A 256682-nucleotide genomic window follows, 5' to 3' on the forward strand; every position below is an offset into this window, starting at 1 on the left:
CTTTCAAAAGCGACTCCAAATCAAAGTGAACATCTGCAGCCTCTCGACCGGGGATCACGTTTTGTCTGCTTTGGTCAATTGATTGGATTGAACAGTCAGTGTGTTTGCATGACGTGCATGCTGAAAGTGTTTGTTGCTAGGTTACCAGACCAGCTTATTCACACGAATACGCTGCCACTGTTGGAACGAAAGAAACACCGTGACCATTTCAGACAAGTACTTGCTCAGCAAATGTCAAAGTCAATCTCGAATTGAATATTGTGGGCATTTTTGCAGGACATCTTTTATTGTAAAAATATACAGCTATTTTTATTTTATTTACTCTTGAAAGAGCCTTACAGAACAAACTGTATTATTTATACCATATTATCATTGGACTAGTTCATTTCTTACGTGCCTGCTACAGTGCAGGTACTCTGTGCTTGATTCCGCTGTGGTTAAAGCAACAATCCATCAAAGACTGTTTGTATAACAAAAAGCAGTTTGTAACTTGTCAGCGCACAGTCATGGCTGACCAGCTCGGATTCAAGGCACGCATTTCCTTTCTCTCCCCTTTTTTTTTTTTTTTCTTTTCATACCGCTGCAGAAGCACAATCCACTTCTTTTTGGGGCGTTGCAAGGTATTAATCTTTTCCCCATCATTGTGGTTATGTAGAGTTGTACGATTCAAGTTCAGTTTTTTTAAAAGCACCATATGAGATTTTAAACTTGCCACACTTAAATACATGTGTATAAAAAGGTGGAATCTTTCCTGAAAATTAATTTTTTTTTTTTTTTTTTTTGGGTTGCAGCATTTCTACCCAGGAAGTGAAACGGCTTGTTCAATGAAATCCGGCTTCCCACCATGCGGCCGCTACGCCCCCTTCATAACCTTGTCCGAAAGCCGACTCCGTACCGTAGCTTATTCCCGCCATAGGTAAGTCACATGAAACCAGCACATTACTTCTAGTTGTTTTCATATTTGTGTACTTTTTGATTAAAAAAAAATCAATCCTCATTAAAGTAGGACCAACTCCAAAATTTACCTGATATTTTCAGACACGCCTCAGTAATATAAATCCAGTTTAAACGGCAATTGTAAACCAATAATGGCTCGTTGACCTAGCGCCGCTGACATTTTGGTCCCCGGGCTGATCAACTTCTGAGATGTTGACATTTGGATCGCATTTCTATGCTTGCCACGTCCATTTTCAAAGTGAAACTGATGAGGATCTCAGTAGCTGTGAAATGCCTCCCTTATCTTCTGCCCGTTGTTGTTTGTGCGGCACGGGCTCGAGGCCAAGGCGGCGGCAAGGATGGGAGGGCAGACCGGGTCGGATCTCGGCGCCCGGAGGTTTCGCACAAACACGTCTGTCAAAACCGACACACAAGCCAGCCTTATTAGCGCGAGAGGCCGCGCTCGGCCACCCGACGCCAAGACCTCGGAGCGGTCAAGGTTTTAACGTCCAACCGCTTCCTCTTGAGGTTAAAAGGCACCTCACACACACAAATGAAAAGTTACAATGATTAAATATTCAAGAGCTCGAGCTGCGGTGAGTGTTTGTTAGCGCTCAAAACCACTCATAAGTTTTGATTTAATATTTTAAAACGGAAGTTTCAAAGTTGGACACTAGTGGACTTCTAAGTCGGATTTCTAAACAAAAGTACGTTTTGAAAATTGTAGAATTGCTATGCTAAAAATCAGCAGGCCAAAGAACAGAAAAATATCTTTAGCCCAGCCCGCTGGTTTACCTGTACTCGACATCCTGCGGTTTGCCTACCGGTTGATGATGCTCTTGTGAACCTGCTGCGCGGGTTCCACTCCTACCAAGATAAAGGGACTGGAGCTGTGAGAGTCATGTTCTTTGATTTTCTCGAGCGCATTCAACATCCTCGTAATTCTCCTGCTGTGGACCAAATGGTAGTGGTAGAAATGGGCATGGACTCGCATCTCGTCAACCTCGGGACAATGATGAGCTACATCAGAGCTCCGCGGGGGACCGCATAACATGTGCCAGTTTCAGGGTCTCAAATTGTCAGATGACGCAGCAGTTACGTTGTATCATTTGGAGAGATGTGAGACCATGTCATCTTCTCATCTGTGTTCCATTAGTTGGCATTGGAGCAGTGTTGCCAAATGGTCAGCTGGTACAAAGGTTTTCTGTCCCTGACTTTGTTTCTGCCTTAGTTTGAGAAGTCTCGCTAAAAGTGCGTCACTTATTTGTGTTGTGTCATCAGATGAATCACACAAAATTCGGAAGGTTCAGTTGTCCACTTACGAGGCGAGAGATGAGCTCTGTGTTGTTTCGGTCAGGAGGGGAGAATAATTAACAAACTTCACAGGATTAATAATCGTCGCTTGAAGCTGTTAAACAACTAGAAGTCAGTACGGGTAAATCTCTTTACAAAGCAACCGCTTAATTGAGGTTTTGGTTCATACTGAGTTCCAGTGGAGCCCTTGGATAGATTTGCCCTGGTTTTACATTCATACCTACGGCAGGAGTTGCGCTTGTCTTTAGTAACAGTAGCAGAAGGACTTCAGACGCTCGTGATAGACTAAACATTTTGATGTGCTTTTAAATTGAAAACATTTCATTATTTTCGATGCCTGCTAGTGGATCCTGAAAATCTTGTAATTAATTTTAATTGCTAGCCACTCTGGAATGCCGCAAGATCCTGCAAAAGCATCACACTTCTTTCATGTTAGCAGAGGAGTAGCTAGCATTAACCAGCAGCTGATTGCTGGCTGGATTGCCAATAAGGAGTAGCGTAATTGCAGCACAATGAAAGAGTAGCTCGCTGCTGGTCGACTTGCCAGTAAACAGTTGTGTAATCACTGTTTAGTGATGTAATAGTCTCGCATTAGCCAGAAACTGATAGCTAAGTGGCTTACCCGTGAACAGGAGCGTAGTAAAAGATTAGCGAAGGAATAGCTAGCCACCAACCGATAGCTGGCAGACTTTTAGCAAACAGCGGCGTAATTGAAGATTAGCAAAAGAGTAGCTAGCATTAGTTGCGAACCGACGGCTCGTCTGACGGCAGCGTAAAAAAATTCGGCGGTTTCGCAAATAACATTTAAAATCCCTTTTTCTTTGCACATCTGGGCGCTAGCCCAGCTGCTGTGGCTACAGCTAGCGTTGTGGGAGTTAGGCGTCTTGTTTCCAAATGTAATGAGGTTTTGTGTTAACAGAATACTGTCAGGAGGAAGGAGAGCGCTTCAATTAGTCTGCATTTGAAGGTGAACGCGCACACATATCTGCGTACGGTAATTGGTAGAAGACAGCTGCTGCCAAGTAGAAAGAAGCCCATGCCAACGTACTTCTCGTGCTTTTGCCCGCAGGCGGTCATGCAACGCTTAACAATTCACCATCTCCTTTGCGAGGCCAACTGTTCGCCAAATTAATTTCTTGTCTAAAGCTGTTTATTTACAAGTTGCGGGGCGGTAGAAGAGCTAGCGTTCTTTCAATTGGAGTCCCGTCAGAATGGTGGGTGAATTACAAATATGTCACGGTAGACATGTTTTTCTGATATCGTTGTAAAGGTCTGGAATCAGATTGGTGTTTGATACATTTCTCAGTCCGCCTCCAGCAACAAGTCGTGCACATTACGAGCCCTGTGATAAATTGACTATGTTAAAGCTTTTGCTACCACCACCAGTGAGCCCGAGGGCTAATGTGGTGTTGCGTTCCGACTTGGAAAAAACATATTTCATGTGCACGGCTCACTCTTATTCTTTTAAATAAAGCTCCGGCCGTATAAGATTCACAACAAAATGTAGTATTGAAAATAGATTGTTTCACTGTGTGTGTCACTGTCTTAAATTGCTATTCAAATGACCAGCCTTTTCACTACCTTTAAGTTAATCAATACAAAGACATTTAGTGTTCACTTTTGAAAGCGTCACGCAAATCGTCTTTTATGCCATTTCTTTGCTTAATTAAAGTGGTTGGCTAACAAATGGTATTCATTACCACAGTTATTTACTTTATATTATGTAATGCTCTTGTTTGCTTGCGTCCTTGGGACTCAAAAGTTTCCTGAGGTAAAATGAACTTACCTACAGAGAAATAGTTTGGAAATTAGAATTCAAATGTTAGGTTTTGTATGTTTCACTTTATATCATGTAGAATCACAACAGAAGAACCCCCCATTATATCTAATTCATTCGTTCCCTTCTGGAGGGATTTGAATCATTTAAACGTGAAAATGTTTTCAGCAGTCTTACATTTTTACATGTTTTTCTTTAGTAAATGCCCAAGTTCAAATGAAACTGGTTCAAATCATTTTAATCAATCATCTTGCTGCGTCTTGGTTCACACTCCACCTTTGATAGCCAGTAGATGGAAGCAGAGCAGCGCAGACGAAAAGGCGCATTGGACCCCCCCCCCCCCCCCCCCCCCATGATGTGGTACAGAGGAGCTTCTCTGCCTCTTCTTTTCCTTTGAGAAGGGAGACTGGTCCTTTCAAGTCCCTTCAATCAGGTCCCCATAAAGAGCGCATTGCTTGCAGCAGGGGACCTTGCTTCAGCTTCTTTCAACAGTGACAGACGTTTCAAATCCAAGCCACTCGGACCTAGTGTGAGATTTCGAACATTGGAGTGAGCAGAGTGTAGCCATTGATTTGTTGAGGTCTGATAGACGCAAGAAAAACACTAGCACGACTTAAGGATTCTTCACAACTGCTTCCGCCCACGAACTAGCTGTGCTCCGACATCGAACCAGCGATTTTTGAAGCCTCCATTTTGATGTGCGCTCTCTCACGTGCTGCATCACTCGCTCTAATTAATGCTCAGCTGTGTGAAGCCCGGGATTAGATCAGCCCAGGGAAATCAATGGCTTTACGGCTCAAAAAGTGGAGAGAGCAATATGTGAGTAATCAAGCTGCAAGAAGATCAGAGTACCAAAAAAAAAAAAAAAAACCTGTTTCAAGGTTGAGTGTGTCGGTCACATGTGGATTTGAGCAGTGTGTGTCCACGGATTGGGATGTGAGTACCGCGACTGTGAGATCGTTTGAACTGTGACGTTCACACCGAAGGACCAATGAACTCTTTGAAGTCTTGAGTCCTCCACAAAGACTGCAGGCTCAGCAGCATGTGGAGGTTCTTCCTCCGGGTTTTCCCAAAGGAGGTCAGACCTATAGGAAGACTTTTGCACTTTCACTGCTCTTCTTCTAAAGCGGTGGTTGTCAATTTATTTTCAACGGTGTACCCCCTGGAAGATTTTTTTTTTTTTCCAGCTCAGAACCCTTTTAACCAGCACAAAGCCTAACCTTAAACTAAACAGCAAAATAAAGGCATACAACATTTTCGAAAGGGGTCACTAGAACACAGTAGTTTCTTCATGTTCCACTTAATTTACTTTCAACTTGGTAAACTAAAGCATACAGGTCCTGTCACACCATTTTAAAATATTCCATTAAATTTATAAGACCTAAAGAAACCCTCTTTAAAATCTAACGTACCCCCATGTGTTTTCATGTCCCCCTAAGACACAGGTGTCAAACCCTAGTCCTCGAGGGCCAGGATCCTGTATCACTTTAGTGCTTCTTTCTCAAACGCACCTGATTTAAGCTGATTCATTTTCAAGCTCCTGCAGAGCTTGCGGATGAGCAAAGCATTTGAATCGTCAGTGTTGGGTAGAGTTGTAAAAAACGCAAGATTGCGGCACTCCAGGACTGGAGTTTCACACCGATACCCTAAGGGTACTCGTACCCCCATTTGAAAGGACTCTCGTTCAAAAGTACTGATGGATCATCAGCATCAGAGCTTGTTTTCTGGTATTGATACAGTAATTAAGATCCCTGATATCTTAATTCCGTCTCCCCCTGGTGTCTATAAAACACACACTCGCCTCGTCTTCTCTGATTTTGAAGGCGGATTTAAATGTAAATTAAATCATCTGCGGAATTCCAAGTATAATTATCAGCGCGAGAAGCAACCGCGATAGTGTCCAGAAACGGTCCCCTGTGCCCAAAGCCGTTAATGGAAACCCTGCGCTTTTTCTGCTCAAACACAAAGAACCCTCTCCATCATCCGGCCGCAAGTCCATTGCCAATATACGGTCGCCGCAATGGCCACCAGCGTTCACACTCTGCCTGGAACAAGACTCTCCTGTAATGATGGGAACCAAACCTGAGCAAATCATTATCAGATTGAATTGAATTCTTTGCACCTCTCGTGCATCATATTTAATGGTCTTTTTTCCACTGTTAGTCATTTTATAGTTATTTTTATTTTTTTTCATGTGGGTGGATGCATATGTATATGCCATTGATCGTCGATCGATGAGGTCACCCTCACTCTGACAGGTCGATCGGTCCTATTTAGTAAGCAGACACATTGGCAGGTATGGAACTTAACTGCGAATTAACATCTCTTCGTATCAGTCTCTGGAAGCACACTTTTGGTATATATTGGTATTGCAATATATTTTTCTAAATGGTCCCTACTTGCTAAGCACTATCACTTCTTAGTTTCACTTCTTATTGCTACCCGTTTAGGCGGCAAAGTTGTCCTTAATTTATTTGCACGCTCTCCTGGTTGTTGCGTTCATTCTGTCTCCATTTGTTGAAGATGTAGAGGAGGGCTGACGTGTGGTTTAGAGGTTACGAATGGCATGCAACAAACGTTTGTGCAGCGCTGCAAGAATACACTGTGGTCACACGGCACAAGACATTCACCACTTAACACTTTACTACTGCCTCAGCAGATTTTGTGTACAAAAATAACTATTGTCCAAATTTTGGACCATATAAAACCATTATAATTACAATTTTTAAGATACATTTTAATAGGATTAATGACTGATTTTCCTGCAATTTTTTTGCAACATTCCGTTGAGTGGCGGTCAAATTATGTCATCAAACAGAACATTCTTGGTTGACTTGCGTTTCACTTGACTTGTGAGTTAGTTAATTGCGCAAAATCGCAGGGCAAGCCCTTACCATTCATCATTGCGCAAGAGTTTACGACTAACTTTCTCCAACACAGCATCCTAAACGAGACCAGGGTATTCAGTACCTGAATTTCAGCCATCAGACCCCTCTAAAGCAACTAGGACTTAAAAGTAAACAAACTCTGGTTATTCCTGCGTGGCTAAATACGGTCCGCCTCCCTGAGCCAGATATTCATTACTGCCAGCTTCATTTTCCTGTGGAGATCCCGAGAGGGAGCACTGTGTTGCACTCTGCTTGCAAAGCATCATCTTTACACTTTTTTTTTTTTTTTTTTCCCAAACCACTCTTCTGTGCATACAGCATGACCCCTCAGGACATTAGTCCGAGGCAGAGCATCGTGCCGGAACAACAACAAAGATTTGCATTAATATTGCAAGGTTGCATGCAAATGATGGCAAATTTCTAAGGCAGGAAGTTAGAGCGGAAGACAGAAAGTTGAGCTCAGGTAGCTGGCAGTGTTAGAAAAGGTTCTCCGGCGCCACAATGTTTACTAGAATAGTACAAGCCTCTAGAGCTTTTTATTTTTGCAAAATGTAGATGAGCTGAATGTGCAGATTACCCGGCATGAAAATAACTCACATTACCCGTATCAGCGTTTGGCAGAGCATTGCTCATGCCTTTTGATGTCGGAAAGAGCGATTCTTCTTTGGTAGCGTGATGCATTTGTACTTGCGTTGTAAACCGGTATTCGTGAGTCATGCCTAAAATTGTAACTATGCAATATTCATGGCGACATGCACAGCGGTGAGTCAAATTAATCCTCCACCTTGCCTGATTTTACCACCTGCAAGCCAGTTAATAAGGAAATAAATAATGTGCGCCGTTGTTCTTGGATGCTTGTACAAGATTATCCGGAGCAAATAATAATTGCGTAAGATGTTAAATATCAGCCTGATTGTTCATACCGTGACCTGGAAAAAAAACTGCTAACATTAATATTGTTCCAAAGCGCTAATGACGAAACCTTTAAACAATAACACCATTAAAAATAACTAAAGCTGATTAGCTTGAACCCGTCTGTTAAGCCATTTTCAACCCAAACCTGAATTTATCTCTCTGAATTTATGCTCCGTCAGAAATAAATACAGCAAATTTACTCCTTAGAATCCCTTGCAAACGGGAAGGGGGGTGAAAGGGCATTAAAGAGTATTGCATCATAGTTTTATTGCAATTTTTACCAGTGGACACTGTTAAGGTGGGCAGATTTTTTTGTAAATTGGTTGCAGTGTCAAGCGCTGACTGAAGGTTTTAGGAAGCACTCAAAAATGAGCATCTTGTACAAAAAGTAAACTTCTTGGCATCATCATTTTGGTTTGTTTTCTTTCCTCTATCACAACACTCTCTACATGTGGGTGCTTGTCATGTTTTTTTTTTTCCTCAAGAAGAAACCGTCTTACAAAAAGGCTTTTGCTGTACTATCTCTTGGAATCTGTCACCACCAGCTTACAAGCTTCTTGGAATGGATCAATAGATCACATCCAGGGCGGCAGACACACACTTTGACATAGAGAGTCTCGTCAGGTCTTCTGTGTTCAACACTTTTTTTGTAACCGTTTTGAGAGTCGTTAATATTTAACCGGCTTTAAAATGTGTTGCACTTGTAAGATGACAGGCGTAGCTTCAAATGGAAAATAGCGATGCTATACGGATGGAAAGCACAAAATGAGAGTTGGTTTAACAAACTGGTGAGAATAGGAGGGCATTTTGAATTTCTTTGCTGCTCCATCATTTACAGTCCTGTCTACCGTCGTTCTTGGAAGTTAACCCAAAATATAATGGTCTGTTCGTCGGTCTGTCCGTAAGAGAAGACAAACTTCCGGTCATCCTAAAATGAGCCAAAGCTAAACCTTAACATCACACAATCATCCTAATAAAGTAAGAAAAGCTATGGCAAAACACACTAACCCCACTCCACAGTGCCTCGTATGCATGCAAGGCATTGATTTATGTATTGTCTTGAAGCTATGTGAGGCAAAATGAAGTGCATGTAAATGACTGCGACCAGCAGATGATATTGATTTTTTTTTTTTTAACTAGATTCCTGATACATATGAACTGTTATGCTGTCTGACTTAAGTTAGTTAAGTATTCATCATCACTACAATATGAAAACCACTTTTTCGCATATGAGTATATTCAAAAAAACCCGTCCGTAACCTTACATTGTCATCTTGCCCTCTACAAGCTATGAAGCACCCTTTGCATGTGGTCCATTTTAAACAATTGTACAACCTGAATTTGAATAACTAGCTCTCTTTTTGTGTGCCAGTCTGCGTGCAGTGCACCGAGCTAAGAATTACAAATGATCACTCCGAGTAGACATGTTGTGATACGGATGATTTATCTGCTGTTGCTTTGATAAACGCCCAAAGGCACCAAGTCATTAAGATGGCAAAAGTATGATAGAAAACGGCGACCGTCTTATTACAGATAGTCGGCTTTTAACCTTCGCATTGACTTGGGATGGCTTTCATACAGTTGCCAAATGAAGCACCGCATTAGTGGCGACCACGGGGGATGTGATATGCGCTTCCCAAACTGAAATGAATGACTCCGCTTGCAAAGAATAACACAGATGTCCCTGGGCTGATTTCGGCATATTTTATTAATGCAGAAGTGTCGTTTTTTTTCAAGCCCCGAAGGCGAGGGGAAAAAAAAAGTTTGACTACAGGTGATATCCCTCAAAGACTTTGACAATGAATTCCGAAGGGAACAATAGTTGTTATTTGACCGGTGCCGGTTATAGCCCCCAAAATACGGTGAAACATTTCAACAGAACATTTTGATTGGTGGCGGAGATAAAAGGCAGATTCCTCAACTGTCTTTTATTTCTTCTTTCTGTTAGCTGTCTTTCGCTCCCAATTGGGTTGAAACTATTAACCTGCTTTGTGACTTAGCACGAGGTTAATCACGGCAGCAGCGCGCCATGTCCAGCTGCGTCAGTCACTCATCAAGCCAGTGAACTTCCCAGGAGAGCTCTCCAACGCGGAATGTCAAATTGGATTTATAAAATTAATACTCGATTAAGATGGACGACACGGCTTTGTGAGTCCTTAGTCTTTTTTTTATTGAATATTGTGAGGTTCGTGTGGCAAGTATGAGTCATATGTCAACTATTGTCTTTTTTTTTGATGTTTCACTCTTTTAAACTAGCCTGAAGGAATGTTGGACTGATTTATTATTTTTTTGGAGCTGTGATTCATATATGATTTATATATTTATAGTTTTTCCAACTTAAATAACTGCATTAGGCCAAAACGTTTTTTTTGTTCTTTTTAGATTGTAGACTTCTATGAGAGGTTTAAAGAAATCCAACCACCAAACCTATGAAAATGAAATTCAAATCTAAAGTCTATGCTTTCATTTGGCGTACATTCACTAATTATCGAACCAATACCATGTGGGCATTGAAGAAAAAAAGAAATCTCCTAACATCATGAGCATCAATGCTAATAATGTATATTTTAAAGTAGCACCAACTGGAATTAGAACACATCACTCGCTGTGTCTGTCATGTCTGCCGACGTCAAGAAGTTTAGCCTTGCTTCACCCTATACAACATGTGTCAACATTTCGCAAACATACGCACGCAAACATTATGCACCGTGTTTTTCTTTTCGCAACATGTTCTCCAAGTCCCAACAGGCACGTGCCAATGCGCAAACACACCATATCTGCATATTCACACATGCAAAGCCCAGCTGTCACGTGAATCAGCATGTGAGGCCATTGCTGCGCTTTCAAAGTCGCAGGCATGGCCTCCACGGGGAGATGAATTGGGAGCGTGTGCGAGAGAGAATTTTCAAGAGGAGAAATGGCCCTGATTCGATTGGTTTTCGCCGGGACCCCCGATAACCCCTCTTCCCCTACTCCCCCTCTCTCAAACTGCTCTCTCATGCACATCCCCGCGAGAGGGAACGCGCTTGTCAGCCTACAAAAATAGACGACGGTCCCCGGAGAAGGCGCTGTAGCCGACAAGCTTCTGTTTACGTATCTCATCCCTCTCCTCCTCCGTTTATTTTTCTTTTTCCTGCTCTCGTCCTCAAACGCCGCGGTTCTAACTTCCATTTTTCAAAATCTTTCCGAAGCGGGAATGGAGGGCACGTGCACGCTTGTGACACACTGCGGATGACCTGAATGCTAAGAGGCTCAACAAGAATAATCGCCAAATATCATCAGCTAACACCCTTTAAAACTCAGTTTGCTCTTTTTTTTTTAAAAAAACTATTTTGTACTAAAGTGATGTGATTAAGGTCACATTTGTTTCAGCTTGTTTTGAAGGCCCCCCCAAAAATGTATTTATTAATTTACTCAGAATTGCTCCATATTCATAGGCTCAAGTATTGGGACAGCTTTTCGTAGAACCATATTTTTCCAGAACTTGCGGGTGGATTGATTGCAGGGATCAAGCTGCTCATAGCGTGACCTAGGTGAAGCGAGATATGGTCCAGGTCCATGAGGTTTCATTATTTTAGATCAGGGGTCCTCAAATGCGTCGCATGTACCCCTGCGGGTACGTGAAATCACTTCAAGGGGATTTGTGAGATTTGAACAGGGAAGGTGCAGGTATGTTTGTAGTGCAGTGAAAGCAACAGATTGGTTTTCTTTTTAAATTAAGAGCAAATTAATGGGAGCATAAAGGACACATATTGCTAAAATGTGTTAGACTTTTACGCATGCACAGTCATTAGTAACACTTTTTTTTATAACATATGAGCCAGAAATAAAACAGATATTACACAATCTATCTTCTATGAGACAAATATAATAGGTCTAGAGACAGCACTACATATGTAATTCTGAAGTTGAATAAATCAGACATGATTGACACAGCAATCTGTTTTCTTTTTCATCCAGAAATGCTTTGTTCTCACTAAAGAGAACCACTGTTTTATCCAACCAGTAATCCATCCATCATCAATTGTTGCCTTCAGGGGCAATCTGAAATTATAGAATGAACAAAAACATTACCTAACTATTCAGTCAGCCAGCCAGCCATAATCAGTTTTTGTCTTCAGGGGCAATCTGAAATCATAGAATTAACTAAATCAGGTCCAACAATGATTTCAATCATAACTGGAATTCAAATGGCATAAAAAGTTAAAACCATAAACAGTGCAGCATACACACTATGTGTGCGTGTGTGTGTGTGTGTGTGTGTGTGTGAAATGGGCAGCTGAGCTTTTTTGCGTTTGCTCAGTCACCTGTGGCAGCGCGCACACTATATTTCAGCTCCTTAATCTGATTTGACTGCATTCCTCCAGTGTCCCCCAGCTGCCAGCGGCCCTCAGAGTGATTCTGTTGTCAGGCACAGAGTAATGAAAACACATAAACTTCTCATTACCTGCCAGTGGGCCTGAGCAGCTGTAGTATATTTACACACATGCGCACGCACACACACAAAGCAGGAGTGAGAGCGGAGTAGACTCACACATGCAGCGCGAACCTTTCTCATTCCGAGTCGTCAACCGGGTGACACTTGATCACAGGCCTCGGTGTGTGATACGCACATACAAAGTAGCCTTCTGATGTGTTTGACCAAAGGCCTTTTCCTATTTTTTCCCTGCAGTGTGAAGTTTGTCAATATTGTTCTGTGTGTTTCAAGCTGACCAGACTTGATACATAATTTAAATCAGTGGTCCCCAAAACACGGCCCGCATTTTGCCTGGTTCCCGGAGCAATACTTGATGCATTATGATTTTCTTTTTTTCCCCTTTCTCACCACGCAAACGAGACTTACTGTACACATGCATGGAACAAGACATTGTAGAAAGGGCTAATAATTAATTTGGTGATGTAATCACCAAACAATATGGTGTGCCACAGGGGTCAATTTTAGGCCCTGCTTTGTTTAATTTGTCTAATATTTGGTTTTGTTTCTGAATAGTGTGTTATTTCTTGTCTTTTCTAAACCTTGAAATTAAACATGATTAAGCAGTGTGAATGACGACATGCTACCTCACGTTAGAGTCATCACGAGGCACATACCAATGAAACACCAAAGGGCCTAAAATGGACCCCTGTGGCACACCACCAGTGATCTTTCATTCTGTTGTCCCCCTACTATCCGAAAATGATCATTTTACTGGTCTCTGTTCCCTGTGTGTCTGTCCAGTGACTGTGGTCGGTTCGTGGTACCGATGGCTCCTTGGGATGTGTTGATGTGTGTCGTAATTCTAATACTTTAAACACTCATGTTTTCATGTATGTGTATACAATATTTGCATTTGTGGCTTTCCTTAGATGCTAATGCATAATCAACTTATTGAATACAGTACTTTTTTATTTTGCAAACGGGAACTAAAAGCCACACTTCCACTGACACCGCAATAACGTAGCCACACACACACACATACAACGTAAGCCTCAGGCGTGCCCCAGTTGAAATTACCCGGCTGTCATCCAGCACTGATTGATGGTCGGTACTCTCGCGGCTGCTGTATATGATAGGCTGTTATTGGCCTCATTTGGACAGGTAAGACAGGCTGATACGGCCCAACACCGAGGTGCCAATTTACAGTCCTATATGGAGCCACCGTGCGCTTGCAATTACTTGACATTCTCGCTACATCCATCTCGACGCGTCCATTTACGTCAAAGCTCGAACCCAACAGCTTTTTACACAATAGCTCGCCCAATATGAGTGTCGGAGCTCATGGAAAAGGTCAATCTGATTGGTTTAATCCTCCTCTTCTTTGTGCTCTGCTAGCCACACGGTCCCAACAAACTTACAAGTTATTGTTCAGTGCAAATTGATTTTGAATTAGTTCACGCCGAGGATGCTTGAGATACTTTTGTTTGTCTGCCAGATTACTACTTGCAGGAAAACTTGAGGTGATTTTCCGCACTGTTGATCAGGGATCAATTACAGCCGTCACTGTTATCTAAGTTCTCTGACATAGAGCGAAAATCCATCATAATGAATAACCTATTGAAATTATTTGATGCCAGCTATTTAGACCGGACTCTTGTTAAGCCTGTATCAACAGCGCCTCATTGGGCTGCAACCAAGTATTGCACTAAATTGCCTCAATTGCTTCCAGATTGGTTTAGAATGTAGTCAAAATATTAACTATTATCTGTTGCTCAAGGTATGATGTGTTTTTTTGTTGGCGTGTGTGCAAGGATTTTTTTTCCCAGACTTGTGCAACGCCCGCTGTATGGGGCACGTTGTGTCTTGGCTTCTTCAGTGGTTCACCGTCAATCACATTTCCAATGACAAAACACTGTACTCCCAGGTACTTTTTCAAGTACTTCTTCAGTCAACGTTCCAAGCGTGTGAAGTCATCGTTGCATCATATATTAGGAGAATGGAGAATGCAGACGTTTTGTGTGCTAGTCTTATTTATACATCAAAGTACAGTACTTGAAACGGAATCAATAGCGTAAAGTCTTATCTTCAATCATCAACCAAAATGTTAACAATCAATAATTGATTATGCAGGTCATATTGTGCCCCGTTTCAATTTTCTCTCTTGTTCATTCAGATGTTAACTCTGAGAATAATACTTGTTCGAACCGTTGAGCCTTTATTCTTTGACTGCGGGCCACTGTGCAGCACCAGTGGGACAGTTTGAAGTTAATTAACTTCAACAATCGTATTTTATCAGCAGTCACGGTGCGAAACGGGCCACTGGAACTTTCCCACCCCAGAATTCCTTTTGAATTTAAACCATCTGTCTTGAGGGGTGAAAGTAGATTGAAGTTCTCTCAGGCACCATTCACCCCTACTGCTGCTACTACTCTTGTTCTCTTTCACAACATTTTCAACATTTAATCAAGTGTGAGCCTTCAACAAAAAGTTTCCAAAGATGTAGTGGGAGGGAGACTAGTGGACTCTACCACTATTTTCTTTTTTTTAAGAATTTAACCTTCATCTGAAATCCCAGCTATAAATGTGGATTGTTAGCCTTTTTGTCAAAATGATGAGCTCCAGGTGCACATTTTTTATTCCCAATCCATTCCAACATGAACGTGTGACCTTGTTTCTGATCTAATTCCAAAAGGTCTCAACAGGGCAGCGGTGAATGATTGTGGTGAAATTTTAATCACTTAGGCAAGCATGCAGAGGCACTGGGACAGAAATGTGATTAACTGTCCACAGTGATAAAAAGTTATCTGACAATAACAGAATGAAAATGACACAAATAATGAAAAATGGACAAAAGTACAGCGCTACCTTGAAGGTCATCCAAAATTGTTCTGTTAAAGCTTTATTGGTCGAGTAAAACCAGTTCTTTGGTGCCATTTTGATGAGCAGGAAATATGGTGGAATTGAAGAATTGTGATTGAGCAAAAATGGTGTTGAGGAACCATGTTCGAGTGAGGTGAGGAGTTTCACTGAGACGAAAGTCCTGCTTCGATGCCATCCTGTCACATATATATATATATATATATATATATATATATATATATATATGATATACTCTCTTTCTGACTCATTTTGGGTTATTTCAAACCAGTTTTTAGATTGCACTGTAATTCTCTCTGAGGCATATCTCATTATAAATATAAGAAAGACCTAGCGCCAACCGAGTTTATAGCGTCATTGTCATCCAAAGTCCGTGCACACGGAGCACCCGCAGTGTACGCCGGCACCTCCCCCAGGGAGCCCCTCATTTAAATTATTCTTGCCCTTTAGTCTTTGGCGCTCCCACTTTTCTCGATCATTACTTCTAATCAGCATATCAGCATCCCCTCGGTGTCTTGCATGATCAAACTCTCTCCTTAACTTGCATCTCGGCGCCACTCTGGCTGTTTTTCCATCATCTTCTATCTAAAGTGGTGACACAAAACAGGAGCTAATGTCTTTTTTTCTCTCACCAAGTTGGGAGCAGTCATGTCTAGCCACCCTACTTCTTGCCTTACCTCCACCTGTGCCCATGATAGCAAACGGAGTTCTGATAAGGATGCCTTACGTGATGGGACTATTTTACTAGATGCTTCATTTCAAACACCGGCATTCTCCTGGAGGGGAGGCTTGATTTTTATAGTTTTTTTTTTTCTTACCCTCCTGTTTTGATGGCAAGATTAAAGCAGCTGTCTGCAGTCTGCAAACTGCCCATCATCCATCATGACCTCCATCTCGACAAGTTTGAAATATTTTCCCTCTTGGGAAAATCGTGTTTTTCCATCAGATCTGTTGGGGCCTTAATGCGTCTATGACATGTATATGTATATATGTATATGTGTATATATATATGTATGTGTGTGTGTGTGTAAACATTTTTGGAGGAAAAACCTGTCAGTATTCTCAAATATCTTTACAAGTATGCTCAAATGTCTTGGCACATATGCTGGAATGTCTCCATCATCTTTGCAAATACAGTCTAAAGTATTTGCAAGTACGATCTAGTGTATTTCCAATTACAAGTACGCTTGAACGCATTTGCTGGTATGCTCGAATATCATTGCAAGTCTTTGCAAATATGCTGGGATTTCTCATTATATTTGCAAGTACGCTCGACCGTATTTGCACGTACACTCCAACGTATTTGCAAGTAGGCTCCAATGTGTTTCCAAATACTCTTGCATGTATATTGGAAAATTGACTGACATTGTGGAGATGCTGTAATATTGGTGATTAGCCCATTTTCTGTCACTGGTATATAAACGTTACGGTCCCTGACAAATCGTAACCAAGCTCGAGTCGACTCCAAATAAATGCACACAATCTCACCCCCTTGAGTTATTTGTTTGACCCACTTACTTGCACCATTGCTATAATTGTGATCGCGCTTCTCAAGCATCCTAAACGTAAGGGCCTTCAGTAAATTTAATGTGCTTGGGCCCGTAATCATTGCATTATTTAAAGCTTTTGCTGGATGCATAACATAACACAAGCAGTACTGCTGAATTACCGTATGTCACCGTAATCCTCTCGAAATAATGTATGCAGACTCATATGTTTGTTTGCAGCAGCCCCTGAGCGTTTGTGCAATTGCGTGTGACTTTCTGAATATAAAACACTTTTGTTTGTTGATATGAATGAGCACCATGGCTTATATCAAAAAGCTGTCATGGCTGAAAAGCTATCTTTTCCCCCGCCTCATATTCCCCATCTAATGTAGTTTACACCATGACGGAGGGATCGGTTGTGCAAGAGTGTTAAGAAAATACACTTTCACGGCAAGAAGTTGGACAAGGCTGAAAACCCCCCACTGTTTTCAATCCCAATGAAATACCTTTTTAAGTGCGTCGATGGAATGTTTTGTCAAGATCGCAAATCGGCATTCAAGAGTTGTCATGAGACATCTTGCAGTCTGGACCATTTTGTTGTGAAATCAATCTTATTTTCACATTGAACCAAGTTGTTTTCTGGCCCTTTTGTGGAGCCAATAGGATGGGTTGAGGACCGCGGGGGACCCCCCCCACATAGAATACAGAGCAGGCGATGGTAATGCTAGGGAGGAAATACGACGCACTTCTGCATCGTTAAGAAGCGGCAAATCCCAGGTGATGAAGCATCTTGAGTCAGTAACCTGCCGTATTTGTCGGAGCCAATTGAGTTCGGGGAGGACTAAGTGCATAATCAGTTCGTAGAGCAGAGGTTGACTTCTTGGTCTAACGCTCTGCTCCACTTCACTGAGATTTTGAAGGTTCTGTCTTTGGGCCTTTCTGATCTATCTCGCTCCCTTAATACTTCACTGGAGACATCACTCCTTCCTTCATACCTCCTTTTGAGGGAATCGACATTCTTCTTTAATGCCTACGGTTTGACTTTCAATCATTTCTTTCACTAGAGGGCGAATTGCAAGCTTGCATCAATGGGACTGTTGCGCCAGGAACATCGCATCTCAGTCTGAGAGATTATCTGCTCTTCTGAGTACAGGTTCGATCACCCCCACCTCCCACAGTTCTACTGTGCCATTCCGAGACCATCTGAGAGAAAGTGTCTCCGGCCTCTGGTAGAACTCTTCTCCTGGGTGGACATACCTGGAGCATCTCAACAGTGAGGTGACTGGCAGTTATCTGAAGCACAGTACGTGTTTGACCCAAAGTCGCTCCTGCATGACCAAGGTCTTCACTCTTTATCTAAAAATCCAAACACTGCAGAGGAAACAGCTGTCGCATAAGTTTGTTCTGCCGAAACACAAGCCAGTACGTAGACTTAGAGACTCAACTTTTTCTTTACTGTGATCCATCTTAGCATCTCTTTCCCTCACTCGTGAAAGAGACTTGAAAATCTTCATCCGAGGTAGAACTTAGATGTTGACCAAGGTCTTGGAACTGGAGACCATTAGGCACCCATTATCTTCAAAAGGAATAGATAAGATCTTGGCAATTTTTTCTACCTCAACAACACCTGGAAGTTCTGACTGTAAAGAAAAAAAGATTCTGATGTCCACTTAGAGCAATTTGGACTTTGTCCAATCTCCACACCAGCGCACACAGGCCAGGGAGGAAAAAAACCCACATCCTTATCAGAAAATGAATACAAAGTATGACTTGGGTACTTGGACCTGTGCAAACTCTCACCCTCTGGATCAGGGAGTGACAAAGTCATGGTTGTTAGGTTAACGCTGATTTCTGTTTAACAATGTCAGGCCTAATTTAGTCACAAATGAATGTGGAAAGCACAAATGAATCCCACCCCCACACTGGCTCTGTCAACTCACAGGAACAAAGTCTGCATAATTTAAATGCTGACAAGTCATTCACTATGGATGATTTGAACATGGCTGAGCTCGCATAGATGCCTTCATTATTTTTTTGGCCTGTTTCCCCTCCCCTCTTCTTCTGATACTGTCGAATTTTGGCAGTTTTGTGGCAGAAAGAGCAATTTGACAACTCCTATACCTGAAACTGCCAGATTGTCAGAAATAAGCTAACAAGCCCCTGAAGAGATTTCTCACTTCCTATATGAGCTGGAAATGTTGAGAGACGACTTTGTAGACACGACGGAATAGGCATCGAAGATGTGTGGTTAAATAGATGGGAATCTTGGCACTTGATTCCAACGGTTTCATGTGTGTGCCTTTTTATTTCTTGTGATGCGTTGCTCAAAGTCTGCACCCTCATATATATATATTTTTTTGCTTTTCTGGCTGTCAGGCTTTTATCAATGATTGGTTTTCATCTCATATGGGTTTCTCTAGCAGATGAAGACATTCATGCACATTGAATCCCTCATTTGAATTGTAACTCCTTCAAAGGTTTCTCCTCCTTTACCAGAGATATTGGTATTTCAAGTGTCCCTATGTATTAGGGGATTATCAAGCAATAAAATGTATATAATCCTAGAGTTAAGTGGGTTTGATGTGCCGGAACACCAACGTATCAAACATCTTTGAAAATATTTTATGTTACCTAGAATGTCAAGTAACAAACAAGCCATTCTAAGAAACAATGATCCTTAAAATCAACTTAAATGATTGAAGTGTACCGTGCCCTGAATTTTCCTAATATGGCTGTTACAGTGATTGGCTTGCTTTGTTTTGTAAATAGAGTTGCTATGTTTCACTGTAATATTTTTCTCACAGGTATAGCGCAACTAAGTTTGACTTTTCAGGTTAAAGCTTTTTCCAGAGGATCTGAGGCTTTTAATTCGCTGGTCAAGTGCTTGAGAAAGCATTTTTCAACATGTCAGTGCTTTGGACAAGACTTTTTACCTGAAGGGTCAGATGGTCAGGTTCGCAAATCCTTCTGGAAAAAGAGGCCACAGAAAGTGTGAAGATGCTTTTAGAGATTCTTGGAAAGGGATTGGAAAGTAAATGTTTTGATCCGCAATTGGACAGTCGGATACGATGAGTAAGTAAATGTCTTCTTTAGCTTGACAAGCAGAAATGTTTGAGAAGAGAGAAAAGAGTCAAGGATGACTGAGCTAAGAGAAGGTCCTTTGATGAAAAGGGTATATTCTGAATACCCGTTGTTCTGATTTTCTCATAACCTACCCTCAGATTTAACAATTTTCTGTAACCATCTTAATCACACTTGTACAAAGTCAGTTGCACTTTTTTGTGAGGGGGGGTTTGCAAACCGCTTTTTCTTTTATAATGGCAACAGTTTGACAACTTAACTCACTTTGCAATATTACCTATGGGAAGAATGAAATCAGTCAAGCGGCGTTCCGCTGTATCGGTCTACATAAATTTTTACAACGATATTTCCTCATAAAGCCACTTTCCTGACAAGGTTACAATACCTTAGCAGTTTGAAAAAGTTTGTACAAACATCATAAATATAGACAGCACAAGTGTTTAATGCCAGCATGTCTAAAAATCGCAGTTAAATCTTGGCTCGGTTTGCCGGGTCAGGCGTCGGTGAAACCTCAAAGGTTCTTGTTTTGCTTTTTTTGTCTCTCCTCGGGAAGCGTTCTCGCTCACCGACGTGTTTGCTTCCTCTGGCGTTCAAACAGCCGCCTTCCCTGGCAACTCTGATGAAATCACAATAAATGCCACGATTTACTGCATTTTTTTTCAACGACGAAACCAAAGTGGCAGTGAATGTTTGCGAAAAGGGATGAGGCAGCTGTTTTCTTCCACCTAAAGTTTAGATGTTCCGCCAGACAGGGTGACCCTTCCCAGATATGGCGCCGGTTTTTACGAGATGGACAGAAAGATATAAACAAAGCGACGGTGCGGCGCCCAAGTTAAAAAGCAAAACGGCATCCGACCTCAGCGCCGTGAAAGGAAAGCTGCGTTTAAGTTCAAAGAACTAATGAATATAAATGAACGGATCGACAAAAATGAATCGCCTTCAGATTAGATCAGAGCCCTGGGTAATTGTCATTATGCATGCGTTCGCCCCATCGAACAGATGAAAGATATAAATCGATAGCATGCTTCAGCACTTTCAGTGTTTTAAAGGCTAATAACCTGTCCTCCATTCTGCTCTCTCCTTGGCTCAGGTGTGTTTGTGTTTGTGTGTGTGTGTGTGGTCCCCCCTTTTTTTGTTGTTGACACAAAAAGCTTTCAGAAAAGAACTTGCCTTTGTCTAGTATTGATTTGAAAGCAGATGTTGGCAATAGTTCTTGTAAGTGAACCCCCAGCGTTGAATACAATGCGGGCTGCGCTGCCGGGCGACTTCCAAGTGTTTCTCATATCCGATTTATTTTCCCATAGAAAATAAAAACAAATGAATATTCAAGATTCGAGAGTTTTATCATATGCGTAGTAATACCAAACGGAATTCTTATTCAGTTCACTTTCCCAAGCAGACTACGTTGCATGATCGAGCAAATAATAAAGTAGGCAATAAAACAAAAAAAAACAGTAATAGAGCAATGGAGAATATTGTGGTCCTGCTGTGTTGACATTTGCTTTGCATTTGGTATGGTCTCATATTTACAGTTTGGACAGTTTTTCCCCTTTTCATTGCCATGCTGTTATGGTCTTTACTTTGAATTGAGCTGACGTCTGATGGTATTTCAGCCCTACGTTTTCAGTGAGGGTCGCTCGGTGGTAGGGGGGTTAGCACGTCCGGCTCACAGTTAAGGGACCCGAGTTCGAATCCAGTTGGCTCTGGCCTTTCTGCGGCGAGTTTGTATGTTCTCCCTGAGCCTGCGTGGGTTCCCTCCAGGCACTCCGGCTTCCTCCCGCATTCCAAAAACATGCATGACAGCTCTATTGGACATTCTAAATTGTCCTTCAGTGTGATTGGGTGAGTGAATGGTGTTTCTCTGCCCTGTGATCGGCTGGCAACTATCTTAAGTGTCCAATGAAACTGTACCGTAGTACTTGGGTGCATTCGAGGCCACCAACTGCTACATTACAGTAGCTCTTATAATGTTAGGTTTTTGCTTTGCCTGAGATAAAAGAGTCAAGTATCAGTCACGGGTTCAACCTTTAGCTGCAGTCTTTGACAACTTTCACAAGTTTTACATCAGCTCTCTAGTTGTCTTGATGTAACTTCTTATTGTGCCCCCGTTTAGTCCCAAGTCCATTAAAGATTCACTCTGTTGTCACAGAGAAACAAAAGTTAGGCTGAGAAATAGGACAAGACAGAAACAGGACTTTACATTGTGAAGTGAACAGACACCTAAATCGGGCCAAGTCTCCAAACAGATGCTTGCTCCCTGTCCTGACTGCCCCCCTCCAATCTTGAGCATTCAAAGCGTCAGGTCTGGTTTATAAACCCTCTGTGGTCTGTTTACCTTCTGTGAGGATTATAAGCCACACATTTGGGCAAATCCTCCGTTGTGCGTTTTCCTTGCTTGTGTGGAGACAATGAAGTGGATTTTGTCTGTATTTCTGTCATGGGGGGGGGGTTCAATGCTACCTGTGAGGGCCCTTTCATCTGCGCGAGTGTCTACCTTGGCACACAAAGTATCCCGCTCCTTTTAATAGATGCTTGCTCGCTGATTGTCTTGGCAGCCATATCAAACAGAGCCAAAGAGTTTTTGTTTCAGTGATTAAGGCCAAGGAGGGTTTCTTTCTCTTTTTTTTAATTTTTTGTTATAGTTTGATTTGTGTTTGTTTACACAGTCGGTTGCATCTGCCTTGTAAGACTTCAATTTGATAAATGATTATGATGTCTGGATTTATGGTTTCGAAATAAAGTCGCTCAAGAGGCAGTGTACTTTCAGAAACCTTTAGACAAACTGCAAACCGTCCATCCGTTTTCAATTGCTCTTGCTTTAATTCGCCAAATACCGTGCTAAGAATTTACTCGAGGCAACTTCTATGGAGTGAACGACAATCATATTACAGTATTTGACCTATTTGAAAGTAAGACTAAGTTGGTTGTAGGCGTTTACAGTGTTCTTGTTGACCTCCATACTGACTTACATCACAAGTGACACGATAATGGCGCTAACGTACATAGTTGTTAAACATGCTGCTGAACTTCCATGCTCCTGACCATAGCTTGTGATATAATACCCTACTCAAATTCACAGTTAATTACCACCATTTGGCAGATCGTGGATATGAAAAGTGGGGTCACGGGCTTGTTAAAGGTTTACAAGGCTTGCTTTAGAGATTCCACCGAGAATACAAATTGGGAGCTGCTTTGCTGTGATACTTGATCTTTGTGCTATTCTTGTATCATATGAACGACTGCCATATTCACATTTGAGTTATCCACACATATGCAAAAACTGAAGCATCCACTTCAGTTTTACTTTTTTTTTTTCTTCAGGTTTTACAAAAGTGAAATTTCAGACCTTGACATCTCTTCTTGGTGGGTGGCCATGTCTCTGACCTTTTCTCAGTATCCTTTTTATCAACTGACAAGCATCTGGCAGCTAACCAGTTAAGCATCATTTGATTTGACACTAACAGGAGCATTTGAGTAAATTTTGGTCAGAAACCATATTTTACTAGCCGGAGGGCATTCGAGATGTGAAATCCTACTATGCCGCATAACATAAAAGCCATGCATCACTCATCTGTACAGCTTGTTCAGTGCAGGGTCGCAGGGAGCCGGAGTCCACCGCTGCTGACATTGGGCGATATGTGGGGTACACCCTTGACAGATAGTAAATAATATGATTGAGTATTATTCCAAAGTGGTAATAAAGTACAGCTTTCTACCACACTGTCAACTTGGCGGCCCAGACTGGTAAACAACGCGGAGGAAGTTGTGTGATGAAGTTGATATCTGAGTCAGCGTCCTTGCCTTTCTCGGGCAGCGCCACCGGTGCGCGAGGAACACTTGTGTACTCTTATAATATTTGCATGGCCGCTGGAAGTTAGCCAAAGGCAAAGTGTTTGACTGCCGCCAACTATCCTCTTAGGTTATTGTCTCCTGGTCTGACGGGAAGAAACTCAAAAGAAGAGGAGGAAATGTTAGATCAGCCTAAAAGCCAGAAAGAAAGACGGTTTAATCTGATTGGGTCTCCATTTTTATCGACTTAGCCCGACCCATCTCTTACGCGACGTCATCCTGTTTCCATATGTAGTGTACTCCTGGCAATTTACCTTAGTACACTGTTACTTTGCTCTAAACTAAAGTAGCTGGCAGCTGGTGTAACTGCTGTCTTCTCAGCTTTCCTTGGCAGTGGCGTCCGTGTGTGTGTTGCAAATAGGATTACGACAATGTTGACTGCGGGAGGGAGAGAACTCCGTTCATGGCTCGAGGACAGTGTCTGTCAAAAGGCCGTCGCTAATTAAAATGCATGTCCTTTTGATAGGCGTTACATGTGGAGAATGTGTCGGGAACGCGGCAAAGGGCGGCGGGGAAGGTCACCGCTTTAATGCCTTGCAAAAAATATATATTACTATGAGGGGCAGCGCTTTTATCGTACCATTACGGACGGCGTTCAAAGAAACCGTGCTTGATGATTAAACCTTAGCATGCACCATATGCGGACTCTCATTTCCATATTTTTTATGCTCCAGTGTAAAAGATTCATTCGAATCTAGGTGATTCTGTCACTTTTTCCAAATTCTTGGGTGCCTCAATATTTCCACCCGACTTTTCGCCCCCCCCATCCCCCCACTCAAAATACTGACTACATATAATTGTGACTATAAAAGTTATCATGTGAAGTGCAATTACAATAAAATAATGTTATTTTAGTGCAATTTCAGGCACAGTGATGCATGTTTTTTTTCTGTTTAAGACTAAGCTGTAAGACGTATAAATACAGTAAAAATAAGTGACAGTTGCTCAAAGTTGATTTATATTGCTTTTTACTTTTGTTAATGTTAAAAAGTAAAAAAAAAAAAAATGTGTGGGGAAAGTACATCAATTTTATCTGTTTTGGAAAGATCAGTCAAGAACTAACTTGAAATGATCAATCTCATCCTATTGCTAACAAAAGAAAGAGGCAATATGAATCAACCGCTATCTATTTTTACAGCTTAGTCTTAAACAGAAAAAAAAAGTGCATTAAATTGCCTGAAAGTGCAAAAAGAAAAAGATGAAAAATCAAATTTTATTGCAATTACACCTGACATTACAAAAACAAAGTCCACCCCCTCCAGTATGGATGACTTGTAGAGGCCGAGCTCAAGATTACCGTGGCAGGCGCACTGTTCCGAATGAATATGGATTTAATTAGAAGCGTTGAGTGGAATATCAATTACTGCCTTATCATCTGTTAAACCGTTGCTGTCGTCGGTTGCAACCATGATGTCACTAGGCTGGTTCACTTCATTGCCTCTTCCTCTCCCAAGCAATTATACAATCAGAAATACTGTAGTGAGCTGAGGAATGGAGATATTTAATTAATTTAGTTTTGTTTTACAAAAGGCAGAAAGTCCACGTTAACTTTTGGCGTGCTGTGATGGTTACCCGCAGTTATTAAGCAGGTCATACGTAGTTATTGCTGATAAAATTCAAATGTACTTTCTGAGCCTTAGGATGACCAAATTAAAATGTATAATTTTTTCTCTGATTCAATTAAAGCTGGCCTACTTTCCAGAATCCGTTTTAAATTAATAACTGTATGAACAGATTCACTGGAGAGCCAGATTTGCACCGTACATCTGTCTGTGAGAATTCCTTTTTGAAAATGCTAATTTTCTTAAAGAAATAAAAATGTAATGCTTGTCAAACAGGAAAAAAATGCAGACTATGACAAGAGGAACGGATGCAGGAACAGGAACAAGAATTGTCATGCTACCACGAAACGGTTCCTAATTTTCAGTGTATGAGGACTTCTAAAACTTCTGACAGTGGAAATGCAAAAAGTATTTCACAAACAAACTTGAAGTCTCTATAGAATTTCATGTTTCAGAGTCCTTGGCTCCTTCAAATTGTTGTACATTTTTCAGACTATACCAAACAAATAATACATCAAAGATGCCCTTCTCAGCGGATTATCATTTGAACTGAAAGCAAAACGCCTGAATACAAAAGACGCTGAAGATAGAAGGAAGGCATTTCGAGTTGAAATCACGAGGCAAAGTTTTGTCTGTACACAGCGAACTTTGTCGTGCTGTTTCTAGTCTTGTTTTAGTCACCAACTTCAGGAAAGATAGTGCAACATCATCACTTTTCATTTTATTTCTCTAAAATTGCAACACTAATGACAATGCACATTAGGATGAAAGCATAGAATATCTGACTATTTTGCTGCAATTAATTTGCTCTTATTTTGAAAAGGTAAGGGTCATCTACAGCAGACTATTTGAACACGAAACCAATCCCTGAGCTTTATTTTTTTTTCCTTTTGGGAACTTAATGGCTCAAATGCTTATTAAAATGGTCAAATTTCTCATTTTACATGTTTGCATGTTTTGTAAAACATCTTCCAATTCCGTAATGGAATTTGAAAGTCAATCTCTGTAGAAATTTAAGTGACCTGTAGTTCACAGAGTTGAAACGTTTCACTTGTAAACCTTACTTGGGATGTGAAAGCAAGTTCAAGAAAGAACGCCAAAGTGATTCACAGGTCTTGGTGCATGATACTTAACACACAGCTCAGCAGCAAATTGACTAACTGGCCATCTTAATCACTGTCAATGCACGTGATGTTCCGTCCTCAACGCACTGACTCGTCTGACATTCTTGTCGCTTCTCGCCGCATCAGGCGCGGCTATTAAGATAACGACCCATCCGGACGATAAAAGACTACCGTATGGACCAAATAGGCTTACGTATAACTTTATTCATTCTCAATGGAAATTTAATTCCAGCTTTTGAATCAGTCGTCTAATTCACAAGGCTTATTTTTGCGGTTCGTCTTCAAGATTGCTCACACAAATTCAAGTCTTGAGTCATCCGGAGTTCTTCTGTTTGAAAATGGAAGACAGCAATAATAATAATAATTGGAGTCAGAACAGACCCAATTGGTTCATTATCACATCGGGTGTAAACAGCGCGTGAGGTTATGCACGAGGTTCGAATGATGAACAGAAGAAAGGAAGATTGTGTTCTTGTTTTTGTTGCGGCCATGGTAAAGTGATTTCTCAAAGTGATTGGTTTGAAAATAAAACGTCACATTCGATTAAAGTCGGTAGAAAAGTTGTGCTCCATTTGCATAGTTTTCAAAGTCCACTTTGGCTCCATGCGGCTCTCAAGCAAACTCCCTTGAATGACTTGGCATAAAAAAAAAAAAAAAGAACAGCACCAACTAACAAGGTGCCTTTTCCTCTTGTTCTCATAAATCTTCCTTGCTTCCCATGTACCCCCAAAATGTCATCTAAAACTGTTGATTGTGTACCCATTACTTATCATACTTCTCCTGTGAGTTGGAATATTTTGAATGTTTTTGTATTTTTGAAATTCAAGGCTGCCCCCACTATCTCAACCTCTTTACCCCCTTTTCCAATCGTATTTGGCCTTTAGGGGGCAGTGTTGGTTCGTGTTTTTTGTTGGACTTGTTTTAAAAGCGCTTACATTTTTTTTTTTTAGATGGAACAGTGACTGGGTTGAAAAAGAAGAGGAAAACTTTGGAGGAGCATATTTTTTCAGAGGGTGGACGACATTAGTATGACTGAAGGGCTTCTCTTTGTGGGTGACACATCATCCAAACAGTTATTGTAAGTATAATTACAAAGCAGACTTTTTGGAAGGTGCATTTGAGCCACTTTACGCATTATCTCCCATTGAATTATTGGTATATGCATCATATCGTCTTTATTACCTATATTATGTACATTTTTCAGCAATTTGACCTGTCAAAAAACTCTCAGACATACAATGAACACTTGACTGAATCTTCATTTTGGATACTGTTTTGCTCAAACATCACCAAATAATGGACTCAAAAACAGCAGATACCTCACAGACCCAAATCATTAGTTCACAAAATGTTGACTGGCATTTTCAATTTTGCTTGACTTTGTGTGGTATTTTGCATTATTCAGTTTTCTGTCCTCCCTCAACAAGCACTTCTTAATTTCTTCAGCTAGTTAACACCTCCAAATGAAAAGCAACATCTTCTTGCTACAAGCTGCTAGTCATGTTCATTGTGTTCTTTGAACGCAGCATTACTGCCAGTTTCATTAGCCTAATATCAAGTTTGCAATCTGAATGCTAACAAGGAACGACATAGATCGGCTATTTGAAATTTGCATTGTAATTTGTGGCAAGTAAGCAACTATAACGTCCTTAGTGTAGGGCTGCACAATTAATCGAATATTAATCGTGTTCGCTATATTGGCTGCCACGATTAAATAAGAAATCAAGCACTTTGCCAGCCTACCAAAAGGGGTCAATGTTTCCCACATGTTTGCGAGACGAAAGCCTCTGCTTTTCTCACCCTCATTATTTATCAGTGTGAAATGGCGTTGTTTCCCGCCTGATTCCTGATATATAAAGTGCTAGCTGTCTATTGAGACCCGTTTTTCAATTTTTTTTTTTTTTTTTTTAATGGGAATATATTTGGTTTGAAATGACCAAAAATGACACTTTGAAGTCTGCTTAAAAGTAAATAATGTGCTTGGTTCTAAGTAGGATTCATGTTTTTTAAAAAATGTTTTTCGCTCAGCAAGTAAGTTAGCCGTGTTGCCCTGTGTGCCAAGTTTTTGCCTTGTCTTGGGTGAATTTGTTTTATTTTTTTAAATTTCAGAATACTATTATTACAGTATTTGTAAGTATCAAGCTTTGAGACCTTGTTTATGTAGTAATTTAAAAAAAAGAGCAATATGTTTGACCAAACATGATGAATAGTCGTGATTTCAAAATTGACTAAAATAATTGCCATTATTTTGGCCATAACGGTACAGCACTACCAGAGCGTGACGTGTCGTGAGGCAAACTGATGAAAAATTTGTCCAAATAGCGAAACACTGGTAAACTCCGAATATCACAAGTAAGTTTTGCAATGTCCATTTTTGCTGTTGCAGCATAGAATTAATTTAGTGCGGCAGTCACACAGCGGCAGGCTGAGAAGCGTTCCCTTCATGCTCCCCTAGTCTCCCATCCCCCTCCACTCCTCCTCTTCATCCTTCCTCCCTCGTCACGGTCACTTCCCCTTTCCTGCACCGTCGCTCCAGGTAGAATCGGACCTTGATCAAGTCGGTGTCATGCAGTGTACCCGCTATCAAACCCAGTCCTCAAAGTAGTCACTTAACTCCAAACAAAGGAATGTCAGAGGGATTCTTCGACTGCTTTGTCTTTCCAAGTAGGTCAATGGGGGGGCGTGCAGACGCGGAAATTATTCAGAGGCTTGGAATAATTCAGTCACTTACTTGCTGCCACTTGGAAGTTTTTTTTTTTTTTTTTCGGTGGGGGAGACGAAAGCTCAGCAGCGACTAAGTAGCTCACGAAGGCATGCTTTGAAAACAGCCCACGAAGCTCCGGCTTAATCTTGTGTTTCGCGTCCTGGAACAGGCGAACGTTGCAATGCCGGACAACATGAGTGACTCCCATTTTGACTTTGTCATTATTTGCACGTCACAACCCCATGAAAAGTGGGGCAGGGAGTGTGCAAAAGAATCAGATCGCATATTAATAGGTTGTGACGCGTGCTTGTATAAAGCCTGACTAATGTCCCCAAACTCCCTATCGGTGTTTACATGATACAGCAGATATCTTGCGAGCCTAATAAATTACAGACGTGATCTCTAGTGATGATTTTCGTCGGCCCCCTCCAAACACCATCAGGCTTTTGAGATACTTTAATCTCGACGGGGTGAAAGTTGTTTGTTGATGGTGTCTGAAAATCAGATCTGACTAAAGCACTCTGGCACACTGTTGATTAAAAGGGATTAGCTGCGTTTGTAGACACGCTAGCTTCCACACTGATTTTCCCCGACGTGTTGGTCGGGACTTGAGCTGCGGTTCTCAAACTTTTTGGAGTCAGGGACCCCTTTTAGGAAAGCTCATTTTCCAAGGACCCCCATTTGCCAATGTTTGCGGAATCATTTAAGCTATTTTGGTCGTCCATAACGGTTTTGAATAAATCCAAATCTGACGCCACGTAGTCCTTTTTGTAATTTCTTGTCGGGACACCTATTATTATTATTGTCTTTTCCTCATAAGTCCAAGAGGATGGTCTTACAAACACGTCCATGACGATGATGTGGATTTCTTCGCTCTATTTGTCAAATTTCGCATTTTTTTACAGTTTTAAACATTGGTTTTAATTTTCTGAAGCCCACGTTTTTAGCGGCGTGTATTTGCCTCTGATTGGGGCTAATTTGTATTATTTCTGCGGTAGATATTCTTCAAAGACCGAAAATGAGTAAGGGTTAGTTAAAACTTCAGTGGCTGGGAAAGCCGCCTCATCTTTCAAGCGAGCAAGCTGGCCAACTAGCTACCTGGCTTATTCATGCTCTGGTGGATCCTACTGTAGTTTCCTCCATGCATTCTGTTGTGGTCGCTGCCCAGCGCTGGCTCCTTCTTAGTTGTAGCCTGCCATGAAAATCAGTGTGGCTCCTTGGGCTCAGCTATCTAACACTTCCTTCTGTGGAGATCATCCCCTCGTTGGAGAGTTCTGGATTTCAACTCCATTCCCATTGGACTATGGTTGTGACATGGACACGAGCCTGCATTTTACATCGGAGGTTCTTCCAATGTCACAACAGTGGTCAGTTCTGCTCGACATCATTACTTTTCTTCACTTTATTTGTAGTTTCTTGATTTATTCAGAGCTGAGTTTTTTTGTATTCGCCACAAACATCTAGTTGAAATTCATTAATAACCTGCGAGGTTCCTTTCCAGGCTCATGGCTTTCCTCTCAGCTACTGTCATGAAATCCACACCGTATTTGATTAATACATCCCAACGTGACATTTTTTCATTGCATTTGTTCATAAATGGGACATAATGTACACTTCATCACAGCTTCAAATTTCCATTTACTTTCGGAAGTCTGGCAGATAAAATGGATGATTTCCCATCCGCCTTACTTGTGATTTGTACAACTCCGGGGAAGCGTTTTTTATGCTAAAACATTTTAATCTATAGTCCTTGCTGCAATGTTAACTATCTCCTCCTAACGCTCAACATCGTCTTAAACGGGAGGGATGAAATTCCTTATCAAATGAGTCTGATGCTGTCATCAAAAAAAAAAATATGGTTGTGATTACAGTATTTAGAAAATAGACAATATTTTAGCATTGACAGTTAATTACTCTGGAATACTGCTTTTAGACTTTTATCTAATGTACACGTGATGCTATTGTTTTGGCAGTTTGGCTTTAATGTAGATGTTTTTTTGCAGTGTTGCCTTTTCTAGATGTTTTTATCTTTTCTACAGATGTTTGTTTCTCACACATCTGCACACTTCAATGCAGTTTTCCTTTTTATTGTAATGATCTTTTTAGTGCGGATCTTTTGAGGGACCCTCAAGTGATAACAGTGGTACTAATGATTATGGCTCTGGTGTCCCACGACTACAGTGAATTGCGATGAATAGCAAACGGGGTGATGTATGTAACTGCCCCGTTGGATTGCACTGTCTCAGCTTTCATCATTTCTACCAGATTTGCATTTTCAAGTTGCTTTTTGTTCAGGACATCAAACACGCATGGGTTATACAAGACCTATGCATCACTTGCAAAACGCCATTAAGTAGTAACCCCCCCCCCCCCCCCCCCCCCCCCCCACTTGGTTGATGGTGAGTCTGAATTAGTGTGTGATAGCAAAAGAGTTGCACACAGCTTGACTATGAAGAGCCAACGATTTATGTAGATTATGACCTTTTGCAGCTTGAAAGGTTCCTCAAATACAACCGACCGACCCGGTGGAACAATACAAACAAGCAGAGTACAGTGAAAGCACCAGTCAAATGGCGTAACGCTCTTAAAAACGGTGCTCTAAAATGTCAAAATGCATCTCGTCAGCGCATCTCACAAAACATTTTAATGAGCATTAAACCAATTTTTCTGACACTTTATTCATAATGGATGGTAATGAGGAAAGAGCTTTTGAAATACTTTAGAAAAAAATAGAGGCATTTTTGCATTGGTATTTTGTTGAATCACATACTCTGATTATTCTTCGTCAACAATATAACAGATTTAATCATAGTTGCATTTTCGTTGTATCATGTGATAAAGGCTCGTCGACAAGGATATTTGTCATCGTTTTCATTGACGACGGGAACACGAGATAGATTCATTTGGGAGAAACAACCATGAGAATTTACATTCATGTGGCAACGTAGTCTTCAAGAAACCGACCACGTCTGAACCAAGTTTGGATCCCTAACCTCTGAATTATGCATTTTTCATTCACCTAGCAGTTCAGATCCCCCTTCTTGTTTGCAATTAAAGTAGCATTATGTTTAACCAATTTAGATTACCTTTTAACATGGTTAGGAAGCTTAAAATAAGAAACGTTCCTCTGGTTAAATAATTTGTGACAGTGACAGTTCAGTTCCCGGAACAAATGAAACACATACATGAAATATAATCAAACTCATCTTCAGAGTCGGAACAAATTGGAGGTCGCATCACGAAAACCTCATTTGAAGGCTCGCACGGCAGATTTAAACATGCATCCAAATGAACATAAATCCAATTTACTCGAAATATATGTAGCGCTAATGCACGGAGAACTCATTGCGTATTGACGTCCCACAGATTGAAATGTTTTCCAACCGGGTGGGAGCAAAGTAACTTTAAATAGGTCCACCTCAAAGGTCAGTCCGCTCGCTGCATTCGGGCCACCGTAATGAAGCCAATCACTTTTCATTTCGCTTCGGCGCATCAGCTGTGTGACGGCGTAATTGGTTACATAATTAACACTTGCCGAAAACAAACCGCCGCATCTCTATCGGTGTGTAGCAGAAGGATGTAGACCTGGGAGCTGAAGCAGCTGCTGGGGTCTGCGGGATTAACTTTGCTTTCGCAACCATCGAAGCCGGGAGGGGGGGGGGGGAGAAGAGTGCGTCCACAGGTTATGCTGTGCTAACAGGTAAATGATGACACGGAGGAAAATAGGCGCCAGCGTATGTAATGAAGTGCTGAGCGTGAGACTGAGGCGAGAACAAAGACGAGTTGCTGGAGTGAGGTAATTGAGTTGGGATTAGAGCAGAGGGGAGAATTTGGAGATGTAATTGCTGTGAAATGTTGAAAATAAATGTTCGGGTTTGAAAAGGTCAGATTTTAATAAGCCTCCTTTATGATGCTTGACTTTTCAACCCAAAGGCCCTTTCTCGCTTTCTGTCATTTTTCATTTTTTTATTGCCTGCGTGTAGACCCCAGCCGCGCCTCTGTGGTTTATCGGAGCTGCCCGACGCTTCATTCTGGCGGTTACTGGACCCCCATGCAGACGCAGACATTTTGGAGGCGGCGAGATAAGTGTTTATTGCAAAGAGGGTTGGGTTTTGTGGCAAGGGCTCGCTGGCCGACGGGCGAGGGCTGGAGACGGGCAAATAAATTGCGGGAGCTTGACAGCCGGGCTGCAGTGAAAAGTGGCGAAGAGGTGAACCAAAGGAGACGCCGGAGAATATGGTCAATCACAAGTACAAGACACTTCGGTCCTGAGAATAGAACATCCATTAGGGTGAAGGAGACGCAAACTGAGAGAAGCTGATGGGACCCACATGAATACAGATTCACAAATCAGCGTGGGCAGTCGGGCCAGAAGGAAAAACAAAACTTGAGGTTCCAAGCTAAATCTTTTGTTTTTTGAACGTACAATTCAACTCCAATGACTCCAATTTAGGATTGCTTACTTATTTCATCGCGCAATGCAGCTCATATCAAGATAACATCAACTTTATTGTCCCCAGCGGGAAATTTGTCTTTGGCAAAAACTGCATTAGTCCACAGCAGCATTGAAAACAGCAATCATATAAAAACGAATAAGCTTATCAGCATAGTACAATCAGTGCAGGGAAACGGACAACTCCGGCCTTTTTCTCGAAGGCCGTCTTGCTATGAAAACAAATTCCAATGAGACACAAGAAGAAGAAGAAAATATACGGGAGCACAAAGTCTTGTTTTTAACTTAATCCCGCTAGGGCTATATCCTTTTGAACTTTGTTCAATAGAACAATAGAAGCGGGGAGAAAAGATAATTTAAATCGGTTGGTTTTACAGCAACACATTCTGAAACGTATACCTGAGGGTAAAATTTCATATTCAGAGTATAAAATGTGTTGAGGATCAGCTAGGACTGTTTTTGCCAGGCTGAGCACGGATTTCTCAAATATCCACAGTAGTGACGGTGAGTTTTCCCTCTGATAATTTTCTTGTTTTCGGAATTCTTATCAAAACACAAATACTCAAAGCCAAATTCCATACATTGAAATAAAACATTCTACCATAGTTTTAAACAGTAGTTTAATATACTGTTTATGTCCATTTAGCGAAAAGTAAACAAAACTGAAAGGCATTCATGATAGTAAGACTCTCCGTAAAAAAAACTGCAGCAACTCATCAAATTTGCAATGGCCTTGTTCATACTGCCGGTCCCAAACTTTTGCTTGATTTGTTCTGAAGCCTGAACAGTCAAAAGACACATTTTGTACAGTCGCGTCAAACATCATGGAATCATTAGGGTTTCTTCTAACTCCTAACTAAGAAAACAACTGTGACAATGTCATACCAAACGCTGGAATGATGGAATGGCTCAAACTGCCGCTTTGAGTGCCGCTCAGTTTTTTGTTGTAGCAGTCGAAACTCAGCAGTGCCAAAACGTAACAAAACGTGTATGGATTGATGTCGCGCTAACGCTGGCCAAACCATTCTGTTTCCTAAATTGGCTGCCAGAGATTCCTGAAACAGCAAAAACTAAGATCATTGTTAATTTGCCAAACATTGTTAAGTTGCCAAACAACCACATTTTAAAACAAAATTCTCACGATACTGTTATTCTTCGTCTTCCCTCTGCCGATAAAAGCCCTACGTCTTTGTACATCAACTAATTTGTATCAAAGTATGAAAAGAAGACTGTGTGTGTGTTTATAATATATATACTACTTTTTTCCCTTTGTATTTGCAAGAAAAACAAATGTTGTTGATTTTGTAGTACAACAATGTAAATCTCAAAATAGATTGTTTTCACATCTTCTGTAAATTATAAAATCAGACTTATGAAAACAGAGCATAATTAGAGCTGTGCAATGCTTGAGATTTCAATGTTGAGTGATACCAAGTAAATAGTGATGCCCTGTACTAAGTAGATTCTTAAATTATTACGATATTTTCGAATGTTTTTCCATTAATAACATGTTTTTTTTATTACATATTTTGTTGTTCTTAACCAAACTATGAGGAAAGTTATAGAATATAGGGAGGCAAAAGGGAGATTGAGATCAAATCAGAAAATTTGTTAAAATCAAAAAACCTTTCTTCAAAATAATACTAAACAATATTGATTATATTATTTCGTAGCATGGCAGGCTAGTAAGAGTTTCCCTTGCACATGCACTAAAAAGAGAGTGTTTGAGGGACCGTTGAGGGGAGAAAAAAAAATAACAAAAAATATAAAAAGATTTAGAGGACCGATACTAACTTGCTGGTAAGTCAAGAATTCTATTGCCTATCCACTCCGTCCGGCTTTGTTGAAGGCATTCTGAGATGCTGCAAGACCAGGAGTGAGAGCTTGCCCCAAGCGGAGGAGTTCAAGCATCTTTGGATCCTGTTCTCGAGTGACGGAAGAACGACGTGGGGGATCAGCATATTGAAATGGCGGGATCCATTTTACTCCATAGACAATGAAAAATATTTGCCTTCCACACTCATCATACAGGAGAGCTGGGATCTTTTTTAGACAGCACTCACTTGAGTCATTTTCCCCGCAACCATAATCTAACAATCCAAACAAGACAAAAACGCCAGTGTCCTCGTTAATGACGAAATTCATAGACGAGAAAAGGGATGGCTGGAGAAAGAAGAGTTGATGAAACGGAGCGCAAGGTCTTCATTAAGCGCCGCGACAGCAACCTGCTCCTTTCTCCGCGGGGAGCCGGAGCTCGGGGACGGCCCGCGCTCTGATGCCAGCCACGGCGAGCCGGGGGGGGGACCGCCGAATTCACTTTGAAGTTGATGAGTCACGGACTTGCGCCGGCGTTGGACAAACTTTTTCCACTATTACCGAGGGGAAAGGGAAGAACAGAGCGGGAGGAGAACAATCAGTCGCTTGGCTGATTCTTTGCGAACGGGAAGCAGCCAATCAGAGTCCAATCAAATTCCCCACTGTTAGGATAGAGGAAATGACTTACAGTACTCCAAGAGAAGCAACCGTAGGGATGCATTTCATCATCATTTCATCAACGGAGCTTGAGCGCAGCAGAAAAGAGGGCAGATGGAGATAGTTTAAGGGAGTCGGGAAAGCAAGAATGCTCGGAACAGACGCGATACACTCTGACATTTTTCTCTCGTTTTGCATGCACACACTTATGTAACAGCTCTGCAGAAAAGCAGGTGTGATTTTTAACTGTAACAAATGTTTTCTATCGAATTCCACTCCACCCCAAAAAATTCAGGCTTAAAAAATAAATTAAATAGAAACTATCAATACATGACGGTTGAAATAGTGTCCTTAAAACAAAATGACGCGACAAAAGTAAAGTGTTGAGGAGACATAATATTGGCAAGAATTTTTTACGTTCATTTTTTTGCTTCCTCTTTAACTAAATTCAACTATCCTTACCCTTTACACTCTGTTGTCTGCTTTCAAATGTTTTGACATCGTTTAGGCAGCCGATAAATGCTTATTGCTTAAATCAATTTCCTACCTTTCATGTAAGCTCATTGCCCCGACTAATTTAGATTATCGAGTACCTCTCCAACACTGCCTGTGAGTCAGCATTTTGTGTAATTTCGCTCTAAAAGAGGCTTTTGTCTCAATTTCTTTGGGCAAATGTTATTCTTTATCATGCAGTAAAATACTGTTGAGTGCATTTTTTCTCATAAAGTAATTTACTAAGTTTTTTTAAATTGCTATAAAAATACATAATGCCTCCTTCAAAATACACTAATGGCACAAAATGACTTCTTTGACAATACATTGCAGTAAAAAAAAAAAAAAAAAAATTAAATGGTGCAATGCATCATGCCTCTCTAGTATGGCTTCTCTACAGTCAGCTCTGCCATTGGATGATAAATGTCAGCCAAGTATCGGAGAACCTTTAACATTGTTTTTTTTTTTCCCCCTCCATCCAGGTGCTGTGAAAAACACTTTGGGAAAGGTTAGTGTAACAAAAAAGTGTGAGAGAATATTTTGTAAGCGCTTTCCCCTCGGAGCGTCCGTCCTCATTAGCGACAGGGATGGAAGAGCGAAGCGGCCGCTGATAACGCCTGCTGTCGTCTCGCCCGCCATGTTGAGGTCGGGAGCGGCATGCCATTAGGAAAGCTGCGGCGGGAGGGAGGGGCTAGCGGGCGAGTTCGTCTTCCTTGTGCACACATGCCACTTTTGGTGCTGTGGTGAAGAAGTCATGCTGGGTGCCATTTTTTTTGGATGTGTGCGGAGGCCACTTAGTGTCATTCAGTATGATCCCCGGATGATTTTCTTTCCCGCTTGAGTATTAAAAGTTTCGAGAGTGTGCTCTTCATGGAAATCAGCCAGTTAGCTGTGTTTCAAATAAGCCTGTATTTAGTGGGAAGTCAGCATTGCTGATTTTTCTTGACCATAAGACTGATGAAGTTTTGTTGTAGTTTAAGCAAATTACCTGTCTCAAACTTGGTCTGCGGAGCGGGGAATGGAATATAAATGATACAATTTTATGACAAATATTAGTTTAGCTTGGTGATGTATGTTTGTGTTTCTGATAGCCTGTAGGCCAGCAGATATTACTGACGGCCCCACTGCGAGGATGTAAACTATCAAAGACAGAAGGCTACCATTCCAGCCTCTCTTTGAAATTCTTGTCCATGCTTGCTTAAGTAAGAACCAAAATCGAGAGAGGGAAGGCGTACCATAATATTGACTGTCAAGCATCCCCCCCAAAGACTCCCTCCGCGACGCCACGCCCGCCTTGGGGTGGGGGAATCCAGGGATGAATACAATAGCCGTAGCCTTCAAAATCCCGTTTGAGGGGAAGATTTTCTTCACGGCTCGCCAGAAACGACATCTTGAGAGTTGGCTGCTTTAAAGGGAGTGTAAAGTCGGTGTTCAGAGAGCCAATGAGGGCCTCCCGGGAGAGCGCCGCCTTGACAGAAGTAGCCGCAGCCCCGGGAAGGCGTGCGCACACACTTTTGCATCAGTTCAATGTCAAGAGAAGATTAAGAGCCTTTGGCCGCAGGCGATTAAGCGAGGTTTTAGTTTACAGCTGCATGCTTTCTTCTGACATGACTCCCTGGGAAGGGGCCAGATTTAAAGCGCCGGCGTTAAAGGAAAAAATTAGCACGTGCGAGGGGCAGCTTGTGGGCGAGTTAAGCCATTTTATGTCGCTTCTTGTGCAGCTCAACCTCAAAAGTCGTACTCATTTGCAGATTTGAGTGATATCATCATAGCCTCAGGTTATTCCATTTTAGGTGGGCATTTTACATTTTATTTGCTGGTCTATGATTTAGATCCTCTCGCATCGTCATCAGCTCATCGTTTTTGGAGGTTTACCCAAACTGGAATCGTCTGTCAGTCAAATGTTATGACACTTCCGTCGTCACTTCCGGCATTTCCGTGACTTCTTTTAGGACACGGTGGCTTTTCAAAATAAAATTTAGTTTAAGGGGACGGGGGGCAGAGGAGGATGAATATTTCACTGTTCGTTTTAAACAGCATAGCCATGCGTTGGTATCATTTTCCTTTTTGTCCTTTTGCTTTTACCGAGTCGATTTTCAAGTACAAACTATTCCAGTATTGTTTTTTTTTTCTTTCTACTCTCTGTGATGTGGTTTTTCAAGCAAGGGTTTCAAGTTTTACCGCATTGGCTAAAAGATCAGAAAGGTGGAATATGTTATGGGCAAAATAATGAGAGTAAAAAAAAAAAAACTATATATATCCGAAACTTGTAAATGTGATACAATCTGCAGCCAAGACTTGTGTGCACACACCCCTCATTCCTTGGTGCATTCCATCAAGGCTAAAAGCTCAGTTAGTCATAATGAAAAACGCTGGGCGGGATGAGACGGAAGCAAAACGCAGAGCGAAGGTGAAACGTTGTCGTTGGTGGAGCCTGTGGTGGTTCTGCCCTGAGGCTTGCTTCTGTTCAAGATGCTCCTCCAATAACTTTCACCATCAGCACCGGAACAATTTGCACCGAAGTGCTGTCTCTTCCTTCAATCTCATGGGACTCCAGTGTTTGTTTGTGTATGTGTGTGTGAGTAACGCTGTGAATGTTATATTAGGCCATTGACAGAGGCACATAGACCCACTTGAAGCGAGTTGTGTGTGTGATGTGTGGTTATGTGTGTAATTGTATTATTTGGCAGGTGTCAGATGTGAAAAGTTGCGGTCATAAATTTGGGAGTGCACACCACCGCTGCAAGGAACATACTGTATATAGGAACACCGGAAAGTGTCATTACTTTTAAGCCCCCGTTGGTACCTTAAAGCTAAAAAAAACAAAAAACAAAACTAAATGCATGGCCATATGTGACAGTTCTCGGTATTGTATACTATGAAACAAAAATCTTACTCGGTAAATCAAATTGTCACAAAGTGCACGCATGTCAACATTTGCATCACAAAAAGTTTATTTGCTCCAAAATGTCACTATTCACATCACAAAATGTTATTAAGGCTATATGTCAGTTAGCTGTAATATTGAATACTTTGTCGTGAAGCCCTATATTTTGTCTAGTACATAAGTCGAATTCCTTCTGTGAAATCCTTGTCAAATTAAGTACTCTCCTAGAAATGACTGTTTGGGGTATTTGCACTCCGACCGTGCTTTGTTTTGTCAGTAAATAAATAAATGTGTAAAAATCCTTCTAGTGAGGATTTCGTGATATGCTGACACATGAAATTTTAATAATTGGAATTAGTACAGCAGTTAAGGCCTATTTCTCCCCCAAGACTCTGCTCAGAATCAAAATTGTCAGAGTTTTGTTTTTATGCCAATTGTCCCATTTTGTAGAAGACCAATTACCGCCAGACTCGTCATTGTTCATTATTTGGTGCAGGTTGGACACCACGAATAAATTATGGATTTTAGTTCAACACACACACACATGCCCAGCTCTTAACAATTCGAGCCAAAATAGTCCTTACTAAACACCGATTAACCACTGTCCCTTTTGCATGAAAAAGATTCCACCGCAATCTGAAATCTATAACTTTTCTCTCGGTTAATTATTGGGTGTACAAGGCGCGGGCTTCTACCATAATCCCCACGTGTAACGACCACATTGATTCGTCAATTTGGCTTCCTTCAATACGCCGCATCTTAGAGAAAGTTTGAGTTTTTATCCACCAAGCCACAGCAGCCTTATCTGCTCTTTGAGACAATGAGAGGGAGGGAGGAGATCTAGAGGGTAAAACGAGTCATGAGTGTATTGTCACATAATGAAGCTTTTTATCTTTTTAGACTGCGTATTGTGAAGTGAGAGGCACTCACTGATTGGTGCAGCTCACGCTAGAGCAAATGACCGACCGGATGATGAGATATTGTATTTCCATTAATCATGACTATGGGCGTCTATGTTTTTGAAAGAAGATTTTGAAACAAAATGTAAATGGGAAAACCAAAGTAGATAGATAAGTGATATAGCTCCACAGAATTGAAAGGATAAAAAATGACATCTTTTTTTTTTTCCAGCGTGCAGACAGCTAATTCACAGCCTTTCCTTTGCACTTGAATTTATCCGACGGTGTGTTTCGGCAAATGCTGCAGTTGTAAACGGAGGGCCGGATTCACTCAAGAATTGCATGGATTTTGTGTGGTGCTAACTGGTAAAAATGGAGCAAATAGATAGCAACCGTTACCAAAGCCTTTTTATTTATAGGTGTCTGTTGGTTTTCAAAACACTTATCTTACATTACAAAAAGTGGATTATAATAAATATAGTACATGAAAATTATAGTACAAAGCAAGACTTTTTCTTGTTTAGTAATATGGGCAGAAAACAGGTGCACTTGAGCTACCGAACTGGCGGTATATTTGTATGCCATTAGCACCATAAATATCCTTTGCGAATCGGTCGTATAGACGGAGCAAACTGCGGTTGCAAACAAAGCGCAATTAAAGTTGCGGTCAGCGACCACAGCTGCTGCTTTGTAGAGTTCACAAATGGTTCAAGGGTTGACTGTAAAGTCCACTGGAAAATGAATCGCTATCAAATAAATCCACTCATTACACATTCTGGTGCTTCTGTTTCAGTTAGCAAAAGTTGAGACTTTGTTATCACGTTGAGGAAATTGTTACTGCTTGCCAACCTTATTCGCGTCTTATTTTTCCATACCAATGCAGGAGCAATTCTATTTTTCCATTGGCTTTTCATTTAATACATCCCGCATAGAAATTGCCCTAGATCCCAAAAAGATTTGAGCAAACCATCCGGAACTTGTCTTCCTCAGAACTTTTTGGCGCTGACGCTATCCACGTCGGGTGAAATTAAGGGCACTTGACTCACAAAACGCAGCCGCTCGTCTGAAACAGCAATTCTCATGATGCTCCATTTATTATTTATCTGTGCGATGGGTGAGGTGCTGGGGGGGATGATAAGAAGACGTGAGGACAGAAAAGGAGGTCTATAGCTATTAAAAGATGATGCGGGGAGTCCAAAAATCAGACCTTCATATAAAGGCTTTGAATAGAGTAAGTGTTCGCCAGAGTTCTTTGCAAGCATTTGCCAAGAACTGTGGTCCACTTTTTATTTAGCTTTAGGGCCAAGCGAAGTTATTTAAAACTGAGTGATCATCGTATGCGTGCAAGGGGATGTGCCTTGAGAACAATTACGTTATGGCTAAAGCCTCCAATAGAATTACAAATATATCATAGTTTTTCCTTGTATACTTTTTCATCAGTATAGACAAGTTCTGACTTTCATTATCATAGTTCAGAGAGGTGATGACCAAAAAGGAGCTAACAGATGAGCCCGTTTACATTCTGTTGCTAACCAATGCAGCAGCACATCATTAATGTTTAGTTTAAGGTTTCCAATAAGATTTAAGGTTTCAATATAGGTTTAGGTGCCCAAAGTAGGGTTTCAAGCCAAATGCAATGGATCTTAAATACAGTATTTTTTCATAGACATATAAATGCATACATTTTGGCTTGACATGGGGATTTAGTTGCTATCTCTGTTTCTAACCAGAACAGCGGCACATCTTTAAAGTCAAATTTAAGATTTCTAATCTACACGCCTTCTGGCTTGAATTTGTTTAAAAAAAAAAGTCTTGATTTTCTTGCACAAATGGATTCCATCAAACGCACATTTTTTTGGTATGGCCATAAAGATCCACATCATATACAGTAAGAGGACTCTGAAACCTCCTCAACGATCTAAACATTTGTGGAAGATCTGCGATCTGCCCGAATTTTACGCAGATCCCAGTGAAGCAGGATTTTGCCACAGCTACACTGTCAAGAAAAAAACTAATTGAATGAACTCAAAATTTAAGTGGTGGAAAAATCCAAGATTTTACATTCAATGTTCAATTGAACATGAAAATCCAGGTTTCTGTAAAACGTAGCTGTGAAGTAAACAACAAAGAAATACAACTGCAAACAAGCCAGTGACTGTCCAGTGGCTCTTTGTTGGAGATGATAAACAATGAGGTTCTCGCCGAGCATCACTCATGCCTTTATAAAATAACTAAGCCGAACTGAAAGCGGAATGACGCTTAAATTGCAGCATTTGCAACTTTTGCAAATCTTCTGGGAAGACAATCCATGCTGCTGGTGAAGGGGATCTCATTGTGCTTCATTTTTAGCGAGCACATTCTGCACCAGTCCTTTTATTCTGCCTCCTTATTCTCATTCTCCAGCTCTCCCGTGACTCATCCCGCATCCCTTCCAAGTCTCATTTTAAACCATGTCAATCTTCTTGTTTTTCTGTCACTCCTCAAGTCATTTGCAAATTCTCTCCCAACTTGTTTTTCGGGCCTCAAATTCATCTTCTGGGCGGATGGCTTTGCGCTCTCCATGCATGCAAAGCACATTAAAATCTCCTCCGATATCTGACCGAGCACCTGTCTCGCTGTAAGCCGCGGAGGCCAATCCGTCACCTTAGCTGGCCCCGCGGCCCACTTCCTATTCATAGGCTCCGTACGAGCGCCGCTCCGGGCTGTCACGCCGAGAGCCAAACTCGCAAGGGAGTGGATTGGAAAGCAAGTGGTGCTGGTTGTTTGTACAGAATGGAGGCAGACGAATTCCAAAACGCTGTCAGAGTTTGAGAAAGAAGCCACATAATCCCGAATACTTTCTAGATCCACTTGGAACAAAAATCGTAAAGGTCATTTTTAAGATCGAACACTTGGTTTCGAGACAATCAAATCAAAGCTCCAGGAGTTCTTTAAACTGGACTTCTATAAAAGGCCAAACTTTGTTAGGTGACGTTTGTAGGTCTTGGTTGTGCCTTTTCATAAATACCGTAATTCCCCAAATATAAAACGCACCTGTGAATAAGACACACTCTTAATTTCAGGATCAAATTATGGTGTTTTCTATGTTAAGACACGCAAGCAATATGGCAGCAATCTCAAAACCAGAGCAAAAGAGAATAAATCTCATCTTTTGTAAACGTTTCATATTTTCTTGTGTTTATATTGGTTACTCATTAAGTTAAGCATGTTGGTACTCCGGGGCTACCCGGTGCCAGCGGGCACCACGTTGTCGACCCCTACCTTAAATCTTGCTTTAAATCTGGCATTGACTTCTGCAACGTAATGTTCTTTGATCTTCTCGCGCCATGTGTTATGTTAGCACTCTGCAAGGGAGTCTCCTCCCATCCGCGCTCCCTTCTCAAGGTTTCTTATTTTCCCCCAGATTGAGTTTTGAGTTCTTTCGCTGGGTTCAAGAAATAACGTTGTGGATTTATGAAGCTCTGTGACTGCCTTTTCTAACCTTGAGACTCTTTAGCAATTAAGTACTACAGAGTATAAAAAAATGACTCGACATTGACAATTGACAAATAAGTGGCACATTTCATATGCTTTATTTTGATGTTTTTGCTCAAGGATAGTCTACGTGCCCTTGGAGAGTGAAACAATGACCTGATTGAGATGCAGTAAGAGCCCCGGCTCGCTTTCACTGTGAAATTTTCCGCGACGGAATAGAGAATAAGCTGCTCTTGGATGGATTATGTCAAGATAATGGAATCATTCAGATCGCAAATGGGCGAAGGGCAGTTTTAGCCATGAGCGCGTCGTCTTGCTCAGCCTTCGCAAGTTGCTTTCGCCTCGCTCTATCCCAGCGTCTCCTTCTCTCTCACCTGCTCGCCAATGTGCGCACAAACTCGCTCGCCCTTCATCTTTCTTCTACCTACTATTATTTTTTGTGAATATCTGATGTGGCAGCAAAGAACGAAACCTGCATAGAAAGCAGCGGCCAATTAGGACAGCTCTTTTCATGTTGAGGCGCCTCACTGCCTACAAAATGGGAGAGGAGTCCAATGGCAAATGCTGGAAGCACAGTTTTTGCATTTGCACATTTCCCATGCATACAACAATAAAAAAAAAATAAACCACATTCCTGTGGATAGTGGCCGGAGGTGTTTGTTTACTCAAGTCAGATTCCGACAAATGGGACTGCTATTCAAAACTATTACTGCCGTACTGTAATAAATTTCATAACTGGAGGTAAGAACAATATGAAAAAGACCATTATGGCGATACTGCAAGAACAAAGAATGAATCACATAATGTAGTCAGTCTCTAGTTGGAGCCTTGATGTTTTTAAAGATCAGTCTAATACTGTGCAAGGAATTTATTTACGACCTGCTATAAAACTAAATCATCAGACAGTCTAGGTTGGTGCTGTTGTATTGGTTAGCGATAGATTTCTCATTGATTAGTTAAGCAGCAGCAGTTACACTGCCTTATAGAAAACAATAATATATATATATATATATATATATATATATAGTGATTAAACTAACATTGCAGCTTTTTTTGTTTGCATATATTTTACACATTCAACAATTTTTCAGAATCTGTAATATTAATTACATAGCGCTTAAAGGTAAGCGTTTCAGAGGGCTGGACTAGTATACAACGACATCCCCTAAATTAAGCTCCCTGAAGAGCACGAAAAACATAAACTCATGTGGGAGAACTAAACAAACAAAGGGCCATTTTCAGGCTTTAATGAATTAGTTTTCATGCGGAAAGTCTAGTCCAAGTCAAATATCCAGACATCAATGTAGTTGAGGATACGGGTACCTTTTTTTTTTTGTCTGATGGGCAAAATATAGTTGAGGGGGGCATTTATTTACTTTTAAGTGGCTATTACACCTACCACCTATTTGGGTCACAACGTCTATCTCAGAAGAGGTTTGGAGGTTTATATCCCCCCCCCAAAGAGGTGAGATGGACGAGGTGCCCGCAGGTGCTGTCACAAAATCGGTAAACTCCATAAACCTTTGTATTTTTTGCGAGGGAAAACTTGTAGAATTTGCGGTAAAGTTTCCAGATGGTGTTAGAAATTACCTCCACGCCGATGGGCGACCAGAGACTTAACCCGCTGCTTTTTATCTCGGCTGATTTGTCTCGTCTGCTTCCCCTCTCTGTAAACCTTAATTTTCAACGCAGCAACCCTCCCATATGATAAAGTGGAGCAGAAAGCAGCAGGCACCGGGGTCCTGTTGTTTATTTTTTTTCCGTCGTGTTCTATTATTGCCGCCATTACTGTCTCATCTCCGCCCGGCACAACAGCCATGTTGGTTTTCTCCGACTAGGACAAAATTATCCTTTAAATCTCCCGAGGTCTTTGTTTTTGTGTTGAAAACTAGTGGCCAAAAGCGAGGGGGAGTCCTGACATTCGCATGGCTCCTAGCGGGAAAAAAAAGACCGCGGGAGCCAGTTTGGAAAAGGACAATAATTCCGAATCTGCCAGAATGATGCTTAGAAGTCTCCTTCCGTCCCTAATTCCCCTGGGTGGAGGTGCACTTAGTCTCTAAAGCTTTCCCGGCAGTATCATGGAGGCTTTGGATAGCATGGCCTTTCACTGTAAGAGAGACAGATTAAGATGTCTAAAGCTGAGTCTTCTCAGCCATTTGGAGAGCACCTACTCTTACCCGGCTCTCTATTTATTTCCCCTTCGAAAACTCACAGATGACAGTAAAAGTTGGTGGTGGTTACTGTTTCTCAGTGCTTTCGTTTCACCAACCTGACCTCTATTTTGGCTTTTATTTACATATTTATTTTTAAATAATGGCTGCCAATGTCAATGAGTAGGAAACGGGAAGCAAATGTGCCCTCGGACACATTATTTCTGAGTAGACTCTGAGCTGTGGAATTCATTGCACACATTTGACAGGAAGACCACTGAACTGATGGCTGATGATTAGCATTCAAAAGAATACATATAAATATAAACATATCTATAAATACAAATAAATAAATATGGTAGCGAGTTGAAAAAATACCAAATATACATCTGCCGTACGGCGACGAATCCAACCAACCGAGCGACCGCTTTTCAAAGGAAGATCATGAAGGTCGTTTCATCCAGCTGCAGATTCAATCAGAATGAGTTATTGATTGCACCGAGCCATGTCACACACACACGTGACCAATTGGAAGAAATTGAACTCGTCGCCATGATTCAATCAGGCCTCGTCAACGACAAACCAACGCTAACTTGTCGAATTCATATCGAGGCTCGGGCGTGAAAAATATATTGGCGTAGACCTTCCCTCAATGGAATCCAGTCACGAATCCCGACGTGACAACATTTCTATTTTCACGAAGCACATGAGATGACGGTGTCTTTTCCTCCCCTGCGGAGAACAGATCTTTCATCCAGGTTAGGATTTGCAAGTAGGTCACTCACAAGCAGGCATGAAAAAGGCAGTCAAAATTGAGATAAATCTGGATGGCGTATTAGCTTCTTTTGAAAAGTGCCTGCAATGGGAGGATAAGGTGTGTAGAGGAGGAGTGCCGGTGCTGATGGTGGATCTCACTACCTCTGACGTCTTCCAGCCTCTGGCATCAGATAAGTCACCCTACTTGGGAGAACTATTTTTGAAATCGCAGGCTTATGTTGGATCCGCTTAGGTAGACTTGCGAGATTAATGTGGACTGTTTAAAAGAAAAAAAATGGGAGAAGTTAAAGTCTTTTCCTGTGCGGCGGATCTTAAATGGTCCATATTTCAAACTGCAATTCATTGCTTTGTTTTCTTGTGCTTGGCCGAAGGGGTGGACACCATTTATAATATTGAAAATGCCATTGAGGAATTGTTTCTTGTCGCTCGTCGTTGCACCCATGGGTCAGGATTTTATTTTTATTTTTTTACCAGAAAATAGCTTTTTCTGAAAATTATGAATTACTGCTGTTTTGTTTTTAAAAAACTTCAGAACCGCATGAGCAATAACTGCGTGTACTGTAGTGTTCCAGGGTATAATATTGACCGTTGTTTCAAACGGGCATTTTTCCAATTTTCAAAAGATTCTGCAGAGTGCGGTACCAATCAAAAGTATAGATATACCCTGCCAGGTACAAGAAACTTAGAACATTTAATAAACAACAAACAAGAGGGAAGACAAGGGGCTTTTACTAGCAAGGAGACTTCATGCTGTTCCGCCTTTTGGTTGGATCGCAGCGCCCGCTTTCTTCTCTCAGCTGCAGGAGACGTGTCGTCTCCACACTTTCTTCACAAACACCTCCAACTAAAAATACCCATGTCTACCAATATACATGTTGCAAAAAAAAATATGGGATAACTTATATACAACTATTCTAACACACCCTCTGTTTATTTTTCAATATGTCTTGAATTTTTAAGGTGCATTTATAGCAGACCAATACTGTACTTGTGAATTTGACCATCGAGGGTTGGACGCGTATGGATACCAGGCATCGTTATAGGGCTGATACCTGGCGTAATTTTATGATAGAATTACTTGGGATGGCAGCTCATCATTTAGAAATTTGAATACAAAAGAACAGAAAATTGCTGGTTATTTAATGACATCTTAATGTAGTATTGGAATAAATAGGTCAATAAAATAATCTGAACTTGTTGAATTTTTGCATCAAAAGTTGAACATTTGAAATTGTATCGACCGTCAGTACTTATTACACACCTTTTTTCCTTGCACGCAACTGCTCTTCATTCAACACCTCCAATGTTCTACTTCTCCATTTTCACGTTCCTGCCACGCGTCTCGGTGTTCTCGCAGAGTTTTTGCCATCCCCTTGTCAGAACTGGCTCTCTCACTCGGTGTTCCCATTCCTCTTCTTTCAACATCTCTTCCGCTTCTTTCGTCCTTCATGGACAATTTACAGAGCGGACATTCATCAACCTGCGCTCCTCGGAGCGTTCAACATTTTTAACACAAACCCCCCCCCCAAAGGTCCAAAAATAAAAGCCGAAACGATTATTCCTTCATGTCCAGTTTTAGAATCACCTGAGGGAGGGAGAAAACAAACTCGGTATGAGTTGTATAAATTGTGCTTGTGGTCATTCTGTCACCCTGAGAGACTGATTTGTAGTGCTAATTGTCATTCAAGCAAAGCCTAATAGGAGAGCTGGACTCAAAGTGTTTGCTCGCAGTCAATTTATTTCCAGACCACACACACACCCCAAAAAAAAAAAAAAAAAAACGTTCTGAAAAGCCTCAGGCGAATGCTATTAGTTATACAAAGTATTAGATGTGACCGCTTTTCACCAGTGAAAAATGTGACTAGGGATGGCAACAAAGAGGAAAATCATATTAACCTGTTTTTTTTTTTTTTTTTTTCCCCATCAGACATGATTTTTAATGTGATCGGCAAGTTTCTCTTACTATTTTGACCTCACATCACTATAGGCATTGATCAGATGATATTTTCAGTTGTCAGTCATTTCAATAAACAGTTAAAAAAAATCCCACAAACATATTATTAAGGCTAAGAGCTTGTTTAGACTAGTAACGCCGCATTGGACAAAGTTTTTGATTTCCCTTTTAAGACGATCTGCTCCCATTAAACAATTTCAAACTAAGTCCTGAATTAAAAAGCAAAGACAACAATGTTGTTTGTGGATTTTTTTAACGTTCCTCTCACTGTCCTTTAATCATTTGCTTTCAGGTCACGCCATTTTCCATACGTAGTCAGATTGAAACTGATGTCGGGAGGCTGCGGGGAAGGAGCTGTACAATCAAATGAAAGGCAAGGAAGCAAAAAGCCGTAACTAGGTGAGACAAGATGAGTGCAGACGAGACGGAGCCGGGCCAAAAAAGACAAGACTGAAAAGGACAGCGCATGTGGAGACAAAAAAGACAAGGGGGTGAGTCAGAGGTATTCTTTTTTTTTTTGTGGCATCAATCATTTTTCGTCATTGTCCGTCTCTAAAAAAAATGCAATTTTCAACTTTGAGTCATCATCTTCAGAAGTTGAATTGAGGCAACTTTACTTTGAATCAAAAAGATTTGGAGAAGCATTAAAGCCCAAAGAATTACGTTGTAAAAACAACTTTTCTATTAAAAGTAAAAACTCTGGTTCGACTTCAATTATACTGTACTTTTGAATCACAAAATTGTTATCACCAAAACAAAATGATTACCATGAGTTTAAAGTCTGCAAATTTACTCCATCAGTTTATCATGTTTTTTTTTGGTTTTTAATGGTGTATATACATCCCTAATCACTACTATCCCGAATATAGATTAGTTTGAATTCTCTCATTAACCTTTCGCAGTTCATTAGACAGATGCGAGTTTGTTAATTAACTAGCATTCCATCGCGCATTAAAGAAATGATCAGAAAATTGCATCCTTACCAAAGCGTCTGCTCGTTCTCCTCAATACTAACACCTTGTTTTTCGAAATCTGCTTATAAGTCACAATTCACACAGTGCTTTATTTTTCTTCAAGACCATCAAGCATTTTGATAAAACCAACCGGCAGGCGCATAGCAGGCAAATGGCGTCGAACAAAGCCACAGCAATTTAATAACACACTTGTGATCATTTTCATTCCCTTGATGGGATTGTGTATCACAAAAATGTAATTAAGAAATGTATAAAAAATGATTTTTTTGTTTTGTTTTGTCTGGCTGCATGCCACTAGGGTAATATAACTTATTGCTTTGTGCTATATGAGGACATAAATGAAGAAGAAATACATAATGCAGAAGTGCATTGCAAGGTTTGCAAAAGCAGATACATTGCAGCAGGTAAAGCTAATTACCTCATTGAATTAAATGGGTGCCATGCCCCCAATTAGCCACCGGGTTTGCGGTCCACTTAAAGGGAACATATTATGGAAAATTGACTTTTTAATGGCTTGTACACTAATACTTGATGAAATTAAGTGTGGAATTAAACAGCCTTGTGAACTTTTTGCGTTTGAGGCAAGGCGGGCGCTGATACCGAGTCACTTCCATCCATCCATTTTCTTAACCGCTTGTCCTCACAAGGGTCACGGGTGTGCTGGAGCCTATCCCTAGGTGGGATACACCCTGGACTCTTTGCCAGCCAATCACAAGGCACATAGACAGCCATTCACACTGCAAAGTGCAATTTGAGAGTCCAATATACCTTACATGCATCCTGCACAGGCAAGGGGAGAACATGCAAACTACACTTTTTATTATCTTTATAGGCACCATCTGCTAAATATGGCATGTAGCATATTTTCGTCTTAAATTAGGCGCGACTCCTGACTTTGCTGAAAGAAACACAATGGGAAGCCCATTTTCTTCCTCGTCCCAGGAACCCAAGAATGTCTTTACCAGCCAAATGTCCTCAGAAAGGACAACTTGACTGACTGAAAAATGGCTGCCGTTCTGCCGCCGTGCTCGCAATATGTCAGCCGCTTTTCACCAGACAGGAGAAGCGCTCCAGAGGGTCATTTCCATCGGCCAGAAAATAAGCAGCTGCTCGCTTGGTCTTCTTCCTCTTCCGAGCCATTTAGCTTTCTTGCTTCCTTAGCGCGGACAAGAATATCCTTCCGACTCGTCCTCCCCCGTGGACATTTTATTCTTCAGGAAGGTGGTGGAGATCTAGCACAATAACAACCTGACAACTCTTTTGAGGCAGCTTAGTTAAGGACACAATGCGCGTTCATCTCTCTGCGACAACGTTGTATGTTGCTATAAAGATGTTATTTTGAGCGATACGTTCAGTTTTTTTTTTTTTTTTTTTTTTTGCAAATATTGAAAAATGTGACACGCTTTTTATCATGTTGTATGATGTAATACTTTAAAGGAGGCTTTCCCCTGCACCTTTAGGTAGGTACGTGAGTTTTTACTCAGGTTTAAGCACATCGAAATTAATACATTTCAAACCAGTGACAGGAACGGTGCAGTTTTCATTTCAAATCAAGGGCAAATTGATTGGATCATGAACAGCTTTGTGCTAAATTGTTTCGTAGTGACTCCTTTGCAAAATCTTTTTTATACATTTATTTTGAGTTTATATGGTTGCGCATTGTTGTTAGTGGCACGATTCTTTGGCAGATGAGTCGGGAAAAAAAAGATCATGACGTTATATGTTACATCTACTGGAATTACGCTGAGATCTACTACTACAATCATAGTTAGAAGCTTAAATAAATCAGATATGGATGGGGCAGCGCTCTTTCAAGTCATTTTTTCATCAAAAATGCTTTGCTGGTTAGGGGGTACCCATCTGTAGGGCGTACATCATTGAAAAAAAGTTGACAAGCATTCTTTAAGACAATATACTATAGATGCAGAACACCCTTCGGACCATTCATTTCTTTGAACGAGTCCCCAGCCCATATTCCATGTAGTCTTGAAAAGTTTTCCGCGTGTTTTCCGGCCTTCCAGGAAGAAAGGTGCTAAGAACCTCAACGTCACTAATGACTCTGGCTCGCACGCCAGACAAGTGATCCTGCCCATTATTGACTTAGCATACTCACAGCCAAGCCAGTGATATATGGAAGCTGTAATTGGATATGAAATTGTCTGAGGAGAGATTGAGAGCGCCTGGCTCTTCAAACAGACAATCCACAGTGGCGAGGGCGCGCACTCTCCCCCCGCCGACACACTCCCGCTGACTCTCTGCGCTAATGGAGACGATGTCTTTTCTAATGGCACCGTCCAGACTGGGCTGGTAATTGTGATGTATTAGCATGCCGCGACTGAGATTAGATTACAGACGACAGGTTATTGCAGCGCTTGGTTTTGCGCGCGCGAGTGTTTGTGCACCACTCCTGCTGCTTCCCGCTGGTCTGATTGGACTTTGGCGAAAGCATGTATCGACTCGCCTGCTTTCATTCGAAACCTTGATTAATCTGGCGGTCTCGGTCCACGTCAGTCCTCACTGAAGAAGTCGTGGCGATCTCTGGTCTTGAAATTGGCGGACTTTTATATTCTATTTTAATATTCTATCTTAGACCTTGTTTGCTGTCAAATTAAAGTGTCAACTTTGGAGATTAATTCAATATTCATAAGGTACGAGCAAAAATTAACCCAGCTAACTCAGTTGGATTGACCAAAATAGTCTTTTTTCTTTATTTTAATATTATAATAGCTCACTCAATTGGATGGATGTCTGAGCCTACAGGAGCGTGCTCGCGACTGAGCTGCTTTTGAGGCTTTCAAATTTCAACCTCAACAATCTATCCGAAAGGAAAACAAGAACATCGATGTAATCGCCGTACATCTTGGAACATACACATACACCTCTCTATATACCTTATAGTCGGAAACATATGTACCATAAGCAATTTAATTACGTTTGGTCATTATGTTGACTGACCCCCCCCCGAATAGCTCATCAATTCTTTTGACCCATCAACACAATTCTAACCTAATAGCTTTGTGCTCTGAATTTTGATAACTTATCATCAGGCCACAGCAAAATTTCATGCGTAAGGCTGCAATCACATTCGTAGTGCAATATTCAATCCGAACCAAAATTCATGTTAAACAATAAAAACAGGAAAAAGAGATTTCTCCGCTTGACGTTTCCCTCCTGCTTTGCCGGCCCATCTGTTTTAATGAAGAGCCCCCCCTCCCCCCTCCTGTCATTGTGACAGATGTGTTGTGCTGACCATTCGGCCACATTCGATAGCCGTCTAGAGCAAATTTAGCGAGGAAAAGTTGCGGCATATTACTTATGCCTAGACATAAAATTAATACACCCTCAAAGAGTTTATAAGCTTGTCTATTGATTTGCACGGCCAACACAACGCAGCTCGAACGATTCATTTTCAAAACCGTTTTATCGGCCTTCGATTTCCACTTGCTATTTTTGATGTTTTATTGGTCGCCTTTCTTTTGCACTAGTCTTCACTTTGAGTCACTCACTCAGTACTCCTACTCCTCAAGCAGCATAGGACAAACGGATCCATACATGGTGGCAAAAAGCTGATCAAAAATCTGAAAAGTGGGGCAAAAAAATGTCCGATGTTGGCTGAAATTCGATTTAATGAGGCGTGCCGACATCACACGTTAAGTTTCAAATTTGTACGACGTTTCCAAAAGTTTTGCGTCAGCAAACATCAAGGCGTTTGCAAATGGAAGTCCTGCTGCACTTTTTCATTTCTTTGTGGACTTGTCGCCATAAAATTCATCGAGTCATATTTGAAAGCATACACCAGCTGTGAGATTCGGAGACCTTTTTTTCCTCCCGCAATTTTGGGTAAACACAGGTGTTGCTAATGAGGCCCCTTAGAGGGTTTGATACCTAAATAGTAGCGCAGCATCATTATCGTCATTAGATGAACATTACCTACCAATTTATGTCAAAATGGCTGTAGTTGGGAGGGGGGGGGGGGGTGAAACTTCATTGTGTTTTGGGGACGCTTGAATAACTCATAACTAAATCATCCCAAATATCCTTTAGTTTACGACCAAATGTAAATGACTATAATCGGCTCTGTGCTGCTATTTTGGTTAGCAACACAGTTCAACTAGAAGTTTCTATGAAGTCTGATAATACTTCCAAGATTTGTTAATTTATAAGTGCTTATGCTTACATTTCAAGCAATGTATAAACAATGCACAATGTAAGAATAGTAATTTTCACCAATGAAAACAACAAAAGCAAATATTATGGCATACCTTTGCTTTTGCGTTTCAGGTTTCAAGAGCAAACAAATGTCTTGCAACTTATTCCTGACCGCAGGGAACATTATTTATACATGTATAATCCCCAGTGTTGCTCTGTAATAAATTTTGGTCCCGTCGTAATGATCTCCATTTCCACTCAGCCTTGGGATGGTGCCACCTTGGCAAAGACACACACACACACGCATGCACACACACACGATGGATTGAACTGGTGTTCCAGCTGTCATGCTGTCTAATGTGTTTTTGTTGTTATATCTGCAGTACCTAATTGAATTGAAAATGGATAAAACTGTCCATGAGACGCGGCTGTGAAAAGAAACAATCAAGTATGGACTAAAAAGCTTTAGTTACAGCGCAGCAGCGCACGAGGCGGATAGATGGTATCAAAAAGCGCACGGTTGCACGACAAGTTAACGGCAAACCAAATATTTTCTTCCCCCCGCGTTGACTATCGCACAGAGACCTTTTCATCATTTACATATTTGTGAATGCATGCAATTTATTTTGCTTCGAGGCAGCTGCGCTACCAGCTGTTTGGAGGACTTGTGAAGTTTTCAGATGAAACGAAAAATGGCGACAAAGTTTTGACAGAACAGGTGGCATTGGGACGGAACATACATTCAGGTTACTCCGGGGGAGCCGATGAAAGACAAGCATGCTAGGGTCTGGCTTCGAAAGCAAACTTGTCGGAATGAAGATCTCGAGATGGCTTGAGAGAAGCGTTGACAGTGTTGAGTCATTTAGTCGGCTCCGTGGCAAAACTGAAGGCACGAACGCCTTATTTCTGTTTTAAAAAACGGTTGTTTGTCTCGGTGTGCCCTGCAATTGGCCGGTAACCAGTTCAGAGTGTCTGAAGTCAGCGGGATAGGCACCAGCAAGCCTGCCGTACGTATATAGTTATGTCCTGAACGTGGCGCAAGTCGTCTGCTGCGAGCTCCCACATGCAGCTTTTACGTGAGAATAATGGTCAAGTCATTGTCATTTTGTTTTCACTAAAAATGAAATAAAAGGCTGTTTTTTTTTTTTTTTTTTTTTTGCTCATTAGCTTGCACTTCTATGACAAAGTTGTCCCTCGTGCCGCATATAAAGGCCAATATGTCCACCGAGGATAGTTTTGCAACAGTGCCATTAAGCCCAAGACTTTTAAATGGTACAAACAGGCTGGCAGTAGCAACTAAAGAAATAATTGGGATGCCATTATATCGCCTTCACCGGTTGCTGTTCATAAATCTCTGCTCAACACAATACCCACAGCCCCCCAGCCTCAAGACTTCCTCTATTAAATCATTGATACCTCTGCTCTCGCATAAACAAGTTACCTTTTAAATAAGTAATAGGCCCTAATTAGCTTAAAGAACGTCCTTCAAGGATGCTCGGTCGGAGGCGGATGACACGCGAGTGGGGAATAGGAACAGGATACACACCAGTGGTCTTTTTAGGAGAAAATTTCCATCGTTCATCTGGGGGACGCTAAAGGTTTGATTCCAATTAATTCCGAGTCAAAACACTGTCTCCTATGCGCGCGGCTTAAATTACCGCTTTCTGCCATATCCTTTTTATTTTTTTGAGTCGGCTAGAAAGCCATTTAATAAAGAGACTCTCTAAAGTTCGATGCGGAGTAATTACCGTGTAGGCCCGTGAAGACTGTGGGGAAATTACAAAGATGGAATCATCGGACGGATTGGCCTGTAGTTTTTTTTTTTTTTTTTTTTTTTAATCTATATGGTGCCTATTACCTCAAAGACAAATACTGTATATATGTATTGGTATGCGAGTAAACACATCAATTTATTACAAGACTCACTCTCACTCTTTGAGTTTGGAAAAAAAAAAACTGCTCTGTCGTAGGTAAAGAACCAGAACGGGCTAGAGTCTTGTTACTAATGGTCCTTAGACTTTGTGAAGCTGCATGTGCTCCATTGGTCAACCTTTTTACAACATTCTGTCTCTGCTGCGTGTAATCTCTCCTCGTTTGCAGAAAAAAGTAATAACAGTTTTTGTTCGGCGCCGATTACCACAATAATATAGTAATTGGTTTTTTTTGCACCGTAAATTCTTTTTCTTCAGTCTGCCGTAGACCAGTGGTTCTCAAACCGGGGTCGGTAGACACCCTGGGGGTCAGTATGTTAAGGTCAATATGGCTTTTTGTTCATGAAAATGCGATTTTAAAAATGTTGACTTAAAAAAACGAAAAGTTTAGGATGTCTTTCACGTCCCCCATCCCCTTTTTTTGTGTCCCGACTTTGAGTTTGTAAACCATTCCAAATGAAATCACACTTGAATAGATTGCCATGCTTCTTTTCCCTCCTCCCATTAAATATAGATCCGCTCCACTAGCAAAGGCGCTAATGTGGGCGCTTTACGAATGGCGTGAATTGGAGAGGAAGCCGCTAATGGACTGGGGTTAGGGGGCTTCGCCCGGGGAAACTTTTCTTACAGCACTCTTGGGTAATTGTGTTTGCGAGATTGCAATTTAAAAACTGTTGGCTTTCCCGGGAAAAAAAAAATACACACATTCACATGAGCGTGTTTTGTACCAAAAGCATCTAACGCAATGCAAACTTTGAGCTGCCTCGATTTTCCACGTTGTGTTGTTGCCGATTCAACAGCTTTTTTTTGTTTTGTTTGTTTACCAAATAATTCTATTGTTCCAATCAATTTCAATTCCAATCATACAGCTTTTGGAGTATTCAAGCAGGGTTGTAAAAGTTTTGGCTTATGTTTTCAAATACCTTCCCGCCAGATACGGTACATTAAAATCCTTATCACGTCCCTCATTCATGCTTAACATCCACCTCTGGCACTTTGTCGGCCCCTCCCACAGGCACAACGCTCAAACACTGGGGACTCATTAGCTCACTGGCTGGCAAGGAACACAATCGCCCCCCCCTTTGGGAAAACACAACACATGGACATGTCACCTCATTCCGCTGACACCGACAGCCTGCAAACAAGCTAATAAGTCTGTGATGGAACACACGCGAGGTGATGAGTGCTCAGCAAATACTGTGAGGAGAAAAATGTTTTTTTTTTTTCTTGGATGGGGGGGGCAAACGAATGAAAAATTCATAGGCTCAGATGATGATGTAATGTTTCATATGCAGTGTTGTCATATATACAAATATACTGCAGGAGTGTTAAAAGTCTGGCCCGGGGACTAACCGCGGCCCACTGCTTCTTCTTCTTTTTTTATTTTTTATTTCCACACTATTGTAGAATAATATTAAACACCACCAACATTAAATTTGAAAAGGAATTGTAGCAAAAGTTGAGAGCAAAAAACAACACTTATTAAAAAAAAAAATCACCAGCAACACTGAAGTGGCAATTAGTCTATAATGTTTTACCACTTGACACATTCTTCCGATGTTAACTTGTTTTTAATGCACGTTTCAGAGACAAATTTGCATGAAAGGTATTTTTTTTCTACCTGTAGGCCTCACTGTAAAGTGTTTGATTCGATCACCTTTGCAATTCTAAAAACAAATAAAACCACAAATGCATATGAAAGAATGCATTATGTTTTTTGGATTGGTGCATCGTTTTCTTTCATAAATGTATTATACCCCTAAGGACCACATAAAACCCTGAAATTGCTGCTCATAGTTAGTTAGATAGTTTTCAGTTGTGAATGAACCCATTTGGTCGCAACTTTGTTGACTCTTTCGAATAACAGACCACCGGCTTTTCAAGACGATTCACAGTATGTTTAATTTTTTCTTTTGTTTGCCTGCAGGATCACACAAAACACATTTGAACCAATTTCCATGGGCAAGTGGAGCAAGAGCCAAGGAAGCTGACGACATAGTCTGAGTAAAAGAAAAAGGTAAGCCGCATTGATATAAATACTATTCCTTGACATTTTTCAGTTGAAAAGAATGTCATTTAGAACATGGGCATCTACATTATGAGGATTTACAATGTGGTGCTGGTTCAGTCGGTATTTTTTTCCGTGGTGGAAGTTCTGAGCACCTTTCTAGTGTATCTGCTAGATAAATAATCTGTAAATGTGCTTGTTTGAATTGCTATCATTTTCCTCTAATGCAACATCAGAAAGGTAGGTCTGTCCGTCATCAATCGAAAGCTAGATAAGACCACTAAGCTATCTCTCAGCAGACTTCCTAAGAATCCGTTGTATGCTCGCTGATTTTATGCTTGCCCTTGGTTCGATTGTCATTGGTCATTGTAAGTGGTTTGAAAGAAAACAAAGAAATGGACACCTTCCCTTTTGTGACCTCAATATATACCTGAGGAGTTCTTTTAGCACCAGATCCTGAAAAGCGTCCCCAGAGGTTTAATTTGAATTTGCCATTCAACACAGTATTTTGTTGTGAATGTTAATGAGCACCAACCTCAGAAAAAAAAATAAGCTTTACTAAATATGAGCTGAAGGAAGGCAGTTTGAAGTGTGATTTGGCATATGGGCGAAACAGAGGAGCAATTGGCAGCTCCCATCTGGTCCATAGTCTTTCAAATGGAGTGCCTGAAATTTGCACAGCTCAAGATTAGCCAAAATGCATGACGTACGCACACGTTTAAAAGAAACACTATTTTTCCATTCAGTCGCCATTTAAAGGTTTGAAATCCTGGACACATTTCAGATGCCTCTTTTGTAGCTTTGGACTTGGGGTTGTCTTTTGGGGAAATGACAGAAACATTGCCTGTTCAAAATGGATGCTACTGACAGCAGCAGGGCTTAAGTGGGACAGGAACATTCCAAAACTTGGACCTGTTGGTTTGTAAGAGTGGACACTTCTATTCGCTACAGGAGATTAACTTGCCAAAATTAGAATTTTAAACAGGAACTTGTAAAATCATGCAGTGTATTTCCCGGCTTTACTCTGAAGAAGAGATTTTATTCCCAATATGAAGCAACCCAAATGGGCCGTTTTTCGCCTGCTTGAGACCACGGTCCTCCTCGTAATAGATCTTTGGCTCATTAAGGCAGCAAGTACAAAAGAAAAAAGTGGACTCTTCACTAAAATGTGTCCTTATTGCAAGGGCAAGGAAACAGCTGCAGTCAAGCACTGGGCAGATGTGGCCAAGCGAGATGATAGGCAGCATCTGTTGAAGAACTCTTCAACTTGCTACAGGAGACGTGAGGCAAAATGAGCACGAGAATGCGCTAGCTTGTAAAGTCTTCACCGGTGGAGTGTTACTGCATAAATCTGATGTAAGGTTTACGTAAATGTCCTCATTCCTCATTTCCGATTATTGTTTAATGTCGATATATGAAAGTAGTCTCCAGACATGAAAGACAAGATAGAAGCATGCGCAACAGATAACATGGAAGGCAGTTGTGCAGGTGGTGAGGGGGGTCATGGTCTGAACCAAATCTTGAAAAATAGCAGCATCCAAGCAGGAACAGGATTTCTGTGGTTGCAAGCCATAAAAAATGAAAATCTGATATTATAAAAGTTTGAAAAGTGCTTAAAATTGGAATAGCTTGAAGCCCTCAGGGATGAGAGGTGAAACTTTCTAAGATAAACAGAGCAGTCCAGTTGTTGGATCGATTCAATGCCTTTAGAAAGGTTGCGATTTGTTTGACTCTCCATCTCAATACGATAAGCGTAAAATCTTGAGTTTGTAGCTAGTAATGCAATTATATCACTGTGATGATGCGAGGTATTGAGACTTACTTCCATAGCGCTTGAAATCTTCTTTGGGTTTAATGTTTAAATGTTGCAGCACTTTTAAAGTCATCTGTTATTACAAATGCATCATCTAAAGAGGAAAAAAAAAAGATGCTATTTACAAAATAGATAGCACTGCCCATGATAGACAAACCACTGCCCACCACCCCAGGAACAATTTTGCTATCAAAGATTTTGTTCTTTGGTCGTAGAGAAGATACTGTTGGCAGTTTTTTTTTTCTGTTTGGCCATCTGCTTTCTCACATTAGTGGGCGTGAATTAAACCTCATGTTCCAAAAGTACACGTCCATTCCATTAGAAAGCCCTAAGTTTTAAACAGTGGTTGCCATTTGGACGAAGCTGCTGTTAAACAGATCTGATAGATGCTGCTCAGACCCGCTAAATGTATCTTCGTCAATCCTGGCAGACAAATCTTGGAAACTAGATTAGAAGCCCGAGCTACCCCGCTGATGTAATGATGACACGCAGTGTCTGCCTTTTTCATTTGGTTCCGCTTAATGTGACACCTTCTTACTGGATGCCAAGCAAAATTAATTGAAGCTCTCTTCTGAAATGGTCCACTGTCACGTCATATATGACTTTTTTTTTTTCCCCTTTTGACCCTTCCTGCTCTTGCCGTGACTATTTAACGGCAAAGGTAAATTTGTCAATTATGTAGAACAAGGAGAGGCAATTGAATCAGCAGCAGGGGTCCGATTTAGTGGTGGGACATGAACTTTGACAAGATGAACCAATATTCTGACACCAGAGCTAGATGCGATAGATTTGACGAAATCGGCCGAATGAAACGTAATAAAAACTATTAAGTGAACAATGGAAACGATCATGTGGCCATCATGGATGTAGTCTAATTTCCTGTAGCCCCCTTATGTCTATCCCTTCTACACTTCATTTTCCAATGATTTGAAATGATGTTGTTCATTACCGAGATATCTGCTCACATACTCTCATGCGCACCATTTCTTTCACGTTATCTCCGTGACATTCCCGGATAGTATTCTGGCTTGATGAAGTCGTGTTTTATGCTCTGTGGCCAAGCAAGGTCGTATGATGCTCTGTTCTCTTCTGTCTATTCCAATCAATACTACATTTGCATATATTCGCTTCAGTAGTTTTGTTATGGGGATTTACCATCAATTCGTGGGGATACAATACGGACATAATGCTGGGTACGATGCTGAGGAATGGCGCAGCCATTGGGTGTAATGCATAGCAGTAAATCATACCTGTATATAATCAAATTGTTTTCCTGTCTGCGTCTTGTGCTATACAAAGTGCCCAAGTAGATAGTTTTGCTGTAGTATTTTGGCTTATGCAATTTCTTGGGGTAGTTTAGGTTCATCTGCCTTCGGATCGAATGCGATGGCATCGTGCTGGGTCCTATCAGTCATTTAGCTTCAAATTGACTGAAGCTTAGGAGAAGCTCACTATATTGGGCCGATATCACCAATCATTCCCCTGGTCCAGGGGACCCGGCGCTCAAGCCTTTCTGAGGATGTATCGAGCAGCTTATTGATTTCTAACACTTCATTTCATCTTCATCAAATAGTACTGAGACCTCAATGTTCCAAAATAGACAGCGCTATGCATCCGCCAATTCCCAGCCATCCAATTTTTCCTCGCTTTCTGCCCACCCTGGTTCCCTCCAAAGTCACTGGCATGCCACCCCCTCCCTCCTGTGACTACACCAAGATGTTATTGACTTTCCCTTATTGGTCCAAGGAAGAAACTTGACATATAGGAGGTCATCAAATAAAAGACCAAGATTAAGATTAAAAACAAAAGCACAACAGAGTGGCTAGGATCTCATTTAATTTGCATTTCGCCCAAGCAACGTTATTACTTGACACATTCTACGAAAGATGCCTAATGAAATGTGAGGAGAACGTGGAGAAGTAATGAAGTTATACCTGTGTTAGATTGTTTCTCAAGTAAACAAAGCTCTATAGCTGTCAAAAAAAATTTCAACCGATTTTTCAAATTCTTCCTGCATTGTTCTCAGGTTGAAGTGGCCTTTTAAAACACACTCTGTACTTCAGATTTTTATATTACTACTTCACAAAATATAGTGACGAGAAGATGACTGCTAGTCAATAATAATAGCTTCTTCTAGAAGGTAATCAGCTAAGCTGCTGACTGGAATTCAGTCGGACTGAAATTCAAACTATTTTCTGACTTTTTGCAACAGTTTTTCTCCGAAAAGCTCGGAACATTCACTTGGTTACTATGGATTTTTAGTGTTCATTTATCTGAAATGTTGCCTTTGTTGCGTGCTATTTTTCCATTTTTTTTTTTTTTTTTGAATCAATCATTTGAAACTGAATGCAGTGAGAGATAGTTGCACCAAAGGCACAAGGTCAGTGACGGTTGAACGGGGGCATCCATCATACTTGTGCCGTTCTCTGCCGAATCTAGTACACTAAAGGGCGTCGCTATCAACAGAAGAGTAAGTTCATGCTTCGCTCTGTAGCGCCTTAATGCCGTATGCTTCACTGCCACATTCATTCTATAGTCTGAGGCGTCTTTGCCCGCAAGGCCGTTTTTGCTTCCGGAGGACACAACGTGACTCGTATTTTTTTTCCAATCCGCGCTTAAATAAGCGTGAAACATCACATCAGCTGAGAATAGTTGGCAGTGGCTCAGATGGTGTCTGTCAAGCCTCCTCTTCCTCCATTATAAAACCTTGAAAATATTCTATTTTAAATACTAGCTTTTGTGAGAGGCGTGACAAATTTGAAGGCAAGAGCCACAGAAGGACCGTGTTCCTCTCCTCTTTGTGCTAAGGTCTGGTCTCTTTAACATTCCTCTTCTCCCTCCTCGGATCTAATGAAGATGAGTGAAGGCCTGGTTTTTTTTGTTCTTTTTTTTTCCACCATGAGTCTCACATTGCATGTCAATGAAATCGCTTCATAATATTTCTTTCCTGTCGCACCGTCAAGCTAAGTTGATGGGATGATCACGAGGCATGTAGCGTGTCCAATGAGTTTCTGAGTCGCTCTAACCTTCAAATTCGTTCTGCCTTATTTGTACAAACTAAAATGCACATACAGTCAGACATTGTGCTGCATTAGAATAATGACATTCAAATATTCAATGAAACACCAACAAGGATCTGTGAAGGCATTTCAGGGGCTAAGTAAAATTTTAACAGACTTCCTGCAGGTCTCAGCAAATGTAATTTATTTTTTTAAGATCTATGGAGTAGTATTGTATAGTATAGTATGCAACTAATGTCCCAGCGTATCTTGATGAGGCCGCTGAATAGCTCTAGATGTCAATTAGTGCAGTTTATGATTTACTTGGTTGTTTAATTTCACACTTGATCAGTGGGCAGACACTTCAAACACTCGGCTATTTAGATACTAGCAATTAAGATACTATTAACAAAAATGTTCCCTTCACAGTTCTGTCGTTATTTATTTTTAATGCATGGGGGGCCAGATCATTTTTTCAGAGGCTTTGGCTTCCCTGATTTATGAAGGACGATGTTAAAACATATGAAACGATTCATAAAATTAGCAATGCATAGTTAAAATCATTTTCCATGATGCTTATTCATACGTGTGTTTCCTTCCATCTTGATTAACCACATGTGGAGTGTAATGAAATGCTTTAATGAATAGCAACCTCGCAAGAGTAAATGATTTGTAGTAAATGGCCCATGATGAATAAGTAATGCAGATAAATGTTTTGAGTCACTGGCTGTGAAGGACGACTTTCAATATCCCGTCTTGCCATCCCTTTAAAAGCTTGCAAACGGGAGGTCGAGAAGTACACCCTGAAGATGTCAAATTTCGCCCATGTCGGGCTCATTTACTGCCATTACAAATTGGAAATATTGTCAGTTTTGGACATATCGAAAAGGTTAGTGAAAAATCCCCGGGCACCAAGGCGTTAAAAAAAAAATGATAGCCAGTCGCAATGTTAGGTTTTACATGTGTCAAGCTTCTTTGCATTTATTGTTCCTTTACCAAACTCAAGCAAGACTCCTATAAGGTATAATTAGAATTTCTACAAGTTAATGGTGTGTTTCTACATCGCCTGCAGCATGACATTTTACAGCTCTCGGTTGGCAACAATTACGATAGTCACGATGCCTTCAAGTTAAAGAGCAATACATCCACTTTTAGCATCAAGTAGATGTGGAGGTTTCAACCTTGACAACAATGGAGTCAATATGCTGCAGATAAGCAGAAGGTCATCACGTCCACCCTGACTTTTTGTCTTGCCTTCATCCAGACAAAAAGGCCTCCTTTGGGGAGGTGTGTGTCCGCGTGAGTGTGTGTGTGCAAGAACTGGGTGACTGAGCAGGAATATTACCCTTGCTTGTCTTTGGGATCCTCTAGTCGAGGGTGCCTTCTGCACTTTTCAACTGTATCTTCATATTTATTATTAAAAGCATCAGATGAATCTTTCATGTGCAGGAAATGAAAGAACACAGCGGAGGAGTACATGGAGGGAAGGTAGTGACGAAAACGGGAGCGGAGGGCGGAAGGGGCTAGTGAATGAGATGAAGGTGATGGACTTGATCAGAGAGGAAGTTGTGTAACTGCTACATGTGGGACACAGTGGTCTTAGCGGAAGGAGGTTGACAAAAGCCTGTTTATCTGCTTGTGTGGACTAATGAGAAAATGAGAGGGAGAGAGAGAGAGTGTTGAGTAAAAGAAAAAAACTGCTTTTCTCTGGCTGACTTTTGTCAAGTATTTGCAAACACCAAACCGAAAGGTCATAAGGTTTGGTTAAAAAAAAAACAAACAAACAAAAATCCGCAATTTCAAGTTTTGTTTAATACTGATTAACAGAGAAAACATACATGAAAACAGACATTGGAATGCACTTCAAGTGAGGATCGGCCATTGTAGCCAATGCTATATTGTGAATTTCCTTTCAAAAACGTATTGCTGAAAATAAAAAGAAAAGAAGACTGTTTAGCCCAGCTTGATAACACTACAGTAGGAGTCAGTTTTGCCGACTTCAATTTGTGAACAAAAACTTCAGTTTGTTTATGCAAACTGTCATAAAGAAGGATTGATAAATTAGACTGCAGTGCTAGCTTATCACGCTAACTGCTGAGTGTTTAGCTACCTCTTATTTTGTGGTTGTTTGCTATAATTGTCACCGTGCTTAATCGTTGTTTAGGATTTTTTAATATTAGACTGAAACGCAAATGAATACAAACACAAAAGTGATCTCTGTGGCAACATCACAGAACTTAGCCTTTCACGCTGCTTTTTTACGTTTGTTACCTCGTCTGTTAAACCCACAAGCATGAGGTTAAACTTAAGGGACAATGAGTCATACTGTACAATACATTAAACACGCAGAATGTTTCTCTTGTGTACTTCTTTCCCAACACATTGAGGGGCAATAACCAGACTTTGCGTGAGCTAAAAAAAAGAAAGAAAAAGATACAGATGAGAATGATTTTTATGGGGCTCTTTGGGGAGCATAGGGGGCATTAAAAAGTAAGACAAAGTAGGAAACAAGAGACATTTAACTTTTGAAAAAGTGATAAAATGATCTGGTCGTGAAAAGACGGGGAGGGGCTGGAGCACTTTGCAAAAATTGTATGCAGGCTGAATGTTGACCATGGTTACACCTCTGGGATCAGAGAAACTTGAATCCTGGCTATTTAACCCTCGGATTAATCCCTCTGAAGAAAGCTTCGCCAACAGATCAATACTATCCGCTGGTTTCCCCTTAATTCATCATGAAATATGATCACAGCATGTCACATCATGTGGCATCCCACCCTCGAACACGCACACGCAACAGAGCTCCGGGAGAATCGCCGCAAGGCCATACATCACACGCATCCCATAAAGTCTGTCCCCATACATTATTCCCTCACAGGGATGCGCTGCGGAGTTAAAAGGGTGCGCATCAAAAGCAACAAGTGAGGACGAATGGAACACCTCTTCAAGCTCACCTCAAACCTCTAGAGATTAACCATAAAACCAGGCTTTTCGCAACTATTTTTATAACCCTTTATTAAGCATTGAACATGCTTGGGCCTTTGGGAAATTCTCTCTCTCTCTCTCTCTTCAAATCAATGGCGAGAATTATTATGGTGTTATTATATGAAGTATATTATGACCAAAATCTAATCTGAGAAATACAGTTCATTGGGTCAAACAACAGAAACATTCCTTATTACGAAGCCATTATTTGTTAATTAATCAGAACAATGCTCTGAATACCTCATCAATTAGTGAACTAACATCACATTCTGAAACATTTCTTGGAACAATTTAATGATCATGATATGAATCATGAGTAACTGTTTAATCTATAGATTAAGGTGGGTAGCTAATTAAATGGGTTGGTCATTAGCATCTAGCAGGTATGTGAGTTGGATTTTTTTTTCGTATGCTAGCAGCTAAAATAGTGATAGGAAACACGGTAGAGAACTAATGCTAAATACTAAATATTGGTGCAGAAATTATGAGGCACTTGTTTATTTTCTAGCACTTCCCGTTGCTTTTGGGTCACTTCCTGTTGATTTTGGGGCACTTTCGGTTTACTTTAGATGCTCACTGACGTGACGTCTCAAAAGGTTTATTGACTTCACGGGCTACGTTCCAAATTCAGGAACACTTTTGTTGAAATCTTCTGCATTTGTGGCGCCTGACTTTTGAAGTTTCCACTCTAAAAAAAATTACAATTCTGGTCTCTCCTTACTTGGTTCTGGAGCAGAAAATGACGGTCCCCCCCACAAAGTTTATGAGCCTGTTACTTACCCAAATAATGTGAAGTTAACATTCAAGCGGAACTAAGTAGTGTAGCCCAAGCTCACAATGATGAATGAATTGGTTGAAGAGGTGTGTCTCAATGTATTTTTCCATATTGAAAAGTGTCTGTCTGCAGGCCCCTCCTGCGGCATCCTCCCCAAAATGTTTACAACAAATGCACTTTCAGTCAATTACTCCCGCTTCTCCTCCGCTGAACAATTTAAATGAATGTTAAACAATCGGTCGGTTCGCGTTCATCGGCTTTCCAATTGCTCCGAAAGCAAACAGGCAAAAACGTGACACTCAGCCAAATATCATTAAGCACCAAGCGCCCCCTCATGAAGGTGACATTTGGCTGAGTCATAATTGATCCGGGCATGTTTTGTGAAAGATGGTAAACAGATGAACATCACTAGCGCAGATGGAGCATCTGCCTATCTGACATTTACTTGGAACGCTGTCTAACTTTCCCAGTGAGGGCCTGTTTGTTTGCTTTCTTCCGTTTTCTCCATTAGCGTAGTTTGAACACAACTATTACATGAAAGCGTCTGTGTGGGCAGATCATTCTCAGCTTAAACGCTACTTGCCCAAATTACATTTCTGTCTGCTATTGAAATAAAGATGTAGCCTAACATTCCAGAACTTGATCAGAACTTGGACTAGGGACCATCTAACGGTGAACCGTTTGGTTCCATGAAGCGGCTTAACTTCCCATCACTTTTATATTAAAGGGGCCCTAACATGATATATACATTACAGTATATGTTTGGCACATTGGTGATTTAATTTCTTATCATATGAGTTTTATGTTCCCAATTTTTCAAACCAGGAAGTAAAACGCCTTGTTTGCTCTTACCATGTCTCACCATCTTGCATTTACTACTGACATTTACTGTCCGCCTGTGTGCTCTCAAACATGCATTTTTGCCACCTCAGCATTTCTCCAGTAAAATGTTGTAGCTAATAAACAAGATGTTGCTGTTTACTTGGCCGACTCGGTGCAAAATCTCTCCTCCTCAGCTTCGGAACCGAAACCAAACTAAAAGACGTGTATAAGGTTGGCCTGTGTTTTCTCTTGCACAGGCGGTGAGGGGAGTTGCAAACTGCTCCTGTCTCGCTCTTTTCATCATAAGCAAACTTCAAGCCGTTTTCATTTGCATGGGGTGCAGCTAGTGTGAGAGTGCAGATGAGCAAGGAATGCTTGGAAATGCATCAATGAAGAAAAATAATTCTTTGGGAGTGTTTAGGGTGAGAAATGAGAAAAAAGCGTCATAAAAATGGACTTTTCTTGTTCCGACCCTTTAAAACAATTTTTCTGCATCAGAAACAAACCAATGCTGCTGCCTGTTTTTTGAGTTTGATCATGTGACGCTCGCAAGCCTTGAGCTACTGCGATGTGATTTTCAGTCAAATGCAAAGGGCAAAATGGCCATCCTCTGGGATGGTTGAAAACAGCTGGATTTTGATGCTTAATTCATATTCCAGAAACACCATAAGAATCACGGGTTTAGACTAATATGGCTGACTTTTTTTCTAATGCTTTTTCCGGTCTTAATCAGTGTGCTAAAAAGGTTGATACTCTTGAGCAGGAAGTGTGCTAACAAGGGCAAAGCCACTTGCTCACCCTCATCCTCAGTCTGGAAAGTCGTCGTCAGTGATACCGTATCCAAGACGAGCTGTGAAAGTTTCTTCCTGCCTGACACTTCCTCCCGCTCTACCCCCTCCCTCCCTCCCTCCCGTCGCTCGACTTGTTTCCCACCTCGCTAATGGCACATCGGCTTCCTGCAAACACTGTCCGCCCCATAATGGCCCAGACAAATAACAAGCTCATTTGAGGAGAGTGTGATACTGACAGACAGCCATTTAAAGGGGGCTCACATTATGGGGCCCTGTCAACTAACTCGCCGGAAGCTTTTTTCCTCCTCTTCCTTTTTTTTAAAATCCTTTGACATTTTCCATTTCGCCGTTAAATAAAGGAGGGAACAAAAATCTGACTATTGGTTGTGACGTCTGCGTTTCATCATATGAGGCTCCATCTCAATCTTCACCGTTCTGGGCCTTGATGATGATATATGATGCCCCCTCTCCTAATTGCAGGACTCGCTCTTGCACAGTCATACAAGAAAACCATTTGCCGTGATGAATGGACCTCTCCCCATATCAATGAGAACGAATGGCCTTTATATTGCCGGATTCATCTCCATGGGCCCTGTTGTCCATCGGCCGGCTAAAGAAGTCCACCGTGTGTCGGCCGAGAGCGAGAGCGGGACCGAGGGAAAACTGAGCCCATCCCTCATGGTTGCCGTTTGCCCTTCGAGCTCTCTCGTTAATATACGGCAGTTAACGTTTCAACAGGTTTTGTGTGAGCAGACGACTCTCAGCCAGAAGCTCTTTTCCGTGACAAATTTACTTTGGTCCTTTAACTGATGTCCTTGATTTTGCTTCGTGATGGAATAACTGTTGGTGTTACGATTTAGTCAGTGTCAATTCTCACTCTGTGCTGGTGTGAATATGAGTATAGAAGGTTATCTTCCTCTTTGTGCGCATTCCTCAACAGGAAACACGGTTTTGAAATTAGACGTTTGTTTTGTGCTGTTTGACTGGAAGGGGAACTGACTGTTTAGCTGCTTAGTTAACCCTCAAAAGTCTGACGTTTTAGTTTCAGGAAAAATAGGCCTCGGGTTTTTTAATTCCAAGCCCTGCACAGGGACGTCAGCTCGTTAGGGCCTAGATCACGGGTGGCCAATTCAGGCCCTCAAAGGTCGGTGTCCCGCATGGTTTCCAGTTTTCTCTCTCAAACACACCCGATTCTAATGATAAGGATCATTTTCAAATTCCTGTAGAGCTTGCTGATGAACTAATCAATTGAATCAGGTGTGTTTGGGAGAAGAAAACTGGAACACATGTAGGACATTGACCCTTGAGGTGGCCTAGATTCACCAATCCATTGTCGGACGTCAGGAAGTGTCTTGGAGCTGGTATGCGGCATCTGATTCGTTAAAAACACACACACACACACACACCGTTGTGACATTTTTGGCGGACTCAGCATGTTGAATCGGCGCCCGATTGTCGTGACATTTGATCACTCTGATTTGCTCCTTGGGAATCAGCACACTGGGCAAGAAGAGAAAAGTGACAAACGGATAAATAGAAAGTCAAGGACGTTTTTGACAGTTTTGCTCAGTTTGCGCTTTGTTACCCTCTGTATTTCGGCGCACAATGTCCGTCTGGATGGGAGAGCGAGAAGATGATTTTGTCACTGTGGTGCAAGAAAATTGTATATTTCCGTCAGGGTATATGGCCGAAAAGGTGAAAGCCACGTTATGGGAAGACGGGGATGTAGGGGATGTAACTGAATATTATACCAGGTAGTATAATACTATAATATAATAGATCTCAATGGGCAGTTTTGTTTCTAAAACTCAACCAAATCGCATGTAGGCCAGCGGCAGCTAATTGTAGTCGACCTCCACTGTGCTACATTCCATCTTTGCTGATATTCTTGGGAGATAATCAAGCATCCATTTTGTATCGCTAATCTACAATTCTGTCACCTTTCCCAAGTCTAACCTGCTTCCTTTTGCGTGTCCTGATTTACAGCTCCATGTTTGGCTCATTTGAAGACAGCGCTTGATTGATGACAGTATAATGTTCCATGCCCTTGCAGAGTTGCTGCCATTACAGTCTATGCATCCGCACTTGCACTTGTTCTAACAAGGAAACAATTCATTTTTTTTAGCGTTTTCATATCAGGGGCTCGTTCTTTTTTTTTTTTTTTTTTAATAAAGTCCTCAGAGGCCCGTACTAAAATCATAAATGTAGCACAACATTCAACATAATAGTTCTTTTGAGGTTTTTATTTGTTTTAAAATTGCATGGTGGGCTGAGTCAAATGCTCTCCCGGGTTGCGTGCCACAGGCTGAAGATGCGCCACCCCTTTTATTTAATTGTATCGTAATCTTTGTCAGAAATTGACCAGCATGCAAACTATTAGAGCCTTATTAGTCTTTTGGATCTTTCTTTAAAGGCAGCGTGACTAATAGAAAACACAACACTGACATTTAACTACCTCATTAACTCGTTATGGCTAATTTATTCACGAGCCACTAAAAGCCCTGCAAACATATGATCAACCCTAGTAGTCATTTGATCTCATTTCTCCGACTGCCTCATGTAGTCACAGCCAGACGCTTTAACATTTATCTCAGTTTCTTCTTTTGCTATTTACCCCCAACGCACGCTTCCGTCGACGCTACTAAGTGAGAATGGTCATTGTATTTGTAAAAATAACAAGTGCTGCAGAAAACGGACGGACAATGATTTAATTGCAAGAGAACTCGCTCCATTGTTATTTAATGAGGTGACTAGTCTTTTTCTGTGCTTCTTCCGATGCTCTTTTAATCGCCTGCTGTTCGGCTCATACTTAGTCCCTCCCCATGCCCCCTTGGCCCCTCTCTCTGTGGTCCGCCTGCAATTTTACGACTTAAGCATCTGTTGTAATACATCTACTTCTGATTAAGCCTCATCTGATAGAGAGGTGACCATGAACAGGTGGAGTCTTGCCATGACAGCAGGGGGCACTCTTCTGCCTTGGCAGCCATTTGTTGCTGCCTCTCCTCAGCCGGCATGGGTGTGTTTCCCATTTGCAGAATTCCGACTGCGGTTGGATGTGTGTGTGTGTGTGTGTGTGTGTGTGCTCACACGTGCACGCGTGTGTCCTTTGATGTACATGAGAAAAGACCTAGATGACTCTTTAATATGTATGGCCAGCTGTGTGTATATATATATATGTGTGTGTGTGCGCGTGCTCCGAAGCACATGCGTCTTGCAGCATGATGACACTTAAATTCGCATTAAAACAGTTAGGGCTGTCAAGCACATGTCACTTGGGTGAGATATGTCTTCACTCAAAGGGGTTCGTTATTTTTTCTTCTTTAAAAGAATTCCTAGGTGTTTTATTAACATGTCTGTGGCAGGCTTTCATCAAAACTCCCCAAGGATAAAATGTAATACGATATAGTCTTGCTGAAATTAGCCTTTTTCCCCAATTAACGGCTGGGTACCACGCCCCATATACTGCGAAGCCAATTGCGAGGATGGATGTTGTTGCCATGGCGACCACGGCAGAGCATCTTCTCCTGAGCACAGAAAACAAACAAATAGTTTCACAGCACTTTTTAAAGTAGTGTGTGTATGTGAATACTGACCACAAACATTCCCTGCTACCGCGGACATGTTCAGTGAGGAATCAAGAATGTAGAAGCTTTCAGTCAAAGCTAATCTGTCAGTGCAGGTATGCTTACCTTTTGGTATTGATGATAGCAGGAGTGGCACACTAATGGATGCTGTTGACGTTTCAGATGGTCCAATCCATCAGTCATCTGAAGATAGCGGAGTGGATGTGTCGGAGGTGGAAAGGTTTGGCGTGGGGGAGGGTTTTATGTGAATTTACATTACCATATTTAAATTGCAATAGACATAAGAGCTGTTAAACCTCTCATAGATGCATTTTCAATAAAAGTAAATTAAAAGTAAGATGCACTTTCACACTTGATAGTCTCTGCTATTTGTATACAAGCAATTAAAAAATCAATATTCCCCAATATGGTCTCTTTAAAAATGACTTGTACTGTTGTAAAAGCAAGGCTTTTAAACAAATTATACATTTCCCATCCATGTACATCTCTATTTGGAATGGAATTGCTGTTGAAAATGTAGGTTAAACATTTGCCTTTTGGTCTGCCAAGTTTCTCTGTTGAGCTTTAATCATTTGTTCGCAGAAGGGACAAATGCATGACGTTTAACCGCATAGTCGAGGGAAAGTCACGATCTCTTAGTCACATTGAAATTGGAAACATGTCTGGTCTTGTCTCACAGTGACTATTTGTTACTTTTTATGCAGGTGCTTGAGTCAAGCGAATCCTTGAAATTGATTCCTGGCCACAATTGGACCTCACCAAATGTTATGTTATTACCTGGAGAAAACAGACCGGTCGAGTTGATCCTTTTCAAATTCAATGCTGTTGCAGGTGTATTGTTTTCTGCCATAAAGTTTCTTCAGGGGGGCATAGTTAGCTCGTAGAGCCCGTTGGCAAAGAATAAATGTTGCACTTGAAATGCAATCAAAATATACCCTGCAATTGTAACCTATATGTATGCGTCAAAAGTCATATGAAACTTTGGCTGACATTTTATTAGTATCAACAACATAATCTCTGGAGACTTTAGCTTAGCTACTCAAGAATTAACCCCAAAACTGTGGGTTGGTTGTATGATGTTAAATACAGAAGGATAACATAGAAATATAAATCTATATTTAAGGGGGAGTCAGTCTGGTAATTCAAATGTTATTGGCTGTTGAATTTTGGAATGCATTTCCTTTATTTGATCTTGGACGTTCAATACTGTTACAACTTAAATGAGAGCCTGCACCACACTTTAGATGTTCCACCATCATGTCTGCCTTTACTGCTGTGACATGTTACTTGCTTGTATCATTTGTTTCAGAATCTAATGTGGCTTGTTATCGGCTTTGTCCTTTATTATGACCTCCTTCTGCAGAAGGAGCCTTTAAATGCAGCAGGGTCAATATGTTGTCCATTACATTTCAATTGCTGCTGAACATTTTTTGGGAAAAGGGTTACTTGTCCCGAGTGCTTCTTTCTGCCTCAGCATTATTAATCCGGACACGCTTGTCGGTCTGATCATGTGTAAGAATATGCAAATGTTAGCCTTGTAGCACAACAGCATTGTTTGTTCCACTGAATGACTTCCTGCTTCTTCCGTGCCTTTCGCAATGCCTGAAGGAGAGTGGCAGTTGGGCGGAGGTTCCATCAGTTCCATCCATCTATCTTCTGTAGCCGCTATCCTTATTTAGGGTCACTGGCTTGCTGGTGCCTATCCCAGCTGTCTATGGGCAGAAGGTGTGGGACACCCCAAACTAGTCTCCAGCCAATTGAAAGGAAACTTCCAGGCATCTATCAATCCTTTTCCTATAGCCTTTGTCTTCATTAAAACATCACCTTGGGGTGTTTGCTAATTTTACGCAGGTCAAGATTACAGAAAAAGGTCCAACGCATTTGTAGTTTTTACTTGGCAAAACATAATGAACACATGTATTTCACAAGGCTCGCATTTATGAGATACTTGTCTTAATTGCATATGCCGGGGATTGTATGGTTTCGATTGGAATCAATTCAATCCGAATGAAACTCTGACCTGTGACATAACTAACCTCATTATAAAAGACAAACGTTTATTTTCAGGCAGATACGAAAAGATTAGTGATTGCCAAAGATTAGGAAATAATGGACAAAGGCGTAATCCGTTCGGGGGTCAAATTGTTGCCAGTAAATGTCAAATCATTGAGTCTTAGCTTTAATGAAGCAGGGTTTGCATTACCGGTAAAACTAACAAAGTTAATCAGTTGTTTTTACGTGGGTTGTTTTTTTTAAACAATTTATCTCATCCAATTTATTCAAAATCACTATCTTTGAGTTTGCGTTATTGGGTTCTTATATCAACTCGGGTTACCAGGCAACAAACGTCGAAGCTAAAATGAGTAGCCAATGGTAACCTTGGATTGTTCTTGGAAAATAAACAGCAAACATTCCAGATTCCAAAAAGTGTAAAGAGAGTTTATACAAACAAGCGGCGGCTCTGTTTATGTTAAACATTGATTTGTCCTTTCGATTTAAATGATGCATTGCTGCCCAAATAATAAAGTTGATGGAAACATCCGTAATGCATTGTTAGTGTCATGCGCTCGGTGATTCTTCTTGCGATTGAGCTTGTGTCCTCCCCTTGCACCAATGCTCGGATATTTATGAGTGGCTTAACTTCTCAGCCAACATTATTGAACAGATTAAATATGATCAATGGTGTCTGTGCCTCATTTTTTCTTCTTAAATATATATCGCTTATATTCACCCAAATGTGATGAGTGTGGTGTTTTTTTTTAGCTTTGGTTTCACACTAGTTGTTCGGAAGACAGTTTTATAGCAAAAAATGATGTATCCATTAAGTGGGCTGATTGATGACTTTTCATTCCGTTATGACGCATGGCCTTTTTAGACAAAGTTTCCTTGCAGTAAAACGGCAATATCATCCAAAGCATTACTTTGGCCGCCCTTTTCCTGCCTTTTCAATTACGTGGCTTGCAGCCATTAGGAACAATGATGTCCTAAAAAAGTTGATGGAGTAATATGAGAATGGGCTTGAAAAGCATTTTTTTTTTAAAAAAAAAAAGGAATGTTCAAAAGAAGCAGACGGACAAGACGTGACTTATTGTGCTTGCAAGCAAGACAACATCACCTTTTGCACCCTGATTAGGGAACCAGAGGATAAACGAGCAAACAGCAAACTTTTGGAATAAAAGACAGAAACTTGGAACCTTGCCGAGGACAGACTAGAAGAAAAATGGCAAACACAAAAACACTTATCCTTGGAGACACTGAAGATTAAAAAAAAAAATAAATATATATATATATATATATATATATATATATATATATAAAATTTAGTTTGAAAACATCAGTTTAACTTCTCATCTTGATTTAGACATGAAAGCTTACACAGGCGAGTACAAATGCTCAGTTCAACAACTGTCAGTCAAGACAAGAGCGGCGTCAAACACGGCTTGCATGTGTAAATCTTCAAAACCGCGCAAGATGCTCGTCTACACGCCATTGTACATGTTGCAGTTGATTTGCCGTGCTCCGTACAAACCGAGCTTGTATATGAATTATTGATCGCGTTTGAGGTGTGGAAAGCAACGTTGATCCCTCCTAGCCGTCAATTCACCTTCATCCTCTTCTTCTCCTCTTCTACCAGCGGAACAATTACTTTGAAAAGTGACTCCCGAATGGGAGAGCCGCTAATATTCCCGGAGTAAATTTGGTGTTGATTGGATGCCGGCTGCCAATTAACGGCGTCTTGGTAAGGAATTCTTATCACCTGAATTGAATAAACATGCGGAAGGGAGGCAGCGTTTGAAGGCGTAATTGCAATGCATCGCCGAGCGACTTAATCAAACGGCTTTCGGAATTGATATTCACAGAACGTCTTCATAAACATAAGGTAGCGCTTGTTTACAATGGAATATCAAAAGGCAAAAGCAGCAAGCGTTATAATAAGCCGGGGTTCGATATTTCTCACCTCGTTTTGAGAGAGTTATGTTTATTTCCAGACAGATTAAGTTGGAAACGGCACACATGCTCCCACAAAAGATTTAATAGCACCTTCACTGTATTGTCCTTCCAAATGTGCATATCACCAGCAACAGCTGCGGCCTCGGTGCTCTGTGTGTCTGAGCGCGCTTGCTTGATAGACGCTATGCGGCGATGTGAAAAGATCAAGCTCATCCTATGTGACAATCACATTTAAGTCCTTTTGGAAAACTGGGTGTTTCAATTTTCTTCGATGGAGCCCCCGCGGCTTCGCTCACTTCGCACTTGCCCCTTGATCAAACACGCGCACACACACACACAGCCTGATAGGCTGCCGGACAAACCATTGACCTTCCCTTTGCAATCTCTTAGCTCGATCAGTAGGCCATTCTTCCATGTGATGTTTACATCTCTGTGGGCCATTTGCTCCACAATAAGGGGTTTGCCTGCCCGCCTTTGTTCCGCAACCTCCACCGTTGCTTGTTTTGACCGCTTTAGTTCATGGGAAGGACATCTGAGCATTTCTTATTAGTATTGGAAAAAAGACAGGGTTTGGGGGTCACGGTAACTTATAAAGGATACATTTCGATTAATGCGGACAGGCAGCAAATATGCTAGTGTAATGAAGTGTAACATCTAGGGCATAGTAATCGACTGATCGATTGTTTGAAGTGTCGTCGCTTGTGTTGGATTGCTTCTTGGTTAATATAGTTTAGAGGAAATGGGGGCTAAATGAAGCTTCCTGAGTTGGATTTATGCTACATGTTTTCATGATACTCAGTATTTTATGTTTTAAGGATTTTATCTTGAGGCAGCACAATGCGGTTAGCATGTCATGGCCCGCGCTCGTGTGGATTTTCTTCACACATTCCACAACATTAAGTTAGTTAAGGCCTAAATATACCGTCGGCGTCGGCCCGACCGTCGGCTACGTCACGCTGAAATGATGAGATACAGAAAGCGGAAACAAAGTTATCTTGGATCTGAGTTGAACTCCCTTTGAGGTGAAATGTGGTAATTTTCCCTGTACTTAAAACGAGAGCTTTGCGTTTCACTCTTTCGTCATGAAACTCAGACTCATTTGCAGAAATCAGGTTGTACGATCGTACCAAAGTACACATTCAAAAACTTCATGGAGCTGAGGCACGGCAGCAAGCCGAAAATATCGAGGCCGGGGAATTATTATTTACCGAGCGTGTGTAACACTTTACGAAGGAGAGCGACTCTCACTATGGATTGGAGAGGAAGCTGGGGGCGGAGTCTATAATGCGGGAAAAGGTGGCTGGCGCAATCCCTTTTGGGGGCTAATCACTCAGTCATTGCGAGTTGAGCCATTAAGCAGGCCGCATTCAAACACAACTGCTGTGTTCAGATGGATGCAGCTGCCACTGATCTGCCACGGCTGGACAGTCACGCTAATGAGTTTACCCATAAGCAAGAAAAATATCTCCTTCCATTCCTCCCCATGCCAGTACTCCCAGTCCTATTTTTAGCCCAAAAGATGAAAAATCCTACCAGTAAGCCCCCTGCGCACCAAAATTACCTTCCGAGGCCTCGTTCACATCCAACACTAACCATGTTATTATTGTTAAATTATATATTTGGATAGAACTGTGAAGCTATTCAAATCCCTGAAGCTAGAGTCAGTGGAGCAGTTTTACATTAGATTTTGCTCCACTGCTGTATTTCTGCTTTTAAACCAATCATTCATGTAGAGTATGTGATTTACTAAATATATATGCTTATAAATACATTTAGCCAACTCCTGACATATATGCTCTTTTCATTCGTGTGCTTGTTCTTTTCTCTCCCATTCACACTCAAACACACACATACATACACATGTATTGTTTGTTTGCACATCTGTGGCCTCAGCGTTGAATAAATGTAGAGGCGAAGTCCCATGGGCGCTGCTTTATTGCGTTTTGGTCATTGCACAGCATCAATATTTTGGGCTGCGGAACGCTCCAGCGCGCTCCTCAGATGTCACAGCAGAAAGTGATTTCATTTGTTCAAAAATTTTATTGCTTGCTTATTAGATTAACTTTATTATTACTTTCACAAAGACCGCTCTCTGTCAGTTTTGTGTGATTGCGAGAGCGGTTGCCGGGATTGTTTTTCATGTGATGCGGAAGATTTAGAAAAAAAAAAACCATCTGCATGTAATGTTGTCAAGGTGCTCGTTGAGACGATACTTACGATAGATGCAGTGAAACTTTTGAAGAGCGCACGGCTGTGAATTGAAAGTCATTCCAGGTCATCAAGCATCTTCCACATCATAAAGCTAATCGACAATACTGTGAAAATATGCAAAGCTCTTATCTGCCCCAAAAAGTTTCAAAGATTAATTTATACAACATTTTGATGATCATGCTTATAAGTATCTATTCCAAGGCGAAGAACCCCAAGTCCAGTATACTAACAGAAGAAAAGGCAAGAAGATGATCCCCATCAAATATGGTTCTCTCACATCCCTGCCCACTGGCCTTTAGATATTAATTACATGCTGAGTTGGTTATTTGTTGCCACACAAAGCATGTGAAACATTAAAAGTGGTCAAATCATGCAAAAACAAGCAGGGTCGTTTACCAATTTACTGCACAGTTTGCGCTGGTTGAAGAGAATGCAAATGAGCTTTTAATGATTTTGCTTCCAGACGCTATTTTTAAGGTTTACAGTGCCACAACACCCGATAGTAAGGAATTTCTGTAATTACCACCTAAGCAAGCTTGGATGACTGATCGGGAACTTAGTACACTGCTTTAAATTAAATTAAAAAAAAAAGACACTGCATTACTAATGATTGAAATAGTGCACTAGAAAAACACTCTGTAAACATGCGATAATAGTTAGCGAGACTTAATTATACAAAGCTGATGTACATTTGTGAACCTATATATATATATATATATATATATATATATATATATATATATATATATATATATATATATATATATATTGCAGAAGCTACAGCAAGTGTTCTACTTTTGGCCATTTTGGCAGCTTTTTTTTATTGTTGTTTTTCAGACACAGGTTCAGTTAGACATTAAGTAAGCAATAAGTTGCATTTCTCCACTGACACGTGCTTTAAAGATTGAACTTTAAATACTAAGCGCGAGAAATGAAAGTGTCCACACATGGAAATGATGATGAGGCGTAATGAACTGAAGACGCACGCCTGGAGGTATCCGGGGCTGAGGAAAGTTTAATTGAGGTTGAATTAGAAGGGGGAGGGTTGCCTCCCTCATAAAATTTGTCAGGCTAATAATCATAATGTTTGGCCCGGGGTCAAGGCCAATTGCCATCCCCAGCTTCCAAAGTGAGAGTGACTCTGAGCACTGTGCACTGCGAAGTCAGGCCACGGACAGAGAACATAATTATGGTGCTTAACTTTTAATTATGTGCTTCCATATTGGGTTTTATTGTCCAAACAAGACTTTTTTAAATCCGGCGAGAAATGACTCGAGAGGTCGTTCGAAGTGCTTTTTGTTTTTTTTTTCAACCTAGCAGATATTTTTAGCCCAAATGAATTGTTTCTTTGCTGTTGTTTGCATTTTTTCTTCCTTATGTTTCGTTCGAGTTCTCTTGGAAGTGGTCGAGCTGATCAGTGTTTCCTTTTGAAGTCTGTTTATGTCCCGAGGGGGGGGCGCATAACTTAGTTGTGCTCCTCAAACTGTGCATATATCAGCCGAGAGAAAGCAATGAATCAGCTTGTTTGCATTCAAATGAGCGCTGCACGCCGGCAACTATTCCATAAATAATTTGAAGACTTTTAAAGAATACCGCATCATTATTTTGTGGTTCTTTGTACTTTGTCACTTTTCAGGATCCTCAATGTGTTTATGACGTGCGAATGACACTTGGGATTTAGTCGACAAATCCCGTCGACTCTGCGGTAGTTAGTGGCGGAGACGTGTCACCCGCTGACACTCTCTGATGGAACCAGAAAAGCATGAAATTGAAAATAAACCATTGGATAAATGGACCCGTCTCCACCCTCAGCTGTGCATAGGTGGCTCTTACTCCAAAACGGCACACGTTCACGTTGTTTGTCCATCATTTGCTCTCGACTAAAAATGGCATCTCGGAGTGTGCTGATATCATTTTTCACTTCCTATTGGATGCCGATATCGTAGCCAATATTGAAATCAATCAGATATCAATATGTTTAGAATGTGAGTCTACTCTTATATTAATGCCTCATTACCACTGCCCTTATTGCCCTATTACTGTTATTATTGCCTACTTTATTATTTACTCTATTATGTGGGATGTCAGTCTGCTCGAGGAAATGAATAGAATAAAAATCTCACTGTGTAATGTTACCATGCATATGACAATAACACTCTTGGATCTCAAATAGGATATCAATAGGAAGAATACATGTCTAGAATTATCTTTAAGTATGACATAATACAAAAGAGATCATGTACGAGAAAATATGACATTTAGGTTACATAAATTCAACATGCAACATGAGACGGAATGTACATGTTGCTTTAAAGGCAGAAAATGTTTTTTTTTTTTATGTACCCTGTTTATAATCACCCTTTTTTTTTTGTGGTCTTTTGGGCATGCACAACAGGAAGACTTTGTCCATCCATTAAAAATCACTAATAGGTCATAAAGCAACCAGAATTGTTAAAATAATAAAGTTGAGTGAAGGGAGCGGAGGGAAACAAATATGGATAAAATGAGTTGGAGCTACGGGTGAATATTTTGGGTGAAGGTCATCCGCGCCATGTCCTATGTCTCTTGAAGAGCCTGTTAAGTGTTTATTGTGCTAATGAGATGCAAACTAGCTACGAAGGACAAGCACAGGACATGGTGAACAGAGCAGCAGATAATTCAACTATTCTTGTCTAATCTGCATCGAAGCTTTATTAATAAAACACAAATGTTGTTTGCCACAAGGACATCGCCAGAGCTTTATTTCCTGGAATGATGAGAGCATTTCTGATTAATGAACAATCTTTTAAGGACAAAGCTAAGATTGCCAGTACAAAGTAAAAAAACAAAAAAAACAAAACAAGCTTGCATGTTTGCCATTTGGTTAGGGGGAAAAGAAAACAGCGGTCGATTGGTTATCTGTGTTCAAAGCGCCGGGCGACCGATGGTCTGTTCAATTGCGAAAGGTCGCGGGGACTCTAATGAGGTGCCTGCAGGGAGAATAACAAGACTCTTATGTTTCGATAGATACCTCTTCATGTGACAGGAGGTCAGATGGAAGCGTGATGGAAAAGCCACGGTGACACGGTGGCCATTCACATACTTTACTATTTAGCATCCCATACACTCAGGAGGCTTACAATACTATAAAACGGTCACGCTGACAAAATGTTCTCAAGGTTGATACCCTTCACAATCATCATTTTGATGGCTGAGCAGACAACGTTGTGGAGCAGTAGTTCTCCAATGAGGGTACTTGAGGGCACTTTGGGGGTATATGAGATTTGAACAGGGTTTCTGCAGGTGTCAGCAAATCCAATTTAGTGTGTTGAATAATGTGATGGAAACCATAAGGTTTTTCTTTTCAAATTAGAAGCAAATTGTTTGGAACATAAAGTATTGCTAAATTTGATTAGTGTCTCCTTTTGCACAACATTGTGTCCCTTTATATATTCATAAACGTAGCGCCAATGTTTATTAAATCAAATTGATTTTTACAGCCAACATCATCTTAACAAACCATCGATGTTTTCCGTTGAAATCAGCATGCTTTCCTTTTTTTTTTTTTAAACCAAACCAATCCGATAACTCTCTGATCGAACGTATACTACGTATAAACGTATCCGCCGAGAGCATTACTCAAAACCCAAGGTTGTCGATACTTAGACTCTAATTACAGGTAGTCTTTCATAATTGGATTTGCAGCATATATTTTAAGCTGATACGAGGCATTTACGACCCCCAGTGTGGAAATGAGACAAACTATTCATTTGAGGTCATTGCGCATCAAGAGCGTGTTCCTTTCCAATTGGCTCCATTTGAGTAGGTTCATGAAGTGATGGCGAGCGGGGTTAAAATATACCCGTGCCCCCACTCATTCAACAGCTGGACTCGGTGATAAACGATGGAGCAACTCCATCATTTAGAACGCGGCAACTTGAGCTTTTAATGAACTAATTACCAGCGCGCTTGGTCTTTCATGCCTCCTAGTGTGAGCTAACTCATTAAGCTGACACGGGATGACTCACCTATAGCATTATAGAAGCAAATCCTACATCAAATATTTGGATCCTTTTTTCCCTTTGCAAACAGGGTATACACACGGCTCAGGAAAAACACCTTTTGGATCAGTGCCATGCATGTAGCGGGTGACAGCAGCTGTTGAACAGCAGCTGAACTCCTTGTATAGATTCATAATCAAGAGAGCTGCAATCTGGCATTTTTTTTTAAATGGGTTTTTAAAAAATTTTTTGGCAGCCATTTTAGGGAATTTTCATCAATACCCAGACTATATTGTGTTCAATTATTAGATATCCAGAGAATCTAACAAGGAAAAGCATAGAATCTCTCTTTTCTGCCATTTTCTGTACAGAATTCTGAGCCAATCAGAGTAAAGTTGTCACTATGAATGCGCTCAACTCTGTGCAAGCGATTTATTCATTCAAATAATATTTAAAACAACTCTTAATTATAAATGTTGCTTTTCAGCTAAGGCCTGTACAATGATTGTGCTGAGCAAGATTGTGTGCAATATGCGTTTCAGTTGATGAAACCATGCCTCTGAATCGCAGTGCAAACATTGATTTTCCAGCCATCCTCCGCTGTTTCTGTGAGGAGAAAGTGTTGCTCAGTGTAATACATTAAGGACCCTTTTTGTTGTAAATGTATCTGTTGAAATCTAATGCCCTAGCACTCACCTTGTAATTCCTGACTGTGATTTGAAGCCACAGTGTATCGGCATACAAAAATTGAACCAAAGAGTTACAAAGAGAGTATACAATACATACACGGTATTAGCTCTTAACAACAGACGCGTTAAAATCAATGTGAGCCGTATCTATTCATTCTGGTCGAAAAGAGCTAACATGCACGATGATGTATTTTCCCCTGTGGGTACTTGACTCATTGTCAGCGAGCTGCAGTCCTTCTGACATTTGAGCCTTTTCATACAATGGCGCACAATGGCGACTGTCACGTTTGTGCACTTTGCTCGCATGCAACAGACACTAGAGCAGCACACGTGCGACAATACAAGCTCGGGCAGACACTGCTGACTAAAGGTGAAAGCGCTGCAGCGTGTGCGGACCAGAGCCATGTTTGATGTCCCTCCGTCACGGCTGACAGACTGCGGACGAGGGGATCCGTCTGTGATGTTGACACAGAGCGTGAGCTCACGCGGGATTTGATGTTTGCTGACACGTTGTCTCAATGAAACTACTAGAGGAGGAGGAGGAAACAGTTCATGTGTTGCGGTGATAACTCGCATGATGAAAGACATCAGCGCATAGCTGAGTGTACTCTCAAAGCACGTTATCCTCGTTTTTATATGCTGCTAGCGTAGGGTGACCAGACATCTTATTTTAACCGTGACAGTCCGCGTTGTTTTACTTATATAGGTCGCATTTAACTGCTTGATTGGATACGTTGTAGATAATAGCCGTACTTCAATGTTCGCTAACTTTTGACGCCCGCAATGACTTTCTTCCTAATTCATGATTATGTATGGTATGAAGACTTCACACTGGTTCCTAGTCAGCTGTAGATTAGATTTGAAAATCCTGCCACTAGCCTATAAATCAATGACTGGTTTGTATCCTGAATACATTAAGGGGATGCTAATTGAGTAAAAACCCAATAAGGCTTTGAGGTTTGCAGACTCAGGATGTTTAGTGGAGCTCAGGTTTCTAAACAAACAGCACTTACTGTAGATGGTTTGGTACAGACGTTTAAAATGCAGGACGAGCCAACACAAAAACTCTTTCTTCTCCTCTGCCATAACACTCCTCAACAGCCGAAATGTTGTCAACATCCATTCTTTTTAATTGTAAGAAGCTAATTTTGTGAATGTTTTCAGATTTTTTTTTTTTTTTTTTTGATTAATGCTTTTAGTGCTTTTGGTTGTGGGGAGCACATTTGGTTGCCCTGTGAGAAAATGTCCTCCCCTAAATTGCTGTAACAGACCAGGTGCTAATATCAAAGCGTCTTTCGCCAATTACATCTAAAATCAAACTTTTTTTAGTGATGAGATTAAAAACATTGATTTGCAGCAGCCCTCTTAAATATTTTAGGATGTTTTGCTGACTTCCTCGCAGAAGAGCTTTAGGAACATTTGTGCCAACGTGAGTTTGCAAACGTCAGCGCCAGGTTCACATGGAGGATCCGACTTGCCGGTGAAGTGGGTGTTAATTCACAGTTCAACTTGGGGTGACCTTCGGAATTAACACTGACTCATAATCTCTCTGGATTAGGAGGTCCTGGAACATCAGGTTTTGATGTTTTAACGCGGTCTTTATCTTTCTCGCTTCCTGTCTCTAGAGCTTTTTTTTTTTTTTTACGCTGTCATTTCCTTCAGTTTCCACTTCTTAAGAACCAACAAAAGACTCACCTATCTACTCTTTAGGCTTTTCTTATGTACTGGGGATATTAGATCAGCAAGTTTTATTCAATATGTATACTGTATGTTATTAACTAGCCTTCTAATTTAGCCAGCATCTGTTGCCAGTTTCACACAATTCTACGCAGGCATTTGACTCATATATTATGCATGCTGTGTTGATAATCTAACGATAATCTAATATATATGCAAATTCCCAACGGAGGCAATAAGAATGATGATTCCAAATGCATTAATAATACATTTCTATGCCCACCAGAGTTAAAGTCAAAGTTGGGTGATTGCATTGAACTTTAAAGAAGAAGAAAAAAACCCTCTCATTGGGGACATTGAGAAAAATGTATTAATAATTAGTACGCGTGGAAAGTATCACAGTCTCATCTAGACTTGAGCCTGGTGAACCAAGAAACTTGAAAGTCCTAGAGAATGTTAATGCGCCAACAAAATTATGTGGGGAATTATCGATCGAATATCTGGAAGCAACCGTGGTGAAATGCAGTGTGCTGCTGCAGCCACTAGAGGCGCTGTTGTATTACGCCAAACTCAGTTGCTGTCTAAATGTACTGTGTAGTGTGTAAATCATGAATCATCACCTTAATTTTGTCGTTCTTTAAAAAATGTGTTTTTTTTCACTATTCCGCCACGTTGTTGGTGATTATCGCCACTCAATGAAAATCGGGAGACAAACAGGATCGCCTGGTTGGAATTATGGCAGGGGGACTTACCTCTGTGTCATTTTAAGAAAATCATTCAGCCAGCAAAATGAAAATAAAAGCTCCTCTATGACTTGGCTGGGTGTCAAAGTCATTATCTGGCGGAATGGCTTGTTTCTGCGAGGCTTCTTATCAATGGTCGGACCGAGCGAGGGCTTCTGACGTTTTTACTCAGTGTCCCTTTGAAGGCTTTTCAATAAAATGTCGCATTTTAACGTGTCCCGCTAATACGCTGACGAGAGGCAGTTTTATAAACGATTAGTTTGATGACTCCCCGCCAGCCGTTTGATTAATGGCCGACTTCATCTGGATGCTGCATCCTAATCACTTCTCAAAGCTTTGCGTTTCACCTTTTGCGCCAAATATGGAACCCGGTTCAATTTATAGAGGAGGTATCCGCTATATCGGTCATTTTGCGGCGCTTGCCCATTAGTCATCCTCCCGCTCTAATCGGACCTAGCAGCCACTCCATAAATAAACATCCGTCACGCCGAGCAACCTTGACAAGCTCTGAAATCCGAAAGCGACATGACGGGACTTAATGAATTTCTCATTGCTTTTCTTTCATGTAATGACCCATATTTGACAAGTAGGACTGAATCTGTATTATTTTTCATTAGGTGGCTTGGCGACGAGCTCCATGCGTGCCACGAAATAAGTTTTTCTTCTCATAACGTTTGTCGACTATAATACGTTGGTTGAGTTTGCAATTACATCTTCAAGTAAAGGGAGAACGTAACCCCTTAAGAGACAAAATAGCAATTTTGCATCAAGCAATATTCCTTTATCCCTAACCTTTTGAAATAGTGATACTTAATATTCTATACTTAATATTGTGTTGAAACTCTGCTGCCTAAAGTGTTGATTGTAACAATCATGTCACAATTATGCAAATGATTGATAGTACACCAAAACAGAAAACCATGTGGAATTTTATTTAATAATGTGACAAAAACATGAATAACATGCATAATAATGCTTCAATAAAACATGATTATTCAATTAGTTTTTTTGTGTGACCATAGCCACAGTAATTTGCTTGTCAAATTTTCTTATACACTCTAATAATTGATTGGGAAAATTTGCCCCAGTTGGTAGTTTTTTGTGCTTGATGCATCTATGAATTCAAATTCTCAATCTACATCAGTAATTCTGTGTTTAAAACAGACTGCCCACCACTGCCCAGTAAGATTTGACCTATTCGGATCTAGTTGAATTTTGTGAGATTGGTAACACCAATTATCCAAGACGCACCGACGTGTGGAAATGTAAATCAAATTTTTGTCAGCGTATTTCTTGAATGCGCTCGATTTTTTTCGCAGCTCTGTCACAGCCATCGTGAGCAAGAAAATACATCATGTCTGATGTATTCATCCCTCTTTGTTTCCATCCACCAGCTTGTTTATGCCACAGCCTGTCATAATTATGCCCCCCCCCCCACACCTTTCTAGTCAATCGAACACAATTGCCTGATGAATCACGCAAAAAGGAAATAGCACACAACACTTAATAATCATCGCCAATTTGCTCTATTCATTATTGCCTGATTGGCAAGGCTTCTTCAGGGTCTTTTTTTTTTCTACCGGAGGAAACGTCAGTGGAAGACAAACAATAAGTTAATTTGAAATAAGTGCAAGAAGAAGAAGAAGAAGAAAAAAAAACTTTTGATGCTAACCGTTGCGACAACATGACATAATTTTGTTGCGTTTTAGCATATTTTTCATTGTTTTGTGTTCAAATTTGCAATGGAATATAAAGTGCTTTTGAATAAGGCGTCTAAAGGTGGACTCTTAAATCGTATCAAAGAATAACAAAGAAAAAGCTTTGTGTTTTTGCTGCATATTTTCTGGCTAAAGTGCTTTTGCAAAAGATGTTTATATTTCAACAATTACAGCTAATGTTTTACAAGCAAAGCCTTTTTACCCTACAGTACAACTATTACCTTTTTCAACTTTCCACCTTATAGAAAACACAGAATACATTTAAAATTACGGGTCCTACTTTTTAGTGTTCCTCAGTTGTGAAAACAAAAATACAAACGCAAGTCCTTGATCTGTAGAAAGTCTTTCATTCAGAATCCAAGCTGTTGTTCACTCTGTCCTTTTTTCCAACAACAAAGATGCCAAACATGTTTTTGTGTGCGCCTGAAACTTCAAATCTTTAAAAAAAAAAAATTAAAAAAGGTCACAGAAAGGACATGATGCATCACAATTATCCCTATTAACATTTGACTTGTGTGCTGACAGCTATTACGCAAAGTTGTCATCATGCGTGACATCTCAAACTAAAAATATAAACTACAAATAATGTTGTCACATAAATCGCAAATCTTCAAATACGGAAATTGACTAGAATGCTTTCAGCTGTGGATTTAAATTAAATAATACTTTGTTTTCACTCGTGTGACCGGAAAGCTTCACGCTCCAAAATACAGGCCCCTATATATAAGCATTTAAAGAACAATAAACAATATCACCACTTCACTACTGTTTGTGACAAGGGGGACTGCAGTTTAAAACAAAAGAAAATTTTTTTTTCACAAACCGAAAACATTTATCTGGGAGACTTTTTGGCTGCTGTGTTGCCGCTTTGGTTCACAAAATGTTTCAAATGGGTTTTAAAATAACATATGTTTGAACAGTAATATCTATGACCACAAACGGTGGCGCAACTCATATAGTCAGATATTTGTAGCAATCATATATATATAATATATATATATAATATATATATATATATATATATATATATATATATATATATATATATATATATATATATGTTACTTTTTTTTAATCATCAGTGTCTCCAAGCAGGTTCCGACAAGTGTTTTTGTGGTTGTCATTTAGTGGGGCTTTGACTTCGACTTTGACTACTATACTTCACTCATCGCAAAGAAATTCACCAACGCCTAAAGTTATTTTTAACACTCAGGGCAAACTGAAGGCTTCCTACTTTTACGCTGATCATGGATTTTTTTTTTTTTTAATAAAGCGATGCTTCGGTGCCCCCTTTTGCATTTTTAACGAAACCATACGAGTGAAACCTTAAAGAACATAAAAAAGAGGCGTGTTTGATTTGTCTCCAAAAATCTTTCCCAAGTTCTTTCCAGAATAGAAACTTAGAAATAGAAACTCACCTAACCATGAGCCCTCCACAAACACTCCAACGTGTAAATGCTCTGTGCGTAAAGTGTCACCCGGTGATTTATTCAGCGTTTTGCTGTGATTTTCTGCACTCGCACATCCCATCAACGTCTTTACGTTGCCTTTACCTGACAACTTGACAGACCGCTCTAGTTCATAATGCATCCAAAAGTTCAATGCCGGATTATCCTTAGAAATCCATGGGGAGGATACAAGCCCTCATATATCAAGTCATTCAACCAAATACAGCAGGACAGCCATTAATGACTCTATTAAACTGGCTATTTGTGTGTATATATATATATATATATATATATATATAATATGTATGTATTACAACTAGCCACTTTGACCATAAATGCCGCATCCATCCATTGATGTCTGTTCTAATAGCATAGCTTTATGCAATCTAATTGGTCACTGCAGTTTAGCTATCTAATTCTAATATTTATAAATCCGCTAAAAGTGATTTTAAAAGAGATCCGCTTTTTTTTTTTTTTTTTTTTGAGACAAATCATTTGAGCACGACCAGTGGTCTCCACTTCGAACAAAGACGCGGAAAGCAGTACAGACGTGAGCCCAGATGATCCCTACGTTGCCTGCACTGCAAACATGCAGCTTAAGGCTCTATTTTGGAAACAATATCACATGTCTTCTCTTTTCTGAGGCTCCCAATGCTCTCTTTCATACTCATCTTTGCAAAACCGCTAATTAGCCAAAAGCACATCGACGTTGCCTGTCCGTCAATACGATAAAATAAATTGAAAAGCATCTTTAAAAAGATCTGTGCACCTGAAAGGTGTGAAGAGTGGACTCGTTAGTCCGCGGGAATAACACAACAGGCCATTTGATGATTTGCTTGGAAGTTGCATGATGATAAGTGCTTGTAATTATTTAGCCGTCAAAAATGGATCGACGGCTAGATGAGATTTTATGCTTGAGATAAGCTTCTTAAGAGGACGATTAGAAGATGATGCTATCTTGAAAGTTAGCAGCTAGAGGAAATAAAATATAGCAGCACTTAAATAAACACCAGCCTTGTGAGCATGGCATTGTTTTGCAGAAACTACCAATATACTCATAGCGTTTGATAATAATTAAGAAGGGCCTCAGCTGGGGTCAAGTCAAAAAGCAAACAAAAAGAAATCAAACACTTTAAGATTACAAGATTTTCACACACATATACATATATATATATATATATATATATATATATATATATATATATGAAATAATTACAAAACAATGTATACAATTCCTTGCCTTCATTTTAATAGCCTCACTTGTTAACATTATGGTAACCTTGACAACGGTCAAATCCCCCGCCCGCCAGCATCTGCTCTGCGCCGTCAGCTTTTCGGGGTCACCTTGAGTTGATGAAGCGCCGAAAGGTTGAAGTGATGCTTGCGCTTGGTCGGCAGGTGACGAGCGGCGCCGCGGTTCTTCGCAAGCGTCTGGAGCCGTCCGTATTTGTTTGACCACCTGTGTCTCCAACCATCTGGATGTGGCTCTCTCCAGACACCTGCGACGGAACATTTGTCAGCGTTGGGAGTGTCTTGAGACACATTCTAACTGCCATTTTTGCTTAAATATTGGAAGTTCCTCTAATGGGTGTTGTTCCCCCAATTAGTCACCTCCCTTTTCCCATCGGGCTACAAAAGCGCCACACTACAGTTTTCTCCCTTAAGATTCCGTTGTTCATTCAGGTATGTTAAAAAGTGTAGAGCACCTGAATGTGCTGCTAAACAATTAAAGAGCGTCGAAGCGCATAAAAAGTCCAGCCGATAAATTCTGCACAGATCTTCTTTTACTTTATGAACATAAAAACTAAAGCTGTGAAAATAAAAAGAAGGTTGATAACTGTTTTGGATATCATACGTCAAACTTTTGGAAACACCTTCAAATATCTTCATGAAATTCAAGCCATTAATTCTTGAAAATGCTCAGCTGTTAACTGAAAGACATTCCATGTCATAAAGCATCATCCACATCATAAAGCCGACCGGGAAGCGTCGAGTGTTGTGAGGACGACGTGCCATATTGGACGATGGTGACAGATGCGCCACTTCTGATTAAAGTCATTAAATTTAATGGAATATAATGGGTTCTATCCCAGGTACAATTGGCAAGACTGCGATTCAAAATTTAGACAAGTTTTTGCTAAATTTGACCTTGAAGGTAAACATTTAAATCAGTTCTTCTCAACCACACGTAATTTTAATTTTTTACTATATTTGCTTTTTGCAGTTGAAATATTTCACAGGACCTTACCAACAGGAAATTTAATTTTATGTTGAGTGAAGCAGTAAAGTAGCTTTAAACATTTACTTTTTTGGGGAGCATATACTTTTTTCTCTTGTGGCCGAATAAATTACTTGTGTTAAATGCAGCTCTGTTCTCTCGGCCATAACAAATGCTCAATTTCTACACTTTACAAATCTTATCTTTCCACATTAAAATATTTGCATACTGCAGACATTATCATTGTTTCATGACACTAGGGCCACATTATCTTCCCGTGTCAGCTATCATGATGTTTCCCCACTGGTTGAGTGTGTGACTGTGTTGGTTGTTCTTTTCTGTTTTGGGCTATTCGTGTTTTAATTGTCTTTTTGATTTTGTACGGTTGTGGTTAATTTCAAGTTTTTGTTGCTCTCCGTGTCAGTGTCTCCTCAGCGTGACTACAGTTTGATGTCCTCAACCTGCTTTCCTTTTGTCTTCAAATTAGCTCGCTGCTCCGATTGTTTCATACCCAGGTGTTCCTTGTTTGTCCTGTCATTTTTGAGTTTTAGTATCCTCTCAGTTTTTGTCGAGTCATTGCCGAAGTTGCTGTGGGTGTTGCTGTCTGTTCCTCTTTGTCCTCATGAGTTTTACTCACGAGACCACTATTTTCAGATTGGGGGGAAAAACGTGTTTACAGCATTGTGTTGTTGTCGGTGATGCTGCGTGACATACAGGTAATTGCCATGCATTTTTCACCCAGCTGCAGTTTCACCACAATTGTTAGACAAAATACACAAATGTAGGCATAAATACCTTGACCCCAGTCCATCGCTAGTTGAGGAAATACTGTGGAATCTCTGCATAATCCAGTGTTGCCTTTATGCCGTTTGCGCGAAAGTAGCAGCGGTTTGAAATAGTTGTGATTTTGGCGAGCCTGTTGGTGACTTGAGTGTTCGGCTAATTGGCCCCCCTGTCTTGAGTCAGCATTTGATTACGCTGTAAGGTCTGTCTGGGTCTTCGGATTTGCAACACCAGCTGGCTTGTTACCCAAAATTCTTACTAATGGATGTCATCCCCCTCCCCCTGACGAAAGGCTTATTTTCTATCTCGTTACAATGGCGGTGGGACTCCGACGCGACTTTGATGCGGAGGGTGCGGTAAAAGCACCGGCGAGCTGTTAATGAACAGTGAGGAGCGCGCTGTTTTTGTTCCACCGCTTGCTTATTTTGTTGCTGGAGAGTCTGCAGGGAGACGGGAGATGTGAGGTGTTTTGAAGTCGAGTCATTTATTTCCAGGCTGTCAGCTTCCTCTCCTCCCCGTCGCTCTTCCCCAGTCCACTTTTTGTCTTGGGAGGCAAGTCTGCCTCACAGCTCCCCAGCATTTATCCTGCTCCCTGGATAAGGCGAGGCTTTTCTTGCATGTTTTGCGTACAAACCAGCAGATGATTTGACTATCTTCAAATGCAGAGCTTCTTCATGCCTTTTCTTACATGTCTGCTCCTTTGTAAATAGGGTTCATCTTTTCCCGGACTTTGCAAAAGGCTGGTGGTGAGAGGGGCAGCTGTGTGACCGTTTATAGAATATTGAGAGTTTACTGCATAAAGTACGGCTCTTACAAAGTGTCAGACACTGAGACCTACTCCTTAACCCCAAATTGATTCGCGTGGGCCTTTTTAGTTGCCGTTCTCTGCTTGTCCCAGTTTCCTATTCCCTCTCTTACCAGTAGAACATAAAATGAATTTGTTTTCCCCGGCTCAAACTTACTTTTCCATATTTACTTTTATGCTTCTCCCAGATTTCAAGGCTCACCTCACATTTTGAAAACCTCTTCTTCATCTTAACGCTATGGACAGTGAGCTTTACCGCAAGGTCTGCAGCGTACATGAACTTTAACTGGGAAAATGCACATATTGATTGTTTAGAAAAGGTCATGTACTTCCTCAAATCTACCTACTACCGTATCTATCTAGCTATCTGTTCTCAATTTCATCGTATACCAGCTATACTTTGTTCTGTTTTGGTATTTTCTATTTTGGTTTAAGCTACTGTGACTTCTGCTGACACAGTAGGAAAGAAAGCCCGTCAGTCAGCACTATACGTGGGGGCAAGACCGATTATCGACGTCGATATTCGACATTCCGACACAGTTGCATCTGCCGTTTTTGTAAAGGTTTTCATTTAACTTTTCAATAGCCTATGTGCATATCAGGCATTGTCAACCATCAACATGCTAATGAATGAAAGCCCGAAAACGTAAAGGGGAAATCTCTTCAGTTTACAATGAAGTTCACTTAGCCTGCGAAGGACTCCACCGAGGTCACTGGCGGGCAGGATTTAGTACGGGAATCTATAATGGCCTGTCTCCTGCTAAAGTGCTGCTATCACAGGAGAAGCATGTAATAGCATGTTAAAGTATAAATTGCTCAAGTGAGGCCCCATTAGATTCCTATCAGGAGCCCATTTCCATTAGTTCTAAGGTGCATTGATTAGATCCCGGCAAATATGTTGGATCAGCGTTCCTACTGACTCTGCAGCAACGCGTGCATCCCAGTGAATAAGCGCGTTGGTAGGTGTGCGACTTTTATCAGGAGCTTCGATAAACCCTTAATCGGTTAATTGATTGCATTTGAATCGCAGGCTTCGCTTGCCTCCTGAGACTCAGGAAAGACGGTAGACAATTTGTTACAATCTGTGGACGAGGAGAAAGTGAGCTAATACATATGTACTATAGTTGTAGCCAGGTGTATTTATAGTTGACATGATCCACCCATGAGAAATATTGCACACGGTTGACCTGTTGTGATGAGATTTAAAGCAAAGCTGGAAGGTGTTTTGACACGTTGCCCATTTCGCATTCATGACAGTTGCGTACCTGAAGGACGGTTTGTCCTTTCATGGCGCTCCATGATTCATTTTGCGTGCACGTTCTGAGTGTTTATGTACGTCTACATGCATGGAGCGCCTTAAATGTCAGCAGACGGGCTACGGCCTGTGGCTACAGCCAAATTAAGTCTCCTCACCTGTTTGGGGCTTTTGAGGAAGACTGTGTGTGTCACACTCCTGAGGGCTGATGCCACGCTGAATAAAAGCCTTCTTACCACACTCTATAAATAATGTATTAATTTTGAAAATGTATGTTCCGTCTAATTGACATGAACACACTCCATACATGGCAACTTAAATTAGTGACACACACCCCTGCAGGCATCACTGGTTGCTCGACATAAATTCAACACGGCAGGTGAAAATAATATTTATAGATATTAGAGATATTAGGGACCAATTATCGTCACGGCCTTTTATTGGCACCGAAATTCCTTATTTTGATGAATCTCCATAAATCTAATGGCTAATAATGCACCGAATCAATCCAAAAATCTGTTAACTTTAGGGAATTATTTATTGATGTTCTGTTACCTATCTAATTGAATACTAAATAGATTGTAATAGAGCTTGGACATACTGCACCGTTTGTTTTTGTTTAAAACTTGTCTGAAAACAAAAAATAAATGTGAGCATTTTGCATATTTTAACTTTTGAGAGACTTGAATTAATTATAAAAATTTATAAGAAGATATTCACCTTTTTTTGTTGTTGTTTTTGGACGCTTCCTAAACTTTTTATTCGAATTTTATAACAAAAGATGTATTTATGTCATCAAAATTATGCATAGGTATAAAAGATGTTCGATAACCAACTGCTGAAAGACAGCCCAACAGTTCAAAGATTGCAATTATTTTAAATGCCAATATTTTCCATCTCACTGAAAATGACTATCACCACCAAATCTCAGTTATTTGCCCTCTCGACCCCCTGGAAAAAAAGCAAATCTCTGAGAATATACTATTTTGGTTGAAACTTTGCAATCAAAAATGTGCTTGCTGGTGCCTATCTCAGCTGGCTTTGGGCAGTAGGCAGGGGCTTAGGAGTGCCCGGAGAGAACCCATGTGGGCTCAGGGAGAACATGCAAACTGCTCACAAAAAGGTGGGAAGAGCTGATTTTGAACTCTGGTCCCTGAACTGTGAGGCAGACGTGCTAAGCATTGCGCCGCCCTTCTCAGTCAATCAATAAAAAATAGAAATGATGAATAAAATATATTTGTCATGTACACAATGCATACAACAAAGAAGAACTACATTTATCATCTTTTTGACACGAATGAGCGTCTTATAGATCAATATCCTGAGCCTTTTGTCATGACGCAAAAGCCCCAGTCGGTCAGTATGCTCCTCCACATCCACGTTAATGATCTTCTCTGGGACTTACTTGGACATTCCACTTTCCTTCCAAGGAGAAGTCACAGAACTCTGGATAAGGATTGGCCCACAGAGAATACATGACCTTATTTCCATGTGTCACTGTGATATAATAGCTTTGGACATTGCAGGGGAGGTTCTGACGGTTTTAAAAATGTTCGCATTTCACCTCTGCGCCCGTGTAGATTGGCTCTTGGAAATGGAGATAATAAGGCAGCAGAAGACGGAGAAATACTTTCGATTGAACCCTTTCCAGAGTGCAGATAAAGCCATAAAATTTGAGAAACCCAAAGATCGTTTTACTTCACAAGGCTCCACACTGCAACCGCTTCATCCGCAAACGAAACTTTACAGAGCGCTTGTGAAAATTTTAACCTGTCGAACACTGAGTACATAAAAAAAGACTGTCCAAAAAACACGCAACAACATCACTCCTCATGCCAACGGCTTCTTGCAAAGGCCGACTTCAAAATAAACACGTGAAACAATATATGGACGACAATAAAATCGAATTTTATTTTGAAGTTGGCCTTTGAACGGCCAGTCAATTCCACAGTCAATTACACTGTGAATAAATGGTTCAGCGCAAGTCTCCAGTGTTAGCACAATATACCTAATATGTTGTCCCCCTGCTGGATTCAAATGCCATCAGACATACAGAAAAAAAAAAAAAAAACTACAACACATCAGCTACTATGGCCACAAAAAACCCTGTGCGGTGCGACCGACTGTAAAAGTTGGCAGCCCCAGTGCCCCCAGTGTAAAAGTGAGTGTAGAGGCCCGCTTCACATTCCGTGTCTACATTACCTGTACTCGCTAAGAACGTCGTAACAGAGTATTTCATTAAGGTAAAGCGCTTTTGATAATTAACCAAATTGAGCGAAAGCAAAGTGGGCGTATCTCTGAGACTTGTGTGCAGTAATTTACTGGAAGTACATCACCTCCTGACACTTGGCTAACGAGATATGAGATGCTTCTAACGACCACTGAAAGCTTGCAAGATGATTCTGCGAACTGCGACGCATCATCAGCACTACATGTGAGCCAAGTTCGCAGAAATTAACAGAAGACAATGAACAATTTGCTACCTAACAGATAATCATTGCGGTACTCTGTTTCACTGAGCTACATTCGTTTGTCTACGTTGTCGAGTGGGGCATGGCTCGGCCTGTCCAGTTTTTACCTCCCAACCGGCGGCGCTCTGCGTGGCAGCAGCCTTCATCGGAAAGCACCTTGAGCGCCATATGTTGGAGAAATTGTAGAGGTCAAAGTTGAGGATAGCAGAACAGTAGTGAGGTTTGCTTTGGTGGGACAAGCGTTTAAAGTAGAGTTTGGGATGCACCAGGGACCCCCTCAAAGCCCCAATAAAATGTAAAGATCCTTACATTTTTAAGAAAATTCTATAAAATATGAAAACAAAATTCTGGGTATCCTTAGTAGACGATCGGGGACTTGGTACTTTTGGTTCAAAGATGGGAGACTTGGAATCGTAACTTGAAGGCTTGGACTTCCCTTGGACTTTTGGGTCAAAGATGCGAAACTTGACTTGGAGTCGCAACCTGAAGACTTGGACTTCCCTTGGACTTTTGGGTCAAAGATGTAGGCCTTGGAGTCATAACTAAAATACTTGGATTTGGCCGTAGAGACCGTCGGTGCCCATATCTGAGTATTCCTACTTAAATGCGGTTTCTGTCTGAATTCAAGGTCAAAATTCAAGCTTAAGGTTTTATGACCGTTTAGAAGCAAAGCCAAATACGATCAAAGTAGGCACTCACACAGTGCCCGGCAAAAGATCAAAAATAAGTAGTTAACGACTACTCCCAGGTGTGTAAACCAGGTGAGCAGAGAGGAGGAAGAGGTACCTAACACAGGCCAAGTTCTCAATCGGCTAGACAATCATTAAGCTGACATGCGGCGACGGAGATAAACATGTTGCTTCGCTGCAGGAGGCCTTCATTAGACTCGCCATGTTGCTGTGCTCATGGAAGCTCTGGGATCTCTGGGAAGATTGATTGTGCCGGACCACAGATCGGGGAGGAGACCTCCCCCACATGCTGCCTGCGGTCCAAACCCAATAGTGCTCTGCTAGAGAGGGGCTTAGGGACCCCTACTCTACACAGAGGCAATATCACCTGATAAATTGCCTTCTCTGGCAGGATTACACATCACGCGTTTCCCCAATGGTCTTCCCCATGAGCTTTTGGGTTTCAGCAGTGTGGCAAGATATTACAAGTGGAACAATTTGTTATTGAAATGGACAAGCAATGATGGCCTTAAATCATGTAGTATACAGGAAGTTCCATCATATTGAGCTAACAAAACAATCATCTTATTTTCAACACCTAAAAGCAACGGAATCCATGGAGGGTTGTCATTGTCTTCTCAGGCAAAGCTCAATTCCAATCAACAGGGGAAAGGGATTCTGAGTGATTTGTGATGGAAGCTCGCACGCCCTTTTAATGCCTCGCCTTTAGAGAATAAATGTGAAACAGCTTTGTTTCACGAAAGTAAAGTTGTTCACTTTCTCATGCCATCGTGTCTCATACAAAATCAAAATCAACAACTTGCCTTTAGATAATAGGTCTCAAATTCCAGTCCTTGAGAGCCCCAAACCTGTATGTTTTTCTTACTCGTCTTAAACACACATGATTTAAAGCTCATAAGTAAGCGCTACAGGAGATAGAAAATAATCAAGGTCATTTGAATCACGTGTGTTTAAGAGGGAAGCATTGAACACATGCACAATTGTGCCTCTCGAGAAATGGAGTTTGACACATTTGAATATTCCTCATGGATATGAAATGTCATTGCCTCAAAACTTTTAGTCTACAGTACATTAATACTTAGAAACAATGTTCCCACTTCAATCAATCATCGTATTCCACAAGTTACCGCCTCACTTCCTCTCTGTTCCTCGCACACCGGGCTATCTTCAAATAAACCCGCTGTTGCATGTCTGTTCCTTCATGCCTCAAAAGTTACGGGCATCATCGCAACCATCAGTGAGAGGTGACATTGCTCTACAGAAATGATTCTGACAGATACCTGACACAAAAAGTAAGGGAAAAGTCCAGGAACCATGAAGCTATAAAGCCAGGGGGACAGCTTTTTGGGAGACTCGAGTAAAAAGTTCAAGTTCACGAAGAAAATTTGAGTTAGGTATAGTTAGTTTTGTGAACATGTCATTTCTGTTTATTTTTTTTTTCAAATTTTAGTCATATTTTCTTGGTTATTCTTAACCTTTATTTGTAGCTAGCCTCGTTAGCTTACGTGGCTAAGCTTGCTAATGCTGCAGAGAGTAACTACGCCGGACAGTGTAAACAATAGCTTTTAGCTAAGAGATTAGCTAAAATAAAGTTAGCTAAGAGAACGTCCTTAGCTATATCGGTGAATTGCAGCATCAGAAGGCCGCCATTGGTCTGATCCTGTTCTTGTTTCAGTATTCTCTGTCTATAAGCACCCAAGCCCAATCATTCGGGCAGGACTGATTTCTTCTCAAGGTCTCGGCATGAAAGCCTGCAGTCGATCCCCTTGCAATTCCGTAGGTGTCAAAGCCGCCGCTCTGTCTGAAATAATTAGAACTTTCATTAGCATTGAGGAGCATGACCCTATTCGTTACCTGCTTAGGGCCTCTGTAATTGGCGGCAGCGCTGTCAGCGGCTCGTGTCCCTTGACACCAGTCACAGTGATGTCCATGATAGGTCGCGAGACAATGACTTCACTATCAGGCTGCTTTGTCGATCCGGCTTTTGAAGGTCTCGTCTCCACCTCTCGCAGCAGTCACCGAGAATTAAAGCCTGGTGATACATCGTTCGGTGGTTCCATCCGTCAAACTCTCAAGACGTTGACAAATAAAAGGAGAACTCTCTTTTTGAAACTCTGCCAGTGAAAAACTTTTGGAAACTTTTCGCCGGCGTGGAAAATAGCAGCGACATCATCTCTGTGCTGCCGATGTCGTTTGGCATGCGGCTCATTCTTGAGCTCAATCTACACAAAGTTCGCTGATAATAGCAATGTTTTTGTTGTGCTGATATTCTTGGATTAATTGGTTCTTTAGAGAAGAATATTTACAATGCTGCAAGCCAAGATGCTGTTTGGGTATGATCTAATTAAACATAAGAGACAATGTTTGGAAGGATTCATTGCTACTTCCGCATGTTTAATAGTGCAATCTAATTAGTTGATGAAAGCTTTTAGCTGTCCGATATATGTGCGCTGCTTGGCCACAGCTTAGTTATTCATTAATATAAGAGAAGTTCCTGTGAATTTCGTGTGTTGGTAATTATGTCCGTTTTTTTGCTTCCCTTAACTGAATGAGTCTGCTTTGGCAAGATAAGAGGGGGGTCAAGCTTGCCAATCTTTCGCAGAAAGGGATCAATAGGGATGTAGGATGCTTTGAGTTGTTCCCCTCTCTAATAAAGGATCTTTTAATTGGGATTTGTTCCCCACGGCACCTAAAGCCACTAAAAAGACTCTTTTGACAGACAATGTAATCACTTACCTTCTGGAAATGGATCAAAGAAGCCACAATGCCATCCGTCAATTAACCTTTATTATGCTGCGAAATATATAGATATTTTTTAAGTCCTTCAACATCAACATCATACATACAGGATGTGTCACTAGCATGTGTAATTCTAGAACGGCCCTCGTATTAGGAACTTAATAAATTATGAATATTCCACATATCCAAGACATTATCGGGACTTAACATTTTCTGAACTCTGTCGAATATTCACTGGCATGTTTCTAGTCGAAAGGGGTGAGTCTGAAGGCCAATGCAGATTTGCTTCAATAAACCTCCCTTGACGCTCTGGTCTTGTCAATGATTCAGTGTTAGGTTTTGACAAGAAGTCAAATCAATGAGCATTCATGGTATGTTCCATTTGAGAGCGTTCTGCAGTCTGCCCGCTTAGTGATATGGCTTTGGGGATCAGTGCAACACAAACACACATGTAGCTTCTCCTAGTGATGTGGTGTGCATAGGGAACAAAATGTCTCCGGCGGCAAGACGAGATACAGCGTAACATGCAACTTCCCAACTGTAATGGTACTCCATCCCACCCCCTCTATGAAAAATAAAAAACGGCCAAGAAGCATCACTCCCCCCATAAATAAAGTGTGTGAAATGTTTTGTAAAACTGGGAAGTAAAAACAAAATGTTCCGCACGTTTGTCTACGAGTTTAGTAAGGTTTTTGCCTAACGTCCTTATATAGTGACAAACGGTGGTTTCCATTTACTCAAAAGTGATTTCTTTCAAACAAGATTGTGTATTAGGGCTGTTTGATTGCTTCAGATTCCACGTTGGCATTGAGCGTGGGACTGCTGCAGCGCCTGCTTTGAGGTCACGGTCATTTGAAGAAAAAGAAATGCACTGTGGCCATGAAGTAGCGAGGGATCACTGTACTTGTATAAATAATAGAAGTTAGGCTACGATCTAGTGACACTTTCAAAAAAAAGTTGATCAGAGCCCAATTTAAAGGTACTACATCCAGATCACCGCCAACCGTAGCTTACAAGCAGTGGCTAGTATATCCACTGTTATGGAATCCCCGCATAGATTGAGTTACTTTTTGGCTTGTCTTTTATTGGATCTTTTTCTGTACTGGGACAAGACTGAAAATGAAGAAAACGTCTCGTGGGGAAAAGGAGAGTTGGATAAGACAGTGCCGTTGATGGGGTGAAGAAGGCTACGGTGTCAGATGGACGGATAAAACGAGGCGAACACACCATGTACAAAGAGAGACCCTGTTGTGTGACCGTTGGCTTGACACAATCGGCATTCAGTCAACGTCAAGTTCTTTTTCTTTGGGTTTGACTTTCCCGCAGCAAATTACAAACCAAACCTACAGCAGCTGAGCACACACACTTCCACATCTGCTGGATGGAGTAAAGCGCCTGACAGCTCAGTGAACAGAAGCACTCCGTGCTCGTTGGTTTTGGCTCGAGGCTATGGCAGGTGCCGCACGGCTGTGTGTGTCTATACGCGAGTTAACAAGGCTCACACACTTATTTTTCTGCGCAAACTTTAAAAGTTATGTCATCAAATGCATTATTCCTGTTAGGATTGAGTTGGAAATTCAATACCACTGTCTACACTAAATTACTATTTGCTCACTTTTAGCACGGGGAGTTGTGCGGTGTTTAATGGCATTTTGTACCATGACAACAACAAAGCCACCATGTTCCGCCATTATTGTTTTTTGGGGTCTTTCCGCCCCATTGAGTGCAGAATTATAACGTCCGTCCCATGTTTGTTACGTCCGAGTCACAATTCAATTAATTTAAATATATTTCTATTAAAATATGAAGCCACATTCATTACCGAGGATATCAAGAGTGATACCGGTAAGATGTTTCAAAGCAACGTGTTACTTCAAAATGTGGCAGTTGCTTTCTCATTAACCTATGCTAATGCAATTGTAAAATCTTAACTACAGCTAGAATCCGTACAGAAACACTTTCAGACCTTAAATGTGAACAATGAAATGAAAAGCACGCTGTTTTTAACCTTGAAACCTTTTCGCACCTCTGCGAGCCCAGAAACTTCAATAAGTATAAATTTAGTGCTTCAGTGAAACCCACAGTAGAAGAAGTGAAATCTAATTTGGGTGCGACTCCCCAAGAGAGGTTAAGCACATACTATACGAGACAGAGAAAGAGAATACATTATTCTGCAGAACATTCAAATGTAGCACGGCTACGTTGCAGGCTGTACCCGAGGGTCCGAACCCCCACCGATAGGGAAACGTCCCTCAGGGAGGGAAAAAAGCCAAAGGGATGAAAGGAATGGAGTTGTGCAGTGACTGCTACGCGATTGTATGCAAAATTAGGAATTGGCATGAAGAGCAAGCGAGCACGCTCAGTCAACATCCTCCGTCTATCAGCGGGATTATGCCATCCCCTCTTACATAATGTTGGATGTAATATTCATTTGGGTTGTTTGGAGCAGTGCAAATAGGAGCTGAAGTCTAATGCTTTTTCGCTTTGTGCATGACAAAACATGCTTTAACAGCTGGCTCGTTCCATTTTCATCAAACTTATTTTTGGCTTAGTTTGTCTCCCCCCTATTTGTATTTTTTTTTTAGGCGTTTTCATTCCGGCATTGTTCACTAATCACCCTCGTTTAGGGAAGGACAGAATGTCTGGCTGAAAGTGGTTCCAGCTTAAGCGTTTTTATTTTTTATTTCTACTATTATATCACCTACGCTTCAGTGGTCTTTCGTTGTTCGAATGTGAAGCCTTTCATCGTAACAGGCTTCAGATCACTCAATTGATCATTTAAAATGTATTTGATTTTGTGCGTGGTCTTGAAGCAGCCATCTATTTCGATCTAAATTCCTTTTTCAGTGATGTACCGCCTGTGAAATATGTTTTTCCTAATCAAATACAAGGAGTACACCAGTGCAAAGCATTTTAATAAATAAAAACATAGACAACATCAAATAGGCAAAGCTTAGCCTTTTGGGAAGCATTGCGTTGGATACGGATGGCATTACAACGGGTTTCATTGTTTGTCCTTTTCGTTTGGCGTGATTAAGGTCAAAGTCGTGCGCTTTGCCATGATTTTATAAAGAGAGAGAAATATCATGGATTGGAGACAAATGCGATCAAAGTCACATTAGCATTCCGAGAGATTCCACCAATCAATGCCGCGTCCCTGGGTGTTCAGTCAAAGGCCACTCATTACCCGAGTACTCTGCAGATGGGTTTTCATAGCGCATGTTAAAAAAGAAACCAACTCTCCCTGAGCTTTTGTCAATACCTTGTCATTTTTTTTTTTTAATTCCTTGTTTGTGTGTAGTTTACTTTTTTTCGGGAGGGGGGGAGGGTGTTCAGTCTCCTTGGGAAAGGTACAACGGGTTGCTGGGGGAAAAAAAAACGGAGGCTCAACTAACCATGAAGCTCATTAGAGATGCTCGGAGCATAGTTGCTGCTCTGTTGCAGCGAACGGAGTGGATCAGGGTGTCGGGAGATGTGAGCGCTATGCATCTTGAACTTTTTGCCTTAGGAGTTGCTTTAAGATCATACATCTGAGATGGAACCTCACGGCAGAGTTTAGTCACCTTGCGGGGGAAAATGGAGTCATTACTGAAGTCGTTGGAGGAAGTCTAGCCATTGCAACGTAACCACAAGTTTGGGGTGTTTACTTGGTTTAACCAGGATATAACACTGTTATATCTAAAAAAAAATGTGAGGAATATGAGAGATGATGTACTCTTCACCGCTCTTTTTGGTTGCTGTGTAGCAAAAACATATTAACGTGTATGTTCGTATATTTCTTTTGCCCTGTCTTGTGCAATCTTGGATATGAATTTTAGGATTATAATTCCCTTAAACAGACTGAAATGGGTGTCTAAACTAGCTTCCACAGTCTTTTTTTTACAATATTATTAATGAGTGCAATACGGTGTTTCACCTTCCCGCGACGTGCGGTCAGAAGAACATAAGCGGGAAAGCACTTAAGTCGATGGGAGGATACGCAGCGTGCCAGGTAACGCCCTCATTTTCGGTTCGCTCCGCCCAGAGCGCATATCTGGAATGAGGATGCATATATGAGACTTAAGTCGATGGGAGAATCAGCACAGCCGTAAAAGCATGCAGCTTTTATGCCTTTTCCTTCTTGTGCGCATGAGAGACAACAGGCCTATATAGGCAAATGTGCCATATATTCTGTCTCTGCGAGTTATTCAGTTGTGTGTTTGGGTGAGTCATTACGACCTGAGGGTACCGGACAGTCAAGGCAACAACTCATGCAAGCGCTGGCCCCCTCGGCCCCCCGTGGGAAGTGAGGATCCACTTTTCCAACGAGACATGTCTGCTGCTGCTGGAGTCACCTCAGGGAGACCGGGCAGAGGCGCTCATGTGGAAAGAGCGAGCGAGCGATGGAGAGAGAGAGAGAGAGGGAGCAAGTGTCAAGGGAAATGTGCTGAAGTGTGATCTAAAAGTACCCCCCCCCCCCCCCAGTGTTAACACGTGGATAGGTCCACCAAGGATGAGACAAAATATCAATACAGAGCAGTATCATGTCTTTTGTGATAAACTATCAGTACACATTTTCACGTTAGTTTCAGTCCATAAATACACGACCAGTCAAATGTTGAAGCGCTCAAATTCCAGTGATTATTATGTCAAGAAATTCTTATTCCATTATCCACTCCTTAAAGCTAAGAGAAAATACCACCAAGTGCAACATTACTAAACACAAGGTGCCTACTTTGAAGAATCTTCTGTTTTGATGAATGTTTCTGCCTTTAATTTCGTCATTATTTAGAATTCAGGAACAGGAGTGTAGTGTATTGTCTATATTTGTTTTGTTATTGGTTAAACAGAAAGCAATGGTGGAGTAAATATGACTGCTGCTGTTGCATTCCGAAATCACTCGGCCAGCCCTTGACATTTCGGGGGGGCTATTTGCTATCAGTGTGCCAATCTCACTCTTTAATAACAGTTGAGCTATAAAATAGTTAAGTCTACTCCAACAAATTTTCTGGGTTCTTCTGTACAAAGCTACCCATTTTTTCAGGGTTTCGTGTAACAAATTACCCACTTTGGGTGTTGGTTTTTGAAAAACAACTTGAGCCAAATATTGAGTCAGTCCCTTTTTGACCCAAACATTGCTTTATAGTTAAACCCCACTTGATAAGTAGCATGTTTTTCTAGTTTTCCCTTGCATCTATTTTTTTTATAATAGCTCTTTAAAATGTCTGATGAAGTCTGCGGAGACTTTAAGTGACGTGTTTGAATGAGTAGCTATGTCTTTAGAGATCTCAGAGGGAACGTCAAGCCCCAGCTATTGATTGATGTGTGTCTCCATTGTGCAGGCGAGTGACTGGGATTTAACTTTACGTCCATCAAACACCTTGCCTATAAATTTAGCACTTCCCGCACCCGTGATGCCTCGCGGCACGGTCTAAATAAGCTAACTAGCTCATAGCCTCCATTATCACAACCGATGTCATTTTTACAAGCATTACATGCAAAGTAGGTTCCAAAAAAGGGATGGTGCTCGTTTTCAAGGGTGGCTAAGCAACATATGTGACTTCTGTGGAATTATGCGGAGCATCCTCTAATTTTACTGTAAAGAAACAAATCTGTAAGATTATGATTATTTCTTATAATTTTTTAACTCACCTTCACCTTTTTCTTGCATGATCATACATAATAAACATCCATGATTCCCAAAGGGTCATTTCCTGCTTCAAGGATACCAATTTTCCCAAATGATCCCTGTACCATGAATGGATTTGACATCTGACAGGTCTGCTGGCTATAAAGACCACTATATTTTATTTTAATGTCTTTATTGAGTTTTAACGACATCCATCCCTCAGTGATGTCGGAAAGTATCTCTGATAAAAAAAATAAAAAAAAAAGATACTGCCAATGAATTACCTCTGAATAACATGTTTCTGATTTTTATATGACACCAGGATGAATGCCTGGTTGTTCATGCATATTGGCAATATTAAGTAGGTTAGAAAAATTGTTGTGAGCTAGTCAGCTGTGTGTTCAAAGCAATCTGCACCTGTGACATGCATGCATAAATACCTCAAACCCTTTTTGAAAAGGACCAAACCTCCAGCCAACCGTATATTCGATATACATAGTTTGAAAAAAAAGAAGAGGAAAAAAAATACTGCATATTCCTTCACCCTCGAGGCTTTTTAGTTTCCTGCGTGAGTGCTAACACCTGCGGCTCCCTTGACAGCAGCGTAACCTTAAAGCAACTTTTCTTTTTAGAAGGTAGCTGGTAAATAATTGATTCAATGAAAACGTCAGGTAACAAGCCCAACGTTGGACTGTGTGGTGCTGGAAACAAGGTCAACGCAATTCCAAAATGCTAAAAAGAATACTGCAAAAAGAAACAAATGCTACTGAATATTGATGTGCTATGACAAGTTTTGGGTTTTTAACTTGTGAATAGGTACATTTTGGATTGTGTGTTTGAAGAAAAAACTACTATTATATTGTGGCACTTCCTTCCATTCATAGACTTTTATCAGGCGGGCTTTGAGTAACGTAAAGTTAACCATGAGTGCACAATCAAGTGCTTTGGTCTTCGCCAGCGTACCGAACAAGTACAGTGGACCCACGGCATACGAAATTAATCCATTCCGGAGTTGGGATCGTAAGGCGAAATGGTGGCTTGGCGGGCAATAGAAACCTATGCTAATTAGCTAATGCGTGCAAAACCCCAGGTAAAAACATCGACATTTTATGTACATATTAAAAATTAGTAACAAAATAGTATAGTAAGTACTACTTATGTATATAAATAATCTCGTGAATATAAAATACATAAAGGAAAAATGAAACTTTATTTACGTTTGGAGTGACGTGACTTAAGCTAGTTATGGCCATATTCCTGAGCGAGGATAACGATACGGTGTTGTTGGTGCTGTAAAGCGTAAAAAATGCCGTAAAGGGGGGGAGGTGAAAAAAACGTAGTATTCCACTTCACTATGTGGAAAAAAAAAAACGTAAGCCAGGCACGCCTGAACCCAGGGGTCCACTGTAACTGAAGTTCGTGAGTGACAAGTGACACAAGTCATCCATAGCTCACTAAGAATTTTCCTCAGAGATAGTACGGATGCAGTCCGGTCTGTATTTAAGATCCTTGGTGAGTTTGTGCGCCATCATAAAGCATGACGAAACAGAATTCTCATGTGATTGAATTTTCTTTCTTTTATCACCTTTTCAACATGGCGACCGTGCCACTATGGGGGTTACTTTCACGATGAAAGCCATGACATGATGAAGCCCTAAAATAAAAAAGTGAGCCACACACAGGCTTTATGTATAATAGATGCTTGTCTTACTGAGGAGCATTGCTGATGAAAGAGTGCGCTTTGAACGTGCGCACAGATATACAGTGAGCCAATCACACGACTTCATTGGCAGCTGCCCTCCCACCCTTTGGGGGGCGAGGTGTTCATCAGCCAGAAGGGTCACAAGTGGGTTGTTTACATTTGGTGCATTTCAATTGATTTTCCATTCTTTATACGTCTACTGTGTAGAGTTACCTTGATATTTACACAATTTCCGCGTTATTAGTCACCGCGCTGTTACTTTTTTTGCTTTTCGTCGTGAGCCAACATTTCCAGGTCCGCATGACTTTCAGATACGCCACTGCTAGATGGCGGCAGAGAACGCCACAATACGTGCCTTGCATTCCACTTCTCACTCACAATTTCCGACAAGTCAATTTAGTGACAATTGTCACAAAACAAATTCAACTTATTCGTGAATAATTGCATTTATAGTATAGGCAACTTTGTTGGAAATGCAGTTATAATCTTTGTAAAAATGACATATCAAATACCATGGAAAGACAATGTCACAGATTTTGGACTAAAGGTATATATATATATATATATATATATATATATATATAAATATATATGGTCACTATCACAGATTTTCCGAGTTTGGAACGTATTCCCCTTGGTGATACCTCAAAGTAATTTCTTCAATGATACAGTCCACTTTAGAATTTTCATTTTAACGCCTCATTTTAGTACGCAAAATTTTACTGATTTCTCAGATGAACGTGCTGAATTTTGAGAGGGTAAATACTCGTCCTTGCAATATTCCTCATGGATTCTTAGAAGGTGAGGACACGTTGAGGATTATTGCAATGCAAGTAGCGCTGAAGTGAGGGTCCCCAGGGATGACTGCTAATGTTACGTGCTTTGCAGTGTGTTTACGTACAAGCCCGGTGGTCCCAGTGCAATAAGCATCCTATTCATCATCCGCCTTCGGCGATTGCGGATTGCTGCATCTTGACAGTTAAGCCTCGGTAATTAATCCATGTTTATGTAGTGTCTTAAGCTAAGGGAAGGAGAACTTGTGCAACCTAGACCTTCTCAATATTACTGAACCGCGGCGGATTACACTGGAGCAGTCAACGGTCAAATACATACAGCAAAAAGATGAACCTGGGTTGTAAATATCACATGCATCAGCTTTCACGTTAGAGGAATGTCAAATCATCACACGGGTGACATTTAACACATGCGTCATGAAGTGAGCAGTTCAACAATTAAATGTCAACTTCTCTGACGTGTCACCCCGGTTTTCGATGCCCATCTTTGATTTTGAGGGGATGTTTTGGATTGTGAATCTGTGTTATTCCCTTTGAGCTGCCGGTCCAGTCTAATCAACAGTCTTAAGGCCACTTGATTGGGGGTAGGGGAAGCTTGTCCTATGAAACCATTTTTTTTTTTCAACATCCGGAGATATATGCATTTGAATTCAAGGTAGCTGTACAATATCCAGTATACACAAAGAAATTAAAGGCATATTGAGTCAATCCATGTTACATTATACAAGTTTTAGTTCACCTGAGTTCATCTCAGGGTTGGCTTGTGGATTTTTTTTGCGCATTAGAGAGGAACACTACATCAAAATTTAGTCTACTCATATTGTGTAAAGACACACGGCGATGAAAGCATGAGAACAAAGCTCAGAGAGATGATTCGTGCGCAGGATGCATTATTAATAATACGCTCGCAATCTCAGCACTCGGCCCGCCGGCTGAAGAAGTAGAGTCGATGAAAGCGCGCTGTGATACGGCCGCTTCATTGGCCATCCTGACGCCCATTTTAGCCGAGCCACAGGTGCCCGTTTTGCAGGGCTCGGGGGGACAGCGGGACTTTAGTTTTAGCATGGAATGACAAAGAGCTGTGTATATATATATATATATATATATATATATATATATATATACACAGTATATATATATATGTGTGTGTGTAATATAGATATGAAAAATCTCACCAGTGGGAGCAAAGGTCAAAAGAACTTAAACACACACAGATAAATGCACCAATTTTATTGTAAAATGTCACAGCTATGTGCAATTCCCTTATGAAAAGTACATGTTTGAATACTATGCAGACGCTGTGCCCCCTTTTTGTACACACAACCCTAGAATCACATATGCCAAATATGTAAGTAGTATCCATTTTGCTCTCTTGACACCTCTTTTTTTTTTTTTTTTGTCAACATAGTTTGCAGTAAAAAATGTTGAGTGTGTGCTCCTAAAATAAGAATCGTAAAATAAATACAGTGAATGCACAAAATCAAATCAATTTGGTCCTATTTCATGAACTAACAACATGCACACACTTCTTTGCAATCGCCACTTCATTACAGTTGACAAACATTGAATAAGCTACAAATGAATGTAGACTATTTAACCAATGCGATAAGTGTTTCTTGATCATTTGACCCATCGAGACTGAGGATATAAGTGTAATGATATGTTTGCAGCGCGAATACATAAATAGACAAGTTGCAGTGCAAAGATCACATCATTGTCTTCAAATTTCAATTTTCAACCCACTCCACAAACACTTTTACCAACAAAAATGATATGTAGATTTTTTTTTTTTTTCCCTCTGTTGCCATGCGCCAGTTTGGCAATTAACTCTGTAACATTATAAGTAGGAAATACAGCTGAAGAGCATTTGTTCGAAGTTAACGTTATGATGTTTTGGACAAGTGTGGCATCGCAAGAACATAGAAGGTCAAACGTTCAATTCAAAACATGTACAGGAAGATGAAAATGATGGCCTACAACCTCATGTTTTCTTCTATTGATTTTTCTGGAGCAGGAATTTGATTCCGATTTTTTTTTTGACCTGGAAATACGTATCATATACAATACATTTATAACATCTTTGCGTTTTATATATATCTTTTGTTCAGAAATGTATTGTTGCCTTTGGAGGACATTATAAAAAAAAAAAAAAAAAACACTGATAGGAGAAAAAAAAATGCTTCCCCACCCTTGCTGAGGTTGACAAATGCCTAGTAAAAAAAATAAATGAAACAATGTCCCTGGAAACTTTTTTTTTTCAGAGAGCCGAAGCGCCATTAAAACAGTCACATTTGCGTAAACAAGGACAGACCTCGGTGAGAACATCGACCACCACATAAAAAGAACACAAATGAAGTTAGACTAAAGCTCCATCGACATACTGACTTCAAAAAAATGCACTCTTGACAAGAATGCATTAAACCTTTTTTTTTTTCTTTTGAAGACTATATCAACATAACGTACAATTTATTTCAATGAAATAAATACCATGAACAAATAATAAATATCCCACCCTTGGATTATTCTATGCCATTAAATAAGTCTAATATACTGTAATTTTATATAATGCGACAAGCTGAAATTACAAAATATATATATTTATATAGACCCTTGTCATTTTTTTTATTTTTTTTTAAGAAAAACTGAAGGGTTTTTCTTCTCATAATTTATATACATCAGAATGTGATTTACACGCGCTCTTTTGTGAGATTATTGATGTCATCTATCAAAAGCACCCCCACCCCCCCCCGTGCCTTCAGTGCGTTATATATTACATGACATTATACACGACATTTACAATGCTTTCATTATGCCCCCCCCACCGTAGCACATCACCATTCAAAGCAAAAGTAATGGAGAAAAGGAACTTTCGGTTCAAACAAAACACAAAGCGAGAGATGCTCAATAATAAGGCTTGCACAGCTGTAAAAAAAAAAACAAAAAAACAATAATATCAAATGCAAAGCTCCACCAAAGATTCTCCCATATCTGCACTGACATCAGCTTTGGAATGTTTATTAGTTTCTCTGTGATGGCTGCGGTTTTCTCAAGCAGTGAAGGGCAAGCACACTTAGACTGAAAAAGCTTTTCTTGCATCTCTCCTCGCATACACAAAATGCACGATGGAAATGCTGGCTTTCAACGGGAAATGTCGCTTATGGTATGTTGGAACCTGTGAGCCGACCTCGTCACCTGGATGTAAAGATATTTCAAGGTTTTTTTTTTTTTTTTTTTTTTTTTTTTCTTCATTGTCTGCAATTAAAACCCTGAATGATACCCAGCAGTAGTTGAGAAACAAAATGCATGTATTTTTTTTCCGGCTTTGAAAGGTGCATGCAATAAATATAAACACACTATGCGATTGTAAAATATTTACAGGATTCGTACAGTTGTCCATAAACTTTGTTGTCAACGCTTTTGACTGCACAAAACATACAACATGGTAGACACTTAATAGTGCTATCGCATCGGTCAAATTAAAAGTCATTTAAATTAGGGATGGGCATTGTAATCGATTTTAATTGGTAATTTATTCTTTCAGTGCCATGCGTTACTGGAAAAGGAAACCTCTAGAAGGCCAGTATATTTACACTTTATTTTCACTAACCTTTTAGGGCCAGCAGAATATTCCATCCAATGTCTATGTAAATAAGGGCGCTGCCATATGAAAGAATGACTTCCATTCTTCAGTTTGAATTGATGTAGGTAATAGATGTGTTGTAAGTGTAGAAACGCTCAAGTATGAGCATTATTTGGATTTCAAAATGGATAGGCTGCAACCAACAAATCTGTTTCAGCTACTTTGTAAGTAAAACATATCCTAACTTTTGAAGGTGGAAGACCTTTAACATGTTCAGTACATCTTTCTTAAAAAAAAAAAAAAAGATAACGGTAATAATAATGGGCTCTAGGATGGCAGCCATTGAATATTTTGGCATGAAGATATTGATAATCCTTTTGAACAGTCAGATGTTGGGATTAAAATTAAAAAAATATATTTCTTGGCTACGGAGCAAAAATGATGACAGAAGACAAAATACATTTCCACTTGAGTTAGCCTTTTGTCTCAGATGACTTGTTTAAGTCTATTATTGCCTTTGAAAAGTGATCTGACAGATTTCGTTGGCCTATATGGGGCAGTCGAGTACTTCTAGTCTATAAAACTAGGATCATCTAGTGTTGGTCACCATTCCTAGTGCTGCTAGCTGCTAACACTGGTAGCATCTTGGGCTGCTGGACACTTGCGTTGGAGCCGCCACTAATCGCTGACAACACACTGCCAAAATTCCTCACGATCACAAACTGATTGTTTACTTTGTTACTAAATGTCTCCCCCAACCCTTCAGGGCAGCAATGACTTTTGCACCTAGGGCACACCCAAATGAATGAATGAGAAACAGAAAGGTTCTGTAACCAGACTAGGAGTAGCTTTCAGCTGGTGAAGGTTCTTGTCCTCTCCTCGCGAGTAAAAGGCCCTTGTCTTCCTTCTGTTAGTTGTTTATTGAATGTTCTCGGTTGCTTGAACGTAACAGTTCATAATTCGCATAATTAGCTATTGAAATAGACTTTAGGACAACGTAGAGTGGTTGACAACTGTGATGAGTAAAGTGAGCCGTTACACTGCGACCAGATATATTTAAAAATAAAAGTGCTCCAAGGAGTTGTTATTTAGGAAGGTAAGGTTTAAGTTGAAGTTGGTCTACTGGCCATGTTGGCGGCCTATTACTGTCCTGTGTAGCATGATCACTTGTCGTTGACGAATGAAATGCCTTGAGAATTACTTGAGGACTCGTTTGACACCTAATTGGTTCATCGATCGATCAGCGTCGCATATAAAATGTCATCAAACACCCATCCCTAATTCAAACTCTTTTAAAGCGGTTGGATTCCCTTCGTTTCAGCACTTCATATTCATTTGTCCACAGAAATAAGTCAAACCAAATGGGGCGTTGGCACAGTGAACAGAATATCACGCAGAGAAGAAATAATTCGAATGGGCGTTTCTCAATCTTTTCATGCCGCTTAATGTGATGCTACAGGATTTGCCACGTCCGCCGCGCCTAAACTGATGAATCCGATCCAATGACGAGGTTGAGGAAGGGAAGTGCGCAAATCAAAAATGGCCGCGTCCCGCCTCCTGAAGAAACGTCCCGCCCGACGTGATAAGGCTGGATTTGCGCTCTTAGAGATAGAGATAGGAGACCCAGTAGACCAGGTTGAAGAGACCGAACGCGGTGGGGAAGAAGATGCGGGCGTACGAGTCAATCTTGGCGATGCGGATGTGCAAGCGGCCGTGTCGCCACGCCCCCGAGCGGCAGTCCTCGAAGCAGCAGAAGAAGCTGGTGCAGTCCTTGCCGTCCAGGCACTCGTAGCCGTACTCCTCGTCGCGCTCCTGCATGTGCGTGGCGTTGTTCATCTGGATGGCCGTGGCCGAGCGCGGGCGGATTTCCACCGTGGGGGTCTGCTTTTGAACAGGAAGACTGCAGTTAGCGCCTGGCGCCCCCCCCCCCCCCCCCCCCCCCCTCAAACTGGCAGTCTTAGTAGCCATATAGAAATTTCGTGTCTCAAAAGCGATTTTATTTAAAGAAAAGGAAAAAAAAGAGGGGGCGACAAACGACATTTCGAATTGAGGGAAAAAATGAAACTGCTAAAAAAAACAGTTCAATCAATCAATCAATCACTAGACTAGAGATGACTAGAGATACTCGAACCCGAGTTTGACAGATGTCAATTTTTTTGTTTAGATCATTAGTGGAGAACTGCGGGTTGTGCAGAAAGTTTTGAAACATGAAACAGTTGCACAAATGAACTGTACATCTATCACGTTTTTGGTTTATCCAACAAACTCCAACCAAAGCAATAGTTCACTTTTGAAAGTTACGTATATAAATTCCTCCAAAACCAAGTTTCGGAAAAAGCAATCGTTTTATAATTTAAAAATGTGGTCACAGCGAGAAGTCTTATTTCATATTTATAAAACCTGACAACAAATGCTTAGTTCTCACCCAATTCCATTTGATTTATGTTTTGTGTATCCATACTACAGATTATTAATTCTTATTAGTCATACTAACTATAATCACATCGATTTACGTAGAAATACATGTGACATCACAGCCGTGGAAACAAAACGGCCTCATGTTTCAAACTCAACTTTCAGATGAGATATCTTTCACAAAGTATTATAATTCATATGTTAGAGAAAACAATGCGTGCTTTTTAATCAACATATTCCCCTTTCTTATCTACACCTTATCCTCTGTAAGTATAATCCACGAACTTCTGCCACTATTTGAGGAAATACGGTAGGACAAGAAAGGTCAGTGTCTGTCATTGTCAAAGGAGACAATGAGTATTTGAATATGCCATTTTCATTCACTTTTTTATCTTAAAAGTCATGCCCCTTTCTGTTGCATAAATTGGGATCCCAGCTGTTTGGCAGATTAAACGCTTTGGCAGCACTGGAAGGATCCACGACCTTCCTGATAAACTGAGGTGTCAAAGCTGCCTCCTAGAAAGACGCGGCCGTGTCGAGCATCGCAAAAAGCTCACGTCGCCGCTTCCCGTCAAAAAAAAAAAAAAAGTGGCCCTTGCTCTTTGTGATTTTGTTCTTTGTGCTCCAGTGATAACACGGCAAAAAAAAAGTGAAAATAGACTCTGCAGCAACATTGCTACGACGCTGCGAGCATGCGTCTTTAAATCAGCTTAAAGTACTTGAAGTTGACAGATCATTCCCTACAGCCTCATTTAGCCCGGCGCTTGTGCACAAACCCGTTGTCCCTTTTGAAAACGACACATAACCCCGGATCAAAAACAACATATGGTTGGCTTTGAGCACTTGAGTCAGCATTTTGAGGGGGTCCCAATGAACGGACAGTATGTGGATTTAATGAGCCGGATTAAGGCGAGCAGGTTATGACTCGGTTCTCAAAGGGGAGCGGCTTTTAACCGGAGGCGGCGCAAGGAGTTGAAGCTCAAGCATTAGCCACGTCCCGCTCAAGCCGGGCTGCGCTGGCTTGGTGTTAGCAAACAAAACAGAAACAACCCAAAACAAAGGAACGGCACAGTGACGTTGGCAACTTTAACGGACTGAACAGTAGACAACCTCTCAGGAAACAAGGTGCTGAAATATTTTCATTCATCAACCTTTTGACAATAAATCCCAGGGCTTGGATTCACACTCCCGTTGGCCTGCAAGTCCTGGCTGGACCGCCAATCTAATGTACAAATGTCCCTTGCGTCTTTTGTTACTGCACGATTGAAATGATTACAACTGGGATTCCCCAAATATAGACACACTTTTTTGCATGTGTAAATTTGGTTTGTTGCTTGCGCCTTTCTACCTCAGGTGCTTTCCTGTGTCTTACCTGATATTTAAAAGCACTTTTGTTTAGACTCATCACATTGTAGGGGGTTGTCTGTTTCAGTCTGTTAAGGCTCTGCTGACTCAGTAGGAAGTGTCAGGTTAAAAAGCCCAACGAACACAGAGGTAAAGTTTCACTGGCAGGACGAGAGGTGGAGGGAAAAAAAAGGAAGCTTTTGCAGCCGCGCGCCGCGGTCAAGACGACAGGAGTGGAACAGGACAGAGGGAGCCAGAAGCAGTCCAAGCTGGGCCTGGACTTTTAATGTTCCGTGGGGTACAGGATCAGTGGGATGCTCATTTGAATTGTTTGGAAAAAAAAAAAAAAAAAAAAGCTTGAGTCTGGCTGGCTGGCTGCCTCCGCACTGTGCACAGCGGAGAGCACCTTTAAAGTCATTTTTCTGAAATCTGTTCATCAAATGAGGAGGAGTTTCATTGAAATGCAGGTAGGATAAAGAGGGAACCGATAAATGCAATATTTTGCTGTGGAACAGACAGAAAAGCAGTGTGGTGCTTAAGGGCTCAAAGAGCCCCAAATGCAGCAGAGACATGCAAGTTAGACACAGGCAATATACCTTGGAGGAAAAGAGCCGGAGGAGCTTTTGTCCAGACAGGAAACAAAAGAATGTGAGGAATTGAATAAAGAGAATAAACAACAACAAACAGAAAACCAGACATCAATAACCTGAATCCAAAAGAAAACACAATATAATGCATGGAAATAACAAATTCTGCACCGGTCAGAATGGAAAGAGAAGAGATACCGCAGAAAGACATACATAGTATGACAACACATGGGGGAACGCGTGGTGGAATATACTTACTGTATTTTTCAGACCATAAGATCCACCCGATTATAAGTCACACTTTCACTGAACCGCCCTATTTTCGGAAATGTCCATATACAAGCCGTTATAAGACGCGTCGTGCTTTAGGGGTGAAAAAAAGGCAGTCTCTAATATTGAAAAATTCTATGTATCGGGCACACTGGGTTATGGGGTGCAACTGGTTATAATGCATAGCATGTTATAAGGCTCACCATGTTATCAGGCCGGGTTATAAGGCGCATCAAAATAAAGATTGCACCGGGTCATTAGGCGATGCAAATAAGTCAAAACTACTCAAAAATACTCTTGATTGCAAGGCATACTGTGAGTTTTTGAGATTTTATGTACGCCTTATTGTCCAAAAATTGTTATGTTTCAAAGTACTCTTAAGTGTTTTTTTTTTTTTAACTATTCAGTGGTGGCTTTTCAAAATTGTACAATAGAAAAATACACAATGCACATTGTATTGATCATACTGCTAATGCTGCGCAGTGGAAAAAGGGCATTCACGTCATAAATCTTGATCTAGCCATACAATAATGTATTATAAAAATCACCTGCTGTAAAATGTGCGATAAATGCCAAGAATGTCACCTTAATCAATCATATGCAAAAAAAAAAAAAAAAAAAATCAAGCCGTAATGGTGACTCGTATATGCTCTGTGCTCAGAATGTACAACAATCTGTTGGGACAGGTCAGCCTGGCTGCATGATCTCTTGATGGATTCAAGGCTCGGCTGAAGCCAGCGCCCTGACATGTGACATGGGTCTAAATTACAACTGTAACAGATGTGCGGGGGATTAGGCGACGGTTTGAGCTTAAGGCCTAGCTCACTGAGTAAGTCGAGGTGACAGTGATCGGGAAGATGCTCCCTTAGGGATACTAAGCTTTTTTTTTTTTCTTTTTTCTCCAAGGATTAAAGTCAGCGTAGTACTTTGGGGGAGGGACAATGAATATGTCATTGAACTTTAACCTACAGTGGATATAAAAAGTGTTTAAGCGCCTTTTTTGTGACATAAATAAAAAACAATCATTTGAATAGTTTTTTATCACTCGTATGACGTACAGCCCTTTGGTGGCAAATGCGCAAATATACGTCTTTCAGAAAGGGAAGGTAAAAATTAACCAGAAGCTGAGGCAGATTTGAGTATTAATGACCCACATTTAAATTCGGCGTACAACTGCCTACATTAAAAGTACCTAAAATGTCAGCTGGCGTATAAGCTTTGTCCTAATATTTTTTTTTCATCCAACAGCTGAACATTATTTGAGTTCAATGCGAAGTACTTTAAATGGTGGCGGTTGCTTGCTAACGCGGTCCCATCGTCATTTATAAGGGTGTGTACACTTGTGCAAAAATATTTTCAGTTCAACCAAAACAGAACGGGGACATACATTTAGAAAGACACTCACCGGGTTTTTCTTCTTCTTATCCTTTTTGGCGCTCGGCTTCCTATTGCTGACAAAGTAGTGCAACGTGCCGTATTCTATTAGTGCAGCGAAGACGAAGATGAAGCAGACGGACACAAACAGGTCCATGGCTGTCACGTAGGAGACTTTAGGAAGAGACTTCCTGGCTATGGTACTCAAGGTGGTCATGGTCAGCACGGTGGTGATTCCTGGTAATGACATAATATCAGCTATCAGCTGTTACAATCATGGCGGTTACAGCAAGAACCACAATCTGAAATAGATGGCAGAGAAAAGATGGGAATACCATATTTTTTGGAATATATATATATATATATATATATATATATATATTCAAGGACCCCCATTCCAAATATTTGTGGTTAAAAAAAACATTACGTTTGACAACAAGTATATTTTTTACTTTTCAGCTGTACCGATGTTTCGAAAATAAAAATTGCCAATTGCTAGACTCCTAAAAAAAAAAAAAATGAAAATTCGTCCCTGGCATTGTATGAATTAAACTGGTTCAATTGAAACGATCACAAATATACAGTATACATTTCTTATTTATAACTGACCCCCTGGAGTCAGGCCACAGACCACTGGGGGTCAGCGGACCCCACTTTGAGAAGCGCTGTAATGTTTACTGCACATTAAGGGGGAAAACAAAACAGTACAGAAAAAGTTAAAATTTGTTTATTTTACTTTAAGACGCACCTGATTATAAGGCATACAGTTGTTTCGAGAAGAATTTAAATTGTGTCTTGTTAAAAAAACCAAACAAAAACATCTACTGTGCCACTTTGCACATCCCGTTTTTTACACGAGAAGGAAGCTTTTGGGCCCATTCAAAGTCATTTGCGAAACAAATAAGCAGCACCTAGCCAATGACGTAATCTTGCAGCGTTCAACAGTGGCCGTTTGATTCCGAACAGTTCGATCCGTGGATGCATAAACAGCTGTTTTCCACTCCCTTTCATCCATATGCTTTATGGTTCATCTGCCATCGACCACCAACGCCGCCCGACACGCCGTTCCAATAAACACCATCTGGTAATCCCTATCCGTGTACGGTTGCCTTGCGCCGGCTCTCGTGATGATGTCGAACAAGGCGGGGTTAAGGCACATGGAAAGGGTTTATTTGGTCACCGATACGACAGATTAGCACTAGCATCGGTGGCGTAATACGGCCGGAATACAAATAAACAAAGACGTCACGTTCCCTTTGGCTAAATAGGGTGGTTGGCGTTGGCCTACTGTGGGAGTCTATATTTGGTGTGGACCAAAAGACATCTGTCCGTCTCAAGATGATTATTTCAGCATTGTGAGTTGAATTGGTTTATTTCTGGGTGGCATTGAAGGATTAAGAATGATGTCATCCGCATTAATCCACTCCCAAACCACCTGGCTGCTTGTACGGCCCATTTAATCTTTCAAAGAGGAAATTTGGATATTCGTTTCTTGGTATAATTTTAGCAGAGATTTGACGGTGTTAGCATTCCCGCAGCAAATCATGTCGGAATCCGCCAACGCTCAAGTACACAATCTATTTTTGGAGATTGATGGCAGACAGAGTCATGACGGCAGCGAGGTAGGAGGAAGCGTTCTTCCCCGGCGGATTCTTGTACATTCACTTATGCCAGATAATGATCGCATCACATGGATTCGGGGTCAAGCCTTTCGGGTCCCAAAAGAAAGCTGACGAGGAGAAAGCTACATGGCTGAAAAACACATTAACACTAAAGGATGTCCCCTGCAGGTGAAGGAAGTTCAAAGCCAGACACTTTTTTTTTTTTTTATATTTAAACTTTTGCTCTCGTTTGAGCTTTCTTTTTCCTTTACGTTGATGGTAGCCGCGGCGGCCTTGATTATTATTGTGCTGAGGCTGCATCCAGGCATCTTTGCTGCCGTACTGCATAATGAATGCCTCATTAAGGCATGCGTGAAAACATGTGCCAGGATTGGATCTTCTAATCAAGATGGACTAGATTCCTCCTCTTCAGCGTGCTTGTCTCGGAGGGAAAAAGGAGGCGGAGGGAAATGCGAAGCGGTAGAAGGAAAGAGGACGACTAACTAGACGGCGGTTCCAGAGGAGGTTGAGTGTCGTATGTGTCGTAGGCATACTTAATGAATGAGAGGAACAGGGCTTGTGGGCCACTCGTTTGGATTTTGATTGCTATTGTTTACAATGTAAAGCGCATGCTCACCTAACGAGGTCCTGGCAGGGACCGCATCCTTGTTGATCCAGAATGAGACCCAAGAGAGGACAACAATGAGAGTGCATGGGATGTAGGTTTGGATGGTGAAGTAGCCCATTCTCCTGCTCAGATCAAAGAAAACCGTCAGCACCACATAGTCGCCTAAAAGAGAAGAAATGAGGACACCGTGAGTCAGGTTACATTTCGTTTGCTCATTTTGTTTAGTCCTCATCGGAGAGTTTAATAGCAGAAAACGCTGAGGAACTCCCGTCGCCTACGCGAGTCAAGCTATTATTAAAACACTATAATCAAACACAGCTGTCAACTGCAAACTCAAGACAAAAGATGGAGATGTAAATGCTGCGTAACCAAAATATTTGCTGAAGAAAGAGCAATAGAAAATGGAATTGTGACTAAAAGATTCTTTCTTGGGCACGCACATTCAAAATCATAAAAAAAAGAAAAGGTCAATTCTGTGTTGAGATTCTAAGTTAGAAAGGAGGCCTTTTGCCATTTTCTTTGCTGAATTCAGGTTAGGGTTAGGGTTACGCACACATGGTAGAAACTTAAGCCAGATCAGAATTTTGTCATTCAAAATCTTCGCGCTTTGCGGGATATTTGTTGTTGGCAGTGCTGAGAACGCCGATGGTGATTGTTGTCTTCTGTTGACCTGATATATGAGCTTGGGCATCTGGAATCTGAATCTGGATCAAAATCACATGGAGTGAGGGTGTGTGTGAAATCTACATTCAGTTAAACGTCTACCTGTCGGTATCAGTGGACTGGTCGCTCGCCTGCTAATTGATTTACATCAAAGTGTTGGCGGTGTTGGAAATGTCCCCTCTCACTATGGCTTGTAACCCGAGGAGTCATGCGCGTGCGTATTGTGGGTTGGAGAGAGAAATTTCGCTAGCTGCCGGCGCTTTGCAATAGACTGGCTGCAGCTGGGGTACGAACAGCTGGCTAATAATTTTCCTCATGAGAAAGGGCGCAGTGCAGTTTATTGCGAAACAGCCGACATCTGTGTGTTTTCCCGCTCGCGCTAATGAGCGACAGAGAAAGACGCGACACCGTTCGTGTTTATTATTCCGCTGCCGTCGGCGCCAGCGAGTTCTTGCGGTATCTGGATGGGGACCAAGTCTGGCCAAGCTTGTCCCAGCATGCACCACTGTTCACCAAGCCATTAAAAGTGGCATTTGATGAACAAAGTGCGACGACCCCGACAGCATGGCCGTAACCGTTCCTGTTGCCTGTATGATTTTCTGCTGACGCTGGCTGGTGTGCGGCCCGTGATTTGTAGGCGACATAAGACGCGAGGGTTTACTATGCTTGAATTTTATCAGCGTTACATTAGCGATACCTTCAAACGCAAGATCCATTGCAGTCGCTTAATACAGATATACCGGCTTTGTCAGCGGCACGAAGCCTCCTTCCCATTTCCACACCTTTAATAACAATGGTCTTTCCAACACGGCCGAAATAGGAAGGCGTAGGACTCTATCGCCATACGCTCGCCTTCATCCATTCACCGCTTTCATTACAGGCCGCGGCTCTTGCCAAAAGGACATTTTGCGGAGGCGTTATCGACCCGTACCCTCCACTGTGGCGAGTGATGTATCAGTATCAGCCCGTCTGCCATTAGAGCAAGGGGGTAATGCATTAGTTTGTTAATCACGTCCTGATTGCACTTTAAAGCCGCATGGTTTCAAGGCTTAGGGGTGTGGATGATATTTCACATCATTCGTGTATGGCATACTGTATATGTTTCCATCCTGGCACACTCTTTGGAGTGGGAGTAAATTTCAATCAGCTGCGTTCTTGTTCTTGATGAACAACTTCACGCAAAAGAAGGCTTTAACTTACAACTGATTATGCTTATTTTTCTTGTTTATGTCTCATCTTAGAGCTCTTTTGTATAACTAATATTATTCGAAAATATTTTGTTTTACTTTCCCTTTGTTATCGCACTGATATTCAATATCAATAACAACAATACCAATAAAAAAAAAAAAATCTGATAACTAAAACATACATTTGAACTGTGTTTATGTTAGGAAACAGTTAATAACGATGATGCTAACTTTATAAGAACTGCTGCTGTCTTGGGAACTTTTATTCATGACCATCACCACTGCGAGGTCCAATTTACACCAAGTGGACCAGCAGTGAATGTACGGAAGCAGCTTTACATGACGCTACCATCTCCCAGCCGTTCACATGTATCCAACACCGCCCACATCTTTAGCTCCTTCCCTATCCCGTTAACAATCATCTGATCCAAAGATTACAGATCAGTGAAGGCCTCCTTTGCGAGGCTTTCTGGGCACCGCTAATAAAACCAACTTACCATCCATCATCGTAATTACATTGCTTTTAAGTCAATCACTTCCTATGGAGACAAGGACAATTTTTGCTGACCAAACACATTCAAAATATACTGACAACAGCACAAACCTGCCAGGAGGTATTCTTCCTTTTTTCTTTTTATTGAAGATCCCACGTTTGATTCAAGCTGATGTAATTTATGGAAAGGAATAATATCAAAATGGTTGGACTAATCATTCATCAGAAATCAGCTCTATATTTTTTGAGGCATCAGAGGCAAGAACAATAGAGCCAAAGTGATGGGAAATAACAGTAAGTCAAACTTAGTGTGGTAGGTATAGCTATTTTAAAAAATATCTTCAATTTTTATATTAGGAAAAAAAAATCCTAACAGACTTAAAGGGTCCATAACATGAAAAGTCAACCATGTTCCAATGTTGACTCATCACCCTAAACACTGCCAAAGTATTATTTTCCTTCATTAATGCATTTCTAAGCATTCCTGGCTTATTTTGCGCTCTCGCCACCCATGCAGATGAAAACGGTTTGAAGGTCGCTTATGACGACAGGAGCGAGACATGAGCAATTAGCAACTCCCCACACCGCCTGTGCAAGAGAAAATACACTTCAACCTTATTCATGTCTTTCATTTTGGTTTTGGTTCTGGAGCTGAGGAGGAGAGATTTTGCACGGATTGGGCCAAGTAAACAGCAACGTTTCCTTTATTAGCTACAACGTTTTACTGTAGGAATGCTGAAATGGCCAAAATGTATGTTTGGGAGCACACAGCCGAACAAATAGCGTCAGTACTAAAAAACAAAACAAAAACAACAATCACATGATAATTTCATATCGTCCTTTTGCTGGCAGACAGGTTTGAAACGGGAGGAGGTAGGACAGGCAACCGAGGCCCGAAGCGCATGCTGGCCGTCTAATATGAGGATGCTGACAGGCTGTCCTTTTAACGCTTGTGGATATCAGAGGTGACAGCGTATGTAAATGCGCAGGTTTGACGGAAAGACAGGGAGCTTGCTAATGACCGGGGTTACGCCTTGGCTACATGCCGGGGTCAACCTTACTCAGCCAGTATGCTAAGTCATCACTTTTGGGTGACATGATGAACGGCACGTGATGAACACCATGTTGCTGGGTTGTATCCTGGCAGACTGCCGTGGGTGGCTATTTTTAAACCTGTCAACAGGTGACATGACCGTGATATATTGTCAGTAAGGTTTATTTGATTGTTTTTGTCATTGTTTTGAGTGTGAGTGTGTGTGTGGGGGCAGATTTTTACCATGTAGAATTACTTTGCGTTATGTGTCTTATTTTAATCCGGTGGCCCCGATATTGTAATGGCCTAAGTACCTGTAATAATACTAAATAAAACATTAGACAAATATATTAAAATTTGTCCATGTACGGTGATGGTCACATTTTGATTGCATCAAAAGAAGTGTGGGGGAAAAAAATCTTAACCCATCCACCTGTTATGTTGTAAGTTGCATTGGCCCATTTGAACGTTAAGGAAATGCTGAATGACGTTTTTTAGTACAAGATCTCAATTGTCATACGGTCAAATTCTGCCATCAAATCAATCCCATTTGCAAGCATTTAGGAATGAAAGCACGGTGTAGTTTTGAACCTTTCCTTGTTTTGACAATCTATTGTGATTTTTAGCCTCCAAGTGTGTGTTTTCTATGCTTTTTGTTTGATATGTCGAGCTTAATGGCCCAAATCGAGTCAAAATTGACACCAATAGTAAATATATCCATTAAAATGGCATTTCTATGTAGCACAGTTGTTGGTGTTTCTGCGGAGAAAGGAAAGAATCAAAAGAATTAAAAAAAAAAAATACACACACACAAAAATTCTGAAACTTTTTGGACAATAATATATGACAGCGGGTCAAATTGACACATGATGCTATTACTATTCCAGACGAATAAACTTCAATTTACATAGATATAATATAAAGCTTCCCGTACCTCCCCCTTAAAAAAATACTACCCATTGTCCCAGAAACAATATTGCAGTACTGTACTTGGGAAATGAACAAAAATAACTCATTAAGACAAAGTATCGGATTTGGATTGTACACATTTCAAACACGTTTTGTTGACTAAATTCGGCCCTGGCTCAAAGTGTCACAGGAACTTCATTGCTTTATCGACTTTATGCACTTTTCCTCTTTGCGATTATTGCTCATTGATAGCCCTTTGTGGTGCGGTTCCTGATGATATGTCCCTGGCTGAACATGGTCAATGTTTAACTACAGTAATGTAGAACTCCACCATAGGATGTATACACTGGTTTCTTTTTTTCCACTCCTTTTTTTTTCCTGTTTACTTCCAACTCCCCTTGTCTAAAAATGGCAGCAATGTTTTTCACACTCTGAGCAGAGACGTGATTCAAAAACGTTATATAAGCTTAAGCGCGTTCCTAAAATCAACGCTCACTCTCCTTCCCTTGATATCGCACATCATCTCAATCATTTTTGCTACTGATACATCATGCTATGACCTCTTATGTCTCACAATGACAAAATAGCTCGGGCTTTACGATAGCTATAAAGACTTTTCATACATTTGGGTAGATGGCTAAGATTTATTATCCTAAACGTCATTTAAAATGTCTTGGTCCTGAAATGAATCCCGGTTTATCATCTTTGTAACCATATCAGACATCATTCTTATTCTGTAGTGTACAAGTCATGTCTTGGCATTTTTTATCTGAATAGTGGAAATTTACCAGAAATGGATGTGAAATGTTTTGGGAAATAAATATATTAAAATGAGCTTCATTTTTCAACCGTTTCAGTGGAATATTACCACAATAGTTCCTTTTAGAAATTGGGTTAGAATAAAACAATAATAATAATATAGTCAAGGCTAGCAACTTAACATGCAAGTCCACATGAAAGGCAAACATTTCCATAAGCAACATTTCTGACACAGTTGGCCTGCTTTTTTTTTTTTTTTTTAATATTTTGGCTCAACACCCTCCCCCTCTTTTTAATACCCTTGCAACCTTCTATTCATTATGACCTTCATCCATGCCTACCAGCACCTCGACTGAAAAACAACCTCGATACTTCCATCCACTCGCAAGATAATTTTCATTTGGGATGGGATGTATTCGTGTGTCCTACTTTTTTCGTCTGAAGCTTCTGTGATGAGTGCAGTCACGCCAATGGAAATTAAATAGAGGAACAGGCGCACAGGTGTGTAATCTCATAAGTCCATCTTTTACAGCTTCAAACTAAAGGCTTATGTAAAAAAAAAAAAATCACAAAAAACAACAAAACAAAACAATGCAATACTGAGAAGATGGAAGCTTGAGCTGTGGATGTGATTTAGATTTAGTATTGGTATTATAAATCACTTCATCATTGAGAACTTGCTAGGATATGTGGATTGTTTATTACAATGTTTTTTTGTTTTGTTTTTAAACGAGCATAAGGGATGGGCACAAGAGACAAATCACACAAGATGATATGTCTCACGAGATTGAGTCGAGTTTTTTGCAAAACTGGGAATACAAAACAATGCCTGTAATTTTTCCTGTTTTCAACGGTTCCCTTTTCTTGAGCAAAAATTAACAATCCAGCATGCAAATGTAAAAATAATTTTTGTTACGGGCTCTTTATTCTACTCCAGCTGAGCTAATTTAACAACTGTGATGTTTGGTGTAATTATTTCTGCGGTGTTTGCAATATGTCTCTGTCTGGTCTGCCAATATTTCAACATTCATTTCTTTCCCGAAAAAGAGGTGATTTGAAAGTAATAAGCGCATCCTGTATTTCCTTGTATTGTAAATAAGATTTAATGTAACGTGACTATTGCAGCGTGTAGGCACAGGTAGGGCACGTGTGCCAGGGGATGGCGTGCAAAGTAAATTGGCGTTTAACTTGAGAAAAAGAGGATACTGGCTGAGTCACAACATTTATCCTGCCCATCACAAGTGTCACCAGCAGAGAGAGAACGAGCGAGAGAGCCAGAGGAGGAGTGGATGACTGGAGGAAGAGATTAGGAGCGAGTAGCTATAATAGGAGTGGCGTCTCACTGTGGCTAATGGATTGTTTCGGCACTCTTTAAACTCCTTTCTCTTAATAAACACCGGGTGATCGTCATCTGATTAAAGGGCTGCGGCATATTTTCACAGTCATTCATTTACACGGCTTATCGATGACGTCGCATGTCTAGGATATTTTTATATCAGCTCACGCTGTCTTTGCATACTTTTCGATCGGTCGGGGGACATCTACTCTTCCGCTACTTTACGGCAAGGTTGTACATCCAATCGGAACTACAATGGCTTTGTAAGGATAAAACAAGCTATTGGCGTCTGTGTTTTATTTCTTTGCTTTTCCCGAAGCACTTTTCTTGATTAAACCAGGGAACCTTTGACAAGCGATAAACCGTTTCCTGTATCGGTTATTCTACTTATACGTGCTTTACTCATCACTGTGTCTTCAAAGAAATTGTACTCTGCAGAGCCCGTGAAGTAATATGTTGCTTAACAACATCCTTCATATTAGGGATATTCTTTCTCTATTAAACTTGTAAGAATCTATCCGAATGTTAAGAACCCAAAGCCATAATTGAGCTGACAGAAATTGTATGAACGCAACCTATGTTTAACTTCATTTTTCAAGACAATGCTCATAACTGCTACCACATTAATATGCTTATCCTGAATTTCTTCATTTCTATCCATCTCAAATGTCATTGAAACGTTTTCTCTTACAATTGAATTGCATTACAATTGAATTGCTGCGATTTTTTTTTTTTTTAATGCCGTTCGGAAGTTATGGCTTTACAGAACAACTGTTTTTCAGGGTTGGCATGTTTTTTCAACTTAGTCATTGATTAGTCAAATGGATTATTCAAACACACATACAAATGTATGTAAAACCGTTATCAGGTTGTTGCACACCAAAGAATACATTTTATTTTTCCCTTCTGAGAGGACCATATTTGGCCTTTTATATATCTTGCGGAGACAGAGAAGTAAATGATTGTTTATGATTCTGTCTTTATGAATTAAGGTCTACATCTCTATTTGCAGCTACAACGACCTCGAGAACAAGGATATGCTTGGTCATACTACAATAGCAAATACATTTTCTGTCCATGGGTTTGTCGTTTGCTTGTTTTCTGGAGCTTGTTCCTTTCAGCCGCAATGAATGCCCACCCCCCACCCCCTGGATTTGTCCCATCAACAAATCATCTGTAAACTGCGGAGCTCCGTATTCGGGACAGGGCCACTGATGTGTCTCGGGGCTTTCTCCACTCAAGCTGAATCACGCAGGCGGGCGCACACAGACAACAAGGCTGCATGGCACAGCTTTTGGAAGGTCAATCTAAGAATAGTGGTCTATACATCACAGGCAGACAAACACACTCATTGAAACACGCCATGTTGCCTCAAACGTTTCAAATTTATAGATGCTTAGCCGTATATAGCATTTATATATACAGTACGCATGTGGCATGATTCAGTCATGCAGCTTCAATGAAAATTTTCCACGACTCATTGCGAAGAGCCGTTACCGGACGAGACAATCGGCTGGGAAATTACATGGCTAGCCTTTATGCTTGGACGGAAAAGCCTAGGGACAGCCATCCAAGATGTTTTTTTTTTTTTTTTTAAGCTAATTTGTGCAGGAACTATGACTCACAGACATGGTGAGGTCTCTCAGTGGATCTGAGTAATGGAAGCGTAGCATGAATGCACGAAAAATTAGACTCTGCCGTTTTTTGAATCTGTAATGGGTCCTCTGTCCATTTGTGCAGTATGTAAACATGCCATAATCCAAAAGGTGGATTGCTTCAGTTGCTTCACTGAAATTGTCATTGTTTGCATATACAGTAAACAGTCAAAAGTTTGGAAAAACTCACTTTCACGTGGTCTCAAACCACCACCAAAAAATTCAAGCTATTAAATCTTGAAAACACACAACTGAACTGTCGTAAAGCATCATCCATACCATAAAGCAAAACACAATTTGTGGCGGTGGCTTTTTTTTTTGTTTACCAAATAATTCTATCAATATTTATTCACAAAGCCTTATCCAAATAATAAAGCTGACTGAGCAAATACTAAGCCTACTATGAAGACTCTCAACTGTTTTGTTTACCAACTTATTTGGTCAATATTTCTTCATAAAGCATCATCTAGATCATAAAGCTCACTGAGAAACTATCAAGATGTGTAAAGCTGTCATTTGGACAAAATGCCTCATTTTAATGAACCTAGACATTTTTGTTTACCAAATAATTGTATAAACATTTAATTATAAGGATGACTGAGGATTTACCAACGTGCTAGGCTACTATTTGGATAAAAGCTTCCTACATTGAAGAATCTAATATTTCAAAACACTCCAACTGGATATAAGTTTTGCTAAGTTTTTATTTCACCAGCCTAACCAATTTCTTGGTATAATCTTTCCGTGCATTTTTGGCTAGTTATTTGCACGTCGTTACTCAGCATTAGCTTGTTCCTCATCTAATTCTTTCTGCATCCCCAATCCTTTTTTTCCATCTCATTTTCTCTTGTAAGCCTGGCAGTGTGTGTGTGTGTGTTGATAAATGCAGGTATAAGCTTGCAGGCAGTCTTGATGCGAAGTGACATGTTGAGAGACCATGCCTTTGGACACTGAGCTGGGCAAGTGGGGAACCAAATAGAAACAGACGCCACGTTTATGAAAAAGCCCATCAAGAGAAGTAGATAGCATGTCAATCCCTAGCAACTATCTAATTGTGAAATCATTTTTCAAAGCAGGCCTCGTTTTTATCCCTCTTTTTATTTGAGTACTAATCCGATCGCACTCGGGTAGCTCTTTCAAACAACACAGAGTAACCTCCTCTGGCTCAAGCCGGTTCACCTGCCCGCTTGTCTGCCGGGATTAACGTTATTTCCAGTCGCCTTACCTGACTCATTCTAACAACAGCATAGAACCCGAATAGGAATGGTCTTGGAACTTGTAAGTTGTCCTTGAATACACTCGGGGAGAAAAAAAACAAAAACACTCTGGTACTTAAGACACATTTTGCGTCCTGTCCATAAACAACACATTTTAATATCATTTCTGCAGCTCTGGCCAACTGCATAGGGTGCACTTTGTGGCCAGACTCTCTCTTAACAGACTGCTCGTTGAGGCAGATGTTGTGCTCGCCCAACTGGCAGCAGGTCAGAAACCCAAAGTGACTGCAAAATGAGACAAGGGGTCTCTCAACCGCAGTCAAGGTTCTCTGCGCTGACAAGAGAGCAGATGGCTGCTTGGCTGCTGGCGGAAATAACAAACCAGATCAGAGATGCATGCCACAAAGTCTTCACCGCATTTAATCCGCCTACGCAGATTGCCTTTTCGTGATGTCACTTGGAAACACTTCGATTAAAAGCAGAAGTTTGAAATGCAATTTTTTTTCCCTACAATTTGCGCCACCGTACAGTGATTGAATGTATCTAGAAATGGTTGATTTAGAGTTTTGTACATTTTGGTAAGCCGCTGTTATCAGACGGGCGACCTCTCAGCCGACACTCAAAAACCTCGACTGCTCCACATAAGAGGATGCTACTCGACCAGCAATTTACGCAAACGCACCTTTTCTTTCAGATAAATGTATAAGCTGCAGCTTGTGGCACCTTTTCAGCCCTGTAGTCGATTGTTAGTGTATGACAAACCTCGCGTTAGAAAATGTCAGTTTTCATCTCATTTCAAAACATCAAAACATGGGCACTTTGGCTAATATTCAATAACGAGGATTTTCAATTACAAGCAAGTTCTGCTATACGTGTGACATGTCTGGTACCAATAATTATGAACTCAGTTTTGAATGGCAGATGCAGATTGCAGATAAATGAGTGTTTTGTTCCAGGTAACTAATTAATTAGGTGTTTATGATCACTCCTGTCTGTGCTCTGTACAATTTCCTGTCCTTACTCTTCCAAGATAACAAAGAAATAATTAAATTCATTTTTATACGATTTTGTGGCATTAAAAATAAGATGGGAAACCATAGCTTTTGTTGTCCAGGAAAAGTAAACTAGTGTCTGGTAGAGTTTTTAAAACAACACGTACATTGACAACGAGTAATCAATTTTATTATTACTCTTACTTATTTTGGTGATGTTGCCATCTCCTGACCTGCCATACTATTATTTATTGCATTTTTTTTTTTTTTTTTACCAAGGTACTTACATCACTTTTATGTAAATATGAAATCATTCAATACTCACTGAAAGTATCAAAACTTTGAATGATACTTTTGGAGTTATGTACTTAACTAAAAAGGTGAAATAACTACAAACGTGACTTCTATTATTCTGTCTTTTTAATTCGTCACCCTTTGCTCTGTTTGCACATTCTCTCGATGGGCTTCAAAAGGGTTCATCAGTGGATTTTTTTTTTTGATTCACCAATGATGTTGAAACCATCATTTGTGTTGTGCGGCAGTCAAGCTAATTCATCAACTGTTAACGTTTATATTGTGGGCAACTGCTAAAATTCATATTATGGCAAGAACCAACACTTTAACAAATTGAATGAGAAAGTAAGTCCAAACCTTTGGCATGTACTCATGATGAAAACATCTAAAAGAGCATAAACCAAAATAACTTTCAAGAGCCGATTCAATTATAAACGTAGTTCTTATCAACTCAAAGAAATGTATTTCATTATTTTTAAATCTATATCGACGCAGCCTCAACAAAAGTCCAAATTTCTTTCGTCCGACATATCCTTTGCCACTACACCACATTTTGCCCAGCTTCTGACTTTTAATGATAAAGGTTTCACCGCTCAGTCAAAATTCCAATTGTACAATTCTGTATTCTATTTACAATTGCTGTATTATAAGAGCAATAATAGCGTTTTGCCTTTGCCTAAAACCGCCGTTACCCAAATGTCAAAGCTTTTTCAGTCAAAAATAAACCCCGCAAAGTCCCATTTTAATAAATAGCATCCTCGGAGGCTTAACACAAGGACTCTGTGTGGTCAAGGCGATTCTCATGATGTCTTTTAAAATCATATCAGACAATAAGATGACGCTCACGATGCTGCACGCCTCCTTCCCACGTTAGATTAAATGTCATGTCCATGAATGTTATCATCCAAAATTCAATGTGTCTACAAATATACGCAGACACAACCACATACTAATAGAGTCAAAGGAGGCTGTTTTTTCATGTGTATGGCCCAACACAAGTATCTCCACGATATGGGAGTTTTTTTTTTTTTTTTTTTTTCCAGTTTGCTCTTTAACTCATTCACTGCTATAGAGGATTTAATTCATCTGGGCTTGACTCGTATAGCTGGCAATCACAGTGAATAAGCAAGTAATGCCAGTCCAGTAAAAGTACGGTAGCTCATTGATGTAAACAGCTATCGATGGCAGCCTATGAGTTCAGAACAAAACAACCTCAAAACAATAATAATAAACAAGAAAGGCCTTGCTCGGCATTGGGCTTACCAGAGACGGTCCTGACAATCTCTGAGGTATTCCTCAGGCCCACAAAGGAGAACTGGTAAAGCCTCCAGGAGCGGATGTCTCCAACCTCCACTGAGCTCCTCTTCCACTTGTAGACTATCTCTTCCCTGGGGTAGCCATCTGTGCAGGAGAGAGAAGAGGAAGAGGACGAGAAGCACAACGGATTAGCTGAGGCGCACAACAAACATTTCATCCCTTGCAGGAGTTGCCTCTATAGAGTTGCTCACTCTTCCAATTCGGTAGCATCACAGGAAAATAGATTTCATTCTACAAGCTTACAAAACAGTCTTTAAAAAAGCCTGTTACATAAAATAGTCCTCCTTTTTTTATGTAAATCCAAGGTTGATTTAAACAGCATTTACTGGAAATATGGATTCTCTTAAGATTTTATTTGAAGGTAGCCCTCAGGCCGCTAGTGTCTTCAGTACAAGCATATGGCCCTTCCGCGGAATAAAATTGAGTAAACAGCTTCATGCGTTTGGTGATGTGAGACGCATGGATGTGCCCAGTTGGCACATTAAAGGCAGCCCAGCAGGCAGTCCGCTCCTAAGCCGGCTAAGGTGAAGCAGTCACTGTTGAGTCAATCTTATATATAACGTAATAGAATAGAATGACCTGTCATTGTGAGTTATGTGTACGAGAAGGTGATATTTGGATTCGTATTTGCTGATTTCAAAATGGATTCATGGGCCGGCTGGAATAGAATCTCTTATTTCGCAGCGCTGCCCAGCGGGAAATTGCCATGATGTTCAGATTGCTCACTCCAGGCCATAGTGCAACCGCGACAACACACACGCACACACAAAAAGAAAGATAAAAGAGGGATTACATTTCTACACTTTCATGAAACAGATACTACATTAGAATTTAGATTGCAAATATAGATCAGTGTTTTGAAGGAGTGTTTGCTAGCTGTGACCGTGGACCAGGTGGTAGCAGGTTTGTTTGAAAGCTATATAGGCTTAATTCTATTCAAATGAAGGCCACCGCTTCAGATTTCGGCACGCGCGAGTTTCTCTTCACTTGCTGCTTTTGGAGTTATTTACAAAGCCTTTTCCCTGGACACTTATCTCATGGCGCTTCTCTCTGTAGATCCATAGGGACTTAATTAGCATAATGTTAGCGCTCTTTCTACTCTTCCTATGTGGCCAGTGAAGCGTTTCAACTGTGGCACATTTGAAATTGTCCTCAGCAAAGTAATGTGAGGCAAATTAAATTCATCTTTTCCCCGTTGGTTTTTGAAAGTATTTTATTGTAATGCATTACCCTGAACGTCAACACAAATTATGGCTTTTTTTCCGTTACAACTTAAATACACCCCATATTTTGGTCAGTATTCATTGCAATGTTCATTTCTAGAGTATATCGTAGCAATTTTGATAAACACTCCTCATGAGCTCGAAGGAAGTATACAATAATAATAATAAACTAAATAAAGTCCACTGACACCCACGAATGCAGTTGCATGGAAGAGCATTCTGTTTAAAGTCCGTTTTTTTTCATCCAAAAAGTATGTACACACTTACAGCTTGAAAACTCCAGGGGACATGAGTGCTCGTCCATGGGGAAGTTGTTCAGTTTAAGTTGGCATTCAGCATCGATGGTCAACCTGCAAACGCAACGTTAACTTGATTAATACAAAAAAAAAAAAGAGAAAAAATCCCATCTCAGCAGCACAGATGTTAACGCTGTTGTTTATCAAAAGGAATTGATGTTTATCTCTACGCCAGCACACCTGTCTCGCCACCTCTTTTCACACTTGAGGGACCTTGAAGTCATTAAAGGCATTAAACTTTGCGTTAATAAGGGAATGACCTCAAGTGACTTTGCCCGTTTGCACCGACGCTATTGTCATGTATCATTGTCGCGCGCAGCGCAGCGGTCATCCTAATTAACCAGCGCTTGCATTACGAGTTACTCCAAATTAATGAAGTGGCCAGCGCCAGTGTTCCGCATAGAAGAATATCCATCATGCCCTGATTGAGTCCCATGGACTTGTTTCTTTCTTATTATCTCTCAAGATGTATTGTGGTGTCTGGAGAAAACATCTGCTGCTTTGATGGCGCAAATGACAGGAAACAAGGAACTGACATAAAAACATCAACATGGTTTTCTTGAAAAGAGATGACATTTCTTTGGATGATGCTGAAATTTAATCTAGTTTTTGACATCATGATTTTACTTTGAATTAGATAAACTGATCTAAATTAGATCATTCAGATCTACAAAGTCATCGCGGGCAACTTTGACCTCCTACCTGAGCGTGTAGAGGATTCGGCCGTCGTTCCAGATCCGGAGCATGCGATTGGGTGTCGTGATCCAGTGGGCGTCGGCTTTCTTGGAGTTACGAAAAAAAGTATCTGGAATCCAGATCTTCCCGACCATGTTGCTGTTGAGACGCAGAACCTTCATCGTGCTGTTGAATTTTAGTCTTCTATCGTACCAGGTCTGGGCAAAGAAGATGTCGATGGTGTATTCCTGGCATCAAAAAAAAAAGTGACTTCATCATTACACACATTATAGCTTGTCTCCTTTGTGAAATCAGTGGTCATTTTTCTTTGGGCTAATAAGAAATACACACAAATCAATGGATCTTTTTTCCTGACAATACTTAGGAGGAATATTTCAACTCTGTCAACCTTAAAATGAATGGACCGATCATCTAATGCCTTTCATTTTTTGCCTCAAGTATTCTTCAAACTCATTACCGGCATGGCCAAAATCCACTGTCTTCTTTTCAGCCCCTTTGAGAGCGGGCTAAGAATGTAAGGCAGTCAGATGAATGAAAAGCCAGATGACAGACGCCCGGGCGTAATGGAGGAATAAAAGTGGAGGCGACTATCGAGACGGAACTATCGGTCTTTTCTCACTTATTTAGTTACTTGGACTGGTTGAGCCCGAGGTTTCAAGTAAAGTACAGCAGGGAAGAAATAAGCGGGGCACTTATGTGCAAGAGGCCATAAAGGAATTAACTTTGTGACAAAGCGGAACGCAACAATAAAGCCCAAACCCGGTCAGGGTTTCAAACAAGAGCTCCAAAAATAAGCTTTTTCACCGGGCATCATTGCCATTCGCCCAAAGTAGGCAAAGGTGACGTTTAATTACTTCTGCCAAGTCCCAAGTGTTTTTGAGCAAGCTAGTGGCTTCGGTGTTTTATTGGCACATGGATTCAGCTTTTCATAGGACTCAGCCTTTTCACATCTTTTTTTTACCTTGTATAATAAATAAATCCTTGAATTAGTCATTCAACGCCATTGACGGTAGTACCTGTCAGTTACGTTTCAAGGGGGATGACCCGGGGAGCGTTTTGATGCTACTCCATTGTAATGATCAAACTTGGAACCAACTTAATTAATGCACACTCACCAGTAGATGGCACTCACGCCCCACAAGATCACCTTAGCTTCTTTGATACCGTCCCATCTTGTACCTCGCTCATACTCACTCAGATAGCATTCATCTTGGCCATATTGTTCATGGATCATCATTGCATAATTAAGAATATGAAATCACGCTGGTGCTTGGATGTGTTTTCCCTTGCCATCTGTCTATTGGCTGTGCTTCACTTTCACAATCCCTACAAAGCTCCCACATTCGTCATGTTACAGTGTGAACAAAAGGGCCCGTGGCTGATTACATATGAATGTGAGGCTATCCATCAACCTTTCGTGTCAGCGCAGCGCCCTCACACACACGCGCGCTCGCATAATGACTCGCACGATAAAACAATAACAGAGAAAAATATGCTTGTTCTCCAGACAATACATTTCTTTGGTGTTATTTGGTAGGATAATGGAACAAAAAAATAATAACTACCAGCTTCGCCAAAACAAGTGTACTTATTTATGTTTTAATTTAGAAAAAAAAGAGTTCTGACTGAGTGACATTCATTGTTCAACAAACCTTGATTTCCTCATTTAGAATTCTGTGAAACAATCACATCGTTCAACTATCACAAAATTACCAAAAATTCTCATTAACATAAATCATAATTGAACTATGGAGAGATGAAGAAACAAAATGCAGCGCTCTCTTTTTTTTGTTGTCATTTCTTGGAATCAATCAGACACTATGTGCTTGTTTCATGGGTTTTAATTTGAAGGTGAAGCCGTTTTTTGTTCAAAAAGATCGATAGAACGTAGGCATAGGACAAGATTGAATCCTGATGAGTAAAAATGTCACTGCATTAAAATTATAGCTCTAAAATGTCCTTTTTTGAAATACATTTTTTTTCTTCCAAATAGCACAATCTATCTTATTTTTAGATGACATATTAAGTATTTGTTACATTAGGAATATGTACCAGTTTAAATACTGATAAATTCATATAAATATTAACATTCTTCTTCCTCTGTTGAAGTTGACAGTGCCCAGTCACTAGTGAACAATTTTTAAAATAGATCCCTACACCTTCTTCCTCCGTTTGAGACAAAAAAGGCGGAAACAAAATAAGCAAATGACGTCAAACTATCCTCAAAGAGGCAGCTCTTTGACTCAACTCTGCAAGCAGCCAATATAATTGTGTCCTTTTAAAATATACCCCCTGTTATATTAGACAGAAAATAATATGAGACAGTATTAGCGGTTTTTGAAACCTTGACTTTTTAACACCTCGGTGTAACCGTCCAACCCGTCACTAGCCCATGCCTAATTGAACGTATTAATACTTTACGAATACAAAAGCACCTATTGAAAATATGCTACATCATAATCAGCGACAGCTCTGCATGGATGAGGTGTTATAAGCTCTCTGCAGTGAGAACCACTGAACGGTTTATCCGATGCGGGGCAAAGGCTGCCGCATCTGTTCGAGCCGCTGATCGACAGCAAAGCGGTGTTAGTGCGCGGCATAAAGATTAGAATAAAAGCCACGAAAGCCCGCAGCTGCGACGCTGAGGTGTGCTGGAGCAACACGTTGACTGCCTGCCAGCTGCACGGAGACCAAAAACACGCCATCATTACACTCTCGCCTCCCCAAGGCGGAGACAGGTTGAACACACATTTAGTAATTGATATTCCTCCTAAACACACGATTAGACAGTTCAATCACAGCATTGACACATTAAAAGCGCATTGGGAGTTACTTACCATATTGATGGCATTCACTGGGCCGATGCTGTTGACAAACATGTCAGTGTGGATCACTGTGGGTTTAACTGCAAGAAAAAAGCAACCGTGTTTACGTACCAAGCGCTTCCAGCGTAATCTCTGTGAATAGCCTTGCATTTACTCCGCAAACATGACAAAACGGGACTGCATTTGAGGTCTTTCGGCAATGTAAGCGTACAGTAGAGCTTTTTAAAAGCTAAACTTCTGACTTATGCCCTCTGCAACATGCACTCCATTCCTCCTCCTGTGCCGCCATGCATGAGTCCCATGCGGCCGCCGTGATGGGGAATGGTGCAGGACTTTGCCTCACTACTCGCATGCTGAGATGCACTTTCAGGGCAAATGTGTCTTTTAGATGTTTCTGGCGAATGCTGCATGATCTACTGTAATAAATGGGCATTGTAAGTTAATGTACCAGCGTGAACATATTCATGCATTTATTGACCGACCAAAAAATAAGTAATTCTAACCCCATTCCCTTCATAAAGTCATACAATGTTTAGCTGCAAAAATCCTGTTTTTCACAAACGATGAGAACAATAATCAATGTATTTTTTTTAATACATTTAGTTGTTTGTATCAGAGATAGTCCAATGACTGGTCGGACTGATATTGGTATTGGCCTCTTAAAAAAAAAAAAAAAAATGATGGCGAGTAAATCATTTTAAAATTGTTAACTTTCAGTTGACTTTATAATGGGATCCTGCTGACAGTGGGAACATTCCGCACCTTCTGTCTTTATTTGAAATTAAAACAAGTGAAAAGGTAACTTTTTTATAACTGTGGAAAATCCCATGTAGCTATTTACTTGTGTTTTTATTCAAATTTATAAGCCATGCTGATGTGTCTGGGCGATCCACGAACTGGTTAGTGTTATACAGTACAAAAATAGAGGTTATATTTCCATCTGCTCACTGCTGTAAGAAACGTGACTGCAAGTAGTTTGTCAATTTGTGGACTTGTCAGACATGATAAAACAAATGTTTGTGTCAAATGGATGTCTATCTAGCGTCAGATGATGTGAGTCATCGGTGCCATACAGTGCTATCGAATTCTTACAGCTGACTACACTTGACGTCTAAAAGCGTTCAGGTAAAGATATGGAACTAGCCTTCTAGGCCGACATGCAGGATCTATTGAGTGTTGCTGGTTGGCATTCATTTTTCATGTCACTCCCAGGCAGACATGTCAAGTGCATCACAAGACACACAAGTGGGGAACATCATGTGTGATCACACACCATGTGTCCTCTGCGACGTCCTAACATATTGTGTCTTATGTCATGAATAGCAGTGAATGACAGGAAAAATTGTCACCATTATCTCAGAAGCATGTAAATCTATAAACATGAACCACACACACTTGATTCTAATCAAACCACAAATAAGAAGGGCTACAAATTCATTTGAAACTAATAATAACTAATAAGAGCACATTGCTCATTTAAAATGGAATCCAACCCAAAATTAATACATATTTAAATTATATTACCTATGCAGCCCCATATTGCATTTGTGCAACATGAAATGAGTGATATTCATTCATTTTTATAGTTTAAGGGGTACGGCCATTTTCTCATTTGCTGTCAAATGAAAATCACAGTCTCCCAAGGCTCAGGTAATGACATATTGTGGCTCAGCTTACCAACATCACATTACAAAACTCTGAGAAAATTCCCTTGATTGAAATGTACCATTTCCATAAGACCTCTAACGTTGGCTAGTAAAATAATTAAAATGAATATACAGTATCTGAGTGTTGGCTATCCCTTTTTTTCAGACCAATACCAGCATGAGTACACAACTCTTGGAGAATTACAGATTGCCAATGAATTACCAATTGCTTAGGTACGTATATTGAAAGTCCTCTAGAATACTTCAATCAATCCACAGGGGCCAAAATGCCATAATGGACTTAAAGAAAAACTGCGGCACAATTAGGGATTCAATTCAATTCACATGCTTCTGAGGCATCGTATAGTTGGGAGAGAAAGTCTTTACTCAGTGCGGTGCTTGGTTACTTGATTGCCGGTTCAGATGACAGTATAGCTGGCTAATTATAACCCTCTAGTATCTGTGCAATTCTGACAGCAGACTTTGGAAAAGCGAAACGTGTGAGAGGGAGATCAGAGCCTATTTGAAGATTGGCGCTTGGTTGCAGCGGCGGCGGCCGGCCGCAAAGAGAATTTGTGTTGCTGTGCGCTCAAAGCAGATCTGACATGCTCTTGAATTGATAGCAAAGGCACCTATAAAGTCAAAAGAATAAAGATTATGCCCTTCATGGAATCTGTCGCACTCAAAAATATATACTGAAAAAAAAAAATCTGTCACGAAATTGTACATAAGTGTGTGAATGAAATCAAGCCAGGTGAGCATTATATATGACCGCGTCCTAAAAATGCTGACACCGTGCAAAATCATTATAGCCATTTCAAGGATGAAAGCAAGATGGTGCACTTGTTAAATGGAATGCCAAAGCTACGAACGGTAGCTGAGTTTGTAAGAGGGTTGGAAGGCTGTTTCAAATCTCGCAACTAACCCTAAAATATAGCTTGAAGCTTGAAACGCCTGCGTCCCCAATAAGGATATTTTTTTTATCATCACTTTGTTAAAATATAGCATTTTCATTTCATGATATGCAACATTAGAACAGGCAATTAATTAAAAAATTGCCAAAATGCCCCAAAAATCGGCAAACAGTTTGATCACTGTCAATCATCTTTATCTTTTAGGGACAAACAGGTCTGCTTGTGCAACAAATTGTACAAACAAGACTCCCTGGATTCTAAAAGCTTTACGTTTAAATCAGTTTAAATATGGCATCATGTATAAAAAGAGCCAGCCTGGATTGCTTGTTTTTCAAAGATGATTTCTGATACTTTCATATGCATTGAATTCAAGAGCTGGTTTTTTTTTTTCCCTTCTTTCCGTACTAGCTTATTAGCATTCATTTACAACACTCCGTCTTTGGACAGCTTCTACAGAATGACAAATGGCATCATATTTCTGCCATGTCATTGAGACGAAAGATTTATTAGACAGGTCTGCATGTTAATGGCTCAAAGTAGCAAGAACACAGAATGGGAAAAGTGTTAATCTTCGGCAGGATCATTTCGGGGCAATCCATTTATTTCTTCTCACTGCTGTTTTACGTTGGAAGATTTGCACATATGTATACAAGCTATTACAAGTAAATCATCCACACATACAAGTTGTTGATACAAGCCATTCAAAAACGTTTATATTGTTCATTATATTCGGCATTAATGTTGTTCAATATTTCCACATTTCTGTTTCTGTCATTGGTAAAATATGAGCAAGGTAAATACTGGTGCCACACAGAGGAACTTAAGAAATAAATTGAAAGATGAGGAATGAACGATTATTTAAAGAACTTAAACTGTGATTTTAGCCGGTAAAAATGTCATGAGAGAAAATGAACAAAGCAGTGTACACAATTGGAAAGGCTGGATCTCTAAAGAGTTTGCTTATATTTGGGCGGCTAGATTTGATGCATTTAAGTTTTCTAAGCTTCCAGAAACGAAACAAACTCCATTTGTGGAAAGTTTGCGTGGATAACACTTGCATTGCATGCTTCAATTACAATGGGTGAGTACATAGAGTATTAATTTGAACTTTTAATTGAATTGATAGAATTGTGACCTAAACAGTAATATATGGAGTAATTTCTATTTTTATTCACGTTAAAATACGCCAAACAACAGGAGGAAAGCATTTGCTCTTCTTGTTTTGATGGCAATGGCATAGAAGGAGAACCAGTCGCTTTTGGGTTAATCCAATCAATCAGCAAAGGAGAAGACAATCTTGTCAGTATGGAGTGCTTTTTCTTTGTAAATCTGGATGTTGATCACGTTCTTTTTCCTGTTTGGTGCTTTCTGAATTGTGGAATTGGCCACAGTGCGCCGCGGCGGACCGGATTTTTCAAGGCCTGCGTTACTGCGGAGATGCAACGCAGTATGTGGGATCCATGGGTAAAAGCATCCGTTTGATTCTGCGAGTAAAACAGTTCTCTGAAAAGTCAGCACCTACCTCCGATATCGGGTCTCAGTTTGTTGTCGTATCCATTAAGTAGGCCATTGAGGATGTGTGTGACGTCGCTCTCGTAAACCTTTGGGGTCAGCACCCATGTCTTGTTGGACACCTCGTCATCGTCATCAGTTTGAAAAGAGCTGAAATGAGCAGAAGAATCCTTGTACTAAGTGTTTTTTTTTTCCAACCATGTGAATAAAGCAATTTTTTTCAAACCACTGATGCCACATTCCCCCATTCAGTCACCGAAGTGGATGAACTGGCCAGTATCTAGTGAACTGCAATAACTACAGTCCACATATTGACTCGACTGGAAGATATAGCAAAGTGGCTGAAATATTTGTCATCTCCTAAAGATGGTTTCAAGGCTACTGGGAGTCTTGCAGAATACAATTTACTCAAATCCGCTTCCTCACCTTGCTGAATGAAAAAGGAAATAACATCTCAAGTGCACTTAACCATGAATGTCACCAGGGCATAGGAGTAAAAATGTCTATTTTTTCACATGCAGGCATGATGTTAAATTACATGTCTTGGACAAAGAGTATTTGTGGAAAAAAAAAACATGGTAGTAGTACAAGTGTCGAGAAATGTGTTAGCTTTAACCCCTGCCGCTTTTCAGGTGGAAATCATGAGTGTCATTGTCAAGAATCTTTAGAGTTCATTTGCAAAATACAATTGTGATGAAGCAGTTCCATATTAAACGATACAAAATGTCTATCATAGGTCTGTATTTTATTTAATTGCAGTTAATGTGAATTTAGGTTTAATGCAATTGCTGTAAAAACAAGTTCTACACTTGATTTGTATTGCGGTCAAATTTAGAGAACACAAGGTCTAACCAGTGGTCTTAAATTTGTTCTGTTCAAAGCTTAAGGAATTTGACATCCTCGCTTGCATTTCTTGAACAGTGAAATTTCGTAAGATTTTAGGGAGGCAATGAGAAGCTTCTGGATGGAAGAATAAAGTATGAAAAGGGGGGGCAGGGTAACAGATCTGATAGCATTCTCATGTTCTGAGGCTGAGAGCCAGGAATAACAGTTTGACCTGCACTTTTCCTTCGATTGCCTTAAGAGCCACCATGCACCATCCATTTCCATTTCCAACATCCAAGCCGAAACATTAAATCTTAATTATATTACTCAGGTGGCCCCTAACCTAACCTAGTTGTATAAAGGAAGAATCTACCATCTTATGTTTGGATTTATCCTTGATATAGATGTGTTTTTTTTTTTTTCCTCAAGTCAATACCAAAACCATTCATTCGTACTTAAGGAGGTGGATAACCCATAATTGGAGCCAATATTCATTTTTAATAAAAGGTAAAAAATATTTTCGCCAAAATTAAATGAAAATACTAAATTTAACTTTTTGTTGAAATGTCAGCGTGGTTGCATATTTTTTAACCTTTCTATGTTCTACATCTTTGTTGTAAAATTGTAACGAGTGAATTGAAAAGAAAGTAGATATCTCTGTTTAGTTTTCTCCAGTAGAATAACTGAAATGTTTAAATTGCATTCATCTTTGTTTTAATTTTAAACAAATGCAAAAGGCTGTTTTTCCAGTGGCAAAGTAATCTGTTACCCCTACCTTATCCTACTCATAATTTTTGGCGCAAAAATAATTTGGTAAGTAGGGATGTTCGATACCACTCTTTCAAACCCCAATACGAAGTACCGATACTGATAGCACACATTATAACACCGATGTGTCAAACGAGTGCAGTTTAACACCAATTACTGGCATTCGATGCCGTTAAATTATTATTATTATACATACATTTTTGTTTTACTTCAGTTTATGCTTAAGTATTGGTAGCTGGTATCCGCATCTCGATACATACCCGATACCTTGAAATAAGGCTAGTATTGGTACTCGTTACCTCCTTTTTAAATATTTTTACAAGTATTTCAAACATATTTTGCGTTAAGTGTAGATTTAAGCTATTTTGGGTTTCCATCCGTCATTTGAAACTGTAAATACTTTGTATGACAACTGGTGTATGTTTTCAATTATTGTTGGTCCAGCCAGAGGGAAGTTTGACTTTCGAGGTTATACCATATTTGTGTATACGTGGAAAAGTTCCAAATGTAAGTAGATCAAACGGAAGCGCCATGTGTTCTTCAGCACAAGCAGATCTGTGGTCTTGCCTGCTAATTGAGTACCTGAGGGTCCTCCGAGACGCCCGAGCCAAAGTTTGTTTTTCATGCATATGCATGCACACGGCACATGAACAGCGCTGGTTTGAAATTTCTCGTTCAAAGCATTCCGTACATCTCAAGAAAAAAAAAAAAAAGCATTTGCTCTGCAAGACCATCTATAAGGATGATCACAATATTATAAGTGTCCTCCATTAGCGTCCGCATTAAACCCCTTGGTGAGAGAATACAAGCATCCGTCCGCATGGCTAATAAACGTAGCAAACTCAAATGAACCTTTGTGCTTATCACGAAATGAGTTCTACGCCCATGCAACAAAACAACGGCCCCCGCTTTGGATGTCACATTGTGACCACGGTCCGCCTACATGATGCCATTAGTCACTTTTCAGTGAGTAACAAAAATCAAAATCCATCGAATGCTACTTTGGCAAACCGACTTGTGTGACTATGCACAAGTCAGAGAAAAGATTATTTCAAGTGGGTCAGTGTCGTTATTTTCTGAACTGACCTCTGGCGGGGAAAGTCGGGCTATTTATGGGTTTGACTGAAACCAGATCACACACATTCAACTGCAACTTCATTAGGTACACCATCATGAAATTCAAAACAAGAGCATATCGTTTGGACAACATGGCAAGAACGGAAAGTTAGAAAAGTCCCATTAATGAAACCTTCGAGTGCAGTGGGTATTTTTATTTTTTTTCCGTTTCATGCGAATAAAAATCCTTGATTTGGAGATTACAATTCATGAAGACGTTTTGATGGAATCGTTTGGGAAACAAAAAAAATCGTCAAGCCAGAATGTGTTTTCTGTTTTATAATTCAGATTCTTCAACATAAGCATACTTTACTCAGATTACAGCTTTGCATGTATATAAGATACGAAACAAGTCATTTTATATGAGAAAAAAGCTTTAGGAGAAAATTGCCCATTTTAGAGGTTTGACAACAATCAAGTATATGTAAAACGCCAACAGAAAAGTCTTTCAAACTCAGCCGTACCCCATCAAACTGTAAGCCTACTGAGTTGAATAGAATCATTCCAATGTTAAAGTGAACGGTCCTTGAATCCTTTCCCCTCCCTCGAAAATCATATTGAATCGTCTTTTTTAGGGAGCTATATACCCTAAATATTTGAAGATGTTTTCCTGACTTCTAGTACTCAACTTATCAGGACAGCAGTCTTTTTATTTGCACCTTCACCTAAATTCCCGCCAAAACGAAGATAGTCAGCGACAGCAGGCACGGACGCAAGTGAGAAAACAAAGCGTGTGACGCGCAATTGCCTCCTCTTGTCTCACTTTGACTTCACTGCCACGCCAACTGGGGTGATTAGACGCCAGTCATCACCGCCGGTCGCCTCCGACCCTCGGTTCTGAAATGATTGTGACCTCAATACCATGGTGATGAACTCAACAGACTCTCTCCAATGCAAGCAAAATGGCAGCTTCACCTCCCCCTTTTGTCCCCATGACTGCTCGTCGTTGAATAGGGGAATAAATAAATCCGACATCGGCATTGTGATGATTGAAATGTGCAAGTCGTAATCAAAGTGTTTCACGATTGTGCATCTTGACAGAACTGTTCAACTGGCAAGAGGAGAACAGCCCATTTTGAGTTTCTTATTCAAAAGAATGAATTGAACTCAAGTGAGAATACAACAAATTACATTTGAGTAGACTGCCATATAGAGTTGCAATGAATCAACTAATCAATCGTCATATTAATAATTTATTCTGATCACCGACCCGAAGTCCTCAAGTCATTTGAGTACCTTTGCTCTAAAATCAGTGGTTGAGGTCTTTTTTTTTTCTTATACTGATCAGGCCTAGTTGCCGTTCCTACTGATCACATCTCTTCAAATCGCCCTTTCTGAAATGTGCTGTTTCTGCCAGAAAATCTGTCTCTTAGACTGCTAGTGGGTGAGAGTTGTCTAGAATCAAGTAGTGCGCTCTGAACGCTGTAGGTCATCCATTCATTCATTCAGTTCCTATAGCTGCTTATCCTCACTAATGTCGCTGGCATGCTGGTGCCTATCCCAGCAGTTTTCGGGCAGTAGGCTGGGGACGCCCTCAACCTGCCTCGCAAGGCACACAGACACGAACGGTCACTTACACCCTCAAACACACCAGCGGCAATACACGTGTCAAAATCCTCAAAATTTGCATCTTGATAGTTTGTGTTCTCAGATTTCTTTAGTTCTTCAGGAGACAAACATTGTGTTGGATAGGAAACCATGAAAAACATCTGGTTTTATTGAGGAAAACAATGTTTCTGACATTTCATATGACACAAAATACCCTTGTTACTGTTTTATACAGTATTTGAAAAAAAAAGCCGTAATTTGAATGAATGCATTGAAGTCATGTTTCTGAACAGCTGATTACCTGACAAAATAATGAATAAATACATTCTTAAAGTATTTGTTGCAGCCCCACAGTGATAGAGTACAATAAATTGCCCGCAATGCCATTACGTCTTACAATCGCAATGAAAAGGTGGAACGTTAGGCGTAACAACTTGTGAATTTTGACATTTAATCAGCCAACTCAATTTTTCTAACTGCTTCACCAGATGTAGCCTGTGACACAGACAGATAAAACTGCCATGTGATATGCTCAGTTCTTTTTAAGGTGAGAAAAATAGAGGGGCGGGGTCTTTCTCAGTTACTTCCCATAAGGCCACATTGATATTAAAGCTAACAAATGCTAAATTGCCACTGTTTTGGAACAGATGTTGGATGCATCACCTCAAAGAACCTCATGTGAGACCTTCCTTCATTTCTGTCACCTAACGGCCTCATGTATTTGAAAGTTGGACCCCGTGGCCACTGTACCTCTTGCGGGCTTGTCCATTGCGTAGTTTCCTGCTTTGTGATTCAACCACACATCACAACATATAGTAACTGCCTATGAGTCACAAAGAAGCATGTAACTGAAAGCGGGCCCGGGGCCTTGAGAATGATGACTTATGTAAGTAAGTGGCACATTCAGTGACTCACAGAATCAGATTTTCTATGCTGCTATTGAAGAAAACACACACGCAGTTTGATTAGATGACTAACTTCTTAACTAGTGTGATCACTAAATATGGTGCTGGTTCATGATTGCTAGAGAAGCATTTTTTCGAGTACCCCTGGGAGTACGTAAAGGCACTTTGGGGGTATTGTGAGATTTTTACAGGTTTTCTGCAAGTATCAGAAAATGAAATGCTGTTTTAATCTCGTTACAGAAATACTTCAGATTTCTTTTTGAATTAAGAGCAAGAAATGTGAGACACCCTATTGCTAAATTGTGTTAGTTCCTTTTTCCAGATCCCAAAATGCTTGCCGTAGAGATGTTCCTTGACTGAAAAACTGACTTGACTGAAAAAAATACCTTAAAAAATTATTGCGAACCCCTGAGGACCCTTACCCACTGACCAAACAAAAAATGTGCTCTTTTTGATCACACTACATGGCAAAATGCAAAACACTAACAAAATCTAAAAATCCAGCGAGCAACAATTGTGGATCATCAAAATATTCTTACCGCCATACTTGGTGTTTCTTATTTGTGTTTTTTAAATAAATGTTCCTACTTTGTACTCGTGTTAGAGTAGGTTAACAATAGACTGTTGGGTTTTCCGACTATCATTTCATTGGCACTGCAATGCAACTCTATTGTATTCTATCATTGATCTATGCTTACACAATTGTCAAGGCAATTACAGTGAATGTTTTTTTTTTTTTTTAATGAAAACACTGTAGTGAAAAAAAAATAACACAACAAGCATAGTGTGTCACGTGACTAGTATGTATTTTGTGCGCAAGTCAAATGTTGCTTGCCGGGACATCTATTTGGGGTGAGGCATTTATTTATTTAAGTGAACGACACACCCAAGGCTGAACCGAATGCTTAAGCGGAAGCCACTATTTGGGAAGATAAGTGAGTATACCAAAACTGATTTTTAACAGTGTAGCTACTCCTGTATGGCTCTGTGACGACTGATAGATATTTAGGTATACCGTTGTCTGAATACTTCAATAACATCATATGATGCAGTGCAGGTCACTACCACACCAAATCAAGCATTAATATCTTCATGAAGGATTCATCTTGAGACAGCTCTTGTGCCTAATGGATTGACCTGTGAGTGTATATGCCTCCATTTTTCCCCCACTCTCATCTCCAAACAGACGACTAACCATCCATCCTTTCTCTGCCCATCTTCACTCTATCCATAAATAATGTTCCAACGAGCACAATATAGCAATGGATACAACGCAATACAATCTTGGGGAGGAAGGATGTTTGCATATCTGCTGTGCCTTTATACTTGTCTATGTAACAGTCTGCCATTTTGAAATGTTAAGAAAAAATACACTTTTATCTCGATGAGCGTCCACAATCTGCTTTCTTCTCGCTTCTACTGCAGCCGTTGCACACAGTTGCATGCACGTAAGAGCCGCACGGCTTTTTGACTTAAATACACTTGATCCTTACAAACGGCTTAGCGCAAACTATATGTAGCATCACTTTAGCTCGCCTGTGCAGCCTACAATCATGCAAAAATAGCCTCCTAAATATTAATTATGACGCTCGATGTGAGCTCTAAACGCATTCCTCGCTCTTTTTAATTCCATAAGAGTCCATATATAACACATGATCGGACAGTGTGTGGGAGTGTTGCGAGTGACGTTATACATACGAATACGAAGGAGAACGACGTTGTGACATTTGAGCTAAATTTGGTGTTAGCATCGTCGGCTAGCTGAAGGCTAACGCTAGCTAACGGCGAATAATAAGAACACCGTTTGAGATCTTACCTGGTGGGAAGGTTGACGGCGATGAAGAGCCAGAGGAAGAGCTTGCGAGCGAAGGAGGAAGGCTTCGCCATGGCGGTCGAGCACTTGGAGGCTAAATTTGGTGAAGAAGCCGCCGTCGTCATCCTCACCATCTTTTCGTCTCCTCGCCTGGTGCAGATGCCCGTCTTGTTTAGTGCTTCCCCAGCCCACGATGCATCACGCAGCTTTTTCTTTTTTTTTCACGCCAGGAGCTCAGCCGGGCACCAGATCGTCCAAAATAAATAAAAACAAGGGATTTTTTTTTTCGTTTTAAAGCGAATATAAAAACCCCTTATAATATAATTACAGAAAAAAATCTCTCCCTCCCTGTTTTGAGCGATAGTCGAGCCGGGCCCTAGAATTACACACCTAGTGGGATGTGAAAGCAGCCTCGGTATGCATGCAGATTGAAAAGAAGGCTGCGGGGCTCGGAAGAGGAACCGAGGCACGTTGCTGCAGCACGGATCATCAACACGCGTGATTTCAGCACACACGCGCGCGCTCCCTCCACTGGATCATTAGCCGCATGCTAAAGAAAATCATCATATTGTTCGCTCGACTTGAAAGGATTTCAGATGTTATTACAAAGTCAATGTCACAATCAAACATGTGATCATGTTTTATGTAAGGTGTAAGTCGAAGAAACCTGCAGCCTGTGGGGCAAAACTGAGCTCGCGCTTAAACATTGGTCTCCAACGTGGTGCTCGTGGGGACCGGGTAGTCCCCAAAGATCACATAAGTAGTTTATAGGTCTATTCAGCAAATACCTTACAAGTGATAGAAAAGTGTAATTTTCTTGGAATTTTACAAACAACCATACATAATATTACATTTACATTACCCATCATACTTGATTAACATTTACTGCAGCATTTTCTTAACATGGTGGACCCTTCGTATAATATTTGGTGATCGCTGTGATCGAAATGTTCCCCAAAAGCACAAGAAATTCTAATACCGGTGCTTCTGTTGTTACTGTTATATCGTGTGTTGGTGTGTAAGAAAAATAGATGTTGAATATCTTTTTTTGGTGTGTTTGAGGCTCTCAAATACGTCAAAATACGTTTTCAGCACCACGGACAATTCTAAAGGCATCACGGGCTGTCGCAATGAGGACCACGGACAGTTCCTTAGTTTTATTTTCTCGAGTCGCAGGCACTAGCGCCGTCGCATTATTTATGCTTTCAGCACCATGGAGAGCTCTGTAAATCCACAGCGAAACGGGCGCGGCCAATCAGAACACACGAAGGTCCTTCCAGTTTTGCTATCACGCTCGTCAGAGCCAAGTTAAGATGGCGATACAGTATTCTAGTAGACAAACCGTACAACTGAGTTTACTCCACATTTTCAGTGCTTGCTAAGCATACTTTTCCGCTCTTAACTGCTAATTCTGATATTAGTTAAAGCCATGTTAGGATTTGAACCTTCCACCTGCTGCTTTCCTAGAGACTGGGCTGATGCCATCTGGAGGGAGGGAGGGAGGGAGGGAGGGAGAGAGTCTAAAAAATGATTAAAAACATAATATGTACCTCTGCTTTTGTATTCAGTGATCAGTTCAGTTGAAATGGATATAAATGCAAATGATTCCACGTTGCTATCAATGCACTTTTAACATACTTTGAAAATGCCTTGCAGCTCTTTATCAAAAGCTTATATTGGCCCATCTCATATTAGCCCCATTACTGTATAAAATATGCTAATGCTGCCATTTTGATTAGGTGTAACCTCTACATTAGTGACTCCTTGAGGGAGTGTTTCAGCAGCCCGGGGGTGAGCATATACTTGTGATATAAATAAAAAATGAGCTTTTCTGCTATACATATGCAGCATTTACTCGAAAGCCTATAGAACGATGTATAAAATATCAAATCAAATATATAGCATGCTCACAAGGAGTTTCGAGAAATACATTTTTGCAGTAAATAAACTTTTTTTGTTGTGTTTTAAAAAAGGAAAAACCTCAAAGCCCCAAGCCAAAAAAAAAAACAGAGAGGCAGGTGCAGCCTAAACAAGCAGGTGTTGGCATTTCCGTCTTAGTATGATGCTTTAAGCCCGATTTCCCACTTGGAACATTTATTCCACAGGCGTACATGCAGGTCACGTGACACACTCATGCTTTTACTGTCCCGTGAGCCCTACCGCTAAGTCAATTTCATAAGCCAACCAACTCGTTTAGCGGCGTTTTTTTAAAAGCGTCGGAAGTGAGGAAACAAAGGTAACTGCAGCTGTCGCCACCTACAGTACAATAAGCATGCCGTGCATTGCAAATGAGCTTGCGCTTGATGTGAACCGCCGCCATGCGTTTATTGGTTGCAAATGAGGGAGGCTAAATCATCTTCAAGTGCCCGACAGATGCTTCATTAAACATGCAGCACCGCTCAAAGTAAACTTGCGTTCCGCTTGTAAATAACGCATGAAGAGTCGCATCTCGCAAGATTGGATTTACAGTACGGCAATGGCATGCATATTTTCCCGCTACTTCTGCAAATAATTGTGTGTGTGCAAAGTGACTAAACGACACACTTTATTAATAGTTTAGAATGCGGTGAGAGTGTGGCGAAACAGCACAAAAGAAGAAATGTACATTTATGAGGTGCAAAGCAATGCTTGTGACAGCTTTTGTGACGTTGAGAAAAATGCTGGGAAATAACACCGCGGATGTGCTGTTTTCGTTCCACGATTTGCGATGCGTAAAAGTTTGTTTTCTTCTGATTTATTCTTCTCATCTAAAATGAAAAATAGCTATATTATTTATGTATATTATAAGGAAGGAAATGAAATATAGAAAAACAGATATGAAGTATAAAAGATACATGAATATAAAAAAAAATGTCAGATTGTTTTACTATTTGAAGATAACGTGATGGAAACATGGCACTCTTGTTGTTTGATTAATATATTTTGGGGAGGGGCGGTTGTGGGGAAAATTCCTTTAGTAGAGGATAAAGATGGAATAAAAAAAATAATAATGAAAGCTCATTCTGATAATATGAATCTAGAGTCCTGCAGATATACCTTTTAAAATAAAAAAATAAATACAAACAGTAATTATTTTCATAATAAATAATTGTTCATAATTGTTACTTTGCCTTCAATGCATCATCAATGCAAAACACTACAGAGGAGAAAACAAACTCATGTCGCTGGTAACTAACTACGACCTCAGTTTACCTATGTTTTCATTAAAGTGGAAATCGACCCAAAAAATGTTCTGCTCAATACCATTTTTTTTTTTCAACTCCAGCAGTTATTGTATCCTAAATCAGTGGTTCTCAAATGGGGTACTTGAAGGGTATTTAAGATAAACAAACATGCAAAAATCCTTTAAAAATAATTATTGAGTGAATGAATTGTTAAAGAGTTAATATTCCAGCAGTCTGTTGTTTGTTTCTTTATTTTTTTTTTTTTTTGCGAGTCTGATGCACAGACACACACAGTCAACAAGAGAGCCAGCGAACGAGATGTCAAATTTAATTTGCTTGCTTCAATAGTCACAAACCACATATGAGCCAAATTGTCGCTTCCCCATATTAGCAGTGCACCTGTGCCCCCGTGCACTCACTTACCGCCACAAAGCTTTTTTGTGTGGGTTCAAGACACAGAAAAACAGCATCAGGGTTTTTTTTTTTTTTTATTTTCTTCCACAACTCCGCAAGGATGTCTGATTTACGGTCGTCAGACCTCATTAATATATCAGTAGTAAACAAAAGCATCTGGCTTGAGTGTGCATAAACATAAATGACAGAAGGTCTGATCCAAATCATCCAGCCTTTTCATTCTTTAATCAAACTGATTAGGTGCATTGTGGGTAGTGACAGCTCCGCTATTACCATGGCTCATATTCTGGCTCCTCTGCCAAAAAAACTCCCAATATGAATCGTTCGTGAAGCGTATTGTTTGCGCCGACTGAATGGCACATGCGCGTCCTGGCCGGGGTGATATGATGTGTCATCGTTGGCCACGAAACAATGAGTGATGGCTTGGTGTTGGGGGGGGGGGGGGGGGGGGGGGGGGGGTCTGCTATATTAACGTGACTGATCACACAGATGCCCGGCTTCACTATCAGTCCAGCTTTACAGCCCACACATATGCTGTCACAGCCCCACTCGGTTAGCGTCAAGCTGTGGGAGCACATTCATGTACTGTAAGCGCTCTTGGATGCGAGAAGCAGCCCGGCGCCGTGATGCAACCTTGTAGGCTGAAACATAAAAAAAAAAGATAGAATACATTGAAGAAAACGAGAAATGCTAAATGAGAAAAAATGTTTTGTTCCCTTGTTTATCATTGGGGTTACACACACTGCCAATACGTGGTGGTCAGCTTTAATTTTGAATTGTAATATCACCATTCGCCATTAGATGGCAGACAAGGTTATAAGGGGTTATACTGTCCTGTTTTACAACATGAGTAGGCCTAATTATTATTTTTATCTTTTTTGTGGTTTTGGAGCATTATACCACAATAATATATATAAAAAAAAATGAGTTGATATCATGGAAAAAAAAAATGTATACCGGATGTTTGGGTTGTATTTTTTTGCCAGGAGTTATGTGCGTTTTAAGAGTCTCTCGATGAGCTCATATAAATTAACACCCCCAGTTCTCTTTATATCCTGCAGCTTGTCCTACTTAGCACAATATTTTCTTGCCAAAAACCTCCTCAAATTTCATCTTGAAAGGTACCATGCTGCGTTAAACCCAAAAATGGGACACTGTGACCTCTTGCGAGTTCACTGTAGTTTCATGCGTGTCATGTTGTGGTCAAAGCATCACAGCTTGGATGTTTTTTTCAATATGAATATTTTACAAGCGAAATTGGTTTTACATCACACCGCACCAACAAGCTTGTTGTCTACTTGAAGGACAAAGACAGAATCAATCACTTTATGGGCCACCTGTGACCCACTTTTACCATCTTATGATGTGGTTGAAAGGCATAACAATGTTACTGTGGTAATGCAATCTGTTATTGCTTCTCCATTTTTTTTTTTTGCTACTCGTATATTTACTGGCTAAAGAATCAAAACGTTTCTCACATCGAATGGCGGTAAAAATATAAATTAATTTTTTGTTTTGATAAGTAGTCAACCCAATTCTTTTTGCTTCTTTGCACAAAACTGAGCGCTGCGAAGTGACTGCCAGGCAGCTAAACTATCCGCTGAGTTTAGAGCCGAAATGAAGCCGGCCGCTTTATGTTGAATTTGCTTTGCTTGATGTGAAGCACGTATAATCTCCCCTCCCAAAGGTAGATTACAGCCAGTTTTGCTTTCAGCTTCAACATTTATTTTCTATTGTTGCTGCGCTCCTCAGAGTCACGGCTTTATAAAAAATAAACCGCAACTCGGCCCAAAGTCACTGATGCAGATACTACGGATTACACATGAATGCCAAATAACAATAGTTATTTACGACGGTAGATAGATGATTATAACAGGTAATAAATGCAAGAGGGGTAAACTTGGATGCCAATTGTTCAATTAATTTATTTTGTATTGTGTAGTAAATTAGTATGGACAGCTCATACATATATGTGTGTTTGTGCGTGTAGCTCCCTGAAAAAGTTCGTAACAAAAAGCCACGTTTATATGCAGACAAAATGAAGTTACGGCAGATAAAAGCTTTGCAGCCAAAAGCTTGCGTCAGAGCCACGACAGACTACCACAGAGGCAATCTTCAAACAACATTTCGCTGACGCACTATCAACTCTTGTTGCTGTGATTGAAGGCCTTTTAAAGCACAGCCATTTTGAAGGAGCCATTTCATTTATTTACTCAACTGCCATTAGGATGCCATTCAACTTCTCTTTCAGACCAGAACCCCGTCATTCCGGGTCATGAAGAAAGGTTTTTTTTTTTTTTTTTTTGAGACTGAGAAGTTTTTAATGGTTAAGCAGAATGCTGTGACTCACATCATTGCAGATGGAAAAGCCTGAGCAGCAATATATCTCTACGTTATTTTTAGAAACATGTCTCCGTCATTGAGCACAATGGCGCGTGCAGACTGCTGTGTGAGAATAATACACATTGCATGATCTACATATTAAACCGAATAACCTTTCGTTTCACTTGTTGACACAATTACTCGACTTCCGTACACAAATGAGAACATATATGTTCGCCAATTACAGATCCACCTCTTCATTTCTCCTCAACTTTCCATCTGCTCCAGGCCGCTTATGTAACGTCTCGATACCGTTGCAAACGCCACACATTTTGTCAGCACACAAAATCAGCTGCTATTGCGCAGCTTCCATTCTTGCAATAGCAATTGCTGACATCCATTTGGCAGTGGAAAAATTTACATCTCAAAACACAAACAAAGCTTGAAAAATGAAACACTTTTTTTCCCCCATCACATTATAAAGAAGAATAAACCTGCATGGAGTGCAACATTACTTTATACACACTCAGCTATATGTGAAGGACCCACATCCAAAGAAATTAGGTTGTCTATCTACCTATCTATCTATATCTATCTATCTATCTATATCTATCTCTATCTATCTATCTATCTATCTATCTATCTATCTATCTATCTATCTATCTATCTATCTATCTATCTATCTATCTATCTATCTATCTATCTATCTATCTATCTATCTATCTATCTATCTATCTATCTATCTATCTATCTATCTATCTATCTATCTATCCATCCATCCATCCATCCATCCATCCATCCATCCATCCATCTATCTATCTATCTATCTATCTATCTATCTATCTATCTATCTATCTATCTATCTATCTATCTATCTATCTATCTATCTATCTATCTATCTATCTATCTATCTATCTATCTATCTATCTATCTATCTATCTATCTATCTATCTATCTATCTATCTATCTATCTATCTATCTATCTATCTATCTATCTATCTATCTATCTATCTATCTATCTATCTATCTATCTATCTATCTATCTATCTATCTATCTATCTATCTATCTATCTATCTATCTATCTATCTATCTATCTATCTATCTATCTATCTATCTATCTATCTATCTATCTATCTATCTATCTATCTATCTATCTATCTATCTATCTATCCATCTATCCTCTCTCTCTCTCTCTCTCTCTCTCTCTCTCTCTCTCTCTCTCTCTCTCTCTCTCTCTCTCTCTCTCTCTATATCTCTCTATCTCTATCTCTATCTCTCTATCTCTCTATCTCTATCTCTCTATCTCTATCTCTATCTATCTCTCTCTATCTATCTATCTATCCACCTAGCTACCTACCTACCTACTGTACCTACCCATCCATCCATCCATCCATCTCTGCCACTCACTGTCGACTAAAATAGACATCACATTACTCAGGACTCAGGTACCAACCAATCACGACTTGGTTTGTGAATGTCACATGACCAAAGCAGCAAACAGGTGAGCCGTGAGCATTGAGAAACTATGATTATTATGACCTCCTTTGATACATTGGGTATATTTTGCTGCTAATTTTTTTTTATTAGTGTTAGATCATTTACTTTATTATAATTTATAGCTTACTGAAGATCCATCCAAAAGCTCTTTGTTAGACAGTGCCACATGTTCATGGTGGTGTGAAGACTCAAGGGATGAAGATGAAGACACTATGAAATCCGACCTGGATGCATGATTTGATATAATGTAGTTTTAGAGGTGTCAGCTTCCTTTGAGGCAAAATCGTTTTTTGTGTAGCAACTCTTGATGCTTTTTTTGGTCGGCGTCCAACTCTCTATTGGATTTTTCATCCATCCTGTCTTGTTCCACACCCCGGATCTCTTCCTCTGTACTTCAATGCCCGGTCCGGCATCCCTAACCGTCGACTCTGAAGGCTGCCCGCAGCGGACACTGTTGAAACGGGCCGCGGCTACTCAGGAGTCACTAGAGAGGTAAAGTGAGAAGGGTAAAGGCAAGATAGCGCTGGTCCCGAGTTGCCCCGGCAGAGCCATATCTGATGGCCTGTCAATCACACGCTAACCTACCGTGGCCTTGTACTTGAGGCTCAGTGCATGCTTCGCCTTCACAATGCCTCTTTCTTCAACTTCCTTGCCTGATTTTACAATATTAAGAAACATATGGGAAAACAAATGTGCCAATTATTTGGCAAGCGGATCCCATTTGTTTGTTGCGTACTGGTTTCCCTATTTTATCGCGTGGCTCATATTCAGTTAGGGCCGGGCAATAAATTCCATTAAAAATCGACAATTTGAGCCGAATGAAATTGAGTTTGTGTTTCATAAGTGGCAAAATGCTGAATGGTTGTCATACAAGACATGTTTACAGTAGTTACTAAGTATTTTACCTGTGGTATTTAGGCAAAGCAAAAGCCATGAAGAGCATTTTTTTTGCACAAGCTATGAATGTTTATGTTCAAACCGATTTAAAGCCAGTTTACATTATTGTTGTCTAAACATTTTGCCAGGATTTATTTTTCAATAAATCAAATATTAAAAAAAGATGAATCATTAGAAAATGACATCTCAAATTTAGCTACACCATTGGAGAATATACAAGCGATAATGTCAGTATTTTGCAAAAAAATATTTTTGTTTTGGCATGACGTAATGGAGGTTAGTATTGCTGACTCATCAACTAAAAGTTCTTGGTTAGAATCTTTTCTCATCTTGGGTTCTCCAGATCTCCCTCCAAAAGATTAATGGATAGTTTGATTTTCCATATCTTGGACTTTGAATGTGAATGTTTCTTTCTCTGTATGTGTAAAGCGGTTGGCTAAAGGACCAAAGTCAACCGGGATGAATTATTCCATTCACGCTGGATGAGATATTCTCGAGAGCAAAAAGAGAGATTTTGGCACTTCTGGCCCTTATAAATGTCAAAGTGCATCCGTCTCGAGTGGAGGTTGATCATCCAAATGTGATTGTGTTGACATCATCAGTTAGTGTGAGACATTATTTTTACTCGCGCTTCACTTATCTAATTGCTTCCAAGTCAGAAGGCGCTTTTCCCCTTCCCACAAAACACAGACTTATGAAAAATTCAGGCCGTTGAGTTTTACGAGTTTAATTTCCAGCATTAATATGGAACTGGAAGTGCAGAATATGCATTGACGGCAGAGGAGACGTAGGGCAAAGAATTTAGAATACACGCAAGTACGCACGACTCAACGTAACGGGCACCAGTGGCGCACCAGATCTGCTTTGTTTTTGCGCCACATATGCATATCTTTGAATGCGATCACGTGCCCAATAACTGCTTTGCCGTGATCATCCAAATATCGCAACACCCCCCCCTGCTGGATCGACTGCAGTGAGATGAGCTGATGAATAATAAAGGCTCTGCCTCCCTATCCCATCCTTTCACTCCTCATTCTGGAGAGCGTTGCCTCTGCGGCAGCCCATTAATAATACTTTGAGCCTTTCAAAGTGGCCCGGCCAGAAATGTATCGATCTAGGACGCTGTCTTTGTTCCACGCTGCGAAGGCACGAGATGGCACAATCTGGATTACGACCAAATAATAATAAGGACAATAATAACACGGATGGGAAATGGAAAATGAATTGCCTTGAGGGGGTGTTGCAAATGTCAACAACTGCAAATTAGAGTACATCAGCATTAGCAGCGAGCGTGCGGAGGTGGAACGCAAACACACTTGCACAATAAATAAAGAGGTTATTTTTCACTAAGTATGATTTAAGGAAGTGGAAATAGTTGGCAACGATGAATGTTAAATGTGTTTGTCCCTTAGTCGGCCCCGTGTACTTGAATCACCCTCAATTTTTAAGTGAGTCACGTCAAATCAAACAGACCTTGAATAATTGTCAACAAACGCCGCAGAGATTTGTTTGACAAACGGGGCAGACACACAGCTTTTCGGATTGAGATTTGTTTTTGGGAGCTACTTATGTTCAGTGCCCCTACAATTCCGAATTGAGCACAGAATGCCTAAAAAAAAAAAAAAACGTTTAGCTAACAAGCTGATCGAGAAGCAATAGCTAATGGCACACTTGCTATGTTGCCATGTCTGATATTTATTTGTTTACTGAACTCGCTGTCAAGCCGCGTATCTTTCTCGTGAGAGTGTGAATGAGATCGTTTGTTGTCACTCTATAATGACTGAGAATTTAACTGATTTCCTTGGACTGATTAAAGCAGGTCCTGAGCTAACTGCACAAACCATAACTGATGGATTTTTGAAACTTTTCAAGGACGCGGCCTTGAATAACCCGACATCACACAGACAGTGCGCTTAATGTGGGAGCGACTCTGACAATGACATTGAGGAAAAGTTATGAATGAAACAAAGGGTGCGTTACCAAACACTACGTCCTTGTACGCATGTGTTTTTGATGTTACTCTCTCCTACGCACCTTTCAAGGCGTTCAATGACTTGACTTGGAGGCGTCTGATTGAGTTTCACACTCATCATCACTTGTTAAAATGAAAGTAGACCGATTTGCGCTTTCTCCCATGGTTCATTTGGTTTTACAGTCCTGTGAGCGTATATGCCATAATTGCATTCTAGTTAAAATGGAATCTTTTACAGATTTAGTAGGGGCCTTCGTTTTACATTCGTATGGATATTAAAAGTTTCTCTTGAGATTGCATTTCACTTTTGTCATTAAATACTTGTTGGTTTTATGTTTTTTACGTCTTTCCATTAGGAGTCTTTAACTTAATTGTGCACTTAGGCAGTTGTAAATTGGAATGCAAGTTTTACGACAGCAAAACTTTGACCTATGGGACAAATTGCTTCAAAATCCAAACAGATTACAGCACCGTTTAAGAGATTATTTTCTCCCTTGGATTTGTTGTCCTGAAGATCAGTCCTATTTTTTTCTTTCCTTCCCATCCGCTGGAATGAATCCCGTAGCAACAGATGCTGCAAATATTACACGCTGTACCATACGTCATAAAATAAATGCTCTGTTTGGTCATAAATTTAAGAAAGTTAAACAGGACGAGAACAGCCTGCTAGACATGATATGATTTGGCTCTAGAGATTGTAATACAGCATTTTTTTAAGAGTTTCAAGTCACTGGAACAAACTAGACTTATACTATTTACTATTATACAGTACTTATACAATTTGTATAGCTAATAATCTTATTTATAGTCGAGAAGCACAGGGTTAGAACAATATTTCTATATTTTTCTATGTTTTGTTTTTCTATTTTTTTTTTTTTTTTACAAAGAGATTCTCTGAAATTTTAGAGTGGGCTAGGATTCCATTTAGAGATGCTTGGACACCCTTAAAAATGGGCTAGAAATATCCATGTTTTTCACTAGACAGAAATAAAAAAAAAACTTTGAGGCCAATTAAGTGAAACTGAACATTAAATTGTGAGCAATGCTTATTTTTCCAAGAGTGAAAACATCCAATAATTAAAATGATTCTAGATTACGATGCGTTACTTTTTCTTTTTCTCAGGCATTTGGACTAACTTAAGTGTTGTATTGCTTTTCGTTTTGTTATGAGGTTGTTATGTGGTGTGAAAGTGTCTGCATAGTTAATAAAGGTGGAATTTATTATCGATTGCTTTATTTCCTTTGTGAAAATTTGAGGTTGACCTGAGCAGCATTGCCGACTATTTTTGATCAGTTAACTGCAGTCAATTAGTCATCGATTACTGTGCAAAAAACAGAGATTAAAGTTCCGTATGTTCAGATGCCGCACATGATTTGCCTTTGTTACCCACAAATGCTGTGGGAGGAGGGGGACCCATATGTTTTCATTTGCTGGCGCTCCGCTCAGGATCCATTTGCTCTCCCCGGTGTTTGCATTTGTCTGTTGATGGATGCCTTTAGCATCCCGCGCATCCCCCGGGAAACTGATGCGAGATGCGTGTCGAGTCATCGCGCGCAGTCGATCGGGCCTTGATTTACCGTTCGCCGCGTGCACTTTTGCGTGCTGCCCGCCATCCGCACGCTGAGCAAGATTGAGAGCCAAAGCGTGCATGCGGGAGACGCCAGGCGTCATGGAGGAAATAGCCCAATCGAAAAAGCATGTCCTCCTCAAATCCGTTTTCTTCTGTCACCTACCCGTCCAATTAATGTTGCACGCTATGTTTCAGCCTTAGTCACACACCGCGTTGCCCTCAGAAGTTCTTTATTGATTCATGCTCTTGTGACAGGAAAAACAGCTGCTCCCAAGCGGACCATATTGCGTAGCTACTGCAGCCAAAATATTCATCAGAATTCAAGAGAATTTTGTGTTTAATTTTTCCAGTGCCAAAGATAATAAACCTGGTTTTGTTTAAGCGCGATGATCATTTGTTTGTGTCAAACCAGTTTTTAATGTACAGTATTCAATTCCTCTTCCACAGTAATCAGAAGCCACTTCTATAAAGTAGAATAACAGTCAATATTCTTCTTTCTCACCTTCAAAACGTGTACTCATTCATTGCCAATGACGGCTATAGACGTCCATTTTTCCCAGGCGTACATTGTACTAATTTTTCCACCATACATCGTCGGTATATATAGCAGAATAAAAATGTGTTACTTGATGCACTAATTTAATCTGCCGTTTGGTGGAAAAGCATACCATTCATTGCCAGTGACGGCTATAAACGTTCATTTTTCCTAGACTGGCATTGAATATTTTTTTCTACTATACGTCATTGGCATGTATAGCAGAATAAAAATGTGTTACTTGATGCACTTAAAAAAAAAGACAAATCTCCAATTTGGTGAAAAAACATTATAGCTCATTCATTGCCAATGAAGGCATTTAATCATGCATTCATTGCCAAAGACGCCTATGGACATCCATTTGTCCTGGACTGGCAGTGAATGAGTTAATTGCCAAAGTTGAAAAGTAAGAACAACTACCCAACCCCTTCCCAAAATATGTTCTGCTCTTTTAATTCAATTGGATACAAATTGTGCCTTTTCAGTGGCTTCTTTTCCCTCGGAGAGTGGAAGCTTTGAACGGGGCATATCACGGTAACAGGATATGATTGAATGACAATGTGTGGCTGAGCAGAAAGGAGCTCGCTAGCCTTTTGAACCTCCCAGCTTGTTAGATCACACGCATGCCAGCAATTGGTTTCGACAAAGGACATCCGCAAGGCCCCCGAGAACTTTGGGTAAAGGGAATGAGAAAAAGGCAAAAGATGCCAGCGAACGCTAAAAAAAAAGTTTTACGAGCGGAAAATGAACACGGGCTTCAACTTTTCCAAACCCTTTAGGGTGAAATCGTGGTCAAAGTCAACACAAGATATGACCAGGTGAAACTCCAGCAGACAAAAAAGTCCCTCCATGGAAGCGTGCAAGTGTATTGTTCACATCCGATCACGCTGTGACCTTCAAGAATTAGCCTATAATCAGCCACCGTGTAGCCAAGTCGCTTATTGTTCAGCAGAAAAGAACCGCAAACCACAAACGGGTGGAATTTGTTCCACATCAATCCGGTTGTACTGCTTCAAAGATTAGCTCGTGCGTGCTACACATATGCGTATGGAATGGACAATTGGCAAATTCCTTCCGCGGAGGCTCATCCGCACTGGGGTCATGCGTTTATCGATTTTTAATGGTTTCATGTATGATAATAGAACAAATAACGCTGCATTTATAAAAGTGGTTAAGTTGCGGTAAGCTCGTTTTGCATTTTAAAATGATGATTGCTTGTACTTATTACGGAAGAGGATTAGGGCCAGTGAAAAAAAATATTGGAGGGATTTTCACTTTTTTCCTCAAAATTCAGAAAAATGTCATATTCACTTTAAAGTCAAAATTCTGACTTTGAAGTTGCAGTGAAAATTCTCACTTTGAAGTCTTTACTATTTATCTAGTCTTAAAATTATGACTGCATTTTTAGAGCAAAAGTAGGCACTAAAATTCTCGCTTGAGAATTCTGGCAAACTTTAGTCAACATTCTGATGATAAAGTCAGAATTCTGACTATTGCATCCGGACTCTGACACTAAAGTCAGAATTCAGACTTTGAAATATTTTGAATCTTAGAATTCAGGATTTTCGATTTTTAGATTACTTCAAGTCAGGCACAACATTTTTATCTTTGAATTTTGACTTAAAAGTGACAATTCGGAGAATAAATTGAGAATTCTGAGATGAGAATACTGCAAATGACCTTAAATCTTTTGTATTGTGTTGAATTAATGCAAATATTAAACATTTCGGGTAATACATTTTAGTTTGAATAAGAGTTTTAATTATTCAAACTAAAATGTTTTATTTGTTTTATTGTTGTTTTATTTGACATAGCTTTTTACATTTGACATAGGGGGACAATGTTTCCAAATTTTTTTTCTATTACCGTGTTTAAAATTGAATAAAAGATTGCTAACAACCTCCAAGAAAATGTATGTGGTTATTTTAACTTTTTATTATTATTTTTTTAAATAATATTGCCATTAATACTGCAGCTGTATACTGCCGAACCATCTGCCCATACAAGTGTTTTCTGGTCCTCATGGCAACAATAATTTCCTGTCTTCATTTCACCTTGCTCTACCTTACATTTATCTTTAAATGTCTACTCATTGTTATTTTAATGTCTGTAATCTTTTTGCACAATTGCGGTCACATTTACTGCTGGGGATACATTAGAGGCCTTTAGACTGAAGACATTCTATTGCGTGGAGTGCTCTAAATGCTTATTCTTGCACACAATACTTTAGCACAAATAGGGTTACAACACCTAGGGGCCTTTTGGAAACGATCAAAAAAAAAAGTCTAAAAAGGTAACAAGCATAAATGCAAAAGTTCCTCTGGGCACTCTTGTAAAGTCCCACTTTTAGAATTACTGCTAAACAATAAGTGCAGGTCCAAACAGAGTGATTATCTTCGGAGTTTACAAAAAGGAATCATGTGGGAAGCGTGTGTGTGCGTTTGTGGGCATGTGCGCGCGAGCTTGTCAGATGCAAGCCAGATAATTCGTTGGTCTTTGTTCTGCCGTTGTGTAGTCAAATGTGCATGCGCGCACATTTGGACCACAACAAAGAGAAATTGGTGAAGTTAGAGATTGGAATCTGCGCTGGCGTTGATGCCAAGATTTGGGGACACAATGGTGCTAGGATAGCGAACAAGGACAAGCCCACACAAGCGGGGAAATACACAATCAAATTTCATACAGGAACCATCCTTATTGTTGGATATCATTAGTCTTATTCTGACTTTTTTTCCTGATTGGCTTGTATTGTTACTTTTGTGAATATTTAAAATATTTTAACTATATTCTATACTATTCACCCAAAGACGCAATTTTCTGTTTTTTTGGGGGGCCAGACATTCAATCGGGTACTTGTTTGTTTGCATCTTTTTCATTTTGCTAAATGTATCTAAAAATGGCTTGTACTAAGCACATTAAGTACAAAAGTAATAATTGAATAATTATTAATTGAATATTAGAGTAATTAATTACTTGAAGGTCATAAACAGCACTTGAGTACCTAAAATATTGGATTATTTTAGTGCTTCAATACATTAAGAAATCACTTGACTACACTTAGTAACATTAATATTTTGCTACTTTCAATATGTATAATAATACAAAGGGTTAAAAATTTAAATTTTGAAGTTTGTTCAAGACAAACAAAGGAGAAGCACCATAAAAACCATTTTGTCCTTTTGAACACCAGAACAATTTCTGCTCATTGGGTTCACAGCCTCAAGCAATTATCACTTGCTCCAATTGTCGCTTGCTTGACTGTTTGTGCATTTATTTGTTCAATCCCATTTAGACTCAAATCATATTTGCTCATATGACCCCTGGGAAGGCGAAGCGTGTAAAAATACAAAAATAACATGGAGTGTATGATGAAAGGAAAATCTCCAGATGCCCTCATGGATTAGGATCTTATTAGGAGTGGCCTTTGTAGAAAAACGTAATTATCTCAAATTATATAATGTAATGTTCCCATTATTTTGTTGTCACGATCTGGGTGAAATTTCAGCTCCCTCATGCTTCCTTTATATGCTTTTGATTTGTGAGGAGGATCAACCTATTGAGGCTGGCTCTGGAAGGGGGCCCCTCCCACCTGAGGTCCCTTCTGAATGTTTCTTGTTTTCCAAATGGGGTTTTTGAAGAGGAAGAAAACTGAAACAACAAAGTAGACATTTTCTATTTGGCTTGGTGGTCCGCAAAGAACAATCCCAGTTCCCTTTGTCTTCGTCTATTGGAAGTTGACTGACAATGTCTGACTTTGTTCACCTAAACAGTCAACTGATCCACGAGCACACAGGCTTTGTACAAAAAGGCCGGCGCTGACTCATATTGCTGAGCAGGTCCATTGGCGGACATGGAGCTCTCCTGAGGACTTTTTATGACTCAATAGCGGCAACTACTTACAGAGATTGGTCTGCTGGGGAAATTTCCACAGAAAAACTGGACACGCCGATAAGGAAGGTCAGCTCTGTCCCGACATGCCCCCTGGACTCAATATAAGGCGCGGGGGGGAAGGAAAATTCCGGACAATGACTCCCACAGAGTGCAGGACATCATCAAAGCACTCAGCAGCTCTTTCAGTAAGGAACTTTGTCACCTGGAGTATTTGGCATTGCGGATCTTTCTTTTCTGCTGCTGCCACATTTTCCAAGCTGCTCTCAAAAGACTGCACACAAGTGTGTTTGCATGATTTATTCATGCGTAGTAAGCCTCCGTTGCTGGTTTCATTCCCAGCTGCCTCTGTGTATGGCATTGCTGATCCTTGTATAGTCGCCACTTACCATGCTGCCCACTCATCTTCTAGACTGTTTATATTTACATTTGCTTGTGTTGTATGCATACGAAAGTGTATTGTTTTGTTCATACATTATTTATTCATTCATGGTTTACAATTCGCTGCTGATTTATTGATACATCATGTATGGGTTTCCTTTGCTACACACAACAGCTATTATGCTGTTGTTCACGTTCACATCCGTGTCGGGGTTTTCAAGCTATGGCTCTTGAGCTGCATGTAGGGCTCTGTGACTTTGCAAAGTATATTTTTTTAAACCTTGAGGCATTATGTTACTAATGATGGAAAGTCCTTTATTTATTATTAATTTTTAATCTTACAAAAATCAATGGGGAAATGAAACACCGGGGAGCTGAAATTTCTATTTTCCTGCGGTTTTTGCAACATTCCATTGAGCCGCGGTCAAAACTATGTTGGTGGCAGTGGAGAACCGTTAATGGCTATGCCTTAAAGTGTCATCTTTGATGTAATGCTATTTTTTGCAGATCCAACAATTATATAATTATCAATCGGCAAATTATCAACAAATTCTGCCCTTTTTATGAAAATAAAATATCCCTTTGATAGTTGTCCAAAATGGTCGCCAAATGTTTAAAATGCCATCCCTTGAATGAGTATCACCTTGTCAGCCTGCATACTGATAATATTTGTTCCCAAACTTTTTGGACCTAAATGAAGCCATCACTTCTAATTAATCAGCAAAAAAATTTGCCGTGACAGGAACAAGGATTATAGTCAGTAAAAGTTGCTGGTAACAAAGGACCATATGGGATTACAATACCTGCTCGTTTTATGCCTGAGTCCAAATCTGTGCTTGTGCTGGCGATGGAGTGGAAGCAAAAAAAGAAGGAGAAATCCAACCGAGTGAGAGAAAAACCTCCTCTGGTTCTCTTCTCCCAGCAAGAAGCAGTTTTATTACATAATGCTCTCGGAGCTTGGCAGCTCACGTGCTTCTCGGAAGGAGCACATGTTCCTCTGCACCTGAAGTCTCATGGCAGCATGGCATCATGATGGCACAAAGATGAGGCGTAAATTAGAAATGAAAAGACTAAAAGAAAATTATAGTTCCATTGCAGTATGGAACCATTAGTGTTCTTGTGTGAATTTCACTTTTGATTCACTTGAAACGACTGTCATCATGGAGAAGTTGGCATTTTGCCCCTTTCTCGAGTCTCGTGCTGTGGACTCAAGGCCGAGCACATTGGTTGTCTGTTTGCTCCCAAAACAACGGTTATCTGGTCCCTCGCCCCTGGATAGAATGTTTCCAGAGACACTACAAGTCATCAACATGTTGTGCGAAATATGTTGTTGTTGTCTTTTTGTTGGGGCATATGCACATCTCTGAGGTCCATGACTGTTTTTAACTTGCAAACGCTTACTCGGAGAAACTAGCAAGCATACTTTTTCAAGACACCAGTTAGCATTTACATATCCTCGCATTAGCTCAGTCTTTAGCTCCCACATTTGAATTGATGGAGAAGCTTTTGCTCATGAACAGTTTGCTTGTTTGCAGCACATTGCTTTTAACATTTAACAGGACATAACAGCTAACTTCTCCCAATTCGAGTCCAACAGAAGAGAGTGTCCGAATGAAATATTGCCTTGCTCTTAAATAAAGAAAGTAGCCATGCTCATTTGTTTCCTTTTTATTTAAAGACTAATGCAGTGAATCAGAATCTACAGGGCCATATCATAACCAAAAGAAACAAACGAAAACATTTACAGGAGGTTCACCACTTGGTCTACACCCTTTAGAACTGTCCAAAAGTCCCACAACACATCCCAGTGGAGTCTATAGTGTCCTTTCGTTGTCCAAACTCTCCTTATAGCCACATCGTTTGTGCTTTAGAAAATGTTTTTTTTTTTTCATTGTTAGTATTTATGTGAAAGTTAGAACACAACAAGAAAAAAAAAATCCAGTAGACATTTAGTAAGAACAGTGTTGAAAAGCATGTGCTGATGATCATTGGCCGAAAATCAAACCAAGCAACCAAACAAAGGGTTATGACAAGTAACAGATATGATATATATTTATATATACATTACATGAGAGCTCTGCAAATGAGTGAGGGACGAGAAGGTAAAAGTCGGAAGCTCATGATTGCACTGTACCTCATGTTTCACATTCTCACTGTGGAGCGTAGAAATGGAAAAAAAAAACAAAAAAACCTGAACTGTATTGAAAGAAGCACTGGAAATCCTCTCGAGTGTTTCTCTACTCAAAATTTCTATTCAGTCTGATGCCAATAGGATTGAGCTCCCCAACTTTTTCCAAAGGAAGATCTTCTTACAGATTTTCTCCTATTTTTTAGTTGTCTTGCGCTTTTTATTGCATGACCCTGGAGAAAAAAAGTGCAATCAACAATGAAAGCAATTTTCTCTCCAAGCACTGACAAATCCAAAGCACAAACAAAAGAGATAATCCGTTGTTTTTCTTTGATGTCACCCTGTATAGCCATGGTTTCATAAAAAAAAAAAAAAAAGCTAATGGGTGCACAGCTGATATAAAAAAAAACTAAGCTTTCTTTTTATTTATTTATTTTATCTTCGTATAATAGCTTGTAAATCTGTCACACAATGGAGACAAGGTCGATGATCGGTGGTTCAAAGCTGTCCTTGCATAGCACGAAGCCGACTACGTACAGGTAATGTTATTGTTCATCTAAATGTGCAAAATGCATAACAATAGGTTGAAAATACAAACAATATTTATTCATTGTTTTAGCTAATATCTTCAATATAATCAAATACTGTATGCATCATGTATTTTACATATGTATATATTTATATATTTATAGAATTTTCTTCATGATAATCAACATACATACAATAGTTTATCGATATCTATCTCTATACACTTTTTCGCCCTGAACTTTGCACATCCTTCAACCCCTCTCTGCTTGTAAGTGGCCCAGGTTCAGTACTCATGATTGTGAGAATGCAAATCATAAGAAAATCATGAACCATTAATAGATTGTGACTTCATCTGCCCACTGATCGGGGGGAAAAAAAAATCATCAGGAGTATTAAAAAAAATCGGAGATAAAAAATGTATAATAAATATTATGTTCTCAATAAATAAATAAATACATAAATAAATAAATAAATACATGCTTGAAAATTAAATAAAAAGTTAAATAAAATAAGGTGTAATAAAATCCAGAAGAAAATTATAAAATAAACAAAATTAAAACAAATTGAACATTAAAATCCAATATTAATTAAATTCACATAATAGGTGAAAATATTCATCATTTGAAGTATGTAACAATTGTGTTTCATTTCAGTATGAACACCCAAAAAAATTGTGTCCAAGTAGAAAAAAATGAAAAAAAGAATGAATTGAAGTAAAGCTACGCTGGCAATTTTCCCCTCACTAAGTTTCATGTTGAGGTCCTTGCGAAGTAATATTGCTACATTAAAAGAATTAAAATTGGGCTCTTCCAAAACCTTGACGTGCCGAGAAATAGCTCATATACGGCTCAGATAATATTATAGCTCATACAACAACAAAAAAAGCGCAAAAAAAAAAATTCAAGACCAAAACAAAAACTCTCCTGTCACCTTTTTCTTGTTTTTTTTTTTTCAGAATAGGGGCTGATATCATGCTACAAAAATATATTCATTTTCATCACGATCATCCGCAACAAATCCTGTTCTGCGCCGATGACGTCGCATCTCAACGTCTTTTCTCTCTCTCTCTGTCTGTCTGCCTCTCTCACCCACACAGCAGCAACAAATCTATCTAAAAGGGCATGTGATACTGAAGGCAGTGTAGCTGGTACTTTCTGAGTGTTGACAATTGTCAGCTCAAATCACAAACAGCGAAAAAAAAAAACAACACAAAAAATGGCAACCTTTTTTGGGGGGTCACAAAATGCAAGACGCGTCAGCAAAGCCATCCTTCGCGATTCCGACTTCAAATGTGGAAAAGGCACTTCCCTTCCGCAATGTGCCCGGCCTCTCATTAAATTGCTCCAATTTGACTTTGCGTTGAACATTTTTCTGGCAAACAAGCCCCTCCCCCACCAGCGCAAAACAACCAAAACTAGAACTTATTCTTGCCCATTCAATCAAACATTTCTCCGTTTCAAAGACGATTCATTACATTCTTATCACTTTTTACATCATTTTTACATCCGCGCAAACCAAAACAAAATGTGTGATTTCTTGAACTTGGCAAAAAAGAAAAAAAAAAAAAAAGCAAGCACAAAATAGACCATAACATATCAAACGCAAAATGACTCCTCCATGTAAAAACATACCCTTTAGTTACTCCAACATAATATTGACATCTCTAACATCTGAGAGTATTTACAAAAACTAACAAGGAAAATACATGTTCATCACTTTCCTTTCCAACCAGAGATAATTGATTTTTTTTCACCCCCTATATTTTTGAAGATAAACGGTGCGTCCGCTGAGACATGTTTTATTGCTATTGCTGATACTCCAACCTATTTTGAAGAACGGTTAATGGAAGTCTTTTGGAACACATAGTGATATTGATGTCATTTTTACGATGCCCTGCCCATGCGTTTGCACGCGTGCTGTTTGTCATGTCTGTGCTTGAAAAAAATGTAAAGACGTAAATAAGATACAAGCAGGGTTTGATTTGTGTGGGAGCGATTGGAAGCTTCGAGGCTTTTAAAGTCATAAAAATGGAACATTTGCGTGCCAATAGGAATAGCCGTTATTACCATCGATACGCTAATAAGATAATGCATTCTTTAATAGGACGATGGATGCAAGCTGCTGACCAGAGCGAGCAACTGTGAAAGGCTTTTAGGCTCTTCTCACCAATCTCCGTGTAGCAACAGTGACATAGCAAAAACAAGCAAATGTAAAGCTAAGCCCAAAATGATTTATAACCTTCTGCGCATTTTGAGTTAGACTTTTTATTCCTCGAATGGGTTTTTTTTTAACTAGAATTGAAATAACAAATGCATTTTTAGGGTTTTAAACAAAAAGACGTAAAAAGAAAAAGTTTACACCCTGTTTATCATAAATGTACAACCAGAATTTATTTTTTTCCAAACTATTCCCAAGATTGATTCTGCAAATCTATTTGACATATTATTACACAAACCTCAAATCAAGTCTGGATTATTGTGGGTTTATATATGTATGCAATTCAAAAATTATCGGGAAATCAATCTTTTTTTTGTTGGGCGTTTTGGCACAGACCACTTAAATGCAATATTTTGGCAGTACTACAACCACTACAAAGCATGTACCTTCACATAAAAACAACACAAGTTGGGAGCTATTTTTGTGTTTGATTAGAAACTATCAACGTGTATAACGCCTTCCCCCAAATCGTGACCCTCGGACAAATAGACTTCAAATTTAGCTAATTCCATTGTGCACCAAAACAGCAGCACTTGTTTTGTCAGAATGGCATCTAACTGTAGGTTCTAAGTGGGTTCCCTGCGCAGTATTTGTGATAATCGTATAATATGCGGAGATGGTGTATTTAACTCATTCTCTGTCGTTCAATGGTAATGAATGAGTTTTATCTATTTTACGTCTATAGTCGTCAATGGTAGTGCATGAGTTTTGCCTATTTTACGTCTATAGACTTCAATGTTAGTGGTTGAATTTCGTCGATGCGAACTCTATTTTTGAACTCATTCACCGTACAAGAAGTGAATTGTTGACATCTAGATCCGTCAATACTAGTGAACCAGTTGGATTATGGTTATGTGTATGGTTATGTGTCTTTCCATGGTAACATCCGTGAGTTTTTCATATTTCCCTATCATAACGGTACATTTTTTTATTTTCATCTCCACTTTCACGATTCGTGTTCTTTTCTATATTGATAATACATTGATTATATGTGATGGAACCTATCAGCAGATACGTGGAGAATCACGCACTATTACGGAAATATGATAATACAATAATAATACCAGAACAAACGACATGATGAATGGCTTTGACTTTGGTTGTTCGGAAGAATGGAAAACACACTGTGCATTTTGCATTTGTCACTATGTCCTTTGCCAGGCTTATGTTACTTCGATGAACATTCGTTGCGATATTGCAGATATATTGGGCCGTTAGTCACAGGTTGTTGTGCCGGCGTCGCACCGGATACAATAAATTGTTGGACCGTCTCCCTCATCGGAGCCACATTTGGTGTATTTATTTATCCCTACAGTACCTCAAATGGTAATAACTCTAGAGACTCCCACAGCAAAGCTTAGAAGTGGAACCCTGCAAAATAAGAAAATATACAATGTACAAAGAAAAAAGCCCAAAACAAGATTGAGCTCTGTGTATTTGTAGAGTAGCATTCTCCTCTCGGCTATACAGTATATTTACGCTAGCATTTTCTTAAAAGCATTATCCCACCTGAGCAACAGCCTTTAAAGTCTATCTCCTGCTCTTTCATATATATATATATATATATATATATATATATATATATATATATATATATATATATATATATATATATATATATATATATATATATAATGTGTGTGTGTGTGTGTGTGTGTTTGTGTTTTTTGTTCTCTTTTGCGTTTCCAAATCTTCAAAATGTAGATAAACAGAAGCAATGCGACAACTGGGAATTCAAACCAGCGTGGACATCATGTTTGCCTGAAAAATAACAGGTTTTCTTTCTCTTTTGAGGGATACCAAAGAAAATAAAAGTTAGATAGGTAGAATTGAAGGGGAGCAAAGGATGAATTAGTGTGGAGTCATCCCCTGCAGTTTGGGCTTCTTATTCAAGTAAGTGGCCCAGTAGACCAAGTTAAAAGTTCCAAAGAGCAGAGGGAAGGCTATTCTGGCGATCCTGTCGATCTTGCTCACGCTGTTAAAGGTTTTCTTGGCCTCTGGGGGTTTGGGCTTTGGCTCCTCCTTGGGCTCGGTCGGGGGCGGAGGGGCGCTTTTGGCAATGGTGGCCAATCCAGGGTCCCTGGCAATGTTGGGGGCGAATGCTGTAGCGGTGGCGGCCGGGTATGCCGTTGTGTTGTTCTTTTTCAGCATGGACTCCTTCTTCTTCTTTTGCTGCGTTGTTTTGATGAGGAGAGGAAAAAACAAGTGCTTAAAATGCTGCTTTCAAAACATAACTACGGTATGTATGGAATCAATCGAGAATCACACACTGCTGACGTTAAAGGGGAAGTCTTTGCAATCAAAGCTTGAAGAATATATCGCATTTGTTATTTAAGCTGCAAATTTCCCCGATGTTTGACTATCTAGGAGGGTGGACATTTTGTTTTCCAGCAGTAACTCAGGTAACGATCTTTAAAGACTTCGTTTATAAACGTCACACGTCCAAACTTAGAATACAAGTGAGCCGTGATTGGCTATTATCTGAGCAGTGAGCAACTGTGATGTCTTTTTAAGCGGACAGCAAGTGACAAAAATGGCCACCCTCAGAAATTGATTAAAAACATGGGGATTTTGCGTTTAATTCATATTCTGCAGACCCAATAATAATCATGATGTTGCGTTTGGACTATGTCTAGAATAATATAATAAACACATTTTTTGACTTGACAAAAAAAAAGTGTCAAATATGGCCAACATTTTATGAAGTCACAAAAACTCAGAGGTGAGGTGTTTGGCTTTGCTGGGTTACTTCCGAAAAATGGGTCAAAATGAAAAATAAATGAGGTAGGGAGACTAGCATTCAACCTCAGCATATCTCAGTGCGTCTCAATTATACTTTGCCATACCCCCTCTAGAAAAAAATGTTGCCCCCCCCCCCCACTCAACGTGCTAACTATAAATACGTTTATCATCTATAAAAAATGGATATACCTAAAACTGCATTCTTTTTAACATTATAAAAAGAAACAAAGCAATACAAATCAACTTTCAAACAATTGTTCATAATTCTTTACGGCGTTTATCAGGGTTGCAGAAAAAAAAAGTGCATCAAAGTGCCTGAAACAAAAAAAGATGAATTCTCATTTTATTGCAATTATGCTTCATATTACAAAACAAAGCCTCCCCCCCAACTCAGTAGGCCCACCCCACTATTTGAGAAGCCCTGCCATTGTATTAATTGTATTTGACCACAAAACACTATTAATGGTCCCAAATTCAGATGTTAGGCAAATGAATCATTTCCACAATGATTTGATCTTTGTCAAAACACTACTTTTACTCAAGACTACAAATCATGAGCAAGTCTTGAATTATGCTGCGCTGCCCATATGAGGAAGCTGTGTGCAGTAATTCTTACATGAGGATGAATAATAGGAGCCACACAACATTGCGTCATCGGCAACCTAATGATTCATACAAATCAATAAGCCCGTAAAAAAAAAAAAAAAAATCCTCATAGGCAGTGTTGCGCCGCTAAATGCCGCACACAGACAACTGGAGCAGAAAGCATGAGATGAACACTAAACTATTAATGTTCACGTCATGTTACACAAATTGAATTTTCCATGAGATGACATCGAAATGCTTCCGCGCTCGCTGCTTCTCCCACAGCGGTTAAGTGCTAACTGGCTGTGTGTGCACAAAACCGAAGAGGTCTGATGGCGGATGCATATGTTTGACACCGCAATCTTAACCCGGGAGACAAATCTTCCCGAAAAAAAACCATCCAGAAATGAGGATCATTTAGGACGCCATAGTTTTACCTCGCAGACTCTCGCCGTGATTGGATCTTCAGGGCCTGCTTAGAATGAAAGTCAAATCTCAAATACCTTCTCTGGCACCACGCTTTTTCCATCCCAGGCGTAACCCCTCTTGGTGAAGTAGTTGACCGTGGCAAACTCGATGAGGGCCGAGAAGACGAAGGCGTAGCACACGGCGATGAACCAATCCATAGCCGTGGCGTAGGCCACTTTGGGGAGGGAGTTCCTAGCGCTGATACTGAGAGTGGTCATGGTCAGGACAGTGGTCACTCCTAAAAACCACAAAACAGAAACTCGTGAAATATGGGCTTGAGAGCTCCTGTCAAACTTGGATGTCAGATGTCAAATGTCAGAACTGTCTAAAACAAGCAATCACGTTAACACCAAGATCAAACTATGATCTGGTTAACACCTATATTTACATATAAATAATTCATAAGCCAGGCTAGTAGGTTTTCTCCTAAAGTATTTTTCAAGTGGAGCCGTAATACATTTGTAATAATCTATCAGAGCAGCTGTGCAGTCGTGCAGCTTGTTCTTTTAATAGACTCGCAAAGGTACAGATCTCCCCAGATGCAGCCGCAACATGCGGTTGTCCTCGGGGATACTGCGGCTGACGAATAGCGTGCAGGAAAAATAGGCTGGCGGAACCAAATCCTGCATAGTGATGCAAAACGCCAGCGCAAGAAAAATAAGGCAAAATGCATAAAGCTAAGGAAAATAATAAGCTGCTGCATGTTGCCCAATCGGTCACCGGCTACATTAGCAACTGCATGGAGAATCGAAGGAAGTGGGTCGGGGCCCATCCAGTCGGGCTTCCATACGGAGCGGGCCACCGTACATGTTTATACATCAAATGACATGAGGCTCAACAGAAAGCCATCTCGCAATTTCATGACATGAGCAGATGGCTGGTACAGGAGAACTACTGTATGAAACATAACGTACTAACACCTCCCATATGCATGCTTTCTGCACGTGACGGCTACATGCACGCAAATCTGAAAAATGGACCATTCTGATGCATTGCAGCTGATAGGCCTTGAGATGATATATTAACTAAGCGATCTTGAGGTTTTTCATATCATTTGACCCACATTCAAAATGTCTACATATATATATATATATATATATATATATATATATATATATATATATATATGATGGATGATGATCTCTGCACTCAAAAATCAAGCATAAAATAAAGCATAAGTGCTACCATTGATTATGATGCATAACAGGGGTGTCAAACCCATTTTGATCGTGGACCAAATTGTGTGCTTCGAGTTTCAGTCGGAGGTCCGCTGTGACTGAATTACTGAACGACACACATACTTGACTAGTTTTGAGACCAGAGGCCAATTCAACAGTGGGATTGGTAACAAAAAAAGTTGTTTCCCTGAAAGCGATTCAAAGTTAAAGGCAATTTGCAAAATTGATATTCTAGTCACAACTTTGAAGTTAGCATTAGCATTTTGCAGGCCAATTAAGATGATTTAGCGGGCCGGATTTGGCCCCCGGGCCTTGTGTTTGCCACCATTATGTATACTAATGTTTTAGATGTATTTGCATCGGCCAAAAAAAAGAACGCCCGCTGCGAAGTGTCTCTTTTGAGTTACGGCATAATTTGAAACCATATAATGATATAATTCCGCTAAGCACAATTTTCAGGATTCCATAGCAGGCTATCTTTTCGTTCATGCCTCTTTAAACGAACGCAATAGCCTTTGCATTCATGCTGTTCCATTTTAATTGCAGCCGGATTCATCGTTGCTCGTATAATTGCCATAATTGCCATTTAAAAATGCATATTTACATTTCATGAATCTGTTTATTAACAGCAGGCTGTGATGACCGCATTGCAGGAAAATATCATGATCCAAACATCTGTCTCAATATCAGTTTGAGGTACAGTACGTTTGTTTTCATCCTCGTCTTTTCTGACGACACGAGCGGTAAACGGATGAATTGCGCGCTCTCATCCTCCCGCGCTGGTTTTCACATGCTTTTGGCTTTGCTGCTGACATGAAGCATAAAGTATGATTACCATGTTCTCATTAGTCAGAGCCAAATAAGTGATTAGTCACTTAACCAGAACGAAACAGGACCCCTATGATGGATTTGTGGCATTTGCGTAGCTGGTGCACGGGTGCGTGCTCACGCATTTCTCACATTCATTATGAATCAAAACAGAAAAAGTAGGTCACATGATTCATTTAGGTTTCTCTCATGTTTGCTATATTTTTGGGCATCCGAGGCATTTCGTGTGCTAAATTGAATTTGGGAAAATAAAAATGCTAGGGAATATGCAAGAGTGGCTTCATTATACTGCCCCTATCATATATTAACATGTTAATATAAATATCCATTTGTGATGGTGTATGTCCTTCAAGAAACTTTAAAAGTTGTGTTTGGCGCTCTTTCCTAAGGCTAATGAAACTCAAAATCGAGTTGTTGAAGTAAAAGAAAAAAAATGGAATTAACAGAAGAAAATACCCAACTCAGCACTGTGGCTTCTGCTCAGCATCCTCAGGGTCTTCAGTCATGTGAGACTGAACAATTATTTCCCTCTTTTCTTTTCTAATTACCAATCGAGCTCTTGTTGGCTAAAGAGGAGACTGACTGCCTAGTAAGGGAGAATGCAAAGCTATTATTATTATTATTATTATTATTATTATTGGGGTTAAAGATGAAGCATAACATTATTTTTTGGACCGTTGACAGGTGGACTTCTAACTGGGGCGGGGGGCAGATGGGACGTGGCCCTAAGCATCCTTCCATTAAAAAAAAAAAAAAAGTGTATTTTCTCCTTCTTTGGCAACTGAACTGCTAGCTTTGCAACTAAAGTTAGAGGATAGTCATGGGCACAAAGTTTTACTTAAGAATAGGCTCAAAGGACACATTATAAATTTGCACACTTTGCATAGTCAAGTTAAAACAACGTATTAGTTTTACATATGCTAGTTTGGTTTGGTAGTTTTGTTCAACAGTTGCATTTAAAGATCTAAGGCAGCTTTTACGGCAGTCTTTGAAACTAGTAATGTGATTCTACATTAGTTCCAAGATTTTACTTTATCAAATTTTGTGGATATTATTTGTTGAAAATTTTGATTATTAAAATGAATTGTGTGTATGAAGTATATAGTTAATTATTTAAAAATGTTAGTGTTAACAGTATACGCTTGTTTTGTGAAAACTGGTTTCCACGCCAGCCTTGGGCAAATTCGAGGCATCAGAATTAATCGATTAATCGACACCTATTTAGCTATCAAACCGATCGAGAAAATTTCGTAAAAACATATCATCATATAATCATGGATCCTAACTTTTTTTTGATGAAAAACACATTGTAACAGGCGCAGTGTGAGTGAAAGCACCAGCTTGCTTTTTTGTCCCATTTTCTTAAGAGTCACTGTGCCAGAGCTTATGAGAAGAGAGTGCCAAAGCGTTTTGCGCTGGCGCGTATCCAGCGCTAAGCTCCTGTGCCAGCAATCATGCGTGCTAATGGTCTTGCCAGGTACAACACAACGCCACCGCTCATCTATTGTTTCCGCATACATTATATTGATGGACGGGTAATGTGTTTAAACTTGGACTTGAGTGGACTCTGAGATGAATGTATGTGGCGGGTGGAGGTGGATGTGGGCCCGCTGCGTATGCATATTAGGAAGCGCGTGGGGGTGTATGCGACCAGGTGTCGGCAGAACGTTGTCAATTCTTCCGTTTGCCCAGTAAATCATTTAATTTTGCGGGGGAGGATGTGGGCGGTACCTCTGGGTATTACACAAGTCCTCATAAAAAAAGACAGTCATATGTATTTTACTCTTTGACTAGTTCTGTCGCCATGGAAACAGGTATTCTTCCATGGTGTTATTCTGGCAAGCGAAGACAATCGGCGAAGCAACTGTCACGTTTGTGTATTCTTTATGTAGAAGCTACTTTTTGATTTTCAATTCCACGCGGAAAGAAATGGACAGCTTTATTGAACATTTCTGTCATTCATTTCAGGTTGCTATCTTTGGATGCGCAGCTAATTGTTTTTCCTGTTTCGGATTACATATAATTATGTAACGGTGTATTTTTTCTTCAAGTGGTGTGCTATCATGATTGATTTGCTTGAAAAATCAAGGCGCAACTGGTCGTATGCTGAGTCATGAACAAGGAAAAATATAACAATGGGAAATTGCGACCATTTTACAGTAATTAGTTAAGCTAGCAGTTAGCCTCACTTCTTAATGCATGGGGTCCCACATTTTAAAAATTCAAATAAGAGGTTAAATATTTCATGCATGACCCTCCTTGTCGACTTTTTTGCATTCTTCCCCTTCTTCCTTGTATTAAATGACAAAATTATGTCACGCATGTAGCCCATTCATATCACATTATACTGGAAATGCAAGCCAACCAGACACAGCAATAGCCTCTATTAAACGGATTGTGTGTCTGTATATATCATTTAAATAGTGCATCAACAGTCTAGATCTAGACTTGTCTATGACCCTTTAAAACGGCTCGTTATAACGAATCGAAAAATGATCTGTTAATACGCAGATTGCTAAAGCATTATACGAGTGTTCATAGCATAGCAGCTCAATTCCATGACCTCCTTTTCATTTGATCATTCTCAAAAGCTAGATTTATGCACTATATATCTTTTACAAGGTGTCTTGGTTTGTTTTCCTGAGAGGGTTTCCATAAATACTGAGGACATGACATTTATTTCCAACTCCAACTATTTTCACTATCTTGACAAGTACGGTCATATTCCGCATCGCTTTTTATTTCAGCTAAATCTTCAAATAATTATTTTTTTTATTAGCCTTCAGAAGGTTCTAGATGTCCTCGGAGATATAAAAGCACACAACAGAGATTGGGCGACAGGTAAATTTGAGGTTGAAGGTGATAAAGCTGGAGGTTTACAGCTGCTTCAGGCAAGGACGAGTTTGACTACAGACAGGCAAAGGATCAAACGTGGCGCAGATAACGTCCGTACGTGTCAACAGTTTGACACAACTTCGCTAAGCTTGAGAAAGTTGGATCGCTTATCAACGAGCATGCCGTCAATTTACACAAGCAAAGGAAAGAGGCTGAAATCTAATAATGCTCTTTCGGCAAACCTGAAGTTATTTTGTTTTGTCCATGTTAAGATCTGACTATAATTGTGTGATGTACCGCAACCCTGTATGTTAATTAATGATCTCACAGATATTTGTTACCCGGTTCGGGTGCATGATTGCGTACCCTTGAAATGACAGTGTTGAGTTAATCCCCACTCAGCTGCTGGATCGCAGCCACACAGAACAAATCTCTGTGGGTGGGAGTGAACCTTCAGAGAAAAATGGCCGCACTGGCTCCCGCTCTCTGCTTCGCTGGTTCTGGGCAAATATTTGCCAGACAGTGATTTGACTGAGTGCGTCACCAATTAAACATGACAACCAAAATGTGGGATGAGGTCAAAAGAACGGTGAGAAGTAGGACACTATACCACTCGGTGGCAGAACGCTTCATTTTTTTTCTTACCAAAATAAAGCAACGACATCCTATTTCCTGTTCTATTGTGATCAGTCATTTTCTGTATGTGTGAAGTATGTAAATATTGTATTGTTTTCCATAATGTGCACTAATAAGCAATATTTATTGCCATTTTGTTTCTGGCTCGGTCTTTCTTTTCCTCTTTTTTTTTAAGTTGTTCACTGCCATTGCCGAGTATATTTGTCAATTACGTTTTCATTCATTTATCTGGGTCAGTGTAATATGTTCTTTTTTTTTAAAATTTGAAATGATGAGAGTGTCCTCGCCAAATGACAGGCATTCAAATGGTAAAAATAACACTTGCAAAAATAACACAAGAAGAAGACTGCTAAATTGATCTTTCCATGGTCTCAACTTTTTTTTTTTTGTAAAGGTGCATCCCAATAGATGAAGCATAAGTGTTTTATTGTCTCGCACTCCAACCATCCATTTCAGAATTTTTATCTTGCGTCGGAATTGGCACGTCTCTTTATGTAGCATCTATCTAACGTCATTATTTTTTCCGTAGAATTGACAGAACTTACTTTTGTCCTTTTATTGGTCTTGTATCATTGTATAATTTGAAAGCCCTTTATTTGATAAGAAATAGGTCCCGTGAGTGCATCAGGCCTGGGTATTATGGCCATGTCAGAGGTTATATTACCATCATATATACTCTAGAATCACTAAAAGAGTGAAGTCCTGAAGTCTGTTAGCATTGCATTTTGCAGAGGCTGTTTGGCTGTAATGGCTATTTTATGAACAGGCACATGCATATATACAGTATGCTGTAAAACACATTACTTGCATAGACAACACCATTGTTTTTCCACATACGATAAGTCTTTTTTCTTAATGAGTAAATGCATTAAAGCGTATCTTACGAGAGACGATAAAAACACTGCAAATTCCTCTTAAAGAGCTGAGAGGTACACTAGTGACAGCCCTGAGAGGAAATAGGAAAAAACAAAAAACAAAACAGTATGATGACCATCAGTTGTTATGTTCTTAATTATTTTCCTTTCTTCTTTCAGACTGCATTTGAGTAAATAGCCTAGCATACTTACCTCTCTCTCTGCTCCACCTCCACTGGCCTCCACCCCACATTAACGACAGACAACATTTTCTAACCTTGTGGGTTATTTCAAGTCATTTTAGTTCAAATATAATAGTTATTTTTAGGATATGATGACATTGCTTCCTGTATTTTCCGCACCAGATTATAAGGCACACCTTCAATTAATAGCCTATTTTAAAACTGTTATCATATAGAGGGCACATTATAAGGCGCATAGAATAGAAGCTAGTGCAGTGGCTGGGGTAGCGTTAAGCATCATAGATAGAACTGTGCTAAAGGGAATGTCAACAAGACAATCAAATCGTGATTAAAAGAATCAGCAATGAAAATGATTTATGGAATCTGAAGCATGGGAAAAAAAAGCCAGCACCAAACTGTTTCTGGATTTATTTAATAAAAATGTTTTTTTTGTTTTTTTTTACGCCCTGTCTACATATAAATTGCATAAAAACTGGAGCATGTATAGGATATGAAAATTTAAAACAGGGAGTTATTAAATTATAAAAACTACAATCATAACTGAAATGCAAAAGTAAAAATTGAAGCATTTACATGGCGATTGTTATTTCATTTTTTCGTCACCTAAAAATAAAAATGTGCGTTTTTATGCAATGTATAAGGTGCACTGGATTATAAAGTCCGTTGTCATCTACTGAGAAAAGTAAAGGTTTTTAGGTGTGCCTAATAGTGTGAAAAACACGGTAAGAAAGTGTCCAGTTGAGACCAAGAACTAACCTTGACCAAACTATTATTATTCCCATCCAAAGATCTCTAATTCTGCTCCATGTTTTTCTTCTAGTGATAATGAACATCAAAACATGTCTAAACAAGCAAAACATATTGTTTTCTGTGTGTAAATTTTTATCATTATCGGCACAGGGATACAGTAAACAATGTGAGGCGACCCACTGCTGTTTTTCGAAAGAGCTCTAGGCTTGATTTCCTGCTTTCTCGTCACGTCGCATGATTTAAAGCGTCTTTTCCCCGCTGCATTTGCTCACGTTAATGAGGCTTGATGCATCCGTGTTGGACACGTCTGATCACAGAGCACAAATTAAGCTTAACACTGGTGCGTACTTTGATAGACGGCGTAAAACAAAAGCAGAGCGTGCTTTGAATTGCAAGCTTATGTACCAAGGTGAGTAATGTGTATGTAATTGGCATGTCACGAGGAAAAATGTTGTTTTTTCTATCTTTTATTAGAGGGACGTGGGCTGTGTACAAGAGGAGGCCACGAGATTAAAAATCCCGATAACCGGTAAGTATTTCTGTGTCTAAATGTTTAACATAGCTTTATTTTTTATATGATGAATTCAAAGAACCATGCAGATTACTCGAATGAATATTGAAAAATGATATAAGTGTACTTCTAAAACTAATACATTAATACTGCATGGTAAATTTGATGAAATATGCACCTTGTATTGATAAATTCATTAGATTTACCTGAAGTGTATTTTCTTTTAGAGTTAATAAAGTCCTATCCCTCCCAAGGTTATTCTAGTTCACCAAAACAAAAAGAAATCAAAGAAGTGTTGTCATTAATGACAAAAAAAAGTAAAAAATGACAAAACAAACAAGCTACATTTCACATTTAATGAAGTTATCTAAAACTAATTACAGTGGAATATTAATTGCTGTTTTATTGTTTAACTTTTTGTTATTCATTATACAAGAATTTATTTTGTTTGCTATATAATATGTATAACGAAATATACCTGACTAATACCTTTAATTTTTTATCTCGCACTTTATAAATACTCCATTTATTTTCAAGAAAATATTAAAACTAATACCAAAACAAAATTGACCTAGAACTACAAATTACAATGTACAACGTTGATGTTTTAATGGCTTAGCTAACGTTTCAACTTAAAACCGACTCGGGTTGTGTTTACTTAAATTACATGTCTACAAAACAATTCGTATTCACAAAACAGAGTGTATGATATTTAATAATAATGAAAATAGAGACTTTGATGTATTAAAATTTAAAATACTGGATATAAAAACTGGATATAATATACATAAGTAGCTCAAAAATTGACAACTTTACAACAGTTTGAGCGTTGCCAAGTTGAAATGCCTCGTTTGGAGAAAAACACATTTAAAGTTTTGGCACATTTATCTTTCAATGGTGCATATTGTCTAATAATCCCTTACTAATCCCTGCCTTTTGGCTGTTGGGAAATGAAAGTGAAGATGGAAGTTGCTTTTGTAGAAATCCCAAAATGGACATCTCTGTCAAATTCATATTTTCTTCAGTAACTCCAAATTAATCTCTGCGACATAAGCCTGGTTTTGTGAATATATATATATATATATATATATATATATATATATATATATATATATATATATATAATATATATATCACTAATACACCAGCATTGTCTCTTCAATGATTTATCCTTTTTGATTGATTTATTATTTATTCATATGATTAATTATTTCCTTGTCGACCGTCTTATTTAAGCAGCACATTCATTATTCTGCCATCTCAGAGAAAATCATATTAATTACATGAATGACCTACCTCGTGCATTGCGTTTAATGTGCATATGTGTGTGCACGTGCTGTGCAGTGTCCATATGCAGTTACCCCCAATTGCTGCTCCGCTGTGCAAAAACCAGCAGCGATTCCATGCAGAACACACACATGACCTAGATACTTTGACTATTCAAATCCAATCCGGGCCACCCTAGCTCGCTTTTCCGTGCACGTGGCAAGCGGCACAGGTAGCTCCGATACACTCGCGCACAGCGTAACATTGCAGGATACGCTAGTTTCAGAAAAAATAGACACAGCTTTGGACTTGCAAATATGCAAATTCAGATGCGCGTGTTTCCGTCAAAGTGGGCCAAGGGAAACACTGACATCTGAGAGAGAAAGAGAAAGAACGAAAGAACAAGGAAAAGGAGCGTCGCGTGAGGTAACTCAAGGACATTCCGCCTGCTGCTGTGCTACAGAGCATGCTGCAGACTAGCAAGCAAGAGCCTTCCTTTTGGCCACTGTTATGTAAGAAGTGAGTGTGACAGACAGATACGCACATACTAACGACTACACACTCACAAACACATTTCAAGCTTAAACACCATAGAGCTTTTTGCTGGAAATTTCTGATTCAGGCTCATTCTCCCTCATTGGCGCAGAATGGCAGAGAATAGAAATATCTTGTCACATTGTGGCTTTAAGAGGCATTGAAAGATAAGCTTAAAGTTATCACGTTTGCTCAACGCCAACGGTCCGGGGGACACGTGAGATATGCCGGGAATATGCCCATTTGATTCGGCGCAGAGTGTCAGATGAGGAAGATCGATAGACGTGAGTTGCCAAGCAACCGGCGGAGACTCCAGGAAGTCGCTACGCGCCGGCCATTTATGAGCTGCTAGCTCCGTCGCAACTTCTCTATTTTCGGAAGCGTGTTACCGTTTGGTCCTGAATGCAAAACAAGAGATGAGAGGACTCACCAAAGACAGTCCTGGCAGGGACGGACTCTCTGTTGAGCCAGAAGGACACCTGCGAGAGGATGACTGTCATAATGCAGGGCAGATACGTCTGGATCACAAAGTAACCGATTTTCCTCTTCAGGTGGAAGTGGGTCGTCATCACCACGTACTCGCCTGTGCGACAAACATGAAAATGTCAAGGATGATCTTGCAGCATTCCCCTCACTTTGGCGCATTGGAGGGTTGTGCCGTTTATTGTTAGGCAGCCGCTGCAGTTATGTGTGGATAGATAATTACATGGGCTGTGCTACTTGATTCTCCACACGTCACATTATTTTGGCATCTCTGACTTTACGGCACACTCCCTGGCATTTCACTCGGGTTTGTCCTGCTCGGCCATTGGACTCGCGAAATATTCCTCTAATTTTGTGAAAGTGAAAATGGTATATTTCTGTCTCGAGGTTTACTCATCTGGACTTGGCGGACAAGACTACCCTACATGTTTTCGCCTTTTGCTAATTCCGCATTTTTATGATGTGGATACTTTCAGGTCACTGGACTTCTTAATGTGTTTGAGACCATTTAAATTTGAAGGTTTTTCCAAACTTTTTAAGGTCACTCATTTTGTGCAGAAACTAATGTTTGCCGGTATACTACAAAAAATGAGGTGGTAGAAGATGTAATTTGGTGGCCAGTAGGGAAATTCCAAATCTAGGGCATGGCTTGTCATTTCTGTACAATGAAAAATGGATGCTTCTGACAGTGACAAAGACATCAAATGGTTTCATTTTAAGTCCGCCCAAAACCGCTGTTTGTGCAGTGATGACAACTAAGTAAGACAAATATTCCCGTCAGACCGAGGGAATGAAAAATTGGTCACTTTTATACATTATATACACATTTTCTCAAATAATGTTTATGCTGCCATTTTTATTATCAATCACGAAGTTTGCCCATTTAAAATAAGTCACTTTTTTCCAGAACATATGCAGTGGCTGCTGCATTTGTCATTTTTCTTTTTTTTAACTGTCTTATTTTAACCATTTGAATGGTGTCATAAAAAGTACATTAAAAGAGGATGGACACATCATTAGCATTGTGTGTGTCACTTTAAAAAGCTATTTTAAAAAGCTATTTTGATCATTATTGTTTACCTATTAGATACGTATTAAGCAGGATTTGACCAAAAAGGTACGTACCTGTGCTGGACTGCACCACTCCAGAATCCACACTCTGTCCCATCAGATCATACTGGTTTAATCTTGAACCGTCATCCGCCACCACTACAGACTGGTCTGCGCCTTTGGTCCACACATAAACCACCTCGGCCCGAGTGTAAGCATCTACGGGGGACAAGGAAAAAGATCTGTAGGTGATAATCTTCAAATTAATTGCTAAATGTTTAAGGGTCAATTGAATAAATAGTTTCATATTTGAAATCGTACAAATCATAAGAACGTCAGATTTTCAAGGGTAAACAGATGCTTATAAATAAGCAAAAATGTGGATCATTTCTTCTCCATTTCCCGACATGTTACAGACCCAGCCAGTAACGATCAACCGATGATATGTTTTCGTTCTGTTTCAAATGAAGGGATGGACGTAACAAATTTTAGTATCCGATTAATCAACAAAACAATCTACCGATCAAGTCGTTCGTTGGAGCCCTAAATTTATCCGTATCCAATTGTAACCGGCCGAAATGAGCGTTTTCATTCGCTGCCATGTCACATCACGTCGTCTTCCAACTTTCAAAGTAAGACAAACACGCTTTATCCCAACAGGACGACGTGACCTTAAAAGAGCCAAGTCAGTGTTTTGTTGCCTACGGCCGGCCAACCTGTCAAAACTGCAGTGTTGCCCCACTACTGCTGAGGAAAAGATGGTCCCGCTGCAGACTGCTGCGGAAGGCAAAGAGCTAAACACTGAAATATTTAGGGAGTGGATTCAATTGAAAGAAGATGTGGGGGTCGGCGGTGTCGGCCGAGGACGCTTCCCCTCGCTCGTGCTGCGCAGCTGTCTGACAAATGGCAACAGTGGCGTGCAACCCCGCTGCTCATTGGCTATTCTTGTCTCCAACCTCCATCATTCTCGCGCTGGTCATACCATCTTCAAGCGCACCGCAAGGTGCAGGCCTGTATAGCTGTGAGCGGTGAGCAGCTGGTGAGTCGCTCTGGAAATTTTTCAAAGAGCGCTGCCTCGGATAAACACAGGTCCACGCGTCGATTGCCTGCTAGCGTCTGGCAGGGACTCGCGTGGCCTGGCAGGGTCGAAGGAGACCGCGGGGGCCTTGGTGGACAGTTCCTCTGGGAGAACATCTGCTATCGTGTCGTCGTCCCTTATCGCTCATGCTTGCGGTCGGATGAGGTGCGAGGGTATGGGCAACGAGATCATGAGTCATACAGCTATCCGTTTTCTATACGGCTTATCTTGGACGCCGTCAAGGCAAGAGCCGAAGTCTATCCTGGATCATGTTTTAATGAAGCTTGCTGGCAGAGGTGTGGTGAAGGTCACCTTGATCGAGCCCAAGTCAATTTGACTCACAGAGGTTCCAGTTCAAGTCAAGTTTGAGTCACAATCTCCAAGTCCAATTCAAGTCAGGGTCACAAAGGTCTAAGTCTAGGTCACGTCTGAGCCCACCAAGTCCAAGTCCAGGTCCGAGTTCAGGTGAGATCAAGAGTAAACATCGAGGTGGAAAAATATTATTTTTACTCTCAACAAAAATCAACATGATGCCATGTGTCCGTGGTTGTCTTCTTACAGAATCTGCAGGTTGCTTCATGTTCCACGTAGCTGGCACACAATGGTTCATAAAACCAAATTTTATATCCCAGCTGTTGGCTGACATGACAATGAAAAAGATTATACTATGCTTTGGCACGCCAATGGTATAATATTTTGAGAATCTAAAAACTTTATTTACAGTTTCTTCTTTCTATGCTTCTGTCTATGAATGAGGACTTTCATTTTCAGTAATAAAAGCCTAGTTGGCCTCGTGGGGTCACTACAAATATTTTGCTAGTTGATGGCTGAGTCAGAGACAAATCCGAGTCAAATACTAATGGGTCTGAGTCCGAAAAACTTTATTTACAGTTTCTTCTTTCTATGCCTCTGTCTATGAATGAGATCATTCATTTTCAGTAATAAAAACATAGTTGGCCATGTGGGGTCACGACAAATATTTTGCCAGACAAATGGCGGAGTCAAATCCGAGTCAAATACTAATGAGTCTGAGTAGAGTCTAAGATGACAAAAAAAAACATGTCGAAACAAGACTCTGAGTCTGAGTCCGGACTTGAGAATTACAGCCCCGTTTTGCAGTCCAGAAAAGTTGTAAAGCAGGAAAGTGGTTTTCTCCGACTTTGATTTCATCTTCAATCCTTAAGGCTTCTTCCATTCTAAACTTCTGGAGCAGTCCTGATATTTATAGCTTTTATCAAAAGCAGTTTCCACAAAAGTAGTTTTTCCAAGCCGCTTAAAACACCCGATATTTATCAGGCAGTGTCTTTCACACGAAACCTTATGATGTCGGATATTGGCGTGACCGTGCGTTCTTTCACACGGCTGACACAGCAACTTCAAATCAGACAAGTGCGTGACGATGCGTGACAACATCAGAATGAGTATCTGCTGTGACTTATGAAATATGAAAGAAAGAAAAAAAGTGGGATTTCTGCTATTCCCTTTCAAACAATGACCGACCTCACCTCGGGTATTCTTTCTTAGCTTGGAAATTGCCAAGATGAAAGACGGACACTCCTAATTTGGTGCCATCTTGCAATTATTCAGAACAAGAATTTTGATGAATGAGATCAGGTGTCCAAGATGTTTAATGACAAGTTGTGTTACATAGTTTACATTTGATGACTTTCCTACAACAATATTATAATTTATGCTTGTTTGTCTGTTGCTTCAGTGGAAACCCATCTCACCGGCATCTGCCAAAAAATAGTTTTACCGAAACACAATCCAAACAGCATGTGGGATCATCTCTTTTGAAATCCAATATTTTGCTAGCAAAACTCATGAAGCGATTATTTCCATTAATCTCATTAATAAACTAGAATGGAGCTCCAACAAGGCTCCCAAAAATCCTACTTTGGATTAGCATCAATTTGTATACCTTTATATAGAAATCATTAATGTCTGTTTAATGTGTTATTTCGTGATAAAGGTCAATAAAATAAATATGTTCTTAACTCTTTCAGTGCCAAGTTTATCAGAAAAAGCAACCTCTAGAGTGCCAGTATATTTAGCATTTTCACTCATCTTTCAAGGCCTAAAGAATATTGTGTGCTTCATCTATGTAAACATGGGCGGTATCAAATGAAAGAGTGACTTTCATTCTTTACTTAGAATTACAATCGTGGCAGTAATGACAATATGGATATGAAAACATAAAAAATAAAGTGTAACGTGTTTTGTACAGGAATCTCAGTATAACAGTTTAGCAATACATGTTCCATTTAATGTGCTCTTATTTTGAAAAGGAAACCACAGGGAAACACACACACACACGTATATGTATATATATGTATATATATATATATATATATATATATATATATATATATATATATATATATATATATATATATATATATATATATATACCGGTATATAGAATATGAAAGCACTCACAGCTGCCAAACTTGAGTGGACAGGCATGGGCGTCCATCGGGAAGTCTTCAAGGTGCATCGGGCATTCTGCTCTCACGGTCAGCCTAAAAGCAACACACAGGCTTGAGAAGATGATGACAAGAAACAGTTTTCAATCAGGAGCATGTGAATGCACTGTTTTTGTTTGTTTCCAGTCTATCTGAGGAAAATGCTGTCAAACAGTACTGCTTCATGAGAACTGCAAGAAAGGTTCTTTTTTTCTCGCAGCTTCTCTTTTCTGACAGCTTGCAGAAAAACAGCATGTCAGGCCAGCCGTGACACACTAATCTTCCATCCGTCCCCTCATCTCGCTCATCTGTGACAGCAACACCGACTCCTCCTCCCCCCGCCAGTAAACATGCTAAATAAATGTCTCGCAATCCTTTCCGAGCGCACCACGTACAACACTGCAGGGTGTGTGCTGCGTTTGGCTTGAAAAATTCACCAGCGTTATAATGAGGGGAGAAAAAATGTTTTTGTGCATTTTTTTCTCACGCAAATTTAAACTTAAATTACATAAAAAGGTGATATCATTTTTAAATGAAGAATAATCTCCAATGAGCAAAAATCTGAAATAAATGACTGAGCAATTATATTGCCAAATCTACAAAAAAAAATGCAGTTCCGATTAGAACAGAATCTATTTTCATTGTACAGCTTGCATGTTTTAAGCACAAATCCAACCAAATGTTCCCCCATTTTTTGATTGCATTTTACAAACTTGTTTATTCATTCAACATCTATTCACAATGCACAAACACAAAATACAAATACTCTCAAGCACCCTAACTGTCAATCGAACACATCTTCACATTTTCACTATCAATGTGGAATAGAGGCGGAGTACCTGGTAAAAACTTTATGAGGACGACCCTGAACCTTAAGCACAATAACACCGAGGTGTCTTTAAACAGTACTAACTAAATGAAAGAGAAAAAACACATGTAGGAAGCTCCAGTAGTGTGGAGCTGCCAATACGGAATGAATATTTTTGACCGGCAAACTCATCTGAACAAACTAGACAGCTGAATACTAAAAATTTGCCATTTTTTACCTTAATACCATTATGGGCATTGTGGGAATGTAGTGCTGTGTTTTTAACAACTATCCATCATGTATATTTGAACATATTTGCAAATCAGTGAAAAATATTTACTCCACCAATGTAACTTAAGGATGGAAGACTCCCTGTGACATATTTGTATTTTTTCTACTTCGAACATTCTACATCATGCAGACTGCAATCATGAAATAACAGGTGTAAAATGACTTTTTTATAGTGACCAAATCCAGATGTGTGGTATCAAACTTTTTATTTCATTCACAGATGATACCCGTGTTCGTTTGTGTAACTGAAATAGAATGAGATACGTTTGCGTACCTCATAGTGTAGAGCAGCGTTCCTTCCTCTGTAATGCGCAGTAATTTGTTCGGCATGGTCATGTTGTGGGCCACGGACTTCTTGCCGTTATGAAAGAAGGTGTCGGGCGTCCAGATCTTGCTGGCCATTAGGTTGTTGAGACGAAGCACGGCCATAGGACCCTTGAACTTTAACCTCTCGTCCTTCCAGCTCTGTCTGAAGAAGACATCAATGGTGTACTCCTGCAATGGGATTAAAGAACAGAGGCTTGACACCGGTCCTTATGCATTTCTATCTTCATGGACTAGAATAGCGTATAACTTTTTTTCTCACATCTTTAGCCTTTGACAAGCTCTCTGTTTGACTCCGACTTTCATACGGCGGCCTCGGCCTACTTTCCCTGCTGGTAGCTGTCGCTTCATGTTAACAGCTTGAGCCAGGATGCAGTATGTGGAGGTGTTCTCCCGTGTAGGGTTTATAAGAGAATCCCTGCCTGGTTGGAGCCGAGCCATTCATGCCTCTTTCACCTTAATATATTTCTTAGCTTCTTCCTTAGCGTGATTTGTCCAGTTGAAAATAGCACTTGGCAAACAAAGGATTAATCTGTTTCTGGTCATCGGCTACAATGTTAGGTTAGAAAATGATCACATGAACGCCAATAATCCAGGCAATCCAAATTGGAAGCGGCACAGGACGGAAGTGCCCGACCGGATTTTGAATCGGACTCGCGACTAGCCCAGAGGAGATTTTAATGGTTCCACAAAGTGAGCCTGTTAAAATTATAGGGCAGCCTGTTTCCACCCCTCCTCTTCCAGCCACTTGGGCTCAGTCAGATAATTACAAAGAATTGAGACAGAGAACCAAGGTAATGGAGGAAGGAAACCGTGAGGAATTTTTCCACAGATGTTCCTTCTGGCTTGCATGTCAGCTAGTACAATTAACGAGGAAGATGTCAAAAGCAATGCCCGCACTTGTGCATGCTCACAGCAGACAAGTGCAAAAGAAGCATTTGGACTGCACATAAAGAATCTTGGTTTGAAATGTAGCCTTTGATTACCATTTCTTCACATATTACAGCTTAATTTTGATTTGATGATACCAGAGGTAACGATGAGGTTCTCCATGTCTGCTCGGTGAGCAAATTTAAAAACTAGCGTCGATTCCTGTCAATTGATGTATCAAATATCAAATATCCCTCCCATATTCAGGATCGACTTCATAGCTATGTCATGTATCGGAATGTATCTGCTCGTGAACAAGAGTCAGTACAAAGTGTAGTTAGTAAAACACTGTAAACACTACTTAACATAGAAATTAGGCTGCCTGTCATACCAACGGAAGACAACATCCAGTCAGTGCTTTAATGAGGACTATTTACGCATTATTGAGCTCCCAACTCCCAGCTCCAATTTTGTAGGAGCATCTGAAACATGTTGTTGATCGGAGTTCTTATCACTGGCACTCAACCTAGAGTTTTATTGTCATATGCATAGTAAAGCTAAACAATGAAATTCATATTCTCTTTACTTCCCCAAGCAGATTACATTCCACAATCGAGCAAAAAATAAAGTAGGCAATGAAAAAGACAAAGAAACAGTAATAGAGCAATTGAGTGTTTTCTATGATGAAAATTCTTGTCAATGGCACTGAAAGAGATAAATACTCAATAATGAATCAACTCCAACCTGCCTTAAGTGCTCCTAAAGGTCCACCGTGACCTTTTATATTTGTCATAATAAATGCCATTTTATCGTGACAAAAATAGAATTCAGCATAAGGATCTTGCCTAGTTTTTATTTACTTTTTGTGTGCTGTAGGATTTGGCTTATTTGGCAAGCCTTCGTTGCTTGGAAACTTTAGTAACGTTAGCATTTTCGAAGATTTCCCACTAAATTCTCCAGTCGCCGTTTGGCTGGATCCCTTCAATTTGTATCCAAACAATAGTAACGCTTTGACTCCTGCGAGCTACCAAATGATACCAAGAACATTAGCGGTCACGATCATCACGTGCAGAGAGGGCGGGGGTGGCATTTATGCCGAGTCCGATTAGTTACCGTTGGCAAGCAAATACATATCACATGAGACAGTTTTATTAGTACGACGCGTGATAGTGAAATGAATCATGGCATGAAGACATCTCTGTTAAGGCTAGGAGACCACTCCCGGGTCTACGAATGACAAGGAGGAAAATGTGGATGGAGTGGAGAAAAGGGAAACTGGTGACATTTAAACAGGAGAGGGAAAAAAAAAAAGACTTACCATGTCATGGTCCGAAACTGGCCCAATACTAGTCACGAAAATGTCAGTCTTGACTTCAGTTACACGCTCTGTTGAAGCAGGAAATTGGCAGGGTGAGCGACTATCAGCGCCATTCATTAGCCCTCCTGACTACCTGTTAATACAAGACCACCTGGCTTGGGACCCGGATCCATTCAACACACACAAACAGACCCATAAAAAGGGCCCATTTTGGATGTCAATAAGCATTTCTGCTAGTATTGGCTTCAGTGTCCGCTCCATTACGTGCTCGGTTCAATCTCCTCGTAAATTTGCGCCGGGCTCCAAATAAGCCACTCTGCTCACATAACATTTGATGGGTTTTGCTATGGGAATTTTTTTCACCCCCTCACCAATCCCTTTTGAGTCTTTTTTTTGAAAGGTCTGAACGTCATACTCGTCGATTCTCCAATTTCTAGCAAAGACGCACACCTCAATGTCCTTCGCATAACACTTTGTATTTTACACTTGTCTTGTTTCTGGGCCGATAAAGACTACAATAAAAGGGTGTTTTTGATTGCCAGTTGAAAGTTTTTTGTCGGTCATGGATGGCTTATATATATATATATATATATATATATATATATATATATATATATATATATTATTGGAGTAATTAAATCTAAGACCCAGTATCAATACTGTACAACATTAAACTAGCTTCAAATATGTGATTATGTGCATTTTTTTTTAATGTAATGCAGTGTTTAGCACCATTTCTCCAGTGTTGTAAAATATATTTTCCACTAAGTAAGCCCCAATCAACAAAAAGCACTTTGGGATGGAAAGAGTGACTTCAAATAACATCGATGTATGATATATTAAACTGTGAAACTGCATTAGTAGTGATGTCTCTAGACTTATTTTACTGATCAAATCCAGAAAATAGTTTGAAAAAAGTTCATCTGTTTTATTTCTGGATTGCATACTTGGAAATTGTGTCATTAATGATGATATGTATCATGTAAAAACTGTAAAAATAAAATAAAGGCATATGTTTTTCAGTCACTAAAATCAAAATCGCAATATGTTTACTCATGTTCAAGTTAATTTGCTCTTAATTTGAAAGGGAAAATCACCTGTTCCTGTCACGGGATTAAAAATTGTTAGATTTGCTGCCTTTGTGTACACACATTTGACAACTTTTGCTTACATTCATGAAATTTTACATATAATGGTTACATTCATGCGCTGGCTTGTTGAAGATTGAATGAACCCACAATTTTGTCTACAAATATAAGTATGTGAAAATTCGGAGTTACTTTACAATACTTAGCCTGTATCGTATGTAAGTATATAGCCGATATCGATTCCAAGCCTTGTACTGAAGTCATGATGCATCTGCCACTATAACCTTCGGCTTATTTTCATATCCGTCACAATAAGCCAACGTTGTGTGTGGTGTGTTGTTTTGGTTTACTGACCTCCTAGTCCTGGCCTCAGGCGGTTGTCATAGCCGTCCAGAAGGCTGTCTAGGATCTTGGTGAACACTGTAGTGTTGTGTTCGCTGTCCTGCCCAGAGCTGCCAAAAGCGGGGAAGAGCATGTCAAGTCACGACCAGAAAAAGCGGCAACGCCGCGACAAAAAAAAAAAAAAAAAAAAGGCAAAAGAACAGCAGGGGATTAAAAAAAAGGCACGGAACATGACTCATGTGTTTGACAACAATGAGGACGATGTCTGCAGTTGCAGAGGCGGCGCACAATGGATTGTGACGCACTGTTCGGAAGACTCCAAAAAAGTGAAAGACGAATCAGAAAGTCATCGTTCAGTTTGCCATCACTTTGTATTCCCAAAGCGCCAACGTATTTGAAATCTCTAAATACATTTTATTTGCTTTCAGGGCTATTTAAATTGCTTTCATCTCAAGGTGAAAACACAAGGTCACAGCAATGCAAGCCTCCTGAGGGTTAAACTGAACGTCTGCTATTAACACACAAAATCTATTGTCAGATCTTATTCTAAAAGTCATGTTGAAGCCTTGCTAGATTTCATATTTCTAGTTTAATATTTCTTTATAGGATGATCTAGTGATGTGTTTTTTTGCACATTAATAGTTCTCCAAGGCAACATTGAGCAAGGTTGAAAATCCACCGTATTTTCGAACTATAAGGCACACCAGTATATAAGCCACAGCAGCATGAATTGAGCAAAAAAAAAAAAAATTTTGCACAGGTCTGTAGGCCACAGGTGGTAAAACATCATCCTATCTTCAACAGACTGAAGATATCTGCATTTATAGCACCAATATATATATATATATATATATATATATATATATATATATATATATATATATATATATATATATATATGAGAGAGAGAGAGCTTTACAGACATGTAATTGTTTTGTCAACATACCCAGTGGTGAACATTTATTTAAGGTCTAAAATCCTTCTTGACATTTCCAATTGATGTTTTATGCCTTTAGGAGGGATGCAATGAACTTTGCGGCCTTGCTGAGACATAATGGACACATCAGTGGACACAACAAAAATAAGCCGGATCTCAGGAGGATGTGATAATGTAATGACACAATCCTTTATCTCTTTGAAGATTTGACCTTGAACATGAACGCAAATCTTGTCGTGAGTTACCTGGCGTTCCGGCCACATTATTTTGTCGACATGTTCTCATATACCAACTTCAGAAACATGAGTCAATCAGAACATTTAAATTCTACCAGGTAACCACATCAAAAGTGTAGAATACGCCATATTTTGCAGTATACCCCATTAGATTATTCCATATTATCCTTTTGGGGTATAATAGCCGTGCGTTTGCGCGCATTCAATGCACTTTTATGTCTAGTATATAAAGCGGAATGCACACGTCTGCACAATCACGGAGAAATTGCAATCCATTATTAATACCTTAATACGGTCTTTCAGACCATTGAGGATGTGAAGGGCTTGAACATGAAACAAAGTGCTCCAAGCCAAAACACTCACCGGTGACAATCGTATATGAATATTTCAGATATTTGCTCATACCTTCAGGGTCTGAAGCACCTGAAATGTTTGCGTGCATGCATTTGCATATACACAACACCTGAATCGATGCATATGCGTTCAATGCGCACAACCGTCTTTGTGTGCCGATAACCAGGAGCATGTCTCGAGCAAAGCGGTGAAGCAATCATAAACTCGCTCCATTTTTTTGGTCTTCCTTTTTACGCCAATGGCGAAATCGCTCCCCGCTAAATAAACAGCCAATGTTTGGAAACAAGCTCTTCTCGCTCAACGGCTCCAAGGAGAGGGAGAGGTCATCGCAATGAGATCGCGGCGGACCCGACGCAACAGAAGGGAAGTGGGAAAGCGTGGTGGCTGTGGGCGGGAAAATGGCACGGAAGAAAAAGAAACCTACGGAGGAGAACAAAACATAAATGAAGGCGAGAGTGCAGATGGAGATGAGGCGGCAGGGGGAGTGGGAGGGGGTCAGGAAAAGGTGAGCGATACAGAGGGGAGAAGCGACACGCGGCTCACCGTCAAAGCTGAGGGATTGAGGCTGATTGAATGCCAGCCGCAGGACATTTTGCTTTCTGAATTCAGATGCTCTCCCACGTGCATTTGTATAAAAGGGTTAAAGCCACCAACGCCCCAGAATTTGGGATAATTCTCCTCCAGAAAAAAATTCTAATCTTGAGAAAAGCAGACATTTGTTCTGCAATTCAATATCGTACTAGACCGACAATAGTCATTTCTGGAAAAATCGCATGGAAAGGCGAAAATGCAATAGTGGAATGGTTTTAAATGATGCGGATTGGTTGTTTTTTTGTGTGTTTTTGGAAATGGGTGAGGATTTTTTTGTGGGGCATGCAAATTTGGCAATGTGTAATAAGGTGAACATGTCATATTTGAAATTCTAACCACACAGAAGAAATGTGTTTTGATGAACAGAAGAATGAATAGGGATTTTTTTGTTGGAATTTGGGGAAAATGATACAGTTTTCTATTTCATGAAAGTTTTTGGCTTGCAAAATAAAAGAGCTGAACATTTTTTTTTCTCCGATGGGAACAATGTGAATCTGTTTTCTTGAAAGAGCCATTGAGAAAGAATAAGATTTGTTGAGTAGTTTAATGATGAAATATTTGTTTTGTTTTTTTGTCCAGATGAAGTGAAATTAACAAGTTGAATACCAACTGCGAATATTAAAAATGTGTGATGTTGAATGTGTCAATCGAAAGAATGGGTAAAAAAAGGTATGAATCACCATACTTTTTTCTCATGATTTGAGCCCTGCGGCTGATCCAGTGCGGCATATGGGGCCTGTATTTTTTATATTTTTATTTATTTTTGTAGAAGGAGATGCATCCAAAGAGAGTGTGAGGAATTAAAAAAAAAATATCTGCCATTAGCCTTTGCACATATTATATAAAAGCCCACATTCGGTGATAGCAACCGCACACCTCAACCCTTTCCCTCTATTTAGTATTCCTGAAATGGTGCCAGCAAAATCCCATAACACTGACAGCCAGAATGGTTCTACTGGGGTTTTTCCATTTCATTTCCATTAAGACATTTTACATGGGTCACTCAATAAAAAAGCATTTTTCCCTTTCGGTCAAAGTCACAAGAAGCCAGCTGTCTCTAAAAAAAAAAATCAGCAGCCAGATTCCTTAGGGTCTGCTGGGTTTAGAGTGATTCTGCCGGAAAACAGTAAAGGACCGCCAATCGTAAATCTTAAAACTGTTCGATGATAAAACTGTTGAGAAACATGTTCAACCACAAGGCAGTTACCAGATAAGTCGTATTCTTTTTTTGTCTTTTGTCTCATGTTGCCCCATGGCAACGTATATTCGCCAAACAAAAGAGTAAGAGTGCGTTTAACTTAGAATAAGATGATTCAATTTGGTATTCGATACATAGGGGGCAAAACGGGAAACTGGAAGATTTTGCTTATGATTTCACTTAGTTTAAGAGGGTATGATGCAATGACCTTTCTGTTGTCATTTGACGTACATACATTTAAATGCACTTTTCAACTGTGCCCTTTAACACGTTGCTCTCCAACAAAAAGACGATTCAAAAGATTCCGTTGTCTATGATCCTCAGCGTACGCTTTGAAAAGTGTTTCTTTAAAAAAAAAAAAAAATGAACATTTCATTAGAGCACAGGTGTCAAACTCCAGTTCTGCATGTTTTCGAACCTCACACACACCTCATTCAAATGATGAGGACAATTTCCAAGAGGCTACAGAGCTTGCTAATGAGCTAATCGTTTGAATCAGGTGCGTTGAGGAGGGAAAATCGGAAAATATGTAGGATACCTGCCCTCGAGAAGTGGAGTTCCACACCTATATACTGGAGCATGCTTTTAAGTATCTCTGTTGAGCACATTTCTCGCGTTGTAACTCCCCAAACAGTCATAACAAAAGTCATATTTGTATTGTTTTAATTCAGTTACAAATGAGGTTGATTGCAATGTATGCAGTGTATGGTTTTAATATCTTCTTCATAGAAGCATATTCCCAACGCTTTATTTCGAGATGAGAAGCCGCTTGCATGTGCAATATGTTTAATATGGGACGGGGACGACATCGGGATTTTATGCAAAATCGGTGATCGATGTAATAATGTCATAATTCACCGAGCGATCTGCAAATTATACATTGGATGAATGTTTTGAAGAGCAATATTACGCCTTTTATTTGCGTAGTTTCACTGTGCATTTTATAGTTAGGGGAAGGTTTGCTTCATGAGTAATTATTTGTGATATCTTTTTTGTGCTTTAGTCATTTAATGTAATACTTAGTTTATGCTAAGTTGTTGCATCCATTGTTTCTGTCTCAAGTTTTATTTTCACCTGAGTGAAATTTTAACTGTGTTCTATGTCCTACTCTAATGTTTAATGTACTATGTACTAGTTTTAACTAGCAAATTGTCGATAAGAGATCGGCCACAAAAATCACGTTCAAACTTGAAAGCTAAGCCTGACCAAATGTATCTGTTTTTATAACGTAATTTAAAGTAAAAGTCGAAATGTTCCATACAGGGTTGTCTCCATAGATACAACGCTGTAATCAAAGTGAATAATACATGATAGGATGCATTTATTTTTAACCTTTTTTCACAAAACATAAGTCATATTCTTATGAATTGTAGCCATTAGCCTCCAAAACAGAGAACATAAGACTCCTCTATGAGTTACCCCGACTGCCTTATACGCTTTTACATCCAGTTCCATGCGTTAACGTGGCAAACTCAATGCACTCTGGTATTCATGCGATGAAAATAAATAAAGCATGGTGTAAGAAGGCAAGAAAAAATTGCTTAGGGAAGACTCCACGTTCAGCAGCCAGGGGGGCCCTCTTCTTCATAAAACATTGTGCACCATCCCCATCTACAGGTCATCTAAACAGCAACAGTGGCGCTCAACAGTGATGTCTCTCTCACTACCCTCTTTCCTCCTTTATATCTCATCTAGATTGTTCTAATGAATTAAGTCTTTTATTTTTTCGGGGAGCTCGAAATTCTGTACGAGACATCAAAAAGCAGATTGAATTATGCTGAAAATTGATAATTATGCTGCAGTGGAAAGCCCTCGATGGATGTATATTAGATGTCTTCGAATGTATAAACAGTGACATTTAGGATTGTGACGTCAATCCTTAATGACATCAGTGCAAATCATCAGCAAGGGCATTTAATAGGACACGCTGCTGCAATGTGGCGTGAATCGACGTCCACCGTGCCTCGTTGGCCGAATAACTCAATAACTCAATAACCCTGATTGATCCTCAACATCAAACTGTATCGTTTCCTTATCGATCATGTAATTTTTGATCCAATGTTGACATTTCATGACAGAATTACCCACAATAATCCAGGCAAGAGTCAGATTATGATGTAATCTCAGGTGAATGTTTTTGTTGTCATCTCATTCAAATATGATTACAACTGTGACATTCAGCATGATCCTCATACAATAACATACTCGTAATTCATTTGTAACAGCATTATAACGTGTGGCGGCTATTTTAGCTTCTTAATATCCCAAAGCAATAACAAGCATGGAGGTGTCTTGTGGGATTGCCCCACTTTACCATCACATCAAGCCATCGAGAAAATACATCACGCTCACACATGATATGTTGCAGAATATTTCGTCATGGTTCATGCGTATTTTGTGTTTACCTTTTCGCCCCCAGGACGATGTGGGCTACGAGCAAGCAAGCCCCAAGGCACAGCGAGGCCACGCTGCCCCGTTCACACATTGTTGACGATGAGGACCTTTCACAGCTGGAGGTCAGAGCACAGACACACACGGGTTAATTAACACACACACTCATGAAATTGACGGGAAAAAAAAGACAGATGTCATCATCCGAGAATGGAGGTGGTAGCACCTGTGCCTCTTTCCTTTTCCTAAGCCTGCAATGTGAACCAACGCCGTGCTGCAATATCAAACCCGCGATACCCCCCCCCCTCCCCCCCAAAATAAAATAAGAGCGTTTGCTGCTTCCTCAGTCATTCAGTCGGGGTGTCATGATGAAAGCATGTAGACACCAAAACACATTTAGGGACTATGCTCCCACGAGTGTGCCTGAAATATACTTACACGCCGCGTCCTGTGGGCACTACCCAAAATAAAATGTCCAAACAGAAGAAAATCCTGTGGCTTTCAAGGATTTACATGCAGATTATGTAAAAGGGTTGAAATCTGACCCAAAAAAAATTAAAACTGCTCTTTCTAAGTTATCCCATGCAGAAAAATGACCCCATCTCCTCTCGCAATGTGACGCGAGTTGAAGATTTAGCATGCAACTGGCATCACTGCAAGGCTGCTCCGTGCATGCTGATCCGGTTTGTGCGTAATGAAGCGACGCGCGCGCCGTTCCGGGCGCTGGCTGGCTATGGTGCTCAATTCTCTACTCTCTCCATCCAACACGCGCCTCGCCTAAAAATCTATTTCGACGCCGAGTCCTCATTTTCTTCCAGAATAAGGACGACCCACCCCCCCTCCCTAAAAAAAAACACCTCAACTCCCAGCATCCAAAGAGTGATAATAAATGAGACACTTACAGCGGATGAGCCTCTGAATAGACGCTTGTATCCCTTCCTCAAACTTTAAATATCTTCCCGAAGACAGACTGGTTATAAAAAAAAATGATAGGGGGTGGGGGGGTAGAAAGTAAATCCCGTGTGATCTCACATCTGACGAATTCTAGCTGGAGGCTGCTGGAGACGATATGTATGCAGGTCTCTCTCTCTTCTCCCTCTCTCTCTCCCTCTCCTCCCCCTCCCTCCCTCTCTTTTAGTCAACTCTTACCACGGAAATAAACGAATAATCATTGTAAAAATAATGCGCTCCACCTCGTGCGCGATGCGCGCTCAACACGTCCAACTGAGGATACATGTTAGGATTCCATGTCAGATTACGCGAGACCGCCCATTTTCTACTGTATGCAGCAACTTCCGCTGCTGTAATCTCTTTGCAAATGTAGCTAAATATAACACAAATGACACCCGTTTAGCGTTTTTGACTGCATAAGCCCCCCCTACAGGCACATCCTCCCCCCCAAAGAGCTGACATGCATGCACGCGCCTCTAAAAATTCCCGGTGACACCCCCCCCCCCCCCCCCCCCCCCTCCAAACAACATCCAGTGCAATTGAAATGAAAGTGGAGTGGCTCACCAGCTTGCGCCGACGTGACGAGCCGCCCCTGGTTGCTTTCTCCTCGTAATCAAAATTAAATCCTCCGCGAATCTCTCTCTCTCTCTCTCCCACCAAAAAATAATATATGGAGAGAGTGAGATGAAAAGCAAGTGCGAGAGGGAGCGAATGTGCCGCTGCAGTCGCGCCACTCCACACTGAGCGCGCCGAGCTGCGTACATCTGCAAGGGAGGGAGAGGAGCAAAAATCGGGATCGTCGACCAACCAGCAAGCCTATAATTTTTGTAGTCGTCAAGTTAAACTACAAATCAGAAGACATTTTCCACCCCCCACCCCACGCCACATACACACACTTCCACGCACACATGCGCCGTCCTGCATGCCACCACCACCATCACCCGTCTCGCTAATGCGCGCCGCATGAGCATAAAAACAATGACATTATGGTTAATATTATGATTGTGTTTATTTTCTTTGCAACGGGGGGTGCTTGAGTGACTCACGCGTTGCCTTCCGTTTATTTGCATCCCGGCGGGGGACGAGCGGTGCACGTCAGTCGTGTATGCATCGGCTGCACTGCATCGTGCGCTCCAGCCACCCCCCCCCCCCCCCCCACTCCTTTTTTCACGCGTGGTTAAAGTAGAGTGTGAATGATTAGTTATGAAGTGACATGGCAGCCGCCCCCCCGCATCCATGGTTCTTCATAATAATAATAATAATAATAATAATTGAGCACCAAATCGTTACTGTATAAATCTCTACTGTGACTGACTAGCCCCCCTCCCACCCCCTTCCCGACCCAGTCTTCTCTATCTGATCTACATGTGACTCGATTCGCCTCTGAGCGCGCGTGCACGTGCTGTGGAGCGTGTACAACACGTGCCCGTGCGTTTGTGCGCGTGACAGCGTGCAACAGTGGAGAGGGCAAATAATTGGATGTTATTTTTAAACGATGATTTCTGTAATAACAGAAAAAATAGAACATGTCAGTGAATTAAAAATTTGAAAAATTACAAATTAGAAATTGGGAAATTCTTTCTTAATATATCGGAATCATTGCATTTTGAACTTTTACGTTTTAACCAGTCACTGGAAATTCAGCTCCGTAGTGTTTTTTCCCCATTCTTTCTTTTATGATATTATAACAAAATAAATAAAAGGAATTTCCTTATTTTTTAACATAATGCTACAAGAGTTAAATGCAAATATTGGCAAGAAAAACAGTGGTACACATTGGGACATTGTCTCCCTTATTGAAGACCTTCCACCAACATTCTTCTAAATACTGTGAGACAGCGGGAACCAGCCCCTCCCACCTCCAATTTGGACAAGGTGATGAAGAAGTGAAGTGAAGAGAGGGGGACTAAACAGAAAGAGATTGATGGCTGTAATTTGCTTGAGAGATGTGCAGGTTATGAGCAAATAATCACTCCCGCTGAACAGGCTTTTTGATTTTTTTTCCCTTTTTTTTTTTTTTTTGCCTGAATAAGTGGAAGGGGATGAGGGGCACTCTCGCCTGTGCGTTGCACATCCATCACGCCGCCCTGTATATGTGCTGATAATGTGTTTGGTGTCAGACAATCTTACAGTGGGCTCCATACAAAATTGACATTGCTCAATTGTATACAGCAGCCAGCCTTCTGTCACTTTTATGAAGTGGGAAAGAGGTTGGAAGAGAGAGAAAAAAAAAAAAAGGCGGCCTGCAGGCATGTAAGAGGCATGTAAGGGCTGAGCAGATAGAAATGTGTGCGTTTTTTCGGTGTGCTCAGTGGTTCGTGTCATGTGTCGTATGTGTGAGTGACTCGCATGGTTAGCTTTATTAAGTAACACACTTGTGCAAAATGCTGCTTTGCTCTGCTGTACAATAGTCTGAAACATATCGATCCATCCGTTTGTTTTCCGTACTGGATCTGACTCGGAGTCTCTCACCTGTTGTAAATCCAGTCATGGCAGAATTATGGGCGGAGGCGGCTTAGAACAGATGTTAATTTTCCAAACTATACAGTGATAATACATCTGAGAAAGGGAGGGCAGCTGCTCTGGTGTGGGTGTGGTCATAGTCAATTTTAGTCTGTATGTGATATTTAAAAGGCATTGCTTTGTTCCCTTGCTATGTTAGGCTTTATTTTTCACGGTCTTTGTGCCTCAAAAAAAATAGCTATGTTGCTGAGAGACACACTGGGAAGGTTCCCTGCATGCCAAACAGATGAGTTAACCGTAAATGTACACGCCATGGGCACTCTTCTAACTCCTCCAGTACACATACTTAAATCCTAAATGATTAAACCTTATATAGTAACTGTACTGTTATCCCTTCCAGTTTCCATCCTTTGGCTGTAGTCTCACGGAGAGCCGCGGTTGGGCTCATTTTAGCGTTGCCCGCAAATCAAAATAATGTGAAGCCTGTAGCTGACCAAACATGATAATAAGTTTGCACTTGAAATTCCAATATATTACAAAAGAAACATAGATAACAGATATACAACACTCCCTCTGGTGGCCACTGTTGTCCTGCCGCTCCTTCCCGCCTCTCCCTAGTAGTGTGTGAGTTTCATGAGGATGCCCATTTCACTACTTCGCGGATTTCACTTTTCGCAGGGGTATTAGTCCCCATTAAAAAACAAGGTAATACTTTAATGTAGCTGTAATTGGGCCAGTAATTTGATGAAGTGGTTGGCCGCTATGGTCAGAATATCAGCTCCATAACAGGATCTCATTGGGAGTTTCTTGCCCAACCTTGCCGCAACGTATCTTTTCACCTTTTATCGATTCGATCTGGGAAGGATGAGATAATTGAGGTCGTCCTTTTTGGGGTGGCTGAATTTCAGCCAGTGCTTATCTACATTTTGTCAAGTCGATTAAATCATCTGTGGAGTTGTTTTCGCTACCTAGATACACATTCTGGGTCATGCTAACTGAAAGGCCCATCAGCATAATCCTCCATCCAGCAGATGGCACTACAGTTAAAAATTGCAATATGAATTTTACATTTAATACACCGCAAAATTTAAAAAAAGTAAATTTCATTCTCACTTTATTTTTATTATCATATTTCATATTTTTTGGCATTTGTTTACAAGCTCAAAGCAGAGAATTCAAGCTTTCCAGACTTTTTTTTTAGTGTGAGACCTGTTTTCAAAAGGAACATTATTCACCAAGTGTCCTTTTATAGGATCGTAGCAGAGATGTGTTCACAAAAAGAAATCATTAACTTGACAGGTAACGAGCGGTGGGTCAAACCATTACAAAACAATTATTTCAATCATTATTTTCAAATGATTTGCGCATGTTTGTTCGTTTGAATTAAAATGTGGAGCACCCCCTGAAGTTCCTTCAAGTACCCCCATTTGAGAACCACTGGTTTAGATTGCCTCTTTGAACGTCATCAGTTTGCCGCCCTCTTGTGTGTTGTATTGTATTCTAACGCAAACATCATTTACAATACCGTAACCCAGCCTCATAAATTGTCCAGGCCATGCTTGGTTGTGGTCCTCAGTGTATGCGTGGGTGTGTTGATGGGATAGAATGAGCATGCCTTTTAAAGCTTAACCAAGACGTTGCATAGAAACTGAAAGAGTCTTAGCAGAGTATACATTTTTATTTAATCCTGTCATACAGCATATTGTATGTGTCCGTTCTTATAGTTTTTTTTTTTTTATCTATTTTACTTTTATTTATTTCCAGCCCGAGGAAACTAGATCTTTGACGTCTACAGCCGTCAATGGCAGAGAACGAGTTGTATCCCAGGTTTGATTATTTTTATGAAATGTTTGTGACGTGCACAAACGTCACCGCAGACGCAGGCGGGCTTCTCCTCACTCTCACTCGTCAGTTTACATAACATGTGATTATAATCTTCAGCCAACCAATGCAACAGTTGACGTTGGCCCGAGTTTTCAAATCCCGCTGACCATCTGTTCGCTCGCTTAGTTGCTTCACTTCAAACACTTGGACCGTCCGCCGCAATTTGTTTTATTTCACGTCGCTTGCAATTGCCCTCGTTGTGCGTTTGACGCTTCATCTCACAAATGTCACGCAAACACTGGAGATGTTACAGAATCACCAGATGATGTTAGGTAGAAAACAAGGGCATTAACGACCAAAAAAAATCTCTGCTGAAGTCGTGGTGAGAATCCTCTACATTGCTGGGAGTCATTTTTGTCGCGGGCCATTTTGTAGCAACGACGACAAGTTAAAGTTTTGGAACGGATTTTAGCACGGGTCCTGGAAATATACGCCTGGAAATTACTTTCGCGGGCCACATAAAACGCCTTGCGTTTGACACATGTGACTCAGACGTTTGGACATCGAAGGCTACTAAATACTCTTCAGAAAAGGGTTATTGTTAACAACAAAAACAAATTGTAAATTTGAAGACAACTTGAACATGAACATTTTGTGGGCCACTTAAAATGATGCGACGGGGCAGATTTGGCCCCCGGGCCTTGAGTTTGACACCTGTGCTGTAATTATTTTTTTTTTGAGAAGTTGAGAAGCACTGCCTTAGAGAACTTCTTGGAATGTGCATTTTGGAGATATTTTTTTTCAAATTTGTTGGTTCTTCCTGCAAATATTTACACAAAAAGCATTCCTCTTGTTTCTTTCTTGTTCTGCCTTTTGGACGTGTTTGTCACTTGCTTTTTCTTTGCACGTCTTGTTCTTCCATTGTGCTTGCTTTTTTGAGAAGTCATTTCAAGCTATTGACTCCAACATACATGCGAGTTAACATTCAAGTCATGCACGCCGCCTTCGCTTTGTTCTTTTTTTCTTTGTCTTCTTCCAAGATTCTTTGAATCTGTAACAATGTCATAGAAGAAGGAAACATTTGCCCTCTTTTTCTTATACGGAGCCCTATTTTTTTTTCTCCTGCTTTGGCTCAAGAAAAACTTCTAAAAAAAACCTTCTCAGCCTCAAACCCATTGACTTCTTCTTCTACTTCTTCGCCTCCTTCTACAACTTCTTCGTCTTTGCTCTTGGTGTCGTCTTTCAAGAGACTTAAGATATGCTAGCGACAAACTTAAAAGAGTCAACGGCTGACTGTGGCACCAGCATAGCTGCCAAATTATATACAGCTCTTCCTTGTTTTTATGGTCCTTTTTTTCCAGGACAGTTTCAGCCTGTAACGCCTGCAAACTTCTTCTCAATTTCTTCAAAAAATATTATATAAAACCAAACGGATTCGTCTTCTTTTCAACCTTAATCTTGTCCTCCTCCGTAGCATCCAAGCACACCTTCTTCTCCCAAAAAGCTTTGAGAAGATGATGCAAGGGTTCCTCAGCACAAACTTGCTCTTTAATCTCCTATGCTTTCGTCTGAGTCGTTCTCTTCACTTTCGCTAGCGTGGCACCGTATTTTTTCTTTGTCTTTCTTCTTTGCTTTTTCCCGACACGCTTTGAGATTGTAACGCCAGCATACTTCAAGACAAACTTTGATTTTTACATTCATTCCTCTTTCCCTTGCTCTATCAGGACGCTTCAATTTCGTGACCCAGCTTTTCCACATATGATGGAGTAAAATCACTCCCGCTACCGTTTTGACGCCGAAACTTATTCTCATATCGGATTTCATGAATCAATTTGCAGCCCACGTAAACACATCAAATCCCATTTGTCATTTGATCCGAACGCATCACTCTAAGATCAAGTGAATATTATAATTGCGCCTCATCTGACACTTTCAGAATGACTCAACTCCTCTGCAATGCATCTGCTTTTCCCATACGGTCCTCTCTTTGTCTGCTAAGAGCGCTGACATTAATGGATCATAAAGTCTCTTCCCTGTGAGAGAGATTGCAGTGTAGCATCATTAACTACGGCAATTATACACCATGACAGTTCCTCTCAAACATCTTACTGATCTGAAAATAAAGCCAGAGTGTGACAGTGAGAGGGAATGAGGCGAGAGGTGCTCCAAGATTTTTTAGCAGAAGTTAATGAAACACCGGGAAAAGGTGACATTATCAACATGTGGGTTGACGAAAAAAAAAAAAAAAAAGACTGTTGCTGCCTCTATTTCTGGAGGTGTGGGAGTGTTTGTGTGCTTTGGTGTGAGAGCATCCAAAGTGTGAAAAGAAACTGGCACTGAATTAAAGAACAAAAAAAAAAAACTAATTATCAAGGATGATCATTCAATAACTTTGCCCAATCTGCGATAATGTACGGCGGTTTTATTTCCATCCATCAATTTTCCTTCATTGGGGTCAGGGAGGATCTGGAGAGCTTTCTTTGCTGACTTTGGGCAAAAGCCCAAACGCTTTGGACTTGGCACAAGCCAACTGCAGGGCATATGCACTTTAACCCTCTACTGGGCACAGCGGCCAATTTCGGCCGAAAGCGTCTGAAATTTCTCTAAATCCTGAAAATTCTTTCCTGTTTACAACTTAAAAAATAGAAAAACGTGTGCCAAATAAAGGACATTTTTGCCTGTTTAGACTTTTGTCCGAAAGCGGCCTCTGTGCCACGTAAAGGGTTAAACCAATGGTGTGCCTTATAGTGCGGAAGATACGGTCATCTTTTTAATTCCTTAACTGAAACAATACTATTTTCAAATGAAATGTAAATGAATTGAAAACACGACGCAACTTATTGCTAAACTTTTACTGTGACTCGTTTACAAACCGTTGTACGCCTTTATTTTGTTAGGTTTTAGATGGGTGTGGATTGTCATTTGTTGACAATTTTATCTTCATATATGAAACTCAGTTGGCGCAAACCTCTCTTTTATGTCTTTTTTCTTCATCCCAAAATGCTTCGTATTGCGTTAGCCTGAAAAAAAATATTTCACAGGGGTTACATCATTGAAAAACAATTGAGAACCACTGGCGCTACAGAAAATGGATGGAAGCATGCATGGTTCAGACAAATGATCATTCATAATTACATTCATGAGTGTGGACATTTTAGTCTTCATTTGCTCGCGCGTAACACAGGTTTCATCGCTTTAGTTGCCATGCAGCTGCTCTTCACATTGGACTTCACTATAAAAATTTACTAGGCACAGAACCTTAATATTATGATTTTTTTTTTTGGCCATGTTAAATTTGTAATTGTATCATCTGTTTTTAAAGCAACTAAATGTAGGTTGTCTAGAAGTCTAGAAATGTAGGTGGTATAGAAGGTTCACATGCTACAGGAACTACTACTAAAAAAAACAAAATAAGATCAGACTTACCCTATATTTAAATAAAACAAAACATAGGCGCTGAGTGAGAATTGGCCTTGATTGTGTTAATAAAGGCTTGCATGGCAATTTCGAATATTTATTTTATGCTAAAGAAAAAAAATGCAGACAAAAGTAATCGATAATTTCAACTATTCCCAATAAGTAACCCTAACCTGGAACCTGCATTGTTCAACCTTTGAGGTTTCCCTTTCATGATTCTGCATACAGTATGCCTTATATACTGTCCATATTTTCTTATAGGGATCCTTAAGCACCCTTTAAGGAATATTCTTAATTATTGTTCCCACTCCCCAGACAGCAAAAGCAAATGAGATGTTAGTGCTTGAGCTGGCAAAGCTGCTGTTGACCTGCAAGCGACCCACTGGGAGACGTTTGCAATCCAAATGCGTACACATGAGCACACGCAGTCTAAGTCTTTATTTCTGTGTAGCATTGCTGCATTAGGCCACCGCTGCAGATTATAAACTCTACTAACACACATTCCGAGCGCACAGCGGCCCCCTGGATTGGCGCTATCTCACATCATCTATGCTTCGACGCTCGCATCCAAGGTTAAGTGGCTAATGAAGATGGATGCTGGTGCGATCTTGTGCACTTCTGCATGACTTTTTATCTCTTATTGCCTAGCCATGCATGCGCAGGACCTGGCCAATGACTGTATACAACATATCTTAAGTGAGCCTTTACCCAGCTGGAATGCCAACTCAACTTTATGGCCACGTTTGTGTTTGCGTACCGCCGTTAAAGAGCACTTGTAGGCTACATTAGCCTGTGTGGATTGCCGCTGTAGCCTCCCGTTCAGGCTCCGCAGCTGCTTGAGCATGATTGATGGAAGGCGCTGGAGCACGCTGGTGAGCGAGAGGTGGTCACTGGAGCTTACAGGGGTAATAAGGTGTGATGGCGGCTGAGGTGGCCGTGCTGGATGTACTGTAATTGTACCGCAAACAATAGAAGTAGCTTCGCCTTGTGTTCGGCGTATGTCCCCCTGTGAATAGAACAACCAGAACGACTTCTATTCCATGTCATGTGTGCTGAGGTTTCCGTTGTGGAAACCTACAACAACGGCCACGCAGTTGAGGCTGATGCCACTACAGACAGTATGGAGCACGGCAGTCAAATTCTGGTCCTAGAGGGACGGTATCTTGCATGTCTTTGATAGATAGATAGATAGATAGATAGATAGATAGACAGACAGACAGACAGACACTTTACTGACAGGGGGGAGAGTGACCACAAGGTTCTTCGGGATGCGTCACATGAGTCTTTGGAGATCCTAGAAGAGATAAAGTTACATAGTGGTGTGATGGAGAGAAAAAAAAAGAGTTTTTGGCCGTGCCCCAAACTAAAGGGCATGGCTCAAGTCTGCAAAAAGTCCCAGCACATGCGCAAACAAAATGATACAACAACATATCTCACACGACATTTAGATGGCTGGAGGAGGACCATGGTGCAACCCTAACCCCCGCTGGTGCTTCCACACTAGCAGTAATGTCACGCAGGTGGAGATTAGGACCAGAGATGATGTTGAGGAGCCAAACGATCATAATGATTACCAAACTTTTGAAGAGGTTGATTAAATTAGCATCTGAATCTGGTGTGTTAAAGTGACAAACATCTAAATTATGTAGGATACTGGCCCCCGCGGACTCGAGTTTGACACCTTTGTGATAGGGCCAATTGAAAAATATCACATAGAAAGAATCACAAAAAAATAAAGATTCTCATTTAGTTCGATTAAGATTCGATGTAGAATGTCTCAAAGTCGATTTTATAGGTTAAAAAAAATAAAATCTCCCTCATACAAATCTGCTTCATGTCATTTTGCAAAGATATCAATAAAACACAATTCAGCGTATATTTTAAAAGAACACATGGTCACTTGGATGAAAAAAAAGTTGGGTTCAGGGGTGAGTGACTGATCATTTATCACAATGAACCCAAGGCCAAAAACATTGCCATCTCCCACACTTCTGTCCCCTCCCTGCGCTTTCATCGCGCTTCCACCACCTGTGGCATTTCTCCGCCTGTGATCGGGACCGGTCATCAAATGAAGGGTGTGAGTCACCTCCGGGGTCCCCGCACATCAAACCTCTGTGGAAGGAATAAGATTTGTGTTGGACAGCTCAGGCCTTTCACCCTGCTAAGTAGCCCAATTTATGATGCCACTTTTTCCTTTATAGCGATTGGGCCACTGTTTGTTTGAAACATGGAAATTAATCTTCAGCACATGTGCTTGAAAACAACACAATTCCTAATATATATCTGTATATATAAAACAAACTAGAGCCTCTTGATGAGTCTCTCTCCATGCCAATGCGCTTATTAGCATGCAGCTAATGCTCTGAGCCTGAGCTCTTTAAGATTTGCAGGTAATGCTTCAGTGTGTGCCTCAATGACACAACGCATCAACTGCTGAGATTGCAGATTGGACTTTTTTTTAACACGCGCCAAACGTCCAAATTGTTCCGGAGGTTAAAAGCATCACTAGGCCCAAGCCAAATAATTAAAGTTTTCAATGCATGTCCTGAAGTTGAAATACAATTTAATTTACGTTTTAATTGTGAGGAAAAAAATGAGTTTGCATTAAATTTGCATTGATTTAACTACACTTGTATAATAGCAGTTTGTCAAATTCTGCTTTAGAAAAGAATATTAAGACTCAGTTTTCCTTAAGTGTCATTCAACCGTATTTAATATTGCGGCACAACATACCATATGTCTTTAATTCAGCTGTAGATACCCTTTTTTTTTTCTCTGCGACGGATCTAATTTCAAAGGGAAAAACAAAATATAATACTTCTGTTACGGAAGCATATGGTGCTGCCAATGTGGAGTAAATATTTTTGAACAGCAAACTTGTTGAAACAAACTCCCAAATTTGTCCAGAGTTTTGGCATTTTTGAAAGTATATTCAAACCGATTTATATTCGGTCAAATGTATTTGCAAGTACTTTTGAATGAATATTGGAATACCTTGTGGCAATATTGTAATGCTGCACTAAAAGCAGTTGGGTTAAAACAAAATAATGGACCAATATAGACCAAAAATTGGTACATTTGATACAAAACAAAGTCGGGTCAAATTGCGTCCTTTTTTGACCCATAATTGAGAGAGATCTGGTCCAACAGTTTTTTTAGAGTGGATATGTTTAGCATTTAGTCTACAAGTACTATGTATTTACATTATTGCACAATGTGCATACTTGCAAAATCTTCATATTCAAATTTTCAATGTTAGTGTCTTGTCCATTAGGTTAGGTGAAAGACCCTTTCCATACAATTTAGTTTAATTAAAAATAAATAAATAAATAAACTTTGCAGGAATAAATTCGTCGAGTCAAATTGAAAAGCATCAAATATGCGGCCGGTATTTTCACCAATATGCTTGAATGGCCTTGCAGCCTTTGCCTAAAATGCCTGGAAGTCATTTTTACGTTGTCTATTTTTACGACCAAAGTGTTGGCGGGAGGAACGCTCCACATGGGCAAAAAGAAATGCTTTGTTTGGATTGAGTGTCAGGCCCACAATGATACATGCTGATGTGAAATATGTCAAGTCAACATTGGCGTGAAAGTTCCCCTCGGAGCAAATATTCGCCCGAGCGGCGTCAGCACATTGGAGGCGGACGGATGGAAATTGGTTGATACAGAATACGGCTGCACCGGGTCCTTGCGTTATTTCCTGTGCTAATTCCAAATGTGCAAAGCATGATGGGTAGAAAGAGTATTTTGGCTTTTATGAGGAACAGTGCTGTGGCTTCTTCATGATTGCTAATGAAAGTGGACTGAGGTGTTTTATGGAGAGACAATTAGTAGGAGATCCCCCGTAGTGCAGGGGTCGGCAACCTTTAACTTTCAAAGAGCCATTTTGACCCGGTTTCCATCCATAAGGCAACACTGAAAACACTTTATTACATCTGAATTGAAGATGTTGAAATCGATATATATATATATATATATATATATATATATATATGTGTGCGTGTGTGTGTGTGTGTGTGTGTGTGTGTGGGTGGGAGTGGTGGAATCAGTTGTGTGTTAGCAGCTTTGTTAACTGCACAGTATTTTGATTTAAAGAAGCAAGCAGACCGAACCAATGTCTGAATCCATCCGTGTTCAAAAAACAAGGGCATCAAGATGAGATTTATTCAGCGTAAGAGTTCCTCAGGAGCTCCATTTTGTATCGTTTACTCACCTGTGGTATCTTATTTTGAAATGCTGCTTTTAATCTGGAGGTCCACTCTGTAGTTCCTGTTTATGTTCTCTGTACATAATTTAGCTTTTAGCGCTGTTTGTTTTGGCCAAGGTTGTTGCTTTCTTGGTTTCAAGGAAAAAACTAGAAGTTTAGCCCAATGTTTGAGTCCATCCTGATTCATACGCAGGGTCATTAAGCTGACATTTTTATGTGTTTGGAATTCTCCAAGCTCTTTAGTTTTTCATGATCAGTTATATCTTTAAAAAAAAATGTCTGCTTTTATTTTGGAAGGCCACACTATATTTCTGTTTCCTGCTTTTACCTTCACCAAGCCGATTGGCTGTCTCGCGTCTCATTTCGTGCCATGTCGCGCCGAACACGTCCCACAGGTGTCGCCCCATCTCGCAAACGTCATTGACTCCAAATGAAACGCGTCAAACGGCTCGTCACGCCAGTTCAGTAATGAACTCCGTCGTTCTCAGGTTGGCACTTAATGCGAAGCCCCCATCTTATGCCAGTGGTTGCCTTGAACAAATGCACTTTGTCTTATCATTCACTCGCTTCCTTTAGTCACTCTCACTTATCTTGTCGGCACAACGACCTTGTACTCATTCTTTCTCTTGAATTCATTTTCTCCACCTGATGCCTCTTCCCATCCATCCGTTCATTCATCCATCAATCCGTTCGCTCGATCCACGAATCTGTCCTCCCAGCCCATCTTTTATCGTCCTGCTGCAGTGCCACCATCCCTACTTCACCTGTGCTTCAAACATGTAGTTTGCTTCCCGCTTCAGCTCCCCCCGCCCGCATGTCAATCAATCTTCTTCACCCTGGAGCCTTCCCACAGCACCGATGATTCATTTGTGTTTTAATACGCGGCGCAGCCGGTCCAGCTCTGTGCCCGTCCCGGACAAATTGGTAGGGTTGGACTCCATAAAACCTCTGTGAAAATCCAAATTGAAATGAGCTTCAAATAAAAGGAGATTTGAGGAAGCCTCATCCAAAATGAAAACCCTAAATATGGAAATGCTTAGAGGAGGAATGTGCACTGTTACATAAGGATGAGTGATACATTGCAATTCATGTCATATTTTAGTGGTGGGATATTAAATATTACGTTAGATGGGGCCTCTTGTGTCTTTTCAAGAGTGTAACTGCAGCGTATGTAAAATCCATGCATGCTTATCACGCATTATAATAAACATTTGTGTGATGGTTTCATGAAGTGAATATGCCCCTCAAAGGACTTTATAAAAACTAAAATGTCTCCCCAGGAACTTGTCTCCTCTCTGATTAAGCATTACGGCATTTCAACCTTCATTCAAATTCCATCGTGATTCCCTTTTCCACAAACGTTTTCTTGTTAAGTTTTTGTTTTTAATTACTTTCTAAGATCTATTTTCAGATCTTCCTTTTTGAGGTGTCAACAATTTTTCAACCTCACTCCCAGATTGGATTACTTTCTCAATATTAGCATATTGCATAGCCATAGTAGTGTGATATTTGTCTTTAAATGATAAACTGAGACCATCACTAACTTTTTCAGTGCCAAGGACGAGAATTCTCGTCTTTTAAAATTGTAATATGTTTTTTTTTTTTTTTTATAGTAGCTGACACGCTTGACTAGTGCTTAATTTGAAGCCAATTGATCACTGTAGTGATAACTGTGACCATCGGGTGGCAGTGTTGCCATACATACAACACATACATTACATACTTGTAATTCTAAGTAATGAATGGAAATCAATCTTTAATATGATGTGATAAGCCTTGAAAGATGAGCAAAAAGTCGAAATATACTAGGCACTTCAGAGCAGGAGTTCGCAAACTTTTTGGAGTCAGGGATCCATTTTAGAAAGCAAATTTTCCCAAGGACTCCCATTGCAAAAACACAAATAAATAAATGAATAATATAAATAATTGTATTACGGTAATCAACCATTTTAGGTATTTAACCTTTTCACTGCCATTGACGGCTATAGACGTCAAAGATCCATTTTTAGTGCACTGGCAATGAATGAATGTTTGTTTTTTAATCATCACTATGTAAAATAAAGGCAAAACATAATCAGAACAAGGAATATAAATAAGACCTTTTTTTTTTTTTTTTTTTTGCATTGATGTATTTTATTTACTGCCACTATTTCATGCTACATTTTGCTCCCTCTTGTGTTCCACGGGAGAAAGGGATTATGATGAGTCAGTGTGTCGCCATGAAAAAAATGCAGTTTAATTAATGAGAAAAAAAAATCAATCTTATTCATAGTGCGAGCACAAAAAGGATTATTTGGATGTTGCTTTCAGTTTGCTCATGCAAATCCACCCACGCTACTGCCTTTTTATTGTATACATGACGTCCGCTGTGTGGCCTCCAGCATCAGCGGGAACCGCTGACATCGCTGATGGAGTTCACCTTAAAGGCGTGAAGTGCGGTGCCTTCTTCATCATCTTAACCTCACTGGGTGTTTACATTCAAATTGGTTTCCATTTTAGACAAAAAGGGACATTTTAGGTCACTGTTGCTAGGGTAACCAACCCATTCCGTTTCCAATTTAGTATTTTTATCACCGTTTCCAAAGCAAGTAATTGTATTATGAAAGCAATATGATTGGATTTTGCTGTAAATTAAAAGGTTATGATTGGGTTTGATTTCCGCCACTAAAAAGCTCTTTTTTTATCATTTCATTATAAAAACAGTGGAGAAATAATCTTATTAAATGAAAACGTAAAATTGGTTGTAGTTGTGTGAAAATAGAAATTCATTTCACTTTATCAAGGGCGATGTGAGATTTTAAGATTCAGGGTGAGAGATTCATGGTAGGGCATTTGAAGGTTTCAAGGTGAACGCATTCATACACATACTCTTGTTTTTGTGTTAAAATGATGACTTGTAAAGGGGAAAAAAATACTCCCAAGGCTTCTGGGGTTTGAATCATACATTTACTGTTATGTCAATGAAAGCTCTATTTTGAAGAATTAATTAGAATGTATATGCAGGAGGTGGCTACTATCTATGGGGATGTTCATATGATGCTGATCCAATTTGTATTGACCAGCCTTTAACAGAAATTTGCGCTCTACTGAATGCCATTACAGTTCCATAAATTTTACTGCATGAGCAATTACTCATTCATACACAATTACCTTCTCATTGAATTAACTTGCAATGTGTTGGACTGATAGAAAATTCATTTAAACATTCTGTAAATCCTTTAAGTACTTGAAATACCTGTGAGTATTATTTTCAGGCGCTTTGTGTGTTATCTTGGTTGTCACCGCTCGGCAAGATGAGGAGTCGGGGGAAACGAGGGACTCCGATTAATCACAAGTCCTCAGCTTTTAACATGGATAGCAACATGTATCGTCACGCCTAAGTGGCTAACTGCTGGGTCCTCAGCTGGAAGAGCAACACATTGACTTGCGGTGTAACCGGAATTATGACTCTCCTTTGGGAGTCTCTGCGAGGGCGGGCCGCCTGACTGCGATTCCAATAGCAATTTTCACATCTGTCCCTCGTGTTGGTTAATGCTCCATTAAAAAAAGATGATTGACTATTGATGTTTTGTGTGTGACCGTTGACGTCAAACAGTGACGCTGAAGTTTTTTTTTTTTTTTTTTTCCGCAAGCATGCATCGTTTTAATAGAAAGTTTTTTGAAGCGAATGAACAGATTGCTGTTTTTAATGCATGGAGGTGTAGGAGGATCACAAGTCGGGAAGGGCTAAGGAATTGATGGACCAGCTAAACTCTTGTGCTAGGTTACCATGGCGATGTGGACTTGCCTTCTTCAGGTTGAATATTTGTCCACCCGCCGCCCCCAGTTCTCCTCCAAATTCTTTTAGGTCCATATCAGGTTAGGCCGACAGAACTATGCTTACACTGACTAATCATAACAGCTAATATAAATGTTGCATGTAAACAAAGAGGTTTTATCAGTTCTGTCGTCAAGGTAGCATGTATACAAAATGGTGGCAAGACATAAAAAAATATCGTAATTCATGTCATTTTAGAGGTGCACAAGAGAAGTGCCATCAAAATGGATGGATACACTGTACTGTATATACTGTAAATTGAATTGGTCTTTTATCAAGAGGCAGTCAACATGAATTGACTGGTTAGCACGTCTCGCTAAAGTTAGTTTCTTCCTTGACCGGGCAATGCTCCGCCTGATTTACAATTTTGCAAAATGCCAAGCTTTAATGGGAAAAGCATTGACTTGTCACCACAATAAAGGCAGCAGGCAGGCAGCCTCTCCTGGCCGTAAAATTATTTTTCCCTTGGATGCATACTTGAAAACAGCCTGGCAGGAGACGTTTAATTCAAAAATCGTAGCGCCACGTTTGGAAGCTATAAACGGCTTTTATGGCACGTCACTGACCAGGTTAAGCCGATGGGTGTTGCAGCTCATATGCTATGTTATTCCCCTTAAATGCTTGAAATCAGCGTTGTCAACCTCAATTTAGCTCAGGTCATGAAGTCAAATCTATTCCCAAGTGGGCCAGATCGTAGATTGTATGTAGATCATACAATACAATATTCTGCTGGCCTTGAAAGCTGTGCAAAACACTTGAAATCGGATGGCACTCAATGTTGCCTTTTCAGATAATGCTTCCTTGGCACTGAAAGAGTTAAGGGCGTTTTCGGCCATTGTTCCATGTTTAGGCCATCAGCCAAAAGTGAAGGGTTAAACAGCATAAAATGGTGACGTAAAGTTGAATTTTTCATTTTTTCCAAGGCTTCACAAAATCACATCGCGGGCCGGACGAAACCCTTTTTGCTCCCGGATCCGGCCCGCGGGCCATATGTTTGACACCCCTGCTCCATGTCATAATAGTTTCCCTACTAGCGTGTTTCTTGCGTCCATGTTGTGTGGATTACCGTGCCGGCACATCTGCACAACGCTACTTTGTATCTGCACTATAATCTCCATGTTGAGGTCACAGCAAGCTGCTTAATAGCCATGCTTCCTCGCTAGGTACGCATTGGCTTTCCCTGTCACCCACCATGTCAGTCCTTCTGTCCCACTCGTCGCATTCTCCCCCCTACTGTGCTAATCCTCCCTATGAATGTATGCCCCCCCCCCCCTTTGATGTTTTTACCGCAATGTCAGGAGTCTGCGGACAAGCAGAACTAAAGGCTAAACCGGGCAAGTCCGCCTGTTTGCCATGAATTGGCTCCGTGTTTACGAACGGTTACCAGCCTACAAGTGCTTTACAGCAGTGGTTCGCAAAGTAGGCTCCGCGGACCCCCTGGTGGTCCATGGCCTGACTGCAGGGGGTCAGTGAAATAATTGGAGTTAATGAAAAACAAGTCTGTCGCTGTTAATTTATTTTATTGTATATAAATAAAGCAATAAGTTCAAACAGTTTAATATATTTTTGGAAATGTAATCATTTTAAAATTTGTCAAAATGCATACAATTGCTTGCTAACGAATGGATGAAGCCGGTTTTATTTTAGATTTTGACTAAAAAATTGGCAGCAACCCATCTGGGGGAAACAGACCCAGTTTGCAATTTTTGTTATCTAAACTTCGGTACGGATGAAAAGTAACTCATGTGCTTGGTGTCAAATTGAATTTGTTTTTGGATAAAAAGGGCACATAATGTATGCATTACAGTACAATCATTATCAGTATCTTTTTAGATTTTAATTTCCACAATCATTTATTTTAAGCAAAGTGTACCTACAGTTAATATAAAATAATAACGTTACTTTTCCAAACTTTAGATGGTGAAATGCAAAAATACCATTCATTCTCTTACTTTTCACTACTTTTTTATGATAAACGCAACACTAGCTATTATTCTTCGCTGTTTTACAATTTACTGTAATTTAAAAGTGAAATCCAGTCAAACAGTTCAATCACGCTTTCCCACTCGAGTTATTTACAAGTTTTTCCAAGCAATGTTTGACTGTTTCCGTTACATTCGACTTTGCGAGGCGTTTGCGCGCGCTTCCGAATTTGAAGCAAAAGCAAAAGGCTGTAATAATATGCGGCGCATGATGAATAATTTTTCTCATGACTTCAGCCATTCATCTTCGATTAAACATACTCACTTTTGGGTTTCCGAGTGTGCCGAGCGCCTGCGTGTGTGGAAGGAGGTCATTTGTCACAGATTCCATGTGGTTATTTTTAAACCCGCCCTCAGTGTAGGTCTTATCGGAGCAGGAAGTTCCTCGTCAAATTAAGCAGGAAGTATGTCTTTTCAGCCAATGGTGTTTGACTCCATATATAGCCCACATGCTGTGAGCTTAATTTTAATCACACACGAGAGGGATACCTGAGTTTGGAAAGTAATGTTTTCTGTGAAGATCCTGTCGCAACAAATATGGTCGAATTATTCCATGGGAAAATGTGCGCGATACAGTTTTTATTCTGTGTCATTTTAGTTGAAACAAGGACTAGACCGGCTGGTCTGGAATACACACACATTCGCTGGGCTGATGACTTTTGAAGCCAAGTATTTTGTTCATATTTACTCTGAGAGACAGGTCAAGAAATTAGAGCAAGGGTGTCAAACTTGAGGCCGGTGGGCCAATGCAGACCTGTTATATCGTTTTATGTGGCCCGCGGAAGCAAGTCATGTAAATTTCGGTTAGTGTAGTAGGTAACAAAAATTTGATTTTGCATTTTTTTCTTATTTTAACAGCCGAAGAATCCATTTGCAGAAGTATTATTATTATTATTATTATTATTATTATTATTTTTATATTATTGTTGTTGTTTTATTTTATTTAGAGGAAACAGCCCACTAATCAATTTACATAACTATTATTATAATAATCAAAATTAGTATTATTATTTAATTTGTTTTTATGATTTTTTTTTTGCATTTTTTACATACAGTATAAATAAATAACCATTTATGTTTTGAGGGAGGACCCTTACAAGCAAAGAACGGAAAGGCAAACCCCGGCTAGGATCATCTGCGTCAGAATTTGAACCTGCGAGCTCTCGACTGTGAGGGCAGACAGAGCGAGCCAAATACAGAAGACAATACAGTATTTGCTTCAGTTATCTAATTCTTCCTTTTACATGCCCAACATGATAGCGGTGATAACAGTTAACACTTTCCGGGCCCGTGAACCAACCAGAAAAAGCTTTTCCGGATCCGTGCTCTGATTCCATATGGTATGCATTCAGCAGCTGAAACGTGACAAGTGATTGTTCACAGAAATTGAGAGTCTTGAGCCTTGAATCAAGCACAACACTTTACGTCGTTCACATGGGGAAGGAGATGGAAAGGAATGAATAAACGGACAGCCAACACCTTCTGGGCCCAAGCCAACATCGCTGATAAAGACGCCGGTGTCGTCTTCGTTTTGTTTGTTCCTGTCCAGTCTTATTCTCACCTATCTTGGTTGTTTAGTCAGATTATCGATAATTAAACTTGGCTACTACGGAGCGCAGTTCTGCATTCTTCTCTACTTCAACAGTGGAAGATTTTAATGGCTGCTTTTGAGTAGGCGTCCGCGTTCAATTTCATTCTCCAGGGCCGAGGGTCAAAGGGCTTTGGAGAAAGACACCTTTCTTATTTTTTATTTTTTACTTCACAGCCCACACAAGTATCACCCGTGCTGTAAAAGTTGCTTCTCACCACCGCCGCTTCCACCGAGATGGAGGGGTGAAATAAAAGTGATGTTCAGTTATCACAGTCCTACCCCGTAGGATGTAATAGTTTCTCACTTTACTGATGTAATGTGTAAAGTGTGGCTTTTAGGGTTTATTTGTCTGCACACACCTTGCAAAAAAGTCGACTGGATCACTTTAAAACCTTATTAACATTGCACTCAAGATGTCGAAAAAACGAAATTAGCATTTTTCGTGGTTTAATTACCGTATTTTCCGCAACAAATTATAAGGGGCACCTTCAATGAATGGACATTTTTATAACTGTTTTCATATATAACCGCATGATAAGGCGCATAGAATAGAAGCTAGAGTAATGGCTGTGGTTGTGTTAACTGTCCACTAGATAAAGCTGCTCTAAAGTGAATGTAAACAAAACAATCAAAAAAGTTGGTCAAATTTAATTAATAGGATATGAGTGTTCTCTCAACTCTGTTCACTCCCAAAATGGATAAACAGCTGTTTTATTTTAGTAATATCTGAAGAATGGGGGATGTACCTCTTGATTACATTAAAAGATGAATCAAGAGTTTAAAAGAATATATTTAATTAAACATTAAGCTTAAAATTCTTAATCAAACTGTAACCATAAATTTTATATATATATTGTGGATTTAAAAACAGTTCATGGATATACTTGATAAAATTACACTTTTTTTTAACAAGAACTCACAGCTTTTGCACCTTATCCCCGAATAAATAGCTTCAAAATCGGAGCATATGTAGCTCATAAAAATAACTATTAATTTATAACTGAAATGCAGTGGTAAAAATGTGTCAAATTTACATGGTCTTAAAGTTGTAGCCCATTGTAAGCATTTGAAAAAAAAATGAAGGCTTTTAGGCGCACATTATAGTGCGTAAAATACGGCAAATATTAATTAACAATGGGAATAGAGAAAAAGCAGAAATAGAAAATATTTTCCCATAATTAAATCAAATGCATGTATGTTTTTAATGAGACATTTTCCCCGCATAAATCCTTCCTGCACTCTTCCTTCTGCATGTCAGTCTTCGCATGTGTGTGTGGGCCCTCTGCATGGCGTCAAAAAAAGAACATATGGTGAGTCAGTGTGTAGGAGTCGCCGAGTGCCACCGTGCATCAGTGTGGGACGGAATGTGAGATGAAGAGATTGTTGTTGGAGAGGTAACTGCACACCACCAATAGGTGGCACTCTACACTTTTGTGACCCAGACAGAGAGGCCGGTAAATGCATGCATCCGTGTTCAAATAAGCAGAGTTCAATTGGATTGAAGCGCAATATGTTGAGTGAATAAAACCACTCAAGTTCTCAATTTGCTCTTCAATGTGTGTGTGAGTGTGTGTGTTTTTGCACTTGTAGCTGCCTCCTTACAGTGTTGTGTTGGACTAACTGTATTATATTTATTACATAAGAACAAGGCACTACAACGGCAATATTTGTGCTAAAGTGTATTAAATAGTTATCGAATATCCTTGCTATCCAGGAGGTCTGGCAGTGAATAATATATCATCATCCATGTGTCAATATCATCATTTTTCTTATTTTACTGACACCGATATTGTATACTTGATGGATTGTGCCGCATATGGAACGAGCCTCTGTTTAGTCTGTAATCGATGGGGTTCTGTCATGACAGAAACCGAAAAGAGAATCGAAATTACACTAAACCATTACTCATGGGGGCCGTGGACAGCGAAGAGCAAATACAGTTAGTAATTGAACTCCCTTCCATCCATCCATCCATCCATCCATCCATCCATCCATCCATCCATCCATCCATCCATCCATCTATCTATCTATCTATCTATCTATCTATCTATCTATCTATCTATCTATCTATCTGTCTATCTGTCTATCTGTCTATCTGTCTATCTGTCTATCTATCTATCTATCTATCTATCTATCTATCTATCTATCTATCTATCTATCTATCTATCTATCTATCTATCTCTATCTATCTATCTCCATCCATCTCTCTATCTATCTCTCTATCTCTCTATCTTTTTTTGTTTTTATTTTATTGCCTACTTTATTATTTACTTCATTATGGAATGCAGTTTTCTTGGGGAAGTGAATAGAATACGAATTATATTGTGTGGTATTAATATGCATGGGACAATAAAACTCTTGAATATCTATCCATCTATCTATCTATCTATCTATCTATCTATCTATCTATCTATCTATCTATCTATCTATCTATCTATCTATCTATCTATCTATCTATCTATCTATCTATCTATCTATCTATCTATCTATCTATCTATCTATCTATCTATCTATCTATCTATCTATCTATCTATCTATATTTGTTTGTTTTTGTTTTATTGCCTACTTTATTATTTACTTGATTATGGAATGCAGTTTTCTTGGGGAAGTGAATAGAATACAAATTATATTGTGTGGTATTAATATGCATGGGACAATACAACTCTTGAATATCTATTCTATCTGTCAATCCATCCGTCCATCCAAAGTAAATGTTTTTCTCCTCTGTAACTCTCAGAAACCCCATGGGAACAGTAATTCTTAAAACCATTGCAACAATTTTCTTTGTCAGCAACATAATGTTGACTTTGTTGAAGATTCTTGTAGGGGAAATGTTCATTCAACAGGGACCACAAATTGTTTTTCCAATGCTGCTGGAAATAAATGGAGCTGCCTGGAGTACAAAAGCATACAGCGTGACACAGATACAGGTGACCGGAGATGTGGAAGGTAGTAATTTTGCCCTCAAGTAAAAGTACTTTTACTTTAGAAATATAGGACTCAAAAGTAAAAACTAACATCTCTACCAATTCTGTGACTAATTATGATCATGCCCAATCGTGACTCACCTGTTTTCTGATTTTGGCCGTGAGACTTTCGTGAGCCGAGGTGTGAGCAACTGTGATGTCATTTTTAATTGAAAGCAAGTGGCAAAATGGCCGCCCACTAAGATAGATTAAAACTTCCTCCGGGTGAGCAAAAATAATTGATGAATAAAAGAAAGAGTAGAGGATGGAAAGCAGCTCAGTGTAATGGAGTAAAAGTAATGTTTCTTCTTTACATACTCAAGTAAAAGTAATGTGATTACACACCTTTGATAGTCTTCCAGCGTAAAAATTCCAAGGCAGTTTTCGGAGTGCAGCGAATGATCCAACAGAGTTCCATTTTAATTAAAAATTGCAATTACTGAGACATATGTTCATGCAAAATGTCATTAATCCACGATTCATTTTCTAGACTAGAAAACCCAAAGTGACAAAATCAATATTATAATTGTGATTCCGTGGCAGAGAGTGATGATTATTCAAAGATGGTATTCAAATTTCTTCTGGAGCAATTATTTGTTTTTGCAAGTATAAAAAGGTTTGATGTTCGTGCAAGTGAGCTAGTCCCTAAATTGGAGGCATACCTAGTATTCCTCCAAATAGGGGAAAAAAATAAATAAAAAACACACACACACATGCTCACATACAGTAAATCCAGTACACACAGTTCTCTCTTCTTCTGATTGTTTTTCTGAAGTTTTGTTTTGCTGGAGATGGAAGGTCACTGCGCCCACAGCATCCATTAGCATTAGGAAGACAAGCTGTCTGAAATATTGCCTTAGCCCCGCCCCCAAGCTGGCCAGTACACTGGAGAAGAATTCCCTTTGAGGAGAAGTCAAATGCTTTTTAAACATGACTGCATCGTTAGTATTGGATGTTTTTTTTTTTAAATGTCAGAACTATTACACATAATGAGTGGCTATGGCAAAGATGCAGAGGTTGCACTGCATATTGCATAACTATTTCACTTAAAATATGAAAGAAAAAATCTAATTCAAATAATAATCAATATCACTTGTATTGCAAATAAGATGTTATTCAAAATCATTTTCATGATCATTTAAATAATTCCCTGCCAGCCCAGCTAAAAGGGATCTTTGGCTTCTATAGTCACTGGTAGTTAATGAGTTAAATATGTAATTATAACAATTAGAAATATATGTGTTATTAACCGTTATGACAAATGTACATGTGTGTATGTTACTATAAACCAAGATTTACTATTTACATCATACTTAATTGTATAAAGTATTGAATCAAATCACCAATACACTACTAAAACCGATCATAGAATAATAATAAAATGACATCACAAATTCAACCTAATGAATAAAATTTAGATTTTTTTTTCAAATGACCTGTGAGTTTGTTGGCACATGCAGGTGAGCCGTGATTGACTGAAGAATAGGAATTAAAAAACAAATCCCGTTTTGATTAACTTTAGTTTTTTGTCCGTTTTTCACCATTTTTTCCCCTAATGGCGATAATAGTTGTGGAATTTTTAATGGGTGTTTCCAAACTTTTGAAGGCCTTATACACAAGCGTTTAACTCATTCAATCCCAAAGAGATATTTATAAGCCTTTAAAAATTTCTGACATTCAGTACCAGATACTAATTTACCCGATTAGATTTTTATTTAAATATATATTTATCCTTATAGAAAATAAATAAATAAATCCATCTTTGGGATTGAATGAGTTAATAAGCAGTCATACTGTACGCGCATATTTTTTAGGACACGGTTTTATAGTTGTCATTTGAAAAGTAGCCCAAGTTAAAAGGAGAAAAGTAAAACAGGATGACGGATGTGACGAGGCAGCGCACATTTAGAAAACAAAACATGTTAGCGCTTAGCCGTAAACGCTGCATAATCCACCCAAGTGGATTACTAATGAACGTGTTTTGACATTCGGGATAATTGATGATTCTGGGTTGAGCTTTCTATTTTTCGCTGGTCGTTAAATGAGAACAAGAAGCCAGAAGCCGTCTTCTTAATTAAGTAGCTGGCGAACACGTTTTACCTCACGAAAAAAAAAAAAGTGTGATAATTAGCTGTTTTTTTTTCAAGGAGGAATGACAATCATCATTTTCTCAAGTGTAACATGCGCTGTTGCTTGGAAACAAAGAAGTCTTAATGTATGAACTGCGATCTGCACTGTTTCATTTGACATCTTTAATAGAAGTCTTTATTAATGTTATACAATTGCAGCCCCTCAAGATGACAGCATGCATTCACCGTGGTTTCATTTTGATCAATTCCTGCAAGGTTGCAACATTTATTTTCATCCACAGTAGTTGTTAGACAGTGTGTAAAGCACATCCCCCAAAATTCCCATTTTGGTTTGAATGCATGCATTTGCAGGTAGAAATAAATATACAATAAATAAATAAATATTAAAAAAAAGAGATCCTTGAGGATATTCAGGTGGTCTACGTTTTTGGGGGCATCAAATTTCGGAGCCATGTCAAAATGCGCATCACGTGTCCATTGCAAAAAAAGTTCTTTGCTTTTTGTTCGCTTGTGGAGGGCGGGGTGAGACATGATGCTGTCTTTTGATTGGCTGGCAGAACTATCCCTTCCGTCTTCCATTGGCTGGAATCCATTTAGATGGAAACAGAAAATGATTGCAAAAAATGACAATGACAAACCAGATAAGTCAAAGATATGTTTGGGGTTCAATTCCGCGCTCGGTTTTGTACCCGCGTGATTTGTCGATTTCAGTGACCTTCAGCCTCGTTTGTTAGGATTATTTCTTCCTGCCCACTGGGGATTCCTTTTCTGCCAAGTTTTAATGTTTTACGCAATGGAATGCTAACATTACATATCCATGAAAAGCACTTCATAAAAATAAATTCATATCGTATTTTAAGACATTTCATAAGGCAAAACGTATTTATTGTAATATATCCATCCGTCCATGTATGATCCCACTTATGCTGTTTAGTTCCTGGCATGCTCAAGCCTGCGCCTTTTTCCTTGTCAATCACAGGACTTTATTGTCTTACGTGAAAAGGAGAGTTAAACGTATTTTCAGCCGTAGCAACTTAATATTCTTGCACATATTCACTTTGATAACTATATTTTTCATGTACAATTAATACCTTTAACCCTTGTGTGTTTTTCACTAAACTGGCCTTATTATCACCCAACTTGGCCTGACTTTGAAAGGGTCATAACAACATCAAATATAAATATATATATTTACTTTCAACCCCTCAAAATGCATCAGCTTTATCCATTCATGTCGGATTTTTGGGGAAGGGAACATACGCCCCTTTATGTACGAAACATGTAAAAATGCTTTAACTGCGCTGTATATTTATAACATTGAAATAGGAATACTATGTCATAATTACAGTATTATGACTATTAAAGACTTTACCATTATGGAAGTCCAGGCTAAGCCAATCATCAAATTCATTGAAAGGCTTACAAGTTGGCCGCTAGCGGTCAAATTTCTATTGCGGCCCGTATCTGGGTTGCCGTTGTAATATATATATATATATATATATATATATATATATATATATATATATATATATATATATAGGGGTTAAGCACCATGCCCTGCAGTAATTAGCCAGTTGGATGATTACTGCCCATTTCATGAGTTAAATCCAGGTTTTCTCGTTCCCATTTTGTACTTGAAACCCCAAAAAGTTAAGTGTCCTCCCCAAAAGAGGAAAAGACGAAATGCCGTCATTTCACATTTGTGCAAAGTATCCGTGGTAGCACGCCACTTGAAAATGTTTTATTTTGAAGATGTTCCCTCATGCCCTCTTTACTCGCAGCCACACGGGGAAAATGATGTGATGGAGTGTGATGTGATAATTGGAGAGGATAAGTCAGCCCATCGCGTGAAGTACACTCATTTCGGCTAAAAATCAAATGAATAAAAGACAAGGGGAGGTGAAAGTGTGATTATGAGTATAGTGAGTCTGAACATGCATGACAAAAGTTAAGCAGAGCCTGCTGCTCCTCAGCCAGCGAACATCAGTCAATCCCATCTGATCTGGATCAAGACGTTTTGAATATCCCAAGGTAGACAAACAGTAGATGAAGCCTTTGTTCACAAGGCTTACATTGGCAATAGCATCTACTCTAAAGACACTTTTTTTTCCTCATTTGGAAGCAAACTTAAAAAGGACGTACAATGCGCTGACGCGTCGTTAGAGAATTTCTCTCCATGCATCACACACACACACACAACGGACGGTTGATGAGACCGGTGTTATCATTAGATCACACTCTTGTATGCGTCTTTATGTGTCTATGGAGTTGCTTCTGTGTGTTGTCCACGTTCTCCCGGTTCAGATGCTGTCCCTGGAAAACAAATTGAGTATGTTAAACCGTTATGTTATAATTAGCGCCGGGTGTTGTTTCTTCAAAGTGTATTGCGATATATCGCGATACAGCGCAAGCGGATTGCAATATATCGCGATACAGCGAAAGCGGATTGCGATACGTATCGCGATACATTGGCCAATATTTGTAAAAACAATGTAATATGAACAATGTAAACAAAACCCGATCTGTGACGTCACTCGCTTTGCTGAAAAAAAAAATATGACAACCATGGAGGAATCTATTATTATAATTGATCAAATACAGTGAAACCTCAAGATTTGGTCACTTCTTTACAGGTTTTTGTTATTCATATTACGAAATATAAAAGACATACAAAATGAAGCATATAAAAGACAAACAAAAGGAAATTAAGAAAATAATATATATCTATATCTATAGTGTTTTGACACACAGGTGCATTTAGCACATTTTCTCATGTTATGAATGCGTATCCAAAACTGAAAGTCGTACTGCTTTTCCAGTATTGTCTCAGAAAACTTTTCAGCTTGAATAATTCAAGTTTCCCGAGTGTGCCAGGCAACACCTACTCCACCATCCCCATCAGCCACATGTGCCAGCGCAAGCTGGCTTCTTTCCAATGATGTAACAGCCCCTTGCTCATTACAGGCCAAAATCTCAAATTTAAAATTTTGTCAGTTCCACCGCTGCCAGCCTCGCTTTCTGGAAAGTTTGTCTGAAAACTTGTGGTGTGTAGCTCACACCTCCTCCTCCTTTCTCCTTTTCCTCCTTTTGACATGTCAGAGCAGGAGGAAGCTGACATCGCCGAGAGACATTTTCACTCGCCTATCTCATATGGCTGCCGGCAAAAATCGTTTTTTTTTCTTTCTTTATACTTTCAGTTGTGTTGTTTATTGGACACAGTGTGGTTAAACTTACCTAGAATTTTGTATAAGAGTGGAAGATATTTTCGCAATGACAAAGGTTGCTATATTTTACCAGTGAAAATTCATTTTAATGTATCGCCGCATGTCTATAACTAATTGCAGTACGTACGTTCCAAACTGGAACAAATCCCAAAGGAGCAAACCAGTCTTTCGTCAACAGGTCAAATAGAAATAAATCGAAAAAAAAAATAACATCATTAAAAACTAAAAATGACAGCATAAATCGTAATTTGATTTTTCTGAACCTCTTGCAGGATTTAATTAAAAATAAAGATGTGCCATAATTATACAGTAAATCCTTTTGATATTGTCAAATTAGAAGTCAAGTGAAAAAGGACTCTTTTTCTAAATAGCCAAAGTCGTCCGTTCCACGCTTGAAGAGCGCTCGTGAGAAATACAACCATGCGTGAAAAACGCACGCAAACACACACATGAGAACAGAACAAGTGACGGCCGGGAGGACGCGCGGATTCCCTCGGGGCCCGCGTGGCCGAGGGGAAATGATAGATTGGTTATCGCCGCTGTGCATCCCCCTTGCTGGCCTGTAATGGAATGATCATTACAGCCACGTTATGGCTTGGACTCCACACTCGGAAAAAAAAGAAGAATGGACTTGGAAGCGGCATTTAGTGAGTTTGATTTACGAGCAACGACAAGGAAGTGTTTTTTTTTCTTCTTCTCAAGCTTGGCACTGATGGGCAATAAAGAGGACGCGCGCACACACACGCGTGTGCACACACACACACGAGATCCAGCCACCAGCGCATCCACCAGCTGCGGCCCCTCATGGAAGGAAGTGTTTTCAACAAATTTGTTTCCTTCACGTCCGCCCCTCTGAATGGCGCTATTCATGAAAGTAGCCTCCAGTAACTCAGCGCTTCTTCTGCTGCCATGGCACATTTACACACTTGTTTGCCTTTATCCCCGCAAGTAGGGCTAGGCGCACACGCACACACAAACACACGCACGCATACATAAATCCACCTGCACACACTCTCACACAAACAGACGGGACTCTTCTGGTCCAGATCATCCCTGCAGGAGGGCATGCGCTAATAGAGGCAAACATACAAAAAGAAAGATGGGGGGCGGGGGGGGGGGGGGGGGGGGGCATGCTTTTAGTCCGCTTGTACTTAATGCAAGAGGTTAAGGTGGATGCATGTTAGGGTCAGAGGCTCAACAGTGTCAAGAAAATGCAACAGTGGACTAGATGGACGCATCTTAACTTTAACTTTATCCTCCTGAAACACAGTCTACTTATTCACTCATATTCTTTTTATGTGTATTTGTATTATATTGTATATGTATTATTATATTGCTTATATTATTAGCATGTTTCCCACACTATAAGGTGGATTTTAAGGCATACCTTCAATGAATGGCTTATTTTAAAACTGTTTTCAAATACAGGACACTCCTCATTATAAGGCGCATAGAATAGAAGCTACAGTAGTGGCTGGGGTTGCGTTATGCATCCACTAGAGGGAGATGTCAACAAAGGGAATGTCAACAAAACAATCAGAGTCAATTAAACTTTGCAAATACAAATTAAGAATAAACACGTTTTGTGGAAAGTAGTATCTGAAGAATGGGGAAAAAATACCTCTTAACAAAACAGCCAATTGAAAATTTCAATCAGAAATTAAGAATAAAATTGATTTGTGGAAAGTATGATTTGAAGAATGGAAGGAAAAAATACCTCTTGATTACATTCAAAGATTCTTTGGATCAATGCCAAGAGTTTAAAGAATATTATTATGATTTAATTAAATATTAAACTTATTTTTTTCATCAAAGTGCAACTAAAATCTTCAAATATATTTTATTGTTTAAAAACAGTTTCAGAATTAATTGCATAGTTATTTTTTTTTGTCAAATCATGTTTTCTTTTACAAAAACGTTTGGCAAATATTTAGCATATCTAAATAATTTCAAACAAGGGGTTTTAAAAAATTTTATTGTGGAAAAAAAACCATAACCAATGCAGAGGTGAAAATTAAAGAATTCAAGCTGTTTTATTGTTTTAATTCCCCCAATAATGAAAACTTGGTTTATGCACTGCATAAGGCACCGGATTATAAAGTGTCAGCTTTTGATAAAATTGAAGGCTTTTAGGTCCGCCTTATAGTGTGGAAAATATGGTATAGTTTTCAAAATTTATAATATACAATAATATTAATTGCCTGATGGGTTAGTGTGGGATGCAGTTAACTTTGCTGTCTCGCTTGGGCAAAATTAACACGACAACGGACGTTAGTAAATAAACTGAGTCTTGTGAGAATATAAAGTAAAGATTTTTGTAAATTTTTAGCAAAGGGAGCTGGCACCTGAATAAGAGGCAGAATTTTGTTTGCTGTTCCTAAGGATGTGGTCGGTGATGACAAACGAGGCGGATTCCAAATTAATTAACAGATACCAACCGCTGTGAATTAATTTCGACACCCATTGTAAGATTTGATTTCTGCATTTAACCCATCCACGTGATTAGCGCTACGGTAATTAGCGTAGATAATTTTGCACGAGTGTTGATTACAAATGAGATAAACACCACATACTTCCTGTCTAGTTTTGATCTAATCTATGTTTTTAATTCACTATTGGTTATAATTAATTCTGTATTGCATTATATGTTTAAATAAGCAACTGAAACTTCCTCTCTCTCTCTCTCTCTCTCCCTCCCCCTCTCGCTCTCTCTCACCAATTAGTAAATTCAAAATAATCTCCATCAAAAGGAAAAGCAAAGTGTTTGATATTTATTTCATGTTAAACACCCTGACGTTTGCTGTGAAGATAATCCAAGCGCAATCGATCATGATGTCAAGCGGGTGCACAGCGCTGCTTTGGATTGGCTGGTCCGCTTAGTGCCTCTAGCACCTCCGGGGACTTGAAGCTATCACCTCTGGGCCGCCGGCTCTTTTATCACCTTTTTATCCTTTCGACGCTCCCTTTGCATTTTCTCAATGTGCCGGTATTGACTGAATGTAGGTTCACATGCACACGCTCCTCAAACAAGAAAATCCTCCAGCCGTGGTATCATAAAAATGGTTTTATGAGTATTTATTCGAGTAGGACATCACTGAAGGCCTGGTTGTGTAACGCACCTTGTGTGGTGATGTCATACGTCCTGACTGGCATTGATAAGAGAATCGTTAGCAACAATAGCAAACGATCCCGAGGAATTGAAACACTGAGAACCGATTCTCAACAAGAACCAATTTTTGATTCCCATCCTTAGTCATCACGGAGCATTTTAGGATGTATAAAAAAAACTTACAACAGGGTTCTGTGTATTCCTTGTCACATTTATTAACCATATGTAATGATATTCCTAAGCATATTTTCTATGTTTTATTTCTGGCTCATCTGCCTGAAAAATGGCATCACCAATGTGCATGTACATATTAAAGGCATACATCGTTTCGCAACAGAGTCACAATAAGACAGTTTTGCTGTAAGTTGCTTCATATTCAAATTAATTTGCACTCAATTTGAAAAGAAATAATCTTACAAATCCCCTGAAGTACTCTTAACCACAGTTTGCAACCACTTCTCAAAATTCACTAAAATTGGCTTGATAATAAAAGAATGAGCCAACAAATGGAAAATATGTCGCGGTATTTGTTTAAAAAAAATAAAGCCATCCTATCATCTTGTAGTATCCTCAAGGAACATGGAAGTGGTTTGCATCCTCACACTGTCGGACGTCCGTTTATAGCCACGCTATTGTGCAGCTAAATGTTTCTTTCATACATGTTGTGTTATGTGGCCTTTTTCCATGTAAAGTGGTTGTACATGTAAAAGCAAATTCACCTCCTGGCTGCAAGCCCCAGCAAAACACTGAATAACAAATATAGAGCCCACCGGTGTTGGCCTGTTTTTTTTTTTTTTTTCTTGTATGGAAATAACATTCATCACTGCGTAGCTGTGACCACTCTTCAGGCTTGTTTCTAAAAAGCCATATGGTGACTAATTAGCGATGAAAGCGTAGGAGTATTGTGCGGCTGCTGAATAATAAATTCAGCTCCCAGGTGAAGACAATGCATGCTTGGAAGAAACATGACGGCGAATGAAACATGTCACTTGTATGCATGCGGGCTTCGAATAAAGTAGCGAGTGCGAGTTCCATAAAAAAATTCCGAGCACCTCTGACAAAGCAGCATTTGGTGAAAATAGCAAGCATGCAATGTGTTCACCTGGTCATCTCCATGGTGTCCTTAGTGAGATACACAATCCAGTAGACCAAGTTGAAGGCGCCGAAGGAAAGCGGGAAGAGGATGCGAGAGTATTTGTCGATGATGCTGGTGCCGGTCAGGACGTTGTTGGCCGGCACGGCGGAGCCTTGCTGCAGGAAGGCCTGGGCGCTGACGGGCGGGTTGGGGAACGTCTTGGCCGGCCGCTCAAACAGTGGCGCCGAATTCATCCTCTTCTTCAATACGTTGCTGGCATCCGCCTTGGAGAAAAGATGGGAATTCACATTCAAGGAAGTCTAGCGTGATGTAACATGAAAGCATTAATAATAGAAACTGCGCTGGGCTTTTGTTCTCACACGTACCGCCGGGGAACGCAGTTTTTGTTGAGTTGGGTCGGATGCTTGTAACTAATTTGTGGGGATGGAATCTAAAACTGATAGCAGTTTTTCAAGCACTATAGGAACCCGGTTTTCTTTTCAAATAAATATATGTTCATGTTTGTAATTGAGACACTTAAGGTGGAATAGTTATGATCTTTGAAATAAAATGAACTCGAACATACAACGGTATGCCCCCGGTTACAAGGTTAAAGGGATACTAAACCTTTTTAGCCGTTTTCAGCTCTTGGAAGTTATTTTTTCCGTAAATAATACATTTTTAAGTTATTCTTTATTTATAATTGACGCCTTTAAAATACATGTTTGCACTTGCTGTCGACAAAAATTGGCAAGTGCTCAGCACAAAGGTAATGACCAATCACGGCTCACCTGGCTGTTGTCATGTGACGTTCGCAAGCTAGGCCGTAATTGGTTGTTACCTGAGCCCTGAGTATATATGATATCATTTTCAGTTGAGAAGAATGTGTTTTTTCAAGTGATTAGCTGTACCTGAAAAAAATGATCCAATTACATGTAGAAAAAATATTAACTTATTCTGTTGAAATTGTTTAAATAATTGTACTATCCCTTTAAGAAAAATGCCAGCCCTAATCCTCTGACTTCCTAATATTCTAGCTTTCTGTTTGCATTTTTTTTAACCTTTGTGCAGTATTTTGGCATGTCTTTTCGACATAAGCATTTTAACGCGCCATGTTGAACTTTGACATGTCAACATCTGGGTGGGATTTCAGCTCCTTGGTGTCTTCTCTCAAGCTTTCCCTTTGATGTGAAATGCCGGTGTTGAAATGAGCAAAGGGTTAATATTGTCCTATTGGGAGCTGCATACACCTCTCACCGCAGTGTTTGCAGCTGTAGATGAGCCCAATTTTAATCAGCTCTTTTTACTAGCATTGCTACAGCTAATCAGTGAATTTTTGCTCAACTGGAGGATGCGGAGTGGAGGAAAAAAAGGCGCACATGCCAGAATAAAATTGCCTTTTTGAATTGAGTGTGCCAATTTTAGTTGTAATCATCATAAAAACCTAACAACAGATTTTTTAAAATGATTTCCAAGTATAATTGTTATACACGTAAACTGAAAGACGCATCACTGCAACAACACTTTTATTATTAGTTCAAATATGAATAACGTATTTGAAATTGTGAGCGACTCAAAAGAAAACTTGAAAGCCAAAGCACATCCTTAATGACGTTAATGCCTTATTCAGACCACTTTTGGGCTGATTCCATGCATGTGTGGATGGAGAAACTTTGCCTAAAATATTAATCGGCAGCAGACAAGAAGCTCAACAAAGGGAATAAATGATGTTTGTTTATTTCTCAGGGACATGTCAACATTTTTGGGGGTTTCGAAATCCAAGCAGATTGGTGCATATCGACACGTGGTTATCATCAACTTTGAGCAAACCGTGCTCGACTCGCTGGGAGAGAAAACCCAAAGTACTTCTGGGAATTGGGTCAAAAAACACCATGTTACCAGCAGATAGAGTCGGTGTGAGAGCCAGCGCAGTAATCCAAAGAAAACAGCACTGAATCTTTACCTGCAGTGGCCCAGAAATAGAACAAACACTGAGCTACCAGATTATCCCAGTCCACTCGCCATCTTATGATAACATCGGAGCAAAAAATAAAAAAATAAATATCAATATTTTGTTATAGCCGCCTTTATATCACATCGGTATTTTACATCTTTTTTTTCAATGTAGACCACTATTTTTCTTGATTCTGCGGAGTCTTTTTCATCGAAGCGTTGAGGATGCTTTAGCTCAGGGATAGGCAATTAGTAGCCTGTCTTCCAAAAAAGAAAGATAAAAATTCAATATGAATTCTGTCCTCCCTTTTTTCTTTGCCTGTCATCCATTTCACAAAAAATACATCTCAATAGAAACAGCAAGAGATGGACTCTGTCGAAGTCACCTGCTATGCAGCAAACATGTTCTATCAAAAAAGAAAAATAAATATATCCACCACTCTGCATGGCCACACAGCTAAAAAATGCTGATAAAAAAATTTAAAAAAAAGACTGAATGATGGATGTTAAAAATATCAAACTGCACTAAACATGGACTATTTTTCCTCTCTGAATGTTGTCAATTATCAAACATGTACAAAAAAAATCTCCCCAAGATCCGAATTAATCAAACGAGATCTGTACAATGTAACGTCCATTTTAACAAGTAAGCCATCAAATAAATATAGGCGTGTAAAGTACAGACATGTTCAAATATCTTAGGTACTGCACTATCAAATACTTTACTTGCGCCCTCGACCCCCCCAGGGTTGCCCCCCCCCCCACTATTTGAGAAGCACTGGTGTAGTGTGTCTTTTTTTTCAGATTTTTTTTTTTTAATGATATGCCCCCTGTGAAATCTTTTATTCATAATAATAAATGTTTTACAAAAGGAGGGACTAAAACATTGCTTAGCAAAAATTCGCCTCATGTTCCAACTTAGCAATTTTGCTATTTTGTTCTTCCATTGCGTTTGCCTGGGAGCCCTATTTTGCAATGAACATTTGGTTATTTATTTTTGGGTGCCACAGGATGGTTTTGTGCCATCATCAGCCTCTTCATCAATTCCGCCACATGGTGTGTGTGTGTGTGTGTGCGTGTGTGTACTATACATGGCAACAGATCCCATAGAAAAGCTTTTTCTGATAATGACACACTGGCTTGGTTGGCTTCTTGCTGGTCGAATCCCAGTGGGATGCGCTCCTCTTTATCCGCTGCTCTATATTTTTTACACACACAAGCGCGTGCTTGTACACACTCGCGCACTGACATGGCACAGATGGTCGCTTACTATTGGACAAGTGGATATATTGTTTGGGTATGTGTACTGTATGTGCGGAGGTGGTTTCAATCGATATGTAAATGTTTTGTATGAGACAGTGTACGTGTAGGTGTTTGCCAAATAAGGTTACAGTAGCCGTACATTGCCAATATGTGCGATTTGGGAATGAGTTGATGGGAGGTCATCTGAGTGGGTGGCCAGTGGGTGTTAACACGCTTGTGGAAAGTTACATTTATGTACAGGATATGTAAATAGTTGCTTTTTTAAGTCTTTACTGACAATGGAGCAGTCCTAACGCAGTATTTATGATTTTGTTATTGTTTGGAAATGAATGCACTAGAGTATATGCGCTAAACGGCCACATCAGTAGCTTTATACAGAACATTTTCCCACCTTATTTAGCTTCATAAACAGGGTAATTTATTAGAATCGGCTCTCAATATGATGCAGTGCGGCTACGTCACCACCACTGCAAACGGCAACCACAAAAATATGATTGTTGTTAAATTGCTGAATTTTAAGTTGAATAGAAAATGTTATGATGCTGTGAAAGTAACAGTACATTTGTGTTTTCAAATTACAAGCAAATTAATTGGAACATGAAACTGAGCCCTAAATTGTGTTACACACCTGTCCACCAAACAAGCCAGAAAGAAAATAGATGATGATACGCAATCTTCTAGCATTGTTAAAGTTTATTAAATCAGAGAGCACTGTGTCTGAAGTCTATTTTTTCATCCAAAAAAGCCGTGCTTGTTAGAGGGCGCGGGGAGTTGCAAATATCAGTTTTTTTCCGAGACTAAAGAAGAGGCTGGTTTTGGAGTTTTACCATTTTATGATGATTATGAGTTCTTCTGTTTCATTACTTAAAAACTGAGATGTTTTTTTTTTTCCAAGTGGTGTCCCAATTTAAGTCCCGCCACTATCCTTTTTTCAACATCACTGACATCAGAATAAAGGCTGTTCCAATTTGAAGACTCCTTCAAATGCAACCACCAAAAGTGGCCTGCTTTCCTTTTTTTTTTTTTTTCTTCTCCCAGAATGAAATGCTACTATCCATCAAAGCCGCCCATATCCCCACACTCTCTGTCTACCATGGCTCAGTCCTAAAAATATTTCCCTAGATCAGCACAATCAGTGTGTATTTTCACTTCCACCAAGAATTGCTTCTTTCCTTTGCATATTGCCTAGCAACAAGCCGCATGCAAAGTTTTTACATTCCGACCTACGACGGGCACATTTATGATCCTGTAAAACCTTGCTGATGATGTTCAACCTCTGGGCGTCCTGGTATTTTTCACCAGCACCTAACTTGGACTGACTTTGAAAGGGTCATAAGATCGTCAAATATAAATATATTTTTACTTACTCATCAAAATGTTCAGTGGCATCGGCCCGATCCATACATATATACATTTATTCTGGAGAAGACCCTATGCTCCATTTACGTACAAACCCGGGGTCGAGCAAACATCTCCGAAATGTGTATAATCCAAATCCAATATTTGGTTTTAACCAGTGGAAACACACTCACAAAGTAACCAGAGTACCGGCCCTCGAGGACCACGTTTGGACAGCTCTGATAAAGAGAAATGGTCAGACCCCTTTGGAGTGTTTTTAATTGTATTTTTCTTCCCCTGTGTTTGGACCAAACACGTCTCGCTCTTCCCTGTCTAAGAATTCATCTTGAAAATAAGCCACCGACTCTCACACACTTTCCCCAAAACTTTTAACAAGATCCTTTCGCCTTAATTATCTAGCATTACCTGTTCCTCGTCAAAAAAAATAACCACGCATTTCCTGCGACGGCGATGCCTTGCAGCCATAACAAGCCGTCACGTTAAAAATCGTGACGGGACGACGGCTATTTCCACCCGTGGCCGCATGCTATTTTTCTTGCTTTCTTTTCATTGCCCTCCTACATATTTTGGTGAAAGCAGTCATTTTCTATGAAGCCTCCCTCCCACCCACTCAGCGCTTTTCAGTGCAACTCTCTTACGCACAGCACACAAAAACAAACCCCTGCTAGTTTCCCCGCGCACTTCCACCGTACTGTATATCAGGCCGGCCCTCCCTTCGCGTCCCGTTGGATATTCCCTTAATCTATGGCTCTTACATAATCCTGGCCAGCGTCATTCCCGGCGTTGACTACTGGCTGTCTCCTCATGTCACTCTCTATGGTGATCACACAGTAACAGGGCACCCAGCGAGGAGAGGAGGATGGATACTCAGGCTAGATGAATAGATAAGTCACTTTAGAAATGGATGAGTGCGTTGTATGGATGTGGGATGCATAATACTCCAGATTAAGCCAGCGAGTGCATATAGAAGCAAGCGTGTATATGCGTTTGAGGGTGTGCGGCAGATTATAAAGGGAAGCTCGCTCCTGAGTGGAAATGGATGAAGTAGAGATGGCAGGCTTTAAGTGCATGCGTGGCCAGCGTATGAGGGGGAAATAAATGAAGTGACCGGTGGAATGAAGACACGCATAAAGAGCGGAGTCAATCGGGAAAGAAACGTGGAGAAATTTTGAACTTTCTCGTCGGTTGGGGCCAAGTTCCGCATGCTCGTGCTGCAAGGTTAAAATGAATTTCTTATGAATGAGGTGGAGGTGTGTTGGCTATGCCTGCACAATTCAGTGAGATCTAGTACAGGAGCTTTACCAAGATGAGCAATTTGGATACTGAAAATTAGAAGCGTGGAGGTTAATTGACAGCTGATGATAAAATTAATCGATGATTAATTTGCGTAGTCTGACTTTTTTGCATACCTTTTTCAATTGTCTTTCAATTTTAACTCCATCAGTAAATTTGAACTGATTTCTCTAAATCTCCATGTAAGTGGACTTTTTTCTTTGGTGTTGAATCCAAAATTCTATGTTCCCAGGCTACATAGTGCTTTATTTATTGCTGCTTCATTCTGTCACAGATTTTCATTTATGACCATACTTTTTCTATTCAAGGTTTACATCAATATTTGTTGTACAATATGTATATATATAATTAGAGTGCAAGTTATAGTCTCAATCTAGCTCCCATATCATTCTCTAGCTTTTCAAAGTCAGTAACCTGAGAGCTAAAATGAAATTAAAAAAAAAAAAAAACACGCTCCAATTATTTAGATTTTCAAGCATAAAACTGTTACCAACCTGAAAGCTTTAATGTTACCTAATCATCTAGCTAATAAGCTTTTAAGCTAACCACCTACTGTCAGTCCTCTGAGGTTGGAAATCACCCTCAGCATGATTCCACGCAGTTATATATCTTTTTTTTTCTTTATTTCTTCCTTAATGACACTTCTCCAGAGAGTCTATGGAATTCAATTTGGTTATGTGATATTTACCGACAGATCTAGCAAGTGAACAACTGGCCTACCAGTCAGCCAATCAAATGATTTGCTGAACAAGCGACTCGGTTAAGGTAGCGATCTCTAACCATCACCTTAACTTTGACCAACTAACCAAGACGAGACTTAGTAACAACAACACCTAAGACCGGGTGCGAGACCATGACCTATCTCAAGAACTACAACACTGTTAGCGTAAACCTTACTTTGCATTTCTGATGCTAAACATGTTTAAAACCTACCAATTGTTTTTAATCATTTCAAATGCATGCAAAAAGTGTAAGAGTATAATATGGGACACGGATCATTTCTGAAGTCTTTTTGACATGTGAGACACTTACTGAGGAGACCTCTCCATCATTTCCTGCGCTGGCAGCAGGGGCGGCAGCTGCAGCTGCGGCCTCTTGAGCCGCCGCCTTCATGGCCGCCGCCTTGCGTAGCTCCCGGTTGGCTTGTAGCGTGGAGAAGTAGTTGACAGCCGCAAATTCAATGAGGGCGGAGAAGACGAAGGCAAAGCAAACGGCGATGAACCAATCCATTGCTGTGGCGTAGGAGACTTTCGGGAGGGAGTGGCGCGCGCTGATACTTAGCGTGGTCATGGTCAACACGGTGGTGATACCTGCGTAAGAAAAGAAAAAAAAAATCTTCAAGTTACTGTGTTGCACGCATATAAGAGATTCTCCCTCTAATGCTCTGCCTCCGTAAATCACCAGAATTACAGACCAGGTGGCGTTTCAGTTCATGATGGTGTGCCAAAATGTCACTTCAAGGGAAGCTAATCCTTCCAAAACATGATATCCCATGCACTGCCCGCACTGTGACAACCACAATAATGCAGGTGAATGCAAACAAGACAGCTATTGAGAGTGATGACCACACATAAGCCAAAATGCATTTTTAAGATAGACTGCATGACAATTCCTTTTGACCAGGACAAACTCAATACAGGTGAAGCCCATTCAGCTTGAAGATATTCAGTGCAAATGTATTCACCGCGCTTCACTTTTTCCACATTTTGGCATGTTATTGCTTTCTGAATTCATAAAAAATAGAAAAATAAGAAATCACAGTTAAATAAGTATTCAAAGTTTTATCTTAAAACTTTGTTGATCCACCTTTGGCAGCAATTACAGCCTCAACTAGAGAGTGGAAGTGAAGCCAATCCCACGAGATCTTTCCTGTGTGCTTCAGGTTGTTGCCCTGCTGAAAAATTAACCTTTGTCCCAGACTGAGGCCAAGAGCGCTCTGGAGTAGGGTTTCATCCGGGATATAGCTGTATATTGCTGCATTCTGGGTTTTTTTTTTATTAGTCTGCCAGTTCCTGTTGCTTAAAAACATCCCCACAGCATGATGCTGCCACCACTATTCTTTACTGTAGGGATAATAATAGACAGTTCTGTATCTTTCTAAATCATGTCCAAATAACTGGATTTACTACAAGTGGACTCTAGTTGAGCTTTTAAAACATCTCAAGGATTATCAGTAGAAAAAGGATGCATTTTAGCTCATTACCAAGCTTCATGTTAAGACTCTGAATGCTTCAAAATGTCAAAAAACGTTTTTTTCACATTTTCAAATAGGGTATTGTGTGTTGTATTTTGAGTAAAGTCATTTAAATGAAATACAATTTGCAATTTGCGATGCATTAAAATGCAGTAAAATGACAACATATGGAAAAGGTGAGGCCAAATTTGTGGCCATTGAGAACTCTAACAATCTGAAGGACGCTGCAAAATCAATTTGACAGAGTACAGCTACAGTGAACATCAATAGCAGCTGGATTCAAGTCATTATCTCCGTTGGGCCTGTTCGCTGCCCTGATTAAGACAAATCAAAATTGCTGACATTCCGCACATCCGTTTTAAGAGGCCCCTTAACAAATGAGACGTCTAATTGGCTTTCATTGTGAAAGTAAGAAGGGGGAAAAAGTCATTGAAGTCTGCTGCCCAGGCTTTTACCGAATTTGGGATTTCATTAGCAGCCCAGGAAATGAAAGCACCTAATGTGACTTAATAATGTGTCTCTTGTGAGACATCACTTCAGCAGTGGACGGAAAGCTCTTTAAAAACAGTACGTCTTCCTCAAGCGATGCTGACCGTCTCAATCTTAAACATGGCGAAGGGAATTTAAGAAAGGCTGCCAGGCAAACAGTGAGAGGCAAAAGAAAGATTCTGAGGGGGCGAGAGACGGGGCTGCTGATGTAAAGACGGGACAGCAATGAAATGCTTGGAGCGTTTATGGGCTTTTGTGGGGGGAAAAAGCAAGATACAAATTAGAATGCACTCAATTAAGTCTGGAAGACTTCTGCTCAAGGGACTTTAAGCTTTTAGAGCGGATGTTGACGATGCAGTCCACAATATACTATAGCCTTAATGTACTGCGCGCGTGCTTTATGGCTTCTCCGCGTCTCCATTTTGAATCTCTCCTAGCCATTAAATGCACCTTCCACAATTCACAAACTAAAACAATCGCAAATGGATGTCTTTCCCTAATCAACCCCGTGAACTTTTTCGAAGAACCTTTGAAGTTTTGATCCGCGCAAGACTAAAATTGAACTGTTAAGGGCTTTGATTAAAGAGATGAAACACGAAAGGTCCAAAATTTGGAACGCTGCTGCACAGGGCAACAGGTTATGCAAGCCACTGTCTTAAACATCTCATAAACCCATCTTGTGGTTGTGGAAAACTCAAGAGGGCCACATTTCTAGCCTGTACCAAGCAAGGCAAACAACTGAAGATAGGATTACTAAAACATCCATTGAATATAAATTATTCAACCATCATCCTTCAAGATCACTTAATGTAAAAACCTAATATTCCAGCTCACTCTACGTATGTATTGTAAACAGCGGAGTCTCACGACATCCGAGGACTTCACAGGAACTCCCAATCCTGTCATAGAATACATTTTTACTCTACTAGAGACATGGAGTAGATGTGGTTTCATTTTTAGACGTATACTCTAGTGAGGTGCAAATCAAGTGAAGAAGAAGGCAGAATGAAACAATACTGCCATTATCCACGGTTCCGCTGACGTCCTAGCGGCGAGCCGGTCATTTGATCTCGGCTTGTTTAATTCTGGGAGGTCTCCGATCTTAAAGGCTAGGGGCCGCAACATGATTCATTTGTTCGGTCGTTCGCCGCAGAGTCCAAAGAATAAAATGAAGAATCTTGTAACAAATTTTTTCATGATAGTCTAACTCCAGTCGCCATTGTAAGACCTTAGGTTCGATTCATTGCAACCAACTGTATACCATAATCAAAACGGAAAAACTGCCATTACATACTACAAGGAGAAGCACTGCATATAACGTTTAACGGAAACCGCATCTGAATTTCATTTGAATGTATGCAGAGGTCTGCACAAGCCTGTTCAAAAACCATTGTGTTTTGATGTAAAGAAATTAGATCAATTTAACCATTTCAGCGCGTGGTATTATTATATGGGGGTGTGGAGACTTTAGAGAAACACTGGAAATAGTACGCAACATTTTTGGTCCCACAATGGGACTTCTGACCAAGATATTTTTGTTAAAAAAAAGGTTTCTCCAGCCATCATGTTTGTGATTTGATACTTGATTGCCCGCTTTCCAGAAGGGTCCCAAAACTTCCGCGATAACATGATGTGGATACAAGTGTTGCAATTTTGAGGGCGTGCTGGCCTGCCCCCAAATATTTTATGCAATAGCACCATCATATACTGTTCCACCTTATTCTGGATTTAATATGAGGGCAGCTGGGATTAAAATGGATAGAAATGTGTAGACTCTCATACACTTCTCCCATCTTTTGCTGGTTGCTTTGTATCCCATCGTCTTTATTTCTCGCCCCCCTCGCTCTCTCTCCCTCTCTGTTCCTTCGGTGTCTTTTGCCCGCTCTGCTCCTGAGGCTAGAGCTCGGCGGCAACTGTAGCGTAATGTAATGTGAGCGAGCGGAACCTGTGAGTGCTCAGAAGCGGGCCAAGTATAAACATCCTCCCCCTCTCAGCCCTTTGCATGAGCAATTTCAAAAAGGACATTTATTCCCAATTAATTCAGCTCAACCACTGTGGAGGAGGAATAGAGATAGTGAAGAAAGGTTAAAAAAAAAAAAATCATGGTCTGTCTTTGTTTGCTTGAGCTACAAAGGTTTATATTTCAAGCACCAATCTGGGTTTTGGACTGAATCTGCTGGTAACTTAGAAAAGTATGCCTGCTTAAAGTTTACAGAAGGAGACTGGCATTAAGGTCAAACTGTGGGCGTTGATACATTCAGATTTTTTTTTTTTTTTACTTTTCCATACTTTGAGAAACACTTCTGGGAGCCGGAACTAAAATTGAAAAATACTTGGCTCCGACTTTTAGAACACCTCAAAAGCTTGAGGAGCCTTTGGTCTTTGACATCACACCTCTATCTGAAGTCACGTTAAAAAAATTCTTACCAAATACAGTCCGAGCTGGAACTGATTCCTTGTTAATCCAGAAGGAGACTTGAGCTAAGATCACGGTCATGATACACGGAATGTACGTCTGTATCAGGAAGAAGCCCATTTTCCTTTGCAGATGGAAATGGACTGTCATAATGACATATTCCCCTGGGAGAGAAGACATATGGAGGCAAATTAGCACTTTGTAGGAAAAGACAGTGTTACTTGCACTATGGACTCTAAAAATGTGAGACGTGCAAACATGTACTACTAGTACGCTCCTGCCATGAGTCAATCGATCGTATTCCCGGTTGTTTGCTTTTGAGTAAGGAAACGGAAAGTCCGGAAAGATCAAAGTTAACATGAAATTGATCCTTAAACCAAAAGTGTCTCTGATTCTGTGACCTCGTTTACTTTCGTTAGGATTCTTGACTGTACAGTTTAGGCATTTTCAAAGATTCATAATGAAAACACTCAGGATTTCAATTGACCTCTTACGACAGACTTCCTTCGCACTGGGTTTTGTGACGGACCGTACAGTACCACCTAACTTCTAATACCATACAGGTTAATTCTTTTTTTTTGTTATTCATCTGTTTTCGTCTTCAGCAGCTCCCCCGATCCACTTCTACCCCTCCCTTCCGTCTTTCTCCCCTCGGTCCCCGTGGGATTTTTTTTTTCCTCCAGCGCCAAAAGACCTCTCTGGAGAAATCAAGTCCCATCGTACACAGTGAAGAACCATTCGAAAGACTTGGTTCCTTTGCGAACATCACATCATTAGTTGGGCTTGTCCCCTAGTTACATATTTGCTCATCAAATTCATGGTCACAGAGACATTTTGGACCATTCCGTTTCCAATTTTATGTGAAACGTTTGAGGAAGGCCTTAGCTCAAATCTCACAGATGTTGTTCTGAATGAATGGGAAAAAAAGCTAGTCTTTATTTCCTTCATGATTTATACAAAGCCATACAAAATCTCTGTAAACGTGCTCTCTGATGGGAGGATTCACATCCACGTCATGACCGGGGGAATCTGGTACTCGGCTCCATTGACCTTACAATACGAAAATGGCTTCACAAGGATCTCTGCTCACCTGTGTTGGACTTTAGCCTTTCGCTTGACACTCTCTGACCGATGAGGTCATACTGCAAGAGACTGGATGACTCCTGCGGCACCTCGACGGAAGACAGAGGACCTTTCTTCCACGTGTACATGATCTCACTGACAGGGTAAGCATCTGCAGTAAATGCATCAGGTGGGCTTAGAAATACTTTGTTTTTAAAAGAGAAGCAAGAGATTCCTATTTTGTGCAATCTGATGTGCCAACAATGAGTCCCAGCTGTTTTCTTTTGCTAATTAATAGCTTGCAAAAAGTGTCAAATGATGACAGACTTCGAGCTGCCTAAATGAGCTGCGCTTTTCAAATTGACGTCTATGAAGGGTGTCCTGTCAGCCAGTCAGTTAGTCAGTGACACAGTGATCATTTGAGAGTGGCACCAGCTGTCACAGAGACTTTAGAAAACAACAAGAAGAAGAATTCAAACAAAAAACTTACAGCTCCCAAACTTGAGCGGGCATGCATGGCCGTCCATCGGGAAGTTCATCAGGCGCATTGGGCACTCTGCGTTTATGGTTAATCTGGTAAAACAGAAAATAGTTCATAGGAGTTTTTTTTTTTGTTAGTTTTTTGACATTCACATTTGATGTATTGAGTGCAGTTTTGAAAGCAATGCAAAGAGTTTGAAAAGACTTTCGATGAAAATAAGCTTTGTCATAGCGCAAGTCACCGAGGCTGGATTTAAACAGTAGCCCTTAATCCCAATTCCTATTCAAAGCCATGATCCGATTTGTTTGTTACATCCACTGAAAAACACCTGAAACACCTTCATGGCTGAAACGCAAATCCCGCTGCAGAAACATAAAGTGACAAAAAGAGTGACACCGCAGAGGTAAACAAATATTAACGCAAACGCTGTAGGGTTAAGATTGAACTCAGACTCTTTGTCTCAAGGTTTTAAAGGAAGGTCTTTGAACGTTACATTTTGATGATGGCTTTCTCACAAATTTCTCCACTCACACTTCCATTTCTAATACGATTGAGGCCTGATTAGAATCCGCGCTATCTGAGCCCGGTTCTCCAACTCCGATCAAAGTCAGTAAAGGTCTGATTAAAAGGTGATGCTGAGATATGATCGCTGCCGGTTATCTTATGGTGCGCGGTGTGTTGAGTGTTACCCGATTGACTTAGAGCAGGGGTCCCCAACCTTTTTATCACCGGCTCAGTGACTGCGCTCCTAAACCCTGAAACCTCACCGTCCTTCCTCACTGCAAAATGTAATATATACAGCGGCCAGAGGCGGCACCGAAAAATAAAAATCAAGCCAAACAAAGCACATATTAATGAAGTAAATCAGTTCCTAAATCCAAAAAATTAATTCTAGTGCAGCCCATGCATCAGTTGATCCACGAACCAACACAGGGCCGCGGACTGGCGGTTGGGGACCGCTGTCTTAGAGGACGACAGACGTGTGAAGCAGTCGTGACGATGTTTCGCTGTTTCCCGTTTAAGCGTCTGGAACCAAGACGTGTAAATACAGATGTATTACCAATGTGCCTTTTGCCCACTCGACTTCAAAAGTCGATGCAGAATGCGGCGCATCATTAGTTTGGGGTTTGACAGAAGTAGATTATGCTTTCAGATGTTCCAATTATTCCCGGGAAATGTGAGCTGCTGCCCTCCATGGCACAGAGGGAACTTTATCATCCAGCGTATCTCTCTTTTTGGAACAAAGCAGTTTGTTTGAATCGGCGTCCAAAGTCTGTTTTTGCGATCAGATGGCACATATTTTGTTTTGGAAGGGCTTTACGCAAGTCTGTGCATCCTTTTATTGGATGCTTTATTTGTTTGAGGCGTTATCCAGGGCTCCATCCGCCACTCTATTCTGGTCTTGGCCCCGGCGCCGTTACCTCATGGTGTAGAGGATGGTTCCGTTCTGCATGATGCGGAACAGCTTGTTGGGGGTGGTCATGTTGTGAGAGATGGACCTCTTGCCGTTGCGGAAGAAGGTGTCCGGCGTCCAGATCTTGCTGACCATGAGGTTGTTGAGTCGCAGGATCTCGATGGGGCCCTCGAATTTCAAGCGCTCGTCGATCCAGGTTTGCCGGAAGAACACGTCCATGGTGTATTCCTGGACAGGATGGGTAGAAATTTTACGACTTGTTTACGACTACTCCCGTGACGCCGCTACTCTCCTAACCTGCGGAGACGGGCAGATTGGGAGTGAGCCATGGTTTCTTTGGAACCTGCTGAGCAGACTGCTGGCAATGTGTCTTACGTATTGAATTTTCACATTCGACTGTTTTTCCATGGCTGACATTACCTGGCATGTTTGTATGCGTTTCAAGGTTTCAGTCATCCCTTGACAATGATTGTACATGCGTACTTTAAAATGCTAGGCAGTCGAATGTAACATTCGCCGTGACTCCAGGTATGCCATACTTTAAGTATGTGACGATGATGGTTATCTTTTTCATGTTTTGAAGCTACCATTAAAGAGAAACAGAAACCTGCCTACTGTTCATATTTGTCCACTATAGTTGACGTGTTTTTGGCCAATATCTTTTGTCTTTGGGTTTCTTTTTGACCTAAGACACCTTTGATGTAAAGATCAAATGATTGGACAAAATACACAAAAAAGGGTTAAGTCTTGGTCACATTGAACTTTCAACTTGTTTTATTCATCACTTTTGCAAGGAAACAGGTGTGCTTGGTTGTCTTATTTGTATGGTGCAAAAATAATTGACATGATCATTAACTACTAAAATAAAACGTTCTATTGTGGGCCACTTTCTTGAGAAAAATGCAGGAAATCATAATTTAATAGTACTGCATGTGTCGCAGAAAACACCAGCCCAGCGGGCATCGGCTCTGTATGCCAGATGGCCAATCCGGCTCTGAATTCTTCAATTCCTTCTTTGTCCAATTAAGAGCTCCACAAGCAGTGGTTTCGCAATACAGTATAATTGTAACCTATGCGATATGGAAATCGTTCTTGAAATCATGTTGTTTCGCTCAAAGAGGTATACATTTAACAGTGATTTTATTCTCTCAATTGTTTTTGTGTTGAACTGCATCGTACCAGGAGCTGGCCCTCTTGTCTAGCTAAATACTTCAGGAATTATATTGGAAACACTTCCTTGCAACCAAAAGCCACATTTAAAAAAACACTATTGAGGCCAAGCAACACTTATAGTTCTAGTCAGTGCCGATTTATTCATCAGTTTCCCCATAAAATACTCTCTCCCAGCATGCTTGATTATATCTCGTCAGTTTGGACAGTAAAAACCCTTAAACATTAACGCAAGCTTGCAGCCAGCCAGTCTTAAGTAAGAGTCAATCCTGGATGCTTAGAGGTCAAATGGGTAACCTCACTGTCCCAGAGAGCTGTTTTTTTTTTTTCATGTCCCTGTAAATATATCCTTGAAAATCATCACAAGGCAGTCCAAGGCTTTAGAGACTCCATGAAAAGCCCTGAACAGCAGCATCACATTTTTATCAGACATATAGTATAGTAGTATAGGAGTCGGCCTATCCCATGTCAAGAGTAGCCAGCAGCCTATCCCATCCCAACATCAGCCACATCTCTCTAACTCACTCTAACGGAAGGGGGGTGGAGGGGGGGGATTGTCAGCCAGATTAAAGTCCGACTAAGCTGTACTAATGACATCTGCCCAAATGCTGGAATAATGAAGGCTAGGACTTGAGTTACCAGGGTAGAAAAACAACAAATAGCGCACATTCGACGGGGCAAGACGACACACGCATGTGCATGACAAGCAGTGAACAAATTAACTTTGTGATGCTTGTTTACATACCATCTCCACATCGGAAACCGGTCCAAAGCTGGTGACAAAGATGTCCGTTTTGACTTCTGTCACTGGACCTATAAGGCAGTCCGGTATTTGTTTGCCATGTTAGAAAACCGACATTTTTTAAAATGAAGAAAATAAAAATGCACAAATTATATATTAATGTCCTATATGCATTTACGTAAATACTGTGTTTACTGTGTACTGTAGTCTTAATTGTGCAAGACCACTGGATTTGAACGTTTTTTGCATGCTATTTCTAGTGGATATCTCCCACATCATTTTAACTTCATTTTCACGCTCAAACAAATGGCCACATGCAGTATATTTGCCCAAATTTCTCACTAAGCAAAGTCGCATTCAAAACAAGCATGGAAACACAAACTTGGCTGAACTTTTATCCACCAAAGCAATCCCAACCAAAGCGTAATTTGTGATTAAAAGTGTATTAAAGCATACCTCCAAATCCAGGTCGCAGCCTGTTGTCATAGCCGTCCAGTAATCTATCCAATATGCGCGTGATGTTATCCAAATAGATGCTGCTCTCGCTGTGCGTTGTCCCCCAAACACCGCAAACGCTGAAACTAAAGCACAAGTGCAAAAATGTCAAAAAACATCTTTTAGCAAGCCTTGCGAGAAAACAGCGCGCTGGTCGTGCGTAAAAGTCGGAGAGTTTGCGACTCACCAAAATACAAAGACGCACGTCAAAAGCAAAGCCATGCCTTGCGCAATTTCAAAAATACAAGTACAGAAATCCGAGGTCAGCTACACAAACGAGCGAATGCCATCATCATGCGTAGGCATGATTTCTTCTTCTTCTTCAAAGAAAAGAAAAATGTGAGCGGCTCTTGTTCGAGTTGCGAGGATTTGGCGCGTCAGTCCGGTCCGGCACGACTTGACTTGCTCTCCAGTGCGCACGCCTAGCAGCCTCAACCGCTCAGTTGTGAGCGAAATAAATAAAGAAAAAAATACAACACTGAGGAGTTTGCAGAGTGGAGAGCGTGGACGTGGACACGCGGAGAAAAGGAAGGGAAGAGGAGGGGGCAATTTGCAACTAGAGGAGAAAAAAATGTTTAGATTAATGGCGATAATTACCTGATAAGAAGTCAAACGGCACCATCGTGGCTATTATAAGCATAAAAAGGCCTAAGATGCTTATAAATCTGCGTATAAGCAGTCACAACATTAAGAACACCTGCGCAATATGAGGAAAAGTATTTGTTGAACAATTTAACAGTTCCTTTTTTAAAAGATACATTAGGCTCATTAAAATATAATATAGGAAAGAAAATGCCATTTACTTATCATGCAGTAGTATTTGTTTACTGAGTAGGTGTCTTTAAAGGCTAAATAAACCCTAAAAACGTCATCACAAATTTATTTGATGTTACTACTAGTGAGAATATGATGTTCTGGATATGTAAGCATGTACTTCATAAATTAAGCAGCAAAATCTATTGGTTCATATCCCTGCGAGGGGACGGCCATTTTGGAACTTGCTGTCGACTGAAAATGACATCACGTTGAGTTTGGACATAATGCTCACAAGGTGAGCTGTGATTGGTTGTGTCAGTTGCTCTGAGCAACTGTCTTGTCATTTTCAGTTGACAGTAAGTGGCAAAATGGATGCCGCTGAGATTTACAAAAACGAGTGAGTGTTGCTGCTTAACTCATTCAAAGGCAGGGACGTATTTTCACATTTTTGTAAGAATCCTGACATTAAGTTTTAAATCGATAAGTACGTTAAGGACATTAATTTCCTGATACTTATCTGGAATCGAATGTCTGGACTCTTACAAAAAACGTGAAAATACGTCCCTGGCATTGAATGAGTTAATACATCATCAACAATATTAATTAGACTAGTGGGGCTTCTTTTATCATATTGTAAAGAGAAAACAATCGGGTTGACCTTCGATAGCAGCCTGTTGCCCCTTGCAAGTGCTTTCATTAAGTCAAAACAGAATATTTTACAGCATATATTTTCTTTTTGAATCAATTATATGAGAGATAATACACTGTACCAGTCAGAGAAAAAATAGATTAATACATGCATATTTTATCATTTAAACCATTCAAAGTTGGCACTTTTTACCCAGATAACACCTTTGCACATCTTGATGTTTTCTCAGTCACATTTATGATGTGCTTGATGCTTTATGACCTGGAATGACTTTCATTTCACAACTGTGCATTTTCAAGCCTTTCAAGCCTCGAATTTCTTGACTTCAACGTGCCGCCTCAATGTGTGAGCCCATTGGAATTGGAAAGTGTTTCTAAACTTTTGACTGCTACTGTACCTTACACAACAGCAGTAGTGTACCAGTAAAGGGAAATTTTATCTACTAGCCTCCAATTTGACTTTTACCTTATATGGTTCCTGTGTCCCCACATTGCCCTGCAACTGGCTTTAATAAAAGTTTAACTGTTTTTTTCTTACAGTTGCATTTGAACACATCACAATGTGCAACTAAAATTTCATATAAATGACATATAATCTTTATCAGCATTAAGTTGAATCTCATGTACGGATGGCACCTTGAGTTTGTTTTGGTACGCATATTAAACTCTAACAATACTTGCATGCGCAGGATGAAAAAAGAAGTCGTCATCGATCAAGCAGCCAGATTATCTCGGCGCAGCATTACTTTTTCATTATAACTGCTATCACAGTCATTTGTTATCAAAAATTCATGCGGGGAGGGAGACAGGAAGAAATATAGGGTGGTCTTCCGACGCCGTTCAAATGCGCAGACTGATTACGCAACGTCACTTTTCGATTCTCGCTCTCTCTGTGCTCCAAACGCTCGACCGAAATGTGCTTTAAATTATGAGCAGTCATCAGTGAATCACAAAAGATCAAGTGCGCCGCGCATTCATAATCAACGCACTGATGAATGCCAAATATTTGTTTCAAAACTTTGTCCTGGTTTTAACAGCAGAAATTGCGAGTGTGCGTTTAAATTGAAAGAGACCTACAAATGTACAAAGAACCACTTTGCATTCCGGTCTAATCCACCTGAGTAGCTTTTAGCTTTAAGCACCGCATATTGTCAACATCCCCACGCACACGCATTCATCTTTGCTTTTTAGGCATTTGCACCCATTACATGCACACAATCTCTTAAAATTAACCATGCTTGTCTGTTTGCTGCCTTCTTGCACACATTAACGACCTATTTAAGTCAGAGTATGGCTGACGGAACCAAGACGTCACAAATATAATGCATTTACAGCGGCGACATGGATATTGTACTTGCATTTGCAAGGAATATGATTCTTGTAAATAAGACCTCTATACCTCTTTAAATAAGAGGGATGGATGGATGGATGGATGGATGGATGGATGGATGGATGGATGGATGGATGGATGGATGGATGGATGGATGGATGGATGGATGGATGGATGGATGGATGGATGGATGGATGGATGGATGGATGGATGGATAGATAGATAGATAGATAGATAGATAGATAGATAGATAGATAGATAGATAGATAGATAGATAGATAGATAGATAGATAGATAGATAGATAGATAGATAGATAGATAGATAGATAAGCGCTGTGAAAAAAAAGTGATTCTAATTGTTTTATTGGAAAGTTAGTTTCCATGAGGTCTATGATTTGGTCCTATGATGACACCTTGGAATGACCCTTAAAATTGTAAAAAACTTTAAAATGTCACTAGCCTTTTACTGGGCATAGCCGACCATTTTGGCTGATAGTTTGAACAGGCAAAACAGCCTTTATTAGGCAAAAGTTTCTCTATCTTTAAAGGGACAGTGTGTAAGATTTCTACGGTTTTTCATTACGGACAGCAGGAGATGCTGCATTTTCTTGTGTCTGTAGCTATAACAAACATGGCAGCCTCCGGATAAGTGTAAATTATTTTCATGCTAACTTGACCTGTGATTATATTTAAAACATATCATGGTCGTTAACAACACATTTCTTTGCATGTTTAGGACATTTTAATCATTTAATTGATTCCTTTGTAATGAAAAACGGTTTAAGTTCTGAACAGGTGAGTTTGAATTTGTACGTTTGAATTCAAGCAATGACCCTTTCGGCCGCTGTGCCCAGTTAAAAGTTTAAAACAGTGACTGGGCAGTTATTCTTTTTTTTAAATGGCGGAAATTGTTGAACTTGGGAATCAACTAGCATCACCTCTTGATATAGGTAGTCCTCGTTAGACCTTAATTATGCTCAGGTGAAAACCGTCTTTCCGAATCCTGCAAAAAGGTCTTTGGATGGGTGTTATTGTGATCATCATCCCATCTATAAATTCTTCCATAAATAGTATTTTCGTTTTTCAAAACATGTGTTAAGAGTACAAATGTGAATAAAGTGAGGTCATTATTTGTCAGACAATCGTTTTCACGCAATATAATCTGTGCAACCATTCGTTCGACTTTAAGGAGATGGGGGACAAAGTGATAATGACGGCTTGTACGGAGGTGCGCCTCGCCTTCCGTGGGAACAATAGAATGAAAAGCAATTAAATTATGTCCATTTGGGAAGTACAATTACTTTGGCGAGATAAGGGGACATGCTCGGGATTCAAAACGATTTTAATTAGTTCATCATTCAAATCAACGGAGGTTTAATTAAACATGCCATGATATGCGCTCGGCATTTTGATGCAACGCCAGCAGATTGTTTGCAGAAAAGACAAAAGATTTCACTGACGGGAGGAGGATTCTCACTGCGCATCTAGATGTCATTATTATTTATTTTGTGTGCGCGCTGAGGGTCATAAATAAAAAAAAGTGTTGCAGGCTCCCAAAGTGAGAGAAATGCACAGTCGACTCTCACTTTTTTTTTTCTTTTTTCACGTATTTGTAGCTCAAATTCATTTTTGTCGCTCACAAGTACACACACGCACACACTAAACATTGTGCAACACGTGTGTGCAGGAAAGTGTATCATTTCTCATTTCTGACCACTGCGCAGGGCTTCTATAAATACATGCCCGCTCCCACGTGAGATGGACCCACTGTACTTCATAAGCTTCGCCGCGCGGTCGCCATGGTAACACTTACAGTAGGAGAAACTTCGAATGTGCGCGAGTGTGTGTTTCCCGTGTGTTTCTCTAAACTTTGAAGCGTTTCATTTGGCTTTGTTGGTCAAACAAAGGGCAGAATTTTTGGGCTGTTGTTTCCAAAAGTGCTTTAAATAAGGACTCGGGAAAAGGTTACAGGCTCCCATTCTGATTGGACCAAAGTTTGCGTGACCGCCCACTGACTTTCTGAGATGATAACTTAAATAACAATGTTTTTTTCTTTTTATAATTATTGTTTTTACCCACACAAACAAAGTGATTCTTTAGATTGGTTCAATGATTTTTTTTAGTGCTTACACTTCCTCTACATCAGAACAAATGGCAGTGGCAGTTGCCATGGAGACAGAAGCATATTATGGCAAGATAAAGTCAATGTTTTTGGGGCTATGTGCTCCGTGTGTGGGTGCAAAATCTCAGCTGACCCTGTGCTTGACTCAAATGATGTATGTCACATGAAATGCCAAAAAAAAAAAATCATATCACCTCACTTTTATTTTTATCATCTTTATTATGATGTTATTTTTGCTGTTTAAAACTATTGTTCTCAAATGGCAGCACGGCTGTAAGCACATCTGCTTCACAGTTAACAGGTTCTTAGTTCCACTCAATAGTAACATGTATTTTACATGATTTTTTTGTGATATTAAGAGTCATGTTCAATACCCCAAATCTTAACCCTCCGTACTTTTTACGTTAAATAATTCCCCTCCTTTTTGTTAGAAGCTCCTGCATCGGGTGTCTACGTTAGACTGTGTATGTCAAGAATCGTCCGTTGTGAGCAGTTGCAAATACGGCAGAGTAATGTACCTTATTAAAAATGTATAGAGTGTACAGGATATTTGCATATGCAAGAAAATGCTAGCGGATAAAAACTCATTACAGGAGAGCCCGGAGAAGTAGCGTTGCCTTTTCCATGCCTGCCAATCAATGTTTTCCCCTATCGCACTTTTTGGAAGAAAACTTTTCTCATACGGACTCAGCTGACCTATAAATTTCAGACAGCGAGAAAGTGAGATATAGAAAAGTAACTGGAATAGCGCAATGCTTACTGCCAATATCTCCCAGTGAAACCATGCAAAAAAAGAATGAATAATGAAGAGCACCAAAATGAATTTTCAGTACTGTGAGTTGTACTCGATTTGGTGTTTTTGTTGCCCTTCCACCTGCCTAGTTACATCTAACGCAGCTTTTCCAAGCTGCAGAAAAAGCCACATTCTACACCTGTGGTTACAGCTCTTTGCTCCCACTTCCAATTATCACCCTCATCATGGACTTTTGTAAAAGGTTATCCTCCTCTAAGTGAGGTGGAAAGGGGTAAAGTAGTATGCCATGCTCCTTTTCCCCCCAGCCTCCTCCCGTGAGATACAATTGATATTCCACCTGCACTAGAGGAATGGCTGCACCTCCAGGCACCTAGTTTGCACGTTTTCGGCCTCGTAGCACAGTGGTCTGTCATGTTTTAGTATTTTGGGAAAACAAGAAAAAAAGGAAATATTTTCAAACAAACCCTCTTCAATTCCAATTTGTAGTGGATTTTGGAGCAAAACATGCTTCTGTTATAGTGTCAAACCAAAAAAAAAAAATATTTGTGATTAATCGGAGGCCCTGGAAATGGTGTATCCCTTTCAACATACATCTGATGGTAATTTGCCAATTTTAAATATATGTAATACACACTTATGCAACCACGTTATATTGTTTTTTTTGTTTGTTTTTTTTACTCCGCCTTTCAAAAACGCACAAAACATGACATGAATACTTTTTGTGGAAAAGAACATTCCTCACAATTCAAAACTTAATGAATTAACAAAAACTCCCTTAATGACTCTGTCTTACAAAGCAGATGGCGTTAATACATATCTTTTTTTAATCTATAGATTGAAGCATAAATTACTGCTGTCTTTCAAAAATATTTTCATTAATTGTTGATTTTAAGTAAATTCCAAGACTTCATTAAACATTGTCAACTTCATTGACAGCACTAATATATGTATATAATATATGAATATAGCAATCCATCCATCCTTTTTCTATAGACGGGGGACACCCTGAAACATTTGCCAGCCAATCATATGACACAGAAGGACAACAACCATTCACACACCCAATCACACCTCTGGAAAATTTAGTGTGTCCAATAAACCTGCAATGCATGTTTTTGAATTGTAAGAGGATGCCGGAGTGCCCGGAAAGAACCAGCGCGCCGGCTTGGGGAGAACACGCAAACTGCCCACCTGAAAGCTAGAGCGAGGTGATTCAAATTCGGAACTCTGAACTCTGAGGCGGATGTGCTAACCACTCTACCACCGAGTCACTAATATGATTATACAATATTAATTATGCGCTATTTTACAAAAGATGATGTTCAAATTTCAAATTCTCGTCGGACTACTTGCAAGGCATATAAATCATGCGAGTGATGGTTGGATGAGGAGCATGTGTGAGATGTGGAGATGTATGCCTCAGTCTCCATGGTTACGGCTAATAGAAAAGTAGAGGGTCAATGTCAAATCAAAGTCACGGGCGCTGCGGTGGTCCTAGTTAAACCCGGTGCAGCTGTGTCGCCAAACTCTGCTGAGCCAATTAAAGAAATGAAACCAGTCAAGGTGACACCTGATTGCACGATTTATTAAAAAGAACTCATTTTAAATAAATAATTGTCCACAGAAAGTCAGAAAGGTGTTCAAAAAATAAATCAGTAACTTGACAGGTAACGAGAGGCGGCACATGACAAGATGGGGCGAATCGGATATTTGCATGTTTGTTTGTTTTATTTAAAATCTGGAGTACCCCCTCGAGTTCCTTCAAGTACCCCCAGGGGTACTAGTACCTCCATTTGAGAACCACTGTATTACCATTTCAAACAATCCTTTTGTTTGTGTTCTTTTGTACTATATTATTTTAATTATAATAAATACTTTGTTACAGTTATTATTTTACTGTATATAGAGCTACGAGATGGTGGTGCACAAAATTAGCAATGACAAAGGCATTTGAAAAATTTAGTAAGAGAGTTTTTTTTTTTGTTGTAAAAACGTATTTAGTAGCTTGTAACTTATTGCCATCGGAAATTGTGTTCCTGGCTTTTCCACTACCTGCTTTCCAGACGTTAAGACCTTCTTTTTTAATGGTTGGGCTATTTTGACAAAAGACTGGCAATTGGTTTAAACAATGGAGGTGGGACGCATAATATATCTCCTTTCACCTTTGTTGTCTGCAAGGAGTGAGGCGAAGGATGACGGAAGAAGCTAACAAGCTCACCATCTAAATCATCATGTCAGAAGCCTGCCCGCTCTCCTGAAGAGAAGCTTTTTGGCAGACGTCCTCAAATCACCTCCCTGGTCCCCTCCTACCTCTCCTACCCAACGGCGTCCAAAGATGACTCTCCCGTTCGCACTTGTGGTCGGGAAGACCGCTGCGGCGGTAGGGGAAGGTGAGTACCGACAATCTGCTGCCTGAAGGGCATTATCACCTTGAAAGGGAAGCAGGTGGCGCCCCCTCTGGAGAAGATAAGGAGATAAAGCTGAAATGTTGTCTGACAGGCTCGCTTTATCCCGTTTATCCGCGCCTGAGTGCTCCCAACCTGACATTATTCCTGGGACAGGTGTAGACTCCAAACAACCACCGGCAGCACACATCAAGGGCTCTTTTGAAGCTAAATGTAGCGTATGTGCTAATTTCTCTTCTCAGGTGAACAATAATGGGAGGGGAGCAGCCCGGTGAACGTAGCCCACTGTATTATGGATCTACCATGAAAAATTCATGAGCGTAATTGCGGATGAAAGTATCCCGATCATCACTTCGGCGAATGCAGGAAAAAGGCCCGCCGCACGTATATTGATCTTTGACCGGAAGAGTAATGGATGTAAGCCCGGTTTAACAACAAGAGGTTGACATTTGCATATGATAGTCAAAGTGGATGTGAGGCCGCGGCATGAGGCGGGGAAATAGAACAAATTGCTTCATTAGGAAACTGGATTTTATTTGAGTCAAATTACCATATTTCCACATGTTGAAAATGGAACGCTTCTTTCAAGAATACTATCTTTTTCTTTCTTTTTTCTTTACTATGTAAGTTATTGTATTGTTGCATAAACAAAAGCATAAACAACTGGAAGATGCATTGGATTTCCACTCGTTGTTGGTGGTGGTGAATTTAAAACTGAAAACTTGACATACAGTATACGGGTCATTCCAGAATTAGAGGACATTTTACGTCCCAGCCATCAAATTTTGAATTTACATACAAATCAGTTTTCCAAAAGAATACCTGGAGCCTTTTTTTGGAAAATAGTTTCTTCAATGTCTCACTCTAAATCTAGCACCCCTATTATGCGTATACTTAGAATAAGACAATGATTTTTTTTATTTATTTTCCTTATTTACATAGGTAAGACTGTCCTCTTGGTCAGCAGTAATTGCTAGCTAAACAGATAGAGAAAAAGCTTAGCGCAGCTGTGCAACTGTGTTACTGTGATTAGAGTAGATTTATCGATTATTTATAAAATGACAATATAATAATGTAGCAATGATATGTATGCTGTATTAATTAAGCTAACAATTGTTGATTACCTTCTACTGATGAATTTGTAGCAGACAATCAAAAACTCAAGGTTTAGTCTTGAAGAATTTTGAAACCAAAATGTCCTCCAATCCTGAAATGACCCGTGTATAAATTTCAATCATGCACCGCATTTTACAGACAGATGGTCTTATTTGTTGCAGTAACCCATGCGCAGATTTTGTGCATTTTAAGATTCCAAGCAGCATTATGTCGGCTCACTTGTATTTAGAAACTAAATGAAAGATTTTTTTTTTTCAACAGATGAAGCAAACTTGCATGGCTGATCATTAAATCAAATTAAAATGCCCCTTTGCATGAGAAATTGACTCAAATTTGGGACTGAGGGTCATTCGAAAGTCACACATGAGAATAGTGTGGTGTTTGGCCGTGCATGTGCTTTGGCGAGCGGCCGGACTTGGATGACAAACAGACATCGGGCCCGTAGCAGGTGGGAGCCCACCAGGTGTAAAGTCCAAAGTGAAGACCCGCCAGGTGCCACATAGTAAATATCTTCACACATTCACAGTGGGATCTCTGCAATGTGTAAATACTGCAAAATCTTCACTCATTCACTCAGTCTATTTGGCAGCTTTGGACAACAGAGTTTCATTTAAGATTGAAGTCAGAGAACAAATGTGCTTGGCGTGGGTGGAGAAAATCATTGGCACTCCACATAAAAAAAAAAAAAAAACGCCTCATAATTAAAAACCTGTTTATAGCTCTAGAAATGACACTTTTGGAAGCATAAGAATAGAAAGCTATTCCTCTCTCATAGTGCCCACAAGTCAGGAAAATCTACTGGGACAGTTTTATTTTATTTAGGGTTAATCAGAACTCCTTTAAATTGTAGTTGACTCCCATTTAACTTCATATATATATATATATATATATATATATATATATATATATATATATATATTATGTAAAATGCCTTGAGTAATGCAGACTCTTAATGTGCTAAATCACACAAAAATTTCACATTCTTCGTCAAAATGCGTTTGTGGTTTCAGAAGAAGAGTGGCTCAATTCCTTTTAGTGCAAAAAAAAAAAAAGCAGAAACATTGATGCAGACAGAAAGAAAAGGAGGACAGGCGCTCCCTTTTGGGGATGTTGAACTATTCACTCTATCCTGTCCTGAGAAGAGTAGAGCAGGTCAAAATGTGCTTGCTTGCTTGCTTGTATTGCAAGCGATGCTTAGGTACACTTACTCAAAGTCAGTTCAAATATGCTT

General features: G+C 40.1%; 4 protein-coding genes and 1 long non-coding RNA gene across 9 annotated transcripts; all 5 read right to left on the minus strand.

The window, feature by feature from the left end:
• Window positions 1–33421: 33421 nt before the first annotated feature.
• LOC148408618 (uncharacterized) lies at window positions 33422–35986 on the minus strand. The gene is made up of 2 exons (XR_015868613.1): window positions 35888–35986; window positions 33422–35753 (listed from the first exon to the last, which is right to left on the minus strand). It is a non-coding gene; the product is annotated as an uncharacterized LOC148408618 (long non-coding RNA).
• A 35149-nt stretch (window positions 35987–71135) lies between these two features.
• LOC148408619 (uncharacterized) lies at window positions 71136–90921 on the minus strand. The gene is made up of 4 exons (XM_088441672.1): window positions 90751–90921; window positions 89082–89236; window positions 71426–71503; window positions 71136–71260 (listed from the first exon to the last, which is right to left on the minus strand). Exons 1-4 carry the CDS (start codon window positions 90764–90766, stop codon window positions 71171–71173), a joined length of 339 nt encoding a protein of 112 aa, XP_088297798.1. The 5' UTR covers window positions 90767–90921; the 3' UTR covers window positions 71136–71170.
• Window positions 90922–108016: 17095 nt separating this feature from the next.
• Window positions 108017–147059, minus strand: gabrg2 (gamma-aminobutyric acid type A receptor subunit gamma2). Of its 3 annotated transcripts, none has more exons than XM_088440310.1 (10): window positions 146546–147059; window positions 139578–139717; window positions 135508–135575; window positions 132677–132897; window positions 131946–132028; window positions 130402–130539; window positions 118610–118762; window positions 116403–116608; window positions 114737–114760; window positions 108017–112265 (listed from the first exon to the last, which is right to left on the minus strand). In XM_088440310.1, exons 1-10 carry the CDS (start codon window positions 146674–146676, stop codon window positions 111984–111986), a joined length of 1446 nt encoding a protein of 481 aa, XP_088296436.1. In that variant the 5' UTR covers window positions 146677–147059; the 3' UTR covers window positions 108017–111983. The 3 variants fall into 3 exon arrangements, with proteins under 3 accessions (XP_088296436.1, XP_088296437.1, XP_088296439.1); XM_088440311.1 differs by having other exon boundaries at window positions 108017–112262; window positions 146546–147058; XM_088440313.1 differs by lacking the exon at window positions 114737–114760 and having other exon boundaries at window positions 108017–112262.
• A 17778-nt stretch (window positions 147060–164837) lies between these two features.
• Window positions 164838–198926, minus strand: gabra1 (gamma-aminobutyric acid type A receptor subunit alpha1). Of its 3 annotated transcripts, none has more exons than XM_088440316.1 (10): window positions 198787–198926; window positions 197286–197390; window positions 191577–191674; window positions 190135–190202; window positions 187897–188117; window positions 186498–186580; window positions 183056–183199; window positions 181878–182030; window positions 171888–172090; window positions 164838–170229 (listed from the first exon to the last, which is right to left on the minus strand). In XM_088440316.1, exons 2-10 carry the CDS (start codon window positions 197363–197365, stop codon window positions 169909–169911), a joined length of 1371 nt encoding a protein of 456 aa, XP_088296442.1. In that variant the 5' UTR covers window positions 197366–197390; window positions 198787–198926; the 3' UTR covers window positions 164838–169908. The 3 variants fall into 3 exon arrangements, with proteins under 3 accessions (XP_088296442.1, XP_088296441.1, XP_088296443.1); XM_088440315.1 differs by lacking the exon at window positions 198787–198926 and adding an exon at window positions 198174–198375; XM_088440317.1 differs by lacking the exon at window positions 198787–198926 and adding an exon at window positions 197710–198093.
• Window positions 198927–222728: 23802 nt separating this feature from the next.
• On the minus strand, window positions 222729–246824 carry gabra6b (gamma-aminobutyric acid type A receptor subunit alpha6b). The gene is made up of 10 exons (XM_088440314.1): window positions 246508–246824; window positions 246282–246406; window positions 245829–245896; window positions 243921–244141; window positions 242509–242591; window positions 242047–242190; window positions 240968–241120; window positions 236890–237167; window positions 230017–230273; window positions 222729–224894 (listed from the first exon to the last, which is right to left on the minus strand). Exons 1-10 carry the CDS (start codon window positions 246540–246542, stop codon window positions 224882–224884), a joined length of 1377 nt encoding a protein of 458 aa, XP_088296440.1. The 5' UTR covers window positions 246543–246824; the 3' UTR covers window positions 222729–224881.
• Between the last annotated feature and the right edge of the window lie 9858 nt (window positions 246825–256682).

The sequence above is a fragment of the Hippichthys cyanospilos genome, chromosome 18 (genome assembly GCF_059441005.1).
Source record: "Hippichthys cyanospilos isolate Australia breed blue-spotted pipefish chromosome 18, RoL_Hcya_1.0, whole genome shotgun sequence".
Lineage (NCBI taxonomy): Eukaryota > Metazoa > Chordata > Actinopteri > Syngnathiformes > Syngnathidae > Hippichthys > Hippichthys cyanospilos.

What these genes read in the sequence shown, in the direction of transcription:
- gabrg2 (XM_088440310.1), bottom strand. Translation starts at nt 146,676, where the DNA reads ATGGTGAGGATGACGACGGCGGCTTCTTCACCAAATTTAGCCTCCAAG. An exon ending in TCCCCTGGAGTTTTCAAGCT is followed by an intron (nt 130,540 to 131,945) that starts GTAAGTGTGTAC and finishes TCTCCTGCACAG; the next exon opens with ATGGCTACCCCAGGGAAGAG. An exon ending in CCCTGCCAGGACCTCGTTAG is followed by an intron (nt 116,609 to 118,609) that starts GTGAGCATGCGC and finishes TGTCATTACCAG; the next exon opens with GAATCACCACCGTGCTGACC.
- LOC148408619 (XM_088441672.1), bottom strand. An exon ending in CGGCGCTTCATCAACTCAAG is followed by an intron (nt 71,504 to 89,081) that starts GTGACCCCGAAA and finishes CGCTATCTTCAG; the next exon opens with ATGACTGATGGATTGGACCA. An exon ending in GCTATCATCAATACCAAAAG is followed by an intron (nt 71,261 to 71,425) that starts GTAAGCATACCT and finishes TTCTGTGCTCAG; the next exon opens with GAGAAGATGCTCTGCCGTGG.
- gabra1 (XM_088440316.1), bottom strand. Translation starts at nt 197,365, where the DNA reads ATGTGTGAACGGGGCAGCGTGGCCTCGCTGTGCCTTGGGGCTTGCTTG. An exon ending in ACGCTGCTCTACACTATGAG is followed by an intron (nt 186,581 to 187,896) that starts GTACGCAAACGT and finishes TGTTGCTTTTAG; the next exon opens with GCTGACCGTGAGAGCAGAAT. An exon ending in TCCACTCAAGTTTGGCAGCT is followed by an intron (nt 183,200 to 186,497) that starts GTGAGTGCTTTC and finishes TGTCCCCCGTAG; the next exon opens with ATGCTTACACTCGGGCCGAG.
- gabra6b (XM_088440314.1), bottom strand. Translation starts at nt 246,542, where the DNA reads ATGGCTTTGCTTTTGACGTGCGTCTTTGTATTTTG. An exon ending in ACCATCCTCTACACCATGAG is followed by an intron (nt 242,592 to 243,920) that starts GTAACGGCGCCG and finishes CTGTTTTACCAG; the next exon opens with ATTAACCATAAACGCAGAGT. An exon ending in TCCAGCTCGGACTGTATTTG is followed by an intron (nt 237,168 to 240,967) that starts GTAAGAATTTTT and finishes TTTCTTACGCAG; the next exon opens with GTATCACCACCGTGTTGACC.